The sequence below is a fragment of the Aulonocara sp. 'chitande type north' Nkhata Bay genome, linkage group LG4, assembly GCF_057382095.1.
Source record: "Aulonocara sp. 'chitande type north' Nkhata Bay isolate Kocher_YH1m ecotype deep benthic linkage group LG4, A_spYH_male_GT1.1, whole genome shotgun sequence".
NCBI lineage: Eukaryota > Metazoa > Chordata > Actinopteri > Cichliformes > Cichlidae > Aulonocara > Aulonocara sp. 'chitande type north' Nkhata Bay.
This window is the reverse complement of record NC_141347.1, coordinates 11,100,265-11,344,057: the sequence shown is the minus strand read 5'-3', so window position 1 is coordinate 11,344,057 and position 243,793 is coordinate 11,100,265. Positions and strand designations below refer to the sequence as shown.

At 41.3% G+C, this 243,793-nt stretch overlaps 8 protein-coding genes and 2 long non-coding RNA genes across 22 annotated transcripts in view; 4 read left to right on the top strand and 6 right to left on the bottom strand.

Annotated features, from left to right (window-relative positions):
* The first annotated feature begins 353 nt into the window (after positions 1 to 353).
* LOC147332003 (uncharacterized) lies at positions 354 to 4,918 on the top strand. The gene is made up of 6 exons (XM_086290543.1): positions 354 to 377; positions 1,180 to 1,456; positions 1,703 to 1,872; positions 3,246 to 3,389; positions 3,487 to 3,652; positions 3,758 to 4,918. The coding sequence occupies exons 2-6, from the start codon at positions 1,198 to 1,200 to the stop codon at positions 3,952 to 3,954; spliced, it is 936 nt and encodes a 311-aa protein (XP_086146669.1). The 5' UTR covers positions 354 to 377; positions 1,180 to 1,197; the 3' UTR covers positions 3,955 to 4,918.
* Positions 4,919 to 5,815: 897 nt separating this feature from the next.
* Positions 5,816 to 27,573, bottom strand: engl (endoglin, like). The gene is made up of 17 exons (XM_086288388.1): positions 27,445 to 27,573; positions 25,788 to 25,903; positions 25,153 to 25,325; positions 23,361 to 23,498; positions 23,105 to 23,279; positions 22,669 to 22,840; positions 20,555 to 20,699; positions 20,122 to 20,314; positions 19,358 to 19,527; positions 19,100 to 19,255; positions 16,509 to 16,589; positions 16,164 to 16,415; positions 15,519 to 16,007; positions 13,939 to 14,080; positions 13,765 to 13,866; positions 8,766 to 8,873; positions 5,816 to 7,807 (listed from the first exon to the last, which is right to left on the bottom strand). Exons 2-16 carry the CDS (start codon positions 25,855 to 25,857, stop codon positions 8,767 to 8,769), a joined length of 2,565 nt encoding a protein of 854 aa, XP_086144514.1. The 5' UTR covers positions 25,858 to 25,903; positions 27,445 to 27,573; the 3' UTR covers positions 5,816 to 7,807; position 8,766.
* Positions 27,574 to 30,619: 3,046 nt separating this feature from the next.
* On the bottom strand, positions 30,620 to 79,840 carry pkn1b (protein kinase N1b). 4 transcript variants are annotated; one of them, XM_086288386.1, is made up of 23 exons: positions 79,518 to 79,840; positions 79,301 to 79,432; positions 53,459 to 53,759; positions 52,281 to 52,426; positions 52,053 to 52,173; positions 50,124 to 50,269; positions 49,134 to 49,347; positions 48,837 to 49,031; positions 48,575 to 48,684; positions 47,393 to 47,536; positions 47,138 to 47,213; positions 39,239 to 39,368; positions 37,972 to 38,062; positions 35,853 to 35,944; positions 35,390 to 35,462; positions 34,111 to 34,202; positions 33,794 to 33,970; positions 33,297 to 33,359; positions 33,120 to 33,196; positions 32,868 to 33,010; positions 31,386 to 31,493; positions 31,130 to 31,210; positions 30,620 to 31,048 (listed from the first exon to the last, which is right to left on the bottom strand). In XM_086288386.1, the coding sequence occupies exons 2-23, from the start codon at positions 79,325 to 79,327 to the stop codon at positions 30,845 to 30,847; spliced, it is 2,811 nt and encodes a 936-aa protein (XP_086144512.1). In that variant the 5' UTR covers positions 79,328 to 79,432; positions 79,518 to 79,840; the 3' UTR covers positions 30,620 to 30,844. The 4 variants fall into 4 exon arrangements, with proteins under 4 accessions (XP_086144512.1, XP_086144511.1, XP_086144510.1 ...); XM_086288385.1 differs by having other exon boundaries at positions 79,582 to 79,840; XM_086288384.1 differs by lacking the exons at positions 79,301 to 79,432; positions 79,518 to 79,840 and adding an exon at positions 59,274 to 59,394.
* A 3,099-nt stretch (positions 79,841 to 82,939) lies between these two features.
* Positions 82,940 to 122,169, bottom strand: prr36b (proline rich 36b). 3 transcript variants are annotated; one of them, XM_086288382.1, is made up of 7 exons: positions 121,850 to 122,169; positions 104,736 to 105,476; positions 104,281 to 104,359; positions 94,317 to 94,537; positions 91,759 to 92,646; positions 89,335 to 91,686; positions 82,940 to 86,238 (listed from the first exon to the last, which is right to left on the bottom strand). In XM_086288382.1, the coding sequence occupies exons 2-7, from the start codon at positions 105,367 to 105,369 to the stop codon at positions 85,295 to 85,297; spliced, it is 5,118 nt and encodes a 1,705-aa protein (XP_086144508.1). In that variant the 5' UTR covers positions 105,370 to 105,476; positions 121,850 to 122,169; the 3' UTR covers positions 82,940 to 85,294. The 3 variants fall into 3 exon arrangements, with proteins under 3 accessions (XP_086144508.1, XP_086144506.1, XP_086144507.1); XM_086288380.1 differs by having other exon boundaries at positions 89,335 to 92,646; XM_086288381.1 differs by lacking the exon at positions 121,850 to 122,169 and adding an exon at positions 116,722 to 116,971 and having other exon boundaries at positions 89,335 to 92,646.
* A 5,659-nt stretch (positions 122,170 to 127,828) lies between these two features.
* Positions 127,829 to 148,699, bottom strand: mcoln1b (mucolipin TRP cation channel 1b). Of its 2 annotated transcripts, none has more exons than XM_086288373.1 (13): positions 148,206 to 148,699; positions 138,668 to 138,915; positions 138,339 to 138,500; positions 136,539 to 136,695; positions 136,043 to 136,124; positions 135,838 to 135,934; positions 135,629 to 135,728; positions 135,426 to 135,532; positions 131,980 to 132,129; positions 131,743 to 131,844; positions 131,507 to 131,629; positions 130,779 to 130,985; positions 127,829 to 130,450 (listed from the first exon to the last, which is right to left on the bottom strand). In XM_086288373.1, exons 1-13 carry the CDS (start codon positions 148,246 to 148,248, stop codon positions 130,316 to 130,318), a joined length of 1,713 nt encoding a protein of 570 aa, XP_086144499.1. In that variant the 5' UTR covers positions 148,249 to 148,699; the 3' UTR covers positions 127,829 to 130,315. The 2 variants fall into 2 exon arrangements, with proteins under 2 accessions (XP_086144499.1, XP_086144501.1); XM_086288375.1 differs by lacking the exon at positions 148,206 to 148,699 and adding an exon at positions 145,002 to 146,878 and having other exon boundaries at positions 127,830 to 130,450.
* Positions 148,700 to 151,007: 2,308 nt separating this feature from the next.
* Positions 151,008 to 163,877, bottom strand: LOC147331997 (trafficking protein particle complex subunit 5-like). Of its 2 annotated transcripts, none has more exons than XM_086288379.1 (3): positions 163,502 to 163,877; positions 152,289 to 152,561; positions 151,008 to 152,215 (listed from the first exon to the last, which is right to left on the bottom strand). In XM_086288379.1, the coding sequence occupies exons 2-3, from the start codon at positions 152,556 to 152,558 to the stop codon at positions 151,919 to 151,921; spliced, it is 567 nt and encodes a 188-aa protein (XP_086144505.1). In that variant the 5' UTR covers positions 152,559 to 152,561; positions 163,502 to 163,877; the 3' UTR covers positions 151,008 to 151,918. The 2 variants fall into 2 exon arrangements, with proteins under 2 accessions (XP_086144505.1, XP_086144504.1); XM_086288378.1 differs by lacking the exon at positions 163,502 to 163,877 and adding an exon at positions 153,323 to 153,444.
* LOC147331998 (N-acetylmuramoyl-L-alanine amidase-like) lies at positions 154,373 to 159,474 on the top strand. Of its 2 annotated transcripts, XM_086288377.1 has the most exons (5): positions 154,381 to 154,516; positions 155,490 to 156,317; positions 156,459 to 156,669; positions 156,745 to 157,039; positions 158,262 to 159,474. In XM_086288377.1, exons 1-5 carry the CDS (start codon positions 154,450 to 154,452, stop codon positions 158,274 to 158,276), a joined length of 1,416 nt encoding a protein of 471 aa, XP_086144503.1. In that variant the 5' UTR covers positions 154,381 to 154,449; the 3' UTR covers positions 158,277 to 159,474. The 2 variants fall into 2 exon arrangements, with proteins under 2 accessions (XP_086144502.1, XP_086144503.1); XM_086288376.1 differs by lacking the exon at positions 158,262 to 159,474 and having other exon boundaries at positions 154,373 to 154,516; positions 156,459 to 157,357.
* On the top strand, positions 163,330 to 196,373 carry wizb (WIZ zinc finger b). 5 transcript variants are annotated; one of them, XM_086288369.1, is made up of 18 exons: positions 163,330 to 163,783; positions 164,315 to 164,498; positions 164,752 to 164,953; positions 165,213 to 165,288; positions 171,849 to 171,997; positions 172,097 to 173,710; positions 173,906 to 174,343; positions 175,879 to 176,289; positions 178,234 to 178,383; positions 178,984 to 179,511; positions 179,592 to 180,047; positions 180,139 to 180,642; positions 182,459 to 183,034; positions 183,137 to 183,348; positions 190,691 to 190,991; positions 191,336 to 191,501; positions 191,947 to 192,318; positions 192,405 to 196,373. In XM_086288369.1, exons 2-18 carry the CDS (start codon positions 164,391 to 164,393, stop codon positions 192,412 to 192,414), a joined length of 6,273 nt encoding a protein of 2,090 aa, XP_086144495.1. In that variant the 5' UTR covers positions 163,330 to 163,783; positions 164,315 to 164,390; the 3' UTR covers positions 192,415 to 196,373. The 5 variants fall into 5 exon arrangements, with proteins under 5 accessions (XP_086144495.1, XP_086144494.1, XP_086144496.1 ...); XM_086288368.1 differs by having other exon boundaries at positions 164,312 to 164,498; XM_086288371.1 differs by having other exon boundaries at positions 163,361 to 163,783; positions 164,312 to 164,498; positions 190,748 to 190,991.
* On the bottom strand, positions 174,258 to 192,597 carry LOC147331996 (uncharacterized). Its single transcript, XR_015128752.1, has 3 exons — positions 192,338 to 192,597; positions 190,704 to 190,985; positions 174,258 to 176,144 (listed from the first exon to the last, which is right to left on the bottom strand). It is a non-coding gene; the product is annotated as an uncharacterized LOC147331996 (long non-coding RNA).
* A 41,178-nt stretch (positions 196,374 to 237,551) lies between the features above and the next one.
* The window catches only part of LOC147331994 (uncharacterized), a 7,506-nt gene continuing 1,264 nt past the window's right edge, over positions 237,552 to 243,793 (top strand). Inside the window, exons 1-2 of the long non-coding RNA XR_015128751.1 lie at positions 237,552 to 237,940; positions 238,070 to 243,793. The exon at positions 238,070 to 243,793 is cut by the window's right edge and continues 1,264 nt beyond it. This is a non-coding gene — a long non-coding RNA (uncharacterized LOC147331994). The remainder of the gene's footprint in view (positions 237,941 to 238,069) is intronic.

Below are 243,793 nucleotides of genomic sequence, written 5' to 3'. Positions count from 1 at the left end.
TTGGCATCATGACAACTTAACTGATAGCCCCAAGACACCAGCTGATCAACCCTTTCTTTTATAATTTTACATTTTTATTTATTTATTTATTTTTGTTTAGGTTTGTATTTTATTGGGGTAAAAAAAAAACACAACAAAAACAAAAAACTCCTATAAAACGATGCTTACAGTGAAAATAACTCATTTTTTACTAATAGATGCGAACGGGTCAGGGCATTTTGCCACCTCGTGCCTCCAGTCAAACAATGTTCAGCAGCCTTTCAAAATCAAATCAAATCTCCTTGTGTCATGTCATCAGTCGATGGGTGTGAGAAAGTGAAAAGAGGACGTTGTCAGCTACAAGGACACAAGAAACACTTCAGCTGCGCAATACAGAGGTAAGAAGAGCAATTTATCTGGTATCCACTTGTTACTGTGTCATAGTTAATCTCAGCTATATTTTTCCACATTTCTATTTGCACCTAAAACATGACAAAAGTAATCATCTGGTGCACTGTGACATTTGTGCAGGATATTATTTCAGTACATAGCGAGGTTAAAATATTGTTACCTACTGTCACTCAGGCTAAAGCTAGCGGAAGATTTAGAGGCAACATTTTTTAGCAAGTTTAAATAAACTAGTTTTACATCCATGCTGTTGCCTCGCCTAGTTGTCTTTTCTGTTTTCAATTTCAGGATCTTCTCTTCCTTGTTAAATAAATGAAATTTTATAATGCTAAATTTCAGAGCTACAAATATTCGCCCCTTATGTGGTGACTAAAACAAAAAAGGTCGGTCACAATATGAATCAGTTGTTTTGTGCACGCACTTGTTTCATTTTGAAAATGTGCGAGTCAACATGCGAGGTCAAAATCCTTAATGGCGCCGCTGCTGTTATTGTTCTTAAAAAAAGAGAGAGAACATCTAAATATATTGTTTGCACTTCAAATAAAAGTATAAAAAGTAGCAGAAGTGTCAGTTTAGAAGATGTATGACACCACAACAGGGTTATCCTCACTGAGGGCTTTGTGCAGGTGGCAGGCTGTATTTCTTAAGGAAACCTCAAGCTTTGGCATTGTAACTGAACACGTACAGGTGCACGACATCTAAGTGCACGAGGCTCTAAAAGTGACATGAAAGAGTTGGCTTATCAGACTCCTGCAGCTTTCTGATACATGATTTTTTTTTGCCTCCCATCAGTTCAGTCGACACTCTGCCATGCCAAGATCGTTCCTCGTCAAGAGTAAAAGGACTCACCTCCTCAGCCCGTCTAAGGATGCCTTTAGACAGCAGTGCCTATCCCAGAGAGATGCTGAGGTGCCAGTGGCTGGAAAGGACGGCAGACGTCCTGAAGATGCTGCGCAGCCTTCGTCCCCCATCTATGGGGTCAAAGATTTTGCGGCCGAAGCCTACTTGCCGTGGAGTCGGGTGGCGGTCCGATCTCACAGTGACCCCACGCAGGACCGTTGGCCTTCAGGTATGAATATTTCTAGCATTGTTTGTGTATGTCTGTGTATACCTGAGCTTGAAATACTACCACAGTAAATACGCAATGTGTGTCAATGTGGCTTGTTATTTAAAACAATACCAAACGGATTCCGGTTACACCAAAGTTCTTTGTTTTTCTTGTACTCAAAGCCACAAAAAGAAATGCAAAAATGGTTCAGAATGATTCACACATCAATGAACTAATGACATTTGTATTCTCATTCTTAAAAAAAAGCCCCCTTGGAGAAAATAAACGCTCCTCTGCTGGTCTCGCCGTGGTTGGCAGACAGACACCAAGCATCTGAGAGAGAGCGAGAGCTGGAGAGACTGGTCTTCATGTTAGTCAACCACACATCGCACACTGACCTCAAATCCCCCGTCAGTGATTGCCCGCTGTGCGAGAAGGTAGGAGGCCTGTGGGTTGTGAGAATTATTAGTCTTTGCTGTTGATGTTCTTATCAGTGTCACAGAGAAAAAGAAATCACAAGTGGAGAGAATACTCTGAACCGCTTCATCTGTCTGTGCGTTCTCATGAGGAGGAATTTGAAATGAGTCCTGATCTCTCTAAAACTTTATTGATAAGAAGGTTTTGTTTGCATTTAGAATGCACGCGTTCGTATACGATCATAAGCTGTATGCTAAGTTGGAAGCTCATATCCAGAAAAATCTCTCTGCTTTTTGAATCAGCATCGATGACAGTCTAAAAAACGTTTATGCTGTTTAAATTGAACATCATTTGTAATCAGCTGTCCTGTTTCCTAACTGGAGCTGATGTTGGATTTTTGAGCTCACACTGATTTCAATAGTCTATAAAAAGACATAAAAGATTAAAAAACAAAACAAAACAGGATTTTGTTGTTGACCCTGTTTGTGTGAGCTGGAAATATTTGCTAATGCCCTCCTGGACAGAATGATACGGAATATTTGAGGATCTTTATAATAATTTCTAAATATGACAAATGTATTTTTGGCACATCTTATTATTGAACAGATGACACATTTGCTTATAACAGCGGTATGTGTTCACAAGTTTTAACTATTTATTGTGATTTCTAGCAGCATCGCAAATACAAAAGGTTTATTATAATAGATAATTAATGCAAAGCTGGCTGACGCCTAAGCCGCGTGTTCTCCAAATATTAAGAAAAGACCTTTTATTACCTTTATTCAAATGTTTTGCTGAAGATGAAATTCAATTTAAACAATCGAGGTGCTTTAACAGGCGCCGTCTGGAAACAAACGAAGAGTGAGTGCAGTGTTTGCAGAGCATGCTTAGAAAGCTGAAAGTAACAGTTCATGCAATATTGCATCAACCTACATGCGCCAGTCAGATGCAGCCTGCAAGGAATATTGCCATTTACTTTGGTTACTCACAAAAACAATTGCACTTTTAAATGATTGTGCACACTGTTTGAGCACCACTGGAGAATTGGCACAGCTGTAGCTCATCATGTTTTGTGAAAGCTTTGACATTTTGGGAAATGAGATAGATGAGATAAGTTATAACCCAACGACTGGAGACGAGAAGGAAGCAGCCAGCCCAGCTCTGCCCTCGGTGCCAAAATCTGCTTACAAGTGCCTCTCGTTGTTTTATTATGGATCGAACAAATGAAATGCAACAGTACACTAACATTAGACACTGATTACTTGTTGCAATCGTATTTCCAAGGCAATGGCGTTTTGATACAAAGCAATTTTCCATACTGATGAGCTGTTTAAATTCCCCTTATTTAAATAGCTTCTCACTAGTATTCTTCTTCATTGTCTGCCTCCCACAGTCCCTTTCAGAAGTCTTAATACCAGGAGGTGGTCTACAGGTTTGTAATGTTTTCTCTTCTCCACTGGCAACATCCCCCACGGCCACAGACATCTCCCACATGCCCTTTGGCTTCAGAACAATCAGCAGCTATGGTAGAGCTAAGGTACAGTAGCCTGATAATACTCAGACTCATAATAAGCTGAACCAAGCTAATCAACATGGTTCTTAATAGCTGTGTGTTTGTGTGTATAAATGTGCAGGAGCGTAGTTTTGGCTGCAAGGTGTGCGGAAAGGTGTTCAAGCGTTCGTCCACCTTGTCAACCCACCTCCTCATCCACTCAGACACTCGACCCTACCCCTGCCAGTACTGTGGCAAAAGGTTCCACCAGAAGTCAGACATGAAGAAACACACCTTCATACACACAGGTGGGTGAACGCAACAGTTTGATTTAAACCTTGCTCTTAAATGCTCCAGCTCTGAAAAAAAAAAAAAAAGTTCTCCTGCCCCCTTTTTTTCCCTCATCTGCTCAGGTGAGAAACCGCATGTGTGTAAGGTGTGCGGTAAAGGATTCAGCCAAAGCTCCAACCTCATCACCCACAGCCGAAAGCACAGCAGCTATCGGCCGTTCAGCTGCCCCCGTTGTCAGCTCAGCTTCCAGCGCAGGGTTGATCTACAGCGCCACCAAGAGACGCAGTGTGGTTACGGGGACATGTACACTCAAACCTGAGCCCATGAAGCAAAGAAAGTAAAAGTGGGCAGGGTGACATCTGTTGTAAATGTAAAAGTCTGAAAAATATGCTTTTAGTAATAACATGCTTAGAAGGGAATAAAGGCAGACTGGTTAGCTTGAAGAACTCTACAGGGACATCTTTGATTAAAACTCCCAAAAGTCATTCACAAATGATGATAAGGTTATTTTCTAAAGATTTTTTGCAAAGCAAACGTGTTCCGAAGGTAATGAGATGTTATTTCCATTGCAATATACGTGCGCCTGTGCGTGATTGTCCCATTACTGACTGAAGAGCATGCTTAATGTCCTGCTGCTGGGTCATGACACAGATGACTCACAGTGATCACTCACAGGATTCCCCTTGACTACTGCATGCACATGAAGTCTAGTTTGAATTTGCTTTATAAAAATAAAATAAAAACACTTTGTTACCATTTCAACAGCACATTTGGTAAAAGTGTTTAAAGTTGCAATATTGTTACATTAAAGTGGTCAGTCGCTTAAAAAAGAACAAAAGACATCCTTCCTGTTTTGGTATATCAGCCGCAGAGTTGTGTGCCTTATCTTTAAGCTAATTGAAGTAATTGGTGTCTTGCAGTTTAAAGCAGCAGCAATGGCTAATTGAGAAGAAAAACCAACAAAAATCACACAGGAACTGTTTTCTTTCTACACCAACCAGCCATCTATCTTAGCAGGTAGCTCCAAGACAGGCCGTGCTTATGTGAGCACATGTGTATTAAAGTGTACTGAAGATCTACCCAGAGTTCAAGTTTAAGAATGATCACATCCCACCCAGATGTCAGCAGGTTCAGCAGTTTAGTTACAAATATGAGACACATATTTGTAACACAGGCTGCTGGGCTGAATTGCAAATGTGCGTTTTCATATCAAAATGTCAATGTTTCTATGCAGCTGCTTTCCTGTGATGTTGTGCTTTAAACTATGACCATAAGACATGAAAGGAGGCTTCCATCATTAAAACCATTTTCTTTATCACATGAAACGAGAGCTGCTGAGTCTTTAAGCTCGGAGTCTGTCCCTACACAGCTCCTGTCCATGTCAGTCTTCCGTTAATCACGTATTATTTTTTTAAATGTATCAAATCGGACAATAATAAATATCAAAGTAGACTGAGAGCTTAAGTCCCCTGTAATTAAATGTAATTTCAGTGTATTTTATTTAAAACTACAATCTAATTATATTTAGCTACAAAAGCTTAAAGGCAGTGACACTGGTATAAGGTGGTAAAAAGTTTATTATACTGTAAGTAAATTTAAGTAAGTTTAAGCAGATGTAAATATTGTGAATGAATTCTGGATAGCGAGCAATTTCATGGTAATTTTGGGAAAAATAAGCAATATTTTCCAATCTTAAAATATGCTGTCCTTTTCAAGGCTTGGGCCATATTATGGAGTTATTATGTTCTTTACATCTTTATTTCATATTCATTATGTTGATGTGGATGATGGATTAATTATTATTAATTATTAAACTGTCCTTTTATTTTACCACTATAAATGTGACAAGGACTGATCTGCCTTTCCAACTTACCAAAAATACAGTTGAAATTTGCAGGCTTATATGATCCTGTAACGATAAAACCAAGAGCCAAGTCTAACTTTTTTCACTATGACTGTTTAAACATAACTTTGAAAATGAGTGTTTGCTTTCCTGTCAAACACTGGAAAATTAGGCAAAGTTAAACCGCCCCCTAATTCAGCCTGTGTCCCAAAAAGGAAAGCGTACAATGGAAGATACTTTTCAAGAAAATGATCAAGATATTACACAGTGCTTAAACTACTTCGATGTCATTTCTGTCTCCTTCGCTGTAAAGTTCCAAGAATTTGGTCCACTTTAAATGAGTTACAGTATCATTATTGCTTTGTTTCCTGTAAAAACCTGACTTGTTACCCCCTTATTCTAGTGTGCCTACCTTTAAGAATCAGTAGGTTAATACACTGAATTATTATAATTTCAAATAAAATACATCAAGATTCCATTTAATGAAAGGGAAAATCCACCCTTAATTTACTGACTGTATTATAAAGTGTTACCAATTAGACTTTTTCCAATAAGTGCAATACTGTTAAGTTACTGCGTTCCATTTTCCCCTGCTGCTTGATAGTGTCATCCTCTGCGTGTGCAGATGGTGTTGGAGAGAGGACAGGACGGATGGGACTTAACAGTGAGATGTTTATTTAGGATGGGTGAAAAACCAAACAAGAATACAAAACAAAAGGCAAAAGGAGACTCAGACTAACTAAACTGGGCAAAAGTAAACACTAGGAACACAGAACATGGAACCTGAAACATGGAGGGAGGTGAACTGACGTCCCGGCGAGGGACAAAGAGGAACTGACACAGTGAGGGTGATTAGGGAAAGCGGCGGCACGTGGGAACACAGGAGGGACAAATTAGGAATAACAAGACAGAGGAAACCAAACTGAACACAAACATGAGACGAGGGACTGCCAAAACAGGAAGTAGCACGCCCACCAAGGGGATAAAAAACATGGAAACACACGACAGACTGGGGGAGACAAAGGATGAAACACAGGGAGAAGAACGTGGAGAGCACAGAGTCAGGCTGTGAGAGACAGGGCGAGAGACATGACAGATGGGAGGGGACACCAAGCAACAAACCACAGACACCAGATCATGGGAGCGGGAACATAAACCCATAACCCTAAAGTAACCCTAAAGACCTCGAATAATATAGCAGGGAAATGACCAAACTCTACCATTTCTAGTCACAAGAACTAAACAAGAAAACCAACTTAATAAAATCAAAAAATACATTTAACAAGATTCAAAAGGTCCAAAACACAGAACACAACAAATCGATCATTTCTTGAACTGAAACATCCAAAATGGAGAAACAAGTCTGGTCTTTTTTGCACGGTAACTGCCACAGTCTGAACCCCTGAGCAAGGCACAGAGATACATTTCACACCCAGATGCTGTCTACATCTCTTTGATGACTGCAGGATGTAAACATCAATGGCTCCGTCTCCGGTTGAGCTGCGAAACAGCCCAGCAGCACTTCTCAGTTTTCAAAGACAAAATTAAGGTTACTGCACCTTTCAAAATAAATCAGCACAATTGTGTGAAAGGTGTTACTTTTGTTACTTCAAACCCAAAGATAACAATCAGCCACGGCATGTTTCCCTTAAGCTTTACTAAGCATGTTTTGTCTATGACTTTGACGTTATGGTTATGCTGTTGAGATGGTTACATTTTTTTGAGACACGAGAGAGAAAGATTGAGACAGATTTTAGCTTTAATACGTTTTATGTTTCCCACATACACAAAAGATTTCGCACACAGATAAACGCAGTTTTAACATCCAGCTGATTCACAACATAAATAGTGAAAACAAGTGTAAAAAGCTGACTGTTCAGACAGGCACACTGTGACCTCATCTTTGACCTCGCGTTCGCTCTGTACGGGCAAAAAAAATAACGTGGTTTCAGAGTGACTCGCTCGACCATGTTTAGGTTCTGTCAGATTCATATATGTGCCTCCACATGTGATGATTCGCTGCTGCTTTTGAAATGACTCTGCATCGAATGGTTGACAACACCACACAAGACAAAGAAGCTCCTTTTCACTTTGAGTCAAAACTCTTGACTCTTCGCTGCGATGAATAAGCGGTGCTGTATTCACGTTAGCATATACAGTATCAGTCTCTTACATTTCGGATGCACGGCAACAAGCCGTACTCGTGAGGAGAAATGCCCACACATGCACGCACACACACACACAAAGAGAGAGACAAGGCAGCTGCACACACAGAAGTTGTTGAAACCTCTGTCCCAGTTCTCCGTTCTCAGATTTGCAGGAGGAAATCCTGAGAAAGAGATAAAAGAATAACACTGTTCAGACCTATCGGGCATATCAAAGTTGAAATCTGCAGGTGCTCGACATAATGCTGATATATTTTCTGGAAACGACGGCGCTTCTAACCACAACAGTTTATTTTAAATGCACAGCTTTGACATTAGGTCTTTGCAGCCCAGCTGGAGTAAGACGTACAGTTCAACGGCACGGCGGTAGATCCACACTTCTTTAAGTGAAACATAGTTAGAGTTTATAAGCTACCAAATGCCACTGTCGCTTTCACTTTAATGGTGGTTCAGTCATCACCCTAAAATAACAAGTGGTCTTATTAAAGTGGTGAAGTATATCCATGAAATTGTATTTTTGCACTAACAAGCTCATTCCCAAAAAGGTATCAGACAAATACTTGGGATTTCTCAGTATGGTTTGCAGTGTGTCCTCAAAAAAATTGAGGAAACTGGACAAGTCGAACGCAGCCACAGCCATCTGTAAAACACGGCGGAGGCTCTGTCGTGGCTGGAGGTGCATTTAAGCCAGATGTGTGGAGGATATTGTCAAAATTGATGGAATTATGGAATTTTCCTTAAATACAGCATCTCCATGCATGCAAGCGTTTCATTAAATTGCTGCACAATAAAAGAAATTAAGGCTGACCCAAATCCTCAGCACAGCAATGTAGGTTAACTGTTGATTCTAGATTGGCTGTAAATATGGATCAGTGTCTCTCTGTGTTAACCCTCCCTGGCAACCTGTTCAGAGTATACTCCTCCACATGACATGTTCCCCCAAAAGGCACCCTGTGAACCTCATAGTGATGACCAAGTTTTATAATTCCCCCTCAAACTAGAAAGTCGCACTGATAGTGAAATCAGAATATGTTCACAAAATGTAACAGTAATAAAATGTGTGCTTGACACAGTGTAACACATTTAATTCCCCTTTGAGTTACCTTCACCATCAGCTCTTACCTCACACTGAGCTCGAGGACTGATCAGACACTGAAGGCGGGTTCCAGATGTTTTGTTCTCCACGAGTCTGGTCTGTTAGATGATCTCTATAAGATGCTGGCCGCTCCGCTGTGGAATAATACAGAAAATATGCAGATAATAAGGTGTATCCTGTTTTCCATCTTTGAAATGAATTTGGGTTTACTGCTAAAACTGCTCTCTGTTCAAAGCACACGATGAAATTTAAGTTATGATAATTTGGAAGTTTCTAGCAGCGTGAATACATCCACAGATTGATATGCTTTAATTTCTGTGCCTTCAAACTGAAAATGTGAAATATGTAGGGATGGGTATCGTTTAGGTTTTATCCGATACCGGTGCCAAATCGGTACTTTTGAAACGGTGCCGGTGCTCAAACGGTGCTCAAACCTGTGCTTAAAGAATGGAGAACACAAAATTGGTCCAAAAACCTCTCATGTTCAGCTGGTTTTTGTAAAAAGATAACAATGTTAGCCTTTTCTGCAGCTATGGGGCATATATGGTATCACTCTTGGCTGGAAGCAGTGCTTAAACAATGGAAAAAACACAAACTTTGTCCAAAAACCTCTCATGTTTAACTGTTTTCCACTTTTTCTTTGGTCATTTTAGCCTTTTTGGCCAGGGTGAAGGGAATATCTGCCATCAAACAAGAAGACAGCCGCATGTAGCTATGATGATGTTTGCTAGTTCACCTTACATGCATTAATGTAATAACGTGGTTAGCCTACTCAACGTAAATTACACACGAACAACATTAAGCTACTCACGCAGAGAAGAACGGCTGCTGCTGCATCATCATCCGTCATCATTTCTGCTACACTGGCAGGGCTAGGGGCCAGGACTCTATTCTTCGTGTTTTTGGGGGATGTTGCATAACAGGCAACCCACCCGCAGTAGATGTGCTCGGTGTGAGGTCTCGCAGCAAGCTATGTCACTACCCGATCCGTACCGGAAACCCGATCGGTACCCCGCATGCGCAAATCTTACGTCACTTCCTCTCTTTGCCAACATTGCGACATTCAATATATTTGATTGATTTCCTGGTTTAAACCAAATGGAGCTTGTAAATCTAGAATAGACTATTGGCTAGGAAGTGACATCATTCTTAGCCACACTGTAAAAGTTGCAATGTCAAATGCAGCTCTATCTGATCATTGCTTTATTGAACTGTGCTTAGAATCGGAAATTAGACAATCAAATAAAAGAACTTATTGGAAGTTCAATGCCAAACTTTTACAAAATGAAGACTACTGCAACATAGTCAAAAAAATTATAAAAGATATTATGGCTGATCATCTAATTGTAGGATATATCAATAAATGGGAATTCATTAAATTCAAAATTAGAGAATTTAGTATTCAATTCAGTAAAAACATAAGTCAAAAGCAAAGAGAATATGAATGTAAATTATTCCAAGAAATTACTTATTGCTGTAGTAAAGATGATCTAAATACCCAAGAAAGGAGTAAACTTATGGAGTTGCAAACTAAATTAGATCAGCTCTACCTAAATAAAGCAGAAGGAGCTTTTGTGCGTTCACGGGCCAAGTGGATTGAGGAGGGGGAAAGAAATTCTTCATATTTTTTTAATTTAGAAAAGAGCAGACAGAAAAGAAATTTTATATCTTCTCTGTTAATTGATGGCATTGAATGTGACGACCCTAAAATTTTGGAGAATGAAACTTATACATTCTATTCCAATTTATACTCCTCACAGTTCTCCCAAGCAGATTGTGATGTCTTTTTTGATCAAATAGATAATCTGATCCCTAAAATTGATGAATCATTTAAGGAATTATGTGAATCTGACTTCAGAATTGAAGAGTTAGATGCATCTGTTAAGAAAATGGCACTTAATAAATCCCCTGGTCCAGATGGGCTTACAGTTAATTTCTTCCAATTTTTTTGGGAAGACTTACGGGAAATTTTATTCAAAGCTATACTGGCCAGTATTGAAAAGGGAGAATTGATGTCTAGCATGAAACAAGGATTAATTACATTAATTCCTAAACCAAACAAAGATAAACGACAATTGGATAACTTAAGGCCCATAACTTTATTAAATACAGATTATAAAATTTTCTCTAGCTCAGTTGCAACAAGGCTCAAACAAGGGGTTTCAAGTATAATTAGTGAGACACAATCAGGGTTTTTGAAAGACAGGAACATTCATAATAATATCAGATTGGTTTTAGACTTACTGGACTACAATGATCTGATTAGTGATGACAGTTTTATTCTTTTCTTGGACTTTTATAAAGCTTTCGATTCAGTAGAACATCCTTTTATTTTAGAAACACTAACTCGATTTGGATTTGGGGATAAATTTAGGAAGATAATAGATATACTGTATAATGATATAAATAGCTCTGTGTCATTAGGCTATGGCACTGGTAAAAGATTTAGCGTCAAAAGAGGAATTAGGCAAGGGTGTGGAAGCTCTCCGTTGTTGTTCATAATGGTTGTGGAGATGCTCGCAATTCTAATTAAAAACAGCAGCGTTGCCGGAATTGAGATTATGGACAATTCTTTAATAATTAGTCAACTTGCGGATGACACTACTCTTTTCTTAAAAAATGAACATCAGATTCCCCTGGTAAAACAAATAATCACTACATTCTCAAAAGCTTCAGGCTTAAAGTTAAATTTAAATAAATGTGAATTATTGGCATTAAAGGAGTGTAATTCACAATTACTGTACGATATAAAGGTGAAGAAGGAGGTAAAATATTTGGGCATCACAATTTCAAAAGATCACAAAGTCTTAGAAAAAGTAAATATTTTAGATAATGTTGACAAATGTAAGACAATCCTAAATAAGTGGTTACAAAGAGACATCACAATTTTTGGAAGAATATTATTAACCAAAATGGATAGTTTATCTAGATTTATATATCCAGCTTACTCTCTATCAATATCGAATAAAGTTATTAAAACAATTAATAGCTTGAATTTTAATTTTATTTGGAGGAATAAGTGCCATTATATATCTAAAGATGATTTGGTTAAACCATACATTGAAGGCGGTGGAAACGCAATTGATTTTGACATAATGAATGGTGTTTTGAAACTTAAATGGTTAAAATCCTTCCTAAATAATCCACACTCCATTTGGTTTTTTATACCAAGTAAGGTCTTTAACACACTAGGGGGTATCGACTTTCTCCTAAAGTGTGACTTTGAAATTACTAAGCTACCTGCTAAACTCTCTGAATTCCATAAACAGGTCCTTCTTTATTGGAAAATGTTATTTAAACATAATTTCACTCCACATAATAGCCCAATTTGGAACAATAGATATATACTGATGAACAGAAAATCTATTTTTATTCAAGATTGGTTATCAAAAGGTGTTTGGGCAATTGCCCATTTTGTAGATGAGGAAGGACATGTTCTAGGACATCAAGATTTTTGCCAAAAGTTTAATATCCAATGTTCTAAAAGTAAATTTAATCGGGTTATAAAATCCATTCCATTGTCACTTAAAAACATAGTTGTAAATGATATAATATATTCTGACATCTCCCCCAAGTTAAGGCAATTATATATAGATGGTATTCGATTTTGTGATGTTAAATGCAACAATAAGTTTCTTAGATCTTCATTAAGGAGTCTTTATTCTCCAAATTTACTTAGACGTAATTACATATTAAAAGATTTCCAAAGGGAAGAAATTGAAAAAATAAGAACTGATTATATCACCTTCCCTATCCCTCCTAAAGGGAAAGAAGTCCAATTTAAAATCTTGAATAAAATTTACCCGACAAATAGACTCCTTAGTGATAGATTCAAAATAGAAACGGGTAATTGTGTATTTTGTGAAACAGAAGAGGAGGATTTGGACCATCTATTCTTTTTGTGCAATTTTATACAAATATTTTGGTTGGATTTTCATACCTGGCTTTATTCCAGTGGGATTCAAATTACCCCATTTACCTTAAATATGATAATGTTTGGAGTGTTTTTGAAAGAAAAGAAAGCTAATTATGGTGTTAATGTGTTATTAATCTTGTGTAAGTATTTTATACATAAATGTCGCTTTTTTTAAGATTAAACCAACACTGGCTCACTAGAAAAACGACCTAAACCTGTTGGTTAAATCTTTGACTTTAGTTAAAAAGAAAAAGGCTGCTTTTTTTGTTTCCTTTGTAGAAGATTTTGATTTAGTGAGTTAATAATCTGTTAATTTATGTGACCCCATCTTTATATTTTATTTTCACTATATATGAAAGTTGCTAATATGTAAGAAATGTTTATTCTCTGAATCTGTAATATATGGTGCATTTTGTTTGTATGTTTATATTACTAATAAAAAAATAAATAAAAAAAAAACCGAAAAAAAAATAAAATAAATACGGCGCATTTCTGGGCTTTTAAAAAAAACGCTATGCGTCGCCAGGTATTTCATCGGATTTGAGGTGTTACCTCCTTTGACAGTATCACAGTATCAGCTTAAAGCACTTGTTGCAGGCTGCTGAGTTTGCATATTTTGCTGTGAAGTACAGCCAGACTTTTGACCGCTTCGCCTTGGGCATTTTTAATCTGTAGCTCTGCTCTAAAAGAAAGTACGTACCTGGACCCGCCTACTATCCTCGGAAACGTAAAATGATTGGCTAGAAGTGTATCACAGCTCAGGAAAAAAAAGCACCGAAATGTGCGCTGCTTTTCGGTCTGAACCGTTTATGTCAGAACCGGTGCACACCGGTACCCATCCCTAGAAATATGTGAGGTACACAAATGAACAATGCACGCACAATAAATATGTTTTAGATTCTGATCATCAGGAAATACAATGATAATTCTGTTACTGCTGATATCTGATATAAATAAGTGAAAATAACTAAAGATATGATTTCCTGTGCTGCTGTTTCTTTCATAGACTTTTATAGAATAGTCTGGGAGCAGTTGGTGTATAAACCTGTATTTAAATGAAACTTGATAAGATGACAACATACAGAGAACGCACAAGCTGCCTTTGTTACCTGTATAATTATAGATGAACCACAACCCCCCCATCAGACCGACACCCATTACAAAGGCTGCAAAGACAAGTCCCATCACTGGTCCAGTCTCCACCACCCGGTCTAGAGTCAGAGGGTGATATATTTTAAAGACAAAGACAGTAACATCACCAAAATACAGTAAATGATACTCACTGCTGTGCTCTGGCTCTGGTCTGGCCATCGGAGTGACGCTGAGTCTCTTGATTCTTTGGCCAGTAGGGTTCCTCATTTTAGGTGACAGTGAACTAATCGGGTGGGTGACCACCATGGGTCTGGAGAGGTTTCTGATCTCACACTGAAGTGGGAATACAGGAAAAGGTTTATGCTTTAGTTATACTGGCTTCACCTTCCAGTGCCATGATATCAGAGGAAAACGTAAGTGTTAAAAAGCATAAATCATAATAAAGTAATTTTAAAAAGAAACTAAACCGTTTCAGTTCTAAGGTTTTATATATCAGGGTATATTAAACATACTCTGGTCCTTGGCAGGTATGAAATTAGGTAAATATAACCTCAGAAGTACAAAACAAGACATGAACCTGTGTCATTATTTATTCAACAAAAATTAGAAAATTAAATGTTGAAGCTGTGTGAGTATATCCCATAATTCATTAGCTTCTGGAATCACCTTTTGAAGTCAATTCAATTATTTTTATATAGCGTCATATCAAAACAGTTGCCTCAAGGCAGTCTGGTATAATAATAATATGTTTTTTGTATTCTTACAAAGTTACTTCAGTTAATTGAGGTTTGCAGGCATTGATTTATGCACAGCTCTCTTAAGGCCCCATCACAGCATTTCAGCCAGGGTGAGGTCTGGATTTTGAGCGGGCAGTTGCAAAACCTTGATTTTTTTACTTTTTCAGCCACTCTGTAGTAGATTTGCAGCTGTGCTTGCAATCATTGTCTTGTTCCATGACCCAGTCTGGGTGAAGCTTTAGCTGTTGAACAGATGGCCTACTGTAGAACAATTTGGGATACAGAGGAGTTCATGGTTGACTCAGTAATTACAGAATGCTGGAAAACAAACCCAAATCATGAGGCATTTGGTATTCACCAAACACGGTGTTGTGCATTATAGCCAAACATCTCCACTTTGCTCCTGTCCTTCCAGAGGACAATTTTCCAGAAAATTTGTTCAGATACAAATTTTCAAATCCAAGTAATTCTGCCATGTTTGTATTCCAAACAGGTCACACCTATTCAGTCTTTTTCTAACTGTACTGCCGTGAACTGTAATATTTAACATGCTAACTGAGTCCTGCAGAGTCCGAGATGTAGATCCTGTGACTTTTGCAGTTTATCTAACTATAGGACCTGAGGAGGACCAGATTAATTCCCCTGATATACAAAACGATGTCCTGGTGTTTACCATGACTCTACTACAGAACTATTATATAAGGTTGCACATTCAAACGTGTTTTTAGCAAATATTTGGCTCTTTATTGTTTTAAATAAAGCTGACCTACTTTCTTACACAGCTTGGTGTGAAGGCTAACACGGTTCACTTTACCTACATTTTTTAAAATCTAAGACTAGGTATGCTAACTGGCTCCTGGCTTTAGGTTTCTCAGTGAGCTTTCAAACACATAATGGTTATCAATCTTCTCATCAAACGCTCCACAAGGAGCCTAACAGGCACTTTTTACAAATGACCAAGCTACAGTTTCCCTGCTCCATCTTAGTGCTTTTGACAAGATGATTTATTTGCTATTTCTTCTGGGTTTTTTTACCTGATGCCCGGGTGATCTAGATAGAAGCAGAGGCATGCGTGGCCTGCCCTGACAGTCATTCTTTATAGTTTCCTTCATGGGTTCCCCTCTAATTGTGTCAGAGACACAGAGGCGCAGGCTGCAGTGGAGGAACTGCATTGAGTCGTTATAAACTGGTCGTAGAATGAAGCTGAATCTTAAGGGCTGTATCTCCTCTCTCACACTCATGGTCCTCTTGTCTCTCCCTCCTCCACTTTCTGCTTTTTCACCTGTTTGATCAATTCTGCCATTTCCCAGGCCCTCTGTCTCTTCCGTTTCCTCTACTGCTTCAACGTTATCTTCAGTCTCCTCTTGCTCATGTTTTGACTTGGCACTGAAGGTCAGTGAGGGGTCAGAGGAACAGCCGTTACTTATCACAGTCCAGAAAGGCGATTTTTTGGGGTCTGAGAAAGAAGAGACTACACATGACTTCACTTCCACGACATCTGCGAGGGGTGCTTTAGCTGAAATCTGCAGCAGAAAAAAATGATGCAGAATATATCATAGTTATAATTAAGTAGCTTTCATGTTCATTAGATGTATTTAAAAAAGTAAGCTGTGAAGAAGTTAGTGCGACAGTTTACACCACAATATCAAATTGAAGCAGAGAAAACACATGAAAAAGACCTGGACATAGACACGCTGGTCAGCGGTGATGACACACGGACCAATCCGCCTCTGCTCGTAGCTGTCTGTGACAAAAAGCTCCAAAAGAAGAACAGGCCCAGATCTGTGTCTGGGTGTTGGGAAGTGGCTTAGGTCTGGGGTGGGCCACAAGCCCTCTGGCACCCAGGGGACCAGTTCTGTCTGCACAGTGTTTACATTCTCATTAGCAGCAGCGCTGCTCGGAGGGCCAGGGACAGCAGAAAAACAGCTGAACTGAAAGAAAACAGCGCAAGGTTATGTATGAAAAATCTTGCATGAAAACTGTAAAATATAAGATGAATGTAAACAGACACACAGACGTCTCACACGTATGCCAAGTGGACCTTTGGACTTCTCAGTCTCATTGAGTGAAAGGATGGTCTGAGGTTTGTCCCTCCATAGTAACAGCTGGTCAAAAAGGACAAACAGAGAAATCAAACTCAGAGTCACTCTCAGTCTCCTTCTCCTGGGGCATATCTTTCCACTATGAAAATGAGTCTTTCAGGTGGTGTTTTCCACACAAAAATGATAAAATATACAAATAGTATCAATACCATCATAATGTATAAATTACATTCATCCTGTGGTGTGTAAGCTTAGTTTCATGCCCTCTGCTATTTTCTGTTTCTGTTCTAAATTTTTACTCTGATGAGGCACTAATGATTGGTCAGTATAGAAACCTGCTACTCTCATTACCTACTTTGACTTTACCAAGTCTCGAATGTTCCCAAACTTGCTGCAACTACATGACAAAAATCTAACTTTAGAAGTTTGTTCCAGCGCCTTTGGCTTTATTCCTTGATTAGACGTCTTTCAGAGAGAGTTGTAAAAAAAGTTGTTGAATAATTTGCAGATTAAAGTGACTATAACTAAGGACAGATCTACTGAATTTTCAAACATAGTTGCGCTAAAGAGTACATTGAAAATGTTGGGGGTGCAGGTACCCCAGACCCCTCTCTTCAGCTACACCCCTGCTTCAGTGATCTTGGGCCAACCCATTTGAGAAAACCTGACATCAAGATTTTCATGTTTACAACCTTTAGTCTTCTTTAAGGCCCATTTATTTTTCTGTGACTTTCATCAACGTAGCAAGAAGGTTATATGTGTCATGATCAAGAACGTAAAGTAGATGGAGGAAGCTGAGGGATGTTCTCCCACAGACTTCTACACAACCAAACTTTTCTGAAAACCAGAAGAACTGCCCCCTGCTGTCCATTAAAATTAATACAGGTTTAAGGTACATCCCTCTAATATTTGCAGTCTATGTTCTAAACGTTCTCATCTTTTCTGTCTAGCAAGGTTGTTAGAACAAATGCAAGGAAGAGGAATCCTGGAGAAGATTGTTCACACTCAGCTGATAGACTATCTAAATGATTTTCAAATTCCAGAAGCTCTTCAGTTCGGCTTTAAGCTGTTTCACAGCACAGAGACAGCTCTCATAAAGGTTAAACATGTCTTTCTTGTTTTGTTGGATATGACTGCTGATTTGACACAGTGCAACATGACCTGCTGATCTCTCGACTACAGCATTGTGTAGAAATTTCCGGCACTTTTGTGGATAAAATCATATCTCTCTAACAGGAGCTTTTGCGTTAAGTTGAGTTCGGCTTCATCCTCTGTGGCCCCTCTGCCATGGGGTGTAGCGTAGGGATCTATTCTTGGGCCACTAATGTTTTCATGTTTTCCTGCCACTCGGTGCGATCTTCCGAAAACAAAAAATTGAATTTCCAGGCCTGACTTGGAAACTGTCATCTATGCTTTTATAACCTCACGCTTGGATTACTGCAACTACCTTTTAATAGAGGTTGGCCAGGGCCCTCTGTCACTCCTGCAACTGGTGCAGAATGCTGTGGCATGGTTTTTAACTGGTAAAAGAACATTTGAGCACATTAATTTGCTTCTGGCCTCCTTAAACTGGCTTCCAATTGAATTTAGGATCTATTTTAAGATCCTTTTACTGGTTTTTAATTTGTTTTTACTCATTTTTAATTAATTTTTATTAGCTGGCCTTTGACTTAGTGGGTAACTGACAAGTTATTTTATTGTTATTTATTTTTTGTATTTATTATTCTTATTGTATTTTTTATATTTCTGCTGTACAGCAGGGCCATGTGTTGTTTTTAAAGTATGGTATGCTAACGAAGAGACACGAGGACGGATGAGCTGAAGCTCGCTCACCTGCTTCATCAGCTTTTCAGCCTTCCTGCCCGAATTCAAATTGGCCCAGATTGCCTCTTCACCTGCGTTAACCCGCAGTCTGCCTGACTATCTCCAGCCAAGTCAGCCTCACCAGCTCCAGCGTCATCATTACCTCTACAGTAATAAATGTGGTTCAGCTTGTGGGTTCAGCATTTGGACATAATTTGAGTTCACTGCTTCAGCACAGTGGCCTTAAGCCTGTGTTGTTTGTCTGTTTTTCAATCATGTTTCCATCCAGCCTCCCACCTCTGAGGGGACATTTGCTCTCACTTAATTTGCCTCTGCGCAAACACCCATTTTAGGCTTGACCTCAGCAATGTTCTGGTCACAATGACCTGGGTCGCAAGTCTTACCAGGACAACTTCCACTTAACACAAATTCAAGTGGCTATTATGCACCACATGCCTTTTTTTCCTGTACCATGAGTAAAGGACATTTGTTTTTGTTTTGAACGCAGACGCTTTCCTAACTGTGTTCTGAACGTTTTCCTGTTTGTCCTGTTTCCTCCCTTCAGATTTATTTATTTCTTTATTTTCTGACAGCTTGTTTTGAATTACATCCACAGCGATGCAGATTTTTTTCGAAGACAAGATCTGTATCATTCTTTCCCTCGTGTGACAGAAGATATAGAGAGGAAAGTTAGGGTTCAAGTAACAAACAAAGACAGAAAATTCTCCAAAGTTTCAATGTTTTGTTGTTGTTGAAATGTCTTATCTCACCATGTTTTTGTACTGCACCCCTCTAGGCTCTCCCAGGAGCAGGCCTTCTGTCCCACAGGAAATGACTGGGAACACTAAAAGGAAATGGCTCCCATTGGACTCAGCCTGGCAAGTCAGGTCACGCAGAGTCACGGCAGCCACCGGGACAGACAAGTTCTGAAAGAGAGCACTGATGTGAGGCACTACAGAATATCACAGTGTGAACAGCTGCTTTAGGTTTGTCGCTGCTTCTAATTTAGATTTTAAAAAAGTTAAGACCTGCAGAATGCTTCTGTCCACCGTCACGCTGAGGCGTCCGCCCTCACAGTTCACTGTGAAACCCTCCCGGCCTTCTCCTGCTCTGCTCCCACCATTCAGCCACTGCCTCAACCTGCGCTCCTCTGCCTCAGGAGGCCTTGCAACCAGTGGATTCGTCACTGCAAACTTACCTGTGATACAGAGAGGAGATCAAGAGATACAACCATTCACTCAAACATCAAAATCCTTCATTCAGCTGTAAATACTATATGGAATAAATACTATGAGTAAATACTATGGAATAATTTAAACGAAAAAAGACCAAACAAATGATATATACTTTCTTTTGAGTGAAAAAACGAAATTCAAATGTTCAGTTTATACAGCCCATTCTCACTCCTGAGGTGTAACATCCTGACGATTTGTCACGTCCTGCGGCGTTCCTGAGGAACGCGAAAGTTGACCTTCTGCGTTCTTATGCTACGGTTATGGGTGAAATCCAGTAGAATTACGGTCCCGCGGTACTACACGTTCCAGCCATCCCTAACCTTAACCAGCACTTTAATGGTGTTAAATAGTGTTTGCCAAAGCGATTTAAGCAAAATGAACGAACATGTGTAGATTGATTCCAAAAGGTTCTCATGTTTCCTCATTTTTTCCGATCTTGTCATTAAGGGATGTGTTGGGTGCCCGGAAGCGTAACATGTTGACGATTTGTCACGTAGCGTAAAATATTACGCTTTGGAAGTGAGAACGTGTTGGTTCAGATACAGAAGAGTCCCGACCTGCTTCTCCCTCAGCCAGCCGGATCACAAAGTGATTGGCCAGGTCGGCCTCAGTGTATGAGGTCACCGTGGTGAAGCCACTCTCACGGGCCCAAAGGAGAAGGTCCGAGATGCTAGACAGGTCAGGGTCGAGTGTGCTGGCCACTGTTAGGCCAGGCTCAGGTGGGTAGGGTGGAGACACGCTGTTGGAGGACTGTGTAGACAGCAAGATGAAGCATAATACAAGTAAAGATCAAGTAGAGTCAAGGACACTGTGGCACAGAGCAATACAATAAAGTATTTTAGACTATGGCCAGTAACGCTAGGACCAGTTCTTTTTGGATTTGGTCACAATGAGAATGATTTGTAGCCTTAGATTCCTGTTAGCTGTGTGTTAAAAAAACAAAACAAATTCCACCACGATGGTGATGTAAATGGCAGCTGATGCCCTTACATGAACAGAGATGCGACCCTGGACGCCATGAGCAGTAATGGCCCAGTTGACGGGCACAGAGCTGCTGAGAATCAACACAATCTTGTGCGCTCTTGAGTCGGCCACTGGAGGCACAAGCGATACAGTCACCTCTACCTGCATGGAGCTGAAGAAGAGTGGACAGAGAAAACAACGTTTAACCCAAACGGCATCATCTGGGGCCAAATAATTGAAGTAGTACAGAAAAAAAAAACCCTGCAGCTCCTTGAATCACCACAGGGGGCGACTCTAGAGTTGTTCTATGTCAAATTATCCAACTTTAAACTAGTTTCAGTACCCTTCATAACTACTCTATGATGGGTGAATGTATTTTAAACTGAGCTTTTTATACTGAATTGAGCCTTAAGCTTTATATTATTAGGGGCGTTTCAGGGGGGTTAGGGGGGTTATGACCCCCCCCCCCCAATAATCAGACCCAACCAATATAAGCCCCCCAATAAAATTATGAATTATCTTGCATAAATAGGCTGTTGATTTTCTTTACTCATTTCAGGTATTACCAGCAAATTAGTTGCATGTTTAATCATCTCGGAATTTGTGTTTGTGCTGTTGGTGAATTATCTGATAATAATATTAAGGCTTACTTTGTGGTTCATTGTACTAATATACTGTACACTCTGAAGTGTTTTTCTTCTTTGTTAACCAATGTGCAGGTATGTGTAGCAGTGTAATGCAGCCTCATAACCAGGCTTGATAAAGATACCTGACAAATAGAGGTGGGTTTAGAAATTGATTTCCCCGATTCAAATAGATTTTAGCGTGAGTAAAGCAATATCGCTTCATGAAATCCTGAATCGATTTTTAAATATGAATGTATTTTTCCAGAAACACCAGAATCTCAGCTTAAAGCCCACAAAACAATTTCAGCGACCACCAAACAGCTAAAACGAGAGCAGAAACGGATTCTGCAAAAAGACGTAAACACAAAGCACGGATCGTTCAACCGACGTCACGTACACGGACGGTGCTGAAAGCCGACATCTCACAGATTCTGATGCTGCAGGTTTTGTCGCTGAACCAGCAGCAAAAGATCAAAACTACGCTTCACGTTTGATAAACATCGTCACTAATTCCCTCTTACTTTTGCTGTTTTGCTTCCACTACGATAAAATCCCACTTCCTGCACAGCTTTCTCTCCCTCAGTGTACTTCAAGAACCGTTTCCCATCTCAAATCTCGGTTTTCTGCATTATTCGCTTCCTTATTATGCACCAGTCTACTGTTTTGTTCAGCGCTGTTGCACATTGCTTTTTCTTTTATCTTAAAAATAACCTCCGACAAGAAAGCCTAATTTCTGATGTTCATACCAAAGAAACTTAAACTTTTACAAAATATGCCAAATTGCAAAACGCTTAGCTGTGTCTCTAATAAAACCTCTGTAACTTTGCTCAGCCTACATCAGGTAATTTTCATATCTTGATTCACGGTTTTCTTCATCTTTTAATTTTCTGCAGAATATTTTTAAGGCGGTTATCTGCCATAAAAAGCCAGGCCAGGAAAATCTGCATCATGTTTTTCTGTATTTTATCCTCCGTTACTTTTACACGATGCTTACATCTCTGATGAAGTCTCACAAGTATCAGCTTTCTTTTTATACATAGATATAAAAATGTGGATATGTACTGATAAATGATCAGAATTATAATATGAATTATAATCATAATATTACAGAATAATACAGAATTATAATATTATAATATGTCTGAGTCAAAATTGAATCAAATTGGGACCTTGTGAATGAGAATTGAATTAGTTATAGAAATCAGTGACGATATCCACCCCTACTGACAAATATCATCATTTCTGCCTAGAAAAAGCAAGATGGAAAAACCCAAAATGCTAAAATAAAAAATAAGATAAGATAAGATAAGATAAGATAAGATAAGATAGAACTTTATTAATCCCTCGGGTGGGTTCCTCTGGGAAATTCGACTTTTTTTTTTTTTTTTTTTTTTTTTAATGGCAAACAGTGAAACAGAAAACATTGGCTACCATCATTTATATACAGGCTTTGTGGCTGTAAATAGATTCTAATTTCTGCTTTTGCCAGGACATCAAGTGGTTGCTTGTTCTCACCCACAGAGGCCTGAGCCTGATGAATGGAGCTTGATTACGTGGACCTCAGGGCTAGCTCCACCTACATTCAAGTGGGCACAACCGTGCACTTCCTGTGGCTGCAAGTCAGAGGTCATGTAGTTGCGAGAGATGAACATGGACTGCAGCTGACACACAGCAGGCAGGTTTGGATCTGTAATATGGAGACAAAGTAAGAGAAAGTTTAGAAATGGAAGCTGACCTAATGCAAAAGTCTGGTAGAAGCAAGAGGGGAAATGACTCATCTGACTCATAAGCCATCAGATGCTTGCAGATGTTTGGATTCATCATTTGTTTATTTTACCGTAAACTATTTTTCATTTGTGGATATTTTTGTGTATAAAAACTGCAAAGCTTAAATACAAAATCACCACTAAATTCGATTTTTGAGCACAGGAATGTGGATTTGGTGGCTCACCCTCTCCCAGTTGAAGGTAGACTCGATTGCCATGTGATGAGTGTGTCAGAGAGGACAGGTTGCCATGATGCTTCAGAACCCAGCGATGCAGCGCACGGGGACGAAAAGGCAATGAATGCACCGTCTGGACGTGCAAACGCAGGGCGCTGGACTGTACGCTGGCGTTTGAGGACACCTAGCAGTTGAAGGCAAATTTATAATGAATGAAACTGCAGAGTGCACTCAATCAAAACTGCTCTTCTGCACAATGACTGACCTGCACCAGGACCTGGAGGTTGGAGGGCAGTCTCTCGGCCTCCAACCACCAGGTAACTGGGACTTTGGAGATGAGCACTAGGTGGACAACCCTCATAGGAGAAGGAGACAGAGACAGAGGCTTCATCAGCACTGTCACCTATAGGGAGGAGAGGAAAAGGCAGTCCGCTGTACGTTCAGCACTTTAAAGGATAAATGTACTTCAGACAGTTAGGGTAGCTCCAAAGCTAACTACATGTAGCAAACTTAACTTAAAATACACCAAACACATTTACAGCACTTGTACAAATAAAAATGTAACAAATAGAATAAAATAAAACTTATTTGTTAGTCTTGTATTTGTGTGCCTGTGTAAGCAGCTAGAGCAATTAAATACATTTCAGCATTTTTGGTTGGGAAGCTAACGCTACTTAAAATGTTTGGTAGCACTTTATAATATGACCCACAACTAACAGTGTAATTATATGTACCTACAAAGGCTTCCCAGCAGATACAGTAGAATAAAGGGGTAGAAATTCAAATTTTCACAAGAGAGAAGAAATAATTCTATTGTAAGAGTCGAGGTTTCCTCACTTTACAGCGTAAGTGTAGCTTGTTTATCCACTAAATTACCCAGAAGTCACACGTCTTACAACTACTTACAGTATATTTATTTCTTTCCTCTCAGATCATCTCACGCTGTGTTTTTTTTAACATGGCAGTCAGTTGACTACACTCTCGTGGACTCTGCAGTCACAGATCTCGATCCAAAAGATCACCCTTGGGATGTGGTGGAATCAGTGATGCAACTGTGTGACGCTATCGTCTCAATATGGATCAACATCTCTGCAACCCCCTGTTACAGCTACAGCTATGCCTCAAGGAAGAAAGGTAGTTATAAAGGCAATGGTGGTTCCAACACAGTTGTAGCAAGATGTACCTAATAAAAGGGGGAGGGAGTATACATCTCCAGTGTCACAGTGTACTAAGCCTGTAATCTTTTGCACAAATAATCGTCTGTTCACCATCGTGTTTGACATTTCAGTTACATTTTTATCATAATTAGTCATTCTAGACTTACAGGAGGTTTCATGGAACTTTGACCCTCTTCCTTCCCCCAACAAGTCACAGAGGTTTCTTCCTGTTAAAAGGGAGTTTTTCCTTCCCACTGTCATTAAGTATTTCCTCAAAAGGGGGTCATCTGATTGTTGGTTTTCTCTGTATTTTTGTAGGGTCATTAGCTTCCCATACAAAGAGCCGACTGTAGATGTAATTTCACACAATATAAATAAAACTATCATCATCAATCATCAGTGAGAGTTTGCACCATATTTAAAGAAATTCACTCAAGACTGTTGTGACTTTTATTATAAAGAAATGTCCACAAGATCATGCTGAGACTTACTATTATTTATTTATTTTGATGTTTTCCCATAAAATCTGCCTTTTTATAACAGAATCAGCTCAGTGGTGCTACAGTGAAATTCTGTAGGTAATGTCTTTGTGATATAAAGGGAATTAAATGGATTTAAAAAGCTTATTTGAGATAGTTGAGATGTTTAAAGCTAAACATTATCATCACATTTTAAAGGAAAGCATTTGGCAAAGAAACCTTGTTGTTCATGCGTGTTTCTGCTCTTAGTTTACAATCAATGAGACTGATTGATCAGCAAGTGACTGGAATCACATTTTCCAGCTTTCTTACGGCCTATTTGAGTCAAAACTTTAAAGCTAAAACCCGGACTCAAATAAAAGCCCCCCTGCTCCTGAAGCCGGGGTCCTTGGTTTTTGCTAAGTAATCGTTAGCCGGCTACCTTGTTTTCTGGGCTGTTGGTCACTCTTCTTAATGCAATGACATGAGTCTCCTTGTTTCCGCGTTCTCTAGCAGCACAGCCGGGGCCTGCCTCGAACCTTTCCAGCAGACCCTGAACAGGGTGTCGAGCACCCACTGGACCAGCCACTGAGCAGTGCAGCTCTCCACTCTGAGCTGGAGAGGAACAGTGCATGCATCACTACAAAATGTGTTAAACCTGAAATATATATGCACAGGAAGTACATTCATCTGCTGCAGCAGCGTGATCACTGTGTAAAATAACAAATAACATGAGACATGAGTGCTTCCCCATGCAGGCCTCGCTGAGTTTCATTGTGAAACATTGTGTTTCTTCTCCTCCTTTCTCTCCCTCTAATGTGTGGGTGATACAATACTCTGATGTTTCTACATTTGCTCAAATCCCCGCCTGGGGGTGGGTGGGAACTTGTCCAAGAAAAAAACTATGTAGCAACTTTCACTTTCATTCTGACACTTCAAGTAAAGACCTTTGACTTGGGCACAGGAAATACCACATTTACAATTCGCTATGTCTTCACGACACAATCCTCATTGTTGCTGGTCTAGAAGATAAATACATCTCTTGCTGTGTCTCCTGCTGGGTGTCGTTGGACTTACCTTCTGGGTGCTCCAAGAGGAAAGAGAGAAGGAATAAAGTCCATCCAAGTCCAGACAGTGAAGGCATCATGACAACTGCTTCACCAGACTGACCGAATGCTTTTTTAGTGTAACACCTTAAAAACACAATCAAACATGCAGTTTATGTGTGATTTCTAACTCAGAGTTATCTCAGTATGCCTGTTTTTCGCCAGAGCAGAAAAGCTTCAGATAAGTTTGATTAGTAATGATCAAAATAGGGACTGTTGGTTGAAAAAAACAAGCAACCTTGATATACTCCCCCTGGACACATTATTAGAGACATCTGTTCAAATGGCCATTAATGTAAATATCTCATCAGCCAATCACATGGCAACAACTCACATTTAAGCATGTAGACATTGTCTGAGCTTCAGACCAGGGGAGAAACCTGACTGATGTAACATTGACATGGTCGTTGGTGCCAGACAGTGTGGTTTGAGTATTTCAAAAACTGATATTTTGCTTGGATTTCCCCAAACAATGATCTCTAGGATTTATGTAGAATGGTTCGAGAAAGAGACAGCGGCAGCTCTCAGGGAGAAAATGCCTCACTGATGTCAGAGATCAGAGGAGAATAGCTAGAATGTTTCGAGCTGAAGACGACAATAACTCAACGACCACGCTTTACAATCAAGGCATGAGTAATAGCATCTCTGAATGCACAACTCTCTCCCACATAAACAGGACCTCATCTGTACCCTTAATGATGAGTTTTGATACCTTAGTAAATATAAACAAAGATGTTGTTTGATGAACATTAGAATAGTTAATGTGTTTTTCCAAGTTTAGGTGCATCAGCAGAGACCACCCTCAATAATTTCTGATGCAAGCGCAGTCTATAACAGAAACTGCCTGGGTCAGAAAAGAGATTCAAGCGTCACTCTTAGTAGGCTTTCAAGGATAAAGAGTTAATGTACCCATCAGCTGATGGGGATAACACACCATCAAGTAACATCATGGATGTGCAGCAGCTGTTTGTTGCTATCACATTAATATGGATCCAAAACTGCTGGCAGAAAACTGCTGAATAGAAAGGTGTACCTAATAAAGTGTCAGTTTAAAAAAAATAAACATTTAATAGCAATAATTAACAACCAATCAACCAAACATGTTCCTCTGGGAAAGAGTTTTACAAAATGAACTGTCACAATAAAAAAGTCTTTTAAATAATATAAAAAAACTTTCGTCAAATGTATTAAATCAAAGCTTTTATCAAACCATCCTGACTTAAGTGCACTGACCTCTGATTTACTCTTCTCAGCTTGTTTTTTCTTTTTGCTCGCAGAAATGCGCTGACATGGAGCAGAACGTGCTTGAGCATCAGTCTGATCCATGCATGGTCCACGAATTTACTGAGAACCAGTCCATACTGCTCAGGAAATCATGCAAAACATCCTGAGCAGAACAAACACGCGCTCTGCAGTCTGTGTGAGAGCTGCTAACTTGATTCATGCTTTAAGATAGTGAAACATGGAGACTGGTGTTCTCATAAATGTATTTTTGTTGCTGCTGTTAAATTCCAAGAAAGTTCCGGACAGATAAGTCGTGCTAGTCGAGTCTTCAGGAAATTGCAGGATTCCTAAAAACTCTCTCCCCTCCAGCGGTCTGCGCTCTTGGGGTGAATACAGTCACTCACCTGCGGCTCCTCGAAGGTACAGGCTGACTGCTGGTCCAGCTGTTTGCTTCAGACTTCACTGTATTCACAACTCTGCGCACACCCCTCTCATTTCCTAAACACACTATCACACACCCTCAACATGTCAAACAGACCAAATACAGAATAAGAATAAGGAAAAAAAGCGCAACTCTCAGCTGTGCGGGCCATCGGGCATCTTTAGCCCGCTGAGGTGCGTCTTGTAAGCAATAGATTTCTCCGGGTGAAATTCATTTTACACATGGAGTAATGCCGAAGGGGAGGGGGTGTCGGGGGGTGGGCAGCTGTAAAGAAGGGGCAATGGGAGGGACTGCGGGATGGTGTGACAGAGTGGAGAGAGAGACGGCGAGGAGAGGAATAAAAGGCTCTGGAGACGTCTCCAAACGTAGATGGTAACAGGAAGGAGGAGTAGAGGGAGAGAAGGAGGGAAAGAGGAGGGAAAGAGGAGGACCAGGGTGGACCTCAGAAGTTTGACTGGCAGGGGAAATGTGAGGGTGATAACGGGAGGCGGGGTGGAGGGTGGTGTGGTATTTAAAAAACAAAAACCCAGACACACACAAACACACACATTAACTGGTGTGTCTTCTTATCTGAACCTCTGAAACACCTTTCTAAAGAAAACATGATAGCAAACCAGTGAAAGCCCACAGCAGCTTCTCCCCAATAAGCAGCCTGTCAGAGCTTCATCATCTATTTTATGTGTGGGTGGGAGGGGCTTGTAAGATCTTGTTTTTTCTTGGCTTTCAAAGTGGAAAGAAGTGATAACAGTGAGCATACATTGTCGAGGTTGTGATTTTGCTCACCTGAAGACCATAAGAACTGCGTTCACAGAGTTTTTAGCTCCATCTTTGGTCTCCCCACTCTCACTGCTGAGCCTGCTCGCTGTCCAGTGTGGTGTTGAATAGGCAGTATAAAGGCTTTTTGCCTTCTGGCCAAAAATGTTACTATGGGAAAGGGAGTCTGCACCAAAGCTGTAGAGTTGTGAGCACAACAACTAAACAAGGAGATAATTCTGCTATAAATTTCAGAAAAGCCAAAGAAATCAGGCGTGATTTCATGTTGTTATGGACGTGTAGACAGTCCAAATACCAAAGTTTTGCATGAGACAAAAATCTTAAACTGTGCTTTAACAAATGGGCATATCTTCTGAAATGTGAAGCCGACATGGATGTGCCTGAAACCTAATGCCTTTCTAATGGTCAGCAGGGGAGACTCAGCTGGCTGCATGATGAAAACACAAAACCTCAGCTCCCTCTCTCTTAAAGCTTTCCTGATGAGTCGTGGAGGAAAATCAAATATCACCTCATGATGTAGAGTTTCAAAAAACCCAAACAGATTACTGCAGATCGTGCATTTCTCTGACTTTTACAGTGTCTACATCCTTCTTTTTATATACAGCCCATTAAGTAAACCTGAAATGAATCAGGGGGCTGTACCCAATCAAAATACAAAGATTCTCATCATATCATTGTAGATGTCACAGTAACAAGATTTACAGTATTAAAAGACTTGTCTAGTTTCCTCAGATTTTTTAAGAACAGACTGCACACCATGCCGACCTCTTTGTAAATCACCTTGTTGGTGCAAAAATCCTATTTTATGTCTGTCAAAGTGTTTTATCTTAGAGTCAACTAAATAAATGGGAACAAACTGTGGTTTAGTGACAGGCTGCAAGTAAATAAAGTGCAATTTTTAAACATGATCTGTGTCTGTGTACTTTAATTGCATAATAGTTCCCTTAAAGCACCAATAACGATACCAGCTGGGACCCTGAGTAACTCAGACATGTTTAGTCATCCTTTTACATTTTACCTGTTTTTTGTTTTTTTTTTCCATCTAGGCCTTAGTGAGCAGGGATAATTGATCCACTCCCCAAATCCAAAATGCTGTGGGGTCAGTGCGACACAAGAAAGAAATTACACGCACATCTGTGTGCTGCTCTCCTGCAAATCACCTTTCAATTAAAGCAATCACAGAAACTCCGGATACATCTGCGCCATCGCTCAGTCAAAACTCTTTGGACTGGTCTTTCAGCTACATTGTTAGTTTTCATTTTTATTTCATTTTACTTATTGTTTAAAACATTTCCATTTGGTTTTTATTCATTTTAATGCCACTTTTAGTCCTTTTATTTATTACAGTACGGGGGTTTTCGGGTATTACGATAAACACCAAACACTTTTAGCCTAACAAACTGTTTGTACTGAAGCTTCCTGAGGCTTGTTGACAAACATCACTAAGCTGATATAGAATTAAAATCAAACACACTTTCTGATTATTCCAAGTTTATCTTAATTCTGTAGGCTCAAAACATTTTTTCAGGTTTTTGTCTATTTTTTCGTTTTTCTTTAAGTAAACAAAACAAATTCTTCACACCTCTTTTTGAGTTTATTTTTAGTTTAATATAAAACCACAAACCTATCGTAAAGAAACATTTTCTTTGAGGAACCTGGAGTTCAAATCATTTCTTCTATCCGGACCGATAGGTTTCCTTTATCGCTCACATGCGTGTGCGAACAATTTGCTGATGTAAGAATATACAGCAGACGTGTGTGTTGTTGGGGGGGGGGGCATTAAATCACCAAATTTTCCAAAGTTTGGGTTCACATTTTTACTGAGTCAACACATTTCACCAGCAAATGACAGAGGAAGAAACACAGATGGGGGTAAAACAAAACTTTAAAATCACAAAAATTGTAAAAGCTTCCTGTCTCTGAAAAACGATTGGAGTCAAAAATCTGTGTTGTACCAAAAGTCGGTGGGAACGCAACACAAAGACGACTGAGCAAGACCGTCCACTTGCTCCTGCCTTTCTTTGGCTTAATCAAAAGAAGAGAGCCCCTCTTTCCTCTGGCTCCCCCGGGTGGTAATGTACGGGTGGTGCATGATTGCGGATCACGTGGATACATTCATGACTGAGGCAGAGGACAGTGCACATGGCTAAACACACACTGTAGCAGCAACAGACAGCAGAGATAAAGGGACGACAGAGTGTAGCAAATGCAGGAAAAAAAGAGCGCTTCCTGTCAGAATCATCACATTTTTTTCACTCTTTGTGATTTTGAGGCTCTGTGAGCGTTTCAAACAAACAGCAGGATCTGATAACCTGGATTATCTTCAGTTCTTCTCGTGACCTCCCCACCCCCCCACCCTCAAGACAGTCTGTTTGTTACTGCCTGTGTTTGGAACGCGCAATCATTGACGCTCGGCCCGGCCAGTGCTTCGTCTCACCGTGAGCACGCGGAGAAGAGAGTGCTCCTCGCTTCTCATCAACATCAAGTTCCTCTGTGCTTTTACAGCAGCCTTTCACTTCTCAGTCTCCTCTCAGAGTCTGTGGCTGGCAGTGGGGAGCTAATAACCCTTTGACCTCTGACCGCGGAGCCTAGCAGAGGTCAGAGACGTAGTCAAAATCCTTAAAGTAATCTTGCTCCCTACGGGAGAGGGCTCGGCGCTCGCGGGGTGGCGTGAGAGCGGGAGCCTCGTTGGTGAACTCCTCGTCGAAGTTGCTGACGTCTTCTTTCCCCACTATGTTGGGAACGAACGGGGGCGGGACTTTTCTCTGCAGGAGTGCCTCCCAGTCCATTACCTGAATGGGATTTAGGTTTAGGTAGCTGTCAATCAACGTTCTCGCCAAGGAAAAAAAAAATATGAACGAAAAAATGCTCACCCTGAAAAAAGGCTGCTTTTTGACCTCTTCGGCATCCTTTTCTCCAGAACCGAGACGTCTTTCGGGATTTCTTCTCAACAGCTAGAAAAAAACAAAAATGTCACTTATGAGCACAAAAAAACGTGAAGACATATCAAAACCTTCCTAAAAATCAAAAAGAAAGCGCTATATAAATGCAATCCATTATTATTATTATTATTATTATTATTAGAAATACACAAAAGCCCAAAATAACTTTAAGAAAGCATCGTCTGACCCGTCTCATGATGCCGATGGCCTCAGTGGTGAGGAAGCGCGGGTAGCGTACTTCATCGTTCACTATGCTGTCAAAAACCTCCTCTTCATCATCACCTGGGAAAGGAGACTGAAACAAACATTATACATTACACATCTGTAAAATATAACGTTTTATTCAACTACATTCTGTAGCATACTCATCATTAGTTACAGTGGTATTACACTGTAACTAATGACAAAATGCTGACTTTAAGTAATTTGATTATAAGTAAATTTTTCATAGAATATTGGTACACGAGTACAATAAAAATGTTACATTTAATGGAACCTGGTCAAATGAAATTTACATGACGGGTGTAAATTAAATTAATGATTCATTATTAAGATAAATAAACATGGAGTTTATATATTTCAGCTGCTCTTTTAAGGAGCTTAGAAAGAAAAGCATCTGGACTTTTCTTTCTAAGCGGATGAGAGGTGAAACGTCTTTAAGCAACTTAAAGACGTTTCACCTCTCATCCGAGAAGCTTCTTCAGTTCTAGGGTCAAATGGTGGAGAGTCACAGATTTAAGCCCTGTGGGAGTGTCCCCCCCGAGAGGGAGAAAGGACCCCCTAATGATCCTCTACCTAACCCCATGAGCCAAGGTGTGAAAATGGATGTAGGTCACAATCAGCCAAGGTTTGGGGTGAACTCACTGTAACCCCACCCTATCATGTGATTACCTGGACGTAGAACATTTTTCTAATGCATAACAATACACCTGAAGCAGCTTAGCCACCATCCTTATTTAAGTAAGACAATAACCAGACCATGTTACAGCACTAAAGAGTTTGGATGCCTAAACACCCACTGACTACCTCTGCTGCACTATGACATAAAAAGTCTTGATGCCCAATCATCCAGGTAAGTAAACCTCCAAAAGTTGATTCTGTTCAAGAGACTGAAGACTGAGACTGAGGAAATCACGTGGATGAGTGACGAAACGTTTTTCCCACTGAAAGTGCTACGTCCCGATGAACAGAATCAACGTTTGGAGATATGATGTATAAGTCCCACATCAAGCACGAAAGAGAAAATATTCTGCTTTCAAGCCTTAAGCTAACAGCTTCATCTGCTATCAAACGTTTTAAAGTGTTAGAAACAGTAAACATGCCCCTGTCATGACTTTTTATGAAACCTAAAGATGGCATCTTCAGTGTTAGTGTTTCATTTTTTGTCATTTTATTTGACATCCAGGCAGGAGATAAGAAGCTCGAAGAAAGATGGGTATTCATGACATTTACACAACCTTTTCCCCACTCCTGTCATGCTCAGTGGGAAGCTCAGAAGGTAGCAAGTTATGTAACTCTGGGAATCGGGGATCATCTGATCCTCTGCGTCTGAGCTTGGGTCAGCGCTACAAGGATCATTTACCCTTTCTACCCTAACAACAATCACATGGGTGAGAGCAACGTCAGGAGAAAATGGCCCGTGTGAATGTGGTGACTGACTAGTTCTCACCTCTCCCACCAGCATCTCATACACGAGCACCCCGAGGCCCCACCAGTCGACTGCCCTGGTGTACGATGTGTCTGTGAGCACCTCTGGGGCCAAAAACTCAGGAGTCCCACAGAATGTGCTGGTCCTGTCTCCATAACCCATGCCTCAGAAAAGAAAGAAACAAAGGGTGACCAACGTGTGAGGGTTGAGTCAGATTTAACCAAACAGAAGGGAACAGAGGATCAGTGTGATCAGCATATGATGAACACTCACCTTCTTTACAAAGCCCAAAGTCAGCTATTTTAACATAACCCTCAGTGTCCAGCAGCAGGTTGTCCAGTTTAAGATCCCTGATGGAAGAAAAGGAATCAGATTTATGTCGACTACTTCAAAGAGAAAGGAAACGCGTTACGTGTGGAATGCAAAGACGGAGGCGATACAAACACTCACCGATACACAATCTTGTGGTCATGAAGAAACTGAAGACCCAAGACCACACAGGCAGAGTAGAACCTGTTGTACAGACGACAGAAAGCAAGAGACGCAGAAGAAAAGTGTGAAGCAAGACTTCAGTCCCATTCCTCCAGGTGTATAAAGTCTGCGCACCGAGCCATTCATGAAACAATGAGTCACACTAAAGAGCTCGTTGAATTCAAGCTTCGGTTTGTCAGATTTCTTCCCGCCTACATATCCCACAATTAACCGTGTTATTGTAGAGTGGAAGCTTTTACGACCCACAGAAGCTCAGCCACAAAGGAGCCTACTACACAAAGTTGCAGTGCGTGAAAGTGACAGACGCTCTGATGACTCAAAAACTGCTTCAAACTTCCGTACACATTAACATCAGCGGCAAAACTGTGTGCCGGGAGCTTCATGGCATGGTTTCCATGGCCGAGCAGCTCCTGTAGATATGTGTAGGTATACATGCACGACAAAGCAGAACTCACACAGCACGTTGCTCAGAAAAGACGTCTGCATGTATGTGCATCATGAGGTCTCCTCCTGCCGTGTACTCCATGACAAAACACACATGTTCTGGCGTCTGGAAGCATGCAAACAGGTTGACCAGGAAGGGATGGTGGGAGCCGTTGACGATCTCAAAGATCCGCTTCTCACACATCAGACTGGAGACGGACAGACAGAGGAAAGGGGGAGGGACGGGGAAGGAAGGGGGATGCACATGAGACAATCATTGTGTAATTATGAGGTGAATGAGCTCTTGTCGTGCAGCAGAGATGTGGTTAAGGTGGTAAAGCACAGCTACCTCTCCACTTCATCACGCGCGACGATGTCTCCTTTCTTCAGGGCTTTGATGGCGTACTGGCTGCCTGTTTTTTTGTACTCCGATAGCAGCACCTGAAGAGTCCAACAAAAGCTTTCGTTAATCACTTCAGAGTTTTTGTTGAGTAACTCTCTGCTAATGGAAATTAACTGGAAAAAAGTAACAGAAGGCAGGTGTAATTCTGTAATTTTGTCTCTGTGATCAAAAAGCATATCTAATAAAGAACTCAGTACTCTCCCTCCTACCCAACCTGCCTCAGCCTGAAACCTAAAGCATTTTTCTTTTCAATAAATATGAACTTGGAGCAACCCTGCATTTATCCGGGAGGTATTTTTGCAGTAAGTGTGAGTATTTAGGGAAGTATGTTAAAATAGCCTGTATTTGTATAGCGCTTTGGTGGTGGTGGTTTATTTGGTTGATCGCAGCTCTTTATGTGTTCCTTGGGCTTCTTTCGACAGTATGAATGGACAAATTTGAGCTTTATCAGTATTTTCTGACAAGAATATCTTTGTACTCTGCAACTAAATTTGGAACGGCCTTGAACTATGTCCAGGCTGGCTGAGGAAATGCCAAAATGTTTTATCTTACAGACACATGAAACATAAACAGATTTCACTGACAATTCTTATGGGTAGTTATTTATTTACTAGTTTATATTCTCCCCGACTCAGCTCAGATTAGCAGGTAATTTTGTTTGTGGCTCCAAACACCTGTTGCCAATAAGGAAGTTACAAAGTGCCCCCTGGTGGACAAATAATGCAAAGTCAACACTCGTAAAACGGTTAAAGGGTGCTTCCCCCCATCTCTTCTATCATTTTTAAATGTTCATTTATCTGCTGTAATAAATGAAAACGTTCTCAGCTATTTACATCAACAGATCTTAGTTATTATAGATACAGATATATAGATGTATATAGCTAAGATCAGCTGATATACTGGTTAAGATTAGTAGATATGATCTGCCACTCACAAGTCGGTTGGATTCTGTGAAAAAGCCTAGAATTCAAAGCTCATAGGGGGTGTAATACTGAGATCTAATACCAAATGTATGATGGAAAGAATAAAACTGTTCAGTGTGCACGTTTCATCAATCAAACAGTTATTTCACATGCCCACTTGAATGAGGCCCACAGAGCTAAAACAGGCTAAAATGCTCCATGGAGCTGCATGGAGCTTGTGTTTACTGACAGGCTGCTAATATTAAAATACTTATTTACACAACAGATGTGTATTTTATCATTTTGAAAATGAAACACAGTACCTTCCCGAAGTGGCCCCTGCCGAGAACAGCGATCAGCTTGAAGTCCTGCAGGGAAAGAGGTCCTTTGCTGGGCCTGAGAGAGGGAAATTACTATTATACAGCAAATGCAATAAATGTCTTTCATAACGTTCAACAAAATCTGTTACATACACCAGAAACTCGCTTTTTTGTTCTGCGTTTTAGCGTCTAACACAGTAAAGCATGTCTTATTCTGGGGTGACATATGCAGTAATCCATATTAATGATGACTCAGCGTTAAAATCAGGTGTTAAAAAAAAGAGGTTACGAAATATGGCCATATTGTGTGAGGGGGTGTCTTCCTGGTGTCATGCTGTGCTGGCAATATTGCAAAAGACATGCTCAGGTGTGGGTTCAAGTGTGTGTGTGTGTGTGTGTGTGTGTGTGTGTGTGTGTGTGTGTGTGTGAGACAGAGAGAGATAAGGATCTTTGTCTATTTCTGCACCTGCTTAAAGAGTTGTGGGATTGTGATCTGATTGGCGTCTCCTGAACAGGGACTTCTGGTTTGGACGGAGGCTCAATGACCGGCGTCTGTTCCTGTGATAACAGGGGAGGGGAAATGTGAAACACCAGCATACTGAATGACAAGAGACACAGGGGGGAGATAATACCAATAAGGGAATACAGCAAAAAGAGGGCAAAATGATGGAGAACATCTGTAGAAGCAGACAATCAGTCAGTGATGCTCATCGAGCCGGATGGTCAGATCCCCCTGTTGGCCGACAGCCTCGCTCCTCCCCTCTCCCCTGTCTTCCTCGCTCCCCTCTCACTGCTAATTAGTTGTCTAAAAACATCAGAGTAATTAATCTCATAATACTTCAACCCCGCTGAACACACCATCTGCCACGGGCCCCTCTGGGTCTCTCTCTGCTTGTCTAAATCTGTCTGTCTTCCTCCCTGGCCTCTTATATTTAAAGTCACACTAGCTCTGCTGGTATACAGTGTACTGACAAGCCATGTTGCATAAAGTGTATAATTTGGAATATTACATTTAGAATGCAAGGAATGAAATCACCAAATTAAAGCTTATATTTGAAAAGATGATATTTTGTCTCCTTGTTTAGTTCCTGTAATAATGTAATATTATTTTAAGGGATCATGGTGCTTTAGTAAAGACCCTACAATAAGACAGAGAAAACTCAGACGACACCCTATGAGCAAGCACTTGGTGACAGTGGGAAGGAAAAATCCCTTTTAACAGGAAGAACAGGAAGGGTGTTCCCATGATGCATTGAGTATTTCTTCTTCAGTCACCTTTCTCACTCACTATGTGTTAATAGACCTCTCTGCACTGAATCATACTTCTTATTAACCTCTGTCTCTCTTCCACAGCATGTCTTTATCCTGTTTTCCTTCTCTCACCCCAACCGTTCCCAGCAGCCGTCCCTCCCCTCCGTGATCCTGGTTCTGCCGGAGGTTTCTTCTTTTCCTTCCCACTGTCACCAAAGTGCTTGCTCATAGGGGGCCATATGATTGTTGGGTTTTTCTCTCTATGTATTATTGTAGGGTCTAGCCTACAAGATAAAGCGCCTCAGGATGACTGATGTTGTAATTTAGCGCTGTATAAATTAAATTAAATTTCTTTCACATGCTAAAATAACAGAAAAAGGTCTGGTAGCTCGTTGCCCAGACAGTCTTGTATTTTTAATAATGTCCCTTTTTTCTACAGTAGAACATTTCTACAGTAGATACAGCAGATACTGGAAAAAGAGGAAAGTTTTTGTCATTTAATTTTTAATCTACTCCGTATTTACTTTGGTATTTCATGAATGGTCGTGGAGGAGATCTTAATCAATAGAAAAAGCTGCAAACTATAAATATATAGTTAAAAGTTCAAAATCTATGCACTCCTTTACTTTTTCCAAATCTTTCCAGTGGGCCGGATTAGAATCTCTGCCGGTCCAATTCTGTCCCCCGGGCCTTATGTTTGACATTAGCCTATTCACTTATGTGATGCAATTTTAAATAAATTAAATGATTTAATGTCTCTGGATTTAAACCAGAATAAACTGTGTATTTTTGATAATCGTCATAATCTTTAAAGCAGTTCCTGAAAATTCTTTTCCTTGTATTCTTACTAAACTGCATTGTTTTTAATAATAACTGTTTCCCTTTCATAAGTAAGTGAAAATGAAATAAGTTTAATTTTCAGGCTCAGTTGGTTCTTTGCTTCGCTGTCACAGCTCCTCTATTTTCCACCTCTCTATTCTTCACTCCCACACTATCACCCTCTGCAGACTGTGTTCTTCACACTGGGAAAATCACACAGATTTGGACTTGATCAAATTAAAGCTCCCCTCCATCCAATTATGTCTCATTAAAGCTGTCTCCCTGAGATTTCAGTTCTCCATTTGGCTAATTATTCATTCTTTCTGTTTCTGTCTCCGCTCAGGCCCCGGCTAGGCCGGTCTTAGATTTCACTGCAGCCCACAGGAAGGCAGCCTGTATGACAGGGAGCACTGTTTTCAAGACAGAGGCTGCAGGTAGGAAAACAGGAAAATGGTAACGTGATAGTATAAAGATGCCCATCTTTTCCCCCAAGAGAATCTCTGCATCTCACTCACCACGGGAGCAGGTGAGTCCACTACATCTGTCTTGACTTCAGGTTTTACCAGATGGTCAGTTTCCAGGTTTAGCTTCTCCACTGAGATTTCCCTGCAGAGTGCACAAAATAAAGAAAAAAGAAATCAAACTTTGTGGAGGCACAAATAAAAGCATTACCGTATTTTCTGCACTATAACCGCACTTAAAATTCTTTAACTTTCACAAAAATCGACAGTGTGCCTTATGTATGAATTCTGGTTGCGCTTACTGACGTCGGACCGATTTTATGTGGTACACGGCGCTCAAAAATCTGTCAAAAAATGTTTTAGCAGGACTTTGGTAAGCTATGAAGCTGCACCGCTTGATGGATTGTCGGAGCATTACGGCCACCGTAGTCAGGAGCCTCGCGGAGTAATCTGGGTCCAAAACTCCATCCGTTTCAGGTCCCAAAGTCAAATGAACACTGCGGCATCACTGAGAGTTAAAAACTGTCTAAATTCTTTCATCTTTAATAAAATCATCAGCGTTGCTGCTTTACCAGGTGTAACAATTAAGTTTAACATCCAGGCAGCCATGAAAACAGATGAACGCTAACTTTTTTCCACTCAATGAAAGCTCATGTGAGGTTTCCCGATGGTTAGGGACAAATGCAATCGCATAGCAGGATGCTGTAAACGGACCAAACTTCAGTCAGGAGAACAACTGAGATAATCCATCCACAATACTGCAACAACATGGGAATAGAGCAGCTGCGAGAAAATTCAACATTAATGAGTCAATGGTACGGAAGTGGAGGAAGCAAGAAGAAGAGTTGAGTAAAGTTTGACTTATCTGACTGTTTTGTTTTGCTTAATGCGCCTTATAATCCGGTGTGCCTTATGTATGAAAACAGACCCGTTCATCGACAGTGCGCCTTATAATCCGAAAAATACGGTATTTACTTTCTGGTAAAAAATGAAAATGAATACACCGCCAACAATAAACTCAACTTCAAGAATACCCGCTCAGGTGTAACTCACGCTGTCTAAATGATGCAATAATAACAATAATAATAATGACAATATAAAAATATAAATAATGGCAGACATTAAAAAGTTCTTTAAAGCTACATAAGATCCACCACCCATTAGCAACTGATCCAAAGTGGTCAGATATTGATTCCTTTAATCAGCTCTACACTGATCAATGACCACGACTTAAAATAAACATATCCTAAATTAATAACTGAAATGCATTAAGGCATACCATATGCATTTCAGTCCACCTGCAGACACATTAGTTACATACCCTGCACTGGTTGTGAGCGGGCTGCTTGTGAAACTGGGCGCGCTGCTTCCGCTCGGGATGACGTTCCTCAGCAGGCGGACCCAGGTAGCGATGTCCACGTTCATCTGACGGGCCCGCAGGAAAGCTTTACCTAAACGTACACATTGCCAAATGTGAAAAAGAAACTCTTCAGCTTCAGCTCAGCTGTCAAATGACGTGACTCTATTGCATGTGACTTTTTCATGTGAGTTTTTTTTTCTTAATTTTTTACTGCTTTTAACTTGTACTTTCTGCTGTGATAAAAAAAAAAAGATCCCACATGTGGGACTAAAAGAGGTTTATCTTACCTTATCTTTAGAATGTGCGTCTCGTAAATTAAACAGATGATATTATTTCAACTCCTGTGGTTTTATAAACAAAACTTCACATGCAGCAGGCTTGAAGCGAGTAAAATAATATCTTAATTTAGAATAACTGATGTATGTATCATTCAGCAATTCAGTTTATTTATACAGCACCAAATCACAACAACAACCACCTGAAGGTGCTTTGTAGTGTAAAGTAAAGACCCAACAATGATAAAGAGAAAACCCCAAGAAAGCCCAAACGAAGGAAAACTCCCTTTTAACAGGAAGAAACCTCCAGCTGAACCAGGCTCAGGAAAGACTTTGCTGCGACCACAGGGACACAAAGGAGCTAGAGTTGCTCACCTTGCAAATAGTGGCCGATCCACTTTACCCACTAAGCTATACCAAATAATTTTTTAAGACACGCATCCCTTTTCCTTTTAACCCAACGACATCTGAATGTGTGAATGTGCAACCCGCTCAGACCTAACAACATGCAGTAATGATCACTTTCAACATGGCACAAGTGAGAAAGTCACTCAGAGTCACTGAGGGGAAATTACAGTTGTGCACTTGTCTCTCCGACATGCTGAGTTGTCAGCTTAGCTAACAATAACTTTTTAAACAGGGGAAAAACCTGCCATGTGACACACTCACTTTAAGCCTCCGACTAATCTGACAACATGCTCAAAGTTTTCCTCTTTGTGTTCAAAAAGGCTTTTGAACTAAAAAAAAAAAATTCAGAGAGAGCAAAACAGACAGTTTAAAGTTTTTGTTGGAGGTACATACAGACCTCTCCAAAACCTCCTCTCATGCTCATGTCAAATTTTGAAGCATAAAATCTTCACCACTGCTCACCAGTGCTGGCAATAATCCCAGTTAACACTAATAGGAGCTGCTTCAGGAAGCTTTTTGTTGCGCATTTGTTACAATTCTGCAGCATCAGATGACAGAAACCTCTCATTATCTTCTCCAGAGTGAAAGGGCTGCACACATTTGCATGCAACGCAGAAAAACATTATTAACTAGAAAAATTTGCATTTCCTGCGAAAATGCTGTGTGGATGCCTTAACGCTGAAGATGTCTGCAGAAAAAAGCTGAAAAAGTTGAAAAAAAAGGTTGCCCTGAGCAGGATTCAAACCTGGCCCTCCTGGTCTAAGGGCAGCTATTTAGCTCACTGAGCCAAAGTCATTCTCACAAAGAAGAGGTGGAGAGATTGACAATTGTCCTGAAATGAGCAGAAGCTGCTGAGAATTGTGCTGATAAGAGGTGGAAAGGCTGAAAATGTTTCAGAAGAGGTGAATAAGCAGAATTTGGGCAGAAAAGAGGTGAAAACTCTGAAAATTTTGCTGAAAAGAGTTCAATCAGCAGAATTTCTTCTGAAAAGAGTTCAATCAGAAGAATTTTGCTGAAAAGAGTTTTTTTCTGAAAACAGCAGAAAAAACTGAAAATTTTGCTGAAAAGAGTTGAATGAGCAGAATTTGTGCTGAAAAGAGGTTTTTGCTGAAAACAGCTGAAAAAGCTGGTATTTGTGCTGAAAAGTGGTGAAAAAAACGAAAATTGTGTTGAAAAGGGGTGAAAAAGCTTAAATTTGTGTTGAAAAGAGTTAACAAAGTTTAACTGTTGACTGAAAGAAATGTTGCCATAAGCGGGATTTGAACCCAGGCCTCCCAGTCTGAGAACGGACGCTTATCTCACTGAGCTAAAACACAACTCAGTCCAGCATGCAAAATCAGTGAGGCCATTGATAATGTGTTCCATTCATTTCAATGGTCAAAAGTCATAACAAACATCAGCAGAAATAGCAGAATATTTTAAAGTTTAAACATAGTATTTCTGCTAAAACTTAGCATTTAAACTAAATAATATTTTTTTTCCTGCCAAATCATAGCATTTGTGCTGGAACACAGAATATTCTGCCAAATCCTACAATTTGTGCTAAAACATTATTTATGATTTAGTAGAAACACTGGGACTTGGTAGAAATACTATGATTTACATGAAATACTTTGACTTAGCAGAAGTACTACAATCTAGGAAAAAAGTACTACAGCATAGCAGAAATTCTATCATTGAGCAGAATTACTAGGATTTAGAAGAAATACTAAGATTTGGCACAAACACTGATGTGGCTCAAGAACCTTTATTGTGCAGTTATACTATGATTTGGAAGAAATACTATGCTTTGACACAAATACTATGATTTGGAAGAAATACTATGTTTTAGCACAAATACTATGATTTGGCTCAAATACTATGATTTACCAGTAATACTATGTTTTGGAACAAATACTACACTTTGTCACAAATACTATAATTGAGTACAAGTACTATAAGTTTACAGAAATACTATGATTTAGCAGAAATGCAGTGTTTTTGCAGAAACACTGTAATTTCGCTTAAATAGTATGAAATAGCAGTAATACTATGATTTGGCAGAAATACTACTTTTTAGCACAAATACTATTGTACAGAATGGTGTACGTCAGTTTAATGCTGGGTGGTGCTGCAATAGTAACTATCCTCGGTCAGAAGGAGAGGCTGACATCCAGGGATTAGATTACCACAGGTGGAGTTTATTGCGGTCAGATGGATGGTACAGGGAGGTATGGCATACAGTAGGAGGATGTGGAGAGGTGATATGGTGTGGTTTCTATGATTAAGAACAGGGTATGCATTACAACATGCATACAGATTAAAGATTAAGAAAACTGGCAACAAATTCCTCCACTACAAATCAGTCTGATACCACTTTTTACAGGGTTCCCGTTTACTAAGGCACTACCCAAAAGGCGCCACAAGAGGGCACTCCAACACAAGAGATGACCTATTTACACTGATGCACTTAGTAAACAGCCCCTACTTAGCCACTACATAATACAGTGATAATACAGTATTCAAATTCACACAAATACTATGATTTGGCAGAAATACTATGACTGGGTAGTAATACTATAACATAACAGATTTCCTAAAAAAAACTATGAAATTGCAGTAATTCTATGACTTGGCAGAGATACTACGTTTTAGCACAAATACTATAACAACGCAGAAATACTATGACTTAGTAGTAATACTATAACATAACAGTTCAATGTTCTTGCACAAATACCACAATATGGCAGAAATACTATGTTTTAGCACAAATACTGTGATTTGGTATAAATACTATGATTTGGCACACATACTATATTCCGCAGATACACTATAACATAACAGATATTCTAAAACTTAGTAGTAATACTATAACATAACAGAATTATTATTTGGGCACAAATACCACGATTTGGCAAAAATGCCATGATTCAGCACAAATATGATGACATGGCAAAAATACTATGATTGGGTACAAATACTATGATTTGGCACAAGTACTATGATTTAGTACAAATACTATGATTTGGCAGAAATACTCTGATTTAGCAGACGTACTATCTTTTGGTAGAAATTCCTGCTAAAAGGTAGTATTTCTGCGTTTTAGCAGAAATACTGTAATTTGGCATAAATACTATGATTTGGCATAAATACTATGCCTTAGTAGTAATACTATAACATAAGAGATATACTATGGTTTTGCAGACATACTATGTTTTTGCACAAATACCATGATTTGGCACAAATGCTGTGATTTAGCAGAAATACTATGATTGGGTTCAAATACTATGATTTGGCAATAATACTGCGTTTTAACAACAACTACTGAGATTTGATTGAAATACTATGATTTAGAAGAAATACTATGACTCCATACAAATACGATGCTTTGGCACAAATACTATGATTTGGCAGAAATACTATGACTTAGTAGTAATACTATAACATAACAGATTTCCTAAAAAAAACTATGAAATTGCAGTAATTCTATGACTTGGCAGAGATACTACGTTTTAGCACAAATACTATAACAACGCAGAAATACTATGACTTAGTAGTAATACTATAACATAACAGTTCAATGTTCTTGCACAAATACCACAATATGGCAGAAATACTATGTTTTAGCACAAATACTATGATTTGGCACACATACTATATTCCGCAGATACACTATAACATAACAGATATTCTACGACTTAGTAGTAATACTATAACATAACAGAATTATTAATTGGGCACAAATACCACGATTTGGCAAAAATACTATGATTGGGTACAAATACTATGATTTGGCAATAATACTGCATTTTAACACAACTACTGAGATTTGATTGAAATACTATGATTTAGAAGAAATACTATTACTCCATACAAATACGATGCTTTGGGAGAAATACTATGTTTTGGTTCCAATACTATGATGTGCAACAAATACTATGATTTGGCACAAGTACTATGATTTAGTACAAATACTATGATTTGGCAGAAATACTATGCCTTAGTAGTAATACTATAACATAAGAGATATACTATGGTTTTGCAGACATACTATGTTTTTGCACAAATACCATGATTTGGAACAAATGCTATGATTTAGCAGAAATACTAAGATTGGGTACAAATACTATGATTTGGCAATAATACTGCGTTTTAACAACAACTACTGAGATTTGATTGAAATACTATGACTCCATACAAATACGATGCTTTGGCACAAATACTATGATTTGGCAGAAATACTATGACTTAGTAGTAATACTATAACATAACAGATTTCCTAAAAAAAAACTATGAAATTGCAGTAATTCTATGGCTTGGCAGAGATACTACGTTTTAGCACAAATACTATAACAACGCAGAAATACTATGACTTAGTAGTAATACTATAACATAACAGTTCAATGTTCTTGCACAAATACCACAATATGGCAGAAATACTATGTTTTAGCACAGATACTGTAATTTGGTATAAATACTATGATTTGGCACACATACTATATTTCGCAGATACACTATAACATAACAGATATTCTACGACTTAGTAGTAATACTATAACATAACAGAATTATTAATTGGGCACAAATACCACGATTTGGCAAAAATACTATGATTGGGTACAAATACTATGATTTGGCAATAATACTGCATTTTAACAAAACTACTGAGATTTAATTGAAATACTATGATTTAGAAGGAATACTATGACTCCATACAAATACAATGCTTTGGAACAAATACTATGATTTGGCACAAGTACTATCATTCAGTACAAATACTATGATTGGGCAGAAGTACTATGTTTCAGTACAAATACTATGATTTGGCAGGAATACTCTGATTTAGCAGAAATACTATGTTTTAACATAAATACTGTCTTTTGGCAGAAATTCCTGCTAAAAAGGACTATTTCTGCTTTTTAGCAGAAATACTGTAATTTGGCATAAATACTATAATTTGGGATAAATACTATGATTTGGCACATATAATATATTCAGCACATATATTATAAAATAACAGAAATATTATGATTTGGCCTCAAAACCATGATTTTGCACAAATACCATGATTCTGCAAATATACTATGATTTAGCAAAAATACTATGATTTAGCAGAAGTACTGAGATGTAGCAGAAGTACTTTGTTTTAGCAGAAATACTATGATTGAGGAGTAATACTTAAACATAGGAGAAATATTGATACACAGACACACATACACAGACAGTAAAGGGAAGAGGAGCTGTGGAGAGTCTGGGCTTGGTATATGTAGGTCAGTTAAATTAGCTGCACCTGCTGTAGTCAGCCCTTACACACACAGACACAGACACAGAGAGAGGTGTGAGTTTTCTTCAGTGTATTTCTGACATTCAGGATTCCACTCGAACAAATGGCCATAATTTCCTAACCGTAGAGGCTAGAACGGTCATTCAGGCATCGTTTTATTCAGAAGAGATGGGGGAATCTTCAGGTCTTCATAATTCAGAGATAAAACACAAATTATTAAAGATATATGACTTGTAATACACTGTAACTGAGTAGAGGCGAAGCAAAAACTGCCTTGACTTGCGCTCAAACAACCTTTGGTAACTCTAAATCTATATGGAGCATCAAAATCATTCTTTCACCATAAGAAACAGCAGGCTTTGGTGAACAGTTATGGAAATTTTCAGGGCTCTGTGGAAATCCATCAAAAAGATATGACGAGAGAAAAAAGTGCCTCATTTCCAGTGTTTGAAATCTGATGAAATCTGAGCGAGGGACAAATTTCCTACCCTCAAACAAGTCCAACTCATTTCAGAACGGTAATAGGTGAGAAAGAAATTCTTGAATTGTGAGCGTCAGGAGTGTCTGAACATATACGGGGACAAGCCTCATGTCTTAACTTTGCTTCGTTAAGGAGATATGACAATTTGAAAATGCCTCTCATTAGAGAAATCCAGCGGTGATTTTGAACAAACTCTCCATTGAGTTTATATGGAGAGTTTTCTGACTTTGTGTTACTCTGAGGAGATTTGCAAAGTCCCACAACAATGATAGGGACATTTTCTGAAAGCCAGCAAAAATACCTACGTTTTGATGTATAATTTGTGGGGCTTGAGTGGAAATTGAGCGAGTAGCAAGAAGTTGTTTGGACATGAAGAGAAAATTCAAACAGTTTCACTGTCCCCTCTGAGTTAATTGCATAGCAACCATAGCAACGCATGTATTTTCTGAAAAATCACAATTTTGCAACTGAAAACTCAAAGAGGGATAAGATTAAAACGGTAGAAGATCTGAAAAAGCTGAATCATACAGGAATAGCCAAATCATTTGAGAACATTTTAAAGTTTGAATGGAGTTTCTAGGTGAAAGTATGAGGCAGTAGTTAAGTTTCAAAGACAAGAAAGTTTTAGCAGAATTGTAGAAGTTTCCCATTCATTTCAATGGGACAAATTAAAGGAAAAAAGTGTAATATTTTAAAAAGTATAATAGTAATAAACACCAAAAGTCATAGCCGGCATTAGCAGAAAGAGCAGAACAGTTTAGAGTTTGAACGGTGAAAATAGCATAAAAATTGTGGAAGTAGATCCACGGCGAAAAGTGTACGGAAACACCCGGAATAATAAAGAATAAAGAGAAACAGGAACTCAATAGTGTGGATGCCCATTGAGGGCATCCACACAATTACCAAAAATTAATTATCCCCGACTTGCTGACAATGTCTAACAGCAAATGACACCAAGATCTTTACTTCACAAAGATGATCTCTAACCTTTTTTATTTTGCCAAGACAGTTATGGATGTATCCCTATAACCTCTCTAATTATTAAGGCAGCTCCAAAAAACAGCTGCAGTTAAGAAAACTCTGACCTCGTGCATTATGCATCACTTGGTGTACTTTCCATCAGTGTGTTCTGAGTACGTCTGAATGAAGCCGTGAGGAGCAATCATGCAAAACGGGTCCATGTCTGAATGACAGATCGCAGTCACAGACTGATAAAGCCAGCGGTGGTGACTTAACACACACACGCTTCTCATTCTTTTGTTCACTGGTGGATTCAAGTCTCTTTTTCCACAAGTAGATGGCGCTGCAGAGCACGTACACGTTTGATCCGCTTGTCAAAAAAAATGTGAAACAAGAAAAGCAGCAAGCTGGGAAAAAGATTTTAAAGTCCAAACATGGATATAAAAAGGTTGTGTGTGAACACTGGAGCATACCGTGCTGCTTAGAAAAGACTTTCTTCTGCCTCTGGAGTCTTCGGCCTCTCTCTATGACTGGATTGAAGAAGGTCACCTGAAACATGCACAGTTACACGTTACAACTCTAGTCTGCGCCTGAGGTAAAAAAAACACAGCGACTGTGTTTTTTAGGTACTTTTGTGTTTTAGTGTTTGCAGGCAAATATGAATGATGAGGAGGTTCTGATGAGACTAAAAGGGAGCTGTAATGTTCACGCATGTGTCTGCCCAGTACCTCAGCCAGCAGCAGCCCCTGTGGCTCCAGTTCCAGCTGGACTTGATGTCTTTGGTTGTCCAGGAAATCCTCCAGCTTCAGGTACTTCAGAGCACACAGGGAGCGATAATCTCTCCAGTACACAGCGATCTCCATCTCCCTGGACTAATCACAAAACACGAACATTCGATTGCTTCGATACATTAAAAAAAAACAAGTCCGCAGTTCTGCTTCAGGGAAACCGTAAGAAACAGGATCTAAGCTCATGCTTGGTTATCGCTATAGGAACGACATTTGCAGCTCAGTGACAGTGTAAACATTTAACAGGCAGTTTCTTCATCGTGGTTGTGCACTGTGAATTTGCTCCCAGATTCAGGCTGTCAATGCAGAACAACACAATCTTCTTCACTATCTTCCTAACGCCCCTCTGCTCGCCAGATTTGCCTTTCTGTGACTTGGACAACTCCCTCCTCCCCACCAGAATGTAAATCTGGTTGAATGATCATAATTTTGACACACTGGAGGAGATCCAGTGGGCGTTACAGAGGCACAAGGACGAAGAGGGCAAGACTTCCAGGGAGAGATTTATATATAGCAGCTGTGCTGGAAATCGTCCAGTAGTGCACTAGAACAGCGGCCCCCAACCTTTTTTGCGCCACGGACCGGTTTATGCCCGACAATATTTTCACGGACCGGCCTTTAAGGTGTCGCAGATAAATACAACAAAATAAAACTAGTACCGGTACCGAAAAAAAGAAGATTTATTTATAACACAAGTGAAAAGACCCAGGAAAACCAAGTAAACGATAAAAACGATGACAAAATAACGCTGAAAACTGATAAAAACCCTGAACACCATACATTTCACACCTGAGCCTCAACTCTTTGCGGCCCGGTACCAAACGACTCACGGACCGGTACCGGTCCGAGGCCCGGGGGTTGGGGACCGCTGCGCTAGAAGATGATACTGAAGGGGAAATGTGTGAATTTAAACCAAGTAAGGAATTGGAAACAAATCCAAGTGAAAAGAAACAAAACAAAATCTCTGCTCTACTTTAAAATGAAGGTATTTTTCTGGGTAACAACCCATCAAATGCACTGTAGCTAATGTAAAAGCCCATGGAAAGCACTGCTTGACAGCTTAGGCCAGAACCACAGTATTTCTGTGACAGTGTAACAGATTGAGAGTGTGCTTTGTCGTACTCTTTCCAGCTCTAAAGTGAAGGTCTGGTCCCAGGCCTGCTCTCCAACTGTTCTCCAAGCTGTCTGACCCACCACTGTGTTCTCCAGCTTCAGCACGGCACTCACTTCCGCTGTTAAAGATACACAAACACTAAGTAAAAATGTCGACTGCCAACCGGGGGCTGCATTTTATTAAATTATAAGCCTCAAGTGTCAATTTGTTTTAGTTACTACAGTCATCTAGAGCTTAATTCAATGGGAAAAAAAGACCAGGAACACTTACACGAGAGGTCCTCGTTCTTACTGGGGATCTTGAGGCTCATGCTGCTGGTGCTCCGGCTGTAGAGGCCGCTCAGTTTGAATGAGGAGCGTCCATCTGGTGTGGAGTAAGAAGGCAGAACGACAGGGGTCCCTCTATTTCTCCCTGGGACGACCTCCAGCAGTCCCACACAGCCCAGAAGACGAACCTGAAGACTGCCTGGAAAGAAAAGGCAAAGAGGAATTAACCTTACGTTTTTTAATAATAAACTCTGACTGAATATGCTGAAAGCTGTTTTATTCTCCTATTTATTCTGTCTACCTGTAAGGGGTGATGGTTTGATCAGGGTGCTGTACTGGTTATGGACATATGGGGTGCTGTGACGGGAGCTGAAAGCTGAGGAGGAGGCCAGCACTAGCTCCTCTTTGATGAGGCAGGCTTTGGGATGATCCTCAGGCAGCTCCAGCAGTCTTTGTTCCAGAGAGCATCGGAGCAGGTCCAGACGCTGGGACGAGCCGCTCAAACCACACTGAGCCTGCGGAGCGCAGAAAGAATACAAAGCTGTGAGACTGGAGACAGATTTCAGATTCTTTTTAACATACTGTCCTGTGCTAACGTCTTTCTTGTAAATGGTGAAAGTCTTGTCCTTAAAAAACCGGAAAAATCCAGCAAAGACCTGAACCAGGACCTGAGAGATTAACAGGTCTGTGGGTCAAATGGGCTTTTGGCTGAACCGTCAACTGTTCACTGAAGCCTCATAAGAAATGGTTTCACTGGATGCTTCAATAAACTGCTGCATCCACTTCCTATTTTTCTTGCAAAATGAGGAGGCTAAACTGACATTATTTAGCAATGCTTAAAGGAAAAAAAAGTCAGAATTAGAAAATGTAACCAAATCTCTTTGAAATGACTACTCTGGATTATGTGGATGTGTCTGCACCAATAAAAGTACAGGTTTTTGCTTCTGCCTTTTCCAAAGAAACACTGACACTTTAAGGATTGGCTCAGTATTTAGGAACAAATGTTATGACTCTTTCACTTTCTTTCAAAGAGATACGTGACTGATATCACCACAAAGGTACAGCTAGTAATTGGTTAGCATTGTTGGACTAACATATGAGACTGGTAATTGTGAGAAGCAGCTAGCTGGATCTGTTTAACGGTAACAACATACAGCACAGAACTCAGCATTTTCTATTCCATCTACCCAAAGGAGAGACGCAAATGAAACTTTTTAGGGTTTAAAACAGATGATACTGCCAGGACTGTAGATCTCTGACCCAGATAAAGTTCAACCATCTCCTCTCTGACCTCAGCAATGGCCTTCTTATCTTGGACCTTTCCCGCACCCAGCAGTCGCATCATGTTCTTGGCTCCCTCAGCCATGGCGTGCTCCACACGGTAGTGATGCCACAGCTCCTCCACACGCAGCTCCGCCCCACACAGGTCCGGCTTACCTGGGACAAGGTGTGAACAGCACACAACATGAACAAAGGGCAAAAATGACTAAATATGACATAGAAACAGAAAGTGTAACGAGGCTTTTTTCCAACGATGCACTGGATCCTTTGTTTCCATTTGCTCATAAATATAACCTTAAACACTGTGAGAGTTCCACACAAATCAAAATTTGCAGGAGAAATCTAATTAAAGACATAAAACAAACAAAAGATGTTTTACACTTGGTCACCCCAGGCTTAAACCTCTGTGGTGGGGTTTTAAAGAACAGGCTGTTGATCCTCATCAAGCTGGAGACGGTTACAGAAGCATATCTCACGAATTTGATCCTCACCAGTCAGATGTAAGAATGTGTGTAAGAGCACTGTAACTCTCCACAATCTGCAAACCGGTCAGTTAGCAATGATTAGCTAATTAGCCAGGAGTGTTAAGGCCTGGGTAGCTTCCAAGAGGATAAAAGACATCTGTCACGTTTATGAAGCCACCATCATCATCACTGAACACGAACAGCGTGCATTGCAGGTCTGCAAGCACAAAGCACTACTCTCATTAAGGAACCATGCTAGCTTGCTTGAATGAAGGCTAAATGATCTTTAGATCATTTGATCTGCAGCTCATTTAGATGAAGGCTGTTTAAACAATGCTGTGTGGATGAATGAGAGCAAAATGGATTTCTCAGCCAGTAAGACAACAATCTCTAAACACACAAGTTGCTCTACTAAAGTTTGCTTAAAGTCCTGACCTTAATCCCACAAAACTACTGTGGAAATATCTGAGGTGAAAGGCTCATGAGATTGCAGATACCCCCCACAGACACGTAACATTTGATAATTTTGTCTCATGTGTCACAGCGGTACAGAAAGTTTTTCCAAGAGAAAGGTTCTGTAGTATCGTAGTACTCATTTGACATTGTGTTTTTGTCTGCCTCATTTAAAGCCTCTTTTATCTCTGGTTGAGGTCGCTGCCGACTTGTGGAGAAACATCTGACTCATTTCTGGCGCCAGTAAACGCTCCACCGTGTCAGCTAGCTCGTCTGACACGCTGGGTACATTGTGCGCAGGTCCTTGTGAGTGAGCGTGTAAAATAAACATTAAAGCTTAAATGCAAAGACTTCCACGGAGCTGAGAGGAACTGGAAAGTTGGGTAATACCCTCAAGAGTGACTGCATTTATGCACCAACAGTCATGTGATCCGCGTTAACATAAAAATGGCAAACTTGGCAGTTTTAAAAAAAGCTGAAGAAGCAACACGCTGGAAGAAAAGTGGCACAGACCAAAACAAAAAACATCTCCCCAATCGAAGTGTGTGTCTAAGTCAGCGAGCTTGGTGTCCTATCTAGCGTCGCTGCTGATCTGAGCTTTGTTTTATCCTGCCTGCTTATTCTCTTTCATCTCTCACTCCTTCCTTCCCAGCGCTTCGCTCTGTTGTCATCTCTGACTCAGTCCTTTCAGGCTCACTCCCTTCCTGGCTCCCCGCATCTGCCCGGCCTGCTCTCTAACCTCTGTTAAATGAGCCATGGCTTTTAGTTGTTGGGCAACATCAAGGGGATGCAGGAACATCAATAAGACTCTAACCTGAGAGAGTGAGGGGGCTGTAATGGACACTGCGCTTGTGTGTGTGCGCGTATGAGTGTGTGTTTTTGACTGGAAGACTATACGCTGTGAAGTTCTGAACCAAGAATTGATCCGCCCGCATCATAAAATATGCAGTGTTTATAAGCTGAAAGACTGACAGGTGGAGTAAAGGAGGAACTGAAAGATGAGACAAAAGCACGATAGGTACTTTGGTTGTCCTCAGACTGCTCCGTTGCCTGCATGGCCTTTCGGATCTGCATGCGGATGATGTCGATCTTTGTCTTGCTGTCCTGCAGCATCTGCTGAGCAGTCTGGAGAAGCTTCTTGTCCTGAAAAGTGACAAGAGATCATGTCACAGGTTGAACACCGGAAGGTGCAGGTGACAGTAAACATAGTGAGTAAGACTTTTTGCTGGTGGTTGTGCTAGTTCAGTTACCTTGGTACCGCCACTGGAATATATTGGAATCATGTTCTCTGCTCCCTGTTTGACTTTCAGCTCAATGTTCAGCTGCCGCTCCAAAGCAGCTATGCGGTGCTGATTGGTGGACGTCTGGTTGACGGGTCCTGGAGACTTATTTGAATCTGGTAACAGAAAGAGAGTCGGCTTAGGAGGTCAGGTTGCTTCTGATGCAGTCTTTCAAACATCACTTTTGTCAAATGGTCGGACGTGAAGCTAAAAACTGTGTGTAGGTTTTCTTTTGGTTGTTTGTTTTTTACTTGTTTTACTCCATAAAAGGCCAACACACAAGACATTTATATGTTTTTACATATTTCCTGCCTAAGGAGGCATCAGGTTTCAGTTACAAGTGAGTAAAGTTTATATATAAAGACACTTTCAGATCGGTATTTTCCATCCATCCATCTTCTTCCGCTTATCCGGGGCCGGGTCGTGGGGACAGCAGCCTAAGCAGACAAGCCCAGACCTTCCTCTCCCGGTCTACTCCTCTAGCTTGTCCGGGGATAACACCAAGGTGTTCCCAGGCCAGCAGAGAGATATAATCCCTCCAGCGTGTCCTGGGTCTCCCCCGGGGCCTCCTCCAGGTGGGACATACACCTCACCCAGGAGGCGCCCAGTAGGCATCCTTGTCAGATGCCCGAACCACCTTTCCTGGCTCCTTCCAATGTTTTATGAAGCATAAATCTAGTAGCAGGAATCAGCTAAAGCTAACAGACTTTTTTTTAATTCCTGACTTTTTTTTAGGAAAAAAAACCTAAAGCTGAGTAATGCACCTTATAGCTGAAACGGTGCATTACTCAGGCTTATGTTATCATCACATCATAACTACAGTTCTGGAGCTCGATTAAGGTGTTGTTCATTTCTTAGTTTAGTTTCACAACTGTTTTATAATCGTTAGGCACCATGTGGAAATATGAGTATGGAAAGGTGCTGATTTGATAAAACAGGAATGGAACCCCTGGTGCCAAACAATTTACCTGCTAAACATTAGCACTGATACTATGAGCATGTTGGTATGTTAAAGCATTTAACTCAAAGCTCCAGCGTGCCTTATTAACATCTCAGTGTTATCTAAAAGGAGGAAACACAAAAAGGCCTCCAGCAGCACAGGCAACATGTGATGTATGCTCCAAATCAGATACAGTAAAGCACTGTACCTTTGTTTTCTTCATGGCCTTTGACCACAATGTGAGCATCCAGCTCTTGGAGCTGAGCCTGGAGTGACTCAAGCTTCCGCTTGGAGCTGCGGAGCTGTGAGTCCACCTGCTGGGCATTCCTCTTGTCGGTAGTGGCCCTGCGCAGATTCTCTGCACCCTCCTTGATCTTCAGCTCCTTGCGGATCTCTCTGCGGATCTTCTCGCGGTGCTCATCCAGCCGCTGCTGCACACTGGAGTCTGAAAAGTCTGAGTTTTGGTCCAGACCGAGCTGCTGGAGCACTGACAGCCTGTCTGTGTCACTCTGAAAAAGGGAAAAAAAAGGAGATGGTTGTTATTGTTAAAGAGCCTAAAGAGAAGGGAAAGGTGATTTCCCACAAGAACATGAAAAAAGGTTCTATATTTAGGTTGCTGTTTATGAGAAGGATTATTCAGTTTGACCTAAGAAACTGATTTGCAGGGTGACGGAGCAAAGCTGAGGTTATGACAGTAAAAGCTGGAAACAGTCACCCTGCACATATTTGACAAAATGAAGCACTGCAGGATAAAAGGAGAGAAAAACTGTACGTCTGTGAGAGAATCGTCAACATTTGACACCTGCCAAGCTGACGTGGTGAAGCAGCATCAAAGCAGAGGCAGCACTTAAGTGTGTAAAGAGCTGAGTGCTCACATCAGCTCTCCTGCTGATCAACACTAACCAGATTACAGAAGATTAGAACAGCAACAATGCAAACTAAAATCAATCAGGGTCTCCTTCTGGATTGGTCACTAGTAAGCAAACATAATAGTAAGCATACATGAGATGCAATATTTAGTAGAGGAGAAAACAGAATATCACCAGATGCACAAGAGTTTAATTTGAGCTTATTTCCAGCATCATTTTTTTTTTCTTGGTCGCTAATAAAACAGTTTTACATGATTAACAGTTAATAATCATCCTTATTTTTCTTATACTGGACCTTGGTGCAGCCCAGCAGTTAATCCTATGTCAGAAACAAGCTTTTTTCTGCAAGCCAACTTTCTGTGTGTTTCAAACAGAAAGTCTGAACAAAAGGTGGACGGACTGTGTTGATCAGAAGAGAATACAATAAGATGTAAAAGAAAGGAGGAAGATCAGGGGTGTCCAACTCCAGGCCTCAAGGGCTGGTGTCCTGCAGGTTTTAGATATCACCTTGGGTCAACACACCTGACTCAAATGATTAGTTCATTACCAGGCCTCTGCAGAACTTCAAGACATGTTGAAGAGGTAGTTTAGCCATTTAAATCAGCTGTGTTGGATCAAGGACACATCTAAAACCTGCAGGACACCGGCACTTGAGGACTGGAGTTGGACCCTCCTGTGTTACACGTTACATTAGCAGCTAATGCTAACAAGCTTGGTTACCAAACTGCATCCATAGATTATGCGTGAGCAATACACAATCAGATACCTGCTAATATTAGCTAGGAATAGTACAAAGTAACAGTTTCACTCACAAAATCAAACTAAAAACTTCTTGAATGGACTGTACAATTAACCACACAGGAATTTAGACTGACGTTTTGCAGATATGTGATTGCTAGCCATCTGACATTAACTCTTCTGCCATTCTGGATGTTTGACAACCATGATGGCAATGTAGGGTCACGTGATTAAGACCTTGAGACCAGTCAGTAACCATTTGGCAACCAGTCGTAAGGGGAAAATGAATATTCCAACAACCAGTTGCTGAGTGTTTGCAGGACCTTGATGGGAAATCCTTTGCTAAAGCCTCAGGAAAACAGATATAGAGAGCAGTCAGTGACCTCCTGACAACCACTGGTAACTAGGGAAAACTGTGTATCTCCAACCAGCTGTGATTGCTTTGATCGGTAGCAGACTGCTGTGGTCACTCACAGTTTGAACACACTAACTTTTCTACAAGCACTTACCAGCTATTCTCCAAGCAGTAGTGAAACTGTGAAAAGTGTGACACAAAACGGAAACGGAAAATGTTTGCTGGCACAGTAAAAGATGCACCTTCCAGTACTGGCTGCACAATTGTTACTTAGAAGACAAATATTCTCCATTTCTGGTTTGTGTCACAGTTTCTCAAGTAACTGTGTTTCTCTCAGTTTCTCTCAGCAAGTATTTGCAGTCATGTTGACAACTTCTATCCAAACTGCTGGCAACCATGCCAATCTGATACTGACCAAGGCAATCATAAGGATGCTTTTGGTGGAGGACCCTCTTTGTGACCAATTTCATCTAGTGATAACTAGCAGCCTCAAGGACACATTCGCCAATCAGTTAAGAAATACATATTTTTACCTCAAAATATCATGTCCAGTATGGTAAGCAACTCGTGTGCATGATGTCACGTGAGAAATCTCTACTATTTTTAACATAATTTTGTTAAAGCTGTTCCGAAAGGCAACAACAGCTATGGGTGACACTGAGTTTTACTAAAAAACCCTGCAGACAGACAGGCACACAGCCCTAACCCTAGCTAGCAGCTGAACACATAGCTGTAGTAGATGTTCACAGCACAGAACAACACTCTATGAGGAGGTCAATAAAGCTAAAGCTTAAGTTGTTTAAAACAACTTTTAAACAACCCAGAAATATTAAACAGTTATCATAAACGTTTACCTGGCTGCCACAAATGTTCTCATTAGCTTTTTAACTCTTAGCAAATACCCGGTACCACGTTAGCCGCTAAGTTACGATTAACCTAGTGGCTATGGCTAAAATGAAAAGCTAGCTAAGAGCTAGGCAACAAATATTATCAGGCCTGCACATCTGTAATGTTAACAGACAGCCTTAATTTAACAAGGTGGCTGTAATGTATGAGTTACCAATAATAATAATAATTTGCAGCTAACTGGCTATACAGATTTAAAAGAATTTCTAGCAGGCATTTCTATTTCTTCCACCAAAGTAAACCTATAAAAATGCTTATTTCATTACTGAAGTTGGACATTTTAACATGGGAGCTTAACATAGGCATTGTTCATTTAAAAAACATATACGCTTGACAGAAAATAAGGGAAAGCATGATTAACCTGCTCTTTTAAATTATGTGCATGGATTAATTTAAAAGTTGTTAACAACAGCTGTATCAGTTGTTACAGGCTACACCTTCATCAACGCGGCTCCAAAGAAGAGTTTGACCTCTGCCTTTAAACTGATTTAAGCCGGTTGATTTCTCTCATATTTCGAACTCAGTATAATGATGATGAACAGGCGACTGGAAGTTAACTGGAGACAGCAGGCGAGAGTCATTTGATGGGGAAGAACTTCTATGTGTACCAACGGCTGAGCATGGAAGGTAGACAGAAGGAACCTGTGAATCCGTGGAGCTAAACCTTTATGGCAGCAGATGGGAATGGGCACTGATGCATCCACAGTAGACTTTAAAAATAGGAGAAGTTGGCTGGAAAAAAGTTCAGAGATACTAACTGAACCCTCTTCTGCCAACATGAAGAAAGCGGAAAGTAAGCATTTAAAGGCATACAACAGGAAGTGAAGCGTTTTGTGGTGTGGCTCCGCTCCTGAACGTCAGATAATCTCCAGCAAACTCAAACTACAGGAAACGTCTTTGGCAATTTGGTCAAATTTGTCAATGCAACCATCATGAGATAACCATCATTATCTTACCCTTTATAGATGCAGCCCATAAAACCAAATAAAACCTGATGACACTAAAAATGAAACAAAACATTTTTAAACAGCAAAACCGAGATAAAACTAAGTGAATTCTTTAAAAACTGTTGTAACATCTGAGGGCTCTCAGCTCCACTGTGCTGGAGTTAAAAGACGAGCTGCTCAGGGCCTTTCCCTGCACTGTGCAGCCAGCTATCCAGCTTAGCAGATCTGATTACAGCCGCTTAGGTCTCCGTGTCCATCCAGCCACACACAGGCTACGGCTACAGCACTGTTCTCATTAGGCCATAATCCATCGGCAACACAATGCACGACAACCAAACCACATGGCACAGGCCGAGGGCTTGTGGGATTTTAACTGCAGATTTAATGCAATGTTACGTCACTGCACAGCTCTGAAGCAATCAAACTGAGCGTGTCTCACTTGTTGTTGAAAAAGGTCAACTATGTTATCTTGCTTGGTCTAGAAGAACAACAGACGCACTATTTTTATACACGTATACAGAAGTAGGCATGTACGATGGATGCATACTGCTGTATATTATTAACATCGCTGATGATGTGGCAGACCTGAACAGCATGAGCGCGCCAGCAGCGGCCATTCATGGCAGAAAAGAAAGCGGAGCAACCATGAACTGCAGGAAGGGAGAGTTTGCACTCTGACGTAGTCCTGCTCGACACAATACAACTTAATCCCTGGTGTTTTACAACAAAGAACCTCTGGAGTGAGGTATAAGACAAATCAGGCAGCAGGGTGAAATCACAACAGTGGACAGCAGTCAAAATTCACAAGTGATTCGCTGTGAGACAGTAGATGTTTTTACAGGAAATGAACGAGGAAACTGACAGAAAAGAGAAGGGCCACAGTAACGCAGGGAAAGAAAGCGGCGGTGTTGAGGCCTGCTCCGGCCACAGTGGCCTACCGAAGACTCTGGATCACCCTGCTCGGGGCTATCAATCAACTGATCCCGTGGCAGGTCTTCCAATGCACAGTCCTCACTGGCCATCTTTGGCCTCCCTCCGGCTTTGCTCTTGGGCCACCACACACACACACACACATACACACACCCAGCACTGACAGCAGCACCAATCAGACAACACAAAGTCCTACTCCTGCCTCCCCCAAATCCAGGATGTCCTTCCCGCCAGGAATCAAAAGCCAGGCTAAATCTGGAGCGAGTGAACAAGGTGGAGGAGAGGAAGAAAGAACGGCATAGACCGAGCCCCACCTCGCTGCTTCCTGTTCTGCTCTTTGCCAGATAGAGACTGAGGCGTCATGCACTCTGTACACACACACACATTTAAGTGGTTTTGTAACTGAGAGAGCTCACAGTCACTCTGCTTCCTGCTACCGAGTCCCCATAGCTGAGAGACAGGCTGTTGTGATAGAGTCTACTACCAAAGCAAGTTCTTGTGTATTTTTGGCATATTCGTGAATATGGAACTATGATACACACACAGATTTTATGCATCCAGGTCAGAATTTCTGCATAGATAATAAGACACTGTCAGAAAAAGTGTTGGATTAAGAAAATAAACCTCTAAGTGAGTAGGGATGTGTCAAAGGACAAGCTGATGGATCTGCATTCCCTGGGATAAAGGCTGAAGCAAACAAACTCTTCTCACTTGAACACTAAGCCATGGATATTAAAAACCTGTGCACGGAGATGGACTTTGCCTGCAAGTCTATTTGAAGATGGCACAAAAAATGCTGAGCAGTCACTTCCCATACACGAACAAGCAGTGATCGCACATCAGCAGCACTGACTGATCGCGGCTGTTCCTGAGGGCAATAGATGGTCTCACTGCTGCCTGACTTCTGTACTCTTCCTGCCAGCGAGAGACAAGCAGGTCATGGGTTTATCTGACTCAGATGCTCAGCAGCGCAGTGGCACTGACCTTCCAAGCCCTCACTGTGCGGCAGATAGCCATCTCTGGCCACCGTGTATCCACCATTGCAACAACATGAGACACGAGAAGGGAACCAACAAGCACACACAGTGTGGCATTTAAAGAGGCACCAAAGCACATCCAGTTCTTCATATTCCCGCATTTTACAGCAAGGGGAATAGGAAGTGAAATAAGATGAAGTTATGCCAACCTATGCAAAGCACAGGCAGTTAGAAATGTTCTGATAACAGATATCCACACTGTGAAACATATCTGTGTGCGGGTAATAAAACATTTCCTTACCGGGCAGCTGTCACTCTCAGTGGCTGGTGTTTTGCGTGGACTGGTAGCTGCGGAGATAACAGCCCCCATGCATCCATGCTGTCTCTCACCTCTACAGATATGGCTGAGATGTCATCATTAATTCGACAGCAATGAAAGTGAAAATTTCCAAACTGATCTCAAACTATCTTGAAGCCTGTCAACACAAAACTGTGTCTCATTGTGTCTGTGAAATCGCAGGGTGTGCAGCTGCTAAAAGTGTACTGACCACATTATCAGGAACTAAGATCATATCACTTCGCTCTTAAAGTTACAGTCAGTTCATCTGATTTGGATTCAAAATTAAAACATAAAATTACTGTCAGTCAACAGTGCCAACCCTCAGCCTCCAAGGAGATCCACATAATGTACCAGTTTGAAAATCCTTGGTGACTTCCTTCATTGGCTATTGCATTCACAGGATTTTCTTGACCTCTGACCTTAAGGTCAAAGTCACTGAGATTCAAACTTGTCTGAGATTTTTAACAGATACATATAATATGAATTTAAAAATCCTCGGTGGCGTCTTTCACAAGTTATCAAGTTAACATTTTCACAAAACTTGACCTCTGACCTCTGAAGACCTCTCGGAGATTTTTCGGAGATTATTATGACGACATATTGATGAAAATCTGTAAAGAACTTTCACTCTCTGTGCTGCTGTTCATTTCTAAGAGCTCTGAAACTTTAAACGGGATATATATTTAAACATTAATGTTACCATCCCATAGCCTAATAAAGGACATGTGGAAATTGTCTTACTTTGTTGGCAGATCAAAGTGAAATTTGTTTCAAGTTGCCCATATAAAATCCATTCCCCCAGCAGATAATCTATACTGCACTTAAAACATGCTGTAAACAAGAGAATCAGTGAAAACGTGGCACTTGCAGTTTTAACCAAACAGGTTAACTCATGTTCAGCATCCGTTACCATAGTGATTTCGCCAGATAAAAAGAGAGTGACAGAAAGCTCGGCATAACTTGCTAACCCATTCATCTTGCTTCGTACTACACCCCTCTGAAACCCAAGGTTTTTTTGTTCTATTGTAAAACACAATACAGCACTCCTTCAAAATCTTCTCTCCGTACAATATGTCCAGTCGGGCCGCTATTTTTTAGATCGCTCTACAGAAGTCCGGCTCTGTCCCCTTGCACTTGTGCATCTGTGATGCAGACTGGATCTCCACTGTGTAAAAACAGGAAGCTTTCAACTCGATTTTTTTTTAACTGTTGTTAACTTAGCATTTTAACAACTGGTTATAGCAACTTTTTACAAAAGGAAAAAACACCTCATGACAAATTTTAAGGCTTTTACTGCCTGAGCAGAAGTCTTGCTCCCCTGCCACCATGTACTCACTGTTTAGAGAGTGAAAGAAGGCTGTGAACAGCAGCAGCAACCAGACTGAGAAAAATAAAAATTTTATCTTGGTATTCAGCATGACCCTTGATGAGTTTGAATCGATAAACTTGATGACACAAATATCTGTATGAAAGAATAACAGTTTAACTCAGTTTTTCCTTGTTTGGCACCTTGTCCTCCATCAACGATCAACACCTGCTTGTTATCCATAGCCTTTCTGAACAATGACAGTGTGTTCAGAGCAGGGTATTTTTCCGTGACCTGGACCCTGCCTTTCATCCAACTGTCTCTGCTGATCTTCTCACGACTGGCCTGGGGAGTCTTAGCACCCCTGGCAAATTGAAGGACTGCCAGGGACTGGAGGCCTTAGACAGATGCTCAGACAAAAGTCTGACATCGAAAACATCATCCTGGCTTAATGAGATTAAAACACTGTATAAATTTTACATTCCATCAGTGAATTGATTAGATAAGAAAATACTCCACATAGACTTTGCCATGGCGATATAATAGGACGAGATTATGAATCTGAGAGAGGAATTCCATCCATAATTAAAATACTAGTGTTTAGTCCTCCTTGATTTTATTTTAAAGTTAAGTCACTGCTAACCGGCTAGCACTGGATCTTCTAGTCTTATGTTTTTCCCACCACATCATGGCAGATTTCAATCAATCAGCTGCTCATCCAGCAAGAACAAGGACCACCGGCTACAGTTGGAATTGTTTCTAGATGAAACAAGCCTATAGGTCAAAGTGTGGAACAAAACAACTCCCAACTGCTATCTTCATCTCTCTCTCTCTCCAACCCCTTCTGTCTTGGCCTGTCTGTATTTTCTTTGCTTTATACCTATTGTAATAATAATAGTGTTGCTCCCTCTTTCCTACCTCTCTTAAGCTTACCGTCCATCCATCGTGCACATATCTCTGGTAACAGAGGCTGCCCGGTAACGCCGGTGGGTGACAGAAAGCTATCCCTTTGATTGAGTTTTAATGGCCTGTCAACTCATCTTAACTCATCTGGAGTTAAAAATACAGATTAGGTCCATTTTGTTGGAAGTGCAGGCGGTCAGGGAATGCTTCATTCTGTGAGCACTCATTTTATTACTCACTCGCTCACAAACACCTGCAATTCACAGGCAACAATTGTAATGAGGAGGCTTGGGAATGGACTTTCTTACCTGAATCAAGTTATGAATAATTTAATAAATGAACCCTAAGCCGCGTTTTGCACGAGGAGGCGTTTTTGTCCCTGAAAGGGGGACTTGTTGGAAGTTGAGGAAAATTCATTTTCTTTCATAAAGGTTAAAAGTGAAATGCAAGGTCATGTTGTCAATTTTATTATGTGCAGATGTGGGCCATTTCTAAAGAACGTCTGTAGTGTGATAAACCTCACCTGAGCAGAAGTGGACTAAACAGAGAATTCCAATTAATCCCTGCACTTACAAACACACACACACAAACACACTTCTGCCCAGCAGATAAAACAAGGCAATGGATACCAACAGAAAACACTGAACAAGCTCGACCACAAAGATACATTAACTCTCATTTCCAAGACTGACATCCACAAACACACAGGCCTAATGTACTGTAACTGATTGGTAATGAATAAAACAGCACTGTAAAGGACCATGTCAGTTGGATGTTGAGGGTACTAAGAGGAGGAAGTGTTGCTCTGCATGATGTTGGCACAGCAGATCAGAGGGAAGTCTGCTTTTGGGCTTCAAAGTTAACTTGAGGACACTGTTACAGTCAGCGAGACTGAGCCGACTCCTATGTGAGCCTAGTTTCACTACCGAGCAGTAGAGTTAGGTATGATCTTTGATGTGACTGATGCCATTCTGTCCACCAAAAGCTACAGCAAACAGATCAATCGCTTATTTTAGCTTTTGTCTTGCATTTTGTTTTCTTGCATTGCACGGGGATAAAGTGGTAATAAATACAAGAGAACCAGAAATAATGGGGAATCTCAAGCCCCCCCAACTTACACACTTATCCTGCATTCATCTACATTACATTCCTGGCCATTTTAAGACATTAAAGTAACAGGGTGCAAAATAGCATCATTAATTGTCAATGCATTGCAGATTGCAGACAACTGAATTATGTTTTCTTACCCATCGCAATTTAACCCTTTAAGACCTACCATAGAACCAAGTCCGCCAGAGCTTATATTATATTTTTACATGCTGTAGTGCCATTTTTGGGAGCAGGTTGCTATACATCAATACAACCATGATAGCCCAAATTTTAATAATATGTATGCATTAAGTGCATAGTAATTACATAAATTGCAAAAAAGTGCAATAAACTACAAAAAAATTGAAAATCGTTTTTGTTTTTTTAACATATATTTCTAGTTAGAGAAATTTAAGAGGCTTATCCCTTAAAACTGTAAATACAAAAAAGTTGCACAAAATAGTTTCCAACCACAGCAAATTTATTTTGAGTATCTTCATAGTTTTATTTTTGAAATACACCAATTTTTATATACTGCAGAAAAAACAAAAAACAATCCTATAATGCAAATCTGCAAAGAAAACAGTGTGTGCATCAAAATAAACTATTTCCAGCAGTGCAATTTGACTTCTAAGCATCCCAGAAATGACACAGAAAGTCATAAAGTCAAACATAATTTTTTTAAAAACACCAGTATAGGCTTATAAGGCCTTGATGGTAAAAAACTACATTTCTGCGAAAATGACGTCACTTCCGGTTTCGGGCAGGTCATGGCGGACACGTGATAGTTCACGCTGACCTCTATTCCAACATAGGAAGTGTTATGAACAGCTGATCGGATCGGCAAAGCTGTTTCTGGAATATTATTTTTTTGTTGCTGCAAGTGCTTTTTATGCAATTTTTGCAAAGCTATATGTGGAAGGAAACCGTGACCTAGGACATTTCTATTAACATTTCTATTAATGCTGTCTTTGCCTCTGTTAGCCTCTGTTAGATTCTGTTAGCTGCTGTTAGATTCTGTTAGCTGCTATTAGATTCTTCTGTTAGCTGCTGTCAGTGAAACTTTCTTTGAAAATTGTTGGACATGGACATTTAGTGAATAAACCTGTCATATGATGTGAGAATGTAATCAAATTCTTTATCAGAGGGAAAGTTTGATTTTCAGGATACTCGAGCCATTGAGGGGCATAATGTTAGCTTAGAACCAGCTGTAGCTGTATTAACTAGCTTGTTATCAACTGTCTGGAGAATGGATGGTTAGGTTTTTTCTTCATCACCATCAGTTTTAAACTCTGCAATTGTGTTTGACTTACACAGCAATATGAGCATTTTTGTTGGCATTTATGACTCAATACAGCCCCAGTTTCAAAAAAGTTGGTCCACATGTAACCTATGTTTAAACAGTAAATAATATGATGATTCTCTAAAACTAATTGGCCTCTATTGTGTAGACGCTATATAAGCTCCTAGGTCATTTAGTAGGTGTCAATCTCTTCATCTTCTAGGAGGAAAATGAAAAAAAGTTCCTTTTACGTTTAACAGAGAGCATGCATAGTAATAGCTGGCTTTGTAGAGTATAACACATGGAGTTTTACCATGCAAGAAGGCTGCGGAAATTGGGAAACATACAGTCATGCTCAATTTTAAATATCAAATATTCTTCATTTAATCTGTTTTTCGGAAATGCACAAACCTTATCGCAGTGAAATACTAAATCACTGCAGTTCCGTTTTAAGACCAGGAAAACATACACCAAACAAATCACAAAATTATTTCAGCCAAATTCCCAGCTGTTATAAAATCTGTATTGGGATTTAAACTCTTGCCCTCTATGAATGAGTTAACTGCTTACAGAATGTACCTTGGACTGTGTCTGTGTGCTGCCTGTTAATCCCTAAAATCCCTTATATTCCAGGGAAATTCTCTAGCCAAATCTCCTTTTTACAAAGTGTAACACTGCCGTACGTATATGTGCTGTACTGTACTGAATTCACGTTTATGAGGGGAGAAGATTCGCCACGTCTGAGCAGACAGGAGACAAAATGTGCTCCGGTTTAGGTCACAAAAAAAGTGTCTCGTGTCCGAGTGCACATCTGCCTGCATGGCCGTGAGTTTGTGAATGTGCAGCAATGTCCGCTTCACAGCCGGGGAGGAGCTGATCGACATGCACGGCATCGTTGTGAAAGAGTCTATCTTCTCAAGAGACTTCAGTAAACACTAATGTGTTTGTGTTCCTAGCTTTGTCCATTGTGAACTCTCCTGCAACAAACAGGCGCTCTGTTCAGGCTCCTCAGGAATAAAACAGCATAAAACCCCGAATGGGAAAAGCTCCACAGTTCTCATAATTAATATGGCTCTGTCTTGCATGTAACAGAAGCTTAAGGATAAGATAGAAATAAAAATGACACAGTTGAAGGATTGTGACTATTTCCAAAAATACCATTCTTTTAAGTCCATTTTACTCCAACCTTATATTAAATTTTGTGTGCAAGGCAACATCATCTTAAACATTGCTTCTATGTAGTATATTTATATGTCATTAACATGCATGAAATAATACATCCAAAAACAGAAATTTATTGAACTTCTCAGATAAATAATAAATGACAAAAGGAGCAAGGCACATTTTTAAAAAAATACACTATTTACCGCATTTATTTGCATCAATCTTATTTCAGCTCAGTGTGAGTCATTACTGCATACTGCTGTTATTTATGGTCATGCTAGACACGCACTGAGGGAACCTCCTCTCACAAAAACACACTCACTTAAGTTTGAGTGTTTCTGATGATGACATGCTATGTTACGGTAATAACACAATAACACCTTCCTAATAAGTGCTAAACTGAACAGCAGGAGCGTGAGAAAGAGAGGAAAGCATTGTCATTGTCACTGAAGCTTTTCTGCTGCATACTGCAGAAAATCTTTTGGTATAGCCGGCTTAAAAGACCTCCAAACTGCTGACCTTTTGTTAGTTCTCCTGCTAGCTGCTGCTATAATGTGGTGAGATGAAAACAGAATAACCGAGGGAATAGAACAGGTGGTTTCCACCCACTGTTTAACCAATTCGGTCTTTTAAATTTGTATCAGACTGATTGAAATCCCAGATTGGTGCATCCCTACTTGTGGGAAGTTATACATCAAGACCACCCCTTACAGAGTAGAGGGCCAGTGATGACAGATTTGGCGTTAACTAAGTAAGAAAGGACATGAATCAGAGGAGCTCGTATGTAAGCGGGTTGTAAAGTGGCTTGCAAAGCTGTATGCAGGCTGAATCAGCTAAAGCAGCAACCCGTACATGAGATTTGAGGTCATATATGTGACATTCATTGCTCAAGAGTTGTCTACCACATTGACACGGTAAAGCCACTGATTGCTAGGCAGAAATAAGCATTTCCAAACTGGCTTGCAGTGGTTCCTGACGGTTGATCTTGTTGCTAGCACATTTCCACATTTTCTTGTAGTTTTTCATGTTTGTCTGCTCTCTACCTATTAGCTGTGTGGCAGAAAAACGTAAGAAAGTGCAAAGCGAATAGAAAATGGAGACGTTGTAGCCAACGTGTTTAAAAGGCACAATTTTTCCTTTGAAGACAAACAGTCTCCATTTCTGGTTTGTGTTGCACTTTTCGCAGTTTTAAAACAGCTCGGACAGTATTTCAAGACCATCCCTTGCATTCAAACTACAACCGCAGCAAAATACGTTTTTGACTATCGGTTGGGTTGCAGACCAGTCTCTAGGTCTGTATGACACACACCTAGAGAGTGGTCTGCAACCACCTGGCAACTACTAGTTGTAAAGCAACTTGTTGTTGCTGGCAACCAGTTGGGGAAGGCACTAGGAAAATTATGCCTCTGTTGCTGGGGCTATAGCAATCATTTTCATAGTGCCTTCCCCAACTGGTACAGCTAGTGGTTGCTAGGTAGTTGCAGACCAGTCTCTACGTCTGTATGATTTTGGCCTGCTTCACTTGAGCCTATGCTGCCACTATGATCGTCACATGTCCAACATGGCAGACAAGTTAGTGTCACGTGTTTAGTGGTCACGTGTCTGCAAAACCTTGATAATACACACAGAAGTGTATCGGCTGAGCCATCAGCTTACATGAGATGGTATTATGCAGCTTGCTGGCTGAGCTTGACCCCTGGTGTACACGAACAAACGCTTTGCTTTTGGAGATTTGTAGTTATTTGCTTTTAGGCTAGCCTATTCAGTATGTTTTTTAAAGAGCAGCCCCTGACTGGCTGAGAGGTAAAAAAGGTCAGTGGAAATAAATGCAACAGACATAACCCACTTTTCCCTGAATGCACCACTGAGATGCACCTGCATATAAAAAAGGCAGAAAACAAAGTTGTTGACCTACAACAGTCAGCCTGCATAAGGGTGTTACTCAGAGGAGAACCCATGAGGCACTTTGCAGTCAGAACTGCTTTAACTCCATGCCTTTCTCCATATTTAAAACTGATTTCAAGTTGGGTATGGGAACGTATGGTGCATTACACTCAAAAAGACTGAAAATATATGGAATATTAAGAGCTCTCAAAATAGGAGAAAACGCAGGGGAGGTCACAAAGGAGAAAAGGCATGTGATATCAGGTATTGTAGGAAGTGAGGTAATGTGCATAAAGACAGAAGCCTGAAGGGAGAGGAGGAAATAAAAAGCTGATTCGGTCTATAGATTAAAGTCACACAGGTAGATGGTACAGCCCCATTTAGCAGGAAGTAACTTCCTGCAGATTCGATTTTAAGAAATTCAACTTAGTGCTTCTTTGTGGATGCTCCATAACTGAAATCTCACAGGAATCCCGCAGCCTAAAACGTGAATGAGGTACAACTGCTGCAGGATTTGCCCCATTACTGTACTGTACTTCCTCCCCCCACCTCCCCCCCAACTTCCTGGTATAAATCCAAACTCAGATGTTGTGTAAATCATGCACGGATGTCCATGAGAGATTTCATCAGAAAATCATGTGTTTTAAATCTAAGGTTTTTAAGATGTCATCCTGCAGCGTCTTCCGGCCTCTTGCTCCTGAATCTAACGGGTCAACAACAGGCTTTGTGACACATGCTTTACTCAATATGCTAACATGTCACCTACAGTGATTATCAGAGGACAAAGGGAGCGGAAAGAGACACACTGTGTAATGGAGTGGCTGAACCGGCATGATGGTAATGGACGAGGAAGATTAAAAATGATTATGGCAGAAGGGCTGAGGGGGATAAGAGGTCCATTCTATAATGCAGACGATTATCCCTCTTTACTGATGCTGTTGATTATGACAGCGAAGTGCTTAGAGCGGGAGGAAAAAACAAACATGCAGAAATGTTTGCAGATTTGTATGATCTTGGTTGCACTATAATGGCTAATGAAAACAAGACTCCATTCATCAGGTCAAAGTAGTCTGCAGAGAGTAGTCTGCACATGATGTGGCACTTTGATTTTTCTGCTGCTCATCTGGGGTTATGCAACGGTGCAATCCTGCAAGGGAATACTTAGTACTTACTTATTCAATATGCTTAGGAGCACTGCATGGACCTCACTTTTAAAAAGGCTCAAAAAATAGCTAACAAAGCATTATCTAGGGACTATTTTCAGATGTGGATTCATGCACCAGCAGCAGATAAGCAGATAAACACTGTTCATATTTCTAAAATAGCACGTCTGACCAGCAACCACTAGAGCTAAAAAAAAAAAATGCAGAAGAGCCAAAAAACTGCAGTCCAACCATGCTCACAGCCATGCTAATGATGCAAACAATAATGCTAAATCATTCTACCAAAAGCTCAAAAAGTCCTACTGTTTAGTAAACCCATCTTATGGGCGGTTTATACGTCAGTCAAAAGGATCCTGTGCTCTCATTAGTATTTACTTCAATCACTCACTGTGAAGATGAGAAAAAAATGTATTCGAGACCGACTTCACAACACCGGCACGCTACAGCTGTGGCTCAAGAGGTTAAGCCGGGTCTACTTATTGAAAGGTCGTGGTATGATCCCTAGCTCCTCCAATCTACATGTCGAAGTGTCCTTGATTACGACTTTGAATACCAAGTCCCCCTGATGCATGCAGCTCCACTGGAGTGAGCTTGTGCATGAACCTTAGAATGAAAGCAATGTACCAATGTGTGTATGAATGGGTGAAAAAGACTTTGGGTATAAGTGCTCAGCTAGAGTAGAAAACTGCTCTAAAGTACCAGTCCATTTCAGCAGCTTGAAGTTGCTGAATATGACTGACTTTACTAATCACCACATAACCGCCTGTTTGCAGTCTATCAGCAAATCAAGAAGTGCATCTTGGAAAAGTGAGGGTCTGTGGGGACACAGGTTTTGGATACACTGATAACACTTCTTGTAGGATCAGTTTATTATTGGTTCTGGAATTTCAGCATGTGTGTTGATAAGAAGAAAAATATAAAAGTTAGAGCCATGTGACAGCAATTCTTTTATACAATGTAGTACTGCTGGTCGGAGCTTATCGGAAGAAAAGGGTCAAGCCAGGGATCATAAAAGTCCGAGACTGCCCGTAGCATATCACAATACGTATCCATATCAAAGCTGGTGCAGCCTGTCAGCTAGTTCAGTACCAGAACTATGAGTCAAGCTTTCTCTTTTCTGTCTTCTGTTGGCTTTCCCTCTTCATTAAAGACTATTTATGCTTCTCCAGTTACAGCTTTCATCATATCCCGTGAATTGTTGATATCTTGGCGGGGGGGGAAAGCCCAAACTAACAATGGCACCTGGGTGCTTTTTGTTCCTCTGTATCCCACTGTTCCAGCAATTCAACCTCAGAGACTTTACTAACAATAGCTGCAGTTTGGGTTACATTCTGAAGGGTGGGCTTGTTGTCGGGCTAACCAGCTACTACCTTTGTCGCTCCCTCTCAAGAAGGTAATAACAGAATTTTTTGTTCCACTTCTCTCAGACTTTTACGGCCTCTGGGTGGACAGAACAGACAGCTCGCTGTTGCAAGCGACATCATGGCCGACCACGCTGCTGTTCCCACGAAGCCTCAGCGTGGCGAGCATCTTAAATCCAACACCACCCCTGCAGCGCTACACACCGGCTATCACATGACCACTGCACGGTAGCGTGGCAGCTCATCTTATTGCCTCAAGTGTAACCACAATCAGGTCACACAGTACAGGTTCCTCTTTCTCTTTACTTTAGCATGTGGCAACTTCATCGTTTCTACCATGTACATCATTTTGCAACACAAAGGTCTCGGCGTCCAGCTGCCATGTGCTGTCATGATTTAAGTGAAATAAGTCTGAGTGTTCTGAAATAAAACTTACACTTTTAAAAGCTTGCTGATGCCCCAAGTCTGTTTTCTTTTATTGATTAATCCCCCAAACAATCAGATCTTAATCAGTCAATCTGATGTTGAAAATGAGCTTTAACTCCAGACCCCTAGCTGATTTGATCTTTGTACTGTTAGCAAATGGCTCTAGTTTAAAATTGCATTGTACTAACAACATTATTAATAAAGCCACAGGATCAATATCAAGTACAAGAGAGAGGACTGGCCAATAAAAATGACCAGTTTTAACTTTATGTGGAAGTCCAGTGGAAGTGACCAGGATTAGATATTTCGTACATAAAACTGATACATTTCTTTGGCTACAAAAAAATGAAAATATCTTTCAAGTAGTGTGAAAAATGAAGGCAAAGTGGTGCTTATACATAGATGGCTGCCCATCCCTGGGGTTTTTCTCTTCCCAGTATAAGCGCTTGCTCACTGGGGGTCATCTGACTGTTGAGGTTGGAGGAGGACTACAAAACAACTCAGTCTTTATGGTCTCCAATATTATTGTCCCTAACTTTAAAAAAATGCACGTTTAAAGTGTAGCTAGGGGTGTGTCTAGACTTCACCTCAGCTACAGAGACGTCAAGCATGTGTTTGTTAACAGCGCTTCTTCATCTAATATTTGTGGTGGATGTGGTGTTTGCTGGCCGTGTTGCCCCCCCGAGTATAAACTTGTTCTAAATGTGAACGAATGTGCAGCAGCCGGCATCAGTGACAAAACCATACACAGAGAAAGGGCCAGACCACATATGGTCAAAAGTAAAAAAAATTTTTACCTACGTAATTTCCTTCTTCAGTGTTGTATTTCCTGTCCTGCAGTACAATAATTAGGTTAAAAAAGTACTATACATCTGATTTTGCTGTCTGAGGACAACAAATGGTTTACTACTTTATCATATCTTAAGCTCAAGCTTCATCACTTCGGACACAGTTTAAGGAAATAATGTTGCCACAAATCCATGAAAAGACTCATTCAGATGACATTTGAACATCTAGTACACATTATGACACGTGGAAAAACTCATATTTACTGATGAAGATTATTCCAGCTTCTTAACAAACTGCACTGAAAATGTTTTTTCTTATTTATTCTTTGTTTTTGTTTTTATGATAAAATATGGAGTTATCTATCTTGTGGCTTCGCCTTTTTACCTCAGTGAATGGTCTGGCAGTGCCAAGCTGAGGTAAAAAAAAAAAAAAAACACAGTCCAAGCTGTTTCACAAGCTCACCTCAGCCTCAGTGCCCTCTGGCATCACAAAACTACTTTAGCAACCAGTCGGCGTTGATGGCTCCCTTCCTTTGTGACCTTCCTGTTCTTGGGTAATACTGGCAGAATTACCACTTCCAGAAGGAACTTACAATACGCTGCGCTAACATCGTTTCTCCAGCTTGTCCTTCTTAGCGGCACAATCGTGTAATACCACAATCCCTTAAGGCTCTGAAACACTCACCAAACCAGCTTAGAAAAAAAGCAACAGTCTATGCTGATGGTTTTCTCCAGTCTTTCTGCTGTAGTTATAGTTTTGCTTGGTGTCATAGATAACTAATCCTCTGAATGTCTGCCGGGTGACTGCAGCATCAGCTGGTTTGCAGACTGGTCGGCTGAATTTAAACATGACTGGTGAACTGTTGGGCGGTGCAGCCATTAGACTGGAAGACGGGGAGTCATGAATTCTAGCTGACATTTATCAGATTTTTTTCCCTACTCTGGCATTTAAGGTGTTAGTATTGCTCTCTGGCACTAATTGGGACTTCGTAGCTGCACCCTAATGAGCAGTGCTACTGCTAGACACATCTATTGGCTTTATTTATGAATTCCATTAAGATTTGTCCATCAATACTTCAGAAGCTGTAATGCAGCAGGAAGCTTGCCGACTGGCATGCCTGTGAGACAGACAGATTTCTGCATACACAGTGTAATCCTGGATTGAGGCAGGAGGGGCTGGATGCTGGGGGGGAGGTGGTTGTATATGTGTTTGTGAGCCTGCATGGGTGACTGAGGGCTCTAATGCTACCCTCCAAGGAGGTCAGAGACAGAGTTGAAGTCCACAGTCTCATAATCCTATTATCCATCGCAGTGGCAGCTGGACACATAATTTTGAGCGTGATGCAAGACATCACCGAGTACTACGACACATGTGCTGCCATTAGCCAACCTCATCTAGCAGCGCTTCTGCACGTGAGTATTCTCAAAGTCGTCAAATGCCATTAAAGACCGAGCCGCTTCCCCTCTCTTGGATGATCGATAAAAAAGTAATTTGTAGCCCTCGTTCCTACAACACTGAGAGAAGGAGCAGCGGCAACTCTTCTAACTTGCCTCGTACAGATAATAACTGCAGGAAACCAACAGAAATAAAGAATTCATGAGGGAGAGGCCACAGAGTGTATATAGCAGCTCCCAAGCTATGTTATCAGCTCAGTGCAGAAAGCTGGATTTACACTTCTTACAGCCATCTGATGAGAGACTGTGGGTCAGCAGATAAAGAGGCTGCAAATCGATAAATGCAGGATAGAGATGGCAGAGACGCGCTAATAGTTAAGCTATATTCTCATGATCTCGCGATCTCATTCAGAGAGAAACAGTCATTTTAATTGTTTTCTTTAGAGTGAGACCAAATTCTTCCATCAGTGCTGCCTTAATAACATTCTGAGGAGAACTAAAAGGAGGGGACTGCGATCAAACGAGCGCAATCACCACATCGATGTGTCTTGGTCCAATCTGACAGGTCCTATCATCATTACCAACATGGCCCCTTGATCTCAATCAGCCATTGCTTACTGGCTGTGTGCCGCTGCTGCTGCTGGCCTGCTGGGATAATGACTGAGCCGTTTGTCATTGTTACGCAGGGAGAATGAATTCATCATAGTGGGCAGAAAAAGCTCAATTGCAGCCCAGGCTACGAAGGAGGAATAATGGATTCAGTCAGCGGGCTTTATAAGCTTGAATGTGTCATCAACGCACCGGTCACCAGTCAGTTATCATCTCTGTGTGAAGTTTAGGAAACAAAGGGAAAACTTACTGCTCATGCTACTTACATTTTTTTAAAAGCACAGTTATTTTTATGTAATTTAAAAGGGCAGTGGTCATTACTTTGACAGTAGTATATTGATGAAATCAGTGATCATGAATATTTGTGTTAATTTAGATAATAATTGAGTTCAGTAACCATCATTCCTTTGTTCCAGCGACACACTGATGCAGCCTTATTATATTTTAAGGCTCATTTATCATTATGTTATCATTATGTCTTTATCAATTATGTTATTAATGTGCAATATCACTGATCACACTGCACCTATGCTCCTCAGATGGCATGTATGTGTGTGTATATATATATATATATATATATATATATATATATATATATATATATATATATATATATATACATACAGTGGGGCAAAAAAGTATTTAGTCAGCCACCGATTGTGCAAGTTCCCCCACTTGAAATGATGACAGAGGTCAGTAATTTGCACCAGAGGTACACTTCAACTGTGAGAGACAGAATGTGAAAAAAAAAATCCATGAATTCACATGGTAGGATTTGTAAAGAATTTATTCGTAAATTAGGGTGGAAAATAAGTATTCGGTCACCTCAAACAAGGAAAATCTCTGGCTCTCACAGACCTGTAACGTCTGCTGTAAGAAGCTTTTCTGTCCCCCACTCGTTACCTGTATGAATGGCACCTGTTTGAACTCATCATCTGTATAAAAGACACCTGTCCACAGCCTCAAACAGTCAGACTCCAAACTCCGCCATGGCCAAGACCAAAGAGCTTTCGAAGGACACCAGGAAAAGTATTGTAGACCTGCACCAGACTGGGAAGAGTGAATCTACAATAGGCAAGCAGCTTGGTGTGAACAAATCAACTGTGGGAGCAATCATCAGAAAATGGAAGCCATACAAGACCACTGATAATCTCCCTCGATCTGGGGCTCCACGCAAGATCTCATCCCGTGGGGTCAAAATGATCATGAGAACGGTGAGCAAAGATCCCAGAACCACACGGGGGGACCTGGTGAATGACCTGCAGAGAGCTGGGACCAAAGTAACAAAGGTCACCATCAGTAACACACTACAACGGCAGGGAATCAAATCCCGCAGTGCCAGACGTGTTCCGCTGCTGAAGCCAGTGCATGTCCAGGCCCGTCTGAAGTTTGCCAGAGAGCACATGGATGATACAGCAGAGGATTGGGAGAATGTCATGTGGTCAGATGAAACCAAAGTAGAACTTTTTGGTATAAACTCAACTCGTCGTGTTTGGAGGAAGAAGAATACTGAGTTGCATCCCAAGAACACCATACCTACTGTGAAGCATGGGGGTGGAAACATCATGCTATGGGGCTGTTTTTCTGCCAAGGGGACAGGACGACTGATCCGTGTTAAGGACAGAATGAATGGGGCCATGTATCGTGAGATTTTGAGCCAAAACCTCCTTCCATCAGTGAGAACTTTGAAGATGAAACGAGGCTGGGTCTTCCAACATGACAATGATCCAAAACACACCGCCCGGGCAACAAAGGAGTGGCTCCGTAAGAAGCATTTGAAAGTCCTGGAGTGGCCTAGCCAGTCTCCAGACCTCAACCCCATAGAAAATCTGTGGCGGGAGTTGAAAGTCCGTGTTGCTCGGCGACAGCCCCAAAACATCACTGCTCTCGAGAAGATCTGCATGGAGGAATGGGCCAAAATACCAGCTACTGTGTGTGCAAACCTGGTAAAGACCTATAGTAAACGTTTGACCTCTGTTATTGCCAACAAAGGTTATGTTACAAAGTATTGAGTTGTATTTTTGTTATTGACCAAATACTTATTTTCCACCCTGATTTACCAATAAATTCTTTACAAATCCTACCATGTGGATTCATGGATTTTTTTTTCACATTCTGTCTCTCACAGTTGAAGTGTACCTCTAGTGCAAATTACTGACCTCTGTTTTTTAGGTGGGGGAACTTGCACAATCGGTGGCTGACTAACTACTTTTTTGCCCCACTGTATATGTATGTATGTTTGTGTATGTATGTGTGGGTGTATCCGTACGCATGTGCATGTATAACTTGTACATATCTTTCTTGTGTAAATGTAAATACCTGTGTTATTTTGTAGATTTACAGAGAGATGCCAAACTGTATTTCATTGTTCTTCTAACAGTGACGATAAAGAGCTATTCTATTCTATTCTATTCTATTTTAGGGTAGCTGAACCTGATGTGCAAGACACAACAATATATGGAAAGTAAAGTGTCTGGCCTTTTGGGGTTTGATTAAAACCTAAAAGTGAACTTTCTTAAATGGACTGGTTCTTATATAGCGCTTTTTTACTCTTCTGAGCACTCAAAGCGCTTTATACAACTTGTGCATTTACCCATTCACACAAGCACATTTGTCTAAGTGCTTTTTTTAGCTAACATTCACACACATTCATACTCCGATGGATGCATCGGAGAGCAATTTGGGGTTAGTATCTTGCCCAAGGATATTTGGCATGCAGACTAGAGGAAGCCAGGAATCAAACCACCAACCTTCCGATCAGTAGGTGACCTGCTCTACCACCTGAGCTACAGCCACCCCAAAACTTCCTTAGAGAACCACAGGTTCCGGGTTACACAAGTGCATACTACTCCCTCCACAGAACAGCACAATTTGGCTTACAGGCACATGTAAGTCTGCCATTTGAGTACCTGTGAAGCATCCGATTACTCTAAGTGAACACTCAGATGTTGTCATCTTTTCAGAAGTGCACCAGCATCTCACTCTTAACTTTCTCTTCTGGTTACTCAGTTTGGTCTATTCTGTGAAGGGAGTAGCACACACCTGTGTGTGAACTGTTGTTTTCTGCATTTAGTCATTGCTTCTTTAACAAGCACGACAGTTTTCTGCTATACTAAAACAGTTAGGTGATTATAATGATCAAATAAATCACTGATAAATGATGAACACTTCATCATGCCACAGAAACAATGGAGTGTTTGCTACTAAAAATATGCCTCTATATACCTATGTCGATATCTGAGTAAAAGTCATAAATGATTAATGATTCCTTTGATCATCGTCAGTTACAGTCCACATCAGCATTACGTTATATTAGGTGGAAATAGTGTCTTTCTCCTAATGACCCTTAGTTTTTTAATCTAAGAGGAAGTCATTTGTGCCTACGTCAGAGGAAACTGCACTACTACTGTTACTCCAACACAGGTTGTTTTTCCAAGCATTGCAGTCACGATATAGTAATACTGGGTTTGAAAAATAAGGTGGAAATGCAGTATAGCTAAAACTTGGCAAACTCGCCAGAGTAAAATTATACTGTTTTACCACCAAACCACCGTCTTCCAGCGTTAATACCGCTATAAATAATATATTATTAAAGTTATAATTAGTTTATAAAGGCAAACTACTTCTCTAAGACCTGTGCCCCCCAGCTGTGTGGAGTCTTTCATAAACTGTTTATGCTGAGTCTGAGTCTGCAGAGGGTCCCGGTGATGTGGAAGACATCATGCCTCGTCCCTGTACCAAAGACGCCTCGTCCCAGTGGCCCCCAGGATTACAGGCCCGTGGCACTGACCTCCCACATCATGAAGACCCTGGAAAAGCTCATCCTGGACCAGCTGCGACCCATAGTAAGACCACATCTGGATTCCCTTCAGTTCGCTTATCAGCCTCGTCTCGGAACAGAGGACGCCATCATCTACCTGCTCAATCGTGTCTACACCCATCTGGACCAGCCGGCGAGCACTGTGAGGGTCATGTTTTTTGACTTTTCCAGTGCTTTCAACACCATCAGGCCGACCCTCCTGGGTGATAAGTTAGCAGCGATGCAGGTGGATGCTTCTCTGGTGTCCTGGATTGTTGATTACCTGACAGGAAGACCACAATATGTACGTCTCCCACAGTGTGTGTCTGACAAGGTGATTAGCAACACAGGGGCACCACAGGGGACTGTCCTCTCCCCCTTCCTCTTCACCCTCTACACCACAGACTTCAGCCACTGCACAGAGACATGCCATCTTCAGAAGTTTTCTGATGACTCTGCGGTGGTTGGATGCATCAGCAGGGATGATGAGACAGAGTACCGGGCTGTGGTCGACTCCTTTGTCACGTGGTGTGAGCAGAATCATCTGCAGCTCAACGTGGCAAAGACCAAGGAACTGATCGTGGACTTCAGGAAGACCAGGAAACACTTGACCCCTGTTTCAATCCAGGGGGTCAGTGTTGACATTGTGGAGGACTATAAATACCTTGGAGTACACATTGACAATAAACTGGACTGGGCTAAAAACACCACAGCACTTTACAGGAAGGGCCAGAGTCGTCTCTATTTTTTGAGGCGACTGAGGTCCTTCAACATCTGCCAGAAAATGCTGAGGATTTTCTATGAGTCTGTGGTGGCCAGTGCGATCCTCTATGCTGTTGCATGCTGGGGGAGCAGGCTGAGGGTCGCAGATGCCAACAGACTTAATAAACTGATCCGTAAGGCCAGCAATGTTGTGGGGATGGAGCTGGACTCCCTCAAGGTGGTGTCGGAGAGGCGGATGCTGTCCAAGATAAAGACAATGTTGGATAACACCTCCCACCCACTCCATGACATGTTGGTCAGCCACAGGAGCTCGTTCAGTGAGAGACTGAGATTACCGAAAAGCACCACTGAACGACATAGGAAATCATTCCTGCCTGTGGCCATCTCCCTGTACAACGCATCCACTTAACACACTGTTTGCTGCTACAGCTACACATGTTTCTTTTCCAACTATTTATTTATAAGTGACTTATGTATGTATGTATGTATATATATATATGTATATATTGTACTATTCTTAGTTAGCGTATTGTCTGTCTTGTCTTAATGTTGGTTTAAAATGGAGCACTGTAACAGAAAATAATTTCCCCCAGGGATCAATAAAGTATTCTGATTCTGATTCTGATTCTGATTCTGATTCTGATTCTAATCGCAATTTTCATTTTATGCTGGTGGCAGTTTGAGTAAGGTACTTCTTCTGAAAGCACACATGACTGAAGGCAAACTGAAACGTCTTTGACCCATATTGTCTGCTTCTGTTGATCCAGAGATAGGCAGTGTGCTTTCCAGTAAACATCAAAGGAACCTTGTCCTTGAAAAAAGCCATTAAATGTCAAGGAATACTTGAGCTCTCGCTCACAACAAATGATTCAGCAGTGCTGTATAATTACTGCGATCTGACTAAGTGGATTTCTGAGAGAAACACTTGCTGGTGCCTTATAATAAAACCCAAAAAACATAACAAAAACAAAACATATTTGCACTTGCAGCTGAAGGCCACAGGAAAGACGGGTGTCAAATCAAACACGCGCAGGTTAATGCTTGTGTACAGAAACAGGAAATGTGAGTGCTTTGTGGTTCTAATTGCACGCTGTCACACATCAATCACAAGCCTTTCTTATAGCCATTTCAGCTGTCCACATCAAGTAAAAGTATTTCATACTCACAAAGAAATCTGCACATGCTCTCTGCAGTAGTTTAACTTTGTGACTGGGGTTCTTAACCGCAGAGTGCTGCTGCTTAACCTGCTCCTGGAAAGAGCTGAGCTGAAGCGTCCTTTAATTTTTAACATCCTTCTCCACGGTGTCCTGTGCTGAACTGATACTAGGGTAGCTGTGAGCCAACCACTCCGAGCTAGACCTGCGGCTCTGACACGACAGCACCCTCCATGACCCACCCCTGACTCCACCCGAGGGCAACTGCTGTGTCCCACAGAGGGAAGTCCTGCCGCTTAATTTGGCAAATCAGAAGTGTAGTAAAACTGGAGTGGAAGTAGAAAGAGCAGCACTTCCCCCCCTGAAAATAATATGACTAAATGCAAATAAGCTGTTTGCAGATGTGGATTGTTTACTAGACTTGGTGCTGATTTTCTAATAGTCCAAATAGAAGGTCTTTAAAAGGCCATGCCAGGCAGCATAGCTTTAAACAAGGATCAAAAGTAAAACGATTCAGTGGATGAACAGCAACTATTTCCATCTTTGACTCTGGTTCAGCTTTTCCACTCACACGACTCCTGGATGCTATCAGCATCTGAGCTGAGATAAAGTCTTTTAATTAACTCTGGCACATCTCTCACTAAATGTAATTAAGCTGTCTCGAACTGTGTATAATGCAAACTGTAGCCTCTAGCATTTTGGGCAATGAGTGGGCATTACCTGGTACACTTTTTTTTGGGGAAATGTGCCTTTTATAAATCTCAACTCTGTGGATGTACCCCAGCAAATTCATCATCAGGCATCAAAAACATTAAGGTAATGTTTGCTATCACAGACGCCACACATACAGCGAGCTTGTAGTGATGGGAGTCAGCTAAAAACACATATGTGCATGCACACAGCAGCTTTCACACAGCAAACAGGGAAAAGTTGGAAACTCACTTGTAGCTCACTGAGATTGGCCATCATGCCAGCGACAAATGAGATGACTTCTGCTACCGTTTGTCTTACTTTACAGCCCTCGGATCATTGCAGCACCAGTGGATAAATGCAAAGAGTCCAACGTTGGAAGTCCTGTAAAAATAATAATAAGTTTAAAAAAATAATCCGTGTAAAGGCGCAGTCTGATGTGGGGAAGGTGGGTGAATAAAATGCTAACATGGTAACGTCTGGAAAAACGATAGAGAAGCAGGTGGACAGTGGAGAGAGGGGCAGACCATCACCTCCTGGTAGCAGGACGTTAACTCTCGGACTCCGGGCTGCATCACGCAGACAGTGCGGGCTGTCCTGGAGTAGTGTGAGGGAGAGCGCTGCTGCGGGGATCCTTCTCATCGTCAGGGGAGGAAAGCCCTGTGAGGAAACCCAACACCCGCCAGGATTCACTGAAACCTCTGCTGCCTGGAGCAAACAGAGGCCATCTTCTCCCCGAAGCGACGCGCTCCGGCTCGGCTCTGCGGGAAGCTGGGAGCCGGTTACTGTTGCTGCTGGGTAGGGAACACAAGCGCTGAAGGAATACAGAGAATATAAAAATGGGACTTCCTGCTCTGACCTTCAAAATAAAATACGCATCGGCGATAACACGCAAGGTGCACGGAATGCAAAAGAAATTTGGTTCTTACAAAACTTTAGGTTAAAATAACCGTGTGGAGACTTTCTATAGCTGCCACACTCACGGTGATATTTGTATAGAAACTGGAGCATACGCACAGAATCGTTTCCAAACCATTAAAACAAGCGTTTATTTATTTTTAACCAACTTACCACAGAACAGGAAGTCAGTAGTCTGAGTACACAGGGAGAATGAATAGTACACATAACAGACCAGTCACACAGGACAGACAGTACTGCATTAAACACTAATGCTGTGCTATACTGATATTTGTGGTACAGATCTGACACCAAGTAAATAAATAGTTAACGCAATAAAATACACCGTTCAGCTTATTGTGTATTTTGAAAACCTGGTATGTTTGTCTCTAAAACACTTAACCTTTCTGCTCCGGGCTATAAATAAAATAGAGGTGACAGTCAACACAAAAAGGCTCAGACATTTTTCACAGTGCGTGTTTAAGTTTTTTATTTTATTTTATTTCCAAAAATAAATGTGTTCAACATAATCCAGTGGGCCACATACCGAAGTTAGAGGATAGAGACAAAGTATCGATCCTACTACGCTAGTATCAATCCGATGCCATTACCAGCGCTGATACCAATACTATCAATATTTGGATCGATTCTCCCACTTCTATTAAACACAGCGGCATAAACACACTAAAGAGGAGATATCACTGTTTGAGCTCTTGTGGGAGCATACGGCATTTATTTCGAATTGTATGTCCCAGTAGTTAATAAATAATCCCCCCATCAAACGCTTTAATTTGGCAGCGAAGTCGTGTGGGATTTTATTTTGAAACCAGCACAGCCTGGATCTGCTGTTATTGCGGACTTCTTTGGTCAGCTTGACGCAGCTGGAAAGAGGCGCAGACCGTTGCGGCAGCCGAGCGCCCTCCTGCTTTCATGTGAGACCTGTTGATCACATTTGAACGCATCACCGTGCTAACCTGGTTGTAGGAACACTAAACTTCATACAGTCAGTGTGTGACTGTATGAAGTGTGGATCTGTTGAATTTGTGCACTGCAGCTTACTGTGTAGGCCTGAGTTAAAATCAACTGATGATGTCTCTTCTTCTTATAAAATCAGTGTAATGGCCCTTTAAGCTGCTATAAAGGAACTATCAGTTTATTTATGTTTATTTATGTATTACCAGTGTATTGCATTCCTTCTCTTCTACAGGATCAAACAGCTCCTGGTGCCATTGCCAAATCATGCCAGAGGGGAAGACTGGGCTGCTTACCCTGAACACTACAGCTGTAGATGAATGATGAATTGCGAATTTGATGTCACTGCAGCAACAATATGACCACTGTGCAGCCAAATCTCCTCAGTCAAGACAGAAGGAAGAAAAACTTTGAACCTCTTTCTTATTCATGCATTACATTATTATGAATGAACCACAATGCACACTTTGTGAGTGAACATTTTTAATCAGGTACCCAAAGAGTACAGTTTTGTATATATGCCGCTTTTTATTTAGGACCAAATAACCAGGCCAGCGTGGTTTTTTTATTATTTATGCTGTTCTGTGTGTTTTTCTGCCATGTCAAGCTATGCTGTCAGCTCTCAGAGAATAATGTGACCTCTGACCCTGCATGCTAAAGGATGTTCAACTAGAAAAATTGTAGAGGGTGAAGGCAACAGTGATCCTTGTGGTAATCGTAACACGTGGATCATTATGTCCATATTGTCCTCTATATCTCACTATATTGTCACATACCTGACACAGACGTTGTTAAGGTTAGTTGATGTGTGAGCCGCCACAGCTTATGTTACACACTGTAGCTCATGTTGTGAGGTAGACTTGCTGGATTCAAACCTCGACCTGTTGTTCCAAAGATGCCACTACACCATCCAGCTATGTGTGACATGGTTACTTATTGTGTCATTTCGTGTAATTTCAGAAACCGCTTATGTCATATTAATGGCAGGCATCCTAGAAAAGCGATCACTCCCATCGGGATGCGAAATGGGTCCAGACTATACCAGCAAAACAAAACTCCTATTAAAAAGATAGCAAATATAGTTATTTCTGTTTAGAAGTTAATGAGGTCGTACTGTATGTATTTATTGACATGTTAATCTGCAAACTTACTGAACTTTAGATATGTAGTGAAAAATAGTGTGATTTTGCATCTGAAATGTAGCTGAGTAGAGGCTACATTTAAAATACAATGGAAACAACTTTAAAGAACTACAAACTATAAAAGGGTTTGATGACACAGCGAGTTCACTCACCTTGGTCTAACAAACCCAACAGACGGCTGAGGGAGACATACAGGGTGAGTGCAGACTGTGTACACCCACACTGTCTTTGTGGATGGATTATGGCTGAGCTCAGAGTGCAGGAGTAGAACTGGATTTTATTTGTGATACAGATTTCTGTATGAACAGACAACTGGTGATATTTGGACCTGGGATTTTTATGGAAAACAATATTTTCCACTAAGCAGTGCAATCATATGTGTAATATGTGCCATCTACAGTGTACACACAGTCTTCAGGTACTGGGTTGGACTCCCTTTTGTTTTCAGAAACACTTCAATACTTCACAGCACAGATTTGTCTGTTGCACTTCCGTGATGTTCCACCTCATCCCAAAGATGCTCCATTGGATTGAGATTTGGTGGCCGTGGAGACTTGTTGTGTTCAAGAAACCAGTTTATGGCGATTTTAGCTTCGTGACACTGTGGTCATAAGAGATGGGCATGGTCAAAAACAATACTAAGTTAGGCTGCAGTGTTTAAACAATGCTTAAATGAAGAAAGCAGCTGGTGAGTGTACATTGAGTTAACCCCTCATTGGCTACCGTACACATGTAACCCCGAGCAAAGGTCCTCTTCTCTTCTGTATGAAAATAATCCGACTCAGTGTTTTTGAGTAGCTGCTTCTCATTTACATCTTTTTTAAAATTGTTTGTTTTTCAAATGACGTGAATTTTAAAACAAGACTATAACCAATTGATTTAAAGCAGTTTTATTTACTATTGAAAGCATAAAAGTTTTGACATTTTATACTTTAAAATGATCTGGAACACTGGCACAACAAAGAAAGCTTCTCCAGTACTAAAGAAGAGGATGACGATCACTCGCACACTGAATATCAAAATACTGAGAATGTAAACAGCAATTTTGTATAGATTCATATGAAATTCAATAGCAAAGGTACACAAAAATATCTGTGTAAAGTGGCTTGAGGCGGAGTAGACTGTACTTTGACAATAAAGGTGCACATATAAGTCTAATCACACATGCACTAGTTACGCTTGCTTGTATGTTGGTCTTTTCAGAAAAAACAAACTCTTAATGATATGATAGAAAGCAGCATACGACAGCAGAGGCCACATAACACATGCATAGTCCAGCTGTAGTACAAATATTTTTGGAAAACTATATTCTGTATGCACTTTGAAATATAATCTGCTTTTTACAATATTCATTTAGGATACTTCAGAATCATATAAACGGGCACTTTGCTTACAGTAGCAGTAGATAAAGGAAAAGCCTATTAGCTATAACACAAATTAAATGATGTCACTGCAAGAGATTCACAGGCTGTGTAAGTGGAAGAATGGGTCAGTGTGCCACACGTGCTGTCAACAGGTGGCAGTGTTTCTTCACTTCGATCATCCCAGACAGACATCACCTACCTTGTGCAGACACAAAGAGAAACACAGGTGCTTTTTTTCTCTTCACTCAACACATTTAAATATCAGACAGGCTGCTATGTTCTCATTACCTGACTGATACAAGTAAACACCTCTTTTAAAAAATATGATAACAAAGGGAAATATATAGAAACTCTTCACAGACTATATTAATATACTTAATAAAAGAAATATAGAGGTTGGTACTTGGCCTGCCCTCCACCCTCCAATCCCCACAGCCTCAGAGTGGGTGCATTGTCTCATCTCCGCATCTCCTCTTCTTCTCCCCCCACCATGATGTCATCTGTAACCTCGGAGACTCCCTGAACACTGGGTGACCCAGGAAATGAGGTTATAACTTCGGAATGTGTGAGGGGGGACAACTCTTCCCCCCGCCAACCAGCCCTGCACCCTTGTACGCCTTCCCTCACCCCTCACAGCAGAACAAGGAGCGCCCTTCTTCTCCTTAACGCCTCCCTCTTCCTCCGTGACTGACAGCTCTATTAAGTCCATGAAAACCTGCTTGTCGAGTATAGTCACAGTAACACTGAGCAGAGACTGGTGTTTGTAGGGGGACACAATACACCGATTTAGGTATTTCACTATGGGGATTTGGGGAGATGTAAAAGCCCAGAAAAAATATTCATCTATCAACAGTACTGGCTATGTAACACAACACTACTTACCTGTATAAATACTTTGGCAAAGACCATAACAGCGAATAAACAACGGTAGAAAACCAGTGCAATTTGTCATAGCTCAGTCTCTCGTTTGAGAGAGCGACCAGTGTTTGGTCTAGATACAAAAGAGACAACAACGTGGAGCGCTGCACCCACACGACACAAGAGACAACAGGGCTGCTAAAGTAGATCCAGCGCATTTCAGAGTAAGACAGCTGAGGACAGATGTTAAGTGCTTCTGGTAAGGAGAACATGCTCTAATGTGAGGCGACAGTATGACAGTATGCATGTCTGGGTTACAGTAATCAATTACATGGGGTCATCTACAGCGAATATGTTCTACTACAAGTAATGACATCTGTTGAAGACCAGGTTGGTATGGTCTTATGGTTAAATCAAGTATCCGGCTTAACCGTAAAATTCTCGTATGGCTTCATTAACGATGGCACATTAAATTAAGCAGATCAGATCTGTGAGAGGAGTTCAGTCGTATGATGCACGCTGCTCATGAATAACAGCGTGAGATTTTGGCACAGCATTAGACGAGTAGATCAATATCACCCTTTTGGCTCTGGTGTGTGGCTGTATGTAGAAAATGCTTCCTGCAGCTCTCCTATTTGTGTTCCAAGCCCCTCCCATCGGTGAACCTCATCACATGAACTCAGAGCCTCCAGAAATCCACACCAAATCCTGGTGTCAGCAGTTCATCACACAGGAGGGGACCGTTTAACCCCATCAAATAAAGGTCAGTTGTCGTCTTTGTGCTTTGCTTCCATACAGATTTATTTGTGAGCTTATTTGGATACATTTCCCTCCATCTTTGCCAGTAGATTTCAATTTCTTAGAATAACTGTGGCTCGACTGAGCTGAACAGCAGTGAGAGTCGTATCAATCTTCTCACCTAACCCTGTGCCAAAAATTAAAAACAGATATTCATAAATATGTGAAACTGTTCCTCGCACCGATTTATTGATGTACTTCTCCGCCTCCCTTGTTCAGTGATGGGTCTCCACCTCGACCACAGTCCAGTCACTGATTGGGGAGCTGCCCTGGCTGTCTGGGGAGTAGCTGCTGACAGATGTGACTGTAGCGGTAGGAGGGCTGAACTGGGGAAACAAACTGGGCCACATGCTGCTCTCCAGGGGGCTTAGGGTGCCCCCGGTCCCCACAGGGAGGAGGAGGAGCGGAGGGCAGTCTGTATCACCAGACAGCACCATGGTCTGGTTGATGAGCTGCTGGACCATGTCCACCTTCTTATTCCATTCCAGTTCTTGTGGGGGCACCGGGCGCAGGTGCTGCTGCCGGTGGGGGGACCGCCCCCTCCTTCTCACCTCCCCTCTGGCTTCGTCCTCCTCGTCGCTGGTTTCCATGGCTTCGTAGATGGTGCAGAGCCCCGAGGAAGGGGAGAGCATCACTCCGGTCGGGCTCCTCCTGAGCTGCTGTTGCTGCTGGATCTGTTTCTGCTGCATGCGGTACTGCTGCTCCAGCTCCAGCTGCCACTGCAGGACCTGCCTGCGGTGGCGGTGCTCCTGCTGTTGCTGCTGCAGCTGCAGCTGGAGGAGCTCCCTGCGCTGCTTCTCCAGCTGCTTCTGTTGCTCCAGCCTCAGACGCTCTTCCTCCAGCCACTGCCTCTTCTGCCTCTCCTGCACCTGGCGCTGCTGCATCTCCCTCAGCTTTTCTTGGTGTTGCTCCAGCCTCTTCAGCTGTTCTCCGCCAGCGTGACCATCAGCAGCAGCAACGGTCAAAGATGGAGGGGGAGCAATTTTGGCAAAATGGGCAGCAAGAGTCGGATCAATGGGCCTCCTGTTGCCCGGGACCATTGCCAAGTAGTGACCATTCGCTATGGGAGCTGCAGCAGTGTGGTTCTGGTTCTGGTTGTCTTCCTGTGAGTGTTTTTGCCATCTGTGAGCTTCATCCACTTCATATCTCTTCCAATCTCCTGTGGGACAGTCAAGATCACTTGGTGCATCCGTTATAGATGCATGCATCAAACAGAACGGGTGGTACAACAAGGGGCCAGGAAGGAGGAGAGATCTGACACAAATGCAAAAAGGTGTAACAAAAAAAAAGGAACAAAAAACAAGGGAAGGGGCTTCCAAAATAAAAGCGATAGAGGATGCTGAATACCGCAGCTACAAACCGGTACAATGAAACACATCACACAACACTCAGTGCAACATGTTTCCTCTAATGTCACACCTTTGTTTCACTCGGTTGAGTAGTCTGCACCAAAATCCCAGTCTCACATTTGAGGTGTCATTCTCAGGAACATGATGTCTGTCATGCAGGACAGTGGTCATATATGTGATTCACAGTAGAGTACAGACAACGGGCACATGGGATAGAACTGATAAAAAATATAATCACAGGAAGTTGATCATATCAAGATAATGTGTGGTTTTAATCATGTGGAAAAGTAACTTCAGTGTACGGTAGAAGAAACGGTATAATCACTGAAGTATAATCACCAAGTCAGGGAAGCACAAACCTGAATCAAGTCGTTCATGGTCTCATGAATGTAAATTTAGTGTTTAGGAAATGACAAAAGCTGGTATTTTAGAGACATCTAAGCTACAGCTGTGTCAGTGTGTGTGCTGTGGGGTATGTTCCGGTCAGGGTTTCAAGGAAGAGCACGAGGCCAGACCAGAGAGGAGATGGTACTATTTATATCTGCATATGTAGCGAACGAGGATGCAGATTCACCTCATGCCCTTCTGCGCATCTGATTGGCTAAACTCAAACAGGACCTGCATTTTAAGCAGCACGAGTCATCCAACTGTTTTATACCTGCAAGCTTCTTTGCAGCCCACCTCCATTCCACCTCCCCAGTTTATATCACGGCTGACTTAATGTCATGTTCATCATAAGTGGTTTTTCTGGAGGTGGGGGGCTTCTTGGCATGTATGTAAATAAAGAGCAGAGACGCCCCCCCCCCCCGTTGTGCATTACTGCAGGAGGGAGAATAATCAGAAATGATGCTAAATGTGTTCTGTACAGTTTTTGAGCACTGGTAGCCCGATGAATTCATGCCTGGGCCCCTTTATCTTTGTGAAACAATGGGTACAATCTGCTACTACAGCTGTGACAACTGATGGTGGCAATGTGACAAGAAGTGTAGCAATGTGCTTGTGCAAAGACGAGGAGGAAGAGGAACTTTAAGCGATCTTCTTAAATGCTTGTTTGTAGTGTAGGAGTCCCATTAAGCTGACCTTCTTCTGATTGGCTGCTGCTTTTCGGTGGGGCTTCTGTGCCAAGTCAGAGCTGTAAGCCTGACGTGAACATATTAAGGTCATATTAAGGAAAAGTATATTTTGAGGTTATTATACAGCTCTAGGAGTAGAAAACTATCTGAAACAGAGTATTTAGAATGCTTCTACTGACCATACTTAATACTGTGGCCATGTTTAATGTGAACATCCACCAGTGTGTGACAGTGTGTATGTGACGGAAAATCATAATAGATCCATTTAAATGTTTTTGAGGTGTGACAAATGCGTCTCTCACAGAACAGCTTTGTTTGTTTACAAGAACTTTAAGTGAGAGAGAGTGTCAGAGAGAGAGTGCGCTGAACATTGTGTTGGCGGATCTGAAAAGTTGACAAAGGTGTAAGCGTGCTGAAGATCTTGGATCGCCTTTTTACTTTGACCAAAATTCCATCTAGACACAACACCATTGAACAATGGCCACATCACTTCCTGTTTAACAGCAGTTCCCATGGCGAAGAATAAGAGACGCCACTTGGGAAATACTGTTGCATAAACACACACACACACACACACACACACACACACACACACACACACACACACACACACACACACACACACAAACACAAGGAGACGAGTTCAGACATGCTCGGATCCATAGGGAAAAAAGGAAACAGGAACAAAAATGCCTTGCAATGATGTTTTAATGGAATTTTGAAAGATAACCTAATGTGAACCATTCATTTCTGAACATCATGTCTAGTGTAGAATTGTTGCAAATTTCCAGGTAGTACAGAGTCTTTGTTAATTAAACATGCAATATACTGTTGAAATAGTAAACCAAACGCCCACTATGAAAAGGTTTCAGAGAGTGTAAAGCTGTGATGTGGAGCTTATGTAGCGTCTCATCACGAATAAAAAGGCTAGCCGTTAGTCTCTTCTTGGAACACAAATGATCTGCTAACTGAGGCTCGAAGCTTGAAGCCACTTAACCAAACGCCTGAAACACATACCGTACGTGACTGCACGTTATATACCTTAACAACCTATGCAAAGAGCAGTAGAACCTCTTGAAGCACACATTAAAAGCGTCACCAACTGCAATCTATTGACCGCCCCCCCCGCACACACACCTACTTCAACTAATCCGTAACGGCAAAATGAAACCTGCTGTGTTAATATCTAGCCTTTATTTTGATAGCTAAAAGTCTTGAAAGCAGAAGACAAACAAATAAAAGAAAAAAGCAACTATCGCTATGGTGCTGTTGAACATGGAGTGTGTGTACACAGGGAAGGGGAGGACCAGGTTTTAACAGAAACCAAAACAAAACAAAAAAAACCCAAAAAATAAGCAAATACAAAACAACAACAACATTTGATTGGTAAAAACAGTAGGATAAATACACAATGAGTCCATATTATTCCGTCTGTGTGTTGTCTTTTTTTTTTCCTTTTCCTTTTTTCGGTTTAAAAGCTCAGTCACATTGGACCAATCAGTCAATACCCCATCAGGGGCTACAGAATAAGCAGGGTTACTTAAAAAGAACATCCTACTAGAAAAATGGAGTTAAGCCATACACTCATAACCGTGACCATAACAGTATGAAAGAGGGAGGCTTCATTTAAAAATTGCTACAGTCATTTTTTTTCCTTCTCCTTTGTTCATTTTTTTAAAATCTTTTTTCCTACAATCTTGCTCTCCTTTTTTTTTCTTCTTCTAACCATCTAACCCAATTGGAGAGAAAACAAAAGAAGAAAACAGGTAAAAGGGGGAGGGTTGCAGGGAAAAGGTGCATTCCGGGGGGTAACAGGAGGGACTTATACGTTACCTGCCAGAAAACTATCAGTCTTATCAGATATGGTAGAGTAGTAGGATGCCTGGTTGTCGCCGGTGCCTCCAGATTCCTCGGCCTCGACTGGATCGATGTCCTTCAGCTGGTCTGCTGCAATCTTCCCTCCCAGCATGTAGTGGTGGTCATCTAGACTGGGATGGTTGTCCTCCGGGTGACCCAAAGGCATCAGATCCACAGATCTGCCCAGCAGGTCCTCTGCAAGGGCAGAGGTGGCAGCTGGTGGCAGCGTCAGCTCCTTGATGAGGGAGGGGTCTTTGGCCTCCTCTGGCAGCTGCTCCTCATTTTCCAAGGAGAAGATTCCAGGGCTCTTCCCGCAGCTCTCAGCCATGGAGTGGGCGTTGGAGTTGGATGTAGTGCAGTCGAAGCCATAAGACGCTACAGAATTGGCTGACTGAGGGGTGGCCCCGCCCCCATCCTCCTCACCCTCCCCAGCTGGTGTGTCCCCAGCCTCTTCGTCCTCCTCGAGAGCGGGCAGGCTACACGTCTGAGGAGGACTCTCAAACCCGGCACTTTCATCTACCATCATGGGTGCTTCAGGGTCATTTATTTGCATCTCCCCTTCTGTATCGCTGGCCTCGTCTCCCGAGGTGGAAGGGGAAGAAGGGGTGGATGCAGGAGCAGTTGGGGGTCCGGTGCCCAGGACCTCGTCGGCGGGGAGCGTCTCGGCTTCCTCCTCTTCTCCGTCGCCTTTTTCTAAGTGAATACCGAGATCCTGCTCCATGTCAGGCTGAACCGAAGCAGGCACTGGGGTCTGCTGCTTGTCAGAGCGGGACTCGACTCCAGAGCTGCTGTCATAGTCACGGAGTTCCTCTGGTGTGCTTGTCTCGCTGCTGCTCTGGGCTGCCAGAGCCGTGCCGCTTAGAGTGCTGGACTGGGACATGCCTACAGGTGGGGCAGCAAGTAGGGTGGGAGCCTCTGCAAGAACTGAGCCCTTCGTCTCCTCATATGATGACTGATGAAGGTTGGTTTCTTGCTCCATCTCAGGAGCAAAGGATGGGGCGCTGACGTCCAAACATGCCTGGGCAGGAGACTGGGTGGGCGCTTCAGACTCAGCAGCACCGTGGTCGGACACAGGGCTGGGGGAGGAGACGGAGAGGAGTGAGGCTGGCTGAGCCCAGGTATCACAGAAGGGGTTGGTCTGGCCCCAGGAGGATGCAGGGATGGAGGGCGGAGGACCCGATTGATTGAGGTTATCTAAATGTGCCTCCTCATTAAAGTCATCCTCATTCTCACAGCTCTCCATCACTCCTTCACTGCGCATTTCCACGTCTTCATCCTCTTCCTCATCTTGCCCTTGCTCCTGGAAAACTTTATGGTGTTCGTCTACCCTCTCAGAGCTCAAATCCATATCGTCCACCCGCTCATCCTCATCATCCTCGTCCTCTTCTTCATTGGCTAGGGTTTCCACATTGGGAGAACCCATGAGGTTACCATCTCCCTCAGAACCACGGAGGCTAGTGTCAACCAGGGCATCTGAACTCTGGGTGCCCTCTAGAATTGCGGTATGCTGGGTGCTACTAAGGTCTGAGACCCCCTGCTGTCGGCTGCTGGTGCAGCTGCTCACATCCTCGGAGTCCATCCCAGACAGCAAGTCGTCACCGTGCCACCCTGTTGAACCTCCAAAGGCAGAGGAGCGCACTTGGAAGTCGTCAGAGGGCTGAGACGTGCTCATGTCAGTGATCAAAGACGAAGGCTGATAGCCCAGTCTCCTTTGTTCTTCATCATCATCATCCTCTTCCTCATCATCATCCTCGTTGATTTCCTCATCAGCCTTTTCCACGGCCTCCTCCTTTTCATGAGGAGAGATCAGGCCTCTGGGGCTGAAATCATCCAGAGGGGAGGCACCCAATAAGTGAGGTTGCACTGTGTTATTAAAGGCCTCGGGAGCTGCGGGGGTATGCATAAACAAGTTTTCCTTCTCTTCTTCTTCCTGCTCTTCGTCCTCTTCCTCCTCTTGTGTCTCCTGAGCCTCAAACTGCTGGCACTGTTCCTCTTCTCTCTGGAAGTTCATCATACTGCTTGGGCTTTGGTTTATGTTCCAGGGATCAGAGTGGACATGGGTGCCCAGGAGAGAGTAGGCATTCTGTTGGTCTCTGACAGGAGAAGCAGGGCCTTGTGGGGAACAAGGAGGAGACATGACTGTAGTACCCAGGGAGTCGTTGGCAGGCTCCTCAAATTTGAAAGGATCTATCTGTGCAGGGAGCTGAACACCACACACTGCTTCATGGACCGGTTCTGCCTCCTCCTCTGCTGGTGGGTCAGACAGGAGATCTACAGATGCCTCGGGGGATGGTTCTTCTTCTTGATGTGAAATTAGTTCTTGTACAGGTTCTGGTGTTGGTTCTCTTACGGGCTCTGGTGAAGGTTCCCTGACAGGCTCTGGAGTAAGTTCTCTTACAGGTTCTGGTGTAGGTTCCCTTGCAGGTTCTGGTGTGGGTTCCCTAACAGGTTCTGGTGTGGGTTCTCTTGCAGGTTCTGGTGTAGGTTCCCTGACAGGCTCTGGTGTGGGTTCTCTTACAGATACTGGAGTGGGTTCCCTAACAGGTTCTGGTGTGGGTTCTCTTGCAGGTTCTGGTGTAGGTTCCCTGACAGGCTCTGGTGTGGGTTCTCTTACAGATACTGGAGTGGGTTCCCTGACAGGCTCTGGTGTGGGTTCTCTTACAGATACTGGAGTGGATTCCCTGACAGGCTCTGGTGTGGGTTCTCTTGCAGGTTCTGGCGTAGGTTCCCTGGCGGGTTCTGGTATGGATTCCCGTGCGGGTTCTAGTTTTGGTTCACAAACTGATTCAGCCACTGGTGCACAGACTAGTTCTGGTTCTGGTGTGAGCTCTGCTGATTTTTCTTCAGGAGTTGTAATGGATGGCTCCACAGCTAGTTCTGCAGGAGGCTCTGGTTGTTCTGGCACAGCAATAACAGCTGCTGTGGCAGCAATCGCTGCTGCAGCAGCTACAGCTGCGGCAACTTCCTTTTCAGGTTCAGCGGCTGTGGCAGCTTTAGGGGCGCGTTTAACAGGAGTTGGTGTGCTGCTTCCCACAGTTTTCTTGGGGCTGGAGGTCTTGGTTTTGGAGCCAGGAGTCTTAGCTGGTGTAGGCTTGCTCTCTTGTGTTTTGGGGCGGTTAGGTGTTTTGGTGTCTGCTGGCTTGTTAGTAGCAGGCTTTTTGGCAGTGACCTCTGATTTTGAAGCGGACTTGGAAGTCTCGGATTTTGCCGACTTCGTTGTAGAAGAAGGGCGAGTAAGGGGGGAGTCTGCAGGCTTTTTGGCTGCTGGCGTGGAGGGTTTGGTGACATCTAGAAAAAACGCACAAAAGCACACAAGGGGTGGTTTAACAATGTGATATTGTAGAAAATTAAAACACATCATTGATGATTAAACCCACAGTGTAATGTTTAACACATTTGCATAATGTACAGTCAAGACCCAGAAGAAAAAACCTTAGAAGGGTTGTGTCAGGAAGAATATCCCCTATAAAAATCTGCTAAATCAAACAGGTGGATCCATCTGCTTGTAAACAGGAAGCAGACAAACAACGTTTTATTGATCCCTTCAAAGTCACCACTGAGTTTTCTGTAGTTAACACTGTAATCAGGCCAAATATATGGAATATAAAATTGAAATTAATTAATTTATTCATTTATTGTGAGATCTCAGACCCATAAAACACATATCAGTCTTACACATAATTATAACATACTAGAGCGGGCAGACATAAACACATTTTATGTTTTAATGTTTTATTTTTACATCCATCTGAGGAAATGATGTGATCACTTTACTTTGGACAACACTTCACTCCTGTTTTTAAAGTTCAGCCACTGCTCACCAGCCTGTTTTGTCACAGGAGGGCAGACTGTACAGGTTGCTGTGACGAGTATCAGTGTCTCTGATCCTGTTTCAAAGCCAGAATTCAATGTCTTGTTTTGCTCTAGAGTTCTGCTGGAGGGCCACTCTAACCAGACTGGTGCTGCTTGGAGTCTGTCCACAGGATGAGGAATATTTTGCAGTGGCCGCTCCATTCCTGATAATTACAGTCTGTACGGTACAATTTACTTATTTATTTAAGACTAAGAAGTGTGACGCCTTTCATGTGCATGCATATGTGTGTAGTTAAAATGTACTCCTACAGTACTTCTCTATCTCCACTCCATGATATGTTAACAGATGATCTCCTACCACTCTTACACCGATGACACCCAGCTGTACCTTCGATTTAAAACCTGGTGATCAGACTTGTGGATGCCTAAAGTGGCAGTGACAATGTCATGCATTTGACCCAAAACATGAATGAAGTCTTAATATTCAGCTCTGCTACTGCTCCAAAACCTCTTTGTCTTTGGTTTAAAAGGCACAGCTGCCAGTGGTGGGCTGACAGCTGATGCTAACAGTAGTTGTATTGTTCATTTTCTCTTTGTGGTTATTTATTTTCCCTTTTGTCCCAGTAACACAGACAAAGACCTTTAACACACCGTCCCTGAATAAACACTCATTCAGAAGTCCATTTTCCCAGCGCACAGCAGGGAAACACAGGTGTTACTAATGACGTTAATTAACGCTCATCTGTATTTAGTGCAGAGCTTTTATCAAAACGATTATTCACCCCTGTGTTTACCTACTAGTGCATGGAAAACGTTTGTCAGAAACATCATCTCGACTCTTGTTTTGTTACAGGTAGTCCTATTTCCTCTGCAGCTGGTGCAAAATGCGACGAGCAGGCTTCTGTACAGACTAGCACCCCATCACAACTTTTCCAGATCTGCTTTTTCATTCATTTATTTATTTATTTTTAATCAAGGGGTGTCAGTTGTTAGCCCAAAACTATGGAAGTACCCATCATCCAGAGCTTTATTCATCACTGGCATCTTAAAAACATCTCTTTTTCTTTTGTGTTAGTAGTCATAATACTTGCTATTAATTGGTATCAAATGCTATTGTGTTTCTTTTCTCATTTCTTTTTCCTTACCTTTTTTCACAAGGGTTGTGGTTTTGGATGTTTGAGATGGAGGTTTGCCACCAGAGGGGGTAGTGGAGGTTGGTTTGGGGGTAGCCGGCTTGGCGGCGGCAGAGGGAGTTTTAGGAGTGGCAGGTTTGGTTGTAGCAGGGGAGCTCTTGGCGTTGCTGCTAGTAGGTGGCCGAGATGAGCCCGTGGCAGGACGAGGGGATGAAGTTGTGCCGGTTGTAGGCCTGAAGAGACATAACAGAGAAGAAGGGTTAGCAAATACTAAGCTGCACTACACAATATGTCCAAATCACGAATGAGACCGACAGTGAAATGAATTTAACAGACAGTGAATCCCCTGGTTACAGAACTCAGGGAATGGAGATTAACTGAAAGTGACTCAAGCATTTGAGTTTTTAAAGTCACCCACATCTTGGGGCAAACATCAAGTCTCACCCTGACTGTGTGCTGATCAACCCTGTGCTCCGAGTGCTTCAGAACGGCTCTGACAGCGAGCAAGAGCTTGACATGTCAGCAGCAGACACTTCTACTGCTAAAGGGTACTTAAGAAAGAGCACACACAAGCAACAATGCTTGCATAGCTCACAACACTAACATTAAACATACATAATATTAATAATGAAAGCAATATATAATGGCTGATTTGCAATCTTTCTAGACAACAAAGGCTAGCCATCTATTTTAAAAATGAAGTGCAGAGTAGTGCAAACATCTTCTGTAATAATAAATTAAAGCACGTGCAAATAGCCAACGCACTGACCTGATTAGCTGTTGCAGCAACGCTAAATTCAATGAGTCAACGGGTTCACATAAGGTAGACACCTATTGAGACTTACCTCTTAAGGACAGGAGGGTAGACATGAATGATTCAGAGGTGCCTGAGTACTGATTTAAAAGCCTTTACATTAGTTCCCTGTCAGTTTTTGTAAGGATTTTCAAAAGGCACACTAGTAATGCACCATCAGGGCAGCCCCTGAGGTGCTTTGGCACAAATTCATTTCATTTGTTTTTATTTTTTTTTATAGATGCAGGACAAAAACTTTGGAGCAGTCAGAAAACACGTGACACCAACCTAAAAGTGCCAATTAACCCTCTCCAGGCAGACGTTGCAGATTACCCCACATACATATTTTATGAGTTTCTTTTACTCAGAAGTACCACTGGACTAGTATGAAAGCAAACTTTGACTCCAAGTCCATGACAAACTCCTCCAGGGACAATCAAGTTGTTGAAGGTGAGTCAGAGCGGCCCCAGAGAGGCACACTGACCCCAGTTGATCCCTCCTTGCCCACTTCCCTCCTCACATGGGGGTGATTCTTTGGGGCAGCGTGCGTCAGCTCTGCCTGCTCTGGCTCTCCTGGCCTAGATGCTGGCTCCTATGTCACGTCTGAGCGAAGTAACCTACATCTAGTAGTCCTGACAGGGCTGTGGTGTGCAGTCTCTCGGGCCCAGGCTACACTAACTGCCTGTTTCTAAATAAAGAATTGAGTTAATACTGGCAGAAAGAGAACAGGCAGCGGGAGGGAGGTGGAGGGAGAGTGAAGATGCCTGGGACCATGTTAATCTTTAATACTGAAAGGAGAACAAATATAACTCTTCCAAATCCAGCAGCACCAGCACCACCCCTCCCCTCAGCTGGAAGCACGGGCTATGTTAAAGGCACGCTCACTTCATAAAGGCGAGGAAGTAGCGTGTGCTATTCACAGCCTGGCAAATGTACGGGAATACAGTGTGGCAACATGAAATGAGAGTGAAAACCTGATAAGGGTGTGGTGAACTCAGAGGTTTAAAGAAGCTTTTGCAGTTGATTCACATCATGCAAGCTCTGGGGCAGTGAAGGTGTGTTACTAATAGTGAGGCTGCTGGATCATGTCAGGATCGTGCTGATCATTCTGAGCTGTGATTCATTGTTTTAGCATGTCTGACGCCGACTGTTTTCTGCTAAATCTGGGAGTTAATGTTGCTCACGTTCTAGTGCGTTTGCTGTGAATTTTGCTATGGAGGCAGCGTAAAAGCCACATCTCAACTGTAAAATCCCGCCTTAGTGAGTAAGATACTAAGATTTTAAGCTCTCAAATTTAGAATCTGTTCTTCAGGACAAAAAAAAGATGATGTCTGAATTAGAGAGTGAAAGATGGGAATTACAGGGAAAAGAGAATGGGGAGAATTAAGAGATAGAGACTGGCATTAGAGATGAAGTATGCTAATGGGATATTCAGAGAGAGCATTCATAGTAATCTGCCTGATAAAAGGAATGTGGATAATCCAAAAAGGCAGGAGGACTTTAAAGAGCGCTGGAAATTAACCAGGTCACTGAAAAAGAAGGAGGCGCGACGGAGATGGAGACAGAGACAGTGAAGGAGATTTCTGTTGAGTTGTAATGCGTATCTACTGGCTCTCAGTCCAATTTACTTGGATCAGTATTTCTTTACTTGTGTTTATGTTCTTTTGTTCTTGCACTGGTTTTGATTATTTATTACCATGATTTCCTTCCTCATTGTTAAACATGGCCGTCTCCACATCCACAGTATTGTAAGACTCCATCTCACAGTAGAATTAGATCTTGTGTGTTCCAAGATTAGTTTACCACAACTTGGCTTGTGGTGACGAAGCCTAAACACGGTGATGTTTGCTTCTGTAATTAAGCTCTCTTGTCAGCCAAATGACTGAGAAGACTGCAGGACTCATTGTAGTCTTTAAATGATGCGCCTACATTTAACTCAAAGGGCAGCTTGTGCTAAGGGAAAGAAGCTTTGTTTATTGTTCTCATCCCACCACAGGCCTCGCTCAGAGAAACACTATAAATTGGGGCTAAAGCAAATTGTTCAACGCGACACCGAGAAATGGACCGAAGCTGAAAAATCAGATGACTCTCATTGCTACAGGCGCGCTGTAAAATATACTTAAAGACGCCCGAGGATCACTGATGACACTTCAGCTGAGAAAGGATTGCTGTGTGCAAAAACATGGCTGCCTGCTGGTGGTGCTTTGTTGCGATCCAACGGGATTCGGGGCTATGATTTAAATAATGAGATCGACAAAAGGGGGAGGCAAATGAGTAATCAGGAGCAAAGCAGCCGTGCAGGCAGACATCTTCCCTGCAGCACAGACAGCCATCTACGGTGGAGACGAGCTTCCTTCTCCAAAGACAAGCAGATAAATTAAAGTATGATGCTGTGATAATTAAAGAGGCAAGATAACCCCTCCATTAAATGAACCTGATCAGAGCTCTGCTCCTTAGAGCGCTTGTTCCTTTAATAAGGTGTTTTTATTTAAGACAAAGGTTGCAGTAGGGTAGCCCTAAGCAATGCAGGTGTCACACTGCTCTGCAGCAGGAAATGAGCACCTTGAGGCTCCATGATTCATAACCTGGATGAAATTTCATCTAAACCTTATCTAAATGTGAATCGAAGAGAATGATCACTGCAGGCAGGGTACTACACTTCAGTTTATGTGAGGGATGTGTGCGACTTCTCGGCATACTTAGTTGGTTAAATGAAAGCACAGGATCAGATACATGTCAGATCTAACATGTTATCCAGTCACTCGCCACTACTCACTGCTGCAGCTCTCACACACTCTGAGGGGAAGTTACAAACGAGTAAGGTGGAAGCTAACACAGACGACAGCTTGATGGTTCTGCAGTACTTTGATCCACGGATCAGCTCTTGTACTTCACGCAGGCTGCGTCAGAGCAAAGTGCCGTATAAGCACTTGACAAAAGTATTCTGCGCTCACGTGTGGATGTGCTAGCTGTAAATGATTTATGCACGCTTCAAAGTGCCACACATCTTGTCTTGTGTTGACAGTGTTTAACACGTCTGTTAGATTTTGCTCAATTCTGGTGGATTTCTATTTTCTTACTAGACTAGTTTCCTCTTGTTTAACCCTTTATCACAGAAGTATCATACAGGACATCTGGCCTCATTTTATAACTCAGGCTGAAAAAAAATGCTACTTTGATACCCCAACAATCCTGTAAAGCTCAGCTTCTCCCCAAACAGTTTTTTTCTACCTTAAACAGTAACGGCATTAAAGTCATTTATAGAGCGCTCGTAAAATGGGCCAACTGCCAGAACCATGATAAATACAGGCTGGGTTAAATGGAAACATCTCCAGTGGTTGACCTGTTTAACCAGGATGCAGGGTGGATAAAAACATATCACCTCTCTAGTCTTTGAAATGTTTGACTAAAAACTGCAGTGTTTGAAGAACTGCCACATGTCTTTATCATGAGTGGAACACCCACAAACAAGTCTGCCTCACATTCAATCATACTCTGTCCCTCCCTCCGATTACTAAATCCATTTAGTAATTGGCTCTGCGGCTGCTCCCTAATAACATCATGGCAGCGGGACTCTGCTTCGTGGAGTGGTTGGCCACACCCGTGGCACGGGGGAAGATTTACAGCCTGCGCTGTGCGTTGTTTGTCTTCATATCGGACTGCTGAACACTGTGTGGCACGAGCTGCTGCTTACCACACAAACCGGTGTTGGACCGTTACATCAGCAGTAATTTGTTAGATGACGAGGAGGGCTGCATTCATTCCCCTCCAATAAAAATTTATCATCCCCGAGGGACCATCAGCGAGGAAAACACCATGACTAATGTGGGAACATGGGCAGCTGAGTGGGCAGCATAAAGGTGATGAAAAAAAAGACCCTGATAGCTCAAAGGCTACCACATCTACTTCTCTGAGTGCATTTATATAGCACTGAATGCCCTTGATCTGTCCTCTGATTTCCAACAGGGCAATTTCTTTCCTTTTGCTTCAAGCAGAGTTAACCTCTGCTCCTTCCTCCTTTCTCCACCTCTGTGCCTCTTTCTCAAACACTAATTTGCTGCATGTAGAGCCCTAACACGACAAGCATCTCTGGCAGCAGTGACGGGAGCTCATCAGTGACGTATGCGATCGCGAAGCATCCATACTCCACCGCCACCATTTTTGTCTTCACTACGCCACAGCTAGAGACGGCAGAGCAAGCAGGAGAACCCGGCTCGGCGTCACGTGACCGTGTACTACGTGTCCAGCGCGCGCGCGTACGACTCCCTTCCCCCCACCTTTAAGTCCACATCATACACAGCAATATATCGGCAAATGAACACATGCTCTGCATTCTAATGACATGCTGTTTCTCCAGTGCAATCATCCGTGCACACACAAAAGCACCTATAAGGGGAATGCACAGTGTGCTGCAGTCTCCTATTGGGCGGTTTTCATGCTAGACACCAGCACTCAAGTCTCAATGCAAAACAAGAGAAAGGCAAGAAATTGGTAAATATTCATGCACACAACCTAGGACATATGCTACTAGCACACACACTGCTGCATGTGTAGGTAATATAATGTTCAAAGATCCAACAGTGATTTCCACTTCCTGTGTTTTGACACAAATATTTTCCCTCACATGCTACATGCTGTATGCAATCAGCATCAAACAGCAGGTGCACATATAACACGTACACACAATTTAATGAGTGTCCAGACACAAGACCTTTATGAAAAACAGAGACATGCACATACTATAAAGTGAGCAGGTAGCTATACTCATGCACATTGCAAACATGCTTAACAAGTTTAAGCTTGATGCTGGTGATGTACTGCTGACACAACAGGCTTCATCTTCATTGACAAAGCCATCTTTCTGGTAACTTTAAGAGTGCGATTACGAGGTTAAAGAGAACGGAAAGGATGAGTTACAAGAAAGAGTCCCTGCTGTGTTTAATGTAACTCAATTTTGCAAAAAAACAAAAAAACAACCCCAAACCCTCCAGCTCAATAGAGAAGTGGCCTCAAATTACATAGATTGATGTCACTCTGTGAACCAGCATTTGCTGTTTGTCTGATAAGTGAAATCTGCTTTGGATGGAATTAAATCAACTGAGTAACACTGCATAAATTGAGAGCCCCAATGTGTTTGAGTGTGTGTGCGGCAGCAACAGGAGGAGAGTGTGTCTGATGTGGCAGTTAATGTGTCTGTTGAGCTCTCCCCCACTCTGCCGATGGTAGGCCTGAATTACGGAGTGAGTGAGGTAGGAAAAGGGCAAAATCTAATTAAAGCTGAAATTTATGGCCCTGTCAAAGCACATCACATTTACTAAAGCAGACATGCACATACACACACTTAACAAAGCATGCCCACAAGGGTACAAGGGGCTGTCAGAAGAGCCAATCGTGACTAATAGTTATACTTCTCTCATGGGGATTCATGGAGATTTACTGCAGGAGGAGGCTTCTCTGGACTACACATCCAATGCATGAGCACATGCACCAATAGCACTGAATATCGCATCTTATAGATGCCTATAATTACAACCTCAGCTCAGTCTTTTGAACAAAGTGTTCACGTTACCTACTCAGGCTATTAGCTAAAGATTTAGCTTGGCATGCTTACAAATAATAATGATAATAATAATAATGATAATAATAATGATAATAATAACAGAGAATGTGTTAAGAATTCAATGTAAAACATGGATTGACATGAAGTCACGCTGGATAATAAATGGATTTCACCCTGCCAGCTCTGCGGTACAAAGCCTTTGTAATGACTGATGGAGGCGAAGTGGGAACAGAGCAGCCTTTAAATGTCTGAAATGGCAAATCTGGCCTCAAACCGTGACATGGTTGATGTGTGTGGAGGTGGGGCGGTTAGCTAATAATGCTGTGCTGGATTAATGTAACAATATCCACCCTCTATAATGCTAATTGTGTGACACAGACTGAACAGCGGATGTCTGCACGAGCACTATGGTTGACAGGAAAGAGTGAAACGTGTGAGTTTATTTCCACTTCCAATCTCTAGCAGTGAGTCATTGGTAACCTTACTTTTACAAAGCAACGAATTAGCACTTAGCTGACCTGAGTGTACCTGAGATATCAGCTTAACAGATGCATTTTTAAAATTTCTTTCAACTGGAACAGGAGGCTAATAACAACGATTAGCTAACCTGTTACTAAATTCAAGCAAAATTCAATTTTAGAAAAGCGGAAAAAAAACATTTTAGCCATTGGATGAAATTTTAAAAAGTAAAGAAGAGGCGGGATACGTGCAACTGTGTTGCGAGTCTTGATAATAAATCGTTCGCCCATAGTTTGGGCACTTTACAGTGTCCCAGCTAGCAACACACAATCCCACAAAGACAATAATCTGAGAAGGATCGGGCAGTGTAAGCGAGTAAATAAAAATCATCCAGCATCTAATAATCATCAGTCAGTGCCCAATAATTAATAAATGTTAAATTCATAGTTAATTCGCTTTTACTATTACCAATCAATAAATTCTATATAATGTTATGTTTGGTGCCCAATAAAAGGAGGGAACGACAAGATTCGGATTACTTTGGGACATATAACATTGTCTGTGCTGTGTATTGATATACTCTGTGTTTGTTGTTGGTTTGTGATAAAGGTTTCATTATTCATCAGTGAGCCTGACCTCACACCCAGGCCACGAAACACTAGCTGGTTAGTCAAAGCTGCTGGCGTGTTAGAGATACCCACAAGGCGTTAGTCCTGTGATCAGTGTGTCAATTTACTGTTTATTATTCATGGGGTATATAGAGTGTTACAGATTTCTAAAGCTAATGTAAAATTATTATTACATGTTTTAAAGTGTTATGTGATGCACAACTAAAACACCTGCGAGTGAGTTTCATCTGCATAGATAAATTGCTGATTAAACACTGGTAATGAACTAACTACTGAATACAGCCCTAACCCTGATAGTGCTCATGTGTGTTTAATGGTTTTATATTTACAAGGAGTGGAGACTGATGCACAATGGTGGGACGTGACGGAGCCGGTCGGTATAACAGAAATGAAATCATCAGAGCAGTTCATAAACACTGCACATGAGTATTGTGTACCGCAATATAGATTATCAAAGTGCCCTTGTGTAACTCGTTTTAATAAGATGTTTGTACATCAACCATTGCATAAAGCTGTAATCTGAGTGTAATCTCATCAATCCAACTGTTACCTGTGGCACAGGGAGAGTGAGAGAATGGACGGGGGTGGGGGTGGGGAGGATCTAAAACACTTTGCGGGTCAGGTGGGAGAAAGTGGTTGGCAAACCAGTGTGTGCTGGGAAGGAAAATGTTAGTATAGTGAATAGTATTAATACAATATATAACATACTGTCAGTGATTTAACAGGGGAGCTAGCTACAAACAAAATCGAGCTTTCCTCGGTCATATAAGGACCATCTTCGGGAGCGGGTATAGCTCACCGTAAGGCTATTATGGCTCTGCACTTTCTCCCAGCTTTCTTGTCTTCCCTCTGCTGTCCAATATAAAGAAAAGGCTTTAAAAAGGCTGTCTTCCATTCTGTTACAGCAGCAGATGTGTGTCTGAAAAGCATTTTTAATGTCAGCAATTATGATATTTGACTGTTTATAATTCCTTAATTTGCTATTGAAGAAACGTAATAAAGAGGTTTATCTGGATCATTCAGGTAAGGAAATCCAATGAAGTTGATTCTGTTCATCTGGATGTTGAGTGAACAGACCCTTCTGCTGTTGAGGAAGCAGCTTAGCTGGTCTTTCTTGTTATTAACCTTTCTAAATATACTGTTACCGCCGTCATGTTAGCACAAAGTTGCAAAAAGCAGTGGGCTAGCTTAGCCTAGCCTAAAGAATATGAGAAAGAAACATCTAACCCCGACCTGATCTAATGCTTTCTAAGCCCACTAAGCACTTTGTGTCTAGTTTGAACTCTTTTAAGATGCTATTTTTGGACACTTGCTTTTTGGGTGGATTAAAAACATGTTATAACAAGATACTGTAATTAGTGAACTTCAGAGGAGTTAGTGGCCAAGAATGGTTATTACCTCTAAACTGAGCTAGGCTAGCTATTTACTTCCTTTTAATTTGATATCTTTCCAATTTACTATTTTCTGAAATGTCCAACTTTTAGCATCTTCCTGTGAATGCTTACATGGTCGATCTCTCAGAGGCTATTTGTTTACTCCAAATAGTGCAATCTCTTTGAGATGGTGTTTCGAACTCAACAATGGGTCTACACACAGACATACCAACAAGATGACATAACACGACAGGGAAAAAAAGGAGGCTTTGCATGAACAAAACAAACAAAGTCAAAGACGAGGCAGAAGGATCAGCTATTCAAAGAGCAGCTTGAGTCCCAAAGGCTCCTCTGCCCAATCATGATCATCGCGGCGTCAGACAAAGGCCTCCTTCAGCCTCCTCGCTTGGTCTGTTGCCAAGTCACCTCAGGATTCGGCACCATGCACACAGCGTGACTCAGGTGAGGAACACATGTTGATCTGATTTCCACATAAACATAGTGTCACAGCACACACTGCCACACAGAAAGAGCGCAAAAATAAATAAATAAATAAATAAATAAAAAAACACCCCCAGAAAAATATCTTGTTCTTCGTTTCATCTTCCCAACGCTCATCCTCCTCTCTCTAAATCCCTCCCCAAACTTGTTTTATTAATAATGCTGTATAATGATGAAAGCCTGCAAGGCATTACTCTAAGGCTTGTTCTGACATTGCCTCGTTGCTGGCCTACTTATGCCCGGCCCCTGTGAGCCTGTATGTGGGGGACCATTGTCCCCGATTCCCCCAGGGTGCTCTTTCTTAAACAGCGCCCTCTTTGAACCTGTAGCCAAGTGAAAGCCTTTTGAACTAACTGCTTCTCACTTGGCACTGAAGAGATTTGTAGTGCTTAGCTCAGTCCCTGCAACTCTTATCAGTTTGGTCATATAGTTGCATTTGCAGCTGTTCTGAAGCAAATTTTGAAATTTGGTAGCAGTTTTCAAAAGGAAGAAAAGAACACTGAACATTTTTGCCTGGAGGAGTCTGCGTCTGCGTTATAGATAGCAGCCTGTGCTATCTACAAACGCACAGAAAGTATCTTTGTGTGTGCTTGTATGTGTAAACAGATTCACACACTTGAGCACGGCTGAGGCTTCAATCCAACGCAAATGTCACACCTACCTGGTTGTCTTGGAAACGGGGGGCTTATCAGGTTTGGGTGAGGCAACAGAGCCGGGCTTGGTGGAGGCAGGCTTGGGAGCTGGAGACAGGACAGGAGAGCAGAGGAGGGGAAAAAAGCAAAAAAAAGAAAAAGAAAAAGACAGCAGTGTAAAACAATAAGAACATTATTATATGCTGTAGTAAAGAAGTTTATAATAATAATAATTTTCCTCAGATATAGGTCAGGCAGACAGCTTTTATCCAGTGTGTCACAAGGATCTAGGGCAAAAACATTTATAGTTTAGCAGGAGTCACTGTAGCATGTCTAATATGTGAGCTGAATTCATCTGACGAGCAGCTATATGCATATCATCACATTACAATGAGCACTCCTCATTAGAGCTTTGAAAACATTTGCTAGAATGCTAGAATTATATTTGTCTTTTCACGCTGATCTTGATGACATTTTCACCAACCTGGGGGCTTTTTAGCTGCTGCTGCTGCAGCGGTATTGGATTTGACACCATTAGCATTTGTGGATGGGGTCTTTTTGGCTGCTGTCGTTCCGGTGGTTGACTTTGCGCCGTTGGTGGCAGGAGCGGCCCCTGTGGCTTTCTTCTCAGACACTTTAGCCAATGTTTTGGAGGCTGGGGCGCCGGCAGTTCCTGTTGGTTTTTTCGACGAAGCTGAGGTCAGGGTGCTCTTTTTGTCCGCTGCAGGCGTGGTCTTCTTAGCAACACCGTTGGTCTGAGGTTTGGACACACCATTTGCGACGCGGCTCTGCGATGTGTTGGGCCGTGAGCCGGTTGCAGCCTTGCTTTGAGTGGTGTTGCCGGGTTTCGTCTTGGTCGCGGTCTTGTTGGTACTCTTGGCTTTGGGGTCTCCCGAGGTCTTGTTGTTGGTCTTGGCAGCTGGGGTTTCCTTGGCCTGGTCTCCCTGTGGTTTTTCCTGATCTCCTTCACCCCCCAGCTGCTGTGGCATCACCTCTGCCACCCCGCTGGCTGCCTGATTGGGCTCCTGGTCCCCGGGTGGTGCGCCATCATTCACGGGATTGGATTCCAATGTTTCCATTGGCTCCAGCGCTGCCGTGGCAACCCCATCCGGCTTCATCTCCCCTCGAATGGCCGTGGTCTGACACTGCAAGGCAGGGCTGACTGGGGTAAGTTGCGCGGGACGGCCACAGGTCAAGATGCGTTCTGCAGATGTTAAGGGTTAGTCTGGAAGGAGAGAATACACAGAGAAGCTCAGTTAGTCAGCAGCAAGACCAGACATGAAAAGCTCTCGCTGCTATCAATAGATGGAGGCCCAGGAATGTTGGTACCCTCAGGAAACAGATAAAGGATAAGCTTATATCTTCTAAGAGCTTCAGCACCACACATTCAGAAATACTTTTACATAAGTATCAGAGAGGTGGAATAAAACTGTAAATGTGCAGAAATAGAACAGTATGTCTCATTAAAGTATATAAGGGGGGACTAAACTTCTACAGAATATGAAAAACAGACAAAATTAGTACCAACTAATAGCAAAATGTGCATGAAGTCTCAGGAGTTATAGAGGGAAGGACAGAACAACATGTTTACTGCCGAAACAACACATTCTACTAATAGCCTTCATTCATTTCAAAGGCAGCTGCACTGCAGTTGCAAACGGTCCCCTCTGTGGCACGAAAAAGCTCAGTGACACACTTGGCCAGTGTTGCTGTGATGGTTTTTTCTTACTGCAAAAGACATCAAAGTCACTAGTGTGGAAGACTAGTTTTCTAGGATAGTACATTTAAGGGAGTGCAAAAAAAAGTTTATCATGCAGATTTGCATGCACACACACAAATGTACAAGCCACCTGCAATAAATGTTAAGACAGTCAGCTTTTATAATGGAGGAGAAAAGTCAACACAGCCTGCTTCCCGCTACCGGGCTAAAATGGTTATAAAAAGAAAAGTAGCACGAGGTGGGAGAAAGACTTGGATGTGTTTGCTAACTGGGTCAAGGCAAGTACAATAAACCCAATAAGCCCAAAGGCAGGCGGCAGTTTGACTGATGGTATGCAAACAGAGCAGTCTAAGACATAAATGAACATGAAGCATATGAGGCCTGAAAAAGGTCACAATCTACAATAAAATAGGTCCACATATCTAGTTTTTCCCCTGCTACTTTTGCAGGGATGGATCAGCAGAAAAGGACAGACCTTCACAAGTTTAAGAGCGGGGTGGGTTGGGAAAAGCAGGAAACTGGCCTGCTGAAGTTTACAAACAGAGCAAGGAGCCGGCTGCGAGGAAGGCTAAGCAGTGAGACAAACGCTTAGGCAATACAGAGGCCGGCCCAGAGGAAGAGGCTTGGCCTGTAGAGCATGGGAACAGAAAGAGAAGGTGGGAGAGAGAAAGGGAGAAAAGAGATGGGGAGAAAAGAAAAAAAACGCAAGACAAAATGAGATCACTATTGGCTTATGTTTGCTGGTATGACGTTAGGACCCAGACATCAGTAGTCATCCCAGTTTCCACTGATCTAAACTTGTATGCGCACACTCACTCTCCTATTTCGAGACGAGAGGACAGACTTCATCTTTATGCCGATGGCTTCCTGGAACAATTCCCTCACTCACTTCATCTTTCCTTCCCTCATCTTCGGTCATCCACTACTCATCCCCTAAACTCAATCTCAAATGTCAAAAGGCCTTCTTTCTTTCTCTATTGATCCTTCCTTTCTCCCAACCATACCCCCCATCCACCCACTCCCCTTCAATTTCCTTCCTCCCCCCAACTGCTCCCTCTCTCCCTCCATCCCCTCTGTTCTCTGTTTGGTTTTGCACAGATGGCCGGAGCAGCTGAGCAAGGCCAGAGGGGGAAGGAGAAAAGGATCCGTGTATCCCAAACAACACATAAGAACAGATACACACAGCTAGTGCAACAGGCCACTGCTCAAAACAAGCAAACAGGCTGAGAGGGAGCTGACGGGTAGCTGCTGGGAGGGACTCATGGTCACAGGAAGGTTTTTAAATGCCACGAAATGTGGGTGGTTGGTCACAGATTTTACCAGAAGGGCAGGGTGGGTGATGAACAGGGAACGGAGCAAGGTCTGAAGCAAAAGATTTGGGTTTCATCATCTGCACTTGTCTTATTCAACATTTTAGGAAAAACCCTAATCTGCTTTTTTTGCCTAAGATTAGATTTTAGGGATGATTCATAAAAGTGGATGTGGATGTGCAGTATTCAAATGCCAGGCTAAGAGTTTTTGGGGTTTTTTTGCAAAGCTGACAGAGCAGACTGGCTGCAAGATCCAGTTAGATAGTCAGAGTTATGCTACATGGCGGTTGGGGGGTCAAGCCATGAACAACATATTTGCAAACGTGTGCAATAAACTTGTGATCTTGTTGCCTCTGAAATGGTTGCTTTGAAGACGGGGACCAGGCCTGTAACCACTCATAGTTGGCTTCCATCTTCAAAGTGACTTTGGTACGTCAAGATGGCAATAAGACAACAAAAAGACAGAAAAGTCAGTCTGCTATCAGTTTACAATTGAACGGAGTCAAGCGGACACAATCTGTTTGCAATAATATGGTGATAACTGTGTTAAATCAGCAAAAATTGCAAATCCTTTCTCATCTGCATATACAATCTTTCTCATTTAAAACTTTTATTCAGACTCCAGCAAGAACTCTATAGATTTGAAACAGAAATCCCACCACAAATAGAGTCTGCATAAAAAATATATGTGCTTGGCAACCTTGCTTTATAGTCAGTGTACAACACAACAAGTTGGCAACCAGTTTCCAGTTGTTCCGCTCATAGCCACAGACTGTGCCAAAACAGATTGCAATATGTTGTTAATATGTCTGTGTTAATAATTAAGTCAGGTGACCGGTGGAATTTCCTTACAACCAAAAGTGGTATTAGGGGCGTCGAACTGTAAACTTCTGGGCACCTAACATCTATTTCTTTGAAGAAACAACCATCTGATGTTATTTATTCTAAATCCTGCTCCACCAGGTGAAAAGTTTTCTATAGCAATATAACGTGTGGGGCTAAGAGTAGCAAGACAATACACTTTGCACTGAACACTTCCACATTTTGTTCAACAACAAAACAAAACCTCATTCAAGTTTTCCCACTTCTAACCTTGGGCAGTTCCTTTGTTAACAGAAAGCCATGTGATCAGCTTTGTATATCTAGAGTTTCATTACCCAAACGTCAAGGCTTCATTTCAGAGTTAAGTCCATGAGTAAGTACAGAGCTAAAGTAGTCACAGCTAGTTTAGATATATCTGACAAAACAACCAGACATATCAAAGACAAGTGAATGTTTAAGTCTTCAGGTAATGACATCAGGTTCTTTATTAAATTGTTATATGAGAGCAGTTATTTTAGACCATTTTATTTTCAATTTAAGATTGTAGGTGACCTACAACATGACATACTACACGAAGAATCAGCAAGAAAACACTCCCTAGTAACAATTTTAGTAACAAAGTAACAAAATATTTGTTTAAAAAAAGTAAAAGACAAAAGCCTGTGTATAAAAAAAAATCAGTTCAATTCAAATTGAGTTCTAGTCAGCCACCTCAAGGTATATTGGGAGGTAAAGATCCTAAATAATACAGAAAACATCCCAACAAACAGATGACCTGCTATGAGCAAGCACTTGGCAAAAGTGGGAAGGAAAAACTCCCTTTTAACAGGAAGAAACGTCCAACAGAACCAGACTCGGGAAGGGTTACGATGCTCGGCCACTTGGGTTACGGTGAAGGAGAAATGACCCCAAGAGTGCAAATCAGCAAAAAACATCCAATCATAAACTTAAAATGAGATCCAGACCGATACATCTTTAGGCGAATATCAGCCTACTAAAAGATAATGATATCAGAATTTTTCACCTACAAAATTGGTGAAGATATTTTCTCCAAAATATAGTCAGGCTCTAATTAAAATTGTCACTCTTGGCTCACTAATGACAGATGAGAAATATATAAAACATAAAGGGACAGAAGAAACATATTGTAAAAACAATAAGCCACAATGCAGGATCTTGACACTCTAATCCCTTTAGCATTTTATTCAAACTCACCACCCTGGTACTCCTTAATCTTTAATACAAATCTGGAATAGCTATTAACACTGTGACCTAACGTGACACCAAAGTGAACCAGGAAATAAGACTGTATCTAATCACTACTCCCTCCTCCTCTCTGTTTCTCAGACTCTGGTGTGCAGTTTATGTTTGGCTGCCGCTCTTCCCACAGCAGACTACAGCATCTGGCCATGATCTTCAATTCACTGCTCCTCTCCAAATTGTGTGTGCGTGTTATAGAGGGAGATAAATCCTGAGTGCATGTTCACAGCCACAGGAACATTTCTCTTTCTCCTGCAAGTTTCCAGATAGCTGTGAGATTGTACTCACAGCTATCTGGCTCTTTGGCTCACACACCCTCCCTGCGTCATCAGGACCATCAGTCAATGGTAGGCATAAACAGGCTGGAAACCAATGCAAGAATGTATGTTTTCTCCCCCCATTCGCTCTCAGAGAAACTGACGGAGTGAGGCATCCAGGCCACATTAATACACTATCGTGATTCCAGAAGCTAAATAAACAGAACTGAAGTTTAAGAGTTCATGTTTAGTTTGCTGCCAAAATGAAATTGCCTCCTGGACCTTTAATACTCCAGTATCCTGTTAGTGTTTTGCTTTTTATTTGACCTGTCTTTTCATCAGCCTTTTCTTGCCACGTTCCTCCCCCTTAAACTCCTTGGCTTCAGTTTTTTCGGTTGTTTTTGGACTATTTTAAGAAATATGAACTCATTTATAAACTACAGTGTGCACTTTCCCATATTTAAGCCCTTGAGCTTAAACATTTCTGCTATACAGTCTTCCTCAATGTGTTCCAACAGCTTTACTATCCTAAATTTCAACCTTAATTAACGTGTCTTTCCCAACTGAAACATCTTCATTGCACTAATGCTATTACAGGTTTTCATTAAGCCTAATTAAATGAAAAGCAGTTATAATTTTCCTGTTGCTGTGGGGGCAACATTTTAAAGGCTAAGCGTGATAAATGAGCATTTTCAGACCTTGTAAAATAATGTTACAAAACACTGGACAGCTGTTTTCTACAAGCTGGGTATAATAGTTGATTTCCATACGGTCTGGTCCTTTTTTTATTTATCTACGGAGGATCTTATTAAGAACACCTCCTTTCCAACTTCATGCTTTACATTTCCTCCGATGACACACATTTGTACAGCTGTGAGGCATAATTCTGGCATTCTCTGAGCAGCCTTACTAAAGCAACTAGGAATTATTTTTTTTGTTTCACTGGCACTTTAACTATAGCAGCTGGAGATGGTTTTACATTCAGAGAGCTACAATGAGATTACAATAATCTCTCTTACATTATATAATGACGGACTTGCTTTTTCCCCTCCTGCAAACAGTGTAAGTCTTAAACCTATATCTTCTATGTTGAGTTTATCAGGTAGAGCATTCTCTAGGTAAAACTGCCCCTAACACTTGTGCTGCTGTGCCAAGAACCCACACCGTCTGTGAAATCTTACATAATACACAAGCAGGCATTTTTATCCCACATGGGACAGAATGTATTCAATGACCTGAGATGTAATGTCTTTAGATTTGAGACAGATGGCTTCGTCAGCTCCATTTCAAAAATGTTTCACATTAGACACAGTGCACTGTGTGAAATGTTTACACCATAAAACAGTTAAATCTGAGGAGACTTTCTGGTCAAACTACCTCAGAAGAAGCAGCTGCTTCTCAGCTGCCCTGACCTTCCGTGGCCTGAGCAGCACACGAGTGCGGGCGAGGGATCTGCTGCAGAAGAACTACTTCCTTCACAAAGAGTGGGTTAGATCAGCTGCTGGCTGTGTCTAACTTTGTTTACATAAAAGGTTAATTTTTCTTATTTACCTAAATAAGGCATCTGTTACAATTGATAGCAATATATACCCAAGGGAGATTTTGTTAGGTACACCTGTTCAGCTGCTGAGTAATCCAATCACATTGCAGCAACCAGCCGGCAGTTCTTTGGGTAAAAATGCCTCGTTGATGTCAGAGGTCAGAGGAGAATGGACAGACTGCTTTGAACTGACAGGAAGGCAGCAATAACTTAAATAACCACTTGTTATAAACAAGGTGAGCAGAAGAGCATCTCTGAACACATCGAGCTTTGAAGCAGATGGGCTACAGCAGCAGAAGACCACACCGGGTTAGAATATAACAGATTTAAACCAACAAATGCTCAAATGTAAAGACTAAACAAGGAAACAAGGATGAGTCTTTTTAAAGGGTTAATTTAGCTGCTTGGCTTGTTGCACTCGTGACCCTTTTTCATCAGTGCTGAAACAACAGCTCCTCTGAAGAAACAAATATGCAGTGAAGCAGGGATGTTAAATCCATTTTACACGGTGGGCCACATCCTGGCTGAACTCCCCTTTCTGTCAGTGTAAAGAAATCTAACTACACATTTAGCTGAGATGTCTTAATATAAGAAAAATATGTCATCTCAACAGTGTTTCTTAGTTTCTCGACATGAAAAGAAACAGTGCTGCAGTAAATGAAAGAAATGTGACTTCAGCTGTAAGAAATGAATGTGTAAAATTACAGAAACAGATGAAGAGAAAGCTGAAAATGTCCTATTGGGGTTTTGTTTTTTTACAGTTAACCAAAAAAGGTTAAGAGTTAAGTTAACAGCTGCCGACAGAGGATGAACATACATCTCCACCCTCTATGTCTGAGTGATTATCTCACAGCAAACATTAAATGTCCACCCTCTGTGTTTTCAGCATTGTTGACTTTGTAAAAATGTGATTGTCGGCCTCTGCAGTGGGTCATATGCTCGCAGCGTCCAAGCGGCGTCCAAGCGGCGTCCTACACCGAATTCCCTGCGAGCCTCAATGATGAGCTGCGCAGTAACTGAGAACAAAAGAAACCCACACAAATACAAAGACAAATGCACTGGTTCAAGCGTGGAATCAGCAAAGACCAAAAATGGACTCCTTTTTTTCCCTCCCTCCCATCGTCACCCTCACACACACACAGCTCACATTCTTTGTGTGATAACCATTCACTGGACGAGAGGCGGGGTCCACCCTGGCCGTCCATCACATACAGGCGGTGTGATAACCCCTGTGTCAGATTCATGGCCATGTTTAAAGTTCAGCTACTACAGTCCAAAATCCCTCATATAGTTTTCTGTGTACTGCGAGTGTGTGTGTGTATATAAACACAGAATGTTGCCAACGCTGTTATCAGCTGGTGTTTTTGAAGCTGATCTCGTTTTTGGGGCCTTGTGTCTACACCCAGCCTCTTGCAAGTTTGCCGTCATGCAAACTGTGATATTTGTTTATGTTGTTTATTTGGTTTTTTTATTACACTTAATAAGCCTTAAGCTCATGATGGGCCAGCCAGCTCTGCAAGGTGAGATCATCCTCCTAGGCATCATCCCTTCCTAATTCCCACACTGGGACATAAACAAAACGTGTGTGTGAGGGTGTGCGTATATGTGTGTGTTCTCACTTGTGCGTGTATCCCAGCCACGCTACAGTGTTTAGACCAAAGCTGTCAGTACTGGAAGGCATCCAACTCTGCTGAGGGATCGAAGCTTTTCTGACTGTCTAGACACAAAAATGGCATTTGTGAATAATCAGGTCATCAGCATAGTTAAACGGAAACCCGGTATTTCAACCCCACCCCCCACCCCTATCTTTGTGCTTTTTTTCCATCGACTACGATCTACTACAGTGTGTATGTGTGTATATATCAGCTGTGCTTATTGGGAACACAGCAGCTTACATTTAAAGACTGAAGAGGGAAAGAGAGAGATGTTCTTAATCACAGCAGGGTTGCTTTGATTCATTATGCAGATTAAAATTAATAAGATGCAGCGTCGCTTATAAGCTAAATGATAAGCGAATGTCAACTGTGCTCCAGCACTGTGGTCTGCCTTCACATCTAATTGCAGACTTTTGGCCTATTCTACACAAAAAGACTAAAATCAAAGTGTGACACCCCCACCCACACCCACCCCCTTCCCCATCCCACCTTTACCAAAGCCGACCAACTGCCCGAGAGCGTGTATGAGTAGCTGTGGTGGAAAGACAAGTCTGCTTTCACAGTGCACAACTGTGTACACACACATATGCATTCTGTGAGCCTTCTTCTCTCCTCGGGGTGTACTCTAAATAGTAGTCAAAGGGAGGGATTGTGGGGGGAGGAAGCAGTGATGGTGATGAGTGCAGTGGGGGTGGGGTAGGGGAGACACAAGAAAAGATGCAAGAAGAAAAAGCGAGCTTGTGTGGATGATGTAGCACGCTGCTAACGCTGACACGCACTTGCCTGAGCTTGATGGAATCATTCGAGGCATAACTAATGTCTCTTTAAGAGGATAGATGGTTCAAGCTGTAATCTATGTGATTAATCAATCTTTTAATTTATTTCATTTTTAGCATTTACTTTCTCTATGAAGATGAATATAATTTCAGTATCTTTGCTTTATGCCGCTTACTTAACTTTATGTTTAGAACAGCCTAAAGAGCGGTAAGAGAACTATTAGTCAAAGATTTGGAGAAAGTAGAAAACAATCAATGAAATCTGCAGTTTTTATGTTTAGTAACTATTAAATTATTGTGAATTATGGTCTCAGCATTAACCAAAATAATCCTCAATGTGATTTTGGTGGCAAAGCAAAGCAGCTCTGGTGAGCAGTGAGAGGACGGGACATTGGTGGGTCAGGGCTAGTTTTTAATGAGCATACGGTGGCCTTTGACCCTGGATTTGACCTGCTTTTATCTCCATAAACACAAGATAAAGGAGAGTGCTGTGTGCTCTTTAACACCCCTCCTGCCTCTGCCAACTGCAGATTTACTGTTGCATTTATAAAATCAAGTAAATTCATATTCATATTTTCAATGATGCCACACAGTTTGGCTGTCAATCTAACGTTGTCTTCTGTTCTGCATTTCACATTCAATGGCATAAAAGCTCCAAACTTCTGTCTTCAAAGCGCGCAAGTCTGCAGAGCTGCTTGAATAATTTACGGCTAACTTGCCTGCAGCCTCACTGCTCATGGGTGAGCGGGCTGATGCAGACTTGACGCAGCTTTACTTGTGACTGAGACCAGAAATTATCGAATGAGGTTGACCGTAGGCATGGAATTACGGTTACGTATAACTCCTGCTCTCTGAAAAAACAAAGAAGGGGGGGAGAATGACACATTCAAGATGCCACACGCTGGCACGGTGCCTCAGATTGTCCATTTAACCTAGTCTAAATTACAACAAGTAGCCTCAGTCAGCTCTCCATCCCCAATCACGAACACTGGGCTCCATTTACTGGATTTATCTTTGAAATGGATATTTGCATGATCCTCCATAAAACCCATGAATGTCTTTCTAGCTTTTCCAAACTTTTTTAGAAAACATTTTTTATACCATTCAAAGTTAAAATGGTTCAAGAGACTTAGGTTGTGTCTGTAGTAGAGTGTAGTTCTAAACTACAAATATGGAAAAAACAAATCTCCAATAATCAGCTGCCTCTCCAGTAAGCCTCTGATCCTGCAGGTGTACCACAGTCCAGGACTGCAGCTGGAGACAGCGGTCTCCGTTTTGCTCTGCAGTCTTGGTAAGCTCAGTGTAGGGACACGTGAACAAGTTCTCCACCTGCTGCAGGTTCTCTAATGGAGTGGCCACTAAGCTCTTGAGGACTACCACTGCCACCTGCGGCCCAGGACAATGTACTTGGAATCTGACCAGGGGAGACTATCTGGAGCGGCGCCTTGAATGACACAGAGGATCGCCACAACAGAGACTGCTCAGCCAAGAGGGGATAACTACTGGGTAGAAGCGAATGAAGATTCAGAAAAAGAGCGTGGCCATTCTTTTGCTTGCAAGAAAAATACTAAAGTGAATCTGCAAATATATCTGGGCTTATATGTGTGGGTAACACTGGTATATGTTTCTTTGTTGAAAAAAAAAATAATAATGCAAAATAAGAGGTAGAAGAACTCATTTATTAGTGGGATACAAATCACACCAGCCTTTATTTGAGTCCTCATAAGACAGGGATTCAATTGTGTACAAATAAAGCCCTGATACAGAATGTGGGTTTAAGATATGGAGAAGCGCAAATACATAGCAATGATGCTGAGGAGGCTGGCAGCGATGCACATCAGAGACATCTGACTGCTGAATGTTTCATCAACTCTCAGCCACGTCTTGGCAGAGTACTAACAACAGCAGCATCAGTCACTGATTCAGACCCAGAGATGAGATATTTCCTTAATTATACACTAACAGGTACTCTATAGTATCCTTTATGACTATAACTCAGTTGGCACACGGAAGTTAAAGTTTATATCACTTCATCGCTGCAGCCACAGACTCACGCCTGTGCCACTTAGTGGGCTGGTTTTGTTGCATGTGACTGCCTCTTCCGCAGCTTCAGCACTGAACATAATGGCTGGCAGCTCATCCATGAGATAAGAGACTGATTAATACCAAACAAATCCCCATGTGCATGATGAGGATGTGCATAAGGATGAAGGAAATAAACTGATAGGTATGCGATGTAGTGGCTGCGTGACACGCCGATAAATCCAGCTAGATGGCTGTGAGTGGCGCCGCTACCTTAATGCTAATCGCAGCTTTCTCTCCCCCCCCCCCCCCTCCCCCCTCAAACACCCCCAACATGAGGTCAGGAAAACCGCCTCTGTCCCACACACAAATAAAGTGCAAACAAAGCCTGCCGCTCTCCATGGCATTCCCCACAGACCGTGGGAGGGATGAGTGAGCAGGGAGAGAGAGACAGAGTGAGGAGACAGCCAAACGGGAGGAGGGAGACACAGTGAGCTTCCAAAAAAGTCTTCTGCAAAGTGAGAAATCTGGCTGATAATGCAACTTTGTTTCTTTTTTAACTCCTCTCTTCTTTTAACATTTTTTGTATTCCCAAAACTCCAAAACTAGATCACATTATATGTGTTTTGATTGTGATTGTCCAGCTGGTTGTGGACATTACAGGCTCTGTAACCCTTTATTCTATTTACCAACCTGTCACGGAACAAATTTATATCCTTGTCAGTGGTAAGTGCTTCAAATTTGACCCACTTAACATCTCCAACATTTAGTTCCCTTGTACCTGCTACAAGTTGCTGACTTTCATTAGCATTTCATGGCAGCACTCTTACTCTTTTCCTGTGTGCACACAAGATCCAAGAGAGCACTATTATGCATTTTCCTTTTGATCTAAGAGTCGTGTACTTTACTACCTTAAGTCTGATTTATGTTGTAGCCTGGCATCTTTACGTTCCACTTTCCTTTGATGATGTTTACACCCTTGCTAGGCATTAAAATATCTAGCATTTTTCTCCCAGACATCACATGGAAAATGTACCCAAATGGATGGAAATACGATTAAAAGAGAAATATTTTAAGGACGTGGATGCCATCAGTTCTCCAGACCTACCTCTTATAGATGGCACGACCAAAGCGAACATAAACATCTACTGCCTTCTTTGCTCCTTGTCAAGTGAACTCCTTAATGGTGTATAGTATAGTCATTCCTACCGAATGATTTCCAGTTGTTCCCTGGGCTGCTCAGTAAGACAAAGTGAGGCATGAGAAATACCCTGCAAGTCTTTTTTCTACTTTTCTTGGCTGAGAGGGAGCAGCAGATTGTGTGACAGTCACCTGGATCACAGAAACATGTGATCAGAAAGGCTGGCACTAATCCTTAGGACTCTTCAGGGGCACTAAGATTTTACAATGTCATCAAGTGAGCAACTGAATTAAGAGTTTACAAGCCTATAAAAATATTTTGTTAATGTTGTAAATGTGATAAAAAAAAAATATAATAACAACTACTGAACAATTTTAAAGCAAAGGGTAAAGAATAATAATGCGCACAATATGTCCATGCTGTATAGTAAAAAACCCCACCCACACCAAAGAAAAGAGATAAAACATATACACAGTATGCAAACACTTGAAGCCTTTGGTTCTCATAGTGTGGTGTGGTACAGGGAAACTCAGCACCCTGGGGACAGGAAGATTAACACATGACAGAGCTCATTAGCATCTCTCTTTGTCCAGGGTTAATCTTGAACAGTTAGCTTCAACTGTCCACAAACTGTCCACAGAAACAGAGAGAGGGGCAAGGAAGGCAGGCAAGAAAGAACAAGGAAGGAATATGAAGCAGTTAAAGGGGCCGTAGTATGTCCCAGAAAGTAGACAATACTGTGTGGAGCCAAGGCTAGAGGGGCAATCAGCCCCACAACAATAAGGGTGGAGACAGAGCCCAACTACAAACAACGGCCCCAATGGCGAAGGCCCTACTCCAGTCTGGCTAAGCTCCACCGCCTGCAGGGGCAACCAGCAGGGCAGCGCAGAGCTCCACTGTGTGGATATCGATCGCACAGGAGAAAGTGGGGAGCCAAGCAGGCAACTCCACAGATGGCCAGGGCAGTGAAGGAGACAGAAACAGACAGAGGAAGTGCATTAGTGAGGCAGGTTCCTCTGATGCTGTTAGCGCTTCCCCCTGGGAGATAAGAGAGATGTTGATGACATGGTTTTAGAGAGGACAGCTTTAAAAAAAAAAAAAAAGAAAAGAAAAGAAAGACACAGAGAGAGACGGGGGACCTAACAGAGAATCTAAAGCTAATTTGTAACTTGAAGAGCTGCTGGATCATCTCCATAATGGGCCGTCTGCCCACAAACAAGCTCCTCTCAGGGGGTAAATGAGATCAGGCCAGCCCAGGACCAGCTGGTGGCTTGGATCAATGACACCAGATAGACCAGATACAGAGACAGGGGAAGAGACCAGAACCGAGGCATCTGGAGAGAAGGGCAGAAACGCTGCTGCCCAAGAGGCTCTGGTGCTCTCTTGAGATTCACAGAGGGGGGACACGGACATCCGCACGCAATGTACAACCGGAACGTCTCTGTCCTTAAGAGGATTATGCCGTCACGTTTTAAGTGGAACGTGGCACGTTCCAGATGGAATCTGATCTCTTGCAGGATGGCAGACAGGTTGCATGGTCAGGCTGATCTGCACCTACAAAATACATCCTTCTGAGAAGCACACATCTGGCCTTAAAACGGCACATCTGTCCAGGACAGAGACACTTATTTGAGCAATTCATAGGAAGTTGGTGATTTATGTTAGAGCAAAGAATGAAAAAGGCAAAGCAAGATTTATGTCAACAGGGTAAACTGATATGACTGAGAAATAAATTGGCTGTTACAGCTGCTTATGGTAAGCACCAGTGTCAGGCCCAAATGCCTATCATTCCTGTTGAGCCTGCGGTGAGGGTAGGCTGGCTAGACACTAATATAATCTTGACCAGTTTAGCCACAAACACACGGCAATGGCGATGTATGGACGACGACATTGACTCCATTATCTCAGAGCCAAAATTGTTAGAGGAGATTGGATGACTAAGGATAGAGCAACCATCAGTCTGGACCAATTTTTTAACTATATCGGTGACCAGATTGCACCAAAACGCAAAAAAAAAAAAAAATCAAGGCGCCACAAACACAATGTGCAATGACAAATCTGGTCTTGAAGCCTAGCAACAGGGCTGTGAACCATGTCCATTATCCAGCCTCCCACCAGAGGAATTCAGAGAGCCCAAACACAGCAAATTACTGCAGCTGCTGGCAAATACAGTCTCAAAACCACGTCGCCAGTTGCCAACTGCATGCCCTGACAACTGCGACGCCACCAACCAAGGCTGCTATCAAGGCTAGAGCAGCTAGACGACAGCAAAGTCTATCTCTTCTTTGTCCTCACTGTGAAAATTCAATGCGGTGCCCGTGGCGGTTTCCTCAAACCTCAATCAGCCAGCAAACAAAAGGAAATGCAGCCAAACATACTGTTTCTGTTGGTGTTTTGATAATCTCCAAACAAGAAGCTATTGTGCAGCTGTTGCCATGGATTAAAAGAGAGCTGTGGGGCGATAGTGGTAATTTCTAATGACGCCATAAAGTGCAAGGGCCATGGGTTCAGGCTGAAAAAAGCTCGATGACCAGAGGGCCAGTTTTGTCCTTGTCACTGCTGAGAAGTTCAGAGCTGGGGGGGTGTCATTCTGAGTCACACACCCACCAACACCAGGCCTTTGACTAAGGGCGAGCTGACACACAGGTCTATTAATGCAACAACCATCTCCCCCTCTCAAGACCGAGGCATGGGTCGAGAGGCCAGCTTAGGGCAAAATAGGTCATTAGAATTTAAATTGCCTTGAAACAAATTCTGATGAAAGAGCTTTTCTTTGAAAAAACTAAAACAGGTATGCATATTTCAGATATTTTAGGTATGTTTTGCACAGACAAATGCAGGGGGAGAGAAACAATTACTGCACAGTTTCTCTCAGTGAATCTGCAAGACCTAAGAAAGCATTTATAACATCCTTCTTTAAAAGATATGAGCTACAACCATTAAGTTAGCTAAGGAATCTCATTACCACATGGTTCCTGTTAATGGGGCTCTAGTATAAGTATGCTCATTCACAGTTCAAATTTATTTTGCTTTATTTATTTTTATTTATTTAGTTCATCCACTGTCTGAAAAAAGCTCTTTTAGCCATCTTCCCACTATCCAGATGTCTTTTGATTGGCTGCACCTGGCAAAACATAAGATGGGCGTGGTTTATTTGCCTGAGCATGACCATTTTAGGACTACCTGCTCTCACTGACATCATACAAAGCCGAGAGTAGAAAAAAAACAGTCTGAGACATTGTGATTAGTGTTACATATGGTGATTTTATCATTTAAAACTTTGGTCAGGTTTATTTTAAAGTGATTAAGTACAAATCTGAAGCAACTCTTCATTTCATTTAGTGGACACATAGTAGTAGTAGCGGTGCGGGCTATGGGAGACTATTTGAGACAGCGACACTTAGTCCTCGTGCACCGCTAACACTGTAGACACCCACACCCTTGATTCCAGCTCCAAAAGTAGACAAAAGACAGAGGGATAAATGTTAATTTTCTAAAAGATGCAATACAAACAAAGACAGAGAAGATACAACTAGAAAGAAAGTAGATAACTCCATCAGATATTTCCTAATTACAATGATCGGTTTCATTGTTTAGCTTCTGAAAAATCTCCCTCCGCACACACACACACAAACACAATGCCTCTGGCATTAATCTCCACCCTCCAAGTAATAATCTTTCTGAAACATCTTAAATAACTTCATAAAGCTGAGTGTGGTTTTCAATGGCAGATAAATTTAATTTCACATGATTGCATTAGGCTGCATGTCTGTCCTCCATTTGCCTGCCTCATCCCACTGACTCCATGAGTCAGCCATTCTCTCATCCACGCACCAGAGAGAGAACAAGGGGGGGCGGCAGACTCACGGATGGCTTAGCCCACCCCCTGACTTAAGAGTCCTGGAGGGTCTCCAAACCCCAAGCCTGAAAAGTGTCCGTATTAGTTGCCCTGGGATGGCGTTTCCTCACGGTCGATCGCTGCTCATTATTTGACCAAGCCGTGCCCCACCAAGGCCACAGAGCTCAAGACAATTTATGTCCCTTGTCTGAGCCACCGCTGGGGGAAAAGAATACACTTGTAGGCTGAGGATAAAGATTTTTAATGCTTGCATGTTTGCAGTTTATTAAACGCTCTTGGCAAGGCTTTGGGAACTGTCAGTGTTTTCTCCTCCCTATTGTTCAGCAGAGAGGGAGCTTAATCTGTCTTGCTGCACTCACTCACCCCCCCCCCCAAACAAAAAAAAGGAATCAGCGAGGGAGCCCCTCCAGCCTTATGCCACAATAGCTGATCACTTTTTGGAGACGAGGTGGTGGTGATGGTGGTGACATTAATCACCTCTGATTACATGCCAGCATGAGACTGTGCACAAACTCTCTCTGAGATTTACACTCTCCCTGCAGGATCTGCGCAGAGATTTGCTTTAACATGCTCCAAATACGCCCAAAGTTGGTCTGTTGAGTTAAAACGAAAGCTGCAAATTTATTAGCACGATATCTGCCAGCTTCTTTCCCCCCACTGAGACGGCTGAAACATTGCTCAGCAACTCACACTAGTTGGCTCATCACAGAACAATGGGCAACCGCGATGGAGGATGGAGAAGGAAGGAGAGGTCAGAAGAAGAGAAAGTTTAGAGGTTAAAAAGGTGGATAAACAGTCACACAGCGAGAGGAAACACTATGAAAATAAACAATAGCGTGGATTTAAAGGCATTTAGCTTTTTTTTCAGCTTTGGTCTAACAGGTCCTATGAGCACTTGAAGCTACCATGCAGCCTGCCACCGCCCCATCAAGCCCCTTTGCACGGGAATCAAAGTGACTGAAACGGAGCGGCTCGCCCTCAAAAATGATGAAGTGACACTAAAACAAACCCGTTTGTACATTTCCGACGCAAATCCAGTCACACAAAGAGCAAGCCGGATTCCACTGCGCTGCTTAGCGTTAATATAAAAAACACGAGTAATAACACAGTAAGCAGAGCAGACACTCCGTAACGGACGGCAGAAAATCATTTTAAATTGTGGCTTTTAATTAGCTAAACATGACTTATTGACTGACAATAGCATGCTAGCTAAAGCTAAAGAAATCTCGACCTTACCGGTTAGTGCAGCGACGAGCTAGCAAAATCCTCTCCAGCTACGCCCAAGTGTTAGCCGGTACACCCAGACTGGATCCTCGAGTCCGGCAAAAAATAACGACAGAAAGTGAGGATGGGAATTAAAAACGAAACCGGGAATGAGGGGCGGGAGAGCTGAGCAAATAGAGCCGAGACGTCAGACAAAAAAAAACTTCTAGGTCTCAAGCGTCGTTTTTCACAAGTGATGCGCGTTCCCTGGAAGGAAGAAAGGAGGAGAATGAGGCTTTGCTCCTCTCACACACACGATAGTAGACCGGTGAACGGATGGATGGACAGGCTGAGGAGAAGGCTGACGCCGCCTTCAGGTACCCCTGGAAAAAGTGGGAATTGGGAAAGGTTTCCGTATGAGAGACCCGCTATAAAAAATTAAGTAAATCTGTAAGTAAATCTATAGCAATTCGTAATATTTGACTGATACTGATAATGTGAAGGGATCGTTGAATTTTTGTTTCGTTTTTTGCCGTTTTACCGTCAGTTAATGCTACTTAATAAAATGAATACCATTTACATGTCTCGAAGAACAATAAACTACATAAAGCTTCAGTTTGCAGCAGGTTAGCAGGTAGACCATTTTTGACGATGGGTAACAAACAAAATCCACAAGCATCACCAAATAAATAAATAAATAAATAAATAATAAACACGTATTATTATTATTATCACTATTATTATTATTATTTTAAAATTTCAAGATAATCCTAGGACATTATCAAACCATAGATTCAGCCCAAGTGAGCTAGTTTATGTTATTTTACTTGTTATGCTCATTTTTAACTCCATGTTTTTATTCTTTGATAACTAGATCAACATAATTACAGCCATCCTCCTCAGGGAGCCTGCCCTAGCTGTCACAAGGTAGGTGGGTCCAATGCTGACACAGGGGAGAACTCCACAGAGAAAGGACTCCATCCCAGGACCTTGCTGTGAGGCATCAGTGTTAACCACTGCACCACCATGCAACCATGCAGTTATCTGATAATAAACCCAGTTTTTCTTATACCTGGCATCCCTTTTGAGTTCAGTCTGAAAAAGAGTTTTAGATTCATGTTAAAAAGTAGGTTTGAACAAGCAGGTGGGTGAGGCCTGCCTGAGATGACCATATTAGGATTACTCGCTCTCTATGACATCATAAAGAGTCATGAGCAGATAAGGCCTGTCTAAAACTGAGAATTTAAAAGACACTGAAGGCTGACACGTTGTCTCACAGGGATTATTGATACATATATTGGCTTTATTATTTGAAACTTTAAATTGTTTGATTATGAGGATTGACTATTTCAAGAGCAAACAAATGCAAAGCAAAAAAAATAAAAGATTTCCTGTAATGATGTTGATGAGATATAAAGTAATCAAACAGAATTAACAAAACTCCCACAGACCCACAGAAGACATGTCACGCCTGCTCTTAGCACTGAAACTGTATAATTCCACATTTATTGAGAAATAAGCATGGTGAAACACACGAAACAGGTGGTAGAGAGCCTGGACAGGTGGAGGTTTGGACTGGAGAGAAGAAGGATGAAAGGCGGTAGGATCCAGACAGAATACATGTGTGTGAATGAGATGGAGATGGACGGAAAGGTGAAGCTGCAAGGAGTAGAGATAGTGAGCATAGGTGAGTTTAAATACCTGGAATCAATCCAAGACAATGGACCGCGCACAAGAGAGGTGAAGAAGAGAGTCCAGGCAGGGTGGAGCAGTTGGAGATGAGTGTCGGGGGTGATTTGTGATAGAAGAATAGCAGCAAGAGTCAAAGGAGAAGTTTAAAAGTGAGTGAGTGGTAGTGAGACCTGGTATGATGAGTGGTTTGGAGACGGTGGTACTGATACAAAGACAGAAGGACGACTTGGAGGTGGCAGACCTGAAGATAGTGAGATCTTCCCTGGGAGTGAGCATCATAGTCAGGATTAGAAATGAGTACATCGCAGAGACAGCTCTTGTTGAGCAGTTTGGAGACAAAGTCAGGATGTTGAAGATGGATCTCCCAGGCAGGAAGAAAAGAGGAAAACTTCATAGGAGGTTGCTAGGGATATAGATGCTTCACTGTGACAACCCATAAAGGGAACAGCTGAAAGAAGAAGAAGATCAATTGGAAACTGCATCATGTTAAAAAAAAAAGTACTACTCTCTATCGTTCTGTGAGTCTGGGTCTTTCTGTGTTGCATGGCAACATCTAGCACATCCCGACACCACATGTTCACTGGGGGAAAAGAGGAACTTACACTCCCAGTACGTCTTTCGTTTCGTCCTCAGAAACAGGAGCTTGCTATGAGTCCTTGAAGGCAGCATTCACCAGGACAGCGCGCCATACTGAAATTGAAAAGGGTGAATAGCAGCAGAGGAGCTCTGCTTTCTCTAAGAGGAGCCAATCACCTCCCAGGCTGGGGGATTATTCAAATAAAGGATGATGTCACCTCTTGCAAGTCACCCTACTCTCTTGTCCGAGTTTCTCGTGGCTGTCTGTTGCCCTCCCTCTAGGCCCCTCAGACCCTTTTCTTCCATTCTCCATGCTCGACTGAACACACACACTCATGCACGCTCTCTCTCTCTCTCACACACACACACATTACTGCTGCACCCCATGCATCAAGTTGCCTGCATTGTCTGCCCTCGGTGCTACTGTTGCATCAAGAATTCAAAAACCTTCAGTGCATTTCAGACCTGTTGATTGTAATATCTGGAATATTTTTCATGTTTCTCCTTAACAGGTTCATCTCCCACAAGGCGTTTCCAAATTGAAATTACATTTCTTTTGTTTTTTCTGGAAGGTCTTGAACATTCTTTTGTCCTCAAAGTCACATTTCCACCAGCCAGATCCCAAATGCCCACCTGCCCGTCGCGTCAGCCTGTCCCAGTTGGAGCGAACAAATCTCAAATTGGATGACACTAATTGAAAAGGGTGAGGCAGCCAGCGGGAAAGGAAAAGGCAACTAAAGAGCAGAGCGTAGAGTGTGACTGGCTTTTGGTTAAAGTTGCACGTTTTCTCTCAAGTCACAAACAGATACCGGAGGGCATTGTTTCATTCCCTGAAAAGCTTTTGTTTCTTGTGCAGCGTGCTCTTCACCAGAACAGAGCTTTTCATCAGACACAGTCTGGGTGGGCATGCCGCCTGTCTGTCTGTCTGTCTGCCTGTCTGCTGCTGCTGCCTCTGCTGCTTAGCTCCCAGCAGCCGCCTGCCTCCTGTCTGCATAAGCCAGGCTTTTGTGTGCTGGTCTGTTCTAAGATAGGTTTCTTTTCATGTCCAGCCTGTGGTGTGCTCTTCCTTTTCCAAGTGCTGAATAAATCTCACCTTTTCCAGAGGTGAGATTTATTCAGGCTTGTGTTTCTCGCCTGAGCTCAGGGCGGAAATGTACGACTCGATGTATGGCACTACGCCGATCACCTGCTTGCATGAAAACCTGTTATCGCCCTTTATCCCTCTCGATCAGATGTCCAGTGGAAGCTTTGTTTCTCTTCCTGCAAAGTGGATTGACCTCAGATTTGTGTGTTTGAAGAGGGTGTGTTGTGTTGTCTCACACCAACAAGAAATCCTGCAAGATTAGTTAGTTGCTTTTTTGTTTTGTTTATTCAAATGACAGATGAAGATTACAGCCACATACTGTAGAAATGTGTGAATTTTGTCGCGTCAATAAAGAATGCAACTAAATGGAAGGAGACCAGGAAGAAGGCAGGGACTCGGGTGCGTTCGATGCCTGCTAAGTTGATGCTGACGGACGTATTGGCATGGTTAACCGGGTGCAACAAAGAGAGGAAGGCGGTGGTGTGCGGCACCGGAGACAGGAAGAGGCAGGGCCGTGTACCCTGCTGCACAGTTCCCGTGTTATTTACCTCATTGTTTTTTTGTCCACACAGCCCGCAGTCCAGCTGGGGCGGCTGCAGCACAAAAGGGGCTGGCGCTCAGTCAAGCCCCCCCATCAACAAAAACCAAACAAATCTGGCCGCTGGTCAAGAGTCTGCTACCTTTTTTGCAAAACTCTTACACAACACATTAGTTATTTAACAAGCAGCAGATACAGGCATGCTCTAATTGTGTTTCACATATTCCAGCATGTAGCAGTCAGATTGCACAGAGGTCTTAATCTCGAGTGTATCTGATGCATCCCAGTGTTGGTGTCGTCCCTGTGTCATTATAATTAATGTTGGTCCAGGTTCAGCAGTGCAAGTCACCAGTCATGTTGTTATGATGTCATAGATTTCCAATGTGGAAAAAACAAACAAAAATGGGTCGGGGTTAGGGTTGGGGGTTTGAATGTGGTTGTGGTTAGGGTTATGGGGTTAGGGTTTGGTGTGATGATATTTCTGGGATGCCTGAACCGCCTGCAAGTTAGGGGTTGGACGGATTGATCCAAATGTCGATAGATCGGTATTGGTATTAGATCGATATCATCACAACATGATCGATGCTTTAGCTTATTTGTCTCCTCTAATTTCAGAAGGAGACATGTCTGTGCAAACACCGCTCCTCTCCTGCTGGCACACTTTGCGCTGCCCTCTCCTCCCTGCTCTGCTTTTTTTAGTTGTGGTGCAGTCACATGACTCGGCGGTACTGAGCAGCAACATGTAGGCTGAGAATTTGCACATTTGCCCTTTGTTTTGAAAAATAAACCTCATCTCATAAATCATGGCGCACTGCTCTCCTGTACATAAGCTGTCTTTATGAGTAAAAATCATTGGTAATGGTATCGGCAACACCGGCGCCATTTATTTGTTATCTGATCAATATCAAAATCTGCAGTATAGCACACCACTGCTGCCAGCCCTCTCGAGCCACCCAGGAAAGCAGCTGGCACTAAGAGACACACCCTTTATTTTCCCCTAAAGATATTCACAAATCAACCCCCTTTTCAGACAAGTGTCTCCCAAATGCATGAGAGCGATCACCCTGCACAGCACTTCACACTCCAATAGCATGAATATCATTATCTCACAAACAGGGTGTGTACGTGTGAACAAATACCAAGCGGATGCAGGTTAGTGGACGCCAGTGCAGCTGCTGCTCTCTGTGCACAGCGTGGACTCCCTGAAGACAACAACGTGCCAGCACTGCATGTCATTAACATACAGGATGCTTCTACAGCCACTAAAAGGCAACATGTGATGAAGGAAGGCAACGAGACCCTCATTAACACGCCATCATCACACAGCAGGCGTGTTCTTTTGTGTGTATCTGTCGCCCACAGAGCACGATAGTGATGATAGTGACAGTCATATCTCGTTGCAAGGATTCATATCCACTGTGGTTTTTGCTCTGGTCCTTTATTCAAAAAGGCCCTGGGTCAACTATATTTGGCATGCAAATATAGTTGACCAGGTAGAAGCCATTTGCAAGGCTTCGCCCTGCAGCCTGCTTTCTCTTTGGGACTGTTTAATCAGCTCCAGGCTAAAATCTGATGATGTTAAGAGCAGGCTGGCCAGTTCCTCAGCCAGCCCTTGGCTGCATCTTTGAGTGAATAATTGATGCAGGTTCTGAGGATATTGGAAAGCTGTAGCAGCTCACCTCACTAAGAGGAGCATCTGCTTTGATCTTAGTCTATCACATGCTATCTACTTCCCATCTTCACTGTGTGGTTTTGATTTAGCTGAAACAGCCGCCCGCTTCCTCTATTTATTTCATGCTGAGTTGCAAGGTAGTTTGTGATTATGGCAGACTCAAAGTTTTAAGTACTCTACTCAGCGTAATTTAGCTTTTATAAGGATGATGTTTTATCCCCCCGCTCTTGTCCACCAAAGTGCCTGTGTTTTGGCTTCCTGTTACTTCCTTATTGCTTCGTATTGCATAGATTTCCTGTGACTGGTTGGCAGTTGGCTTCAGACAAGAGCCTGCTCTCTCCCTCTAGTGGTGCCAGACTACCACAACACAGCACAAGTTCATCAGACTGCAGTGCAAGTGTTTATTTTTTAAACTTTGCAGCTGCTAAGTTTCAGACATTTTGAAAAGAAAATATTGTGTTATTTGTTTTCATTCACATAAATTGCCCAATTTATTTAGGATTAGTCCAAGAGATGTCATCAGTGCTGACCGAGCCACGACATTTTTTATATTCTTTTTTATTTTGCGTTCAGAAGACACCATCTTCACAAAAAAGAAAGTAAAAACCTGTACAAATTCCTCAGACTGGCAATCTTGCACTTTCTCAAAATTAGGTAAAAAATAATTAAGACAGCATGAAAAAAAAGCAGCCAAATAAACACAGTGCACAGCTGTTCCCATTAAATCAAAACAGACTTAAAGAGCTTTTCTACAAGTGTCAGGAGAACACTAACAAACATGTTCCATTTATAGTGCATTGTTCCACTGTGATATACAACTCCTATGTGGCACATTATATCACTATTCTAAGTTGTGCATCGGTCTTTAATTAAGAGGAAATAAATACGTCTGCAGAAATGCCATTTAAAAAAAACCCCTCTTTATAATTGTAAACAATATCAAAGAAAACAAACAAGTTTACATTAAAAATAATACAAATGCCAGATATCTGTTGCATTTCAAAAACCCCTTGTTACTGTTGTTCTGATCCAGTTTTTGTGCACTGAAAGCCGTTCATATCACCCTATGCAGCATACTGCATCTTCACCACTACTTCAAGTTTATATAGGTACTTCAAGAGATGTCCTTATCCATTCATGAATAAAATAATGGAGCCATTTCCCACATAGCTTCAACAGACAGAGTCTAAGTGAACCATTATTTAAAATAGAGACACAACTATGCTGCTTACAATCCAAACTAGCATACAAAGACAAAAAGTATTAGCTATATATTTCAAGAAATATTAGAAAGGAAGATTTTTGGACTGGCATTTGACTTTTGGAGATTTTCCCTGTAATATTGTTATACTGTACAGCTGTGTAATTAGGAAAGAAATGAGGGGGGAAAGAGTAAAAATGAACAAGAACAGTTAAAACCAAAGTCTTGTGACTGTAACGTAGCTATAAAAGCTACTAGCCAAAACTGCCTTAGTTAAAGCAAATTTAGCCAACTTCTTCTCATTTACAAGAAAATGAAAATTCAGTTTTGATATTCAGGCATCTTAGTAACTGAACTATACAAAAATAAGTCAATACTGTAATGGGGAGGGGTGAGAAAACATTACCCGCTAAACAAATGCTGCTAAAACAAAATTAGCCTAGCTTAGCAGAGTAGCAGTAAACAGAACCAGAGCAATTCCTGTGAGATCACATGGTTAAGCTACATTTAAATGAAACATTTGAATGTATTTTTAAACCATTAAAAGTCACTGGCTGAAAAGAACAAGAGAGGGAAGGGGAATCAAAAATTCATTTGGGTACTGAATAGTCTCCTTCATTTTTTTCCTTCATTTTTTTCTTAGTCTAACAGCTACAACAAATTTAAAGATTTTTTTAGTGCAGCCATTCTGACATTAAATATAAACATAAATGCAGGTATTAAGGGGGAAAAAAAATCACTGATGTCATTAGACAACGCCTACATTTACATATTTCATTGCTAAAAGGCTGCTGTGAAAAAGGTCTACTACCAATTAACATAAAAAGGCATAAAATTATTTATCATCTTCAGTAGTTACTGTGTGTTTGTAAGGCAGCACATTAACCTCACATGTTCTAGCAAAGCACACCCTGCCTTGCAGTGCATTAGCACAGACCTACACCTGCCACCTTATAGCGAAAACGGCTCATACATATTGATGACTAGCCGGTTGGCCGTAGGGCTTGTCCTTCCTCACACGGCTATCATCTCCTTCCAGTCACAGGAGGACGTGAACAATGGAGATGAGGAGCAAGCAAACTGAACTGGAGTGAAAGAATGGCCTTGACTGTTAGCCAAAGCACATGTACTGCAGTTAATGATCAATCTTTTTTTTTTCCAGTTTGCCTGACTTCACCCTTATGCCTAAATTCCACAAGACATACATATATTTACATAATCAAGACGTATGAAAATCCTTTTGCCTAAGTAGCCATGCGAACAATAAAATGATCATGAAAACCCTGTAAATGGTTGGTCATTCAAGCGAAAATGCATCCTAATTTGACCCGACAGACCCGGTGTCCAGCCTTTGTTTACCGACATTATGCTTCTAGCCATCAAAGCCTGACCAACCTGACAAGTCAGAAAGACAATAAATTATTCATACAGTACAGTACAAAAGCTGAAGCAGGTAATTGGGCCTTTAAGTGTTCAGTGCAATCTACCGTTCCAGCACAAATTAAAATGCAAAATTCAAACAGGGTCAGCAGGGGACAAAGTAGTCCAAGGTCACTCAGTTCTGCTTCAAGACATTAATCGTCCCTCTTTGCTGGGTGTCTGGAAAAAGGAGTGGAATAGCAGTCAGCTACTGGAGTGGAAATATGGTGCTTTAAAGATGGAGGGAAAGAAAGACTCCCATGTCCTTCAATGTACACACTGCTTACTCCCTCTGTGCTTCTACTAGGTCACTGTCCTCACCACTCACAGCAGCAGAGGAAGGAGCATGATGAGGCTTCGGGTGCACGGAACTTGCCAGAACTGGGCGTGTCCGTGCACTGTGCAATGAATGCATGTAGATCTGTGATGTGTGCCTGCTCCTGTGTTTGGGCCTGCAAGAAGACAAAAAAGCTGCAAATTTTCAAACTGCTATTGTCACTTACTAAATAAAGTCCCCGTATTTATCGGTAAAAATAAATCAATACATAACTGCACAAGTATCCTGCATTAATGTCGGATCACATTTACCAGTATTAACCAATAAGTATGATCATTATCTTGATTTAGCAGATTGGCACTGGGAAATTAGTAGAGGAGACGTTGATGGGAAAAAATTTTGTTTTTAGATTTTAGCATTTCTGTAACCCAATTCATATGATTAGAAAAAGCACTCAAACCACCACCCAACAGTATAATAAAGAAACAAAGCAGCAACTGTACCATGATGGTGTCATAAGCTCCGGTGATGAGTGCGATGAAGAGTGACAGCACCATGTAGATGAAGAGGGAGATGAAGGTGTAAAGGTAGATCTGGCTGAAGGTCCACACCAGCGTGCTGCTGTGCTCCATCTCAGCGAATGTTACAAACATGTCGTCTCCATTGATCAGAGAAAACAGGCACTCTGACACCATGGACAGGGAGCGAAACTGGATACATGGAGTCCAAGTTAGCACAATCATTTAAAAAAGAAAGTTTTGCAGTCTTTCAGTGTTTTTATTTATCTTTTTGGCACGGACTACAAAATTGACTTCTAGAGAATGTTTCTGTGTGAAAGGCAAATATCAATTAATTTCACATTCATTGAATTAGGTAATGTACGGTATTTTTGATGCACATATTAGCATATTTATTTTTTTATTGAGTCATTTAATTATTTCATTTTATTCATTTTGTTTTTAATTTCAGGAAAGCTGGCCCTCCATATATTTCCACCAGAATTGATTACATTATTTTGCTTGCATGCAAAAAGCAATATCCTAACAAAATGCTGCCTGATTCATATTTAATAACTATCAATTTTCTCCTCCCATTAATTATACATAGCTAAAAAATGACATGCTGGGAGGCAGTTTATCATAATTAGGATGCTCTGACATGCAATTCTGCTCTGAGTGACTCACGCCTGCTCACTCCTCCTTAGAGACACAGCTGTGTGTCCGTGCATTACCTTTGCATGGTAGGGCCCCAGCACTATCCAGCCACAGAAGCAATATCCCAAATAAATGGCGGCCGCACAGCAGCAGAAGCGGATGACATTGGGAAAAGCAGCTCTTAGAGTCACAATCAGGATCTGTGGGAGAAAGAGACCAAATTAACTAACTGTAAATACATTTTAAAATATTATATAAAAAAAAATTGTGTTAAATAATATTTTCCATATTTGTGTGTGTGTGCTTGACATACATTGTATTTCTGAAAGAAGCTGAGGTAGCGGATGACTCCCACCCACACCAGCAGAGTGGATGTTCCCAGCAAGATCCCACAAACATCATATGATGACAGATTCTGCATCACAAGGAAGACATCATTACTTATCATAACTTACTGAAAACTGGGAATTTTACATCTCAGTAGGTGAATAAAAAAAGAAGCTTCTTTTACAGTGTGCACAAAGCTGCACACCCTCTCACATCTTGTTACCTTGGACTCTATCCCAATTTTGATGAAGCTGCCGATGATGGTGAACGTGTCACTGACGATGAGCAGAATGTACCAGCCGTTGATGAACTCCATCCTGTCTCCCCAGCTCACGCTGCGGCCCAGTTTGTGATTGAAAAACTGCACGTACTCCTGGGTAAGGAGATGGGAGATGATCAATGGGGCTTTAAATGTGATACACACAACCGGAAAACTGGGAGACCGTGAAAGGCATTTAACTACTTCTCTTTGCCTGCGTGACTTATCATTATGAAATTATATGTGTTGAATATATGGCATCAGGGGGCAACAGTGTTTGTATTGCAGGATGTAAGTTTTGCTGTGATCTCATTAGCGCCACGGCCTCCAGGCAAGCGCTTAGAAAAATGACAATCCAGCAGAGCGAGCAGTGCAGACCAGCCTCATCTTTCACGGTGGCAAGCAAAAATCGGAACTTCTGTAATCACATTTCACGCATGATGACTAACTTGATACACTGCACCCTTGAGAAATGTAATGATAAAGATTTGAAAGCTCATTTGCGGCTCGATATTTTTTTTTCTGAGGTTTTCATTTTGCACGATTTGCTGTTCAGAACAATTCATCTCATCCTGGGTCTCTTTGCAGCACTTCAGTTCATCCACTGAAACTTTTTTGCTTCCACCTTTAAGCCAACTTTCTTCTGATTGGCTGCCTGTGAAAAACAGAAGATCTTAACAGCAGGTGGGCGGGGCTTATGTGCTCACAGGTAGTGCTGTGTACCTGAGATGGCCATATTAGGGACATCTGCTCTTGGCAATATTTTTTATGTGTCCTCATTTGGTTGTTAATATGACACCATAAGAAACTACAGTTCCCCAAATGACACTTAAGGCTGACTGTAAAAGGGGTTCACTTCCACAGACACTGTGAAAGATGTGTTTCACCCACTGGTTTTAGACTCCGATTTGAGGCTTTAATGTAACCAATGCGATTGTATTTGGATAATAATAATAATAATAATGGATTGGATTTATATAGCGCTTTTCAAGGCACCCAAAGCGCTTTACAATACCACTATTCATTCACTCTCACATTCACACACTGGTGGAGGCAGCTACAGTTGTAGCCACAGCTGCCCTGGGGCAGACTGACAGAAGCGAGGCTGCCATATCGCGCCATCGGCCCCTCTGGCCAACACCAGGCCAGAGGGGCCTGAGAGGGAGAAGTGCTAAGTTATCCATAAAGTGTACGAGTGCAATGCAGACTCTTAATTAGTACCTCAACAAAAGTTGCAACTTCAAGCAGTCAGTCCACTTGGGGTCCCATTTTGAAAGACATCAGAGGAGAAGTGAAACTTTTTACAGCCTCCTTTTGGTCTCTGTAGCATATTTTCCTCCTAAATTTGGAAATATCTCACCCATTTCCATTACTGTGCTAAAGTCTTGAGTCACCCCTCTTTTTTTTGGTTTATATTTTGTGAGTAAAATAGGTGCAAAACTTTATTGAAACATGTGCAAACATACATGGAAATAGAGTAGATAAGCCAATGGTATGACCATGTATGACCAGGTATGCTACACTAGCAGCGTGTTTGGGATCTTTGTCATACTGAACAATGAAGCTGTTGCCAATCAGATGCTTTAACAATGGCGGATCAAAATATGATGATGATGTCACTTTTCTATGTTCGTAATTTCATCGGTTTTTGATGAGATATCCAACATCACTGGCTGACATGCAGCCCAAACCAGGGCAGAGCCTCCACCATGCTTTACAGTTGTAGAGACTCATTGTTGTACCTCTCTCCTGACCTCCTTTGTACATACTGATGAGCATTTGAACCAAAATTTTCAAATTTGGATAAAAGACCTGATGCATCTCTCAGGTACTGTGGAAGGTCTGTGCTGGAATTTTTTCATACTTCGTAACCTCCTAGGACCTGGCGTCCACATATGCGGATATCACATTTTGGGTTGTCTAGACCAAAGTATTAAATTTTGCTCTACAACGGCCTGATATCCACTTACGAGTACACTATTCAATTCAATTCAATTCAATTTTATTTATATAGCGTCAAATCACAACAAAAGTCGCCTCAAGGCGCTTCATAGATACAGAGAAAAACCCAACAATCATATGACCCCCTATGAGCAAGCACTTTGGCAACAGTGGGAAGGAAAAACTCCCTTTTAACAGGAAGAAACCTCCGGCAGAACCAGGCTCAGGGAGGGGCGGCCATCTGCTGCGACCGGTTGGGGTGAGAGAAGGAAGACAGGATAAAAGACACTGCCACTGTTCTATCAAAATCTAAAGCAAATGTCCTCTTATGTGAAACTCATTTTTCTCAGAAACAAAAATCAGGTAAAAAACAAAAACAACCCCCCCCCCCCCCGGTAATTCTTTGTTTTTACATTCATCAGGTTCCAATCAGCCCAAATAGCAAAGAGAAACTGAAAATACATGCCATGAAAGAGTTCAGGTCTTAGGAGGTTAAGACACGATTTTCAGATACTGTTGAGCTGCTGTAGACAGGTTTTTAGGCCTGATACTTCCCTTTTTGTCTTCCACTTGTCCAGTTTCCTCAGTGTTTTAAGTGACTGCACAGCATGCCAAGATAGGGAACGTTTTCCACTAATAGATCTCCGGGAATCACCTTGTTGATATAAAAATATGGTTTTGTGTTCATCACAAAACTGTGATATTTTTCATAGACTCAGCTAAAGAAATTGGAACAAACAGTTTTTTGGTGTGCAGAGACAACACCTGCTCATCCCTTGACTTTCTCATAGGTCAGTATTTCTTAACAAAGAAAAAAAAAACTCTTAAAATGGTCAGGTACAAGGACGGAACTAAAAAGAAGTGAAAAATCAGCGAATGTCCAAAGAAGAAAGAAATCCTTGAGAACTATCGTTCAAAACTACTAGTCTGTCTCCTTGAAAGCAAAATATAAATAAAAATAGACTTTTGCTGTAAGAGACAAGACTCAGTACTGTAAATTGTATTAAGACTTAATGTATGCATTATTAAAAAAGCTAGACAGTCTGGCAGGAAGGTTCTTTTGACCAGGCTTCACTTCCTTTTTTGTGTTCATGGTGGTCGTGCATTACTGTGCGGTTACATACACAAACAGCCTGTCCTTATCTGAGCTCCACTTTTGTAGGTCATTGAACACTATTTAACAGGTATTTGTGTGTGTGCAAAGGGCCCATGCAGTCTATGGATGCATCTTGGTATCCAAGCTAGCTAATGTTGACTGATAACCTATCACTCTGTTCTCCTGTCCAAGTAAGATTATATGTTCTCACGCCCAAAAGAGGCAAACATTGAGACAGCCAAAATGCCAAACCCAAGGCTTCAAAAAGGCAATGTCAGTCGTGCTATGTGCAATATCCATTTCAAAATATACATTTCATAGGCTAACATCACAAAAACAAAAAAATACAGAAATTATTGGCCAGTTTTCTTACATGCTGCAGGAGGATGCCTCTGAGGATGGAGCGTCCACACAGCAGCAAGGACAGCACGCAGACGATGGCCACCAGCACATCAAAGAACTCCTGCGCATAATTCTCGGCTGAAAAAAGAGGACAGAAATAAAAGGGATCAAAGGCAATTAAAATAAATGAAGCGGCAGGTAAATAAATATCACCCCTAACCACCAGTCACTCACCACGTCCAGTCACATTAGGGTCTTTACACTCCTTAATGGAGGCACGGTTCTGAAGACTGATCGTAACTTTACCGCTGTGCGCCCTGTTATCCATCACAATCTGACGACAAAAGCATGAACCACGTAACAATTAGCATGTAAAAAACAACATTTTTAGTTTTTCTATTCTGTGGGATGTTGACTGAATTTGAGATCATAGAGGAGCTCACTGTGATAGCAAAGGTGTAGCAGTCCGGGATTTCATTATTTATAATGGTCTGAATGTTGATGGCCTTCAGCTGGAAGTCAATGGTGACATTGATCAGCCTGGGGAGGAAAGAGACATGCTGAGGATTCAATGTGCAGAATTCACATTGCAAAGAAAAGCAATACCTCTTTAATACCAAAACACACAAACATAACAGAGTCTCTAACTTGTAAAACAGGAGAGTGAAATTCTTGTAGTCACTGTTTCCTGGAGCAGCGCTGTACGTCAGTGGGTCCAGTCCAATACAATCTGGAAAAAGGAAAATCAGAAATAGCAAAAGAGGAACTAAGTCATACATGATTTTTTCCATATCACATGAATGCCACACCACGGTTTATTTTTACCACTACAATTATCATGCATTAGCCATAGCCATCTGCCAAATCAGCAGATGTGCGCAAATAACCCCTTTCCCAGGACCGGACACAGTATTTTTGCTACTAAAGTGGAAAAAAAAAAGGTCTGTGTTTTTCATTACAGGACTCAAGTCTTTAAAAGTAGGGCACAGTTGCAGGGCACTGGAGCAATAACACAGTGACTCACTGACACTATTGGTTCCTTAAGGGAAATACTGGCACTTGAAGAATGTGCAGACAGACGTGTAACAAACAAGTAGACTTTAAAACATAAAGAAAAACAAAATCAAAAGAAGGATTATCCTACCTGTGACAACATGTGGGTCGATGTCAAACGTGTCATTGACGGGGTCAATGGTGCCCCTCCTAAAGTACCTCTGACAGAGGGAGAGCGCGCTTCCGTTAACGCCGACACCCGGCACATAAGCGTACCGTCCCAGTGAGATCTGAGGTAGAGCCAAGTACTGAAGAGGGAAAGAGAAGCCGAGAGGTGGAATTAAGCTCGAGAAAACATCTGTCTCCTTTATGCGATGTTAAACTTTTCACGTTCAGAAATTAACAATGAAGCTCTCACTAAAAAGAACGCTGTTCAGTCAGGATGGCAACACGATAGCGGCATCTCTTTCCAGAAATATGTCTCAATTACTAGAGGTGGAAATCACCAGACACCCCAAGATTTGATATAATTCCGATAAAATATTATTGCATTTTTATCACATTTATTAACTTTGTGTTATGTGCTTGGTATGGAATAAGATATGTTACGATTTATCACCAAGTTGAACTTTGTCAATATCTTTTTTTACAGAATACAATGAAGTTATTTTACTTTAATTTGAGATTACAAGCACTGTCACTAAAACCTGCATTAATGTTGCCATAAGATTCAATCTGCAATTGCATGCAAAGTGTTTCTGGTAATACACCAAATAACTGTGATAAATTCTCTGAAATCGCATCTGTTGCTGTCTACATAAACAGAAATTCACATTTAACAGGAATGTATATTTAACTGCGCTCAGTAATGTTCCTGTTCTACAGGAATATAACCACAATACAACCAGCTGCCAACCAGTTGAGTCAAGCCCACTTGAGTTGTTTTCATTGACAAAGAGTCATTCAGACTGATGGCAACATGTTGGCAACATTTCTGCTTTTATAAATTAGACAGCAGTTATTTGCAAACTTCCAATGATCTCTCTGAGAGTGACTGCAGTCAGTCCAAGTAAGACTGAAACTGTTTGCAGAAAGGTTGCCTCCTGTTGGGCGACCTGTGCAATCAGTTGCAGAATGTGAAAAAAATCTATACAATCACCAGGCAGCCGCTGCTTTTTTTATGGATGCAAGGAGGTTGCTTTCCTATTTGTGGTCATGTGACTGAGCCATTAGCTTGCTCTTAATTAGGAGGTAGCTTTAACAAGCTGAGTGTGTTCAGTGTTGGATGGTTTTTCAGTTGAGCCCATTTAATGTAAGTTTGCTTGGCTAACAACATCTCAGGATGGTGGCGCATGAGATGAGCCTTCTCGCTCGTAGACTATTTTAATGTATTTAATAAAATCTCAATATTTGGTGTTCCTGTAGTGATCAATGTCAAAAATATTGGGATACTCTATTGGACTGACTTCCCCCCACCCACATCTGTTACTGTGCATAACCTACAGCAGCAACTTTTTCCATCTAACTACTACATCCACTTCTTCATTGTCTGCAAATGCAGACAAACAGACGTCATTTGCAGTCTGTGTTTCTGCGCTTATTCACACACTCAATTCTAAGCTAAGCTAGTAAACATTGTAAACAATACAACTGCTAAAGATAATAGCTCAGCTAGCTTTGCAGTAGTCCTGTTTTCCCCTCAAGCCTCTGATTGACCTTTGTTTTGTTGGGTTTTTGTGTGGAGTGGAAATCTGCAGTCAGTGTTACAACAGTATATTAGGGTCCATTGTAAGTAATAATACCATGAAAAAACACTTATTAATATCAAGCATATCTAATGTATGCATGGCTTAAAAAAATCATTAAAAAAATCATATTAAACAAAATTCTGGTCATAATAATAAATCAAGAGATCTCAAAATGTCTCTTAAAATGGTTATTAGCAGGCTACCTGCTCTATGGTAAAGTTGATGTGGCTGTACATCTCCATCTGTGTGTGGACAGCGTGGGGATTCTTGTCCTTGTAGCCCTTCAGGAAAAGGTGCTTGAATGCCGCTGTGTTTTCCTCTTGAAACGTCACAACCATCTGGTTACTCAGTCCAAACATCACCAACTAATAGACAGAGCCAGAGAGCACAGGCACAAGACAAATGAGCTGAAACACTCGGGCAAATGCAGAGAAGCAGTCGCTGCACAGTTAGAATAAAACACAGGACATGATCGGGTATTTGCATTCTGAGCCTACAGAGTATTCATGTTAAATCAAAGGGCTGTATCCACCTGCACAGTCACAATGATGATTTTCAGCAGCTGCAGGCCAAGTTTGAAAGGCTTGCGCCCCTTTGCATGATACTTGTCACAAGGGCTCATGAAGAAATACTTGAGTTTCCTCCTCAGGGCCTCCTCCTCTCCTTCTTCCTCCTGCTGGAGGAGCTTGGAGCCCACCAGGGTAGGAGGGCGGGAGCTGCCACTTCCAAGAAGATCCTGGGAGCCATAGCCTGATACGGAGGAGAGCAGCTTGTCCTTCTCTGTTAATAAAATCATTCATTTTGGAAAGAAGCTCAGCATTAAAGAGGTACTCAAGACATTATACATTGCTGGGTTACTAACAAGTGACAATTTGAATTAACCCCTTTTATCCTGGAAAAGTGGTTGGAGAGTGTCTTTAATTCTGTTACTTAGCAGTGTTAGCTGGTCTCCCTGCCTGTATGTGGTGCAATTTCACAGCTTAGTATAACCAAGCTAACGCTGGCGGATAACTTTCATGTTTAAATGTGTAAATGCTCAAAAATGATCCAAGCATGATCCAAGATTACCACTTGTAGCTCCTGAAAAACAAAAATCCAGTATCTTAATGATTATATTACATAAAATCATTAAATAAAAAAGAGTTTACAACAGATAAAAGCCCAGGTTCTGAAAAGCATGTTTATTTATACAATGAATCCTTCTTTGGTTCTTCATAATGAATTACTGTGGCATGGAGGCGATCAGCTTTTGACACTGCTGACGTGTCACTGCAGCTCAGGTTGCTTTGATAGTTGCCTTCAGCTCGTCTGTGTTTGGGGTCAAGTGTTTCTCATCTCCGTCTAAACAGTACCTCACAGATTCTGTGCGGCCTTCAGATCAGGTGAATTGGTTTGCTAATTAAGCACGTGTCTAAATGCCATTTGGTAGTAGTTTTGGACCCACTGGCACCCTGCTAGAAAAGGAAATTGGCATCTCCATAAAGCTTGGCAGTCAGAAGCATGAAGTGCTCCACTCCAGCAGATGACATGGCACCCCAAGTCACCACAGACTGTGGAAATGTCACACTAGACTTCAAACACCTTGGGTTCTGTGCCCCAGGTAAGCTCTTCTGACATTATCTCTGGTTCAGGAGCGGTCTGACATCAGGAACGTGACACTTGCAGCTCCGTTCTCTGCCAAGTCCTTGAATTGACTTTTCTCAAGGTTGCAGTCACCCCTGTTGCTTGTGGACATTTTATTTTCCTTCCTCAACTTTTATCAACATGCATTCTGTGAACAGCAAAAATAGCTGTCTGTGGCTCATCCTGCTGGCATAGAGGGAAGCCTGTCAAGTCAGCAGTCTTCTCCTGATTGCAACTGCATGTTCTCAACTAGACTGACAGACAGGCAGTATTTATACTGTATCTGAATGGCAATTCCCCCAAAGTCGAAATAAGATAAAAAAAAAAAAAATTCGAATTATCCTGCTGGGTCTCTTAATAGAATTTTATAAATTGCTTGACTGTAGAAAGATTTTTATGTGATTATTGTTATGATATTTTGATACCACGGTAAGCATTTACAGGATATTGTTTCATACAGGAAAACTGTTACTCAATAAGGCCCATATACTAGTTGTTTTTCTCTTTCTCTGTGACCCAAGAATTAATGTGTAAGACTTACAGGCTGGTACCCCAAGGTCGAAAACACCACAGAGATGAGACCACTTCCTTACTCCCATCCTCCCTTTTTTCTTTATCTCCTGGAAAAGGCTCGTTAAAGGCTAGGTGGTTTGTTTCAGAATTCACTGATGAAAGAACTCTGTATTCTATGTCTAGGAGTGTATTTTGCTGGGATGATCATAAATTGTAGCTGAACTGATAAACTACACACAGGATACTTCTTGGCTCACAAGGCAGGAAGACGTTTCCTTATTTGGTCTGTACCGGTTTGAACTGGGAAAGCTGACACACGAACCTTTTTTCATCTATATAAACTGCTGTGTATCAAATAAACCTTTGAGTCGATTGGGAAGGCAACCTAAAGCAGTCTCTGTTTTCTTGTTCTCCCAAGCTGCTCCCGAGCTCGTACTAACACGCTGAACGGCATACCTGAGTGTTACTTTAAATAATTAGGAATCTTAGAAGGAAAGGACAGAACTCTGCTTATCGCTCACGCCACGGAGGAAACCCGGGAAGGCAATTTCCTTCAATCTTGGTGTCAGAAGTGGGATCCCTGACAGAAGGTAAATATGTGTCTTTCATATTTATATAAAGACCTATTATACCTCTCTCAGTGATTGATCCATAAAGAAACGGGATATGCTGACGAAGTTTCACTTAGTGATCCAGAGAGATACACTGACGACTTCCTCAGTCCCCGAATAAAGTAAATTAACCCTTGTGTGGTGTTGGTGGACACAGGAAGTTGCCTGTTGTCTTGAATATTTTAATTTTGTTTAAAAAAATAATAATAATTAATTGTTTAATTAAACGTACGTTAAAAAGTGAGAAGTTGCTCACTTAGAAAAGTGACACAGAAAGTTGCCTGTTGTCTTAAATACTTCTCGTTAAGTGAGAAGTTGCTCACCAAAGAGTGACACAGGGAGTTGCCTGTTATCTTGAAACGTACGTTAAGAAGTGAGAAGTTGCTCACTCACAGAAAGCTAGTAAATAATTAAATTTAATTTTGTTAAAAAAAAAAAAAAAAAAAAAACGAAAGAAAACTGAAAACGGGTCTCACAGACCCGATTACCATACAAGGGTTAAAAGCAGTAAATTAAAAGCAGAAAGACACAGGAAGTTGCCTGTTGTTTTACGAGAAGTTGCTCGTTAAGCGAGAAGTTGCTCGCTAAGTGAGAGTTGCTCACACAAACAAAATTGCTAGCAATAAATTTAAAGTGACCTCAGCTGTGCCGCAGCGAAAACACTAACATAAAAATCCTCCTAGCGTGTAAACCCCTCTGGAAATCACTGAACATGGGTCAGAATTATTCAAAGACCACAGACAGGTCCGATAAAAAATCTAAAGTACCTGTAAAACCAAAAATTAATAAAATACAAAATAAAGTCTCAAATAACGGCTCAGTACAACTCCCATTTCCGGTTACGTGTAACCTACGTCCGCGAATCGGTGAAGACGTCCATGATCACGTATCCAGAACATGCAGGAGTGCTTATGTGACTGACTTTGTTTACAACTTAAGAAGTTCAATGCATTCTAATTTCTTTTCGGAGCCTTATCCCGAACGATTATCGCCAGAAAACAGGTCAGTAGAAATGTTGAATATCATTTGTGATAAGAAAAGTAGTCTGCTTAAAAAGTCCTGTAGAAAATATATGATAGAATGCCGCGACGTGATGCATCAAATGTTACCGCTATGGACAAAAGGAGGGTAAATAATGACAAAGTCGCCGATTTCTTTAAGAATCTAAAGAAATTCCTGCTAACAATGTCCAGAGACAAAATTGACTTAAATGCAGTAACTATGTGTAAACAGAAGCCTGATGAATCCATCCTAGTATTCATAAAACGCTTTATGCACTGTTGGACAAGCTAGAGGTGCAAATTTAGCTCAGTTTTCCAGCAGCCGCAGACACCCAAAGCAAAAATGAATTTGTGTATTTAATTTAACACAAAGGGTGAAGTGTTTGCTGACACTGATAACAGCTTATGTTTTCTCTGCCCTATGTACCGACATGATGGAGAAGGAACATCCTCTGTGTCAGCTGGACCCTCAGCAGAGAATGAACTCAACATCCTTTTTGTCCGGTACTCTATGTCACACACTGTGCCAAAAAAAAAAACGTGTACAGACGCCACTAACAGGTAATCCCATGACTGGGAGCCACACTTTTGTTTCTCTCACACTGTTCAACAACATGATAACTGCTCACACAAGTGAAGGTCAAACAGTGATTTTGTCACATAACTCAGACATAGTTTATGACATAACTACACCATGTCGTCACATAGATCTAACCTACCCTATCCACTGTACTATTTCTGCACTTACGTTGCCAGCTGAATACCAGAATATGACATTGTGGTCAAAAAGTGAGAATGATATAGGATTTATTGACTGTACACTTTATCACGTACACTTATTAAAACACAACAAGCAGTATATGTCAAGCAACATCCCATTTCTGCCGAAAAAGCCGCAGTCCTAGATGTCATGATAGGAGATTTATTGACTACAGGAGTAATAAAGCCCACACTCCTGTCAATCCTGTGCCAAAGCCTAACAAACCTGGCGTATGGCGTTTCATACAAGACTTAAGGCAAATTAATGCAGTCAACATTCCTCTGCCACCTCTCGTTTCAGATGTTCACAGCATATTGACATGCATTGCATACACATTTTACCGTGGTGGATTTATGCTCCGCTCCTTTTTCTCAGTACCTGTGACACACAGCCGTTATTTGCATTCACACATAGAAATAAGCAGTACACTTGGACTCGTTTGCCCCAAGGCATGATAGACAGCTCTGCTGCTTTCTCTATGGTGCTTCACTCCTCCAGGGCTGCACCCTGATCCACATGTGGATGACCTCCTCCTCTGTGCTGAAAGTGAAAAACTATGTCAAACTGCTACACACATGCTTCTCCAGCACCTCCAAAAGACTGGCCACAAAGCATCAGCAAAGAAAATGCAGTATTGTCAGACTTCTGTTCAATATTTGGGATTCACACTGTCTCACGGAAAACGTTCCATGACTGCAGACAGGGTCAAAGCTGTGACCTCTGTCCCTTGTCCCACTACACAGGAGGAAATGTCGTCCTTCTTAGGCATGGTGAACTATTGCAGACAGTGGATACCAGACTGTTCTTTTCATGACCACATTGCGTGACTGTTGTAAAAAAAGACAAGCCTCCTCGAATACTGTGGTCCACAGAAATGACTGCCTCTTTCAATGCATTACAGGGAGTGCTGACCTCCGCCACTCAAAGGTGCTGCCTGAATTGTTCAGGAATGCCGGCCTGCCTGAGGGCAGTAGCAGCTTGCTCTATCATGATAAGGGACTGCGAGAAGCTCACACTCTCACATGACACTATTCTACACACCAATCACCAGGTCACGACCATTCTAGCAAACATAACTAAACAACATATGCAAATCTCACATTTATTGATCCTATGCTGTGTTCTTCTGACCGACAGGATGGCTCAGACAGGCTTGACGTTCATGACTGCATGACACGTATACAGGAATCCACAGCACAACGTCCAGATTTAGAGCAAACACCTATCTCAGACTCAGCCACGGTTTATGTGGACGGGTCCTGTTCAAGGCCGAATGACAACTCATTTCTTTGTGGCTATTCAGTGGTAACAGTGCCTGACATCATACTAGAGGCTCACTCATTACCATTTCACTCAGCACAAAAAGCAGAGCTCATGGCTTTAATACGCGCCTGTGAGCTACATTTGGATAAGCATGTGACGATTTACACAGACAGCCGCTATGCATTTGGCGTTGTGCATGACTTTGGCACATTGTGGAGACAGAGAGGATTTAGATCTGCTGATGGAAAATAAATTGCTAAATTCTGATTTTGTTCAAAGACTTTTTCAGGCTATACAGCTGCCATCGGCCGTTGCAGTTGTAAAAACGAAAGGACACAGTACAGCTGACACAGACGAAGCAACAGGTAATGCCTTAGCAGACGTGACAGCCAAGGCTGCAGTTGCATCACAGCTCCCACCTCCGCAGGAAGTATTATCTGTGCCCCTACAGCTGCCACTTGTTACACTCCCAGACTATTTAGACACAAATGTTGATTTAAAATTCATACAAGAGCAAGCCTCTGCATGTGATTACACCTATTGGGAGAATAATGACTGTACCTTAGATGACAGAGATGGCTTATACAAAATCTTAAGGGTTTGATTGCCCTCCCATATTCCCTGATGCCAGTCCTTGCCCGACATTTTCACTGTGTGAGTCATGTCGGACAAAGAGGGGTAATAGGGGCAATAAAATTAAGATTTGTAATTGAGAAAACATCACATGCAGTAAAAAGCATATTAGCAACCTGTCTAACATGTGCGCGAACTAATGTAGGTAGCTCAAAAGCAAAACATCAGCATTTACCACAACCAGATTTTCCATTTCATACATTACAAATTGATTTCACACATATGCCAGCACAAGGAAGCATCAAGTACTTACTGGTAATAGTGGATCAATTTAGTAAATGAGTAGAAGCTTATCCAACCTCAAAAGAAACTGCAGAAGTAGTCTGTCAAAAGTTGAGCAATGAAATAATACCCAGATTCGGAATACCTCACCAGATTAACAGTGATAGAGGATCTTCATTCACATTAGAAGTAATTCAAAAGTGTGCTAAAACTTTAAATGACCTGGGTCAAATTACTTACTCAAGTCCTGTGTGAGATTAGAATGACTCAATCTACAGTAACCAAATTATTTCCATTTGAAATAAGACTATTTCCAACACCATGGTCAGCTTCCAGAGGGGCACCGCTAGTAGAAGGTGATGTATATTGCATTGTCCACTGATGTTCACAACCTGGTAGAAAAACTGAATAATAACTATCAGAAAGTTTGTCTCTCTCAGCCTTTCCCCTCCACAGTTCCACCAGTGGAGACAAGGAGATGCATGTTGGAGAAGCCACTAACACCAAGGACTCTCTGGGAGGCCGCGCGTGTTCCAGCCCCCAGACTGTACTGGCAGTGACGAAGAACCAGCATCCTCACAGACGGACAACCTCAGTGGATTCATGCCAGCAGGGTTAAGACCAGCCCAATCGGACCATCTCAGGCGTCGGATCAAGCAGACGACATCTCCGGCGAGCCAGCGCCCGGAACTAGAGCAAATAAACACACACGGGTAGATGACATCTCAGGCGAGCCAGCGCCCGGATCCAGTACATACACACACAATCACTGATTAACACACAACGCCTGAAAGAACAACAACAAGGTACTCAAACATCCAGCAGGAACAGAAAGCCAAAAGTACCACATGATGTCTAACCTGATAAAGCCAGACTCATTTCATCCTGATAATGGAGAAAATGAAATGCCCATTGTCATCATACGACGCTTATTCAATGTCTCTCGAACCTGGGACCAGGCCAGAAGACAACTGAAGAACTGTTTTTCTTATATATTGTCTTATATATTTAGGTTATTTATCATATCTATCGCATTAACCTTAGGATTTCTCTTTGCTATTTTGTATTGTAAACTGCAACCATGTTCACATTTCTGCAGGTCATATTTTGCTGACTATACCTCATGCTCCATTTTGCAAGACACCTACTTAATGCACTCCTCACGCTCCCTAAAATCAGTAAATAGCAACATAGACGCCACTAATAAACCATTTTATGCACCCTCTAGAACAGGAGCTAACGCCTGGTATGAAAATGCCAGAACAGCCGCTCGTGATTTAGGAAACAGTAACTGTTATGTCTGTTCAAAGGCTAATCCAGAACAGGTAATAGTAGGATACCCCATATCCGGTTTCCCCCTCACTGAGGGACTAGAGAAAATCAGCGGAAATAATGCTCTCTTTAAAGACACTTTACAGTTGACTCTGAGCCCTCTCGACTGCCTACTTAGACACACACACACACCAACTAACCCTGAGACTCCATTAGGCGAATTATTGAAGTTATCTAATGACACCGCAGGGACCTGCGCCCCAATGAAACGCCCCAAGAATAGGTTAAAGCCCTCACTGCCCTTAGGACAGATCCCTCTCCATTTTAATACTAGTATGATATGTCTGCGCAGACTAAAGTTAACTGGCCCAGACACACACATAGATTATACAAAGGATAACTATACATTCTTCTCTGACTCCCCAGGTGCACGCTGTAATGAGACATGGCTAGCTGTCTCTATGGCTGAAGTTGTATCATATCTGGAGGAACACACACACAGTTCAAGTTCGAGCAGAGAATCGATCATTGTTCCCCCAGACGGTGTATTAAATGACACTGACTGGGGGGAGTTAGTTAAATCACACATGGTCACGCGCCTAACTAGACCAATCCCACATGCTTATTGGTTGTGCAATAATACCCTTAGATTAGCTTTACCTGTTAATTGGACCGGTACCTGTGGTCTAGTAACCGTTGATGTTTGCTGTACTTTCATTCCCAATAATACTGCTCCTAACGGTTCATTCACACAAGCTATGAATAAACTTGAAGCATTGCAGATAGAACTAATTGCCAATACAGGTCACGGTCAGTGGCTAGATAAGTGGCTACAGGACACGTTTGGAAGATGGAAGGAACTAATTGTAGCCTTGGTAACCGTTGCAGCATGTTTTTGATGATTATTGTCTGTTGTGTGATACCATGTATACGCTCTCGGAATTTTTGATATTAAGCTTCCTCAAAGGACTAGTTACATTTATGATTTGTTTCACATTTATGATTTATCTTTATATTATGTTATTACATTCTGTCTTTATACTATGTTATCATTACATGATAAAAGGGGAGAACTGTTATGATATTTTGATACCACGGTAAGCATTTACAGGATATTGTTTCATACAGGAAAACTGTTACTCAATAAGGCCCATATACTAGTTGTTTTTCTCTTTCTCTGTGACCCAAGAATTAATGTGTAAGACTTACAGGCTGGTACCCCAAGGTCGAAAACACCACAGAGATGAGACCACTTCCTTACTCCCATCCTCCCTTTTTTCTTTATCTCCTGGAAAAGGCTCGTTAAAGGCTAGGTGGTTTGTTTCAGAATTCACTGATGAAAGAACTCTGTATTCTATGTCTAGGAGTGTATTTTGCTGGGATGATCATAAATTGTAGCTGAACTGATAAACTACACACAGGATACTTCTTGGCTCACAAGGCAGGAAGACGTTTCCTTATTTGGTCTGTACCGGTTTGAACTGGGAAAGCTGACACACGAACCTTTTTTCATCTATATAAACTGCTGTGTATCAAATAAACCTTTGAGTCGATTGGGAAGGCAACCTAAAGCAGTCTCTGTTTTCTTGTTCTCCCAAGCTGCTCCCGAGCTCGTACTAACACGCTGAACGGCATACCTGAGTGTTACTTTAAATAATTAGGAATCTTAGAAGGAAAGGACAGAACTCTGCTTATCGCTCACGCCACGGAGGAAACCCGGGAAGGCAATTTCCTTCAATTATCATCAAAACAAACATGGCTGAACTGTCCATGCTATTCGATGACGTCATCTTGGGCTCGCTAACTGTGATGATTTTAAGAACCACCGGTTGTAGATGTCAAGGCGGAAACCTTTAAAGCGTTTATTTTCAAAACAATAAAAAAATAAAAAATAAAACTTTAAATGTCCAAAATCGGCGGAATGATCCTTTGAGCCTCGAGTCACCTGTGAATAAATACACGGAGCGGACGTGTTTCTTTCATTGTTCGATATCACACCTTAGCAAATTTTCACAGATGGACCCGCCTCTTTAAAAATAAATAAATAAACAAATACATGAAAAATAAAATAACGTAATATGATGCTAGCAAATAAATGCGTACCAATCCGTGGTATAAAGAGTGATACAGGTGAAGAGAGATAATAAAAGAGAGGACTGAATGTTGCCAAACCTGTGGCGCTGTCTTGGATGCAGGTGTAACTAGAAGATGCCATGGTGATGCGTTCACGTTCGCACAGGAGCAGGGTACATCACACTCATAAAAAGCGAGTAGAGAGCAGACGCGGGGTCATATTATTTGTTTACATCGTAAAATAAAAGACGATTGCTGTCGCAGTCTGCGGATGAAACATAGGTAAACACATCGCCGCTTCCTTATGACCACGTGACTCCATCATGTGACTAATGCCTAGCCTGTAAGCTATTGCTGCTGGGAAGACTAAAGACGCAAACGCCAAAAAATTCAGGGCAAATGTTGAGCTAATGTTCCGGTTATTACTCTTTTTTTTTTTTTTAATGTTTTATGACAGTTTTATTAATTAAGACTTAGGATAAAATAATTATTGTTTATTGAAGAGAACTTACGTTTGCGCAAGTAGTTAATAAGTTAAGTCATGGTGAAGGGAAAGGGTTTTTTCGCTTTTTGAGAAATACTGGTCTCATAAAGAGGATCTGAGGATTCAGGAGTGAAGTAAGATTAAAAGCCAGGAGATGGCAGTAATGCAACATTTTTGGATGCAAGCTGCCGTTAAACATGAAAGAAGAAGAATAAGAAGGCCTCAGAGGTTATCTAAGAGCATATTGGGAGCAACAACACCATGAAGCCCAAAGAACACACCAGACAGGTCAGGGATAACGTTATTGAGAAATTCAAAGCAGGCTTAGGCTACAAAAAGATTTCCCAAGCCTTGATCATCCCACGGAGCACTGTTCAAGCGATCATTCAGAAATGGAAGGAGTATGGCACAACTGAAAACCTACCAAGACAAGGCCGTCCACCTAAACTCACAGGCCGAACAAGGAGAGCGCTGATCAGAAATGCAGCCAAGAGGCCCATGGTGACTCTGGACGAGCTGCAGAGATCTACAGCTCAGGTGGGGGAATCTGTCCATAGGACAACTATTAGTCGTGCACTGCACAAAGTTGGCCTTTATGGAAGAGTGGCAAGAAGAAAGCCATTGTTAACAGAAAACCATAAGACGTCCCGTTTGCAGTTTGCCACAAGCCATGTGGGGGACACAGCAAACATGTGGAAGAAGGTGCTCTGGTCAGATGAGACCAAAATGGAACTTTTTGGCCAAAATGCAAAACGCTATGTGTGGCGGAAAACTAGCACTGCACATCACTCTGAACACACCATCCCCACTGTCAAATATGGTGGTGGCAGCATCATGCTCTGGGGGTGCTTCTCTTCAGCAGGGACAGGGAAGCTGGTCAGAGTTGATGGGAAGATGGATGGAGCCAAATACAGGGCAATCTTGGAAGAAAACCTCTTGGAGTCTGCAAAAGACTTGAGACTGGGGCGGAGGTTCACCTTCCAGCAGCACGACGACCCTAAACATAAAGCCAGGGCAACAATGGGATGGTTTAAAACAAAACATGTCCATGTGTTAGAATGGCCCAGTCAAAGTCCAGATCTAAATCCAATCGAGAATCTGTGGCAAGATCTGAAAACTGCTGTTCACAAACGCTGTCCATCTAATCTGACTGAGCTGGAGCTGTTTTGCAAAGAAGAATGGGAAAGGATTTCAGTCTGTAGATGTGCAAAGCTGGTAGAGACATACCCTAAAAGGCTAGCAGCTGTAATTGCAGCAAAAGGTGGTTCTACAAAGTATTGACTCAGGGGGCTGAATAATTACACACACCCCACTTTTCAGTTATTTATTTGTAAAAAAAATGTTCGGAATCATGTATGATTTTTGTTCCACTTCTCACGTGTGCACCACTTTATGTTGGTCTTTTACGTGGAATCCCAATAAAATTGACTCATGTTTGTGGCTGTGATGTGACAAAATGTGGAAAAGTTCAAGGGGGCCGAATACTTTTGCAAGCCACTGTATAGAGATATCACTCATGTCTGTATATGAAGCAGTCAGCAGACTGTTAGCTTATTTTAGCATACAGGCTGAAACAAAAGGGATGCTAGCTCTAGTCACACAACCACAACTTCTGATTTCCGCATTCAAAATGTCTTTGTTATATTGGGTAACACCAGAACCAAACTAAATCAAACAACCACAATTTCCTCTTCTTACTTATACTTCTCATATTTTTATTAAGGGACACAAATGCATGAGTTGTAAACCTATACTCGGAGCTTTCCTCAGTAGCATTTAATGCCGCATGGCTTATTTGGAACACAATTTCCCATGAGTCTCTGTCCATTTCAGGTTAATTATGGCTTCTGTCAGATACATCAGGGCTGTGTGGTTGTAGGAGTCACGCCTAAGCCTGCTTACTGGTGGGCTCTAGGAACATAGATGTGCTCCCAGGCTGAAACTACAGAGTTGTAAAATGGTCATTCAGCTAACTCACCATCTGCAGAGGAATGGTTTATTTTAAGAGATTCATTCGGGTTTCAGAGCCCATCATAGTCCTGATAGACCTCAGTGCAGCGTTTAATACCGTTGAACACACTGTAGATATTAAAGGTTCTGCGCTGCAGTGGGTTGAATCATATCTATCGTGAAGATTTGAATTAGTTCATGTAAATGGGGAGCTTTCTTCACACACTAACATTCACTAGTGCTGCGATTTGTTATTTAAAAAAATGAAATAAACCCAATGTTAGTTATTGCTATAGACATTACAGTCAGACCTGGAAATGACCATATTTATTTCTCTCAGTGTAACAAATAGGTCCTCTGGACATAATATAAATTATAATATTCAGCGCATGTTTTAAATATGTCTGTGTTAGTATAAGCTAAGCAGCTTTTGTTTGCTTAAAAGCAGCCATGTCATCAAAAACAACCACAACCTTCCAGTTTTTATTTGTAACATGTAAACATCTTTGTGTTACATAATGACTCGATGACAAGACACTAAATACAAAAATGTATTTTAAATAACACTAAACTACTTCCTCTTTTCCACAGATGCTGTTTAAAGAAAAACAATTCAGCTTAGCACCGCAAAATTTCTGGGCCCAAGAAATGTATAGATTTGTAAGATGTAGCCTGGTGGTTGCGTTGTTAGCACAGAATTACTAGCCCCAGATTATGAATTATTAAAAACAAAACAAAACAAAAGCTGAGGCTGAGCTGGAATGAAATAGAAAACAAACCATGGACTCATACATCCACTTGATCCCACTTATCCAGCTCAGGTTTGCAGGGAAAACCTTGAACCTGTCTCCTTAAAATATTTTGTCCCTAAAAACAAGTCATGTGGTGATTCATTGTTGGTTATGATTTAATATTATCATAACCAGGGGTACTCTACTTTGTTGGCCTCCTGTAGCCAGCTTGTAGACTAAAACAATAATAATCAAATATTTTTTAAAAATGGTGTAAAAAGGGCTGTCAAATAGAGCCCCAATGTTTTGTTTAATTTTTTTACATTCCTGTGACCATTGTGGCATGAAAGTTTATGCAGTATGTTTACGCTTTAAACTTTTGTCTGTTGCAAATATGTGACAAAAGAAAAACTACAAAATAAAACCACATCAGGAGGCAAAACAGGAAGGAGATGATCCACGAAACCATGTAGGTGCATATTTTCTGCTCATGAGGCTCAGTACAGCACAGTGATCCATTTATATTGTCACCCTGTCTCATCAGTTACCACAAGGAGACACTTCAGATACAAACACCAGCCTGGGCCTCCGTGATTTCTCCTCATCCTGTACAGATTTACATAACAACTCCCCCCCTCCGATCTTTCTTATCTGCCATCCAAAGCCTTGTCCCTGGCTATAACTGACTCGTTAAACTTTATCATCAGCGTGGTGCCTTTGTGCCAGTGGGCAGTGACCTTTGCGGGAAAGCCACTGTGTGTGAGGATGGCCTCCACGATGCCCGCGGTGAAGGCGGCGCAGTTCAAGCTGCTGTTCTCCTTGGGCACGGAGATGTACGCATTAATAAGCGGCTCTTTCTCTATGATGTAGTACGTCTTGTCATCATCGTTGGCCTGCTCCAGCTTGTCAGCTTCCTTTCCAAACAAGGACTTCCACACATTAACCTAAAAGCAAGATGACTGTTAAGAGTTTGAAAATAAAAAAGGGTTACTCATGCGTGTGATTACATTTGCTCACCTTGACAAAGAGGAGCATGTTCAACACTTTGGTCTCCCTCTTCCCGTTCTTCTCCCTCAGCACCAACACATCCAGCATGCTGGCTCCCACGCTCTGGCCCATATCTGCCAGGCGTGTCTGCAGCTCCGACACGGAGTACACGCGGCTCTGACAGTACTGTACCATCTCGGAGAACAGGAGCGCAAAGGCGCTCAGACTGACTTCAGTCTTGGGTCGGGTCAGAGGGCGCTCAAGGATGTTGGATTTCCCTCGAGTGAAACGGGTGTCCATTTTCTGTTGGGGAGTAATGGCAGTCAGTGGTTTACATGTTCTGATGCAGACGTTTTGTTTTGGCAAGATTATGGAGCGCACTTTCATGACAGCTAGTGGAGAACTGGCAAAGGCTTTATACTTTTGTGTTGAATCTATGTAGACCATCAGACATCGCTTGCACAAGTTGCTAGCATTTATATTTGAGCGTAGTGTGCTATCGCTTTTCTGTCATTTGATTACTTTTTGGTTGCACATCACCAGCTTCCAGTATCTCCTCTTTCATAGCCTGGTGTGCTTTCCCTCAAGTAGTGAAACAAGTTTATTGTGTCAAATATTAGAGACTAGCCTTTCATGCGAATACAATTTGCGATGTTCAATAAAGGCAATATACATTAGTGAACCGCAGGGGTGCTAATTTAGCTTTTATATACTGATATGCTAAACATTTACAAAAAGGAGGCACTAATAACATGGGAATAAATGTGTGACCGCAGACTCACAGACCTCTCATTAAAAAATGTAATTCCAGGTATGACTTCACCACACAGACACACGTTACAAGCTTTTTGCAAACACAATGGACCTGCTGAGTTTCTACAGACACGCTAGCTGATCAATACTGGCTGTTAGCCATCGCGCTACAACTGTTAGCCGGCACTACCGATAAAGATTATCTTACACATAAAACAGCAGGAATGAAAAGCTACGCTTTTACACAGAGAGTATAATATTCTGTAGCAGGTTTACTCATTTTCAGGGACGTCTGTGTAACATAAACGCACCTTGTCAGAGCTAAATCAGCTGATGGTCAGTTTTTCTTCCTCCTCTCCGTCTTCTTCCTGCTTTGACAGCTCAACATTACCAACAGTTAAATTGCATACCGCCATCTAGTGGCCGGACTCTTTAGTGCAACAACACACTGCACCCTGCTTTCCTTACTTTTTACCTATATTTTTTTTAAACAAGCCATCTTCATCTGGCATTAACGACCATAACCATATTGACGTCTCCCTTTCCCCCCGAAAACACAACCTAATTTTTCACAGCTATTATTATTATCATTATTAATAATAATAATATTACTATTAGCACAGTTAATTTTAAATAATTACTCTGGTCTTACTGACTCCACCATGTCCTTCTCGTTTCTGCTTTTAGAAGATCTTTTTTATTTACATCACTGACCTTTATTATCTGCATCCCAGACTTTCTGCACTGGACTTTACACTTGGACCTCCACTTCCTGTTCTTGTAATCATGGCACAGTTGCAAAAACCAGTCTGAAACTTTTTCTCTTGACTTTCTGCAGTGCGTGCACATGTACTGTGACATGATTTCCAGCAATGATCGTGTCACCATATAAACCTCAGTGAACATGAAGATCTTTGTTGTACATTTCTGCGGCTGCTGCTGAGAACACACGTGATTCATATTTTTGGGGGGGACTTCCACAGTTTTGCAGCCCAGCGCTGTGTGTTTTCTCCACACTAACATGAACATGTGTATTGCCTCACAGTGGACTCCCAGTGATTTGTACTGTAGTGAACACTCTTCTGCAGTCTGCTGTTATTTCCAGAAGCTGCGGCACGCAAAACGAGATGACTGAGATTTATTACAGAACTTGAGAAATTCTCGAAAATGTCCAAGTGGATCACTGTGAGGTACACGGAAAGACCTTGACCGCTGAGGACAAACCACTTCGTGCTGCTTATATTACAGGTGCCAGTTTCCCACATTGCTCAGACGGCCACACCAACAGATTAAACTGAGGCCTATCTACTCTGTGTATTTGTGTGTGTGCGTGTACAACTGTTACATAACCACTCCCTTTACTACATGTGATAAATAAGAGAGAGCCATTAAGGCAGACACATTGGAAGTGCGGAGCTGAAGGTGTTCACATCTCAAGATGGACAGAGTCTGCTGGAAGCTGAGCCTGGTCTTTCTGGTGCTGTTGGTCAGCACGTGTGTGGAGGGTAGGGTTGCTTCACTGTTTTCACCTGTTTTATGAGCTCGATTGTATGCATGTATTCAGATCAAGAAACTGTATTTGCTTTCATTTTCTTTCTTTCTTTCTTTCCCTTGTTGACTAATTCCTCGCTCTACTTGCGTGTCTACCGGTCCAAACTTCTTTCAGTTTAAGGACTCGATTCTAATCTTATGCAAATAGAAAACATACATTTCCAAGGAGGCGATCAGCTTTTATCATTTTGATAACAAAATCTTTTTTCATTCTTGCCAAAATAAAGATTTCAGCTGCCCAACAGGCTGGGGCCTCCTTTGTCATGTTTGCTGTTTTTACCGTGATTCATTTGTTTTTTGGAGGGTGACAGGTCTGGGGCGCATGCAGGCCAGTTTAGTCGCACCGGGACGGTTTTTCCTACCGAACCGTGCTGCTGTAACACATGCAAGATGTGGTTTGACATGTTCTTGCTGAAGTAAGAAAAATCTGCCCTAAAAACCAACCAACCAACCAATCAAAAAAAGAAAAGACAAAAAAAAGTATTTTTTGGCTTTGTGGCTTTGTGTAAGACTTTTTTTCTGACTCTTCTTTTTCACATCTGAGACCAAGAAATGGGCAAAATCGTTCTCAGCCTGATAGGGGGAGAAATGTCAGCTGTAGCTTGGCCTAAAGTCACTTCTGATTATGCTGAAAAAAGATTTCTGTGGCTTTTTCCTCCAACTGTTGGTTTCATTTAATCATCGAGACAACTGCTGGAACAGTTGGCTGGCCACTTTACTTCCCACTTGTTGAGCATAATAAAAACACTGCAGGCAATATTTGCCTTTCTTCAGTCAAAGTCTTTTAGTGCCGCTGTTCTCCTCGCCACGTCTCCTTTGGTTAAATCAGTTTGTGTTTAAACTTAGAAACAAAGGAAGGTTTGTATGGGGGAGAAATGATGGGCTTTAGTTTGAATGACAATTTTTCTTTTCTTTTCTTCTCTTCAGCTTCATTTTCATATCGGATGGAAGACTTCATCAGTGCAGTAAAGCAGGTGGAAGATGAGGACCCTGGGTCAGAGCCGCTAGCTGTGTTGAAGAGGCTGCGGCGGGCAGCTGAGGTCAATGACCCGTTTATTCAGTACTTCCTTTTCAGTGATCTCTCTGGAGTGCCTGAACTGGCTGCTAACCTTTCAGATTACATTAGAAAAGCTGTGCATCACAGGGTGACAGAAGACGCCAAAGAGGAAGGGGTGGTCCTAAGTCCTGATGGTACCACTGTTGCCCTCAGACCGCTCCTCCTGGGCATCGAGGCCGGTTTACTCGCCAAGACTCGAGGACGCGTTCGAGGTCTCTACCTACTTGCTCTGGCCAGAGATCTGGGCCTTTCCCTCAGGCAGAGTCCAACTGTGACGCGGCGTCTGGGACCCGACGGCTGCTGGGACAACCTAAGCTCTCCTCAAGTGTTCACCCTCTCGGACAGCCCCTTCCTGCTCACCACCGCTCAAGTCAACGGAGGCATGGATGGCGTCGTGCTGGGGTTGGAGGTTTCTGACAAATCCAGACGTCCTCTCAAGCTCAGCAGTCTGCTGACAGAGTACTACTGCCACCAGCTGGAGGGTAAAGGACTGGACACCGCCCCACGCCTCATCAGCCGACGCCGCAGGGAGAACTTCAGACAGTTGGTTGTCCCGCTGCTGCTGGCCAGACAGGTGGTGAAATCTGTACAGCTGCAGCAGAGTCTGACAGGACAGTCAGATATGGAGAGGAAGGAGAAGAAGGTGCTGATGAGAGAGGTGAAGGAGGGGATGAAGGAGTTTGTCCATATGTACATGGGTGAGCATAAAACTTAAAACACAGACCAAGTGAAAGGTTTTAGAACAGCAGTGTGGTCTGTGACCATTACATAAGAAAGTTAAGAAGATCCATCAAAATACGAGCATAACGTCACATGTAACAAACTCTGATCTGTTTCAGATTGCCCACCCATCGTTCCTCGGTGTATGTGGGGTGCAAAGCCGTACATAGGAACACCCACCAACCTCTCGCTGCCTCTCTCCTTCATGTTCATCCACCACACTAGCACGCCCAGCCAGCCCTGTCTGACCTTTGAGCAGTGCTCTGCAGACATGCGCTCCATGCAGCGTTTTCATCAGGAGGACAGAGGCTGGGATGACATCGGATACAGGTACGTAGACGTTTTCACACGTGACATCTTCGCAACCAGCTCACACCGTCTAAGAGTCTCTGTCCTCTCCAAAAGCTTCGTTGCGGGCTCCGACGGGAACATCTACGAGGGCCGAGGATGGTACTGGCAAGGAGCCCACACCCTCGGCTACAACTCTGTCGGCTACGGCGTTTCCTTCATTGGAGACTACAGCAGCATTCTGCCCTCTCAGCACGCCATGGAGCTGGTGAGAGACCAGCTGGCAAGCTGTGCTATCATTGGCGGGCGACTCATACCCACTTTTACCCTGAGGGGCCACAGACAGATGGTGAACACCGCTTGCCCAGGAGATGCTCTGTACAGTGAGATCAAGACCTGGAAACATTTTGGGGTATGTAGGAATTTTGAAGTGTGTGTGTGTGTGTGGCGTTTTTCACCACAATGTGCCAACTAATTGAAAATGTTTAGACAGATCCTTACATCACTACTAAAAAAACTTTGATGGTAATCTAGTCTTTCTTCTAGGGTTACTAAGGGGTTGTTGTATATATATCAGCTAATGAAATGTGTTATCAGACATTAGATGGGTTGCTATGCAGCTTGTTTAACTCAGTGATTGTCCTCTGATAATGCCTTAGTAAGCATTTAGAGCATTATAAGTTAAAATGCCTATTTCCCCACATGTATATTAAAACTATTCCTGATGTGATACTCCAAATTGTTGCCATTGTGGGTCATTAACGTGACTCATCACTGCGCAGCACTTTTTCTTTAATCTGAAGTCGATCAAATCTCTCTGGCCTTATTCACCTTCAGAAGTAGACGAGTTCTCCCAGAACGTTCCACAAAAATAATCCACTAGTGCTTCCTACTCCTCCGCCTTCCCATCAATGACACATCCAACCACTGCAGAACTGTCAGAGTCTTTCTGTAGGTGGCATGACCCAGAGTTATGGAAAGCGTCTGAGGTGTACAAGGTGAACAGGAACGGAGAAAGTGTAGTCCCCAGAGGAGCTCCCGCACTGCACATCGCCAAATCAGGCAGAGCCGTATCTAATCTCACAAACTGCAGTCAGTAGCAGTGGCTGAATCATGTTAAATGCACTTGAGAAATCAAAGAAGGTGACCCTCACCATGCAATTTCTGTCTAGATGGAAGGACACTCTCTGCAGCATGTAGGTAATAAAACTGTGATGCTGTGAAGCTCAAGTTAAGGATTTTAAATAGCAGCATTAAAATAATTGCGCAGGTTTTTGGATCTGCAACTTTTCCTGATGTAGCTCCTAGTCAGGGAGGTGAGAAACCCCCTCCCACCTGGTTACTCAAAGAGAAGGAACCTTCAGAAGTTCTTTGTGAAGACGGTGCAACCTGAGTGAAGGTCGACTGTTTCATTTTATTCATCGAGCCTTTATGGCAGAGCATAGGGTGGCAGCATCATGCTATGTGGGTGATTCGAGGCTGTAGGAACAGGTCATAATTGATGAAAGCATGAATGTGGTGAAATACAGAGTCTTTAAAGACCTGTTGCAGCCCTACTTTTATTTCTGCAAATGCTCCACTCTTTTCGGCCTTCTTATATGACTTACTTTCTTTTCTTTTGTTCTTTTTCTTAGGATGTCCAGAAATAAAGAGGCTGGGATAGACCAGAACATCACACAACAAATATTAGACTTATTTTTATGGGCTGCTTTGTTGTCATTTCTTTTTCACTCTGTGGCATGCGTTGCATTAAGTAAGTACCTTTTTTTGGGATTCCATCAGAAGAGCGATTAATATGATGATGAAGTACATCCAATGCAAACTGCTGGCTTTTAAAAAAAATTCTTCCTGAAACAGAGACTGTTGTTAAGAAAGATTTTTCTTCAGTTAGTTTTTGATATTCTTCTACGCGACATCAGCAGAAGTCATGTATTACAGCTGATTTGCATAAGTGTTCTCTGGCTGCTGACATTGCTTGAAATTTCTGACCGCTTCTCCATGTGAAATTCCTTCTGTTGCAACATGTTTGAGGCTTTTCTTGCATGTGCTGCCCATTCCGAATCCCCCACAAGATTTCAGTGGGATTCAGATCTTGGGTTATTTCACAACCCTCCATTTCTTCTTTTTGAGCCATTCCACGGTGGATTCACCAGTGTCCTAAAGATCCCTCTTCTGCTTAAACTTCCATTTCTGGTTTAACTTTCAGACTTTTCACATAATTGAATCAATGACCAGAAGCTGCTCTCCTCTTTGCCTGTATGTTACATGAGAGCATGCAAAGCCTCTACCAACTTGCTCTGGCCAGAAATCTGAGCCTTTCCCTCAGGCTAGTTTTGGCATACAAAGCCATTCTCTCCGTCTTTGCATGCTTTCCATGCAGACAGAATTTTAGAAACATGGACTTTGACATCAACACTTACAAGAGGAAGTCCTCTGATGACATTTTGGGGTTGTTGTGAAGACTCCTTTTTGTTTCTTTTTTCCCAGGCAAGCCTTTTTTTTTCTTTTTTAACAGTGAAATTAGTCATTTGAAATAATGTGGTGATATCTGAATAAAATGCCTCATTAAACTCACATTAAAGTCAAATGCTTTGCTGAAGGTCTCTTCAGAGCTTGATGTGGCAACAGCAAACACTTCAACAGCAAAAAGGACGGCAGACCGGCGATGTCAACAGTTTATATAAGAAGTTTGCAATAACAGGACCCTGGGCTGGAATACCTGAATGTGGAGCTGACTGATGATGGTATTTTAAAAAATATACTTACTGGAATCTTTCTTTTGACTGTCACTTTTATCTATCCTGTTTCTGTTTCTAAAACGATCAAGACTTTGCTTTTTCAACTATACAGCGAAGCATTGATTTCCATGAGATGGAGTGTGTCACATGACTGTATACTTGTGGGTTTTATTTTGGCAATAATAATATACTATGTGTTATAGAAGCTGAATTAAAGAAACAAAACTTTACTTTCATAAAAAAAAAAATCTGAATACTTTACTCAGCTTATATACTTTCACAGTACTTTACCTTAGTACTTCACTTTTCAGTTGTTTCATTATACATTTTCAGATGATACACTGACTATACTAAATTTCAATTATTTGAAACTTTAAGGTACTACTTACATCATTTCTTTGGCAATACATTATAATAACCGTTATTACTAAAGGGTAAACTGACATTAACAACAACATAAATATTAGGGCTTACTTACTGGTAACAGTTGTTTTGTAGGAAATTATTGTCATATGCTATGTATAAGTAGGCAGGGGTACTGGGACCGCCATACATTACAACACTGGGGACTGCAGTTTGTGTCCTGTTTAGTCACAAAAGCAGTTGTGTTCAGATTGGAATTTGTCCACTGAATCAAAACACAATGAATTTACAGTAAGGTCAGTCTCACTGATCAGTAATATACAAAACAGATAATAACATTTGTAATCATTAACCAAACACAGAACACAGTGTATAAAGTGTTATGTGTACAGATGTCATTGTCTCATATCATCTATGATGCAACACGCAACACAGTTTATAACTCATATATAAACCTGTAACAAAGATACTACTAATAATAGCATAACTAACGACTGGCAGACCAGAATATAATTATTCATTACAAAATGACAAAATAAGCAGTGACACCGTTCTGTACAGTAAAGTGTAATTAACTAAAAATGTATTAGCAGTGGTTATTACAGTGTTATATATCACTGAGGAAATTCCCAAATTGCTTATAAGTGTACAAGGTACTTAAAAAACACCTTCACCAGCTGCATCATTTAAGTGATGTACATATTAATTAATCAGAAAAATGTATTTTTTGAAAGTATGCCTTTGCTTTGATGTTTAACTACAGCAGTTTTGCTTATTTTAACAAATGAAATCATGCACACAGTGCTGAAAACACTGAGCTCACGTATCGACGATTCCAAATTGCCCTTTTCTGTTGGTCTTACTCAAATATCTTTCTAAATCACAGTTTTGCAAACTCAAATTGCATCATTTAGCACGCTCTGTTCACCTAGGAACACTGGGCTTCAAAATGCAGATTTCCAATTACTCATTCTGCATTTATGCAAAGTCAATCGGAAGAACATTTCAGTATGTGTCAGAATACAAAAGGGATCTTAAGTGACTCATCCAGGTGTTAGGCAAGAAGATGGAGCAGCAGGAACACAGACAGTGGCAGGCAATTTGCTTTTTTATTTTTTTGTCAGTTCAGCTGAAGAGCTTTCTCTCTCTCTCTCTCTCTCTCTGTGTGTGTGTGTGTGTGTGTGTGTGTGTGTGTGTGTGTGTGTGTGTGTGTGTGTGTGTGTGTGTGTGTGTGTGTGTGTGTGTGTAACATGGCCTCAAGAAGCCTATACTGACCACTTCTGACGGTAGTGTTTTAAATCCATCAGCAAGATGTCAGTTTTTCATAGCTGTGTGTATTGGTTTTGTGGAAGGAAACAATTTGATGGAACGTGTTTTTGCATGAGATGCAAAGTAACTTATCAAAGCGGTGACCTTCGTTCATTTCGTGCAGAGAATTTGGAGAAACTGACCCACAGTTTCTGAAAAGTTACATATTGTAGCCTTATTTTGAAAATGTTCAAACAATACAAGAACAAAGAGAAACAAAACAAAACATAATGATCATAATCATAATAAATAACATGTTCAAAAAGGAGCCGGAAGAAGCATTAGCTTATTTAATGCCCCTTTTCCACTATTTAGTAACTCATAATCATCACTTTCCCCCTTCTGTTTGCCCCCTATCCTGACATAAATCCTGCCTTACAATTTTTTACATGTATATGCCAGAGGTGTGGACTCGAGTCACATGACTTGGACTCGAGTCAGACTCGAGTCATTAATTTTATGACTTTAGACTTGACTTGAAAAAATGTTCTAAGACTTGTGACTTGACTTGGACTTTTACACCAATGACTTGGGACTTGAATTGGACTTGAACCGGTTTACTTGAAAAGACTTGATATTTTACCCCAAATATAAAATTTAACATGCATATTATATAGAGATTGAAAATGTGACGTCATTCACGGGTAGAACCGCAAAGGATTCTGGGAACTCGTGGCAAGCGGTACTAGCGCACGCAGGCTTTCAATTAAAATCAGTTACACAGCGATAAAAAGAAACACAAAAATGTCAAGAAGCTGTTGTATTATTAACTGCAATAGCCGGTCGAATGACAGCCACGGGAAGCCGACGAGTAAAGAGATCGGTTGTTTTCGGATTACGACGTTGAAGAGAAATTGTTCAGCCATGTTTCCGAAGTAACAAAGAGGCGACTGGATTGCAGCCATTCAAAGACCAAATATAACGTCCCAGAACACTCCAGCTCACAGGTTAGTCTGCTCCAAGCATTTACACAAAGGTCAGTCTGCTGTTGTAGTTAATGCGTCATTTTTCTTAACATAATTGGTGATATAGGTTACAAGCAAGTCTGGCGCTGAACAGAAATTGTCGCGCTATGCTCCTTTATTTATTGTGTTTATTGTGCATAAATAGTGAATTGTCCTGACACAATATTGCGTTTCGCTTCTGTTATTATGGTACATTGACAAAAACATATACTTTTATTCACAGGATAAAACAGGTTTTTTGTATCACTAATTGCCCAGTACGATTACAGCATACAGTATTATTGTCACTGCTACATTTCTGTGATGGGTACCAGAAATTATTTCCACTACTACCCATCCCACTACTACCCACTACTACTACTACCCATCCGTCGGTAAACTGTACCTGGGCTTGTTGCAGTGACCTGAAGTTACTAAACTTCATGATCGTATGCACTCACTCCAAGAACCGTATGATTATAAATATGCATATAAATATGCTACGATGAGATAGCTGACTTCATCTAACTAGCAAATGTTGTCCAGGCTACGTTGGTGATACAGTTTTTTTTAATGTGTATGATATTTTTGTCATGCGATTTTAAAGCCGGTCCTACAACCGCATCCAAGAATAACATGCAGCGTATCTCAGAACTGTCAGTGAAAATTATTCTTGGAGCTAGGTTTAATTGAGCTGCATTTTAAAGAGGTGCAATTTCACAATTTGTGTATATTTTCTAAGTTCACTATTTTGTCATGTGTTGAGAAAAACACAGATTTTAAAATTACATGGTCTAATATTTACATTTAGCATAACTGCAACATTATTTTTTCGTTTTTTTTTTTTTTAAAGACTGGAAAGGACTTGAAATTCAAAGTTTCAGACTTGTGACTTGACTCGGACTTTTACACCAGTGACTTGAGACTCGACTCTGACTTGCCTGACATTACTTGAGACTTGACTTGAGACTTGAGGATAAAGACTTGAGACTTACTTGAGACTTGCAAAACAATGACTTGGTCCCACCTCTGGTACATGCAACGAGATATGGATATTTACAGATAGGTGTGACCAACAGGGGGCGCAGGTTGACGACATATAACAATCGGAAAGGCATATATTGATTTTGTTTAGCATTTGGGGGATTTTGATACACAAAGTAACCGACAAACATTGTTCAGGTGTTACTATCACAGTGTTATTACATATTATGATACGCAAATATGTCATTCACAACAGCGTTACTATGGCGAGCCACATAGGTGTTGACAAATGTACGCAGATACCGCATAACCTTTATTTATAGTATACCTATTTACACAAAATAAAACGCATTTAAAGAAATATTATTACTGTGGCGTGCTTACGCTGCTCACGCGTGCATTTCCCTCCAAGAAAAAAAACAGAGTCACCATGATTTGATCGCTGTGAATAAAGTGTCCGCCACATAAATACGCACAGAATTAGAGAAATGAGCCTGCGATCGAAGCACTCGTAAAAGTTTGACATAGTAAACTTGCCTCCGGTGGGTTACTCGAAACTCTTCTCGTCACCCTCCCCGCTGACGTTTACGTACGCAGCCGTGGCGTGCCTGCAAGCCAAATAACATGGAGTCCTCTGCCTGGCATCTCCAAGGGATCCCTGCAAAACACCCGAGCGCCGATTAAAAAGAGCAAGTTCCTCCATGGGAGCAGTCAAAGCATCGTCGCGGTGCGTAAAGCTTCAGCTCCGTCCTCAAAGTATGACGAACGGTGCTTAAAGAGGCAGCCTTTCCCTGCGATCCGCAAACCAGGCCGATTTCAGTGAGTATTTGCACTAAAAAAAACCCTAAAAAAACCTGCAGTTTATGGGCGTCTGGGTTTCAAAGGCAACGTGCACGGATGCGTTGCTGTTCCAAATTACCTGACAGCGACCGGATCGATAAGAGCCACGTCCTCTGAAGCGACAGAGGCCAACCCGTGGGACACCTTGATGTGCCCGGGCATTTTCCTGTCTTTTTTTTCTAGAGGGGCAGCAGTGAGGACAAGGGCCTGAATATAAAGGCCACTTATTTATGTAACCATTCGAGCGCTCCGTTTCATTCTTTAAAACCAGACATATTGTGAAAATAGGTCAGACAGTCCGAAAGCTGCAGCTGCCAAATTTTTTTTAAAGAGAAAATACACAAGACAGCTGAACCACGACAGATTCTCCAGATTAAGCCATTAAATGAGGCTGATACATGGTGTGTTTTATGCTGGTTTAAAAATCATTCTCCGTGCAATTAGCTCCAGGAAAGTTTTCCATCACGGAAAAACTTCAGTGCGAGTTCATGTGTGAATGTTTTCCAGAAGGAGAGGAGGCTGCACGATGTAGGCAGGCTGTTTACTAGTGGGACTCCATACTGTTCTCTGGGGGGTGGGGGGGACCATGGAGCCAGAAGGGGAACCCCTAACCCCAGGGACCAGCTATGGGCCCGCACCCATCGACTCAGCACAAAACCCCGTCACCCCAACTTTCCTCAACAGCACCTTAGAGGTAAGGCATCAATGTGTGTATATATATATATATATATATATATATATATATATATATATATATATATATATATATATATATATATGTGTATATATATATATATATATATATGTATATATGTATATATGTGTGTGTATTGAAAAATATATATTTTTATATATATATAAAAATGTATATATATATGTGGTCATAAGTGCTGCCATTTTCACCCCCATCAACAATAAATTCTTTGTTTATTGTTACTACTTTCTAGTCTTCATGTTCTCCAAATCTGAGAGATGGCCTGATATCTGCCAAATGCTTGTGGGGCCTCACTGGGGAGGAGCGCTCCAAGCAGAGTGAGGGCCCCCAGTCCAGTGCAAACCAAGGGAGGAGCGCACAGAGGAGATTCAAATCCTCAGCCTTTCCTTCCTCCTTAAGCTGGGACTCTGACTCTGAGAAGGAAACACTAGATGGTAACACACCTGTTGCACGCATGTAAAGACAACGGTAGCAATGCATTCTGCTGGAAAGCTAAACTAGTACTGAGCCTATGTGCCTATCATTGTTGTCCCCTTATTGTTTTAAATGTTTTTCCAGTGTGCTGTAGTCAGAAGTCTTTCAGTTTGCTCTCTCTGTAATCTGCCCAGCACTTTCTTTAACTGTGGATTTTACCTGTGAAGCTGTGAAGTGATGTTTCTGTGGTTGTTTGTTTTGTGCGCTGTCGTGCGTCAGAGGAGGAGCTACAGAACTTTTCTAACCCTCACGGTCTGGCTGCTCACAGTCCAGGATCTCCTTCTTCTGGACTAAGGTGAGGAGGAGGTGGTGTAGGACGAAGGGTGATGAAATTTGACTTTAATGAATACCCACGTAGAAAAGAAATATAATATTCTAAAAAGTCCCATTAATTTCAAGAGATATATATTTAGTCATGAAAGGTGCTCCTTTAACATTTTTTATTTACAGCACAATGTTTACATGAGTCATATTTAGCTTTTAATAAATATCTTAAGAATTTACAGCGAAAAGGGGCAACTTTCATGAATAAGTAGTTATCCTTTAAAGAACTATAATATATCACTCATGGTTTTTTCTTTTCTATAAGGGTATGCAGCAAAGACTTTAGCAATACTGAGGTCATAAGGCAAAGTGGGCCTGGATACCAGTTACTTACATTAACTCATTGCTTACTGAGTGAGTGGGAACATTTGAAAAAAACACTGGTTCAACATTAGCAACACTCTTTAGCTGAGAGGTGGCTCAAAGTTATCGAGAGCAGCTGTTAGCTTAGCATAAAAGCACAAACGTTTAAAAGCCAAGCTCAGTTTATGGCTAACTTTAGTCTGTATAAAGATAAAGGTGCTTTTGTGTTTTATTGCATTATTTGTGGGAACGTACTGAGTGCAATATGAGTTATTCAGATGGCTGCACCTCCCTGAGCCTCTGCAGGACATTTCTTCCGGTTAAAAGGGAGTTTTTCCTTCCAAAGTTTGTCCTTCACAAGTGTTTGCTCAATGGCGGTTATCTGTTTGTTGGTGTTTTCTGTATTATTATAGGGTTTTAACTTTACAATAATAAGTGCCTTGCAGTAACTGTTGTTGCGATTTGGAGCTATATAAACAAAACTGAACTGAATTTATTTGAATTTGAACAGATGCTATAAGCTAACTACCAGTGTTGCCAACTTAGCAACTTTGTCGCTATTTTTAGCGAGTTTTCAGACCCCCTTAGCGACTTTTTTTCTAAAAAGCGACTAGCGACAAATCTGGCGACTTTTTCTGGAGACTTATTTATGACGATTTTTTGACTTGAAAACGCGTATCGCTCTTACTCTCAACAAGCAGCGGGTGCTGCCGTGGGCACCTCGCCCGTGCCAAAGGGCTCACAGGCGGAGGATAGTCCTCCCCCAGCTGCTATCAGGGCAGAAGATGTTCACATCTATGCGTCCAAACTGCAAATGAATCGCGCATGAGTGAAGCCGCTGCTCCCACACTGACTGTAACGCAGTCGGTTCTTATTTTACTGTTATGCTGTTTTGTGGATCATAAAGTTTAAAACTACTTATAAACACACACACACACACACACACACACACAGAAAGTAACTCCACCAGAGTGCCAATTTCGGGTCACTTTTGCCAGTCCAAGCCCGGATAAAGGAGCAGGGTTGGAATTGTGACATTAAAAAACAATAATTGCTAAAAGAAATTTAATTTGTAATTCCAAATAAATTCTAACTGCATTTAGGGCATTTTTTACTCACTTTGTCTCTTCCACGATGATATTTCTCTCTCCAACAACGTAGGTTACAATGACATAAGCATGACCTATTGTGCAAATTAGGCGATGAAGTCATTTAGCGACTTCTAGCGACTTTTAGGACAGCCAATGGCGATTTTCCTTACTGAGGAGTTGACAACACTGCTAACTACAGCCCTGAGAGTCAGCTTGGATAATAAACAAGACGATGGTTTGCTTTTAATTTCACTGGAAGATTTATTTGCAGGCTAGTTTGCAGCTTTTACATAGAGCAGTGTTCATATTTTGAAAACCCAGCTCATCCCTGAATTGTCAACAAATGCCTTTAGCTAGCTAAAAATAATAAATTTTAGCTCCCTGTATCTAGTTAGCTGTCAAAAGGCTTCTGTTACCTATTACCTAAGTGAGTTATTATTGCTGGGTAAAGCACTTACAGCTTTCCTAACAATCAACATTTCCTAATAAGACAAGTGCTCAAACTTGTCAACATTCTTAAATTACAGCAATATAGTTTAGAGTTTAGTACTTGACGTAGCAAGAAAATATATACTGTAAAAGTTAGTATACCTTCTCAAACAGGCACCATAAAGCATTTGAAAAACATAGGTCTCGGTTTCCACCTTTGAGAAAAAAAGAAACAATGATGGAAACTGAAGGCCTACAACAGTCTTATGTTAAAATGGGCCTTTCCTTCTATGTACCCCTTATAAGACAAGTTAGTTACTTATATATAGTTGGGTCCATAATCTTTAAGTGCAGAGCTTTAATTCAAGTTGTTTAACAAAAATTTTGAATGGACTTTCTAGGAATTACTGTTATTTTTTAAACATGTTTTTTCCCATTTTCAGAGCCACAGAAGCAGTTGGACATACTTACACTTAAATAAATATTAGACACGTTACCAATTTTCTAAGTAAAGATATTTCTAAATGTGCTGTTGACATGAAATTCTCATCAGATGTCAGTAACAACTCATTCAGTCCACACATGCAAAGAAATCAAACCATAGATGTCCATAAATTAAGTGATGTTTAATAATGAGAAATGACATAGGGAAAAATATTGAAGAAAGGGAGGTTCAAAAGGGCATGGGAAGTCATAGCAGCTGAAATCTATCAGTAATCAGAAAGCAGTCCTGCCACTTAGTGCAAATGAATATCAGCTGGTTCAGACTCAAATGATGGCCTATAAAAGATGTCTCATTATCAAGGTGTCACATTAGAAACATATTATGATGAGTAAAACCACTGAGCTCTCTCAAGACCTTTGCAACCTTATTGTTGCAAAACATATTGATGGCATTGGTTACAGAAGAATTTCTAAACTAGTGAAGGTTCCAGTGAAAATGAAAAGTCATGCACGCCATATGCAAGACTCCATTGCTGAAGAAAACTCATAATGAAGCGGGTCTAAAGTTTGCTGAACTTTAGACCCGCTTTAGACAAGCCTGTGAAAAACTGGGAGAATGTAGACTGGTTAGATGAGCTCAAAGTTGAGCTGTTTGGAGGCCAAAAGGCACTGCATACCAAGAGTAAAGCTTGGAGGTGGGAACATCAGTGTGGGGCTGTTTTTAGCATACAGCACTGGCATGCTTCATATAATTGAAGGAAAGATGAATGGAAACATGTCCAGGGACATTCTTGATAAAAAAAAAAATCTGCTGCCACCTATACCAGGATGATGATGATGATGATGAAATGAGGGTGGATGTTTCAACAGGACAATGATGCAAAACACACAGCATAGGATACTCCGAGTTGCTTTCAGAGAAAGAAAATAAAGCTGCTAGAATCACCCAGCCAATCGTATGACCTGAATCCAATTAAAGATGTGTGGAAAGAACTAAAGCTCAGGGTTCAAAGAATGGACCCACAGAAGTTTCAGGATGTGAACACTGTGTGGAAGAATGGGCCAAAATCACACTTGAGCATAGTTTCTCCACACAGGAGGAGTTTTCACACTGTCATCACCAACAAAGGCTTTTGTATCACATCGTTTCTAGACATCTATAGTCTGATTTCTTTGCATGTGTGGAAAATTTCATGTCAATAGCACCTTTAGAAATATATTTACTTAAAAAATTGGTGACGTGTTCAATACTTATTTTACTCGCTGCAAATATAAAGACTTAAGAGTCTTTATATTTGCAGATTCTCTAGATTCTCAACAAATACTAGATGAGATCCTTTGCAGTAGGTGACTGGACCACATAGACATATCAACATGTGTTTCCTTGAAATGCTTGCTAGGCCTTTACTGCAGGCTCCTTTAGGTAATACTTGTTTGTGGGTGTCTGCATTCAGCTTTGTATTAAATAACTGAAAACTGTTCTCCTGCATTGAGATTAAGTAACTGGATATTTAAGAATATCCTTATTCCTTTGTCTTGAGAAACTCTGAGTTTCAATTACCCTGAGTAATTATCCATTAACACAGTAAAGTGCAGTTCCATTAGTTTTGCAGGATGTATTTGAATCTGAGTATAGGCCTGTACACTAAACATATATTTTTTTTCTAATCTTTTTTATTTTTCATTTTAACCTTGTAAACCCTCTGTGTTTCCGTTCATGAAGGCGTCTCTTGATTGTAGACTTTGACAATGATACGTCTATCTCTTTGAGTGTTCTTAACTTGGAAAGGAATTCTGCAATCATCCAATTTAGCTTTCTTCTGTGGCCTTTCAAGCCTTTTGGCGATGTGAAGTTGGCCAGTGAAATCATTCATTTTAAGCATGTACCAAACTGTTTACTTGCCCACTCCTTTCTTCTAACTTTCTAATATGTTTATTTTGATCTTTCAGCCAAACGATGGCCCGCCTCACTTGCAACATCTATTTGGGCTTCATTTTCAGAGTTCTAGTGAACGGATACTAAATGCAAGTTGAATACTTGGAATTGGCTCTAGATAGATCTACTTGTTTTGTCAAGGAATAACAAAGGAACAGGCCTCACCTGGCCATGTATGGTCCAATTACTTTTGCACCTGACTGTAAATCCTAAGCAGTCAATGCAATTTTTTTTTTAAACCTCTCAAGTTAAAGTTGGAAGTTTGCACTTTAGTAACTTTTTGATTGTTTGATTTAAAATCCACTGTGGTGATGTAAAGAGGCAAAATTAAATCTAATTAGACCTAACTGTATGTTATGAACTTGCATGTTCAACTTTTACATTTAGCTCACAGGAATCTATCAAAGAATCATCTTACCTGATTCTTTGAAAGATAGCATATTAGTGTATTTCCTAAAGTGCTGAACACACTACTGTCTTTACTAAAACGTATTCCAGTTATAGTTATATAATGGACATAATGTGTTGACTCTCAGCTTTCATTTGTGTGTCAAATTCAATGAAGAGTTTCAGCTCCTTAATGCAGGTCACCCTCTTTTTAAAGGGGACCAAAAGTAATTGGACGATTGACTCAAAGGTTATTTCACGGACAGATGTGGGCAATTCTTTCTTTATATCATTATAAATTAAGCCGATAAAAGGCCTGGAGTTCATTTGAGGTGTGTTGGTTGCATTTTGGAAGATATTTCCATGAACAGACAACATTTGGTCAAAGGAGTTGCCCATGTAGGTGAAACACGCCATCGTTAAGCTGGGAAAACAGAAAAAAACCCATCCAAGAAATTGCTATAATATTAGGAGTGGCAAAATCTACAGTTTGGTACATCCTGAGAAAGAAAGAAAGCACTGGTGAACTCAGCAATGCAAAACGACCTGGACATCCATGGACGATAACAGTGGTGGATGATTGCCAACCGAGTGAACAACACTCTCCAGGAGTTAGGCGTATCGATATCCAAGTCTACCATAAAGATAAGACTGCATGAAAGTAAATACAGAGGGTTTACTGCAAGGTGCAAGACCTCAAGAACAGAAAGGCTAGATTGGACTTTGCTAAAAAAAAAAAAAAAAAAACATCTAAAAAAAAAGCCAGCACAGTTCTGGAAAAACATTCTTTGGCAGATGAAACCAAGACCAACCTCTACAAGAATGATGTCAAGAAAAGGCGTGGAGCAGCTCATGAACCAAAGGACAACGCATCATCTGTAAAGCACAGGGGAGGCAGTGTGATGGTTTGGGCGTGCATGGCTGCCAGTGGCACTGAGACACTAGTGTTTATCGATAATGTGACACAGGGCAGAAGCAGCTGAATGAACTCTGAAGTGTTCAGAGATGTACAGTCTGCTCAAATCTAGCTAAATACAGTTGCGCTGGCTTTCGTAATAGAGATGGACAATGACCCAAAACATACAGCCAAAGCACCCCAGGAGTTTATTAAACCAAAGAAGTGGATTATTCTTGAATGGCCAAGCAAGTCACCTGATCTTAACCCAATTGAGCATGCATTTCACTTGTTGAAGACTTTGCAGAGAAAGGCCCACAAACAAACAAACAAACAAACAAACAAACAAACAAACAAACAAACAAACAAACAAACAAACAAACAAACAAACAAACAAACAGTAACTGAAAGTAAAGGCCTGGCAAAAAAAAGGGTTCCCTCATTAAAAGGAAGAAACCCAGCATCTGGTGATGTCCAAGAGTTTAAGACTTCAGACTGTTATTGCCAGCAAAGGGTTTTCAACCAGGTATTAGAAATGAACATTTTATCTTCAGTTATTTAATTATAATGAAATAACTATGATAATAATAATAATATTTATTTTTGTCCAATTACTTTCGATCCCCTGAAATGAAGGGGTTGTGTTAAAAATGCTTGTAGTTCCTCACATTTTTATGCAGTCTTTTCTTTTAACCCACTAAATTAAAGCTGAAAGTCTGTACTTCAGCTGCATCTGAGTTATTTCATTTAAAATCATTGTGGTAGTGTGCAGAACCAAAATTAGAAAAAACTTGTCTCTTACCAAATTTTTATGGGCCTAACATTCCCAGCATTTCCATGTTTATAATTACACATCCCTTAGTTAGCTAAAACCCACGAAATTCCCTGAAAAGATGGGGGACTCGACCTCAGTGGTGGCAATGGGCCTGAGAATAAGAAATATGAGGCCAAACATGATTTCTGATTTTTTCCTGAATACAGGCAGATACTTTTCTTAAATTTATTACGAATATAATGTAATAAATTCTTTTTCTGATGGCATCCAGACTTGATAGTGAAGATGACCAAGTACCTGATAAAATGCAACACTTCCATAGTAAGACTGGCATGTCTACACCCGCTGAGGGGCACAGTGATAACAATGAGAGCACAAAGACAGAGGAGCCAAATACATCCCAGCCTGGCCAAACAGAATGTAAGTACCATACTGAATAAACTTAGTCTGCCTGCACACTCGATAGCTTTGTTTTTAAAATCTTTTCTTTCACTGAGAATTCTCCTGCTTTCTTTGCAGTAGCAGACAGCAAATTCTGGAATGTATCTGAGGGAGCTGAGCCATTCCTGTCTAAAGTAAAACCAAAGGAAGGTTGCCAAATGGAGGAGGAGGAGGTGGTGCTGGACAACGGGGAGGGAGAAAAAAAGCCCAAGGGAAAGGAAACCAAGGAGCCTGAGAGAGATGTGTACACCTTCCCCGGAGACTCAGACCAAGAGAGTCCCCCTCCTGCCCCCTGGGCTCATTGCACATTCATTCAGCGGTGCAGAAAAAAGAGGGTCTTGCTCAGGCCCTTCTCAGGACTTGGCACCTTAAAGCGTACGTTGCCTGAGACTGCCAAATTGGCAAGACCTAGTCCTCAAAAATCTGAAACAGTACAGCTAAATCGAGGTGGAGGGGTTTATGACTTTGAGGAGGTCAGCTTTGGAGAGGGAGGGGTGGAACCCATAAAGTTCAGAGACAGAGGTGGGAGAAGAGACAAAGAAGGAGAAGAAAGTGGAGCGGAGACAGATAAAGAGATTTTCACGTGTGTCGAGTGTAGCATTTATTTTAAAAAGCAGTTCCACCTGCAAGAACACATGATTGAGCACAATCAGAGTGGCGCAGGGGGTGTCAGGCGGTTAGGAAAGGGCAGCCGCTTTCGGTGCACTGAGTGTGGATGGAACCTGCCAAATCGACTTGCACTTGCTGACCACCATAGAAGGCACGAAGAGTCACGACTGAAGATCCTGGAAGAAATTGAGAAACTGAATGAAAATGGGAAAGCAAAAGAATTTCAGACACTGGACAGCAAGGTGTTGAAAAATAGAAGCATAGACCCGACAGTTATAGAAAATACTGGCCCAGGCTCAATACTAAGCAAGGTGGTAGACCCAGACACGGTCAAATCTCCACCTCTATCGCCAGTGTCAACACTGGATATAGACCCAGGAGTCCTTGACCTAAATACACCCCTGCCAAATTCAGTTCGAACTCCAACTCAGACCCGAGCTCTCTCTGCCTACCGTCGCCGCTTTATCTGTACCAAGTGTAACTTCAGCACAAGAACATCCCAAGCACTAGCTAATCACTCCAAGACCCACACCAGGAAAAAGCCCACTCTCCAGTCAGATTCTTCTTCCTCTGGCTCACCACTGAGTTTGGCATCTACTTCCCTGACCTGTGGTCACTGTGGCTTCCTGACCTCAAGTGAATCCATACTGAGGGAACACCAGGCACTCGTTCATCCAGGAGAGATCGACGAGTCTGGACAGCGTTTAAAGGCTAGTATGGGAGCAAGAATTTTTAAACCCAACCTAGACCCTGAGTTCGTCTCTGAATCCGGATCTCAGCATGACGCAACTCAAGGCAAAAGCCAGCGAGCAGTTACTGCTTCTGATGACAGCAGAACACCAGACGGCACTACAGCTCGGCCTGTGAGACAGGTGGTCTGTAACAGGAGATTCAGCACAAGAGGCAAACCTTGGACTGATCTGGCCAAGCTTGACACCACTGGGGATGGTGAAAAGCTGCCTGAGAGTGAAGAGGAAGAGCAGGACCAAGATCAGAAGTCAGAGTTTAAGACAGAGCTGTGTCGGGAAGAGGAAAGCTCATCAGTGGCAGTCAGGCCTCAGACTAGAGCACAATCCAACATGGGTGAGACTAAATAAGAACTCAATTGTTAATTTCAGAGTAATAGTTTACCCTTGATTGATAGAAATGACAAAAAATTAGCTAATTATTATTATTATTATTTTTTTATTCAGATTTCTGGATGCGCATGCACTGCCTGCTGTTTGAGTTAGATTTCGTGATAATTTTAATCAAAAGTTCATTTTCTTTCCTTGATAGATGATGGCTCATCGCTGCAGAGTGCTCCATTACCGCTCCCCACCAAGAAGAGCGAAAAGGACGATGACAAGAAGGAAGCGGAAAAAGACGGGAAGGTTTTCTTTCTGAGGAGGAGCACCAGGGTCGCTGCCGCTCCTGTAGAAATTGACAGCGACGACGACGAAGACATTGACGAGGAACGCGTGCGACGTTTCCTGTCAGAGGGCGTCCTGGATGAAGACAAAGACGAGATTGATGAGGACACAGAGGCGCTGAAGAGCGTGGAGAGGAAATGCCCCTACTGCCCCGATCGATTTCATAATGGAATTGGGCTTGCCAATCACGTGAGAGGCCACCTGAACCGTGTGGGCGTCAGCTACAACGTGCGTCACTTCATATCCCCGGAGGAAGTCAACGCGATTGAGAAGAAGTTTTCTTATCAGAAGAAGAAAAAAAAAGGTCAGCACCCTGTCGCATGTGTTTCTTAGACTATGTAGATGTCTTTGCAGATTTGGAACCCTGTCTTTTTATTGTGTTTGGAGTAAAACATCTTTACAATGAAGACTCTGATGTAGGCTATCATATCTCACTTTAATACCCTTTTTTTACATTATACAAGGTTTTACATTTTTTTCATATTTGTCTCCGTGTTTAATTTTTTGTTGATGTGATGAACACTTTGAGAAATGTATATTGAATTTCTATAATATAACTGGTAAGTGGTTTATAACCTACCGGCTAGTTCTCTGGCTTAAACCATGTCCACATATTTATGGCTATTTTTGTAGCTGATGTTCGCAGATGTTCATGTAGCTAATCTGATAAATTTACATGTCAGCCACTCGTAACCTTGCTTCAACTGTTCACCTCAAAACTGAGAGAAGTTAAAACTTAGAGGCCCAAGTTTTCATAACCCTAACCCAACTCTAACCCTGTATGAACATTTTTTGTGTGTTAGTTTTCTTTGTTCTGGGATTGCCAAGACTCGGAAGAACAATTCAATAATTGGCTAGTGTTAGGGTCATCATCACCAATGATGACTTAAACCTCCGAAAGTTAACCTGCATGTCTCTTCCCGTGTTTTCTTTGTTTACGGTTTTTGGATTAGTTCAAGTTCAAATTCAAGTTTATTTATAAAGCACTTTTAAAACAACATCTGTTGACCAAAGTATTGTACAATAAAAATAGTCAAGGCAAAAGACATAAAATAGGATAAAGGTAGAAGGGAATAGAATTATAGAATGATGATAAATAAAAACAATAGTAACAGGCTCATACTGATTTAAAAATGAGTCTTTAGATGGGTTTTAAAAGTATCCAGTGTTGTGGAGGTCCTGATATGCAGAGGCAAAGTGTTCCACAATTTAGGCACAGTCACCACAAATGCCTGGTCTTCTCTGTGTTTTAATCTGGACCTCGGGACGACTAGGAACATTTGGTCCGCAGACTTCAAAGATCTCGCAGGTGTATACCAGGTTAGTAGATCAGAATTACATTTTAATAAATGCAATCCGACTTTCACTTTTTATAGAGACTCTTTACCTTCATATTCTGCTTATTAACAAGCAGAAAGCAGACGCCAGAAAGTTTAATCTTTGATCTGCATATTCATATCCAGATATCTGTTCCTACAGATAAGTCCAACAATAACCCAACAGTTGGTGGAGGCATGAGAGATTTCACTTGAGACCACCCAGATAGGGGTGCTAAAGGAAAGTTCAGTACACTAATGAATAGAATTCATCTCTTGAGAGCCATGATTATTCAAAGTTTCATGGCAGTTATTTTTGTGGTTGGCTTGACCAAAGTGGTAACTCAGCAAATGACCAACAGACCAACACACCAGCATTGTGGTGTGTGGGTTTTTAAAAGGAAAAGTTGTTCCATCAATTTGTGGGGGTCACAATAAAACAAACAAACAAAAGGTCGGGAACCATTAGCATGACATGCCTTACTTTACATTCAATCATTTGCATTGCTTCTTTCCCCTGTAGTTGCCAACTTTGACCCGGACACTTTCAGCGTGATGCACTGCGAGTTCTGTAGTGCTGGCTTCGATACCCGGGCTGGCCTGTCGAGCCACGCTCGGGCCCACCTCCGTGACTTCGGCATCACTAACTGGGATGTTACCATCTCCCCGATCCACATCTTGAGGGAGCTGTTCTCCAGCAGGCCTGACCTCGTAATCCCCACGGCTCCCCCTCGGAGTTCTGGCTCTCCAGTGGAGGAAGACGAGGACGATGATGAAGACGAGAGAGACCTAGAGGATGAAGGGGAGGGAATTGTTAAAGTAAAGCTGGAGGAGGAGACAAGCGAAAGGACCCTGAGTGCTGCTGTTTCTGATGTGCTGCCTTCAGCATCTCCCCAATCCTGGAAGAAGCGGGACGGAGCAGAAGAGTGTAAAGGTGAGTTTCTATTATTGGTCCATCTTTAAAAATGGCAATGTGATAAACAGACCTTACTTATTGGTTGTGTGATTAATCTGCTGGCTGCTGATGGCTCTGATGGGTCACTGCCTTGTCCACGTTTGAAGTTTGAGCTTGGCTCTCTGTTGCCTCATAAAACCAAGATAGAAGGAGATAATGATAAAGCAGTTAGAAATGTGTTTTGAAGTTACTGCCTGTCCTCGGTGGGAAGTACTGGAGTCAGGTGGCTGCTGAGAAAAATCAGTCTTTGCGCGAGTGTGTGTGTGTGTGTGTGTGTGTGTGTGTGAGGGAGAGAGCTGGAAAGAGTGAGAGAATCCCTGATGCCCATGGTTGATGTGGCACTCCTGCATTTATCCCAACCTCCGCCTCCACTCGATTGGTCACGCCTTAGCTTAGCGGTGCATATGGGGGCAAAATGGCTGCTTCCACCTCCCCGCAGACCCAAACAATAGCGGAAAAACTGTCTGGCTTCAGCTGCCGGGAGTCCGATGCACTGCGGTTGCGGACCGGTGAGTACCGCGCGCCGTAATTCCCGTGCACCGCGTGCCCTCGGATCGCGCGGCGGCTTCTTCGCACTGCACGTCTGGCGCCGCATCTTCTGTCACAATGTAGCCAGATAACAGCCATTAAAAAGAAAGAAAGAGAGAAAGAAAGAAAAACTCTATCACGTTGGAGACCGCGTAAAAAAAATGAGTGTCGCGTGCAGGTAGCCTGTGACACGCATGTCAGAAGCTCATAAAGCGGGTCATTGTTATTGTTTCGGGTTTCCTGATTTTGCACGCGGGGATAGATTGTGTGCATTTTGGCTGTTGTGATACTATTGTTGCAGTTTGTTTTTTCTTTTCAATACATATTTATGTGAGTGTGTATGTCTGTGTGCTTTCCCCCCTCTATTATACACGTATCGAATGACGTCCAGTATTTCCAATGCTGCAGGATCTCTAAAATTACCTACAGTTGCCCAATCCTCGCCATTTTACTTTGCTTTGATTTTTGATAGAGGACACGCTGTGCCTTCAAGTGCATGCTTTTGTGCATGTCTCTTTTTTTCTCCCCCTACAATAAACTGACCGCGAGAATAGTCGGGAAACGTGGTAACTTTGTTGACCCAAAGTAGCAGCAGTTAGTAACTGGTAATCTTATTGCAACTTATCCGGATCAACCAAGTATAATGGAAGTATCACTTTTACTTGGAAGTGTCGGGTTGCTCACTCTCTCTCCGCCCGAACGGGCACAAAGTTAGCGTTTGCCACTTTGCCTCCGATCTTAGAAATTAGCCCTGTGATTATTTGGCGTTGTCTTTAGCATAATAAACGGTGTTATAACGCTGCGTTCCGGGGTGTCACATCGCTGCTCTTTTACAGTCAAGAGATGAACTGACAAGCGCAGAGCCGCCCACCAGACAAAAAGCATTGTCTGTCTCCACGTCTCTTTTGATTTACCGATTTGTCGCAGAAAATGGCACTTTTGTCCCAGGAATGTCTGACTGCGGGGAACCAAGACTGCCGCGTTTGTTTCATACTGTAGTGCAGTTATTACTTTTTTTGTTTTGTTCTTTGGCTTTTTTTTTTTTTTGACAGGGATTCATTACTTGAATTGTTTTTATGCATATTTCCCCCACAGAATGCATTACAACGCGCTGCTGTAACAAGGAGGGAGAAAATAACAGGGCATTGAGCTCACAGGACTGAGCTGATTTTTCAGCTCACAGCCTGATTCTTTTCTTCTTTTATCCACATATACATGCATTTAATGCGTGCATATGCGTTTGATGAAGTTTATTTATTTATTTCCCCCAATGTATAATTAGCTTTGAGATGCATCCCTCAGACTGCTATTTAATGTGATTTGTCATGACATTCATCACTTAGCCTAATTACTGTGGATTTTCTGCACTTAACACGGATACGGTTGTGTTTTTAGGCGATGACGAGGAGGGAGCAGAGGAAGAAGATGAGGAGGAGCTGCAGCAGCTTTCAGCCCTGGACGGTTTGAGCTCAAGCCCCGGGAAAACGGGTCCGCGCGGCGTGAACACGGACAGCCTCTCTCCTGGGGAGGATGCAGACACCGCGGGTGAGGCAGGAATGTGGGAATGCTGACCTCAGAGTGTTTACAGGGGATTGGATTTGCTACAGCCAAGCCTCATCATAGCTGTCAGTGGGAAAACTGTAGTGGTAACAGAGATGCTACAAGAGAGGGGGTTATCACAAGGGAAATCCTGAGAGGAAGACAAATCTTTTAGGGGGTAATTAGAGCACCCCTAGTACTGTGTAAGTGTATTCTGGGATATCTGTGGTCTCTAGAATAACCCGAGCCACCTGCTGCTGGTTTTAAAACTGGGGTGGCTGTCGCTCAGGAAGTAGAGCAGGCTGTCTGCTAATCTGAAGGTTGGTGGTTCAATCCCTGACTGCTCCAGTCTGCATACCAAAGTATCCTTGGGGAAGATACTGAACCCTAGGACCTGGTTCATCAGAGTGTGAATGTTAGATTATGATGAATGTGTGTGTGAATAAGGCTCGTAGCATAGATGCTTTGTATGCAGAGTAGAAAAACACCATGTAAGTGCTCAAGCTGCCTAAAAACAGATGTCATCTGTAGCGGTTTGAAACATTTATAACATTTGTAAGACACAGCTTATTACCCAGTCTTATGCCGTCTTTCACACTTGTGCAGACAACAACTTGAAGTGTGAGGTGTGCGAAGCTCAGTTTGAGACCAAGCGCGGCCTCTCCATCCACGCCCGCTCTCACTTGCGCCAGCTGGGCATCACCGTTTCAGACGGCAGCGGGACCTCCATTGAGCTCCTCCGCCGGATTGCCAAGGAGCGCAAAATAAGCTCGTCTCTTCAGGAGCCACTCATAGCTGAGAGCCCCTCCCCGTCCGTTGCCCCAAAAGATGAGGACATGGACTTAGACGAGAAACCCATCCCTCTGTCCCTCTTGGCCAAAGCAGCGAAAGCAGTGCCGCTCTCGTCCTCCTCCACACCTTCTCCGGGCGCCTCTCCAGCTCCGGCTCACTCTGGCTCCCCTTCCTCGGTAGTGAAGAAAGCCCCCATTTCCTCTCTACTACCTGTGTCTTCCCCCTTGCGCTCTCCTGAGCACAAGGCAGGGGGCATGAAAAACTTGACCTCTAACCTCTCCGGCTCAACAACAGCCAAACCCCTCTGGGCGCCAGAGGAGAATGATGCTCCTCTTAACCTCAGTAAGTGTCGCTGTCCTAGCTGATGATTGTTTTATCTTTTCATTGCTTCATGTTTAGTCATTTCTTTCTTCTGTTCATAGCACTGGAGGTTGACCCCAACAAAGACATTGTTTGTCAGCTGTGCGGCGCCTGGTTTGAAACCCGGAAAGGCTTATCCAGCCATGCTCGAGCTCACCTGCGGCACTTTGGGGTGGAGTACTCGGAATCCAAGGGGTCTCCCATCAGCCTCCTGAACCGGCTCATCGACACGGATGACTTTAAGCACAAAGCCAGTGCATTGCAGCTCGACAACCACACAGAGCCACGGAGCCTCGCCCCCACTACGCTCTCCTCCTCAAAGCCATCCTTGCTGACACTCTCCTCCTCTTCCTCTTCATCACTCCTGTACAAGGTGACCACGACCGGGAGTGGATCAACATCCAAAGCTACCTCTTCCTCTGCCTCATCTATACTTGGCCCACCTGCCAAGCGTCTCAAGTCCTCTTCCATGCAGGTCTTCCGCCTCAGTAGTGGGGAACTCATGGCCCTTCCACACAGTGAGTGTTGTAGTATCCATGAAATTAGACAATTTATAGAAGCATAATGCTTTCTCTGTTTAACGCAAGGTCAAACCTTCTCGTCCCTAAGGTGAACCTCCAAAGGAGATAGGCTGTGAATTCTGTGGGGAATATTTTGAGAATCGCAAAGGGCTGTCTAGCCACGCTCGCTCTCACCTGCGTCAGATGGGCATTACCGAGTGGTCCGTCAACGGCTCTCCGATCGACACCCTGAGGGAGATCATCACGAGACGGGGCCTGCCTTGCGCCCTCCCGCTAAAACCTCTCAAAACCCCACCGCCATCTTCTCCAGGACCGCCTCGTTCCCCCCTTTCGGTGTCCTCTTCTCCTTCAGCTACTCTCCTCAGTCGCCTGCCGTTCGCCTTCGCCCGCCCCTCCAGTCCTCAGCCCGCCGTGTCCAAGTCGAGCTCGGCTCCATCAACGCCTTCTAGCGGGCTGATTCTCAAGCTGAAGCCGGAGCCGGTGCAGGTAGAGGTCACCACGCCTGGAGCTGTGGGGAGATCTGGAGGGTTTTCAGCTGAGTCTCTCAACTATAGCTGGAGGAGCTCTGACAGTGCGTTTCCTCTCAACTTAGGTATTTGAATCCTGTTTTGTCTTCAGTGCTTATTTAACAATTGTTAAGGAATAATTTATAGATAAGGGAAATCACTTTCAAACGTACTGGCATGTCTAGTTTGTATTCATTAATCATTTATTATTGTTTGCTTCACCGACTGAATTAACCTCAGTTTAGTCAGGAGCATTTTTTAAGACAATCAGCGGCTACTTGGTGCAAGCCAAGCAACATCTCTGTAAATAACAGCATAAAACCACAAACTGTTTTTTCTGATTTTAGTTCTTTGATCAAATTATTTAAAAAAAACAAACATTTTAAAAGCAGGGAAATTATGATTAACTTTTGGACTAAGGCATGCAGGCTGTTTTCCCCCTTTTTGAGAATATGTGGTAAGTTTTACAAAGCATAGACTGTATATAAAAGATGGTCTTAGCTACTGTGCTACGACCCATTATTTGGCAATGTCCTTTTTTGAAGCCTCAACTTCAGCATCTTTGTGTGATGGCAAATATGTGTGATGGCACTGGTTGCTCATGGGCTAACCACTTTTCAGTCAAATTTTATAGCAAATCTTGATTTGCAGTGGTCCCTCGTTTATCGCAGGAGTTACGTTCTAAAAATAACCCGCGATAAGTGAAATCCGCGAAGTAGCCAACTTTATTTTTTACAATTATTATAGATGTTTTAAGGCTGTAAAACTCCTCACTACACACTTTAGACAGTTTTCTCAGACAGGCATGAACATTTCCACACTTTTCTCTCTTGTTTAAACACTCTCGAAGTTCAAACCTTCGTAAAAAAATAAGTCCAGTATTATAGAATGAAACCAAAGATCAAACCCTGCTTTCAGGTCCAGAACATGGGAATAGAGCAGCTACGAGAGAATTCAACATTTATGAATCAATGGTATGGAAGTAGAGGAAATAAGAAGAATGAGTTGAGTAAAGTTTGACTTATCTGACTGTTTGGTTTCGCTTAATGCGCCTCATAATGCAATGTGCCTTATGGTCCAAAAAATACGGTAACTTCTACCTTCCTTTAGCATGTCCAGAAGTCCAACTTTTTGTGCGATGGTTAGCATTTTCCTCTGCCTTTCGGATGCTACCGCAGGTGCCTTTGACGGTGCAAAAAGTTTCGTCGACATTGTTGTGTTTGTTGGGGAGAAAACTTACAAACATACAGTACAGCACTTCAGAGTCACACTGCTAGCGATCGAAGATTGATGTAAATTTGACTGAACGCATTCGGTACTGTACATGAGACACGGTACGGAGGAGATTGACTGACAGTGGTCTACAGCCAATCAGGACGCAAAACAAAATGCGCTGTAGAAAAAAAAAAAGAAAAAGCATGCAAAATTGCACAAAGTAAATCCGCGAAACAGCGAGGCCGCAAAAAGTGAACCGCGTTATAGTGAGGGACCACTGTATTGTCCTTTTAGGCGATGGTTTACAAAATTAACATCATGTTTTAGTCACTAAAACTGCACTACTAGTCACTTTTGCCCATAAACGCATCAGGAAAGTGTTTGCTGAGGTCATAGTTAAAGTGAGCCGTGGGTCATGCCCATAGGCTTCCATATAACCTAATGTCCCCCTACTGGTCATTAGAAAAATTACAAGTTTAAGACATCTGGCCGTTACTTCCACCTTTTACATACAGTCTGTCTTACAGATTAGAGTAGGACAGGTCTTCTCGTGTATCTCATGTAACGCTAAACAAACAATGCATGTAAATGTAGTGTATTCCTGGTAAAAATAACTGTATTCGGTAGTCGTGTGTGATCCACTGTATGTGATAATCGTGTGCACATTTTCACCTGGTATCTCTTTAGCCATGGCCCATGAGGTGGAGCCTACGAGGGATATCCGTTGTGAGTTCTGCGGGGAATATTTTGAGAATCGCAAAGGCCTTTCTAGCCACGCCCGCTCCCACCTGCGACAGATGGGCATCACAGAGTGGTCCGTCAATGGTTCGCCCATCGACACCCTGAGGGAGGTTATGCACAAGAGAGGGGTGGGTGGCTCCTCGCAGTCAGACCAAGGAGTGAAGAAAGAGTCCAGCCAAGGAGCGAACAGTCCCTCCTGGGAGAGCACAGGGGGCGCCAGCGGCTCCGAGGGTTTGGGCGCTTCGGGTTACCAGTCCTCCAAATTCCGTAAATCTCCTCTCAGCTTGCAGCAGTCAGGGTCAAGGCTCCATAAGCAGGGTGTGGGGTCTGTGGGCCCATCTGCTACCCCATCTGCAGGGAAGTTTTTCAGGATGTCCCCACTGGGGAAAAGGCCTCTGTCTGAGGAGGCCCAGTCAGTGGAGGCTGCGCACTCATCTCCACATCAGCTTAAGACTTTCTCATCCCTTCCACATGATTTCTCCTTCAAAAGAAAACCTTCCCCAGACAAACATGCACACCAGGGTAAGATGCAGTTTTTTCTCCACTTGCCCTGAACTTCATCTGATACCGATCATTATCCACTAAGAAAAGGTCTTCTCTTTACTCCTCCCCTGTATTTTTCAGATCCCAGTTGTGAGCTGTGCGGCTTCTTCTTTGAGAACCGTAAGGCTTTAGCCAGCCACGCGCGAGCCCACCTGAGGCAGTTTGGCGTGACCGAGTGGTGTGTAAATGGATCCCCTATCGAGACGCTTAGCGCTTGGATGCGTAGCAGGCCGCAAAAGGTGTTGGAGATGCACCGCAGCTACATGCAGGGTAACCGCACCACCCTAAAGAAGGTGAGGAGTGGCAGTCAGTCTTTGGTAACGCATTTCAGCTGAATAACTCAGATCAGTGCAGCAAGCTGAGCCGCTTGGTCTTATTTTAGGCCTGTGATACTTCAAAGCCCGTTGTGACTGCTGTGAACATTTGATTTTAAAACAAAAAAACTGGGAGTTGTAAGCGGAGGAGCCCGCGCCTCAGACAAAAGTGTCACAGCTATGCAGCGAGAGATCATAACCCACTGTGCTACTTTCCTGACACGCTCACTTTCCTCTCAGTGTCTTTGAATAGGCGTCATGCTCGGAGATCTAACGAGCCCCAGCTGGTGGCACGACAGACATTTTGTGTCACGGAAAGCCTCAGACGTGTAGTCTCGCAGCTTTGAGCCTTACTGTAGATCCTGTGTCTTTTACACCAAGCAAAAATCACTGTGGGGACAGATGCCAGAACAACTCAGCTATTGACTTGATAGTTGCCATAGTAACCAGGGTGCCTGGCAGCTTATGTTTCATCTTCAGATAAATTATGGCATGCCCCTTTTTTTCCCTCCCCGCCTGAATTAGTTTCTGGTGCATTTGCGTCACTGTCACACCTTTTCCCTGAGTGGTGATGTGACACACATACAAAATGAATTACCTTTTAAATGTCCTTGTAATCATATTATTTTTTCATACAGACGTAGTCAAACCAACCTCGCTGTAGGATTTGATTGGCCTAAGTAATGACTGATGTCATGGTTAAAAAGGGTGTAATAATATAAATACCATTAATATTATTAGTGAGCTAATAAACCTGGGCAACTATTTGACCTTTTCAGTGGAAAGGACGTGTCGCTTTTATTTCCTATTGCTTAATATGTTTGACATAAAGAACAGTTTATTATACCGTGACATCTTTGAATTAGGGGGAGATTTTATCCACTTATAAAAATCCACAGGGAAAAACACCCCATTAATGTTAGCTTGAAGCTAATAGTGACTAGTAAAAACACGTCTTTATATACTACATTAAGTTTACAGTCATAAATGGGTTCAATGCTTTAACAACACAAAGAATACGAAAAATGAAAACGGAAAATAGATGCAGTGATGTATTGAAACATGCAAACATTCATGAGGCAAAATCAGAATTTGTACAATTCTAACAAGCATCAGTGTAAATATTTAAGTAATATTTAGGCAGCTTTCTTGTTAAGTAGTCTTCAGGAATAATTCTCCAGGCTTCTTGAAGGACATTCAAAGCTCTTCTTTGGATGTTGCTGCCTTTCCTTCTGTTCTCTGTCAAAATGATCCCACACTCCTTCAGTAATGTTGAGGTCCGGGCTCTGGGGAGGCCAATCCATGACTGATGGTGTTCTGTTTTGGATTTTCCGGGTATACTTAGTATGACTGTGGCATAGCAAAATGAAGCCTCCACTACTTCATCCATATATATTAATGTTAATTTGAACAAAAAAAAGATTCATCAGTCGTATCAGACTGATTTTTGTTCAGATTCTTGTGTAATTTGGCATAACATCAGCTTTTTTCCATTTCCCTTCCTTAAGAATGGCTTCTTGACAGCCACCCTTCCACTGAGAGCATTTCTGATGAGCCGTCAGTGAACAGTAGATGGATCAATTAAAAGTCCAGATGCATCTTTCAAGTCGTGTGTCATCCCTTTGCTGGATTTTTCTGTTTCACACGACTTTGAGATACTCTTCATCTGCTCTACTTTTAAAAAAAATGCCTCATTGCACACCACGACAAGACCACTTTACAAAATTGCAAGAAGGTCTGGCTCCTTAAAAACAAAACATAAAGAAATGAGCGGTGGCTCAAGACACACACCACTGTAGGTAGACATTAAATGCATGAACCACAGCACTCAGACTTTCCTTAAAGTCTTAAAGTGGAGTAAATATGGCTATTTGTAAGCAGGTATAGACTTCATATTGGAAAGGTATGGCCTGTGTCTTATTTGTCTGTTTCATCTTTTGTTCCGTCTCTCTCTTTGTGATCATTGCCGCTGGCTGTAATGGGGGTCACCGCCCCTGATGCTTCTGTTAACACTGGCTCCAGAAATTCAGTGTTTGTCTGGTTCTACACTTTACTGGTATGATATGTTGGAATGATTCTAACCAATATCACAGGAAAAAACCGCAAAACAATATTGGTGTCATCAACCCAGTGAGCCTGGACTGCCTTGGATGAAGAAATACCGCATTAGCACACGTTTTGAACACCCACATTCAGACAACTTTTGTGATGATAGCTCTTTTTTATAGACATGTAGACCAACACATTCTGACCAGTCAGTAAGGCCAATATAACTTATATAAGTAAGTTTGCTGATCCAGGCACTATTTGGGATAATTGATCTAATTGGAGCTGTTTTGGCAAAACGTTTTGCCACTAGTCAGTTGGCAGTATTGCCCTTTGGGCGATAAAGAGGCCTTTCTAACACTTTCTGTAGCGAGCTAAACCTGTCTGTCCTTGATTGAGAGATCAGTCGCTCGTCCTTGGAGATCTTTTCGGCTTAGTTGCATACACAGCATGACAGGTTTCCAATGATTTAAGTCAGGGGACCATAAGAGCCCCATCAAAGCCTTTAGTGTTTCTTCAAGTACATCATCGTGGATTTTAAGGTCTGCTTGGGCCAACTGTGCTGTCGCAAAAGTCGCCTCTTTAGTTTCAGTGTCTCAGCTGTGTGACATTTAAAGCTGGAGATTTGTTGATATTTGGGGGAATGATTCTTAGATTTTCTTCATAGTATATGTGCTGTTTTCTTAGGTAAATGTTGGGTAGACTACTCTTCTAAAAGAGGAAGTTTGACATCATTAAAATGTATTTTCTGAGGTTGTATTTATTTACAAAAACTTTGTATCTGTACACTATAGCAAACAGTGTGTATTCTTTGAGACTAGATGACACAAGTGAAGAGTGGATGTGCACATATCCAGCTTTATTGTCTGTTTTACTGTAAATGGGAGCATACTTCCCAACAAGAACAGTGAGGTATATGAATCAGAACCTGAAACTAGCAATTTAGGTGGTAAACTCATTAGAAAAGCGTTTAATGAGCTTATAGATCAAGGGTCATTTTCTCAATAGACTTTTATACATTCTGACTTACAATCATTATGCAGCCGCACATTCCTTCAGTGCCTATTCAAAATGCAGGTTTAAGGTACTTTCTCATTTGCTTGACTTTTCAGACCCAGAGGCCGTGTCTCTTCAGTATATTTAGCTAAAAGCTAGTTAGCTTCACTGGGGTCATGCGCCAGAGCATATCTTGGCTAGTACCTGCCACACAAACACATAGACACAATTGCAGCACATACTTAGCACATTAAATGGAATCACATTATTATTTGTTTTAATTATATTTACCTATAAACATTTAAAGGTAAGTGCACTGGAATAAGTTTTTTTTAGCCAGGTTTTTACAGGAAACAAACAAATTAGTATACTCTAAGTAAATTTAAGTACTGCGGAAATAGCTTTAGGTAGTACATGAGTAATTTAAAGTATTGCATAACTTAAGGTATTTTACAGGAAAGAAGACAAATAATTCTGTAAGTAGTTTTAATAACTGCAGAATGTCTTGGTAGGTTTGCAGAAAAACATAATATTTCGCCATCTTGCATCGAATGCTGTGCTTTTTAACATCCGGGTGATATTATGGAGAGTCTTGGCATTGCCTAACTTCCAGGTATTTTACAGGAAAAGAGACACTCCTTTTCTTTAAAAGCTATGTTTTAACAGTGGTTTAATTCACCCATAACATGACCCTCACCCCGAAATACACAGCTTATGTACGATGTAAGTTTGGGAAATATTCCTCCAAAAGTTGATTCTGTTCATCTGGACGTAGCGTTTTGTGGGAGAAACGTTTCGTCACTCATTCAGGTGACTTCTTCAGTCTCAGCTGACTGCAGGTTTCCCCAATCTTATAAACAGTACATTTGCACAATGACTGAAACCAGCCAACCGAAGGAACAATGGGCTGGGAGGTCAGTTCCTTAATCAGAATTATGCAAATTCTCATGACCATTGATCAACAACCATGAGTACCATTCACAGAGAGTTGGGGAATGGCTGCAATCACAGCATTGTAAGATGGCAAAAGATGTACCCTTAGGCCCCCTCCTCAATTCAGAGATGGTCTTTCCCTTTTCACGTAAATGGCCTCCTTGACTCTGCGCTCAAACCAGCGTTCCTCCCTGTCCAAGATGTGAACATCCTCATCATTGAAAGAGTGTCCACTGGCCTGTAGGTGTAAATAGACTGCAGAGTCCTGGCCTGACGAGGTAGCTCTTCTGTGTTGTGCCATCTGCTTCGCCAAAGGTTGTTTGGTTTCCCCGATGTATAAATCCTGGCAATCCTCCTGGCACTTAACAGCGTACACTATGTTACTCTGTTTGTGTCGGGGGACCTGATCCTTGGGGTGGACCAATTTTTGGCGCAGCGTGTTTTGGGGTTTAAAAGCCACAGAAACCCGGTGTTTAGAAAAAATGCGTCTCAACTGCTCCGATACTCCTGACACATATGGGATCACTACAGGTTTTCACTTGGGCAGCGGTTGTCCTTCTCTCCTGGATCGGCTGGAGCTTTCTTTTGGCGCCTTCCCAGCTTTGACAAAAGTCCAGCTGGGATAACCACATTTACTCAGGGCCTTCTTGATGTGCTGTTTTTCTGCCTCCCTGGCCGCTGTGTCTGTGGGGATGGTGTTCGCTCTGTGTTGTAGCGCCCTGATGACACCCAGGTTGTGCTCCAGTGGATGATGAGAGTCAAACCTTAAATACTGATCCGTATGTGTAGGTTTACGGTACATGTCAGCTTTGATCAGTGGGTTTTGGTCAGTGGTTGTTGCTCAATGGTCATGAGAATTTGCATAATTAAGATTAAGGAACTGACCTGCCAGCCCATTGTTCCTTCAGTGGTGCTGGTTTCAGTCATTATGCAAATGTACTGTTTATAAGATTGGGGAAACCTGCAGTCAGCTGAGACTGAAGAAGTCACTTGGATGAGTGATGAAATGTTTCTCCCTCAAAACGCTACGGCCAGATGAACAGAGTCAACTTTTGGAGATCTACTTACCTGGATGATTGAGCATGCATCAAGATAGGGAAATATTGTTTCTCCAAAATTGCAATAAATTTGCACACCACTTTAAATTACTTATGCAGTACTTAAATGTAATTACATTACATTACAATTTCTTTTCTTTTCTGTAAAATACCTTAGGTTATGCTATGCTTAAAATTACTCATGTACTACCTATAATTGCATACGTAGTGCTGAAATGTACTTACTGGTATGATTGTTTAATTTCTTCCTGTAAAAACCCGACTTGTTACCACCTTATTCTGCCATTCCTGCCTTTAAGGAATTTGTTGGTAAATATTGTTATATTGTACTTTCAAATAAAATACACTGAAATAAAATTTTATTGCAGGGGAATTACACCCTTAGTCATGCGTTGTGTTATAAAGTGTTAACCTTTTTGCTGGTCTCCAAAACAACAATGGCTAGGGTTGTGGTTTTCACTGATGGTTGAAACTCCATCAGTGAGTTTTAAGTGTTGCCAATATCTGCAGTTATCCATGTTAATAGAACGAGTCTGATGCTCAGCTCAGCTATAGGTCCCCGTTATTTGATGCATTGGTGTCAGTAGAAGCCCAAATTAGGTCCCCATATGTCTGCAGATCTTTTGCCTTCCTTATTAATCACATTTTTTTCATCCATTTGTTTTGTAAAGCTCATTGGAGGGTCTGTTAATTTCTAAGTGCTTTTATTGTAATCAGACTTCTAATTAGTGCTTTATACATGACAGGTGTGAGAGAAAGGTCAGCTGGGACAGCTGGATATATAGTGTGTAATACGGTAATTTTAAAATAAGTAGAGAGAATCTTTTCTGTTACAGCTGCCTAATTCATTAACACAGCTAGATTGGTTGTAGTTAGATGCACTGTCCAGACTGTAATTATTGTAATTATGTGCATGATTACACATTTTTTGCATACGTGCTGAAAGAACTAGGTGGGAGATAAAACCCTTTTAACATGTAGTGCTCAGATTTTAAGGGCTTAAACATTCTGTACAAAAGTCTTGAGCCACCCCCTCATTTCTATATATCTTGCTTCCAAGGAGTCCAGTAGTTCTCCAGGCTTTCTGAAGGTCTTTGAACATTTCTTTGTTGTGTCTACAGATAACGGACAACTTAGCAAAGAGCCAACTAGCCTGTTGCAAAAAACAAAAATTTCCCCATTATTTAACTGAATCTATTAAAAATGTCAAAGATTACACAGTTTGAGAGACATAAAATAGTATTTTTGTACCAACAAGGTGAACCCCCCAAATAATTAGGCTAAAATGGTGTGTTCTTAAATTGATTAAACTGGACAACTGGAGGACAAATGTAGTGGGCCTTAAAAACAACCTATAGCTGAAGTCCTTAAGAAATCCAACAAAGACCTGACACTGAGAGGTGGATCAGCCAGTGGTTCTGGGAATCTTGTTAGAATTGATGTAATTATAAATGCAGAAAAGTACAAATAGAGTTTGAGCCACCCTACAATACTGTAAAGTGGAAAGTGTCAGAACTGGACAAAATCGAGCACAGGACTTGTCAGATTATGAAGAGACAAAGTCAGTATCAATCTAAACGTCACCTCATACCTCTCAGACACAGGTGATCATCTTTTAACTAACTTTGTGCTGATTAACAGCTGCTGAGAACAATTTGTGTCCAGGTACTTATGAACCCCACTAATATGGGTGCTGTGTACTTGAAAGGGGCAAATTACAGCACAGTTCTCCTTATAGCAATATAAGCTTAATCTACTGAAAAAATATAGACAGATGATGATGATATAAACCCACTTAAATTAAAGAAAGTGAAGATAAAACAACAAAAATTATAGTAGTTTAAATACTGTCTCTGCACTAAATAGGAGGCTAATGCTAGTTCCTGGCTAGCTTAAATAAGCATGTCAGTCCCAGCACCAGGCCAGGAAATTGTTGGCAGATATCCTCCCCAAAATGACTTCAAAAAAAGTCACATAACTTTTTAATTAGTAAGTAATGAGCTTTAGAGGAACTGGTGGTAGATTTTGTTACCTTTGGATAGAGCCAGCCTAGCTAACCGTCTACTTTTTTGCTTGAAACTAAGCTAACTCTTGCTTCCAAGTTACATATTTACTCTGTTCATATGCCTTATTGGTATATAGGAAGAAATTCAAAGTCTTATCTGGGTTCTTATTTACTTTTGTTAATGTGCCAGTGTTTCTGTTTACATGGTAACAAGTACACCAGGACTCGCCAGTCTTTTTGTAATTTACTGCTGATAGGATCACTCATTCTTTCCATGTTCCAGAAGAGCAGCTCACCGCTCACTGCGGATTCTGATCATATCCTCCCCATCTCATCGCAGAAGGCTTCCTCTTCCTCCTCCTCCTCTCAGTGGTCTTCTTCTTTGGCTGTCAGCCTGGTGCGTCCACTGAGCCACGAAGTCAGCCAGGGCTCTTCCAAGACTGCAGAGGAAGAAACTGGTACCAACTTCCAGGGTGCTCCCATCAGGGCTGGTCGCAGCAGTCCCAGTCTCTCGCGGCTCGGCAGCGGCCACACGCTTCAAGCACAGGTGGCGCGCAGTGAGCTCAATGTCCGCCTGCCTAGAGGTACGTGAGGATAGAGCATATGTCTTGGCTCTCAATCACATAGGTGCATACATATACAATGTATTATATATTCTCAAAAAATCAGTTGTTAATACTGGCATTAACAAGCCCTTGACAGGCGAAATTACCCTAATTTTTCCCTTTTTTCAGTCAGTGTTTAACCATTTTACATTATATTGTTAAGGAAATATTACAATGTTATACATCTTTTAGGTTTAGGCAGAAAACTGAACCCCTTTTGACTTTAAATGACTGAATTGCCTCTAAGCTATACTGACATTGAAGCATTTTGGTGCAGCTCTACTTTGCACCAACCTCCTTTGTTACCTCCTCCTCTTGCTCAGGTTTTGAGCGTCGGCCGTTGAAGCACCCATCTTGCCCGGACGGGACAGAGAGGGATAGCGGCCCTCCTAAGCCCCCGCGCACAGGCACCGTCCCCGCCCTGGTGCCCAAACCACCCTCCTACCCGCTGGTCAAAGTGGTGGGCAAGTTCTACACCCTGAAGTGCCGGTATATGAAACTTGTGTCTTGGGATATAGCTTTCCAGGACCCAGGAAAAACTGTTCAGGGCTCTTAGCATTAGAAATTTGGAGACTGTAGCATTAATAGGACTGTCTGCCTATGTTTTAAATAGTCTGTTAATCCCCCAAGCAGCAATCCCTGTTCCCACGCCCTGTCGAGCAGTACTCCACTTTTAGTTGCTAATGCACTATATTGAGAAGAGCGAACCATTTGGGATTTTCAGGGAACATGAATGAGTGCTTAAGTTCTGATATAGCTGCAGCACAAGTGGCAGAATGGGCCGCCCCTGAGAGACAGAGAATCTGGCTTAGCGGCATCGGATTGTGTTTTATCTCTTTGTGTTAGAGCATAAGTAGTTGCATTCATTTTACTGGCTATTGGTAACGCCGTAAGTGATCATTTCCAGCCTAAAAAGTGTGTTTTTGTTCATCAGATTCTGTGAGGTCGAGTTCCACGGTCCACTGTCGGTGCAGGAGGACTGGATCAGACACCTCCAGCAGCACATTCTCAAGATGAACTACAACAAGCCCGCTGCTGCCAAAGCAACAGCCACCGAACCACCTGCCCTAGCTGACGATCCTGTGCCGGTCCAGGCCTCTGTCCCAGCCTCCACCTCTACCTCCAGAACCACCTCTACCGCACCGGCTCTCACTTCCACCTCAAACAGCAACACGACTCCCAAGAGCCTCTCCCCCTCGCCCGTGGACGAGTGCGCTCCTGCCATCACTGCCACAGAGATAGTTCAAGTCTCAGAGGAGCAGCCAACCCTAACTCCAACTCCTATTCCTCTCCCCACCCAGACAGCGTAAGCTCACATTCATCACCTGTACTCATTTTATTTCTTCCAGTCTCTACTTGTTCACCCGTTTCTGTCCTTTGGCCTTCACAAAGTGGTGTTTAGGAGGAGCATTCTCCCTCCCAAAGAGCCCTCTGAGCCCCAAGCACCTTTTGAAGCAGCTTTCTAGACTGTTACTAAGTCCCGTTGCCATGAGAACGAAGCTCCACTGGCTTATCTGCACACCAGGGATGGGTGATTACGGGAAATGTCCAAGGTTATAAGGAGAGATGGACTAATGTTTGTGTTTGCCTTGTTTATATTGAATGTTCAGATGTGGATCGTTACTGTACCTCTCTCATTCACTGGGCGATTTAGGGTTTAATATAACCCTTTATTAAACTTTAACACCTTGTCTACTACAACCTTCCCTCCAATCTTCTACTTATGAACAGCGCATTAAAAGACCTGTGAGATTTTGACCATTGCTACCAGGATGTTGGTAGCTTTGACTGACTGAGATTAAGCGACAGTTCTAATCATGCTAGTCTTGCGGTTCAGACTTTAAACATGTGATAACACTTAGTGTTAATAAAGGCACTTTTAATGTGGACACTCAGCACTTAATGATACAATTTGAATAGGTTAATATGATATAGGGATGCACCGATATATGGGCCTAACACTGATATTGGTCGATGTTGGCCTCGTTGAACGATATCTGCTCATTGGCAAATAAGATGGGACTTACAGGAATCGGTGGCCTGTTGTGATTAAAGGGACACAGCATGGGAAATCCAGACTAAAGTCACAAAATTTTTAAATTAAAAATTCAAACTGTGCCTGATCTTTGAAATATTGTGGTTTGAATTGACCACAGGTAAAAGATGGAAAACATTGCCAGCATCACCTAGGAGGCAACTTTTTCTGGTTGACTGGCTCAGCTGTGGGGTTTTCCCCCAAGTGCAATTTATTTTCAGTTTATCCATCAGAAAATGTTCAATAAACGAAATTTTTAGGCATAGTTTGAATAAATATTCCAGACAGTAAAGTTAAGGTAACAAATATTGGAAATATTGAAAAGTCAATTAATAAATATTTCTTTGTTCTCCTAGAACGGGGGTCTGCAGCCATTACTGTCAAGAGAGACGGCTTTGAGCAATTTTTGTTCAAACCTATTTGAGGATTTTAATGAAACCTAAATTAAAAATGAAAGACACGAGTGAAGTATAAATTAGCATATCAACCTTACTAGTAGGGTAAAATAATTAAAATCTTTATCACGTGTGAGGTACCGGTGATCATCCTTACTTTAACTTTGCACTACAGTAATTCCTTGTGTTGCAACATTTATAAAAATTTTAGAACTACAGTGAAAATTGATTACTATCGTTTTGGATTGCCAACAAAATGAAATAATTATTAAGCACTGGAAAAAAATTCAATTAGCATGTGTTTACTTGAAATTAGACATAAAGCTATACAGGCCACTGCTAGCGTTTTTGCAAATGAATCGCATTAGAAACCTTTTTGATAATAAAGTAACATCAACCAAACAGCTTTAAAATTAGTACAAGTAAAAATCCCCATTTTAAATTTAATGTTGACTAAAATTTAGTTTAGTAGGAGGCAGTGCTCCTTTTTCCCCCCTTCAGCTACAATCAACCATCTGATCTACAAACAATCACATTGATATCCGCTAATAAATACAAAATTTAAACTTGAGCTCACTGATATCAGCCAGTTGAGCCTATCTATATTGTCTTTTAGAACAACCAGTAAATGAAAATTAAACTAACGATGAGGTGGGAGAAACACCCTTCATGTTATGAATGTTATGAGTGTTGCACAGTTTGGCCACCAGAGGGCACTCTGCAACTTCACTGTTGGCTACAATATATAGAATGCCACAAAAACAACAACCAGCTGATGCGATGAGTCGGGCAGGGCAAAGAAATAATTGCACATAACAAATGTTAGACAAATCTGCGTATGTTTCGTGCGTCTGAAAGCACAAAAATATTCGAGTTTTTAAAGCACCAAATATCAGTACCGGTGTCAGTCTTAAGAATCCTGTATTGTTCATGCGTCAAATTTAAAAAATGTGTCATAGGAAGTGAGCAAAAGAACCACAGGTTTGCAACCCCTGTCCAAGAACAACAAAAACATAAACAAAATTAGATAAATTGTTACCTGTAAGGTCCCGGAGTCAGTGCATCCCTAATGCGGATTGACAAAGACACATTCCGACTGACTGAAGGAACAAAAAGTGGAAGCACACCCAAAAAGGGAAACTCCTTACTCTATGAAGTAATACTCTCCCCAAAATATATGTTTCGCTTGAATGTAGCTTAAAGCACCTGTCAAAACCTTAAACGCACACATTCATACTCAAATCAAACACAGGCCCTGTACTACAAATCAGGTAACAGTTTTATCTTTCACGATGTTACCACTCCACAGCCTGCTGTTTTCAACAGATAGGGCTGCAGTTGCTTTTTAATCTTGGAGACGTGAGGCCACAGTATTCAAGGTTACACATCTCCATTCACAGTGTTGCCATTTTCTACCTGCCTTTTTCAATGTAACCCAAATTATTTATTTATTATGTTGCTTCTGAATGTGGTAAGCTAGGTCATTTAAAAGCTAGAGTATAACTTAGGAATGTTTTTGAAAATAGGCCGGCGGTGCGCTTTTATGCCAGCGTGTTCGTTTGTATGTCGGTGTACATACAGAGCAAATGTGCATTTGTTTCCCCATTTTAAAAGAGAGAGAGAGAGAGACAGACGTAAACGCGCTCGATACAAAGACACCTCATTAAGGTCAAAACGAACTAAATGTGGGAGCCTGTCTGGACTTACATGCATCCATCGTCTTGTTAGGATGTGCCAAAGAGCCTGTTTACTTCCCTGTCTTGCCTCTGTAAAAGCTGTTTACATTGGACCTGATAGTGGAGGAAACTCTGCACAGCTACCGGGTTCCCCCAGGGCCCCCCACGCAGAACAATGGACTGAACCAACGGTGGATCCCCCAGTTTTAAAGACTCGGGCTGCTGAAGCGGCTTCTCGTTTCCGTGGGGGTTAGATTTTTCCAATTAAACGTGAACACAAGCCAAACTTGATTACAAAGCAGGGCTCTGGAGAACCGTCAGCCCTCAGTCCAAATGCAGAAACGCAGTCAACCTCGGCCTCCTAAGGATCGGAGGTCTGTAGTCTCTCTCATATCAACCTTGAACCGAAGCAGTAACTCAAAGGGTCCATGTAGGCGGGCAACCTTTTAGAGTTTGTTCCAGTGTTGCCCATGCTTGAAACGTGACTGTTTGATCCAAACGATACCCTTAACCCTTTTATGGAGTATAGATGCATACTATATACAGTAACTACATGTACTTAAGAAACTGTTGATGCTAGTAGAGCCGTCTGCAGTTCTATTAGCGAGGTAGTTTAAAAATTAAGTGATCTTAATTCCTCTATTGTGATTTGATTTCAACATTTGATGCTATGTATTTTTTATTGCTCTGTGCATTTCTGTATTTGCAGTCCTGCAAGGTGAATCTTAGAGTATTTTTTATTTTATCTGTTAGTCTCTCCAAGCTGAAACTTTTGGTGCTGGCGAGTGCGTTGTAGGTCGGGAGCTGGTTGAGTGACTGAACGCGAGGAAGACCTTTTAATATGATTGTCACGTCCTGGTATCAAAAGGACTCTAATAAGCGGGCCTTAAAGGGGACCATTTTGCAAGGTGAGATATAATTCTTCCTGTCTGCATTCACAGAGTAATAGACACTGTTGCCTCCTGCAGGTTTGTGGCTGCACTGCTGCGTGAGGTGTGAATTGGAGACCGGTGCATTATTAGTTCCCTTTTAAGATCACCCGATTAAGCCTCAGCTGGTGTAACTGGCTGTTTTGTGTGCGCGCGTGTGTGCGTGTGTGTGAGAGTGTGTGTGTGAGTGTTAATAAAAAAAGATAGATGACGATGTTAACTGAGAAGAAAAAGATGCAGTCAAGAAAAGAACTGTACTGTACACGAAGGGTTAAGTTTTAAGTAAATCAACTCCAGAACAAACAATAAATGTGATTTCAGTTTCAGACACCGAATCTTTGTCTTTATTGTTATGTTGTTGCGTCACACGGCGGTGATGTTTGACGGCTGTGTCAAAAGCCTTTGGTTAATTGTTTTATCAAACCGCTAGGGGGAGCTAGAATACAAGCTCCAGTTTGCATTCATTTCAAGCAGGTTTGGGATGCACCCCAGCTGTAGGTGGCAGGGGGGAATATTAGTTAGCAGTGTTTAAATGATCTCTGTCTAAATCACAGAGTGTAAATAATAAAACAGCAAAGTTACTTGAGAACGGTGATCAGGATCAAAATGCCACGGCTTCAGCAGGCGTCGATACACAGCCTTCAATTTTCATTCTTACCCCTGGAAAAGAACTAAAACTGAACACTGAGCTGCTCTGGGGGTTTTGATCATGACAGCTTCCAGAAGGGAAATCGAGTAAAGTGAAAAGGGGAAGCGGACACATTTGTGCATGCTCTAATACATGGGACCGATGTTAATAAAAAGAAAAACGCTATAACACAATATAATGAAAACTATCCACTTCTTCAGATTAATGTCAACACATGACATACGACGTGTGTTATTCCTCAAAAAAAAAACTAAACCAAAATGCAAAAGCAGCGTGTAAAAAGCTCCTGATCCAGCTGCCTGTACAATCAGCTTTAGCAGTGAGAACTTGAAGTAGTTGGTTTCTGTATGACTTTATGAGTCTCTCACATCACAGTGAAGGAATTTTCTTTACGGGTTTGCAGGAATTCATTTATTGATAGCTGTCTTAAGATCCCGCTCAGGTCGACTTTGACTGGACCATTGCAGCACTAAGCTTCTTTTCTTTTTCAGCCACTTTATTGTAGATTTGCCGCTGTGCTCAGGATCAGTTTCCTGTTCCATGACTTTGTTTCAGCCCAGTTTTAGCTGTTATTTGACTCCAGATTACTTTGGTGTAGCAAGAAGTTCATGCTGGACTCATCACCCCTTCACACCCTTTGTGTTTGTTCAGATGCTGCTTTGCCAACCTAAACCATGTTCTTTTTAGGAAGAAGAGACTTTCTACTGGTATCCCTTCCAGACAAGTCATCCTTTTTCAGTGTTTTTCTTTTCTTTTTACTCTCATGAACTTTTAACATGCTAACTAAGGCCCGCAGAGTCTGAGATGTAGGTCTTGGGTTATTTGCAGATTCTCTAGGCATTGCATGGTATGACCTCGGGGTGAATTCACAGGGAATTCTTCAGGGAAGATTGGAAAGTGTCCCAAATCTTTTCCACTTGTAAATTATCTTCCTTACTATTGAATGATTGACTTGAAATTATTTGGAAATGGGCTCAGAACCCTTTCCAGACTGACGAGCAGCTACAATTGTTTTTCTAAGGTCGCTGCCGAGGTGATTAATTGATCAACTGCTAATGATCAATTGATCAAGTGCATCTGACCGGCAGCTCTGACTGCTGACTGCTCTTAATTCCCGTGGAAGCAGTAAAGGTGCATTTAGTTTGTCACACTCTGCTTCTGCATTATGGCTTTGTTTTTGTTAAATAAACGATGACCAGAGATGTGGCACACCTGCACCAGGGCAAACATCCGCCTGCTATACAGGTTAAAATAGAGCAACAGGACCGCTGAGTCTTTGATTTTATTTATTTTCTGCTGTGTTTCACTTGCATTTATTTGAAAGACTGAGTATAAACACAAAAAAATATTTTATTTTATGTGCTGGAATGTGCAGAAAATAGGTTTAAATGTTAAACAAATTTCTTCCAGTCAGAGAATGTTGCATATAATTAAATTTTTGCTTGATGCATAAAGTTAAAAGATTAAAACTAATAAAACAAGTTTTAAAAAGAGACTTTTCCATTTGATTACATTTTGTATGATGGATTATGCAGAAAAAGAAGAATTGGACTGAAAGATCTATCGCTATCACCTATTCAGGTTGTAAATCGTGTTTTTAAAAAGTAACTAAGTAACTAAATACTTTTGAAAATAAGTAATCAGTAAAGTAACGGGATTATTTTTTTTGGGAAGTAATTAGTTCCTGATTACTTTTTTCAAATAACTTAACCAACACTGACGATGACACAGTGTAATATGTCGTGTTGTTGTTCACCGAGGTTGCACCTAACTCATTTTAGACCTGCTAAGGACCAGATTGTTTTTATGTCCTGATACTTACAATCTTAGAACTGATAGAGGTGGCACTCTGACTGTGTGCTGTGTGAAAAGGTTTACCTGCACTCAGCTTCACAGTTCCCGTAGCTCTGCGGAGCACTTAATAGCACGTTAGCATCTTTTATCCAGTAGCAACAAAAACAATGTAGCAACGAGCTGTTGAACAAAGCAGAGCACTCAGCAGCTAAAGGAGAGAGAATATTGGACTTTTATTTCCCAAGTGATAAACATGCCTCTAAATGAACGTCAAGCATCCGTCTCCCAAATACATAGCCACATCAGAGAGCTTTGCAGATCGGGTTTTCCATGTACATGGTGAGTTGATCTAGGAGTCTAAATACAGCCCTGTTAATGCTTGTTTATTTTTGACATAGCAGCTAACATTTATTTCTTTCACTCTTTTTTTGAAAACCCTGTTTTGGGTCTTCACCAGTGTGAGAGAAACAGTTTATCCTTTCAGCTACACCAAACTCTAGCGGCTGACTCAGTCAGTCTGTGGTTTGATGCTGAAGAACTAGCAGTAAATAGAGCAATTTTACAAATAATAGCTTCCTGCTGCAGGTAAAACAAGACATTGAGAACAGTGAGAGTGACTCAAAAGAGACTCTAAAAATCTATACTGGAGTTGATGGGAAGTAGAGAACTGAGTAACAATTCTTCCTGTGTTTGTCAGTAGAAGCAATGCCTTTCAAATACAAGTAAAAATGCAATCCAAGCTTAAGACAAAACTGTTGCTTGAAGACGTGGATCCAGGAGAAGATGTCCTGGGTGTCCGGTCACAAGACGGTTCATTAATGTCTGTCACTCAAGTTCATTTACCTCTTCACTGAGAGAAAACGGTCACTGTTCATGAATACAGTTACTCTGAGTCCTGTTATTCTGTGATGAAACATTTCTATCTTGATGGAAATGATCTCCTCCAGGATGACCGTGTCTCCATTCAGAGGGTCACTGCGTGTTTTGAGGAGTATGAAAATGATGTGAATCATCTGGTATCTACCCCGGTGAAGACGGAGGAAGAGTTTTGTCACCCATCTATACACAACCTGTTCAAACACCCCCCCCCCCCCCACAAATAAAAACAAAAAACTGGCAAATCCTTCACAGGATACTTTTTCAGATGCCTGGATCATTAGGAGAGTGCTGCGTATTTGTACTCCTACAACATGTGCTCAGCAGCTAGCTGCTGATTTATTCTGCTGTTGCTTGCGATATTGGGTCATGTGTTTGTTAAAATCCCTGTGAAGACATCCATTGTGTGCTGATCAAGTCAGAAAGTGGAAAAATATAACATGTATGAGATCATTCTGGAGTACTCATCATTAATTAACATCATTGATTTCACTTCAAGACATGAATGTGGCTAACAAACATTGATCCAGGAAGCACAAAACATTTAACATCTGTCCTGCAGGGTCATTTGTCTCCTCCTGGAGCTTATTGGCAAACATTCGTAGCCCTTGAAAATGTACCAAAAATGTACAAGAAATGTACAAAAACACCCTCCTCTGGTGTTTTTGTGCATTTTATTTTAAATTTGGTGATCGTTTTGGCTGTACTACAGCTGGTGGCATGACGTTTTGAGGGAACCTTTTTAGCAAAATGTTATCCATACTCTGATGATGTATTTGGCAACCTTTGTGTTCAAAAATGTACACGCATAAAATCTGTCATAAAATCCTCATACAAGAATATTTTTTTCGGCTTTTTTTTTCATAAACCACTTAATCAACTCAAGCCCTTATCAAAATGATCAAAAATTATATCATTTTCACAATTTTAACTCTTTAAATGCCAGTATCTCTCCAGGTACTGCTTCCTCTCATAGTCCACAGTCCACGTCCCTTTATTTTCCAATGAAACCACTTTTTAAATCTCTTTGCCTTTGCAGTTTAAAACTATGTATTCTGACATTTCTACTGTTTTCCAACAGATTGAAACCTTGCTCACATTGCAGGCTAATGCATGAAATGCTTGTATTTTTTGTATTTTTCTATGTGTGTGTGTGTGTGTGAGTGAGAGAGAGTTGTCCGTAATTGGTAAATGACGTTTTTTTTTCTTTTTCTTTTTTAGAAAAAGAAGTCCAGATGTGCCAATTTTATTCTGGAACTTGAAAGCAGCTTAAATTTGTGGCTCTGTGTGAAGCAGGTCTCAAAACCTCACGTAGCCATGCGACATGATCTGTGCGTATCAGGCGGTTCGTCCACACGTATAGGTTTTGTGAGCGAGCGAGAAGTCAGAGAAGTGACATGGAGTTTTAAACATTTGTATGCACAGAAAGGTAAAATGAGTTGTGAGTTGAACTTATAATAAATTGTGCATAAATGGTGAGTATTTATTCAAGTTTGGATGTACGCATTTGTAAAATACTTTTAAGAGTGCTCAGATTGCTTCGTATTTGTGTGTCTTTCAATCACTGTTGGAGCCTCTGATGGTCACAGGGCTCCATAATATAACAGGCAAAAATACAATAATTTCATTTATTGACCTACAATGTGAACAAGGTTTAATCTGATGGAAAACAGAAGAAATGTCAGATATCACTAGTTTTCTTCAAAATGAAATACTGACTATACAGAATAGTTTCATACTACAAAGGCAGAGATTAAAAAATGTTCCTTGGAAGTGAAAGGGGTGTTTTTGGCCATGAAGGTGTCGAGAGTATCTGATACTACACAAAAAAAATTCCAATCAAATCAGTTTGGTTGCTAATCTTTGATATGTCCAAGACTCTAATCACCGCCAATGCTCCATCTCTGTACTATTTATTATATGGGAAAGAATTCGTTCTTTGTAGTTTTTTTTTTAATAATTCAAAATTCAATGTTTAAACTGGCATTTAAAGAGTTAAAATTGTGAAAATGATATAATTTTTGATCATTTTGATAAGGGCTTGAGTTGATTAAGTGGTTTATGAAAAAAAAGCCGAACAAAATGTATGAGGATTTTATGAGATTTTATGCGTGTTCATTTTTGTCCACAAAGGTTGCCAAATGCATCAACAGAGTATGGATAAGATGTAAGAGTAAAAGGAGGAGGGGCTACGAATGTTTGCCAATAAGCTCCAGGAGGAGACAAATGACCCTGCAGGATAGACACGGACTAAATGTTTTGGGCTTCCTGGATCAATGTTTGTTAGCCACATTCATGTCTTGAAGTGAAATCAATGATGTTAATTAATGATGAGTACTCCAGAATGATCTCATACATGTTATATTTTTCCACTTTCTGACTTGATCAGCACACAATGGATGTCTTCACAGGGATTTTAACAAACACAGGACCCAATATCTCAAGCAACAGCAGAATAAATCAGCAGCTAGCTGCTGAGCACATGTTGTAGGAGTACAAATACGCAGCACTCTCCTAATGATCCAGGCATCTGAAAAAGTATCCTGTGAAGGATTTGTCGTTTTTTTGGGGAGGGGGTGTTTGAACAGGTTGTGTATAGATGGGTGACAAAACTCTTCCTCAGTCTTCACCGGGGTAGATACCAGATGATTCACATCATTTTCATACTCCTCAAAACACGCAGTGACCCTCTGAATGGAGACACGGTCATCCTGGAGGAGATCATTTCCATCAAGATAGAAATGTTTCATCACAGAATAACAGGACTCAGAGTAACTGTATTCATGAACAGTGACCGTTTTCTCTCAGTGAAGAGGTAAATGAACTTGAGTGACAGACATTAATGAACCGTCTTGTGACCGGACACCCAGGACATCTTCTCCTGGATCCACGTCTTCAAGCAACAGTTTTGTCTTAAGCTTGGATTGCATTTTTACTTGTATTTGAAAGGCATTGCTTCTACTGACAAACACAGGAAGAATTGTTACTCAGTTCTCTACTTCCCATCAACTCCAGTATAGATTTTTAGAGTCTCTTTTGAGTCACTCTCACTGTTCTCAATGTCTTGTTTTACCTGCAGCAGGAAGCTATTATTTGTAAAATTGCTCTATTTACTGCTAGTTCTTCAGCATCAAACCACAGACTGACTGAGTCAGCCGCTAGAGTTTGGTGTAGCTGAAAGGATAAACTGTTTCTCTCACACTGGTGAAGACCCAAAACAGGGTTTTCAAAAAAAGAGTGAAAGAAATAAATGTTAGCTGCTATGTCAAAAATAAACAAGCATTAACAGGGCTGTATTTAGACTCCTAGATCAACTCACCATGTACATGGAAAACCCGATCTGCAAAGCTCTCTGATGTGGCTATGTATTTGGGAGACGGATGCTTGACGTTCATTTAGAGGCATGTTTATCACTTGGGAAATAAAAGTCCAATATTCTCTCTCCTTTAGCTGCTGAGTGCTCTGCTTTGTTCAACAGCTCGTTGCTACATTGTTTTTGTTGCTACTGGATAAAAGATGCTAACGTGCTATTAAGTGCTCCGCAGAGCTACGGGAACTGTGAAGCTGAGTGCAGGTAAACCTTTTCACACAGCACACAGTCAGAGTGCCACCTCTATCAGTTCTAAGATTGTAAGTATCAGGACATAAAAACAATCTGGTCCTTAGCAGGTCTAAAATGAGTTAGGTGCAACCTCGGTGAACAACAACACGACATATTACACTGTGTCATCGTCAGTGTTGGTTAAGTTATTTGAAAAAAGTAATCAGGAACTAATTACTGATTACTTCCCAAAAAAAATACTGATTACTTATTTTCAAAAGTATTTAGTTACTTAGTTACTTTTTAAAAACACGATTTACAACCTGAATAGGTGATAGCGATAGATCTTTCAGTCCAATTCTTCTTTTTCTGCATAATCCATCATACAAAATGTAATCAAATGGAAAAGTCTCTTTTTAAAACTTGTTTTATTAGTTTTAATCTTTTAACTTTATGCATCAAGCAAAAATTTAATTATATGCAACATTCTCTGACTGGAAGAAATTTGTTTAACATTTAAACCTATTTTCTGCACATTCCAGCACATAAAATAAAATATTTTTTTGTGTTTATACTCAGTCTTTCAAATAAATGCAAGTGAAACACAGCAGAAAATAAATAAAATCAAAGACTCAGCGGTCCTGTTGCTCTATTTTAACCTGTATAGCAGGCGGATGTTTGCCCTGGTGCAGGTGTGCCACATCTCTGGTCATCGTTTATTTAACAAAAACAAAGTGAAGAAGTAAATGAACTTGAGTGACAGACATTAATGAACCGTTTTGTGACCGGACACCCAGGACATCTTCTCCTGGATCCACGTCTTCAAGCAAAAGCAATTATTCTGATCAGTGATGAGGTTGATGAGTTTGCTCTCACTTGCATTACATGAAGAGACAAGCAGTAAACTCAAATCTCTTTTATTATTCATTTATTTATTGTTTTAAACTTATGTAACACAAGTGTACCGCATTTATACACACACACTTTGTCAAAGCAGGTTTGTATAGATTTTACAGCGTGGGCAGATGATTCCGGTGAATGAAAATATCCTGGGACCAGAAGTGCTTTTTTCCCCCCTCTGTTTTATTTGGAAAAGCTGCTCCCACATCCATCCAAGAGGACCAAAGTGTCCTGTGACGTTCCTGTGAACATCTGTGTGTGGATCACATTGTTTTTATTCTCTTCAGTGATGGGAAATTCACTGTGAGATGAGACGACTCCAAGAGGCCACACAGCAGGTTGCGTTTGCAAACTGTCTAAGGTAATTTGATAGAGTTTTAATAACAAAATCCAAAGGTCACTGATGAATTTATGTGTTTCTCACCCCTCCTCCAAACTGCACTTAACCTGTCTGCGGTTTGGATTCAGGAACTGCCAAACTGGTCCCAGCCCCTTTGGACTCCTTTTATGGTCTGCTTCCTGGGGGATTGTGCCACGTATGTTGGGAAGATGGGGGAGTATTGCCTGATATTTGGAGAATGTTTTGATTTTAAGCAGCGTGAGAGCAGGGTTATTCTCCATATAATAAATATACTCGCCCACTGTTAAATTACAGTTGGCTTTTGAGTTTTTGATTAAAGGGCGCTATAAATACATTTGCAGTTAACTGCTTTTCCTGGAAGGCCAGGAAAAATTGATAGCTTTGATATATTGTTGAATTCTACCTATCTAACTGATGGAAGTAATTACTCTGATTAAGTTGTGATTACTGGTTGTGATTACTTTTCCTGCCTGCATGTTCCCAGAATTTTTTCTCTCTCTTCAGCTTCTCTCTCTTAATCGACATAATTAAGTAAGTTCTAGCAGTTGATCTCAGTGCTAGTCTACATCAGCTGATGACTGCTTTCACATCAATACAGTAACTGCTGACCCTGCAAGCTGTTTAGCAACCCACCTCCATCAGCATCAGTTCAGACTGTGATGAAGAATAAAGGTGGTCACACCAAATATTGACTTTCAAGGTTGTTAGCATTGTTTTTGTGGCTTATATGCTGTATTTCCATGAATGCTTGCGCATTTCAGAGAATCACTGATCCTATTTCACATTTTCCTAGCACAAAAACAAAATGAAATGGCTCGCGATTCTTTCCCAGCGCTGTATGTTTTCATAAAAAGCTTTCACAGCCTGATGTTTGCATCAACTTTTCCTAGAGCTGTCCAGAGTAAATTCCATCAGAGAAAAGAAAGGATCAAGTCCTTTAAGAACAAATATTGGTAACAGTTTTATTTATGTTTGAATAAAAAAAAGAGGCTCAATTGACAGTAATTATGTGTTGGATTGGATCTACAAAGAGAAATATTTCACCATGACTAGTGCAGATGCAAATGTTACTCTCTGACTGCCGGCCAGTACACAAACACCTTGCGCACATGAGACGCTGTGGTCTGAATCCAAATAAAAAACAAGACTGCCATGTAAGAAAAGTTACACAACACTAAATAAACTCTGGCGCTTTGTCACCGAGGCACAGATGGTAATTGTTACAGATGACTTTTCTATATTGTAAATAACTCCCTTTGGATTCAGTTCATTAAGAGCACACGTCATAATTTCAACCGTGATGTGTCAAAAAAGGAATGTGAAAATCCGTTTCTGTTAAAAAAGCATTTATCTTTCGGTATCTGACTGTACTGTAAACATTTAGAAATAGCACCAAGCTAACGCATAAACAACTCGATCCCTGAGCAGCAGCGCAAATCTTTTTTGGAGCGAAATCTCTGCGGCCTTAATTCAGCGAGGTCATCGCAGTTGACTGCGGTCATTTTGTTATGGAAAAAACAGAAAGAAAGAAACTCGAACCAAAACAGGGGTTCAGATGAAAGCAGCAGAGGTCCTTGAAGTTTTTATCAGAAGATGCTCTGTTGGTAAAACCAAAGTGATGATCTTTTGATGAACTCCAGCTTTGTGCCCTTGGCAAGAGTCGCCACATTTAACAAGTCGCTGCCTCTGTTCTAATTCCTTTATCGCACATCAGACAGGAAACAGGGATTATCATTCTTTTTACTTTGCATGTGCAAAGTCAGTATTAGATATCTGACTTCTAAAAAGCTAAAAATCAAGCAAATTTCTTTATGATTGGATTGTGGACCTGAATGTACAGGAAATTTGGAGTTTGGATTTTGAGAAAGAGAACCATTGCCCCTTTGAGAGTGCAAAAAGCCCTTTAGTGCTGCAGCGCTTAATCATCCATTAAACCTGTGCTATATGCAGACAGTGGAGCCATTCTGAAAGGGAAAAATACTTTACACGTGCTGCAGAATACAGGAAAACAAAAGTCAACATATAAGTGGGGCTTTCAAGTCTTATTGCATGAACTTTAAAAATAAATGCAAGATTTATGCTGAGAAGCTGATGCTATGAGGCCCACCAGTGAAGAGGCTCTTTTAATTTTAGCACCTACCAAGTTATTGGTAGATGGAAGAAACTGATGCAGCTGTTGTGAGCAGTGGTTCAGTGTGACTCGGAGGAAGATAAACAGTCATTGCACTCATCTTCCTGATTAGAAAGCTATTACCTTGAAGAGGTCAGACCGGAAAAGCTCTTAAAACAGACAGTTTGCATGGAAACCAGCACTCAGAACTCATCAGAGTTTTGTAAGCAAAATGATTATTACCAAAGGAAATAGCAGTTCCAGTTTGACTTGGAAATGACGAAAGAAACTCAGTAATTAAGAAGAAAGGAATGAAACAAAGGAAATCTGGGAAAGGAAAGATCTACCAAACTCTAACAATACAAAGAGATGTAAACAAAGGAAGAGAAAGAAGAAATGCATCGGTACTAAAAGAACTGTTGCGTGCAAGAACACTCTGAATAAATCTCATTGCATAACTGTGAATAAAGCAGGGAAAGCCTACGTCATGACAACAAAGGAGCTACGAGTCACTGAGAATGCGCTGTTTATGAAAATGCCAACTAAACAGCACTGAAAATGATGTTGGCATCGTAAAACAGGAAAAAAAAGATTGGTCTGCTGTGAGCGTAAGGGACAGTTTCAGTTTTGATTTTTCATGTTTTTAATTAGTTTGTTATTTAGCACCAAAGAGATCAACAGAGAGGATCCAGAAGTAGAAACTGTCTTCATATTTTACACAGGGATTTTGATTATGAGCCATGCAAAGCAGCCTGGAATGCCACATTGTTTCATATCAATGATTAGAATATATTTTACTACACAAACGCAGCACTTGTTGGCTTAATTCAAGACTTAAAACTCTTTATTTAAGTACTATTTGAAATGTCAGTGACGCTGTGTTACTGCGTTACTAAACCGGGATTTTGTTTGTGAGAGTGTCTCTGATGACGTAAGCATGTGCGACGTTCGTGGCAGCAACACACGTGTGTAGATCAACAATGGATAATATGGAGTGTAGCGAGTACGACCATGCAGCGTCTGAAGCTTGGAAGTACCGACATTACTTTGAGTTTGATTCTGTACAAAGTGACAAAAACATGAGCGTCTGCTGTGGGAAGAAAACCTTTTTTCTACAGCGAAAAATTAAACTTCAAATCTGAGCAAGCACCGAGCACGCTGCCATACGGCTGGGAAATTCACAGAGAAACCCTGAATCCCCCACTGACAAGACTGCTGCTGCACCGGGCAAACCTCCGCCTGCTCCACTCCTGCTGAACAGGTAAAAATAGATTTAAGAGCAACAGGACTTAATGCCGCTGACTCTTTGATTTTATTTATTTTTTGCTGTGTTTTACTTGCATCTATTTGAAAAGTGAGTGTAAACACATTTCTTCCAGTCAAAGGCAGCCGTATATAATTTCATTTTTGCTTGATGTGCAAGTTTTAAAAAGAGACTTTTTCATTTGATTCAATTTTATATGATTATACAGAAAAAATAGAATTGGGCTGAAAGGTCTATTGCTTTATAACGTATTCAGGTTATATATCATGTTTTTAGAAAGTAACTAAGTAATAAAGTAACATGATTACTTTCTTGGATAAGTAATCAGTAATTACTATGATATTAACTAAATACTATTTTCAAGTAACTTGACCAACATTGCAAATAAGGCAACGGCCAAAATACTGTTTATGCTTCAAAATGCAGAGTCCAAAACCGCAGCTGCACAATACTGACAAATGCATTTGTCTGCCCGACTTCACACACATATGAACCTGAATGACAGCCAATCTTAATGCATAGGCCTTAATGTAATGTTGCCCCACCCTTTGCACCCATGGCAGCTTAAACCTTTCTTTCCATAAGGTCCATAAGTGTGTTTATGGAAATTGTTGACCATTAGTGAATTCGGACACTGATGCAGAACAAGAAGGCCTGGCTCACAGTCTCTGCTCACCTCCAAAGGTGTCCTGTCAGGTTGAGGTCAGGAGGTCAAATTCTTACACACCAAACTTGCTTCACAGACCTCGCTTTGTGGACTGCTGTGCAGTCATGTTGTAATAGGATGGGGCCGTTCCCAAACTGTTCCCACAAAGTTGGGAGGATGAAATTGTCCAAAATATCTCGGTGTGCTGGAACATGAAGAGTTTCTTTCACTGGCACTAAGGGGTCGAGCACAAATACCAAAGCAAGAGGAGCTCAACCTTAAACATAGCAGCAGTCATGTTAATTCATTTTTTTTCAATTTAATTTTAATTATAGAGCGCCAAATCACAACAACAGTCGCCTCAAGGCGCTTTATATTGTAAGGTAGACCCTACAATAATACATAAAGAGAAAAAACCCAATAATCATATCATATATTAATCAATTATAATGGGGGGTATTTCTCTGCAGAATAATTATTTTTACTTCTACACTTTCCAATAATACAGTTTTATGTTTACTGAGGTGTTTTCATAGTGTTTTATTCCCTCTTTCCTAAAGGAATTTTTTGAAAAATTCTTCCACCACCTTTCATCGTCAGCTAACCGTAAATAATATTTGGTAATAGTGTAGATATTGTTTTAATTAAAGAAGTAATAATATTTTGGAATTCTTCCGGCTGGACGTTTGCATAGAGCGGACAGGCAACACAAACCGTATGCTTTAATAGATCCAGTGTAAACAGTGGAGGAAGATGCCTGCTCGCCCTTCTGTGAATGTCATCCCACACCACTGCTAAGTGGTTAAGAAAACAGATAACTGATATCTGTGATATTGGTAATGATGTGAATATTGAGCATGATTTACTGGGAATGTAAGCCAAAAAGAGAGAAGGCCATCAATAACGTGAACCCATAACTATAAAACAACAGGTCGAAGCGTTTCATTTTTCCATGTGAAGTCACTTTATGTTTGTTCTTCTCAGCATAATCCAATTTTATCCTCATCACTTTTAAATCCTTTATTTGAAAAAGTAATTTAAAGTTCAAAAACACAATTACAACATGATTAAAACTGGATAAAGAATAATTCTCTGGGTCAAACCAGGTCGAGACAACACAGTCAACCAAATGCTAAATACTTCAGCTGTGTCGTTGAATTTTTTAGTCCATTTTTGGTGTGCGAGAGAGAGAATCCTATCTTTAAACTGTTTTGTGCTCTCATGATTTCAAGGGGATTAAAAGTGAAGGCTAGTTTTAAGTAATTCAATAAATTAACTATATAAGCATATTCTTTTGGCTCTTTTTGGGCTTCCAGCACCATGATGCTTCCAACTATTCTCCTTTGTTTAGTTTTGAGTTTAGTTTGGAGAAGCTAATGAAAAAAAAACTGAGGGTAAAAACAAGTTCCCATCTCTCTGTAGAGATTAGAGCTTTGGATCCCTGAGGTGCCACTTGAAACGTCATAACCGGACTATTGTTAGCCTAGGAATTTGCACAGGAACAGACCAAGATGTCCTGAACGTACACAAACTTTAGGAAAAGCAGGAAATGCTTTGGACAGACTGTCAAAAAGTTCGAAGTAAACAAACTGGAAAGTTGGTCAGACAATCACAAGTACTACTGACAACATTTCACCTCAAAGTTCCCAGCAGCTCTCTTTGGCTTGTGGGCATAAATCCACACTTGTTTAAAATACATGTCCCATTTGTTTAAAATTCATCAGTTTGATTTGTCAGCTGAAGCCTCATCCACTGATGAAAGTGTTAGATAATGGTGGAAGTAAAGTGCCGTCTGAGAGACCACTCTGAACCTGCAGTGAGCTCATGTCAGGGGTATTTATGGTCCACTGTGGTGATTCATGAGACATAATTCATAGTCGAGTGTTCGACGTGATACTGACCCACCTGGCACCACTTTGGAACAGACTCCAATATCTCAGCAAGTCTTTACAACAGTGTCACAACGGACACTGATGAATTTCAGAGGACTTTGATGACTCAATGACTTCTCCAGACAAGTCAAAGGTCAAGCCTGACATTTGGATTTAAGGGAGTTCTATTGGATGGATGGTTGGTTGGTTGGTTGGTTGGTTGGTTGGTAGGTAGATAGGTAGATAGATTCTAGTTTTGTTCCAAAGCACCAAATAAAAGTGTCAAACTAGGTCATGGAGCAATAGAAGAAGGAGCCATGTTCTATGAATTACATCTTTTTTAGATTTAGTGTTGTGTTCATTGTTCCCTTGTGGGAAAGATAGTAGAGTTATCTACAATGGAAAAAAGGACACTGGATAATTTTCTGCTCGTAAACACTGGGTCGTGACATCCAAGTGGATGCTACTTGAACATGTAACACCTACCAAAACATTCCCGCAGCTACGTGCATCCCTTCAAAGCAAAAGTATTCTCTGAAGGTAGTGACCTCTTTCATCAAGATCACAGCACAAACCCTTTTCAGGAATGATGTGTGGGATTTAAAGAGTTCAAGTTGACTTGGTCTCCAAGTTCTCCAAAGCTAAATCTGATTGAGCATCTGCGAGACGCTGAAAGGTCAAGTTGAGCCTTGGCTACTCCGTCTCACAGCTGTGAAGACTTAAAGGATATGCTGGCAAGATTGGATGTCTCATACCACAGGACACCGGCAGCTCTTGTTGAGTCCATGTCTCAGTGGCTCAGAGGTATTTTGGGTGCAAGAAGGGGACCTGAGTTTAAGCAGGTGGTTTTAATATTGAGACTGATCGCTGTGTGTGGTCAGGGAACTTCCAGTTTGGATCCAGGAAATCTTCTTTTAATAACTTTGTTACATTTGCAGAACATATGCAGAGGTGGCAGAAGTACAGGCATTCTTTATTTAAGTAGAAGCAAAGTAAAAAAAAAACAAAAAACATACTCCAGTAAAATTTGCACAACAGAAGCAACTTCATTACTCAAGTAAAAGTGAGAAGTGCAGACTCTAATGTACTAAATAAGAAAGAAAAAGTTGCTCATTGAAGATTAATTCTATCAAATACTTTGATGCAAAGGTATCTGAACCCATTTATATATTAATGTAAAATATCAGTGCACAAGAATACAAATGTTATTCCAGTCTAAGTTCTAATTCTAATGAATGGACTCAGCTTGAGTCTACCATGTAGGACACAAGCAGTGAAAGAGAAATAAAAAAACAAAACTATTTCCTGTTTCCCACATTGTAAATGGCCTGTATATGTATAGCACTTTTAGAGGGTGACTTTGCCTCTACACCTAAGCAGAAAAATGAGAACAGTAAGGGGTTAAAGTGAGGGAACCCTACACGACCCCCACAACTCACACTAATTTCTGAGCTCTTATGTGATCAGCTGACCTGTGCTGCTGCTGCTCTTCTGGATTTACACGACTGAATTCAACGACATGCAAACAGATGTTTCATGAGCTACCTTGGCTGATTTCCATCCAGGTAATGAGCCTATTTTGAAAATACAAGGAACAAAGTACAAATATTTGTGTGAAGGGAGTACCGAGGACAATAAAAACTGTCAGAAAAAGAAATAGTTAGGTAACAAAGTATTTGTTACTTCTTTACGTGCCATCTCTGGCTATATGTACACTCTACATGGGAGATGTTATGTGTTTAATAATGAAGGAATAAATTTGCAAGGATTTATCATTAAAAGAAAAAAGGAGTTATTAAACCTTTTCACATTACTCTCTAACTCCTCTACACTACACATATTAGTGAAAGTTGTTTGTAAGAGCAAACCTATCTGGTATGATAACTCACAGAAACCCATTTACTTACTAATGCTGGCTGTCTTTCTACAAATGCTTAGATGGCAACTGATCTTACAGCAGTGAAAGCAAAGCCAGCAGCAGTTTTTCTAGCATGCTGATCAGTTTTCCATCGAAGAGCACAGGTTTATCCACAATGTGCACATTCTCATTGTGGATAAACCTGCAGGCTTTGCAGCTTGACAAGTTCAGGCCATTGTTTACAGGACATCAACACACTCATGATAAACAACAGAGCTGAACCTTAACGGCTGGTATAAATATAAGTGAGTGTGAGACAATGTTACAGTGGTGAGCATAGTGACCATTGCAGCAGGTATACTGGGGTCTAAAGGGAGATAAATCCCTTTCACTCCCTTTGTTTCAATTGATGTCTGTTTCCCCCCCCCCGATTTCACTGGTCAAGCACTACTTGCCTTGCTTGCCCAGCAGGAACTCCACCGCAGTGAAGGTCGCTAAACGATTACAATAAAGTCTGACTGCTCATTTGCTTTTTGTCTGTATTTTTTCTTTTATATATACTTTTTCTGTCCACAGCTTATTTTAACATTCTGGAAAATATGTGTTCACTTTTAAGACTTTACCGACAGGATCAAGAGCCCTTATTATCAGTTCTTTACAGGTATAAAAAAGAAGGGCTTCCTAGAAAATTTCTTGAAAGTAACAGCTTTCAGGTTTTAGGCTACCATAAAATATCTGTATTTTCAATAAATAAATAAGCCTAATTCCCAGCTTGTCCAGCTATTTAGACAGCTGTTTAGAGATGTTTTGTATACAAAGCATTTGATATTGCATCTGCAAACAAATCCAAAGGTTTCAAAGAGTTTACCAGCATACTGCATGAAGGTATTAAGATGATAAACTTTAATGCAGGAAGAGGGAGGAAAGCTATTTTAAGTTTTTGGCCTATGCTACTGACTTGATCTCTCAGCATTTAATTCTATAAACTCACAGGATAGTTAGACACTTAGCAGCAGAAACAGCTTAACAGTCTGGCACCGATCTTCCTCATGACGCCTCCAGGGTATCATTCATCATCTGGGGATACGTGAGTGGGTTGGCTAGGACTTCAATATTTAACTAACAGCTATCTGTGTGGCCTTACTGAGGACTGATAAGCTCCCTAAGGCTAAAAAACTGCTTTCTGAATCTGATAATGTGCCCCAGACTCAGTCCTATTAAGACAACCCTTACTGTCAATGCCCGTGTTCAGATGAACATAAAGCATATTCTGCTGTCTCAGTTACTGTCAGGCTGTACATATGTGTATAATATACTGGCTTCTGTTTGTGTTGGTGTTGTGGGCATTATTTATTCCGGTTTCTCAGCGTGACTATGGCTGCTGACTAAAGTATCATTTTTGTTCACAGCACTACTGCAAAATGTTTGTCTTTTCAGTCCCTCTGGAGTAGATATGTTTATAGTGGGTGATGTGCAGCTTTAAACAGACTTCACCGAGAAACAGTAAAACTAAACTGAGGTGTTTTGTTTTTTGTTGCAGGCTCCTAGGAGATTAATAACAGATATGAATTTCCTTGGAAACATTTGAACTACGTTTGACAAACTGTCATTTCACTGTGAACTTTGCTGAATTTTATTTATCAAGATCAACAGAGTAAACAGTTGAATGGCCTTTAACTTCCCATCTGACTATTATGAATTTTCCAAAAAGTTCCATGGAGAAGATCCAATTTTTATTATTATAATTTATGCAATACTTCAGGTCCCTACTCTCATCAATTTTCTAAAAAAAAATCAAAAATGTAAAAAAAAGTATTTTAATGGATAAAGGTAAAGTATGCTTTTAGATGTTCTTTGAAGGACCAATATCAAAAACTATGACTATGTGCTCTCAGGAGTCCTCAAGTTAGCACTGAATGATGGATGCTTGAGGTCTGTGACAAAGTGGGTGAGAAGACCATTTGTCTATATTCTTAGTTAACATTCTTGTTTTGATTTAACCATATTTCACATGTAATCTGCAATAGGCAAACATCTACTATCCCGGGTTTGTTTATGTTTTGCACTTTTACAGATTATATGATATAACATCTTGGTTTAAATCAATTCCTAAAAGTTTGTTAAGTTAACATGTTCTTTATTTCAACTGTAAATTTGTATTTTTTAGAACTTACCTTACCTACCTGTCTTGCAGAAACAAAAGGATGAAATGTAGTTTTACTTCCTGCTTTATACCTTCTGGGTTCATCTGAGGTCACAGGAAGAGACCAAGTGCAGAAGGTGAAGAACTCTTATAATTTAATAAAGTTGATTTTAGAGGGTTTGAGAAGAAATAGATTTATTGTTGTAATATGTATTGATTACACCAGAGTTTATGTTGCCAGTAAAGAGGAGTAGTAGAGGTTTGAATATAATCATGTTCATCTTACCTACCTACTGAATGGAATAGTCCAGAGGAGAAATTGTTTGGTTAAGTGGACTATTTAAGCAGAAGAACTCAGGTGTTTCAGAGGAGAAAGGTCCAGGTCAGTGTAGCTGTGTGCAGTTTGACCTTAATTTCTGTTGATTTAAGTTCAGTTATGTTTATTTGAACTGAGTTAATTATAGAGTTGAGTTTCTTATTTGTTTCTTTGTAAATATTGTTTGGGCCACAAAATGGTGAATAAATCACTTGCTACACTGGACAGCATCAGTCTCCTGCACTTCTTTGACCGCTTAAGTCGAGTCCTACCACAAGGTCCCTAAAATATTTGGAGGCCCGTGGAAACCATTTTGCATGGAGGGCAATGATACTTCTCATTTTCCATTTTCTCATTTTCCCATTATGAATTTTTGCAAATACTCATTTATACAAGAAGACAGGATGAGTGCCATTTGTACTTGGTACATGGTGTCATACTTGAGGAATACTGCATTCAGGTTGGAGGAAAATGTGTGTGTTTTCCCCACATTCAATCATTAATGTCTGTGAAACAATTCACCTCTTGTAAATTAGAAGTAGTGCTGTCAGCGTTAATTTTGTTAAGATGACATTAGCTGCACAGCACTAATGCGTTAACGAGCTAACTGCACTTACACGTTCAGGCCGTGCAGCCCTACGCACAGGGCGAGCCGCGTTAACTCGCTAACGGAGATTTGCCGCGTTAATGCGGTTATGGTTGTGGGCGACCGTGGCTCAGGGGGTTGGGAAGCGTATCTGTAACCGGAAGGTCACCGGTTCGATCCCCGGGCTCTCTGTCCTGGTCGTTGTGTCCTTGGGCAAGACACTTTACCCTACCGCCTACTGGTGTTGGCCAGAGGGGCCGATGGCGCGATATGGCAGCCTCGCTTCTGTCAGTCTGCCCCAGGGCAGCTGTGGCTACAAGCGTAGCTTGCTTCCACCAGTGTGTGAATGCAAGAGTGAATGAATAGTGGCATTGTAAAGCGCTTTGGGTGCCTTGAAAAGCTCTATATAAATCCAATCCATTATTATTAACGTGGACAGCACTAATTAGAAGCTGTAAATAAAAAACCTACCTAGGAAACTGTGGTTCCTACTGGCCTCCGAATCTGATGTTAGAGGTCGGACTGTCACGGTCGAGGCTGAACCAGACAAGACTCAAATGCAGATCACACACAGAGGCATGGGTGAGGGTAATTAACAGAATGTTGTTTTAAGGGCGAGACAATAACGCAACTGTGAACTATAAAAAATACTGTGAACTATGGGGAATAACACGAGACTTTAATAACCTAACAAACAGGAGTGATACTGAACTATGTGAAATACTAGATTTATAAAGGCACTGGGGAATTTTAAAGAGGGGATTGGCACAGGGCCACGGGACAGGGAACAAGACCAGGAGGCAGTTTGGGCTCCAGGAGGAGGTTGAGTACTGCAACAGGAGGGCAGGCAGGTGAGTGAATCCAAGAGCTGCTATGTTGCAAAGAGCTGCTGAGTACAAATCCGCTCCAGGAAGAAGGAGTGTATTGTCAGAGGATGGAGGTGGCAGACAACAGGATGGCTGAGGGTAGGAAAACACAGGTTGAATAAATATTTATATGAACAAAATCTCTTCCTGTGAAACACTATGGCGGCCAGCACTAACTGTGGTTAGCTGAAGACTTGGCGACGAGTAGTGGTGAGCGCTGGTCTTCAGTACTGGCAGCTCAATTGCCAGCAGGTGTGGAGACATGCAGGAACGCAGCGACTCCACCCAGGGGTGGAAACTGGTACTCTGTGGAAAAACCCCAGCACTCACCTGGCCCACAAGGACCTCTAAACATTTTAGAAACTTCAATCATGTGTCAGTGCATATCCATAGTTCCAGATATTTACCCTAAAAATCTGAAGGACCTATAACTCAAGTAGCTTCCTAGATAATGAAACCCAACCATGCCTTCTTAACTTTACCTCCAAACCACTCAACCTGAATTGTCCATCTGATCAATGCCGTTATACTTCTCTGCCTTGTGGTCACTCCCAATGAAACCATCACAGCTGTCCAAACCATACATGGCTGCAGATCTCACTACCATCATGTAAACCTTCACTATTACTTTTTCTGCTATTCTTCTGCCACAAATCACCCCTGAAACTTGCTTTAAACCACTCTGCCTGCACTCTCTTCTTCACCTCCCCTCTGCATTCTCCATTGCTTCGGATGGCTGAGCCCAGGTATTTCAGATCACCCATCTTCAGGACCTCGACTCCACCCATGTTCCACCCATCTCCCTCTCATTCACACACGTATAGTGTTTTACTTCAACTGATTTTCCTTCTTTTTCTCTCTAGCGCATACTTCCACCGACTCTCTACTATCACTACAGATCCCAGTATCATCTGCAAACATCTTTGTCGACATAGACTCCTGCCTGACCTCATTGGTTAAACCATCCATCACCATCGCAGACAAGGAGCTCAGAGCTGATCCCAGATGTAGCTTCTACCACACACCGACCACGGTCTCACTGTCCTCACAGATGTCCTGCATCAGCCTTCATCTGGATGTAAGAATTTCCTTTCCTTGGATGATTGAGCGTACATCAAGACAGTCATATTTGTTATCAAAACCTTCCTGATAAGAGGCTTTGGTGCAAATCTTGATTCAGATTTGAGATGTCTACAGGACTGAGCTAGCTGGATTCAAAACATGTTGTGTTTCTTTTGTTATATCTATGCTGAATTATTCAAATCTTCTTCACTAAACTGAAATGAAAAATAAAATTCAAATGCAATAAAATTCAAACTAGTCAGGAGTTAAAACACTACGACGATTCTGCTAAAGACAGAGTGATCAGGCTCCAGATGGTGAAACTCAAGTCTGTATATCTCTCGCTTTCTTGGTTTTATGTTTCCTGATCTGAATTCCATCTTTACAGTGTAATGCTATGTGTCTGAGGTTTATATTACAATGGTGCATTTCTTCTGAGGGAATGAGGGGATGCTGAAACTGATTGCTCATGAGCGTCAGTGGGACTGATAATGGCAATCTGTCCCAGTAGGCCTGAAGGCCGTACAGCATTGGACTCAGCTTCAGTGCAATCAGCTTTCACATTATTCCCAAGTGGGTTCACTTCCACTGTGCCGCAGCAGTAATGGTGGCTGCATTTGTGAGCATATGACATAAAGCAGCTATAAGGTATAGGCTACACACTGTGTCACAGGCTGGGTCTCTGACCCAGCGCTCTGAGTTCATGTTTGTATTTGTCTCATTTTGTTATGTGATTTAGTTTGTGTTATTTCCTATCTGCCTTTAGTTTAGGCAGTTATTGTTCCTGGGTTTTCTATGTTTTGGGGTTTTGTATTTATTCATCACATATTAGGTCTGTTAAGTTGTGTTGTCATGTTTTAGTATTTCCTGTTTTATTCTGACAATGTCATGTGTTCTTTGTTTATTGTATTTAGCTTTCCTCTCCTGGTCCTGTCATTAGGTTTATGTCTGTCAGCTGTTTTCCCCCATGTGTCGCCACTTCCCCTGATCACCTCATGTCTGTATTTAAGCCTTTTGTTTTCTTCATGCCATTGTCAGGTCGTCTGCTCATCCATGTCAGTTCACTATGGTTAAGCTTTTTCATGTTTTATTATTAGTTCACCCAGTTTAGGTTATTGTTTAGTTTTCACCGATGCCTGATTATTTTTACCCTCATTGCTAGCCTCAATAAACGGCTTGTTTTGTTTATCCACACTACGTTTTGGTCTGCGTTTGAGTCCTCCTCTGCAACACATACGGTCTGCCCCAGCCAGACCGTGACACACTGTCTGATAAAAAAAGAAGGGCAAGTGAAAACAACCGGGGTAATGACTTTTTTCTCTAAAATCCCGAGATGAAAAGTCAAGACGTCTTTTTTCCCCCCAGAATGATAAAAAATAAAAGTCAGAATTTGTACATTTTTAAAAAAAAAATTCTGTAATCTCAGAATTTTGAGATTTTGAGACTGGTTGGTTGAGGTGGGGGTGCATGGTATACGTTTTTAAAAAAATAATTTGACCACATCAGTTTAATTTAACTTAATTTTTTACATTTTATTTTGAACTTTTCTCCTTCTTGGAAGAATTCTGGCTTTTTGGGGGCAGTGGAGCAAAGTTTTCTTTCTTTTTGTTTTTTTCAAAATTCTGGAACAAAAAGTTGTGACCTATGATTTTTTTTCTTCATAACTATAACCCTTTCATTTGACTTTTTTTTCTTGGAAAAAGATTAGGACCACTTTTGAGAATTATGGGCCATGACTTCTTTTTCAGATCTGAGTAAAAGGTTACAGTTCAGACTTTTTTCTCTCTGCATACTTACTGAATTCTTGCTTTATTCTCAGAAGAAAAAATTAATATATGATAACAGGTAATAGATAGAGAGAGAGATACTTTACTAGTCCCACAAAGGATGTTCCTGTGTTACCGCAGCATAATAAAGAGTAAAAATAGTACAGTCTACAATAGACAACAAAGTCAAAATAAAAGTGCAGCAGGCCTTTACACTATGAGATAGTGCAGGAATTCATGAAATTACAAAAAACAAAGAAAAATGAAGTTAGGTAAAAACAGTCAGTCTAACGTGTTAAAGAGAAGTGCAAACTGCATTAATAAAAAATAGGCACAGTATGAATGTAAGAAAAACAGCTGCATGGAGGTGTAACATGAAAGCATGTTTAGGATCTTATACCTGACAGGACTTCACGTCTCACAGAGTGAAGAGTTATTATACATCTCTTTCGAGAACAGCGGGTATGATTTCCTGAAGCGTTCTTTTTGGCAGCGAGGATGTGGGAGAATACGCTCTGTTGCCTTAGGGGTGTGCAGTGGAGCAAGAGTGAAGGGTTGGCCATGACAGAGAGCAGTTTGTTCACTGATGATGTGTCCCTCACTCTGGAATGCCTCCAAATTCTGACCAGTGATGCTTCGAGCCTTGCACCAGCTCTACACTCGTTACCACAGACTATTAGAAGATCTCCAACATGCTGCTGAACACGGCAAAGGATCTGAGCTTTCTATAGAAAGTAGAAAATGCTCATCCCCTTCTTGTACACAGCACCACCATCAGTTTTGTCTTGCTGACATTCAGAAGGAGGTTTAAGTATTGCTCTCATTTCGAGAAGTTGGTTACGAATGTTTTTAGGAGACGTGCCACAAGGAGAAGCAACCAAAGTGATGACGATAAAGAATTCCAGGTGAAAGACAACTACGCAGCAGGGTAACTCATTTTACTGCGCCCAGCTACTGTTAAACGATTTGTACCATGTAGACCATGAAATGAGATTACCGCTGCACGTGGCTTGGTGGAAATGGTGCATTATTTCCTGTTTGTACAGTTAAGCGGTGCAGGTTTGTGTTTGACTGCTGGTTGGTTATTATAGAAAACTAAAATAAACCCAAAATGCTAAAAAGCTGTGGAAAAAATAAACAATCTAGTTAACTGGAATGGATAAAAAGCTAAAGACTTTAGAAAGTAAACCGTCATAATGATATCGCATTTAGGTTTGTGGCCTGCTGACAGTAGTTTCAGCTTCGTGGGATCTAAATTTAACATTTCACAAGTTGCCAGGATGGCTACGACTGGCACACAGAAAAATTATATTCCCATTTAGGAAACTTCAGTTGGTCTGTGCCAGGTTGCTGATGTAATAATCAGCATCTGGAGAGGTGAATGATGATTGACCACAGCCTGTAAAGATCCAAAGTCTGGTATCCCTGGAGTAGGATTACACGAAAACACATTATCATCTCATCACCTGCTTTATGATGGCTTGTTCCATCCACTCGTTCCACAGCGAGCATCAAAGGTTACGCAATTTCCTCGTAACTGTGAGTCACAATGTGTCCCTTGCTCCCATGGAGATGAGGTTAGGATCGCTTTCTGGGGACATCCCATCAATTTCAACCTACTTCCAGTCACCAGTTTTTCCAGATTCGGTGTCATTTTGTCCTCGGCAGCTTCTTCGACCACTCGTCTCGCTCACCTTGTCATTACTATTGCTTTGTCGGTTTTTCTGAACTGGTTAAATATTTATGTGTAATCTGAAACAGCAATTTAAAATTCAAATAAAATGTCTCAGCTTCATGGATTTTGGTAGTGCGCCCTGACATTTTGAAAATTAATTGATTGGACAAGTGAAAAGCTATAACTGCTGTACGCACTAGTTCTATATAATGCACCTCAGAGAGGTAGCAGATTGTTTCAGAGGCCTCCGACATCTGATTGGGTAAAAGAAGCTGAGTATTGTAAGGCGATAAAAGGTCCGGTCGATGAGTTCCAGTCTTACCTTTTAAAAATAGTGACATTTTCTGGAAGGTTCATATACATCTCATTTGTTATTCTTCACACTGATTGCTAGGTTATTTTCCGCAAAGCATTCAGTGGCTCAAAAGCTTCAAAAAGTCATTACAGGGCCTGATGCCGAGAGCCATTTCATTCCGACGCTAGTTTCAACAGCGTGGGTGAAATGAGTGGGAGCTATTTCCTCTTTTTTCTTTCTTTCTTTTTTTTTTTTTTTTTACAGACTTATACCTAAAGACATGCTTTCAACTCTGCCAGCCAGTATTGATCTGTTTGGATGCTTTCTGAAGTCTGGGGATGCATTAAGAAAAGGAGTGCTCCCAGAGCCACTCCACGGATAAAAAGCAAATGCAGTGAAATGTTAATTAGACAGCAGGAAACAGATAATCTGCTCATCCACTTATGATGAATAGAGTGCATAATGAAATAAGTGATGCTCTCTGCTGAAACAGTTATGAAACTGTGGTGTGAGCTTCTTACATGCTCAGACGGTTTTATGAGTATTTTTTATTATTTGTATTTAAACATGCACTGCAGCAAATTAAGTATTAGCAATAAAGTATGTGAGAGCGGGACTAGTTGGCAAACTTTTCACGCTGTTTTATAGTTCTTGGTCACAAGTTAAAAAACACAAACTGGTACCAACGGAAATAGTGAAAACATGGATATAAAGAATGAAATGACAAAGGTAAATAATGAGCATTTTTTAACTGGCAGACACATGCACATTTGTATTTTAAACAAACAACAGCTCGTGTGGGGTGATGTGTATGTGTGCATGTGTTTGTGTCGACTTTCTTGGCCTCAGTCTCATCTTGATTGACCTTCTGGCAGTATTTGCTTGGCGTCCTGAAAATTAAAATTTTATGAGCAATGAACCTACAATCCTGATGGAAACTAAAGTACACTTTATATTAATATAACCTATGAGTTATAACTTTATAATATCCATGTTATTTATTATAATGGCAACCCCCCCCCCCCCCCCCCCCCCCCAATCTATGGATATCTGCTTTGGTGTCAGAGCAATAAACAATTGTCAAGAAGAAAACATAATTACTTTTTCTTAACTGTGGTTACATAAATGATTTCATGGATTTATATATACATAAGTTAACCCATGTATATCTGTACTGCACATGTACAAACCAACTCTGTCCATATTAAGACAGACTTCTGTGCTAAAATCATCTTTATATTTAAAATTAGACTTTAAAATTTAATATCAAAACATACCTAATTCCTATCTTTATGGCCCAAAATTAATATATACATTTTATTTCTCTATAATGTAGTTCTATAATTTATTTAAAGGGAGGAGGACTTATTTTTGTTGATACAACAAAATGAACAAGTTCCCTCCTCAGCACTTCATCGCTTGCAAGTGTTTTGCATACATGGGTGTGATCAGGTCAAGAGGATGGGAATTTTAGGTTGTTGTAGCAGACACTGGATAAATGCTATGTGGCCATCCGACCTGGTCTCCCATGCTGGTGATTTGTTAGCATCATATTATTTTACGGTCAATCTGCTGTAATTTAAGCTAACAGTTTAAAACATGTTTTAAAAAATGGAATATGTTACTAGTAGTGTAATACTGTGAGCTGCTTGGTTACCATTGTTCAGTCTCCGCAAACAGAATATTTTACCCTGAATTACATTTTATCATTCTTTATGACAATGATGCAATTCCTCATTTGGTTATTATTGAAAGCCACAGAAGTCCTGGTCATGATTGCCCATTCCTAGCTAAACCTTGACCTTCTTAGCCTAACAAACACTGCAAACCAGAATGACTGTTACAACACTTTAAAACTAATAATTTTAATTTAAAAACTCTGATGAGCCTTTATTAATACCTATGATGTTGATACAGTACAGCAACATTTTAAATACGTGTACATTTACTGTGTGCTAAATGAGGCTAAATTAGCATGGAAAACATGCTTACTGTAACATTTCTCCCTGTAGTTAAGACACTAGGACACAAAAAATCAGCTTAGGTATTTTTTTTCAGACATTATTGAATTAATTACAATTCATATTAGAATTCTGCTTTTCCTACAACTATAACTACAAATTACACTTCTCTCACTATTTAGTGATTGATTGATCTGACACTGTTAAAAATGTAAATAAAATTTGTGGTTTGGGAGAGCAGGAAGCTTGACAGCACCACTAACAGCAGGAAGCTGGCTACTTCAAAAGGGAGTGTACTGATGTTAGTGAAGAACATTTCCTCCCTAGATGCTCAAGAAACAGCAGATAGACATTATAGATTAGCATCTACATTTGTACGTAAATAAATTGGAAGAAGAGACTGGCGATACAAATGATAGCAATTATGCACATAGATACAATACATGACCTGATTATTTTGGAAGTGCCCTGAAGGAGAATTTGACTATTTCTAAGGATCATATCATTATCTGCTTTCCTGTGCATTGCGCTTAGTTTGTAGTTGTGCCATTCAGACTTTATCATTTTTCTCTTGAAGCTGAATTGAAAGTTGTGCTCAAAAGTCAACACTGATTCCTTTGTATTTTGTTAAGAAGATATGAAACCGATACAGAGATTTATTGAAACATGCAAGCATGTTTTGGTTCATCCCTCAAGTTAGGTTAATGTTAAGTGGCTTAAAAAACAAGAAAACAAGAATGAAAATGATCAGGTAGAAAGACTGGACTTCAAATAAATGAAAAAGCAATCAATGTCCTTAGAAAAACTCTGAAAGACCTTCAGAAAGTCTATTACACTTAAAATTCAGTTGCCGTTTTTCCTATTTCTGTTGTGTTTTGTGTGCTTTTTGACACACACACACACACACACACACACACACACACACACACACACACACACACACACACACACACACACATATTTAAATATATATATATATATATATGCCTGAATTAAGTTTCACATTCAGGCATCCATGAAAACAGAATTTATTAAATTTATTTTAAGTTAGCAGGAAGTTAGCTCGCTAGTTTACACCTAAACATGCCATACCATGTTCTGACTGAGAGATTTCTGAAACAAATTAAAACGTACAGCTCTGCTATCACTTCCAACATAAATGAAGACAGAAAACTAAACAGCAGTGACGTTTGTAGGGTTACTGAAGTTGGACTAGCAGGTATATAACGATGTGCTAGAGGATGAACTTTTTCCCACTCGATAAAAGTTAACGTGACGGTTCCCGATGATTATGGACAGTGTTGGTCAAGTTACTTGAAAAAGTAATCAGTAACTAATTACTGATTACTTCCCCCAAAAAGTAATCCCGTTACTTTACTGATTACTTATTTTCATAAGTAATTAATTACTTAGTTACTTAGTTACTTTTTAAAAACACGATTTACAACCTGAATAGGTGATAAAGCGATAGATCTTTCAGCCCAATTCTACTTTTTCTGCATAATCCATCATACAAAATGTAATCAAATGGAAAAGTCTCTTTTTAAAACTTGTTTTAAAACACAGCAGAAAATAAATAAAATCAAAGACTAGCGGTCCTGTTGCTTTATTTTCACCTGTATAGCAGGAGTGCCGTAGGCGGAGGTGTGCTCTGGTGCAGGTGTGCCGCAGCGGTCAGTTGAAGAATCCGTGAGTTTCTCTGTGAATTTCCCATTACGTCGTTGCGCACTCGGAGCTTGTTTAGGGGGGGGTTTCAGTGTAAAAAGAAGTTTTCTTCCCAAGCACAACGGACACTAATGTTTTTGTCACTTTTTATGGAATCAAACTCAAAGTAAGGTCAGTACTTCCACGCTTTAAACGCTGCACGCTCATACTCTCTCCCGCACTCGATATATGATCCATTGTTGATCTGCACACAGCTGTTATCATGAACGTCGCACTCGCTTACGTCACTGTCATGAGACATTCTCGCAAAAAAATCACGGTTTTAGTAACACAGTAACGCAGCGTTCCTACGCGTTCCTGGGCAGTAACGCGTTACGCGTTACTGATTATGGACAAATGCAATCGCATGGCAGGATGCTGTAAACGGACCAAACTTCAACTGAGATAATCCATCCACAATACGAGGTTAGTCATTAATATACTGCAACAACAAGGGAATAGAGCAGCTGCGAGAGAATTCAACATCAATGAATCAATGCTAAAGAAGTGGAGGAAGCAAGAAGAAAGAGTTGAGTAAAGTTTGACTTATCTGACTGTTTTGTTTTGCTTATAATCCAGTGTGCCTTATGGTCCGAAAAATACGGTAAGTCTGGCTCCTTGGAAGGAAAAATCAAAAGAATTGAGGAGTGCCTTAAGACTTTTGTGTAAGTATTCCCCGTTGTCCTGTATGGTTTATTTTTCTGTATAGTGCTCTCTAAACATATGTATATCTCATTCCTCTTGTCTTTAAAAGAGAAAGGACTCGAAGTATAAACACCAGAAATAAGATTGCAATAAATGTCCTACTTCGTACCTCTCTTCTGAATAACACTCTATTTCGTATACTGCATTTTTATTTCCACACAAAAACTTTTATTTGGATTGTTTTAAAAGTCATCAGCGGCTAGTTACAAGAAGTGTTTGTCTTCAAGGCAGAACATGTGCACAGCTATTAATATTTTTCAAAGCACTGGTGCTGGGAAGTGTTAAAAGTGGAATTGATATGGATGCGTGCCATCCAGCTCGGTTAACCATAGTCCAGAAAGGACTGCAGACATTATTAATGGGTATTTCTTTTATTCTTTGATCACAACACGGTAACCACAGCAAATCGCAGAGCGAGCCAGAGTGTTTTTTACAGCTTGGCTCTAATGGCCTACATGAGTCTGATCAATAAAAACGTGTGATGCAAGTAATTCTGGAGCACGCTAGACTGTTTAGTCATTACGTTGATTGTGCATATGATTATTCTCTTTCAGCGCCAAATTCCACGGCGAAAAGTTTCATACACATTGTCATCATCATCAAAACGGGGAGTTGACATCACGTCTGTCTGATTGAGTGTTGTTTGATCTTGCTTTATTTAGATATAATTCCAGCTCCCAGATGTTTGTGTGTTTTTGTCAGCGAGAGTGGTGAGTCATGCTTTCAGGTTTTCTGAGCTCCCTTTAAGGACTGGTGAACATTTAGGCCTCATTGGGAAACTTTTTTTTAATGCTCCACTATCAAAGAGGAAGCAGGGACACAGTCCTTCCTTAAGCAAAAGGATGTTTAATTTTACTAACAAGTAGAGTTTTGGGCAACATGTTATGGAGGCAAGATGTCCTCAGATGTGAAAATTAAACATCCTTTGTCTGTTTTCTAAAGTTATATGAAAGAAACTGGGTCAAATTTCTTTATTTTTTTAAGCTCACTGGTTGGTTTAGGTTTAACATTTTCTGCAAGTTTGGCCTGTCTGCTGTCCTTATATGACCTGTCGTGTCTCCTCTCAGATTGGAAGGGTTGAACAGAGGCGAGATTGTGAGAATTGCTGGGAATAACAAATTATGTAAACTAATGGGTCTGTAATGGATGCTTTCTGTGTATGAGTGAGGCATAATTAATGCCACAGATGTGTCTCTGAATAGGACTGTTCAATTTTAAATGCAGGGAGGGAAAGGCCAGTGCTAACAGACATGAAATGTCAGACTGTATATACAGAAAATTAAACAACATTTTTTGCATATTTCAAAGTCAGTACACATACCAGTTTAAAATGTTCCTGGCGTAAATAACTGAATTTATTTAACGATGTGAATATTTCTGATATCACAAGATAAAACACTCAAATAGGACGTTTGTTTTGTAAAGAAAAGCTGCAATCCAAACTACACTTACACAGAAGTTGGTGGTTGTTGATGGAGCTGGTTCAGTTGAAGGTTGAAGCGATCATGCTTTCAGCAATGTTAAGATAAGCAGCTTGATCCAAGAGCCAGATTCTTTGGGCAGTCAAAGTTTAGAATACCGAATGTGCCAGTCATCATATAAGGCTAATGCAAAAAAAGCACTGGATAAAAATATGAAGGAGTATCGATTCGAACAGTGTAGGCGAAAATGTACAGTGCTGTGAAAAAGTAGTTTCCCCTTTCCTAGTTTCTTAGTTTTTGTATATTTGTGAATGCAGTTTTTAAACGATTATTTCACTTATTGTAAAAAGAAAAAAAAAAAGCCTGTGTGTAGAAGTAATTGCCCAACCTGTGTTAAATTATGAAGTAATTGTAATTGAAGTAATTATGAAGTCCGGTGGTGGACTCCCTCAGGTGTCGGTGTGTTGGTGGTTCTTTGTGTCTGGGGGTGGGCGTCCGGGTACACACCGGCTCACTCCTTGGCGGCCGCTTGTCGGGGCCTGGGGCCTGGGGCTCGCTCGGGCCCCTTTGGAGGTGACTCGGTCACTCAGGCACAGCTGGGGGCCGGCGGAGCTCACGGGCGCGTCACTGCAACTCCCCCTGACTTCTGCTCCGCGGCTGCTGGGCGAGCCCTCATCTGGGACTCTCCTCAGCTCTTACTGGAACAGTGGCGCGGCTGCCCCTCTGTTGGTCTTCCATGGTCTCTTGTGTTCTGGGGGCCTCTGGATGTCTGAAGTTTTGATCTCCTCCATACCCGCTTCACACCCTGGAGGACGGGGCTGTGGCCCCCCCACACTCCCTAGCAGATCATTACATGGAGAAACCTTTGGAATGCAAGCATGCTGATCCACACAGGTATGCACACATGGGTATTCACAGACGCGGACTAAAGCTTTCTTGGCTGCTGCCTCAAAGCACACTGTGCGCCGTCTATCTTGCGTGCTGCACAATATCGTTTATTATTTAGTAAATATTGATATCTATGACTAGCTAGTTTATTGTGATGGTGCTTTGTTTTCTCTATTATTATGTTGCTCTTTGTTGTTTGCTGTCTCCTCTGTTTGTTTTTTTTGTTTGTTTGTTTGTTTGTTTTTTTCTCCATACAGGTGACCCAGGAGTTCTTTTTTTTCTCTCTCTCTTCCCCCCCTTCTCACCGTCTCTTCTCCCCTTTGGTTTTCTTTCTTTCTCTCCCCCTCTTTCTCTCATTCATTCCCCCTGTCCTATTTATTAAAAAAAATAAAAAATAAAAATGACAAAGGATGAACTGAAGCTCTGCCATCACGTAATGTCGCATACTGCTGTTTCTGATGTCATTTAGAAAAAATAAAAAATAAAAAATAAAAAAATTATGAAGTAAATGTGATTACCCAGATTTGTGGAGAGCTGGCCTGATTACTGCCAGACAGAAACTGTCTGACAAAGCGAAGTAGGCTAAAAGTAACACATCAGGCCACCAGAAACTCAAGAACAGATGAGAAACAAAGCAATGAACATCATATAGTCAGAAAAGTGTTACAAAGCCATTTCTAAGGCTTTGGGACTCCACTGAACCACGGTGAGAACCATTATTCACAAATGGAGAAAACTTGGAACAGTAGTGAACCTTCCAAGGAGTTTACCAAAGTCGCTCCAAGAATGCATCAGTGACTCATCCAAGAGGTTACAAAAGAACCCAGAACAACAACTGAAGAACTAAACAGTCCAGGTCAGAGCTCATGATTCAAGATAAGAAAGAGAATGAGCAAAAATGGCATTCATGGATTTCCAAGCAGAAAACCACTGCTGACCAAAAAGACCACAAAGGTTCGTCATAGATTTGCCAAACATCTTGATGATCCCCAAAGACTTCTGGGAAAATATTGTGGACTGATTTTGGATTGTGGACCGATGAAACAAAAGTTGAAAGTTTTGGAAGGTTTGAGTCCCGTTACATCTGGTGTTAAACAAATACAGCCCATTTTGTAACTGGAACACGGATGGTTTGAGAGAAGAGAAAATGAGGCTATTTATGTCCTATTTATGTCTGAACAGAGGTGGAGGCCTACCACACCAGATATCAGCCATGTACAACGCACCTTTGAGATCCCTCCCCAGTCCCAAGTGTTCCAACCTCCATTCTTGATAAAACTTCTTCAATTTGAAATTGCATGTTGGGATTCACGAGTTCCTAGTCTGAATTTTCAATTGCAATGCTCCTTCCAAGTCGGGCTTCGACCTCAAAAAGTTGGAGCAGCGTTGGAGTGACCCTCATGTAACAATCCAGGAAACTGTCCTTCTATTGCTGTGTATTTTAACTCGTTAAATGAGTCATATGCAGAGCCCTTGACCGGGCTCTATCCGTGAACGTGCTGCAGTGGTGTTTTTAAGAGAAAGAAAACAAGCACTCCACTGTAAATGCCAGTGATGCAAGAATGTCTCTACTATGCAGGAGCAAAACAAATCCTGTTTTTCCTCGCTTTACTGACTTTACAACTGGAACACGCTTAATTTGGGAAAGACTCGCAGCATCACACCTACACCAGGTGACCGTAATAGGACATGTGATGGAGCGGTGGGCAACGCCTCAGAAAGGACTGACAGCTCAGCTCATGTGACTTATAACACTCACATGATTGCCTTCATTTCAAGCGCTTAAGAATGCAGAAGAAACGTTCTTAGCGTCTCATCACCTGCAAAAAGTTTGGCCTTGAAGCTGTGCAGTAACTTTGTCAATTCAATTCAGTTCAACTCAATTTAGTCTTATTTATATGTAAAAATCACAACAGCAGTCAACACATGATGAACCACATACAAACCAATTTTATTGGAACCTCTTTTAGAACTATTTAGAGCTTTTTATATATAAGTTTTATTTCATTTGTTGGTGTTGTTTTGAACTTAACGCATCAACTCTTGCTATTATTCCCTTACCTGTCTGCCATGTCAGAAACATAAAGGCATGAATGGCATTACTAAAGGTGAAGTCAGCTTAGTAGAAGAAATGGTGCACCAAAAGGCATGAGATTATAAGTTTTAGTCACTAATTTTGTTTTATTTTATTTTAATTAATAAAGAGCTAGAAAACAGTTCTTTAGCGAAAACTTTCTTTTAGTAGAAATCCAAATCAGAACATCCAGGAGACATTTTTGAAGTACATCGAAGCAGAATCTGCAATGTTGGTTCAACTTTCACTTTCAAATTATTTTTCATCCATGACTAAACTTGGAAAAAAGACCAGCAGTTATTCAACCAGCAGTTAATTAACTAAACAGGGCATTTGAAGATAAGAGTGATGCGAGTCCACAAACATCTGTCATATTCAGCCTCTCTTGGTAAACCTTAGTAAATCACATTGCTGATTAAACAACTATGAGCAACATCACTGTACTTCACGCTTAAATGCTGCTGAAAAAACAAAAATCAATCTTATCTTATTTATCTTACTAATGAGGTCACAGAGAGCAGTTTTTCACTTGGTGACAGTATAACGGGAACTGCGTTTGTGCCAGATTTGAGAGAAAATCAGTTACATAACGATGCATTTGTTGTTCTCTTATCAATAAGAAAACACTCTTCAAAATCCACATCAAAACGATTCATTTGTGAAGAAACTTTGCCCATCCAAAATCCCACGGATTCAGGAATGTAATCTATGACTATGAAGCTGTAACTAATGATGGGCAGCCATCATTCACAACTGGCCAAAGAAAGAAGCTGACCTTAAGCCACATATAAGGACTAAATGGAGAATGAATGACTACAAAATCAAGCTTTAAAAAACTGACTCCAAACAAAAGGAGTGAGAATACAACTAGCTACAACACTCAGCACAAAGTGTGTCTAAAGTGGGATAGAAGGCTGGGAGTGTATATATGTACTGCAGGACTGATTAGCTGAGTGGAATCCAGTGGGTGGAAAGGAGCAATAGCTCAAGTGACACCATTGGTGGGAATACTAGGCAGCTCAGAGCTTCCGGAAAATAAACAGACCGAATGCATGACTGAATCAGTTCTGGTATTTCCCTTGAAATGTAGTATTTGTCATGCTGGTGTTCATCCACCTGTATACAGTATCTAGTTGTATAAATACATGGTCAAGGGACATTTTACACATTTTACACAAACAGAGATATGGTCATGTGAAACAGAATGAAAACCAGACTACACTGAAACATTTCAGTGAAACACTCAGTGAATTACAGCTTTTCTGTATTCCAGTTTTGCTGTTGTTACGTAGCACTGATTAGCAGTTATCTATGGCTGTGTGACACCCATATAGTTATGCATACAGCTTGATAACCAGCTAGCTGATAACATCACCTTCTTGTACAAATACAGTCACTTCTGGCTCATAAAACAACAAAAAACTCAACATGGCAGTAGCCAAAAATGGAATCTAGCGACCGATGTGTGAAAGCACGCCTTTTATGATATCAGCAAGACTGCTACACTGTGAAGACACACCAAAAATGGCAGAACGGGAAATATGTGACACATATCCTTCAGGTTATAATGTGGTATTGTGGGAGGAGGACCTCTGTGCAGCCTTTCATGGCATCTCTAATGTGCTGGATGAGCAGAGGAGGCAGCTTCCAGTGAGGCTCCACAGCTGTGCAGAGTAACAGGAGGGCCGCCTGCAGCCTGACCACAAAAGGAAAAATACAGCAGAGACTCACGCGGTCATGTAGTAAATTCAAGAAATTGGGAGAGATTATCTTGGCAAAACAAACGTCAGGACTCTTAAAAGAAGATGCATTTGAGCTGCACAATAAGTCTGAATGGGCTTCGTTTAAAATCTCTCTGACACATTAATGTATTCCACAGAAGACCATGTGCTCCTCAGCAAATACAGCAAACCCTTTGATCTTAGTCAGATTCCTAATCAGTCATCGATACACGTGGCGACATGGGAGCCGAGCCAATGCACTTCTTAGTTAAAAGAATACTCTGGTTTTATAGCACTAATATTATCTGAATTTCATTATTCTACTTCTCAATACCTGTCACCTACATTTCCCACAATACACCCACATACACTTGAGTGAGAATATCAGGTGTGCTATGATAGTGACCCCTAAGGGCAGAGTAGGAATGGAGAGGGGGTTGCAGAAAGTTGAGTTTTTTTATCGTTCATCTGAGAAAATGACAAAGAATTGCTGGATGTGCCCTGTTTTAGTTTGAATGTCAGGATGATGGGTTGAGGTCAGGTGAGGTGTGGCAAGGAGATCACTGATCCCACTGAACAATCTAATACAGGATGTTTGATGCTTGATGGCGCCTTTGACGTCCTTCAGTTCATTGTTTTGGTTTTATTGCCCACAACTGGACATCACACTCATCCACCCTGTTTTAAGCTATTTTTAGTGAATACCTCCATCGTATGCCAAGCGCAGCCCTGCAAATTGTAGTCATTAGTGAGCATTTATAAAGTGGCCAGACACGTAGCTCAAAATAAATGCTAATTTACATATTTGAAAGTTTCGTCATGTTAATAATCTGTTAAAGTCTTTAATCCACTATTAAATCTGCTTTTTTTCCCATTATTTATTTTCGTACAATCTTTAAAATACTTGCTCCTGACACAAGGATTATTGTGATCCTTGGCTGGAAACACTGAAGAATGTATCCCTCATCACAGTGGCCAAAGAGAGAAAAGTGTTGAGTGAAGGATCAGACCCTCCCACCACCCTGCTTGCTTATCTCTAAACATATCCAAGTCCTATTTTTAATGCTGCGTTATTGTGCTGCAGGCAGAACAAGAAAAATGATAAAGTGAGCTGGGAACACAGGGATAGTGGGCTTCACTGTATCTGAAGTGGTTATTGTTCTCACATAATGACTATTGTTGGGAGTCTGCTGTTTGCCTCTGCTATACAAATCCCCTGGCTCCAATGAGGCTATACCACTTAATAACAATTGTCTTTTATAGAAGCACAGAAGGACACACAAGCTGTTTCTCATTGTTTTCATTGAAAAACTTTTAGGAAAGTTATCCTTCTTCCCCACTAATGAAAACTGGTAACACAAATCTACCAGTTTCAAGAGTGTTACAATGATTAACATAAGAAGTCTGCAACAGAAGATTTAGATACATGCACCTATCATTAGCCGTCCATATTTCTGTGGTAAGTTAATCCTAAGGGCCATTGGGAATGGATGGATCAGTGGTTTTTATAGTGGTGTGCAAAAGAAGGATGAGAATGATGATACTCAGGGGCTTAAATGTCCAAAAGTCTGAGCTGAGAGTTTGCTCAGTATTGACATGATAGCATCGCAGTTGCTGCAGATTTGCAGTTGCACATCCATGATGTGAATCTCTTGTTCCAGTGAATCCCAAAGGTGCTCAATTAGATTGAGATCTGGTGAGTGTAAGGGCCATTTGAGTACAGTGAACCATTATGAGATGATCTGAGCTTTCTGACATGTTGTATTATCCTGCTGGAAGCAGCCATCAGAAGATGGGTGAACTGTGGTCACCAACGATGCTCAGGTTGGCTGAGGTGTTTATGCTCAGTTGGTACTAAGAGGCCAAGTTCAATAACATTTAATTTCCTGATTTCTGTCTGTGTCTGGGTTGTGAGGACAGCAGACAGCAGAGATGCCCTGACCCCGCCTCTCTGGGCCACCTCCTCCAGCTCATCCTGGGGGGACGAAGAGATGTCCTCAAGCCAACTAAGAGAGAGATGTTTGCCAGCATATCCTGGGTCCACTAGGGGAGAGATTCCTGGGAACCTTTCCTTTTAACATCTGTTGCATCAATATTTAAGGGGGTGTTGGATTAGCGTAATGTATAGCCTGCACAAACTGAAATTATAATGTTCTATTTACCTTCAAATACTTATAGGTAGGTACACAGGAATACGGGGGTAACGTCAGGTTTATACAGGAAACAAAGAAATAATGATTCTGTCTGTAGATTTAAGTAATTTGAAAGTAAATGCAAGTAATGTCTAATTTTACATAGTGCATGAGTAATTTTAAGTAATGCATAACTTTGGTTATTTTATAGGAAAAGAGAAATAAATAATTCTGGAAGTAAATTTAAGTACTATAAGCTATTTTAAGTACTGCATACCTTCATGTATTTTACATGTGTAAATTCTTATTGCTCTGATTTTTCATTTTTATTTAATATTCATTAAATTAATAAGCTTGATTGATGTTCGATTATTCGGTATTTGTTTTTTTATTTTGCAATCCTTATTATTAGTAACATTTCTGTCTGCTTTGCTGTAAACTGATGTACTATGTAAAATTACTTCGACATTATTTACGTTTACTTACAGCATAATTATCTAAGGAATATAATTAATCATTAACCATTATAATTAATGACAATAACCATTTGTAGTAAATATAATCACATTGTAATTTCAAATAAAATACACTGAAATTCCATTTAATTACAGGGAGATTAGAACTTTTGCACAGTCCATATTATAAAGTATTATCAAAATTTCAAGTGACATGCAACAGGTCAGGATGCTGAAATTACAATAACTGAACTAAGCAGAGCAGAAATGGACTCTTTCTTTTCAAAGATCATCACTAAAGAAAAACAAATTAATATTTCAGGCAGGAGGAAAAAGCTTCAGTTGGATGCTGTTTATGTGCACCAAACACAATGGATGGAAATCGTCTCTTCCGCAACCCTTGAATGTGCAGGATTCCAGCGCAGCATCACTTTCAAGTTGAGTCATGTGAATGCTTTTAGGTGGATGGTAATTTATTGATTTGTTAGATTTTTGTCGACTCTTTCAACGAGTGCCTCTTGATTCTGAAACAAAAATCTATCAACAGCAGAAAGCCGCTCTTCTAATTTGATTCTTATACAGCATTACTGCAGCAGCTGTTTCTAAATAGACTTTGATCAATAAAAGATCCTAGTGGTGCGTGATGATAGGGCAGATTAAATCACTGAGTATTACCTCATCTAAAAGGCATCTGCCAAACAAGCTGCTGCTACATGAGCTGATGTGCTTATTTGCCAGTAAAAGACAAAGCATCTGCAGGCGCTTGCCAGTTTCCCTTTCGAGGCCGGAGGAGACGAAACGATGACAAGCATTTCTTTGATTAGGTTTGTTTCTGAAAAAGAACCGTTTAACATTTACTACGACTTTATTTTCACCACAAAATGGAAAATGAAACATCATCAGATACAATAAAAATACATATTTATTCCCAAAATGCTGACTGACATGTAAATTTTGTTATGTTGTGTTCAGTTCATACCAAGCACATTTTCCTTAATGATTTATTATATGAATAAATAAATCTTTGATTTTGCTTCATGTTTATTAAGGTTGAAGAATAATTTGAGTGATGCCTATAAAGACTCAGAAGTAAATATAAAGAAACACTAGCTCTTAGAAATAATGTATTGTTACATCATTTCAGACTTCGTTGGTCCACACTACATCTCTTATGAAGGAGGATGAACAACAATTGATTTGACTGACTTGGCATGTGTTTGACAGCTCCCAGCAGTTTATTATTGTAATTGGTCTTTAGTGAATTATCAGATTTGCTCTGACATAAAAGCTTTGGTGATTACTTCAATTGTCCCCTCGGTCCATTAGCAGATCATTTCTGTTGTCCTCAGCTATAGCTCATAAATCACTCTTAGCACTCTTAGATACACATATCATCTAAAACTCAAAGTACAGCTTCAGGCTTGGCATGGACTTTTCTTTAAGATCAAGCTCAGCGGTGCTGTTCAGGAGCACTAGATCCTAACCCCAGGGTCTCTGATCAGGCATCTCATTCAGTGACTCTGAGGTCAGTCAGCATTCCTTATTTTGATTTGTGACCTCGCTGTTTAGACTAAAGGCAAAAAGGTTGTCTTCACCGTATTGGAAAAGCAGCATGGGCATGTCCAGAGGGGTGCCATGAAGAGTCATATTACTGCTTTATTACGGGATACTCATTAAATGGTATTCCTGCGTGAGCGTAACCTGGTCTCAAAGGGATTTCCAAATCAAGATTAAGCCCCATTTCATATTTTATTTTTCTGTCTAACTCTTTAAGTTATGAGAAGCACAGACTGCACTTGCAGCCCATCAGCTGATGTGGACAGCAGTATGCACAGAGCGGCTGCTGAATGGTTGAAAATGGTTTAGTCAGGAAAGTGCACCAAAGGATTTTATCGCCAAAAACAGTCATTACAGCGAGAGGTTTGAATTATTTTAAACATCACTGCAAAGAAGTTATTTAAATAGTGACATTCCCATCAGAATGTTTGGCTTTTTTGATAATGACTTCCATACAGTGAGTCAGACACAGATTTATTCTGTGCTTTATTGTTTTGTCATCCACTTCTGCGCCGCACAGTTAGAGGGCTTAATGCTGTAGATCACGGATGACACATAAACTTCCTGCAGCTGCATCCTAAACTGGAACTATCAGCGCTCAGTCAGTGAGCTTTGAGCAGAGGGATATTCCTGTGGCTGCTTTATTAGCTCATCCAACAGCTAGTAACAGAAGCAGTGGGAGTAAAGAGGTTCAAGACAAAGATGAACTTAGGTGAAGATGTGCAGAACATATTCACTGAGTTAGCATGCAAATATAACACAAAACGCTGCCCTAAATAACTAACCAAAATATGAAATCATTATTATTATATTAATCCCTGATGTTCTTGTACTTTTTCAGCTAATGAGTGCTAATTTCTAGAGTGGTCTGCCCTACTTCATTATGAAGTGAAGAAGGGGATAGTCTGTAACATGTCCATAAAGGTGTCACGGCCTGTTTTCTTCCTTTTCTCTCTCTCGCGCTCTCTCTCTCTCTCCTCCTCTCCCCCGCCCTCGGCCCACGCCCACGGAAAGGAACACACCTGATGCCCATCAAGGTGAACGGCATTTAAGTCAGGAGGTGACTGCTGGTCTTCGCTGGATCGTTGTCTACCACGCGTCAGTGCGAGTCAAGCTACAGCTCAAGATAAGTCGAGTGTCTGTGAATATCGTACTCATTCCTGTTTCCTCTTCTACAGACCCCCTGGATTACCTTTCCCGTGTGAATCTGTGTGTCAAGTGTGATGAAAGGAACTGCAGTCGTGTATGTGGAGAGTTGGAGAGCCAGTGATTCCCCCCTTTGGATTTCCCTGGAGCCCCATCCCTCACATTGTTGTATATAGCACTGCCCTGCACTTCCTGTATATACACCTGGTGAACTCTGTAAATAAACCCTTGTGTCCAGCTGATTCAGGAGTTCTGCGTTTGAGACCCCTGCATTGAACCTTAACAAAAGGACCTGTAGGTACTTTCAAATCCCTTCTCTTTAGTGCTCTCTGTTATACCTGCCTTTCCAAACACTCAGCAAAATCTTACCTACAGATCAGGGTTTGGGTTTCCATGCATCCAAGCTTTGCATCGCTAAGTGCAATGCAAAGTGTCTGATGCAGTGGTGTAAAGCATGTGGTGTAAAGCATGTTGCCATGGACTCTCAAGCAGTGGAGATGTATTCTTCGGAGTGATGAATCATGCGTCGCAGTCTGGGTTTGGTGTTTGCCAGGACAGCAATACTTGTCTGACTGCATTGTGCCAAGTGTAAAGTTTGGTGGCGGGGGGGATTATTGTGCAGAGCTGTTTTTCGGGAGTTGGGCCCAGCCCATTAGTTCCAGTAAACTCTTAAATCTTCAGCATACCGAGACATGTTGGACAGTTTCGTACCACAAACCTTATGGGAACAGTTTGGGGGATGGTCCCTTTCTGTTCCAACATGACTGCGCACCAGTGCACAAAGCAAGGTCCATAAAGATGGATGAGCGAGTTGGGTGTAGAAGAACTTGACTGGCCTGCACAGACTCCTGACCTCAACCTGACAGAACCCCTTTGGGATGCATTAGAGCAGAGGGTGCTAAGAGCAGGCTGACACCATATTAAACCCTACAGGTTAAGTTCGGATGCCACTTAAGCTTATGTGCATGTGAAGGCAGATGAGCAAATATTTTTTGGCAAAATAGTGTATCAATTATACCGGTAAATAATTAGAAGCGTTGTGAGTCACTGAAACCTTCCTCTAACTCTAAAGATGCTATCTACCCCAAGCAAGTATCTGGGTGCTGTTATTGTTTGGCGGGCGCATTAGTCATTTTCCAGATAATATAGTTGAATGTGAAGAAAATATAATCTGATCAAACATTATTCAGCTTTAAATATTGTTCAGCTTTAAACATTATTCAGCTTTAAATATTGTTCAGCTTTAAAGTTACTGTGCAACTGTGTAATAAAAATGTGTGCTCACGACTTTGGCCTTGAGAGCGATAAGAAGCGAAGAGACTAGAACACCCAAGGCCGCTTTCCTTTTATGGAGTTGTTTTTCTGCTAATGCAGCACTTTCCTCACAACCCCCTCCTGTAAGTTTTAGAGAATATATACCCATCCTCACAGCAAATATTTGGAATCTCTTGATGTGAGCTGTTTTTGAGAGGTTGTCTCTGTCTCAATAAAAGTTCACTGATTCCCCATCTGCAGCAGGTGTCCGGTTGTCTTCATTCTCCGCCAGCCTGGTTAAGTCTATTCCTCCTTAACATCTAAAAGAACCTATTTAATGAAGGAAGACGGGTTCACTTTGTGTTTAATATTATTCTATTGCTGTTGTTGTTTTTTTTATATCCTTCAATTGGCGTCACGAACAGGATCCGCTCCAGGTCAAACTGGAACGGGAGGGAGGACATCGGCCGTGGTCTGAGTGAACGGAGTTTGGACAAAAGCTGTGTACACACAAAAAACAAGGTAAGCAGACCTTTTATTTCTGCTATATTGAACATTATAAAAATACTTAGTGTCCAAACTCCTAGTAATTCATAACCAAAATTGTCTGGCTTACTTAAGGCTTGTTGAGAATCAGACAAGTGAATAAGAGATAAGTGAATAAGAAATAAGTGAATAAGTGAATAAAGATAAGAGTGAACTGAGGTCTGACCACGGTTGCAGCCGACGGGTTTGCTCTCCGGTGTCGGATACATACCTCAGCAGGTCTGGGACCTTGAAAGGGTTTATTAGTAACGCCTTTCTAAACAAATTAAAAGGTTAAAGGCCTTGAGAATATTTTTTAGTAATATTCTCTAAACTACAGAAGGGTTAGGAAGGCCCAGAGGACTTTATTAGAAAAGATCCTCTAAAACTTAAAAAAGAGAAGTACTGGTTGGAGTCCATAGGAGGGGTCCCTTTGATCAATAGGAGAAAACGGATCTCTTCTTAAAACCCCGATGATTTTAGTGTTTTAAATGTTTTGATGTTCTGTTTGATATTGGACACACATAAATACACGCTGAATGCTTGCTGTGGAACACTGGGCAGGACAGTTTGGTTCTCCGTTGTTCACAGATTACACAATTAAAGGAACTAGGTTCCTCTTTTGGTTAAAATAATACACCACACATAGAATTTTTTTACACATTTATTACATACATAAGGAGGGTAATGAGTGACTGCAGGTAATGTATGAAGTGTGAATGAGACGTGTGAACAAGGTGACAACCAACTAGCACCCCTATCAGGAAGCTCTAGGCAAGGTTACCCGCCAGACTCCGGTTTGGTAGAAGCTTGGTAACACCTGAAGGGATATTTCAGTGCTGACTCACCTTTAAAGCAGCGCCCCAGCTGATTAGTGCCTAACAGAGGCAGAAACCCAGCTGGCCCAAATTCTCCTTTAAAAGCAATAAAAGAACACTCCTCCATTGACAGTAAAATGGATGGAGAATTAGATCGAGAAACTAATGATGATGGTTGGGGTCCCGGTGTTATTCTTAGCACATTGGGAGGGCGTTCCCGAGGTATGTATTGATCAGCAAGGCTAGGCCTGGGCTATAGGTGCTTTTAAATTAGTCAAAAAGTTAGGGGTAACCTCTTCTGGCATATGTCTATGCGGGCCCGTGTGTAAATAGAACATAAATTACCGGTGTGTGTAAATAAAGTGTAAAATAGTGGTATAAACTGTCTGTTGAATTTCTCCTGAGTGTTGAAAAAAAGGAAAAACTCTTTTCTGCTCTCTCTGAGAGAGGGGCTGTGTGTGTGAGACAGGAAGTGTGCATGCCCATAGAAGGAAAGAGATGAGGTAAACTCTGTGCAGATAGACCGAAGTAAAAAAAAAAAAAAAAAAAAGGAAAAGGGTCTCTCTCTCTGTCTCTGTGAGAGAAAAAAGGTGGGGGCCGAGTGAGCCCGCGGGGCCGAGCGGGTCCGCGGGAGCGAGCGTGTATGCTGTATGAGGAAGAAGGGAGTGAGAGGGAGCGAGTGAGAAGAGTAATCGAGTATTTGGTGATTTTTTTATTATTTCAGAGGCACTGGGTAAGAGTTTTGACTTTAGCTGTGAGAGTTGTGAAAAGAGCAGGTTTTTCTTTTGTTGTAGACTGTGGGTAATCGGTGTTTTTCTGCCTATTGTGCTGCGTGGAAGACACAGAAGTGTAGAAATGTTTGTGGTTTATCTTTGTTTGACGTTTTATATAGAGTTGGTTGATTCAGGGTGATTTCTCCCGTTTAAGGGAGGAGTTGCATTGTGGTTATGTTAAAGCTTTGCTGTAGGGGTATGTGTGTGATTTTGTGCTGGCTTCGCATGTTTAAATGGATGCATAGAAGTTTGTCAGTGAGAAATTGTTATGGTGGGGTTTTAAAGTTAGTAAAGAGTCAAACAACGCCCGCTGTTTTAAAAAGGCCCAAAACATCATAAAAGACACCTCACATCCTGGCCACTCCCTGTTCGAACTGTTGCCCTAAGGCAGACGGTACAGGGCAATCAGAGCAAGGACTAATAGACTCAAACACAGCTGTTATCCAACTGCAATAACACATCTGAATACTACAAAAATGTCCACCATGCCACTCTTGTGTTAATCTATGCACGGTCTGAAGCATGACGGTGGGAATACTTAGTATTTTAAGTATTCTATCTATTTTATTGATTGAATTTTATTGTTTTTTTATATTTGATATTACTAGGGATGATGCAATGATCGGGGACCATTCTTAATGTCGTCGGTCTCATGACAATGACAATAAAGTTTTTGATTTTGATTCTGATTCTGAAATACACCCTCCTCAAGAGTTCAATGATTTAGGCAGTTATGTTTATACAAATACTAAATGTATGTTTAGTGTCTTCATACAGGTGTTTTTTCTTAACCTGGAAGCCTGAGTACGGCAGCAGAAGACAGGCCAAGCTTTGGCTAAAATTCACGGCTGGACACCAGAGTTGTCCTCACCCCTCCCGGTAAAACAAAAAAGAGAGAATGTAGTTTGAGGCGGGTTTTTCTCGCTGAACTGCTCTGGGTGCTGTGTCCCTGAATCTCACCAGTGTTAACCTCTGGCGGAAGACATGGAGAAAAGGAAAAGATGTTCCTGGTAAATCACTGAAAAAAAATAAAACCACACACAACCAGAGAAAGATATGAGAAGGATGAGGAACAGACACATGTGCGTGTTAGAGAAATGCCTCGTTTGAGAAAAAGTTAAAGTAACCCATATACAGACGCACCCATACATGCAATGAAGAAACAGCTTACATACATGTGCACGTACATGCAAGGTTAAAGTAGCGACACTTAACATACACCTGTTTTTAAATGATATAGTTTATACATTACTGACAATTAAACGCTTTGGGTTGCAGGACAACAACGTAACGTCAAAAGACAAAGACACTGGTCTGAGGATTAAGTGAGGACACGACAAATTTAGTGGTTAAAAGGGTCGACTTGGGACATGTTTTTGTTGATTGTTTAAGACAAATGACTACTGAATGATAGGAAATTCCTTTTTAGGTTTCTAAACAGGATCTTAAGAATTTTAACACGTACCTGTGTTGTCCTGTCAACTTGAGGGGTTATGAGTTGATTATATGGTGAAAAAAAAAAAAAAAAAAAACAAAAACAAAAAAGGGGGGAGACGAGATCTCGTTGTTTCTCCCCTCTCGGGATAACACAGCCAACACAGCACAGCCAACACAACATCATTTTCCTGTTCGCCTGTTTTGTTTTGTTTTTGTTTTTTCTGAGAGCCGAAGCTGACCTGGACTCCTACCCTCCCCTCTACCATCGTTGCCCTCTCCGCGACCATCTTTGACCCTTTGACCCCTGAAGGCCACAGCAGCTGGACTCACAACAACAACTTGAGGATGTCAACAGTGCTGCAAAAGAGTGATCTCATGCAGCAGAGACGGAGAGCACTAAACCTAAAGCCCGTTTCACTACACGGGGGAAATTCCCAGGCTGCGTCAGCTGACAGAGCTGTGACGAGACGCGCATTAAGCCCGGAGGAAAAGGGACGGTGAGCAGAAGGATGCTGACCTCTGAGAAGAGCCGAACAGCAGAGCTGCAGAAGGCCGTGGAGCAAAGTAAGGACAACATAAACAGACCCAAAGAGGAGGGGAGGACCCTAGGCCATGCGTCAGGCCGCTGGTTTACCTAAACTACAGAACAGGAAGGTGATGAACACAAACATATACCAACACACGAACACACACTTCTGCATGCGCCTACTTAGAATGAAGGGAAACACACACATGAACACTTATGCACTTGTTGAGGGAGTAAAAACTGATACATACCCATGCACTAAAATCAAAATGTTGATTTAATTTACTAAGAAGTGACACACAATGCTCCAGCTGCTGCAATGAAGAATGCTTTACTGACAAAGGCTCAATGCTGCACACAACAAAGTCAAATACAGAATTTGCTATAATAATAAGCCCAGAGGGCATTTGTGTGGTCTGGGGAGCAGAGTCCGGAGCGGTTTGGTTATGAAAATGATGCCCGTGCGAGATATCTGGGGCTTAAGGCCTCGACTTAATTGTTTACTCTACACTAAAAAGAAAAGAAAACACTCTGAGCAGTGGTGCAGAGTGAAAACGAGGAATTAACAGTGTGAGTTTTATTTCAGAGCGCCACGTCATTGTGATGGAGATTTAATAAAGGAGGAACACACGGACAAAGAAGAAGAGAAGGGGGGGCAGCCCTTGAACGCGATTGCCTGAGGCATTAAAGTTCTGTACTAAATTCTGGTTTCCAGTGTGAGAAAAGTCACGCAGTGCCAGTAGTAGAGCTAGGTTGAGTGATGATTCTAAATTACTGTAAGTAAATCATCGTACACCGTTCAAGTTTCATGAAAACGGGGATCTAGACTTTGTTGAACCCTAGGCAATTTGAACAGGTAAAAGTCGAGTGACCAAGTAGCAGTTGAATAAAAGTCATTGAATAAGTGTTGAAATAAACTGGCAGAATTAAGAGAATTAAAACATTTCAAGAGCTCAACTTACTTAATGGTTCAATTTTGTTTCACGAACGCAAAACATATAGGTTTATGAATATGAAAAGGTTGAGGTGGTGTTGATTTGACTCTGTGTAGGTTTAGGTTGGTATTTTTATTGATGGGAAGAATATTCAGTGACAAGTCCTAAGACCCGGGCGTCTGCATTTTGTTTTTGTTATTTTTCATTTTATTTTGTTTTATGTTTACTGATTTTTGTTTGTGAATCTTTTCTTTAAGCAGATCTGCACATCGGAAATTACAAGCATTACACGTCGGCGAGAAAATTGTTGTAAGTGAGTTTCTCCGCATTGAAATGGGTTCTGGAGGAAACACTTGTGGGGACAATTAGAAACGAGAGTCCCTGTTTAAAAAAGGATTCAGCGAGGTAATCCAAACTCAAGTTCTTGTTTCTTTTTGAGATGACGTCATTTTGCTGAGTGTGGAAACTAGATGCGACGACAGGTTTCACTATCAGCAAAGAACGGATGAATGGATGAAAGACTGGGAATAAAAACAAACGGACTGACTGGTAAAAGATGACAAGACTTGACCATGACTCAAGGTTAACCACCTCCACCTAGATAGGATAAAAGGGTGGATGAATTTATGTGGGTTTCTTTTACAGGAGTAGAAGGATGACAAAATATTCGAGGATGAGTGAACCTGTAAATGCCATTTTTGTGTCTTGTGTTGCTTACAGAGGTAACTGCGCAGCGTTACCATTTACATTTTCTTCCCTACAGGGTTACAGTTTTAATGTTTTTCTATTACAGGATTTCTGGGCGGATGTGTGAAGAAACGGTGTTTATGGGTTAGGAGTTGGGGATGCTATTACACTGTATTCTGGTGAGAGTGTTGGGGGAGACACACCCTGTCTTGAAAACTGTGATTCTTTTACAGGAAATGTTTTATAGCACCTATGGAATGAGGATGCCTGACTACGGTCAATGTGCTGCTAATGTTTGCTTTGCTTTGGTGAGAGGGGTGCAGTAGAAAACAGACAAGTGACATGAAAACAAGTAATAATAACAAATAACAAATTTGGGGACAGTTTGACCTAGAGCCCACTAACTGGCCATTAGGGGCTCTCTCTCTCATTGCCCAAAGGGTGAATA

What these genes read in the sequence shown, in the direction of transcription:
- LOC147332003 (XM_086290543.1), top strand. Translation starts at nt 1,198, where the DNA reads ATGCCAAGATCGTTCCTCGTCAAGAGTAAAAGGACTCACCTCCTCAGC. An exon ending in ATTGCCCGCTGTGCGAGAAG is followed by an intron (nt 1,873 to 3,245) that starts GTAGGAGGCCTG and finishes TGCCTCCCACAG; the next exon opens with TCCCTTTCAGAAGTCTTAAT. An exon ending in GCAGCTATGGTAGAGCTAAG is followed by an intron (nt 3,390 to 3,486) that starts GTACAGTAGCCT and finishes ATAAATGTGCAG; the next exon opens with GAGCGTAGTTTTGGCTGCAA.
- engl (XM_086288388.1), bottom strand. Translation starts at nt 25,857, where the DNA reads ATGATGCCTTCACTGTCTGGACTTGGATGGACTTTATTCCTTCTCTCT. An exon ending in AGGGTCGCATCTCTGTTCAT is followed by an intron (nt 20,315 to 20,554) that starts GTAAGGGCATCA and finishes CTGTCTACACAG; the next exon opens with TCCTCCAACAGCGTGTCTCC. An exon ending in CTAGATCACCCGGGCATCAG is followed by an intron (nt 14,081 to 15,518) that starts GTAAAAAAACCC and finishes TTCCCACTTCAG; the next exon opens with TGTGAGATCAGAAACCTCTC.
- pkn1b (XM_086288383.1), bottom strand. Translation starts at nt 58,087, where the DNA reads ATGGCCAGTGAGGACTGTGCATTGGAAGACCTGCCACGGGATCAGTTG. An exon ending in GCAGTCTGAGGACAACCAAA is followed by an intron (nt 50,270 to 52,052) that starts GTACCTATCGTG and finishes ACCTTGTCCCAG; the next exon opens with GTAAGCCGGACCTGTGTGGG. An exon ending in CCGCTCACAACCAGTGCAGG is followed by an intron (nt 38,063 to 39,238) that starts GTATGTAACTAA and finishes TGCACTCTGCAG; the next exon opens with GGAAATCTCAGTGGAGAAGC.
- prr36b (XM_086288380.1), bottom strand. Translation starts at nt 105,369, where the DNA reads ATGAAGCCGGATGGGGTTGCCACGGCAGCGCTGGAGCCAATGGAAACA. An exon ending in AGCAGCTAAAAAGCCCCCAG is followed by an intron (nt 104,360 to 104,735) that starts GTTGGTGAAAAT and finishes TCCTGTCTCCAG; the next exon opens with CTCCCAAGCCTGCCTCCACC. An exon ending in CCCGTTTCCAAGACAACCAG is followed by an intron (nt 94,538 to 104,280) that starts GTAGGTGTGACA and finishes ATGTCTCTTCAG; the next exon opens with GCCTACAACCGGCACAACTT.
- mcoln1b (XM_086288373.1), bottom strand. Translation starts at nt 148,248, where the DNA reads ATGGCATCTTCTAGTTACACCTGCATCCAAGACAGCGCCACAG. An exon ending in GCTTCTTTCAGAAATACAAT is followed by an intron (nt 131,630 to 131,742) that starts GTATGTCAAGCA and finishes TTTCTCCCACAG; the next exon opens with ATCCTGATTGTGACTCTAAG. An exon ending in TGGGGCCCTACCATGCAAAG is followed by an intron (nt 130,986 to 131,506) that starts GTAATGCACGGA and finishes CCATGTATCCAG; the next exon opens with TTTCGCTCCCTGTCCATGGT.
- LOC147331997 (XM_086288379.1), bottom strand. Translation starts at nt 152,558, where the DNA reads ATGGACACCCGTTTCACTCGAGGGAAATCCAACATCCTTGAGCGCCCT. An exon ending in ACATGCTCCTCTTTGTCAAG is followed by an intron (nt 152,216 to 152,288) that starts GTGAGCAAATGT and finishes TCTTGCTTTTAG; the next exon opens with GTTAATGTGTGGAAGTCCTT.
- LOC147331998 (XM_086288376.1), top strand. Translation starts at nt 154,450, where the DNA reads ATGGACAGAGTCTGCTGGAAGCTGAGCCTGGTCTTTCTGGTGCTGTTG. An exon ending in GGTCAGCACGTGTGTGGAGG is followed by an intron (nt 154,517 to 155,489) that starts GTAGGGTTGCTT and finishes TCTTCTCTTCAG; the next exon opens with CTTCATTTTCATATCGGATG. An exon ending in GTTTGTCCATATGTACATGG is followed by an intron (nt 156,318 to 156,458) that starts GTGAGCATAAAA and finishes GATCTGTTTCAG; the next exon opens with ATTGCCCACCCATCGTTCCT.
- wizb (XM_086288369.1), top strand. Translation starts at nt 164,391, where the DNA reads ATGGAGCCAGAAGGGGAACCCCTAACCCCAGGGACCAGCTATGGGCCC. An exon ending in TCAGAAGAAGAAAAAAAAAG is followed by an intron (nt 174,344 to 175,878) that starts GTCAGCACCCTG and finishes TTTCCCCTGTAG; the next exon opens with TTGCCAACTTTGACCCGGAC. An exon ending in TTCTACACCCTGAAGTGCCG is followed by an intron (nt 191,502 to 191,946) that starts GTATATGAAACT and finishes TTTGTTCATCAG; the next exon opens with ATTCTGTGAGGTCGAGTTCC.